The sequence below is a fragment of the Gopherus evgoodei genome, chromosome 6 (genome assembly GCF_007399415.2).
Source record: "Gopherus evgoodei ecotype Sinaloan lineage chromosome 6, rGopEvg1_v1.p, whole genome shotgun sequence".
Lineage (NCBI taxonomy): Eukaryota > Metazoa > Chordata > Testudines > Testudinidae > Gopherus > Gopherus evgoodei.
The window spans coordinates 65,233,879-65,439,537 of NC_044327.1; the positions used below are offsets into that span (position 1 = coordinate 65,233,879).

Genomic DNA, 205,659 nt, shown 5'->3' on the forward strand with positions numbered 1-205,659 from the left:
GGGGAGATGGGTGAGGCTAAAAGAAAAGAGGTAGGAGCTGGAGATATTAAGTGAGAAGCTGTCCCAAGTGCTGCATCAAATAATGAACTAAGTTGGAAGTGGACAATGTCATTACATTGAGTATTTGGGAAAATCTTGCTTGTAAAGGAGAAAAATGCTTGTGTAGATCTAGGCGCAGTTGGGTGAGAGTGATTTGAAATGAGCAGAAGCTTGAACTTTATACAAAAAACGAGGGGAAGATAATGCAGACATTGACTGAAGATGGGAGATACAGTCAAAGCAGCAGGCAAGTGTTGTCATTATAGAAATGTAAAGTGACAGGACAAACTCTGCAGTACAGAATATGCATTGTTGGTAGGTACGCAACAATAAATGATATCTTTTATTCTATGTTGCTAATTGCCTTTTAAAATGTTGACTGCTTACAGACTGGTGTTGTGGAGATTGTAGTATAAAGTAAATTTCACAGAGTAAATTTCACTTGTGTAGCAGGGTAACAAGGTCCATGAACTAAAAATCCCACTCAGGTCCTATTTTGAGGGCTTGGATAGGGACTTAAGTATTGTATAGACTATTTCTGTTTGCCATCTGCACAAAGGTGAATTTAGTTCAGAACTGAGGTACTTCAGTGATGAGAATTACAGAAATGTCTTACATAGAAAATGTGCGTGAATGCAGGAGGTAAGATACCCTGTGTATCCCTGCATATGCTCCACCCAGATGCATAAAACACTTACATCTGCATGCAATACAACTTTAGTAGGGACATTGAGCCATATACTTTCACTATGTCCCACTCAAAACACTATATGCATCAGCCTCCCAAATAGAGTAAGCATCTATTTCACCTCCAGAGACTCTCCTCCAATTCTCCCCATGTTGACAAGCCAGTTACACAAAACTCTTGTCTCTTATTTTACACATACACATTTTATGCCAAAGCCGTCCCATACCCTCCCCACTTCTGCAATTCAGGAAACTGTCTTTACACATCTCATCTTTTTTGTCACACAACAGAAAACCGTCCACTGTCCACCAGTACAATGTAGCCCTAAAATTAATCTCTGTACCACATCTCCTTCCCATAAATAGCCTAGGAATAGCCCTAGAATTTTCAAATTTTACTTAGCGGGGATGGAGCGCTAATAACTGATGACATAAAAAAACCTGAGGTATTTAATGCCTATTTTGCTTCAGTGTTCTCTAAAAGTCAATTGTGAACTGATACGCAACACAATATTAATAACACGGGAGAAGGAATGCAGGCCAAAGCAGGGAAAGAACAGGGTAAAGACTATTTAGATACATTAGATGTATTTAAGTTGGCGGGGCCTGATTAAATTCATCCTATGGTACTTAAGGAAATAGCTGGAACAATTTCAGAACTGTTATAAATTATCTTTGAGAACTGTTAAGAGGACAGGTGAGGTCCCACAACACTGGAGAAAGGGAAACAGTACCTATCTTTAAAGAGGGGATTAAAAAGAACCCAGGGAATTATAGACCAGGCATCTTAACTTCAATACCTGGAAAAATAACTGGAACAAATTATTGAATAATTAGTTTGTAAGCACCTGGAGGACAGCTGTTATAAGGAATAGCCAACATGGATTTGTCAAGAACAAATCATGGCAAACAAACCTAATTTCCTTCTTCAACAGGCTTACTAGCCTAGTGGATAGAAGGAAAGCAGTAGATGTGATATATATTGATTTTAGTAAGACTTCTGACACAGTCCCACATGACATTCTCATAAGCAAACTAGAGAAATGTGGTCTAGATGAAAATACTATAAGGGGGAGGGCACAACTGGTTGCAGAACTGTAGTCAGAGTGTAGTTATCAATTGTTCTCTGTCAAACTGGGAGGGCATATCTAATGGTGTACTGCAGGTGTCAGTCTTGGGTCCAGAATTATTCAATATTTTCATTAATGACTTGGATAATGGAGTGGAGAGTATCCTTATAAAATTTTCAGAGGACACCATGCTCAAAGGGGTTACAAGCACTTTGGAGGGCAGGATTAGAATTCAAAACCACCGTGACAAATTGGAGAATTGGTCTGAATCCAACAAGACAAAATTCAGTAAAGACAAGTGCAAAGTAATTCACTTAAGAAGCAAAAATCAAACACACAACTACAAAATGGTAAAAAAAAATCTAGTACTGCTGAAAGGGATCTCTGCGGGTTATAGTGGATCACAAATTGAATACAAGTCAACAATGTGATTCAACTACGAAAAAGGATATCATCATTCTAGGGTGTATTAGCAGGAGTGCAATATGGAGGACATAGGAGATAATTGTCCCGTTCTGTTTAGCACTGGTGAAGCCCCAGCTGGAGTACTGTGTCCAATTTTGTGTGCCACACTTTAGGAAAGATGGGGACAAATTGGAGATAGTCCAGAGGAGAGGTACAAAAATAATAGTAGGTTTAGAAAACCTGACCTATGAGGAAAGATTTAAAAAACTGGGCAAGTTTAGTCTTGAGAAAAGAAGACTGAGGGAGGACCTGCCAGTAGAACAAGAAGTACTGGGCTTAATCCACAGCAAAGGAGATTTAAGGTAGCTATTAGGAAAAAACTTTCTAACTGTAGAGGTAGTTAAGCTCTGGAACAGGGTTCCAAGGGAAGTTGTGGAATCCCCATCATTGGAAATTTTAAAACCTGGTTGGACAAACACCTGTCAGGGATGGTCTAGATTTACTTGGTCCTATCACAGCATCAATTCAGTTATCCTCTGGCATCTCCTAAGTGCCTCATCAGCAACTGCCTTTGCAATTAAATGATAATACTGACAAAGGAGACAGACACCTGAACCTAAGTAAATGCTAGAAAAGAAAAAAGTTCTGCTCTGACAATGTGCAATCAAAAGAAATTTTATATAATACTGTTTTATATAATAACTTTTGCATAGCAAGACTAAATCCAGAATTAGAATGTTAAACAAAATACACTCAAATATTGTTGAAGGAAGGATACATTACGGAGGTAGGACATCAACAAGAATGAGTCTAAAGCTGAAGCAAAACATGAAAACCGAAGGAGAGGTTGTTGTGGATGGAGCTTATTAAAGAAAACATTTTTGGATGGAAAAATGTTCTCTGAAGTTGAAACTTGTCTCTGTGCAGAGAGCCAGCATAAAGCTTATGCAGCACATAAATCCCATTAAAAATCTCAAAATAGGGTTTAAGAGAGAGTTGCTTGGTGTATAAATATTGTGCTGGCCCTCTGCATAGGAGCCAATTTCACAGGCTCTCGCTGGGTCTTCCTGGGATCCTTATAGCAATCCCACAGCCACAAGTAAAAGGATTCTTTGTCAAGCAGGGAACAGTTCCCCCGAATGCTGCAGAGGCATAAGTACCTACATTCATCATGGTTTGGAAATTATAACAGACCAAACTAGATCTCTGCAAATCTGTTTGAGAGGAGATTACCCATCATCTTCTATAAGGTGGCAGCACATCGTGTGGACTGAACCTGGACAGGGCAGGGTTGACTTTAGGAAACATGGACATCAGCAATACACATTTATATTCACCTAGACAGTTTGTTCTTAAGAGCATTGTGACCTTTTTCGGGACTTCAAAATAAACAGATGAACTGTTCGCTTGCGTTTAATTAACTCACAAGAGTTAAAGGCTGCAAGTGAAAATCCTGACACAATCACCTAGAATCATGGGTGGCCAATCTCAGCTTGAGAAGGAGCCAGAATTTACCAATGTACATTGCCAAAGAGACATAGTAATACATCAGCAGCCTCCCATCAGCTCCCCCATCCTGCTCCCAGCACTCCCATCCACCGGCAGCTGTTTCGTGGTGTGCAGGAGGCTCGGAGGGGGGGAGGAGCGAGGGCACTGCAGGCTCAGGGGTGGCAGTGGAAAGGGGTGGACTGGGGACAGGGCCCGTGGCAGAGCCAGAGGTTGAATAGTGAGCCCCTTTCCCCCCACCCCCCAGCACACTGGAAAATTGGCGCCTTTAGCTCCTGCACCAGAGAAGGTGCCTATAAAAGGAGCCGCATATTAACTTCTGAAGAGCCTCATGTGGCTCCGGAGCCACAGGTTGGCCATCCCTGACTTAGAATCAACAAAATCACCAATTAAGGCAAGCTAAATACCAACTGCCGCATTACACATGCACTCTCAGACTCTTCAAAACCATAACTCCCTTGTACTTCTAACATACAACAAATCACAGTATACACACAAATTCCTCTACCTCCCACTCAGATCTCAACCTAAACTTTGACTATAGCTAAATTAACAATCTTTATAGATGTGTTTAAAGTCTATAATATGTTATTACTACTTGAGAAAGTATGAAGGTGGAGTGGAATTGTATGTTTCAATGATGCAGAGAAATTTGGTGTGAGCATTGTGATGGGTTATATTGTGGAGGTGTAAAGGAGTTGGTGGCAGTAATGAGGCATCTGAGCACATTTGGGTAGTTTGGTATCAAAAAGATCCCAACCACCTTTCAGCTTACAGGAAGGCATTAAACTTGAAATTGGCTGACAATTCTCCACTGCTCCATAACTTCATTCAGAATACACAACTCACCGTGAACATAGTCATACAGTTGGCAGATAAGGTGATGGAATCTTGCAAGGCATCACACATATAACAATACATGAAACCAGCTACAGAAGGAGTCTCTCCTTGGGAATTTTAGATGTGGTCTCCTGGTAGGATTAAAGAACTTAAGACTGTTCAATCAAAGCCCTGGCTGAGAACAAACAGTAGATGGCGGCATCAAGTAACAAGATATGCTATCAGATGATCTTTCACCATCAGAATGTCCATCCAGTGGGTAATACTGTCTTCACTAGGGAAGGAATTTTTTGTCTGAAAAATTGGCTACAAACAAATTAACTCAGGACACACAAACTAGACTCTCTTTACTAGCAGGATGGAGGGAACTTTTACTATGTTTTTTTCTTTATAAATGTGAGGCTTTGTCAAATAGGATAGGACCCTCCACCTCAGCTCTGACCACAACAAAGGCTTTTGCAAGCAGGACTGGAAGAAATAAAAAAGGAAGGGAAACATCTACACCATAAATTGGATTCTTAGTATTAGTTCTGCCAACTTGATTTTTGGACTGCTTACCTCTAGAAGACCTACCAGTTGAGGATGACTGTGCAGAAACTGAATTTTTTTTGCTGCCTCAAAGTCTATGGCACATAGGTATGAAACATCAGGTTAAGCAAAGATGCATGGAGACACCAGCCAATAAAGTCTCAACTCAAGACGCATATGTTCATTATCCTTTTGGTTGTCTCCATTTTCCTTTCCCTCATCTGTGGAAAACTAGATAGGAAAATTCTAAATGAGTAAGAAGGAACTCAGCGGTCAATTTAGCAGACAAAATATTCTGCAGTTTCATGGCCCACATGTGATAAGCAAACATTCATTAATTTGTGGACTAAGTTTGTTCTCCCTTCTATGCAGTTTATAAGATCCATAGGCAAAGGTGACAAATTCTCAAATCCCATTCACTGCACAAGTTTGGCTATGAAGTTTAATTTTCCAACATCACCTGCGCACGTCTTAAATTCTGGCAACGTGGGTTCCATTTTAAATCTCTAGTAAGCTAGTGGAATGGCTCAGCAGAAATAACACAACAGTAATGAACAAGAGAAAACCTATAGCAACATAAATCAAAACAGGTTACCATTAAGTAAAACATACATAACAATAAAATTCCCCAGTCGGGGGTTTGTCTAGCATCTGGATGTGCTTCCCACAGCCTGATTTCTGAATTTTTTTTTCTCTCCAGCAGCTGTTTTTATAGCTGAGCTGTACAAGGGAAGTGAAGCTAGAGTAAACCCCTTGAAACCAGAGTGTATGCTTGAATCCTTCCTGGGTCCATGGATAATGGATGCTGAACATAATGTATATTTAGATATACACACATTTAATGTTAATGAGTTTCCTGATATGGATGAGATTTAATTTAACAGGAATCAGACACTGGGCTAGTGTAGACTGAACATCCTGTGCTATTGTGGTATGCCTTCATATAGCTTCCTTGATTAGAAGACTCTGACACAAAAATTGCATCCTTGATATGAAATGTGGTCTTGCAGCTAAAATACTAGACTGGGAATTCTGGGTTTTATTCTAAGACTTCCTGTGTGACTTGAGCAAGTCATTTAGCCTCTCTTTGTATCTTCATTTCTATATCTGAAAAATTAGAATAATAATACTTATCTCACAGAGGCATTGTGAAAACTAGTATTTTGAGACCTCACATTTAGCATATTATTGAACTTTAGGGAATTATTTATTATTACATCCACCAACACTTCTACATAAATGATATCTCTAGGAATGTTACAGCAAACAAAAGGGATGGGAGAAAAAGTACAAAATAGCAAATTAAAACATTCTCTCCTTCATAGAGGGTTTTTGGAGTCTGCTTCAGTGTAGCCCAGATTGACTTTAATGGGAATGCTTTGTCTGCAGTGGCTCATATGTTTTGAAAAGGTACAGGCCATAAATATGCAAAATAGAAGATAAAAATAGATTAATTTCAACAGTAGATCAAGTGCAATGGCTATGAATGCCATATAGTCAGTACAACTCTCTCATATACTGTTAAACTGACATGTTTGTATGAGTGCCTCACCCCAAGGCACTTGATGTCAGGAGATCCTGAATCCTGATACCAGTAGTTAGATTGATGATTTTGTAATAACAAAAACCAGTTAAGTTTCAAAAAAGCTGAGTTGCTACTCCTGGTTTGATCAATTGTGCATAAACATGTCAATATATTTGTGCAGAGGCACTTAACTATTATTTTATCAGAGGGTTTCCTTCAGAACAGTGCAATAAGAATCTCTACTTTAAACCAAAGCTCATTTGACTTCAAAAGGCTTCAGGCACTGAATATCATAGTTCAGGACCAAATCTGATTTTTTACCAAGAGACTGAAGATTTAATATCTTAGAGCTTATTCCCTCTGCCTCTTAATTTTTTCAAATAAATCCAAAATGTATGGAAGTTTGAAATCAGAATAAAAAGTTGTCAGACTCCCAATTTCATACTTTCCCAATTTAAAAAAAACAATATAGAAATAACCATACTTTTTTTTTTAAAATCTTTTTTTTTTTTTTTTAAAAACACACAATATTGCTGGCTATGCAGTTGTGAAACAACTACACTTCTTGGCTTCTAGATATACTCTGCCTTTAGCCTTTTTACACACCTGAGATTCATGAAAGTCTGTCAACTGCAAATAGAGTACAGAAGACCTAGGGCCTGATCCTGCAACCCGTACATGCATTTTAACAAACCATATATCAATGGAGGATAGAAGCCAGAGAACATGAGGTATGTCTAAGACGTGCTGGATCAGGCTTTAAGTCTAAGTGCATTATACAACATATTTTAAGGTGACATCTCAAAATGAAATACTGATTTCTTCAGCAGTACAAAAGTAACACACAACAAGATTTACATACAGTAATAATTTATTCTGAAATGTTCATTTTAGTTTCTGTTGAGACATCACCCACGTCTCATTAATAAAAGAGCAGCCATCTCACCTCAAATACCAGAATATACAAGTTACAGCATAGCAAAAATTCTACCTACTTTCAGATAAAATCTAGTTCAGGTAAAATAATTCTGTTCAAGGTTTTACAGTTACACAGATTTCCTTTTTTGCAGAACACAAAGAAAGTGTAAATTGTTACACCATAGCTATCTATGCACATTATGTGACCACAGAAATGTTAATCATTACTTCAGAAAATGAACCATCATTTCCATTCATGCAGAAAAGCAGGCTGGGAAAGCTTGTTCAGCAGAAACCATATTACTGTGAATTTCACAGCCACATGATTAATTATAGGGTTAGATGGATTCACAAATACCAAAACTGAGTATATTTTTTGCATAAATAATACCAAATTTTCCCTGATGTAGTTTAGTCAGTTTGTAATCTAGAAATGATTGAAACAGCAATATAGTTGCATCATCTCTATCTGTAAGTGTTCATTATTTCAAGACAAGCAATATTTAAAGGATCATGGGATGGGATGCTAATTAAATACATGTAAAACATACTGTACAAATATACTTGCTTGTAGCGATTTTATTCCAAACTATCAATCAGGTATCCCTCCAAAATATTACCAGTGAAGACAAAGTATACTATCAAATATGGCTTCCAGAACAAGGACCCTCTACAAGAATCAAACCTATTTACAAAAACAAACAAAAATCCCCAATTCCCAGTCTTTTAAAGTTTCATTTGAAACAAAATTTCTACATAGCACTTGTAAATAATACATCAGTTTTTTTAAATTTATTTAAACAGAAGTCACCAGGTAAGACCCAGAATGACGTTTAGGACTTTGAGTTCCACTAGAGTCTGTATTTTCAGTCTTTGAATCTCGTTTCTTTGTGCTGTTATTTACTGGTGTTGGTATCTGTGATGGCCGAGCAGAACTGTTGTCTGCACTGCTCTTTCGTGGACTTGGATTGTAGTTGAAAGGAGTCACTCTTGCTGCAACAGCTCCACTAGGTGAACTGTGTTTGCTTGAGCTGCTGGAACTGAATGGTGTACGTTCATTAATAATGCTTTCATTGATCTCTGAGGCAGGAACAGGATTACTCAGCACAGGTTTTGTTTCAGTTGCCTTCTTATCTGGACTATCTATCTGAATGAATGAATTCAGGCGATTTTCTAAACCCATCATGCGAACAGGATCATTTCCATTCCCTGCATTTTGTTTTCCTTGAATATCTTTAGAATCTTTACCATTCACATTCCCCTTCTCTAAAACACTGTCAATAACTGGGGGAGTATTTCCAGTAGGTGATCGTCCAGATCTAGGATTATTAATAGGGCAGTCCTCAATCCTCACCCACACATCCTCAGTCTTAGAGACAGCAGGTGCCATCTGGTAAATTAAAGATTTTGAATCACCACCATTTGTAGCATCTGAAGAGGAATTATGAGAAGGATTACTCATTATTTGAGGAATTTCATTTTCCTTTATCTTTCTCCAAGTCCCTTTTGCCGTTACTTGACTTTCTTTAGTTTGTATGTGTCCAGAAAAAGAACTTCCATGTTGCTTTTCATCTTCACTTTTTGCCTTTTCACTAGATTCCGAAGACGCAGACAGAATTGAAGAAGAGCTTCCAGTTCTACGCCAAGTACTAACACGAGGAAGCGATGAAGAGTGCTTACTGTGCTCACGCTTCCATGTTCCTGATCTATTGATTGGCAGTCTAGATGGACTCTCAGAATGAGAGCGAGTTATATCGTGACGTTTTGCTGGTCTCCCATCATTATATTCTACAGAAGGGTTAAGAGTAGGAGGTAATTTTCGCCAACCACTAGCCTGTACAGTTGAATGAGAAGATAAGGACATATCAGGAAGTGATGGACTTAAAACTGGGGTCTGTATTTGGGATCGGGTGGGAGAATCGGGTCTAGAAGGAGACAAAGATTCAAATGAAGCAGACTCTTCTAACTTCCTTCGTAGAGTTGGACTTGGAGCTTCTTTAATAAAAGTTGACTGGCGCACTAGAACTGGTCTCTCTGATCTGTCAGATTCACTTCCACTGGATTTTGTGGATGACATTCTAGATAGTTCAACCTTTTTGTTTGAGCCACTACTATTAAGAATTTGGTTCAAACCTTTTGAGGCAGATTCACTTCTGGGAATACCACTGGCACTTTTGGGTAACCCTGTTTGTTTTGCAAGATTGTGCTGGCTCATCTGTCTGCCTGGTGATGTGTATGACATTCGTCCTGAACCTGACGACTTAGTTGAAGCTGTACTAGGAGATGAAGTCCTTGGCAGCTGAGATAGTTTGTTAGGAGGGCTTATACCATTTCTGCCTGGGGAAATTGAGCTTCGACCTGGAGACTGAAGAGGTCTGCTTAATGGCTGCTGTTGAGGTCTAGAAGGAGTGGAATCTCTAGATCCTGACCTAGAAGGTCCTTTACTTGACCCACCCTGTTGAGATGGCTGCCTGGTTATAGGACTTGGCTCTGATTTCACTGATGATTTGCCTCCTCTCGGGGAACTAGTGGAACTCTGGCCTTCATTGGGACTTTTGGAGGCTGTGTTCTTGAGTGAGGGCCCTTTTTTTGAAACTGGACTTGTACTGGAAGAGCTATTTCGAACTCCTGGAATGTGAATCATTGTCCTACCTCGTGAGATTGAAGGCATATTTGTTTGCTGGGGCTGCTTCAACTGGCTTGAAACTTCTGAATTAGAGCGAACTTTTCCTGTAATCATACTTTTATACACTTTCTTTCCTCCTTTGATTCCTTTATTTTCTGACTCTACTTTTTTAGTTTCCAATGTACTTTTCTCCCCTGGCTTGATAATTCTTGGACCTTTACCACCAGTAAAGGGTTTTTCTTCTTGGTCTGGAGTAAGATGAAATGGTGACCCTAAAGAAATTCCAGATTTTAGTGAAAGAATGGAATCAGAGTCTGATGAAGCTTGTCTAGACAGTGAAGCAGCAGCAGCTTGGTGTAAGCTGCTAACTATAGAATTTGCACCTTCTTGAATAGCTTTCCAATCAAAGTTCTCTGAATCAGGTGAGAAACCATGCTCTGAATCAGGCCTCTGTATATCTCTCAAATCTAGTGTCAGGTCTTCTGCCAATATACCACCCATGTTTCTGGAACTATTCTTTTCACTTTCACTCTTGACTCTTGAGGGCTTTTTCTTTTTAGGCATGGCAGAACTAATGCATTCCTGCAAAAGGTCATCTTCTGAGTCAATACTAAGAGAACTAAGAGAACTGTTTCTAGAAAAACACACAGGTGTATCTTCAACATGAAATGATTTGGGTGCATAACCAGAAGCCTGTGGTCTATTTGATTCTATCTGTGAATCAGGAGGTTCAGTTCGTTTTGTAGGTTCACCTTCTTTGTTGTTGTTGTTTTCTTGATCAATATCACTGAGAGAACTCAAAGATGAATTGCGAGAAAAACAAACAGGGGTATTTTCGATAGCAAAATTCTGCATTTTCTCATCTGTAGCTGCACCTCTGTCCGGGATATCTTTGGATGGTTGTGGGAAAGGGGTTTGCTTCTGCATCGAAGTTTTAGGATGACTTCTGCCTGTTGGATGTTTTTGACCTTGTGTCCTACTAGTTGACTGCTGATTTGAAGTCTGTTCTGTATCAGTGCAAGCTTTGGTTTCTGTTTCCTTAGTTTCTTTTTCTTTTCTTAATTCAGCCTTCTCCCTAGAAAGGTCAACATCATCATCATCAAAGTCTAGTGAACTTAGTGAGTCATTCCGTGAAAAACAATAAGGAGTCCCCTCAATAGGTGTGTAATGATGAGGAGAATCAAATGCAAAGCTTCCTCTTACACGTTCCTCATTATTTGGAAGTTTATCATTAAAGTCTCTTGAGTTATTTTTGAAGTTCTGTTTCTTTGTATCTTTGTTGTCTGAATAGGTTCTTTCATTACTAAAATTACTTTTTGGCTCTGTGTGTTTTCTTAAGCGTGCTCTGTACTCATTACTTTGGGGCATAGGCTTTACTGGAGATGTTAGCTTCTTTTTCTCACCTTCTGGTTGATTTTTACCACTTACAGATGAAGATGCTGATGCCTGTTGAATCTGATCCATTATCTTTTTTACCCTGAAAGGCTTGTGGCTTTTTCCTTTTGGCATAGCAGAGTTAATGCACTCTGCAAGAATGTCACCTTCTTCTGTTTTGTCATCATCCAATCCTGAGGTAGACACAGTTGAGTCTTTCCCTCTTTGAGCATCATCTGTACTTCTACCTTCGGTAGGAATGGTATCTCTCTTTTCAAATTCACCTGATTGTGCTTTTGTACCCACATTCTCTACGTTGGCCAACTCATTTGGTGGTGATTCTATTGTGAGGTCACTCAGAGATGTAGCTGTTGAAAAATTTATTGGTGTACCTTCAACACAATACACACGTGGCATATCATCTCCAGGTGTAAAACTAACATGCTTTTGAGACTGCAATCTATTTTGTGAAGGGAGGAGTTTGTATACTGGCAAATGGCTTGGCTTCCTGGCTACAGGAGGAGGTATTTTTGAAGCTGTTGTTTGAGAAAGCTTTTTGGATTTGCGTGAAGATTTTGTTGGCATAGCAGAAATAATACATTCTTCTAATATTTCAATATCATCATCATCATCAGAATCATCTAGTATATCCTTTTCTGTTTCAGTAGGCTTCTCTGCTTTCTTCTCTTGGTTATCCTTTGTATCTTCTGGCTGTTCAGATTCTGTTTCATTTCCATGGTCATTTTCATGAACAGGAGGCATTATTCTTAACTCTACATCTTTCTGTATAAATGGTTCATCAAGACTCAGAGCACTTAGGCTGGAGGAACAAGAAAATCCATCTGGTGTACTTTCTGTAGCAAAATGTAACAATGTATCAGCATCTGGCAATACCTGAACTCTTTGAACAGCTGCATTTACAGCAGCCTGTCTAGAACCAGACTCTCTCTTTTCAGCAATAGATACTTTACCTTTAGCTGTTTCTCTCTTTACTGGAGCTTGAGCAGGAGGTGGGGTTTTACTTCTACTTGGCGGCATTGTTTGTCCAGGGCTATCCGGAAGATCACTGGGGCTTATAATACCACTTACCATGCCACTGCAAGGCTCACTTTGAACAGAGCTAGCAATGGAACGGCTTTCAAAACTATCCAAGGAACTTACAGAAGTACATCTGCTAAACATGAGTGGAGTCTCCTGTACGTAATGTTCTGGTGGACTTTTAGGAGTCTGAGCACCGCTTTTTGAAGGAGACTTGGCACCTGAAGAAAATTCAACAGCTTTATGTCTAGATGAATCAGAAGGAGATAAACTGGAAGCCTGAAGTCTATTGGATTTTGTTCTAATATGTTGTGATGTTGATGGGACTTCACTAACTGCACCTTCAGTTGACAGAGTCACACTATTGTCTTTCAGTTCTGCTATCTGCAGAGTGTTACTGGCATCTGTTACACGTGTGGCTTGATCACGCCCTATTTCATCTTCAGCCGAGGACAAAGATGACAAAGAGCTACATCTTGAAAAACATATTGGTGTATCTTCCACACAATAAGTCTGTATAGTTTCCTGGTTGATGGAGGGAGTCTTACAGGAGGCAGGCTTCTGAGCATGCCCTCCTCTCTGTGCAGCACTTGGATGAAGTTGATTCTGTCTCTTTGAGCTGGCTGAAGGGGCTGATGTGTTCCCACTACTTGATGAGATGTGGTCAGTTTTAGTGCTTTGTACTGATGAACTCTTTGAAAAAGAAAAAGATGGCTTCTGAGAAGAGGGAGGAACTTCTGTTGAGTATTTCAGACTATAATCAATAGGTTGATCTACATGGTGCTCCTCTTCATTGTACTTTATACTGTAATTAGTCGGTCTGTCTTCTTCATCTTCATGTTGCTCCTCCTCAGAGTAACGCTCACTGTAGTTGGTTGGCTTATCATCATCATAATCATCAACCTGGCACAAGGACTGGTTTACTTTCTGATTCATTCCATGAGTAGTGCCTGCTCTGTTTTGTTCTGAACTGTTGGATCCTCTTGATCTGAAAGGATCTTGCTGGCCAAAAGGTGACTGGTATTTCATGTGATCATCATCACCACCTTCAGTATATCCGGAATAGGTCGTACTTTGACTTCTTGACTGCCTTTGTTCATTTTGTTTAATTTCATCTTCTATTATATGTTTAGGTCTTGCCCATCTTTCATTCTGTGAGGGGCTTTGCCTTCCAGAATTCAACTGTTCGTCTGAATATTTAAGACTGTAATTGATTGGAGTGTCCAATTCTCCATCATTGTCATCCATATGATTTGCGCTATGTATCTTGTGAGCTAAATCAGCTGGATATTGTCCATAGCTGCAAAATTTACTTTCATCATCTTCAGAGTAAGACTCAATGGAAGGTTTCATTTGACCTCTTTTACCATAGCCATCACTACTGCTGACGCTATTTAAACTGTCATTTGAAGCTCTCTTATATTCCATTTTTGCATAAGGCACAGGACATGCCCTGTTTGAATTCTCAGATTTAGGAAAGTTATAAGTGTTCGAATGGGCATGGGCAGTGGATGTTCTTCTTAATGCATTCCTGTCTTCTGTCAAACAGTGCATTTCAGCTGTGGATCCGGAACTTCTGTCTTCTTGTGGAATATGCATATTCGTTACTTCTTCCATTACTTTGGCAATCTGAGCTGCAGCAGTAGAGATCTGCATTCCTATTCGCTTAGAGGCGTTCCCAGCATTTTCTGTAGCTGGGAGATAGCTGCCTAATCCAATTGTTCTCTCTCTATCCACACTTCTGTCCTTTTCAGATCGAGTGTTTTCTATATTTCCTCTACTGGATGAAGAGGAGCCAGGCAACACTGTAGTATTTAAATATGGCGAAAGTACAGTCACGTTACTTGTATTAAAACTCTCGGCCCTGCAAATTCCATCATCATGTCTACTAGAATCCAAAACATATTCGCTATACAAATTTTGCTTATGTCTCTGCTTATTACGGTGAGATGTTTTGGGGCTCAAATTATCAATGTTGTCAAAAGTCTCAGACAAATGCTGAGCATCTAACTCTGCTTCCAGTGCCTTTTGCTTTCTAACATGAAGAGAGGGTAAGCTTGAACCTGGAGACATAATATTGGTATCCTTATACTTTGCAGGCCTATTTGCCATCAGGTTCCTTAAAGCTGCAGCACTGCCCATAGCTATCATTTTGTGCTTTGAATGAATGAGGTTTTTGAGCATGCTAACTGCTCCCATATCCCACAAGGCTTCCTGGTCCTTTGCATTTCGTGCAGAGAGGTTCCACAGGGTCCCACATGCATTACTGACTATTGTCAAGCTGTGTGACTTCAAATGCTGTAACAATGTTTGTAAACAGCTGTTCTCTCTCAAGATTTGCCTGGAATTAAGAAGTTGAAAGAAAAAAAAATCAGTAAGTGGCATTTCAACAAGACAAAGAAAAACCTATCAAGGCTGTAGCCAAATTTTGTCCTTAATCAAGATAATAATATGATTTCTGCAGCACAAAAGTGTGTTACTTTTCCTAAACTACAGTCTGAATATCAAGCAATTTCTATTGCCATTATCACTTCATTTCCTCTCCCCCTGACCTTCCTCTATGTCAACAGTCCTTTCCTAGGGGTTTCCTCTGGCTGACCAGATGGATGAAAACCTATCTTTGCAGGAGATGCTAACATTACTATTCAGCATTTAACAAGCAAAACTGATACTGCCAGAGATGAAAGTAACTTAAAGGACTTACCGGTATGCAGGGAGGCTGGGGTCCTGGGCAAGGTGGGTGGGAGTGGCTCTGGGCCCCTGGAAGAGGTGGGGCGGGGGCCAGACTCGCCCAGTCAGCCCTTCAGTGCTGCCCGGCCGATGCCACCCAGGGCTCTGGTGGCAATTTAAAGGCCCGGGGCTCTGGCTGCTGCCGCAGTATGGCATACCGGTAAGAAAGTGTCTGCCAGTACACAGCCAACCGTACTGGCAGAGCCACTGATGTGGTGATGGGGAGGGGCAAAAAGGGAAGCTGCCCTGTGGGGCCCGGTGATTTAAAGGCCCAGGGCTCGCTGGGGCTGCTGCCCCTTTTCCCCCCTCCCCTCAGCAGCCCTGCTGGTACTGTCAGCTTTGTACCGACAGCGACTTTCTTACCGGTACGCCACACTGGACCAGCTTACTTTCACCTCTGGATACTGCATTTACCTTTTCATAGACTATTACTACCTAAATGGATGGTTTTCCTCACCAAAGTCTTTAAAAATAAAATCAACCTTGATTACGATACTTATTTGGTACATATAGTCACATTAGAACACTTCTTTATGAATTCTCTTGTAAATACATTTCGGCTACAGAATTCAGATTTTCAGAAAAAACATGATGTTTGTTTTTTGTAAAACCAGATGGTGCATTTACCTGTGGTCCTCATTTGTAGCAATCAAGCTAGAAACATTCCGTAGTATTCCTCCTCCGCTTTCAATGATGGCTAAAGTATTTGTCTGGCTTCGGTAAGTCAATGTGCCAACTAAAAAGGCAAGAGCACCATCCACAGCACATATATCAGCTTTATTCTCAGTGCAATGAGCTGACAAATTCCATAAGGCACTCAATACACTTTTTAGGGTGGATTCCTATGACAAGAGTAAAAATTATACAATTAGACCTTGGGTTTTCAACATGTTGGCCATGAGCCTCTGGGAGATTCACAAACAGGTTTCAGGGAGGTAGCCATCTTTCTACCATTTTCTAACTCTAATGGTTGCAAAGATAACCTTGAAAATATGAATAAAAGCATAAATTGATTCAGTGATGCCTGCCTGAATCTGCATGATAAACAAAAGAAATAGTATTTTTCAATTCACTTCATACAAGTACAACTTACAAATGTAGGCATTTCTGTTACATAACTGCACTCAAAAACAAAACAATGTAGAACTTTAGAGCCTTCAAATCTAATCAGTCCTACTTCTTATTTAGCCAATCATTAAGAGAAACAAGTTTGTTTACATTTATGGGAAATAATGATGCCCACTTCTTAATTACGTCACCTGAAAATGAGAACAAGCGTTCCCATGGCACTGTTGTAGCTGGCATCACAAGTATTTATGTGCCACGTGCACTAAAGATTCATATGCCTCTTCATGCTTCAGCCATCGGAAGTGATTCCAGGCTGATGATGCTCATTAAAAAAATGTGATAATTAAATTAGTGACTGCTCTCCTTGGGGGAGAACTGCATCTCTCCTGTTCTGTTTTATCCACATTCTGTCATATATTTCATGTTATAGCAGTCTTGGATGATGACATGTTCATTTTAAGAACACTTTCACTGCAGATTTGACAAAACACAAAGAAGGTACCAATGTGAGATTTCTAAAGATAGCTACCATACTCAACTCAAGGTTTAAGAATATGAAGTGCCTTCCAAAATCTGAGAGGGACTAGATGTGGAGAATGCTTTGAGAAGTCTTAAAAGAGAAACACACTGATGCAGAAACTACAGAATCCGAACCACCAAAAAAGAAAATCAACCTTCTGCTGGTGGCACCTGACTCAGAGGATGAAAATGAATATGTATTGGTCTTCACTGCTTTGAGCAGAACCCTTCCTCAGCATAGACACATATCCACTGGAATGGTGGTTCAAGCATGAAGAGAAATATGAATCTTTAGCTTATCTGGCAAGAAACTATCATGTTACGCTGGCTACAACAGTGCCATGTGAACGCCTGTTCTCACTTTCAGGTGACATTGTAAACAAAACGCGGGCAGCATTATCTCCTGCAAATGTAAACAAACTTGTTTGCCTGAGTGATTGGGTGAAGAAGAAGTAGGACTGAGTGGACTTGCAAGTTCTAGAATTTTACCTTGTTTTATTTTTGAATGCAGTTTTTTTGTACATAATTCTACATTTGTAAGTTCAACTTTCACAATAAAGAGATTGCACTACAGTACTTGTATTAGGTGAACTGAAAAAGACTATTTATTTTACAGTGAATACTTGTAATCAAAAATAAATATAAACACTGTACACTTCGTATTCTGTGTTGTAACTGAAGTCAATATATTTGAAAATGTAGAAAGCATCCAAAAATATTTAAATAAATGTTATTCTATTGTTCTTCAACAGTGCCATTAATCACAATTAACTTTTTTAATTGCTTGACACCCCTACTATCTTTACATCCATTGAATTCTTCTGTGAATGCATAAGCTTTTTTCTGAAGTCAGAAGACTCATTAAACAGCAACACCATTAATAAAGGCCTGATTGTCATTTTACTTGAAATCGCTAAATAGTGAAAGCTGTCAAGCCTCATAAATAGGGAAGCAGTGACTGTACTTTGTGTTTGTGGGATCAGTTACAGCCAGTTAGTCAAAGCAACTCCCTTCTCCAATGATCTAGTCAGCTGACATATTCATGAAATGGCTGCAAATATTTGGGAACAGCCATTTTGAAAGTTTAGAAGACCCTGTACTTAATACAACGAGAAGAAATTACCAATGTATCTTCTTCTGCCTAACTTTTAATATTTGCCTAGCATGAGTAAAAAGGATTCCTACATGAGGACTTCCTGTTTTTCTGTCCAACTCAGTACACGAGATAAGGGAAGAAAAGCCTTTGAAGCCTTTCTACAGTTAGTTTTCACAACTAGGTTGAATTGGCTTTGTTTTTTTTTTCTTTGCACTGAAGGTTTCTGAGATATGATAGGTAAATACATGCATAGACTAATGACTAAAATCCTATCTACTGCACTACCAGCCATTTGGACATTTCGTGTAATTAATCATGAAGCTTTGATGGCAAAGAAGATTTCCAGAAGAAATGAAATATGTACTTGATGAGGCTGTAGAAGCTGTGAACTTAATTAAAGGTAAGCCCAACAATGCACACATTTCACTATTTTAGGTGAGGAAATGAGCACTCAAGATCAGCAGTTCCTCTTCCACAATAAGGCTTTCATGGTATCAAAGTTTTGGATCACTTGTCTGATATCAAAGAAGAGACCAAGATTTCCCTTGAAAAATACGGCTGTGATCAGCGTCAGCTTCCTCTGAATAATTCTCTTCAAGGACAAGATATGACATGGATTCTCAACTCTAGGGGTCAAAACTCCTAGCATGGTTCTGAACAAATGTCAGGGATCGCAACCACCCTGCCCTTCCCACATTGTAAAATGGGAGAGGGTCTTGGCAAGGTCCTGGAACAGAAAAGGCAGAGAACTGGATGAGACTATTTTAGATAGCATTTGCTCCTTACATCCTTACTCTAAAGTGTACAGAGATGAATTTGTAATTCAGCAAGAGAAGTAATCTAAAATTCAACAAACTAGCCTTCCCTCTATCTTTTAAATAGTTATGGTATTCCTGACAGAAAATTAATAATTATTTGTACGTGATGAGTGATGTTTTTAACACATTATCTCCTTCTGGTGATTTAAAGTCTAAATTACAATTAACTTATAAATATAAAGCATTTATTCCATATTTTAGCAGTAATGGTAAAGCACACATGGGTAATAACTTTAAGGGAATAGCAAATGTTTATTTTAGCTTGTCTTTCTTACCTGAGAAGTAAGAAATATACTAGTTTCATGGAGGTTGGCTGAAACTTTGTTGAAGCCAGTAGACATGACGGTCACCCTTTATTCGGGATAAATGTAAGAAGCAGCTAAGCTCCTTTTTTGAATAAGATAGCTGAAACAATCATCACTCAAAACACAAACGACAAGCAAAGCCGGTTGAAAACTGAGCTATGATGTTGGAGGGGTTTTGCTGAGTATCGTTTGATGGAAGTGCGCTTGCCTGTGAGTAGAAGTTCCCAAAAGCATCCAGAAAGCAGGCAGAGAGAAGCAGCCAAATATGTCAATTAGACAGCATGAGAAGAACTGAAAACATGGTCTTGAGAGAAAGTGAAGAGAGGGAGCTTTTTGGGCAATGGTGCTGGCTTGAAAGAGACTTAGAAACATGAGCAAAGGAACTTTTTCCTGTTTGATTCTAACAATGTTTAGGGAAACCGAAATGTGTGTACATTTTTTGTAAATAATCAGGATTGCATCAAAGTAGTACCTCTCTCCATCATTAATTCTTCCTCCTAATGGAAACAACCTGCAATATCCCAAATACTGGATATCCACTGCAGTCAAAAAGAGTAGCAATACTTTTTCTGTTGCATGCAAAAGAATAGGAAACATTCATACAGTCTCTTGAAAATATATCGCACAATAGTCCTTTAAAACCTTTACCTTTTTAACTTCCAAAGCACATTCCATCAATGCTTTCACACTTCCAACTTCACGCAAAGTCTTTTTACTATTTATATCTGCTCGCCAGGACAAATTCCTTAAAACACTTGCAATAACCTGAAAAATGTAAAAGGAAAATAATGTATCAATATATTTATTTATTTACCAGATTACCATCACTCCCTTAATAACTGCTGGATGTCAAGAACAAGCATGTATTCCATTAACAACTGCACTTTCTCCAAGGCTGTACCTTAAAGTTTGTTTTTGGTTTGATGCCTGTCTTGGGCTCACAAGAAAATACAAAGCTTGATATCAAAATGTATTTGTTCGGTGTCAGTTGTGTGTGTGTATTTTTTGTTTTGTAAAAGAAAGAAATATTTTGTAGGAAAGGATGGTCTAGGACGATTGAGACATTGGACTGGGACTCAAGACCTTAGTTCTATTCTTGCCTCCTTACAGCTTTCTTGTGTAACCTCCAGCAATATATTTGAATTATTTTTTCTTCAGTTTCTCCATTTGTAAATCAGGATAATAATTCTCTACCTCATATAGCTGTAGTGTGGTAAATTTATTAATGTTTATACAGCTCTTTGAGGTCTTCTGATGGAAAGTGCTAGAAGTGCAAAATTCTACATTTTAATATAATATCCCCAAAGTATGAATGGGCATATTAGACCAACAATCCATCTAGTTCAGATCCTATCTCTGAGATCAGCTTCTACCAGATGCTTCAGAGAAACATGCCAAAAAACCCAAAACACACACACACGCACACACCATAGAGGACAATTATGGAACAAACTAACCCTATCAAATAATACACAGTTAAGCCCTGAAGCATGAGAATTTATATCCTTTATTATAAGCAGGGCTAGTAGCACTGCCTATTATGGTTGCCTAACACTTCCCAGTTTAATACCCTGTTTTCAGTTACTTTTAACTTTCAAAAAACTGTTTGGTCTCAAATTTTCCATGCTGGGTATCTGCCTCAGGTTGAATTTTTTGGGAGGAAAATTTCAGCCAAAATGATTCAGCTATTATTGAGAATAAGAGTAGGGAAAATAATGTTTTTTAATGTTAAAAAAAATTCTGGTGGACTATTCTTTGGGGGACAAAGTCCCCATGCTAGTGTAGGGACCTGAAATTTGGTTAGGGATGGCCTATGTGACAGAGATGTGCCTTTTTGCTGTCCATGTGAAAATTCATTCGACTGTGGCCAAGTTTAAAATCTTTGAAAAATCACAGTTCACACATACTGGTTAGAATTTATCAGCTAAAATCTCTGAAGATTCCATGCTCACTGAGCATGCTTGAACCTTTCACAGCTCCTACTGCTGACCAGGCTGTGCCATGCACCATTCTCACAGAGTATGCTCCATCCCCTCACAACTCTTATATGTAACTAAATTGTGCATGCACTATCCCTACAGAGCAATTGAGAATGCTCCTTCCCACAAATGCAAGAGCTAAGCAGGATTTGTGATGTAACTGCTCTGTCCAGTTGCCAGGGAGGCTGCCTCTCTTCTGTTCTTAATGCCTCCCTACTTGTGCCCAGGTAGTAAGAAGGAAAAGGAGGAAGCACAAGGGGGCATATATGCACAAGGTATTTCCTAACTTTTCTGCGCTTGACTTTGCCACCTTAATGTTCTTTTAATGAAGTTGTTGTGTGTAGTAAAATACATCAGATACATTTCGCTATGGGTGTTCTTATTATCCATATGTGTGTAATCCATTTCTGAGTCTTGCGAAGCTCTTGGCCTCAGTGATATTTTATGGCAACAAGTCCTAGAGGCAATTATGTGCAGTTTTTAATTTGTTATTTTTCAGTTTCATTGACTGTTCCCTTGTTCTTGTATTAGGGTAAGAAGGAGGCATAATTTACCTTCTTTATACCATTCATTATTTTATTATACCTCTCTTATATCCTCTCACTGGTCTCCTTTCTAAACTGAACAGTCCCTAGCTTTTCAGTTTCTCTTTCTACTGAAGTCTTTCTAGACCTCTAAGGATTTTTCTCACCCATCTTTGGTCACCTTATAGTTCTGCAATTTTATCCCCTCCCATAGGCTGACCGAAGATAAATTTAGTATATCAGGTGAGAGCATTTTAATAGTTTCCATATTACTTTCTATCCCATTCTTTATATCTCCTAAAATTTTGTTTGCTCTTTTAACCATTGCTGTATACTGAGAAGTCCTCACAATGGTGTCCAGTGCTTTTCCTCTGCCCTGAATGGCTTCAATTAATTAAAAACCTAGAAGTATATGAAGATTTGAAAATATTTCTTCCAATGTATATTCCCCTGCATGTGTCAATACAGAATTTTATCATGCTGCCCAGTCTTAGTTTTGTTAGCTACTTCTGAATATCCTCACAGTCTTCAGTAGTCTTGACTAACCTAAATAATTCTGTTATCTGCAGACATTGGCATCTCACTGATCCCCTGTCCTACAATCAAATCAGCAGACATTTCACCGTTACCCTTTGTTGTCTCAGCCACTTTCTCATCTACAATTATTTAGTTTCTTTAATAGTAATAGCTTGTAAGGAACTTTGTCAAATGTTTCTTAACAGTCTAAATTAACTCTATCTACCAGTGCTTCTTTCTCTTTATAATTCTTCAAATGCATCAACAAAACAGTAGATAAATAGAATTTTCCCTTGCAAAGGTCATGCTCATTTCTTCCTATCATATTTCATCTAGAAGGTTTATTTTTAATTATCCAGCAATTTTTCATGGTACTGAAGTAAGGCTTACTGGTCTAATGCCCAGGATCACTTGTAGCACTTACTTTAAAAGAGTTGTTTAGAAGATTTGTATTAACTAAAACGTTGGGCTAGATACTTTGGTGCAGCATGGCCACTTCGTAACAAATTGCTAGCTGGTTCTGGCCACAGAGCCTGCATATTTGATGCTGGGAGAATCACCCAGTCCAGTGTAAGGGGGATTTCTTCTTTGGAGTAGAGGCTTCTATACCACCATTCACTTGCTGTTGGCATAGGGGAAGTCTAAGAGGACAGGAGGCCTGACTATGCTGTCCCCTATATTGCATTCATCCCCAGCTGCAATTTCAGTCCCTTAGTGCCATTAGCAGTCAGCTAAACAAGCACTTAGGCAGCTCCAACTTATCCCACAAAATCAGACTTCTATTCAAGGGCCCCAAGATCAGAAGCATAAAGGTGACCTTTATATCACTTGTACTGCATGCTGTTTTGCCAGAAACCAGAATTTAGTCCATGATGATGAGGCTTTTATATGGTAACAAAGACGTACACAGCACTTTATAGAAGACAGACACACATCCCTGCACCAAAGAGCATCTAATTTAACATAGGCAAGACAACTAAACCAAACACAGAACAGCAACTGAGGATAGAGAGAAAAGTGTTTTTGAAGGGAAAGAGAGAGGGCTCTTGGTGGACGGCATGGGAAACTTTAATGAAATCAAGCATGAATGGAGGAAATGTAGAGATCATTAAGGATGATTGGGAGGAAATGTAAGAAGGAAATCAGAGCAGAGATGAAGAGTTCAATATAACGTGATGGAAGATACAGCAGGTCACAGTGAAAGGTGGGGCAACTTTTCCTTCTCAATGAAAAATTACCTGCTGCAAGTCTTCACTTTCAGATTTTAGTTGGGCAACAAGTGCTCTCATGCAGCCCTTCATAGAACACAATGTAGCCTGTTACCAAAAAAGTAAAAATAAAATAAGAGAGTCTATTAAATGAAAGATTAGGCAACTTGATGGTGCAGTGGCTTAATATATTAAACTATTCACCTGTGGCACTCTCGGTTCCAAAAACAGCTTAATTATCTCAGTCTTCTAGCAGTAGACATTTGATCCACATCATGAACCACTAAAAAGTTTTGTAAGCACTATACTGTCAGCCTCTATTCTGGGGAGATCTGCAAATAGCATAGCTATACTAATCAGGGATCCAAGTTCTTCCTCTCTGATACCTGGAAGAGGTTACTAGCCCTGAAGACATTCACAGAGTGTTCCCAAAAAATACTGGATATTTTATTTGCTACCTAGACCTGGCAATGCATCATTACCTGTTATCTATTTAAATTCTACCTATAGGTATGTTTTCTCTTGATTATACTCCTCCCACCCCATCTCCTGCAGCAAATAATATTTTGAAGCAGATCATCTTGACCTGAGAAAAAAAAGACTTTTTAAAACTAATAACTAAAAATTATGCAACTTGCATTAGAAATTAATCTAATGTGCCAAGAAGCAGGAGAACAATATACATTTCTTAAAACAGAAACAAGAATAAAAATAATATATCTTGCATAGGAAAACAATACAATCTAAATACTGTAATAATTTAGCTGTTTTGATACAGACATGGAAATCCTATACTAACAGGATAGTCAAGAAGGATATACACGGAGATTAATAATTGAATTACATCCCACCTCCAGCTTTCCTTTTCTTCCTATCCTCCTCAGAGTCTTTCCCCTGGAAAACACTTAGCGCCCTCCCCCCATCCCTATGGGAAAAGGCAATGATTTACAATAATACAGTATATGGTTTATGTACAATATGTTGCTTAATATTGTTAATTCTGTAAAAAGATACACATCTACATGTGTCAAGACAATGTAATTGTAATGTTGTCTTATAAATGACCCAAATATGAATAAATAAAATATTCTTCATTTCCACAGACAAAAATATAATTCACTATTCCTTGGCTGGACAGTTGCGTTACAACACTCGGCATCTGGGTCTATGCTGTAAGATCAGTAACACTGAAATTACTGCATTTACTGTTCAAATGATTTTAATAGCCAACATTTCATAAACCATTTTACTTGTGATAGAGATTAATGCTTTATTCTATTTGAAAGATGGAACTGAAAGCTTTCAGATTATATAAAGTATTTGTTTATAGTTCTCTCTCTTCTTGAAATAGCTTCCATTAGCAATGTGCCTAATTTGAAGCAAGAGGAAGACAGCAAGATGGTTATCAAAATGAAGTTATTTTAAAGTTTAATATAATATCTTGCAAAATTCTGAGGCTAGAAATTAATAAGGGTTTGTATCACTTGAAAGTGAGTCACATGATAGATTTCCATTTTTTTATTTGAATTAGCACTCACTACATCCTAAACACTTTTCAAACACTTAAGAATGATGGTCCATCCTTCAAGATGCTCACAATTTAAGTAGATTTTCCAATTATTTTTCTTTTTTAAAAAAGGTTTATTTAATTCACATAATGAAAAATATTCTTAAAAATAGTATAGGTAATATAAAAGCTGTTATGATTAAAACACAATCTGGCTTGGCAAGGCACATTTCCACTATTTAGTTTTGTTTGTTTGTTTTACACATTTCAGTCACATAGATAGAGAGATTTTAAATTTGACAGGTAGGATAGCAAAACCTTTAATAAAAAGGGACCCATTTGTCCCGAGGCTTTATCAGAGGCAAATCCACATGCCCACTAGTGAAGTAGTGCCCTCTTTACTGAGGGCATGTTGTAACCCTAAGAACCCCTCAAGGCCAATTGGCAAAGGGTTCACTGTTCTGTAACAGTAACTCCTATCAGGCCTGACAAACTCAGCACACTGCTTTCATGGTATTTACCCATAAATGATGTCATGTACGAGTTAAATGAAAGCCAGTATCACGCTGATCATTAATATCAGCGTGAGATGTATGTACAGATACTATGTAAAAAGTTATACATGCATAATGAAAATATGGTCCTAAAGTTTGAATCAAGGCAAGACTGACAAACAGGTTTCTTCCAGACAAAGGATGTATAGTCACTAGTCTGCCTCGGTTCACATGTAAATTAAGCATTGTAAGCCAATGCAAGGGAAGCCCTGTTCACACAGGAAGTCAACATGAGGATGTGAAGTCACCGTGAAGTCAGCACACCAGGGAATAAACCATGAGGGGTCAATCCTGTCTCTGGGGACCAAAAATGGATTTTGAGGGATACAAGGAGAAGGCAAAAGGACATCTCTTTATTCTGTATTTGATAAAGTAATAGGGCAGGGTGATTACGTTTATGAAAATGGGATCCCAAACTGTCCCAGTTAGGAGCACCGTGAAGGACATTTAGGGGAGAATAAACTGCTTTAGAGGACGTGTCTGTTAAAGTTAAGTCTCTAGAAAGCATGTACTGATTTTGTTTTTATATGTAACCTTTCTGTTTTCATTATCCTTACTCACTATCCCTTAAGTCTTCACTCTTGATAACAAATTTGTGATTGTTTCACTATAAATATATCTCAATGCTGTGATGTTACATAGGCACTGATCCTCACTTGAATGATACAGGTTGGTATGTACACTGTTCCCTGGAGGATAGAAAACCTGGTATTTCTGTAAGTAGCCAGTTACAAGGGCTGGCTGTCACACGGGAACACTTCAAAAGGGGCTGGGGGTGCACCTAGTGTTAACCTACAAAGCAAAGTAAGGGCTAGCATTGCCCAGAGGAGATTGTTTGGGTGGCTAACAGACTGGAGGTGTCAGGGAAATGATTCCCAATTCAGCACCAGCAAGTCTCTCTCTCACTGGAGACAGGGCTAGTAAGACAACTCACAGTCCTGGGCACACCAAGAAGTGTCACAGCTGTGTAGCTTCAACCAGATTCGGTTGCCTCAATCCCATTGCAAATTAGACAAAATGGTGGACATTTTGAGTAAGGGGAAATTATTAATATAATGGGAAAGAGAAAATACTTGCTAATAACCTTGCTTAATTACAGACTAATTTCCTTAAATGTACACAAAAAGATAGTTACAATGAATTTTTACTATATGAAAAGTGTGAAAGATAAGAAATCAGCCATTTGTTAGCAAAAGGGTTGCAAAAAGTGATCAGACTGAAAATTTTGTAAAATTACCATCTCTTAATTTTAATTCCAACAGTTACAGCTTTAATAAAAAATCCACAGAAAATTAAATCTTTCTCAATAGATTATGTGTTGTAAACTTAGGGAAGATAAACTATTCTTTATTCAAAAATAAAACGAAGAGGATTAATCTCTGCTTGAGTGACAAACTGAATTTAACCTCATTTAATAAGAGAGGAGCTATTATGCTTATAATGTAATTTACAGTCCTTGTTGCATGTTAGGAGTGAAGTACAATGGCAGAGTTGTTTGGAAAATTCTGCTCTCTGCCCAGCTTCAGTATGCTACCCCTAGAGATTCTCCCTCTGACTCTAAGAACTAAAATTTAAACTCAACTCTCTAATAAAAATATTATAAAATTAAAACTAGATGCAAATCTAATTAAAAAACCTACCTTGTTTGCCACATCTCCAAAAGTCAAATTTGTTAGAGCCATTCCAGCATACCGCCTTAACGTAACACTGTAGTGGTCATTTGTAAGCCCATACATTTCGCAATCCACCTGCAACAGCTCTGCAATAGCCTGCAAACCCCCTGCATAAAGAATATAATTGAAGCCAATGTTAGGAGTACAGTATTTTAGTCTTCCTTCTCCGAAGTGGAGAGACAATGGTAGTAGCAGCTTAATTAAAAAACATTAATATCACATGCACACTAATGTCAATTTCTGAGATACGGTCTCAATTAAGAATGTATTTTAGGCAGCGCTGGAGGTATCACCTACTGCTGAGGTTGCGAAACCCTTTCCATTACAAGACACTGTTCTCAGTTTATCATAACTTTACTAAATGATTACCATTCAGGCTGAAATTTACCATACCATGTGTCAGCCTCAGATTGAATTTTTTTTGGAAAGTTTCATATAAAATGGTTCAGCCATTACTGAGAATGAGGATAGGGAAAAATACACCATTTTACCCATATTAAAATTTCTTACAATTAGGGCTGTCAAGCTATTAAAAAATTAATAGCAATTAATCACACTGTTAATAATAGAATACCATTTATTTAAATATTTTTAGATGTTTTCTACATTTTTAAATATATTGATTTCAATTACAACAGAATACAAAATGTACAGTGCTCACTTTATATTTATCTTTGATTACAAGGATTTGCACTGTAAAAAACCAAAAGAAATAGTATTTTTCAATTCACCCAATACAAGTACTGTAGTGCAATCTCCTTTTCATGAAAGTTGCACTTACAAATGTAGAATTATGTACAAGAAAACCTGCATTAAAAAATAAAACAATGTAAAATTTTAAAGCCTGCAAGTCCACTTGGTACTACTAGTTGTTCAGCCAATCACTCAGACAAACAAGTTTGTTTACATTTGCAGAAGACCACATTGCCTGTTTCTTGTTTACAATGTCAGCTGAAAGTGAGAACAGGCATTCTCATGGCACTGTTGTAGCCGGCGTCACAAGATATTTACGTGCCAGGTGCATTAAAGATTCATATGTCCCTTGATGCTTCAACCACCATTCCACGGGACATGCGTCCATGCTGATGATGGGTTCTGCTCAATAACAATCCAAAGTAGTGCGGACTGATACATGTTCATTTTCGTTATCTAAATCAGATGTCACCAACAGAAGGTTGATTTTCTTTTTTGGTGGTTCAGGTTCTGTACTTTCCGCATCGGAGTGTTGCTCTTTTAAGACTTCTCAAAGCATCCTCCACACCTAGTCCCTCTCAGATTTTGGAAGGTACTTCAGATTCTTAAACCTTGGCGCAAGTGCTGTAGCTATCTTTAGAAATCTCACATTGGTACCTTCTTTGTGTTTTGTCAAATCTGCAGTGAAAGTGTTCTTAAAATTTGAAAGTAGAAGGAAGCTTGGGTGAAAGTGATCATGAAATTATAGAGTTTGCAATTCTAAGGAAGGGTAGAAGGGAGTACAGCAAAAGAGAGAGAATGGATTTCAGGAAGGCGGATTTTGGTAAGCTCAGAGAGCTGATAGGTAAGGTCCCATGGGAATCAAGACTGAGGGGAAAAACAACTGAGGAGAGTTGGCAGTTTTTCAAAGGGACACTATTAAGGGCCCAAAAGCAAGCTATTCCGATGGGTAGGAAAGATAGAAAATGTGGCAAAAGACGATTTTGGATTAACCACGAGATCTTGCATGACCTACAAAATAAAAAGGAGTAAATAAAAAATGGAAACTAGGTCAGATTACAAAGGATGAACATAGGCAAATAATACAGGAATGTAGGGGCAAGATTAGAAAGGCAAAGGCACAAAATGAGCTCAAACTAGCTATGGGAATAAAGGGAAACAAGAAGACTTTTTATCAATACATTAGAAGCAAGAGGAAGACCAAGGACAGAGTAAGCCCATTGCTCAGTGAGGAGGGAGAAACAGTAACAGGAAACTTGGAAATGGCAGAGATGCTTAATGACTTCTTTGTTTCGGTCTTCTCTGAGAAGTCTGAAGGAATGTCTAACATAGTGAATGCTTATGGGAAGGGGGTAGGTTTAGAAGATAAAATAAAAAAAGAGCAAGTTAAAAATCACTTAGAAAAGTTAGATGCCTGCAAGTCACCAGGGCCTGATGAAATGCATCCTAGAATACTCAAGGAGTTAATTGAGGAGGTATCTGAGCCTCTAGCTATTATCTTTGGAAAGTCATGGGAGATGGGAGAGATTCCAGAAGACTGGAAAAGGGCAAATATAGTGCCCATCTATAAAAAGGGAAATAAAAACAACCCAGGAAACTACAGACCAGTTAGTTTAACTTCCGTGCCAGGGAAGATATTGCAGCAAGTAATTAAAGAAATCATCTGCAAACACTTGGAAGATGGTAAGGTGATAGGGAATAGCCAGCATGGATTTGTAAAGAACAAATCGTGTCAAACCAATCTGATAGCTTTCTTTGATAGGATAACGAGCCTTGTGGATAAGGGAGAAGCGATGGATGTGGTATACCTAGACTTTAGTAAGGCATTTGATACGGTCTCGCATGATATCCTTATCGATAAACTAAGCAAATACAATTTAGATGGGGCTACTATAAGGTGGGTGCATAACTGGCTGGATAACCGTACTTAGAGAGTAGTTATTAATGGCTCCCAATCCTGCTGGAAAGGTATAACAAGTGGGGTTCCGCAGTGGTCTGTTTTGGGACCGGCTCTGTTCAATATCTTCATCAACGACTTAGATGTTGGCATAGAAAGTACGCTTATTAAGTTTGCAGATGATACCAAACTGGGAGGGACTGCAACCGCTTTGGAGGACAGGGTCAAAATTCAAAATGATCTGGACAAATTGGAGAAATGGTCTGAGGTAAATCGGATGAAGTTCAATAAAGGCAAATGCAAAGTGCTCCACTTAGGAAGGAGCAATCAGTTTCACACATACAGAATGGGAAGAGACTGTCTAGGAAGGAGTATGGCAGAAAGATCTAGGGGTCATAGTGGACCACAAGCTAAATATGAGTCAACACTGTGATACTGTTGCAAAAAAAGCAAATGTGATTCTGGGATGCATTAACAGGTGTGTTGTAAACAAGACACGAGAAAAGACGGTTACTCACCTTTGTAACTGTTGTTCTTCGAGATGTGTTGCTCACATCCATTCCAGTTAGGTGTGCGCGCCGCGCGTGCACGTTCGTCGGAAACTTTTTTACCCTAGCAACTCCAGTGGGCCGGCAGGTCGCCCCCTAGAGTGGCGCCGCCATGGCGCTCCATATATACCCCTGCTGGCCCACCCGCTCCTCAGTTCCTTCTTGCCGGTTACTCCGACAGTGGGGAAGGAGGGCGGGTGTGGAATGGATGTGAGCAACACATCTCGAAGAACAACAGTTACAAAGGTGAGTAACCATCTTTTCTTCTTCGAGTGATTGCTCACATCCATTCCAGTTAGGTGACTCCCAAGCCATACCTAGGCGGTGGGGTCGGAGTGAGAAGTCGCGGCATGGAGCACTGCAGATCCGAAGGCCGCGTCTTCCCTCGACTGCTGGACCAGGGCGTAGTGGGAAGCAAAGGTGTGGACCGATGATCAGGTCGCTGCCCGACAGATCTCCTGGATGGGCACACGGGCGAGAAAAGCCAGCGACGACGCCTGCGCCCTGGTAGAGTGCACAGTCACACGGCCCGTAGGAACATGGGCCAACTCATAGCAGGTCCTGATACAGGACGTAACCCATGAGGACAACCTCTGTGAGGAGATAGGAAGCCCCTTCATGCGGTCCGCTACTGCCACGAAAAGCTGGGGGGATTTGCGGAACGGCTTGGTCCTCTCCACATAGAACGCGAGAGCCCTACGGACATCAAGCAAGTGGAGTTGTTGCTCCCTGCCTGAAGCGTGAGGCTTCGGGAAAAAAACCGGGAGGAATATCTCTTGGTTGATGTGGAAGGTTGAGACAACCTTGGGGAGAAAGGCAGAGTGCGGTCTCAGCTGTACCTTATCTTTGTGGAAGACTGTATACGGGGGGTCTACCACAAGAGCCCGGAGTTCCGACACCTGCCTAGCTGAGGTGATAGCAACTAAAAAGGCAGTCTTCCAAGAGAGATAAAGTAGGGAGCAAGTAGCTAGCGGCTCGAAGGGGGGCCCCATGAGCTGAGACAACACTAGGTTAAGATCCCATGTTGGAGCAGGGAGGCGGACGTTAGGGTATAAACGTTCCATCCCCTTAAGGAATCTAGACACCGTCCGGTGAGAAAAAACGGAGCCGCCATCCCCACCCGGGTGAAAGGTGGAGATAGCTGCCAGGTGGACCCGCAACGACGATATCGCTAGACCCTGTTGTTTGAGGGACCAAACATAGTCTAAGATATTGGCCACCGAAACTTCCATAGGGCGGAGACCTTTCTCCACGCACCAACAGGAGAAACGCTTCCACTTGGCCGAGTATGTCGCTCTCGTGGAAGGCTTCCTGCTGCCCAAAAGCACCTCCCATACCGGCGTGGAGCAGCGCAGTTCAGAACCGGTCAGCCATGCAGGAACCACGCCGCTAGGTGCAGTGACTGCAGGTCTGGGTGACAGAGGGACCCGTTCTCCTGGGTAATCAGGTCCGGGTGAAGGGGCAGGGGGATTGGGTCGGCTATGGCCAGGTCCAGCAGCATGGGGTACCAATGTTGCCTGGGCCATGCCGGGGCTACCATGATCACGTGAGCCCTGTCCCTGCGCACCTTCAGAAGGACTCTGTGGACCAGAGGGAAAGGGGGAAACGCGTAGCACAAGTGGGTCGTCCATGGAATAAGGAAGGCATCTGCTATAGACCCGGGTTCTCTGCCCTGAAAGGAGCAGAACGCCTGGCATTTCCTGTTCCCCCTGGACGCGAAGAGGTCCACACGGGGATAATCCCACCTCTGGAAGATGGAAAGGGCGACGTCCGGGTGAAGGGACCACTCGTGTGATAGGAAGGATCTGCTCAGGCGATCCGTCAGCGTGTTCCGTACTCCGGGGAGGAAGGAAGCCGTGAGGTGAATGGAGTGGGCTACGCAAAAGTCCCAGAGTCGCATCGCCTCGTGACATAGGGGAGAGGATCTGGTGCCGCCCTGCTTGTTGATATAGTACATGGTCGTCGTGTTGTCGGTAAACACCGCGACACAACGACCTTGGAGCTGGTGACAGAATGTTTGACAAGCAAGGCGGACCGCTCTCAACTCCCGCATGTTGATATGCAACCTCACCTCCTGCAGGGACCACAGGCCCTGTGTTCTCAGGGTTCCCAGGTGGGCCCCCCAGCCAAGATCCGAGGCATCCGTTGTCAGGGACACCGAGGGCTGAGGCGGGTGGAAGGGGAGCCCCGCACATACCACCGACTGGTTCAGCCACCAATCGAGAGAATCCAACACCCCCTGGGGGATAGTGATCAGCATGTCCAGCGGCTGCCTTGCCGGACGGTAATGTTCGATGAGCCACAACTGGAGGGGCCTCATGCGGAGCCGAGCATGACCGGTCACAAACGTGCATGCTGCCATATGGCCTAACAGGGCTAGACATGTCCGTATGGATGTTAAGGGGGCTGCCAGCAACCGATGAACGATCGCCGACAATGCCTGGTACCTCGGCAACGGTAGAAGAGCCCTGGCGACGGTGGCGTCCAGGACGGCCCCGATGAACTCCATCCTCTGCGTGGGAATCAGAGTGGACTTGTCCACGTTGATCATGAGGCCCAAGGTAGCAAACAGGTCGGTGATCACGCGGACGTGGCTGCAAACCTGCAGTTCCGACGTGCCCCGAATTAACCAATCGTCTAGGTAAGGGAACACGTGGATACGATTGCGCCGAAGATGTGCCACAACGACTGCCATGCATTTCGTAAAGACCCTCGGGGCCGTGGAAAGGCCAAATGGGAGGACTGCAAATTGGTAGTGAGGGGGGCCCACCACGAAGCGAAGGAACCGTCTGTGGTGTGGCCAAATGGCAACGTGAAAGTAAGCGTCCCGCATGTCGAGGGCGGCGTACCAGTCTCCCGGATCCAGGGATGGGATAATGGTCCCCAGGGATACCATGCGGAACCTCAACTTCACCAGGTATTTGTTGAGCTCTTGCAGGTCGAGGATAGGCCTGAGGCCTCCCTTGGCCTTGGGGATCAGAAAGTAGCGGGAGTAAAACCCCTTGCCTTTCTCGTTTTCCGGAACCACCTCTATAGCTCCTTTGTCGAGGAGCGTCCGAACCTCCTGTCGAAGGAATTGCTCGTGAGAGGGGTCCCTGAAGAGTGACGAGGAAGGGGGGCGGGAAGGAGGAAACGATGTAAACTGCAGGCGGTATCCCGTCTGCACCGTATGCAAGACCCAGCGGTCCGATGTTATTTGGGTCCACGCCGAAAGGAAAAACGAAAGGCGGTTGGAAAACGGGGGGAAGGATCCGTGGGGGAAACTGTTACTGCGCCCTCGGGCGCACCTTCAAAATGAAGGCTTGGGTCCAGGCGGGGGCTTAGAGGAGCTTTGATTCTGCCCCCCTTGGTTCCCCGAATGCCTATGCCTTCCATTCCTGCCACGGCGCCTATTGAGGTCCTGCCGTTGGCGGAACTGGAGGTATGGCCTGCGCTGCTGTTGCTGCTGTGGCCGGAAGGGTCTGCGTTGCGTTCCCAGCGTATGCATCTCTAGGGAGCGCATAATGACCCGATTGTCCTTGAGACTCTTAAGTCTCGGGTCTGTCTTTTCCGAAAACAGGCCCTGGCCTTCAAACAGGAGGTCCTGGATGGTATGTTGGAGCTCCGGTGGAAGGCCAGAGACCTGCAGCCAGGAGATACGGCGCATCGTTTACCCCCGAGGCGAGGGTGCGGGCAGCCGAGTCTGCGGCGTCCAACGAAGCTTGCAACGATGTTCGTGCAACCTTCTTGCCCTCATCTAGGATGGCCGCAAACTCCTGGCGGGCGTCCTGTGGCAGCAGCTCTTTACATTTGTCCACTGCCACCCACGAGTTGAACGCATACCTGCTGAGCAGGGCTTGTTGGTTCGAAACCCTGAGCTGCAGGGCCCCGGCCGAGTAGACCTTACGTCCAAGGAGGTCCATACGCCTGGCCTCCCTGGATTTTGGGGCTGGAGCTTCCTGTCCATGACGCTCCCTGTCATTCACCGATTGCACCACCAGGGAACCCGGTGTTGGGTGGACATGGAGGTACTCGTAGCCTTTGGAGGGGGCCATGTACTTCCTCTCGACACCTCTCGCCGTAGGGGGGATGGAGGCCGGTGACTGCCAGATTGTGTTGGCGTTGGCCTGGATCGTCCTAATGAAAGGCAGGGCGACTCTGGTGGGAGCATCCGACGAGAGGATGGTGACAATCGGATCCTCGACCTCAGAGACCTCTTCGGCTTGCAGGCTCAGATTCTGAGCTACTCGCCTAAGGAGGTCTTGGTGCGCCCTGAGATCCAGCGGAGGGGGGCTACTAGAGGAGGCGCCAGCCACCGCTTCATCAGGGGAGGAGGATGAGGAGACCCCCGGCAAGAAAGTGTCCAATGGGGGGTCTCCCTCGGCCCTCGCCTCTGTCTCAGGAGCCAGAGCGGAGTCTTGCTGCTTGGATCCCTCCTCTCCATCCGGGGAGGGAGGGGGGCGAGACAACGAGGCTTCAGGCACCCTGTGCTCCGCTGTCGCCGGCCTGACAGGAAGCTGTTGGGGGCCCTGGGCTTGATGGTATGCCCATGGGGTCCAAAACCCCACTGCTGCGGACCTTGGTCCTGTTGCAGCGGGTCTTGGAACAGCGCCGCCTGCCGGTCGGTGCCCAACGCATACCCGCTGTCCGTCTGCGAAGACACCGACGGCTGCCTAGAAGGCCATGGCGGGGCCGACCCTGGTTGGTAAGGGTCAGCGCGAGTTGGCAGCGAAGGTCTTCTCGGTGCCGGGGATCGGTACCGGGAGTCATAGCGTTGCCGGGAACGGGACCGGGGCCTGTCTCAGTGCCGGGATCTGGACCGGTACCGGCCGCCGCTTCGGTGCCGGGATCGGGACCGGGACCTGCCACCGACGCGGTGCCGGGAGGTCGACCGGGACCGGGACCTGCTACCAGCTCGGAGCCGGGAGGTCGACCGGTGCGGTGCGTGACGGCGGGACTGGCTCCTGGAGTCACGGTGCCGGTATCGGCGGCCGGAGTCCGAGCGCGACCGTCTGGAGGTCGATCGATGCCGCGAGTGCGACCGGTACCGCCGAGGGGAGCGGTGCCGGGACTGCGAGCGGCGGCGAGATCTTGATCTGCCTTGGCGTCGGGACCGGGATCGTGAGCGCGAGTCCCGAGACGGTGCCGACATCATTGGCTTGCCTCTAGACGTGACCCGCACCGGAGGTACCGGGGGTGGCGGCTGAATAGGCTCCGTTAGGGCAATAAGGTCCCGTGCCGAGGCGAAGGTCTCCGGCGTGGATGGGACCACTAGCTCAACTCCAGATCTTATGGGGGAGCTCGGCGGCACCGGACTCGACGGACCAGCCGGGCCCGGAGTCGACGGTGCCGGCGGCGCCGCGGCCGATGTCGAGGCCGGGCGTTCCAGTCGGGTCTGCCTGGCTGGAGTAGCAGACGCTGACTGTCTCGGCTCTGTACCCGGTGCCGGAGAAGGTCGGTGCCGGGGAGTCTTCCCGGTGCCGGTGCGATCCGGTGCCGGCGCCGAGATCACGGCCTGCGAAGCCACCGGGTCAAGTGCCGCTTCCATAAGGAGAGTCCTAAGTCTTTGATCCCTCTCCTTTTTTGTCCTGGGCTTGAAAGCCTTGCAGATGCGGCACTTGTCCGATCTGTGCGATTCCCCCAGGCACTTCAGGCACGCGTCGTGGGGGTCGCTAGTAGGCATAGGCTTCCTACAGGCCGCACACTGCTTGAAGCCCGGCGAACCAGGCATGAGCCCGGTGCCGGGTGCCGGAAAGGGCTACAGCCCCCGGCGAATAACTATCTACAACACTATTGACACTTAATTACTCACTAACTACACTTAACAATCTGACTAATAACTATGACAATTAACGAGAGTTAACAAGGAGAGCTAGGGACGTGGAGGACAGCTACGCCGCGCTCCACAGTTCCAACGACTGACACGGCGGTAAGAAGGAACTGAGGAGCGGGTGGGCTGGCAGGGGTATATATGGAGCGCCATGGCGGCGCCACTCTAGGGGGCGACCTGCCGGACCACTGGAGTTGCTAGGGTAAAAAAGTTTCCGACGAACGTGCACGCGCAGCGCGCACACCTAACTGGAATGGATGTGAGCAATCACTCGAAGAAGAAGTAATTCTTCCGCTCTACTCTGCGCTGGTTAGGCCTCAACTGCGGTATTGTGTCCAGTTCTGGGCAGCGCATTTCAAGAAAGATGTAGAGAAATTGGAGAGGGTCCAGAGAAGAGCAACAAGAATGATTAAAGGTCTTGAGAACATGACCTACGAAGGAAGGCTGAAAGAATTGGGTTTATTTAGTTTGGAAAAGAGAAGACTGAGAGGGGACATGATAGCAGTTTTCAGGTATCTAAAAGGGTGTCATCAGGAAGAGGGAGAAAACTTGTTCACCTTAGCCTCTGATGATAGAACAAGAAGCAATGGGCTTAAACTGCAGCAAGGGAGATTCAGGTTGGACATTAGGAAAAAGTTCCTGTCAGGGTAGTTAAACACTGGAATAAATTGCCTAGGGAGGTTGTGGAATCTAGGTTAGATAAATGTCTATCAGGGATGGTCTAGACAGTATTTGGTCCTGCCATGAGGGCAGGGGACTGGACTCGATGACCTCTCGAGGTCCCTTCTAGTCCTAGAGTCTAATAAATCTATGAAAAATGAACATGTTCTGAGTCATCATCTGAGACTACTATAACATGAAATATATGGCAGAATGCGGGTAAAACATAGCAGGGGACATACAGTTCTCCCCCAAGGAGTTCAGTCACAAATTTAATTAGCGCATTATGTTTTAACGAGCATCATCAGCATGGAAGCATGTCCTCTGGAATGGTGGCCGAAGCATGAAGGGACATACGAATGTTTAGTATATCCGGCAAGTAAATACAGTAACTCCTCGCTTAATGTTGTAGTTATGTTCCTGAAAAATGCGACTTTAAGTGAAACGATGTTAAGTGAATCCAATTTCCCCAAAAGAATTAATGTAAATGGGGGGCGAGGGGGGTTAGGTTCCAGGGAAATTTTTCTCTCTCTCTCTCACACACACACACACACACACACACACACACACACACACACGCACACAGTTTTAAACCAACAATTTAATACTGTACACAGTAGTGATGATTGTGAAGCTTGGTTGAGGTGGTGAAGTCAGAGGGTGGAAGAGGGTGGGATATTTCCCAGGGAATGCCTTACTGCTAAATGATGAACAAGAACAGTTGAGCCCTCAACGGTTAACACACTCTTGTTAATGTAGCCTCACACTCTACAAGGCAGCAAAAATGGAGGGAAGGGAGACAGTATGGCAGACAGAGACACACATCGTGTGTGTGTGTGTGTGTGTGTGTGTGTGTGTGTGTGTGTGTGTGTGTGTGTGAGAGAGAGAGAGAGAGAGAGAGAGAGAGAGAGAGAGAGAGAGAGATGTGCATTGCCTCTAAGTATGCTGACCCCACTCTAAGTACATTGCCTTTTTAAGTAGATCAGCAAGTTGAGACAGCAGCGGCTGACAGCAAGCTCCCTATGTCCTGAGTCCTGTAGTGTGCCCCCCCCTTGGAGATGGGGTAAGAGGGGGGCTGGAGCACGGGGGGGGACACCCTGACATTAGCCCCCCCCTCATGCTCCCCCTTCCTCCTTACAGCAAGCAGGAGGCTCCCAGGAGCAGCTCCAAGGCAGAGGGCAGGAGCAGCACATGGCAGTGGGGGACAGGGACAGCTGAACTGCTGGCAATTGCTAGCCTGCTGGGTGGCTGCTGCACAGGGAACTTAGGGGGGTGGGAACCTGATAGGGGGGCTGCTGGTCCACCCTGGTTCCAAGCAGGTAACTCCAAAGGGCTGCTCTTTCTGCAAGCAGTGGACAATGCAGGCGGCTGCCAAACGATGTTATAAGGGAGCACTGCACAACTTTAAACGAGCATGTTCTCTAATTGATCAGCAACATCATAACAAAACAATATTTACCGGGATGCCTTTAAGTGAGGAGTTACTGTACCTTGCAATGCCGGCTACAAAAGTGCCATGCAAATAAATGCCTGTTATCTTCTGGTGACATTGTAAATAAAAAGTGGGCAGCATTATCTCCTGTAAATGTAAACAAACTTGTCTGTCTTAGTGATTGGCTGAACAAGAAGTAGGACTGAGTGGACTTGTAGGCGCTGAAGTTTTACATTGTTTAGTTTTTGAGTGCAGTTATGTAACAAAAAAATCTACATTTGTTAGTTGCACTTTCATGATAAAGAGACTGCACTACAGTACTTGTATGAGGTGAACTGAAAAATTATTATTTTTACAGTGCAAATATTTGTAATAAAAAAATACACTTTGATTTCAATTACACTATATATGAAAATGTTGAAAAAACATCCAAAATATTTAATAAATTGCAATTGGTATTCTATTGTTTAACAGTGCAATTAAAACTGCGATTAAACATGATTAATTTTTTTGATCACAAATTTTTTGGAGTTAACTGATTAATCGTCAGAGAGCCCTACTTACAACCATTTCATTAAGCAGCACTCGTACCTGCATGCTCTGGAGCAGAGATTTCAAATTGGAGTGGGTGGCCTGTCACTCTGGTATGAAGGACATGCTTTTTGCTACCCTCATGAAAATCAACACAAATTTGGCCAACATGTAAGTTACTCAAAAATTGCTGTTTGCACAAACTCAGTTGAGGGTTACTAGGGCCAGGCAGCTAAATTCTCTGAAGAGTCCATCTGAGCACGCATTATCCCCACAAAGCGCATAAGTGCCAACTAGACTGAGCACATGCCGTCCTCACAGCATAACTGAGCAAGTTCCACCCCAGGGATGGAAAGGCTGAGCAGCACTTGTGATTCAGTTGCTCCTCCCAGTTGCCAGGGTCTGCCTCTGGTGCCCAGACAGTGAGAAGGAAAAAGGGGATGCACCCAGATTCAAATCCAGAGGAGCAAGGAGCTGGAGGGAGGTCAGGGGGCAAGGATAATAAAAATGAGGACAGGAGGAAGAGGAGTAGAGTGGGACAGATATAGGAGCCAGTGAGGTGGAAAGGAGAAAGGGGTAGTGATGGTGCAAAAAGGTCTATTACCATTTGAGAACACTCTCCTCCAAAACCCAGAATTAAACCCAGGATTTACCAGCAAACAGCTGCATAACTCATTGGAAGTGTGCATCTAATCCCCTCGAGTGGCTGGTTCACAGAGAGGATAATAGTGTACTACTGCTATCAGTTACTCCTTCAGTTCAAGTGGCAGAGGTCTGTGCTGTGGATCTAAAGGGTCCAGTCCTGCTGGTGACCTCTGTGTGTGTATGTGGCGGGGGGGGGGGGGGGTCAATATGTTCAATAGATGTGTCTTCTTGTTTCAATAAGTTTTTTTAAAAATGTAGGAAATTACAAATAAAACTACATTAAAGGAATGTTAAGCTTGCAAAGTCAAGCATTCAGAAGTTAGGAAATGCCAGAATTCCTAACTTCTGCAACCCTAATTCAGCCCCTTGTGCATGTGTATTATCATACCATCTTTACATCACATTTTCCCACAGGATCCTGCCACATTCTGTGCACAGGATGAACCATGTTCTAGAGAATGAATCAGGGTTGTGTAGTGAAGGAGGATATTACCTGCAGGGCATTGCCACGTGTTGCAGAAGCTGGAAAGTGAATAGTGAATGAGGAAGAGGACTGTAGGAAGAGAAAAGATGGTCTCATGATTAAAGCTGCTGAATGCCACTCTGGAAAACTGAATTCTATCCCTGCCTCAGTCACAGAGTCACTATGTTATGCTGGTTAAGTCTTTGAAACCAAATTTGTAAAGGTGAGCACTAATTGTACTCCTCATTTTCTGGGTGTGTAAATTAAGACACCAGGGCCAGATTTGCTGAAGTATTTAGCAATGACTTTGATCAATCTGAACTGGTGACAGAGAAACCTACTGGATTTCTATTAAGTGTACAAGAAAGGAAAGTTAGAACTTCTCAACAGCTGTATAAATATTTCATCTTACCAAGTTCATTCATCGCATGCCTATGTTCTTCGTCAAATGAAAGTTTCATCAGAACACACACTGCAGGACAGATCTGATGTTCAACTGGAGCTGGCCCTGTCCCCCAAAAAGGGCAACAATTAATATTGATGTGGTATATTAGAAGGGCATTGTCAAAATAATAAGCCTTACCAAGAGATTCAAAGTTTAAGGTAAATGCTTAGATCACTTATTCAGGATTTGGATCACTGAGAAAACGCAAGAGAAGACAAAAGTCACTGATAATTCTAACAAAAACAATTTCCATGCTCACAGACTTACGAGACACAAATTTTAATGCTAATGAATTTCATTTCCTAATTATCTTGACAATGGCTTTGGAGTGTAGAGAGTGGGATAGGTTAGGTTTTCTGGTTGTGTTTAATAATGCAGTATTAAAAATAAAATTGTCTTGTTCCTTCCTTCTGAAGGATAATCAGCATTATCTCAAACTAGGAGCATTTGTAGTTCTAAACATTTTTGTACCAGATTTTGTCTCGGCCACAGATTGCGTTAGGATGTCATCATGAGCTCTGATTCTGCAGTCTGATCCCTGTAGTGAGATCAGATTCCATCTTGTACCCATGCCAATCCCACTGATTTCAATGGTACTTCCTGTTGGCACGAAGAACTACCAACATAGAACATATTGGAGGATCAGGGCCTGTTTTTGTAATTTTCCCTTAAATCAGAAGTGCAGTTAGGGAAGTTAAAGGGTTACATAAATTTTCAAATCTATCTGAAAAAAGTTCATTTACATTGACAAGACTGTGATTGTATGTCAGAAATATCAAATATCAAACTGTGTTTTTAATAGTTGTTTGCATTATACTGAACTGATTGGAACAAGATTGCTCTTTTTGTGCCTACCTTAACCTCCCCAACAACCAATCAAACAAGCAACCAAAACAAAATGGAATGAGAAAAAGGTAGGTTTTAAAAAACAACAAACTTTTGTGCATTCAGTGTTCAGAACATACATTAAAACAAGACAAAACAGCAGTGAGCATGAATACAAATTTGTATAGAGTATACAAAAAAAAAATCACTGGGATTATACCTTTTATGAGATAGATAGTCAATGATTTAAAGAGCAGTCTTCCACAGAGCATTTACAGACAGCACATATTACAGATGAGACATTCTGTTTTCCGATATGACTTCGATTTTTGTTTTAAAAAATTTCATATGAAAAAAATCCTTAATTCAGGAGTATTTCTACCAATTCAGTTTAAAATGGAACTCATGGTTTAAAATTTTTTGTATAATATATTGTTAGCCATTTTTTAAAGCATTATGAGAGACATACTTGGATTTTTGTCTTGATCCATGCCTTGTTCATGTGCCTCCTGCCATTCCCAACATGTTTCACAGTAAGCTCGGATCTGTTCCAAAAGATGGAGTACACGGATTTCCCTTCTGCCTCGTTTATCATCAGGCTGTGAGTGAATGATGTTATGCAGTGCTGCACTGGCTCTGGCACGGGCCTCCTTACTGCCCCGAGAGTTTCCTAATAACACAGAGTCTTTATCGTTGCCATGTAAAAGCTGGATGAGGAGAGGAAGACATCCAGACTGACGCATGGCTATGCAGCTGTCTTGGGAGCTAGACATAGCTAGCAAAGTTCGTGACATGTCATCCTTATCATGAGTACCAAGCATTGACAACAAAGAATACACCATTTCCACCTGTAGGCCAAATGATTTTAAAAACACAGTTACGTTTTCTAAAAAAAGATACATCAAATTGAAAAGAAGTGATGAATGATACATAAGAGCAAGGAAAAAATCTTCGCCCTACCCCCGCAGTTGTGCAAGAATCGGTATCATTTAAAAAAAGTTGCATAATTATTACTGGTTCTTTGCTGTTTAAAACATTAATTATAATGAATCCACTTGGTAGTAATGTGAATGAAACAACAGTGATATCTGATAATATTTTTGTTCATCTAGACCTCTACTGAACAGGTCTGGATTTTTACTATATTAAAGGATTAATGTGCTACCGAATAATGTTTTAGCCTGAGCAAACTAGAATATGTCTACTATGAATACTCTCTCTCTCAAATAGATATTTATCTACATGAGTAATACTTTCATTTAAAGGCTGCTCTCCGATAACAAATAATTTGCTAGAGTGCAAATTAAATATGCTTATAGAGCCACAGTTTTCAAGGCCAGAAGACCCATTGTGATCATCTAGTCTAACCTCCTGTACAGCACAGGCCATAGAACTTCCTCAAAATAAGTCCTAGGACAGATCTTTTAGAAAAATATCTAATCTTGATTTTAAAATGGTCAGTGATGGATAGGGCTCTGTGTCTGTCACAGACTCTGTGATTTTCTGCAACCTTTGTGACTTCTGCAGGGGCCAATGTGGCTGACCCCAGGACCATCCAAGCTGCTGGCTCTGGGGCCAGCTGCTCAGGTGGCTTCTGGGACAGCCACACCAGCCACTGCTCCATGTTATTAATTGAGTTCCATATCAGCTGCTCCACTAACTTAAACAGGATCAATCTCAGGCTGATAGGTCTATAATTACTGAGGTTATTCTATTTGCCCTTTTTAAAATTAACACAAACATTAGCTTTTTTCCAGTTTTCTGGAACTTCCCCAATGTGTCAAGACTTATTGAAAAATTAACATTAATTGTCCAATGAGCTTCTCAGACAACTCTTTAAAAACTCTTGGATGCAAGTTATCTGAAAAAACAGTTACCCACCTTTTCATAACTGTTGTTCTTCAAGATGTGTTGTTCATGTCCATTCCACATTAGGTGTGTGAGCGCCACGTGCATAAGCGTTGGAAACTTTTCCCTTAGCAGAACCTGTTGGGCTGGCAGGGTCCCCCCTGAGCAGCGCCATTGCGCCATGCATATATACCCCTGCTGGCTCGACCCCGTCCAATTCCTTCTTACCGATGACTCCAACAGAGGGGTAGGAGGGAAGGTGGTAGAATGGACATGAACAACACATCTCGAAGAACAACAGTTACGAAAAGGTAGGTAACTGTTTTTTCTTCTTGGAGTGCTTGTTCACGTCCATGCCACATCAGGTGAATCACAACCTTGCCTTCAGAAGAGGGTAGGAGTCACAGGGCAATTGATTGGAGGACCGCCACGCCAACTGCCATGTCCTCTTGGGCCTGCTGGTTGACTGCGTAATGGGTCGTGGAGGTATGCACCGATGACTAGGTGGCTGCTCTGCAGATCTCCTGGACCAGGTCCCGTGCCAGGAAAGCTGCTGAAGCTGCTTGAGCCCTGGTCAAGTGGGTTGCAACCTCCGGGGCCAGAACACCTGCAAGATCATAACACTCCCAAATGCAGTCTGTAATCCAGGAGGAGATTTGCTGCGCCAACACTGGGAGGCCTCTCATCTTTTCTACCACGGCACGAACAGCTGCATGGATTTACGAAAGAGCTTGGTGCACGCCAAGTAGAACACCAGCACTCGATGGACATCCAGGGAGTGCAGACTGTGGTGACTCGGGTCCGCATGTGGTTTGGGAATAAACACCGGCAGACAGATGTCCTGGCCTAGATGGAATTGTGGGACCATCTGTGGGAGGAACTTGGTCTGTGGGCGGAGCTGCACCTTGTCTTTATGAAATACTGTATACGGTGGCTCCAAGGTGAGTGCCCTCAGCTCAGATACCCTTCTGGCCAAGGTAATGGCCACCACGAATGCCACATTCCAGGAAAGGTGGAGGAGGGAGCAGGTAGCAAGGGGCTCGAATGGGGGTCCTATAATCTTAGAAAGGACTAAGTTGAGATTCCATGGGGGAACTAGGGGGCGTAAGTAAGGGAACACCCTCTCCAGTACTTTAAGGAACCACCCCACCATTGGGTGGGAGAACACCGAGCCCCCTGAAAATCCCAGGTGAAAGGTGGAGATGGCTGCCAGATGCCCCTTGATAGAGGACGGGGCCAGCCCCTACTGCTTGAGGTGCAGTAGTTACTCTAGAATGGTGGGTACCAGAGCCTGGCGTGGCTAGACCTGCTGGGGCCCAAACCAGCATGAGAACCTTTTCCACTTGGCCAGGTAAGTTGGCCTGGTAGAGGGCTTCCTACTACCAAGCAGAACCTGCTGCACAGGGAGGGCGCACTGGCTGTCCAAAGCGTTCAGCCACAGAGCTTCCACACCATCAGATGCAGTAATTGCAGGTCGAGGTGGAGGAGCCGCCCTCTGTCCTGTGTGATGAGGTCCCAATGTACGGGCAGGGTTACTGGGGCTTCCACCGATAGCTCCAGGAGTGTGGTGAACCAGTGCTGGCAAGGCGAGGCTGAGGCGATAAAGATGACCGCTGCCCCGTCCCTGCGCACCTTGAGCAGGACCTTGTGCACCACAGCAAGCAGGACGAAGGCGTATTTTAATTCCCCTCCCCACGGGATCGGGAATGTGTCTGCTATGGAGCCTGGTTTGCGGCCCTGGAATGAGCAGAACTGCAGGCACTGGGTGTTGCCCCTAGCAGCAAACAGGTCTACCCAGGGAAACCCCAACTTGCGGAAGAGCGAATACACGATGTCCGCTCTGAACGTCCACTCGTACATGCGGTACAACCTGCTGAGGTGGTCTGCAAGTTCGTTCTGCACCCCCGGGAGATGTGACACCTCGAGGTGAATGGTGTGGGGTATGCAGAAGTTCCAGAGGAGAGCCTTGTGGCAGAGCGGTGAGGAGCGGGCTCCGTCCTGTTTGTTTACGTAAAACATGGCGATCGTGTTGTCTGTCAGAACAGCCACACTGTGACCACTCAAAATGGCGTGAAAGGTCTGGCAGACTAAATGAACCGCCCTGAACTCCTTCACATTGATATGGAGCGACCGGTCCGCTCCCAACCACAAGCCCTGAGTCCTGAGGTCTCCTAGGTAAGCACCCCATCTAAGGTCTGACATGTCCATCACAAGCGTCAGGTCCGGCTGTTGTGTAGCAAAGGGGCTGCATTCGCAAACCATGGTCTGGGACAGCCACCACTGCAAAAAATCTAGCACATCCCTAGGGACTGTCACTACCAAGTCCATGGGGTCTCTGCCTGGGCGGTATACACGGGCAAACCAAGCCTGCAGCATCCTGAGTTTCAGTCTGGTATGCTTGACCATCTGTGTGCATGCTGCCATATGGCCAAGCAGCCTCAGGCAGCATCTGGCCGTTGTAGTGGGAAACTGGCACAGGGAGTTCACTGCTTGCTGGATGGCCAGGAAGCATGATACTGCGAGGCTTGCCTTTGCCTGTACCGCATCTAGGACCACCCCTATGAATTCCACTCTCTGCGTTGGAATGAGAGTGGACTTGGGGATGTTGACCAGGAGCCCCAGTGTGCGGAATAGTCTCAGGGCCACTTGCACGTGGGACCGAACCTCCTCTTTGGACCAGCCTGCCAGGAGTTAGTCGTCAAGGTACGGGTAAACTTGAACCCTCTGCCTCTGTAAGGCTGCCACCACTGCCATACATTCTGTGAACACCCGTGGGGCTGTAGCTAGGCCAAAAGGGAGAACTGTGAACTGGTAATATTCTTGGTTCACAATGAAGCCCACAAATCAGTGATGCACTGAGTGGATGGTGATATGAAAGTACGCGTCCTTCATGCCGAGGGCAGTGTACCAGTCCCCTGGATCCAGGGAAGGGATAATGGTGCCCAGAGAAACCATGTGGAACCGGGCCTTGACCAGGAACCCATTGAGCCTGCGCAGGTCCAGAATGGGATGAAGGCCTCCTTTGGCCTTGGGAATGAGGAAGTAGCAGGAGTAGAACCCTTTCTCCCTTAGGTCCTTTATTACCAACTATACTGCCCCTGCCTCTAGGAGCGTGCAAACCTCCTCTTCCAGGAGGTGCTCTTGAGAAGGATCCCTAAAGAGGGATGAGAAAGGGGGTGGGGGGTAGGCAGGGATGAGAACTGCAGCCTGTAACCGCTTTGCACCGTGTGTAACACCCAGCAATACAACGTAATACTGGACCATGCACGGGAGAAGCGGGAGAGGAGGTCCAGGAAACAAGGAGATGGATCTGGATGGGTCTTGTACGCTGCCCTCAAGCGCACCTTCAAAAGCCTGGTTTAGGGTAGGGCTGAGACTTATGTTGGCCTTGGCTCCGGCCTGGCCTATTGGAGCTATTGTTATTATTATTGCGCCGCCTCCTGTTATCCCCATTTTACCTGCAGCAGGGCTCCTGCCTAGGACGAGGTTAGTAGTGATGCTGAGGAGGCGGCTGCGGCTTGAAGGGCTTTCTTTGGGTCACCGGGGTGTGCATACCCAGCGACTTGAGTATGGCCCTCAAGTCCTTGAGGCTATGCAGCTTTGTGTCTGGTCCAAAAAGAGCCTGGACCCTTCAAAGGGGAGGTCCCAGAGCGAGTTCTGGACCTTAGACAGCAGACCTGACTCCTGCAGCCACGCTGAGCATTGCATGACCACGCTAGACGTGATTGTCCTGGCCACCGCGTCCGCCGAATCCAAGGACGCCTGGCAAGAGGTCTTCACTACGGCCTGACCTTCAACCACCAGCGCTGTAAACTCCTGTTGGGAACTCTGCGGGAGGCTGTCCTTAAACTTTCCCACTGGGAACTTAGGGGAGTGGGGACCTGATGGGGGGCTGCTGGTCCACCCTGGTTCCAAACCCCCACCAGGTAACTCCAAAGGGCTGCTCTTTCTGCAAGCAGTGGATAATGCAGGTGGCTGCCAAACAATGTTATAAGGGAGCACTGCAAACTTTAAACGAGCATGTTCTCTAATTGATCAGCAACATCATAACAAAAAACATTTACCGGGATGCCTTTAAGTGAGGAGTTACTGTACCTTGCAATGCCGGCTACAAAAGTGCCATGCAAATAAATGCCTGTTCTCACCTTCTGGTGACATTGTAAATAAGAAGTGGGCAGCATTATCTCCTGTAAATGTAAACAAACTTGTCTGTCTTAGTGATTGGTTGAACAAGAAGTAGGACTGAGTGGACTTGTAGATGCTGAAGTTTTACATTGTTTAGTTTTTGAGTGCAGCTATGCAACAAAAAAATCTACATTTGTTAGTTGCACTTTCATGATAAAGAGACTGCACTACAGTACTTGTATGAGGTGAACTGAAAAATTATTATTTTTACAGTGCAAATATTTGTAATAAAAAGATATACACTTTGATTTCAATTACTATATATGAAAAGGTTGAAAAACATCCAAAATATTTAATAAATTGCAATTGGTATTCTATTGTTTAACACTGCTGCCCAGTGAAGCTATGCCTGTTGAGGATGGCCTGTTGGTTAGCATCCTCAACTGGAGGCCCCCTGAGGAATACACCTTCCTGCCAAACAGGTCCAGGTGCTTTGATTCCTTGGCCTTAGGGGCCAGGGCCTGCTGCCCCTGGCGCTCTCTCTCATTTATTGCCGAGACTAGCAGGGAACATGGGCTTGGGTGGCAAAACAAGTCGTCGTACCCCTTTAACGGGGCGAAGTACTTGTGTTCCACATCTTTGGCTGTTGGGGTGCTGGAGGCCAGGGTCTGCCATATAGTTCGACTGTATGGTCTTAATAAGCGGAAGCGCTATTCTGGATGGACCCTCTGGGCTCAGGATATCCACCATGGGGTCCTCTTGCTCCACCGTCTCCTCGGCCTGTAACCCCAAGTTATGAGCAACCTTATGCAGTAGCTCTTGGTGGGCTCTGTGGTCTACTGTCTTGGTGGGCTCTGTGGTCTACTGGTGGAGGTCCTGATACTGCTATGCCTGCCACCGCTTCATCTGGGGATGACAAGGAGGTCAGCAGCTGCTCTGCTTCCTCCTGCTGGTCCCCTTGGTCCCCCTCCCCCGAAGGAGGGGTTTCCAGCTCGAGTCCGGATAGCTGACCCTGGGGCGGCACCGAACTCGGTGCTGGTTTCTCCGGTCTCTCGTTCAGTGACGGCGCAAGAGGTCTGGACACTGTAGCTTTCTGCACGGAGGAGTGTTGGTGCAGAGACCAGGACTGGTGCTCCTGAGTAGCTGGCCCTGGAGGGAGCCACTTGCCACTGGTGGTAGGTCCAGGAGGTCCAGAAGGGCCAGTGTCCCGGTGGTCCCCACTGGGGTTGACATCCAGCCAGGTGTTCTCTGCTGTCCGGTGCCCAGTGTGGGTAACTGTACCAACCCAAGTCAGCGCCGGATTCTGGCGACGTCAAGCGCGAAGGCCACAGCGGTGCCATCGATCTGTGCCGGCGGGAGGTCAACGGGCAGCTTCTTGCCAGTCGAGAACGGGACCGGTACTGCTGCTCGCGGGACCAGGATCAGTGCTCCTGAGACCTGGATCGGGACCGGTGACTTCTGGAAGCCTTTGGCGATGCTTGGCTCACCTTCTCCTGGTTCCGGTCTCTGGAGGGTGCCGGAGAGCATCGGGTCCCTTGCACTAACCCTGTGCGCTGACTCGCCTCCAGCATCAAGGCTTCCCTCTGCGTCAGAGGTAACCGAGAGTCCACAGACTCGACCGAGACCAACACCGGGAGCGATGCCAGCTCGGTGACCTCGAACAGTACACCGTTGCCATCTTTCCCCTCAATAGCATCATGGGTCTGGGTGCCAGAGGCTTCTCCCTGATCAGGAGGGAGCTCACCGCCGACAATCGGATGAGGTCCTTTGCTGCCTCAAAGATGTCAGGCATGGAGGGCTGATCTATTACTCCCTCAAGCCCGTCGTCCTCACTGAGTTCACTTACGACCGGACTCAGAGGGACTTGTGGCGCCAGTGCCACGGGTACAATGTCCATCCCGCTCTTTCCACTGCCCGGGCCCTTAGATGATGCCGGTCTCCTTTGCGGGGAACATCTGCACCCTTCTTTTGGTTTAGTCTTGGGCCACACTGGGGAGGATGAGTGGTGCCGGGGCCTACTTTTCTCTGGGGATGACGGCTTGCGGTGCTTGACTGGCACTGGGTCTCTCGAGAACTCCGGGGCACTCCGCACCGAGGAGGTTGGACCCGGCGTCGGGTGTTCTGGGCCTGATGGCTGCAGCGCTGCCTCCATCAACAACTGCTTCAAGCGAAAGTCTTAAATGCCTTGCAAATCTTACAGCTCTGTTTGGTGTGCTTCCCCCACGCAAGGTAGACAGGAGTCCTGGGGGTCACTAACCGGCATACGTTTGTGGCACGTGGCACAAGACTTAAACCTGTGGGTCTGTGGCATGCCCCGTGGCCCAGGACGGGTGCTGGAAGCCTCCAAACACCTAATCTATCCAGTGTCCACAACAATAGAATGCTAACAAACTGATAGCAACTAAGTACTCTAAAGCTAAGGGATTGCTTCTTGTACAAGGGCAAGAGGTTGTTTCATGCCGCCACGGATGGTAAGAAGGAACTGGAGGGGGTCAGGCCAGCGGGGGTATATATGCACGGCGCAGCGAAGCCGCTCAGGCAGGGGCCCCTCTGGCCCAACAGGTACCACTAAGGAAAAAGTTTCTGATGCTCGTGCACGCGGCATGTGCACACCTAATGTGGAATGGACGAGAACAACACATCTCGAAGAAGAACCTGCTGATTTAAAAATGTCTAACTTCAGTAGTTTCTGTTATTCTCCTCCAGAGATACTAGTGGAATGGAAAGAGTGTAATAATTATAATATAGAGAGACTAGATCAACTGTTTCTTCCCCAAATATAGAACAGAAATATTTATTGAACACTTCTGCCTTTTTTGCATTATTATTGATAATTCTAACATTTCCATCTAGTAATGGACTGATATCATTGTCAAGGTTCTTTTTATTCCTAACACATCTAAAATACTCCTTCTTAGTGTCATTAACTCCGCTGGCCATAGATTTCTCCTTGTGTCCCTTGGCTTCGCTGATTAATTTTCTACAGTTCCTAACTTCTGATTTATATTCATTACTGTCAACTTCCCCTTTCTTCTATTTGTTGTATAATTAAAAATATTTTTTTTTTTACAGTTGCTTTCATTTTCCCTCTAAACCAGGTTTGGTTTTTTAACCAGCACAGCCTTCTTCTTCAGTTGTGGCTTTTGAGACATCTAGTAAGGTGTTCTTAAATGAGTCCCAATTGTCATTCACATTTTTCTGATTAAATTCTTTCTCCCAGATGATCTGGTTCATAATTGTTTTCAGCTTTGTTTTCAGCTTTCCCTATTAAAGTACCAAATATACATATTACTGAGATACCAAATTCAGAGCACCCTAGTGGATTTCACATCTAAATATTAATTTAGGAGGGATTCTTGAGGCAGTCACATAAAAATACTAAAAACCCCTGGTTTGAGAAGCTATTTATAAGTGGGCTACCCAGTCGGGACAGGGAAGAAGCAGTTGATGAGTCCCTGCAGAGTGATACATCCCATATGTACCAGCTAGACAGGAAATCAGATTTGCCAAATACTACGTTAGATCAGATTCTCTAATCCTAGCTAAATTGCTGCAAATGATCACAAGTTCAACAAAATATCCTATGACATACATGAGAAAATCTAACATCACTGAAGATAAGATCAAACCACTGTGTTGTACAAGATTTAAAAGTTTGAGTGCGTCTTATACTAGATTGAGTATTCAGAAAATCACGTATTTTACTAACACTATGATAATCAATGAAATCGCTGAAAAAGTAGAAGTATTAAACATTGTAAGTTCTGTGATCATATGGATCCACAAACTACTTAATATTAAATGTAAAAATGATAGAATCAAAACCTGACAGAGCTGTGAGCCAGCTTTGTGACAGTACAGTGGCAACTGCCTGAGAAATGAGGTTTAGAGAGCCTCACTTTCTGGACTGGAAACAGTCAAATATATTATGGAGTTGGCACGCTTGTACTCAAAAGAGAATGAAAGCAATCTGCTTAACGTATGCCTCTGGGCAGACATCTGAGGCAGCAACTTTAAAGCTTATCTACACAGAGATGTTAGTACACAGCATGTCAGGGTGTGAATTTACAGCATACTAGCTAGTCTACATTAACTTACTCGTCACTTTCTTGTGCGGTAAGTGTCCACACAGGGAATTAGTGTGTAGTAGTTAATGAGCTGTAAATTCACACCCTAACTTGCTGTGCACTAACTTCCCTTTCAGAGAAGCCCTTACTGTCTACCTCAGAGACTAGGTCCACTAGTGACCACGGTCTACAAGAAAAGGATTATGTACGTTTGTACAGCTTAGTGCAGTGGTGGGCAACCTGCAGCTCGCAAGCCGCACATGGCCCATCAGGGTAATCCTCTGGCGGACCGCAAGACAGTTTGTTTACACTAATTGTCTGCAGGCACGGCCACCTGCAACTCCCAGTGGCCATGGTTCACAATTCCCGGCCAATGGGAGCTGTGGGAAGCGGCAGCTAGCACGTCCCTGTGGTCCGCACTGCTTCCCGCAGCACCCATTGGCTGGGAATGGTGAACTGCAGCCACTGGGAGCTACAGGCGGCCCTGCCTGCAGACTGCTAATGTAAACAAACTGTCTTGCGGGCTGCCAGCAGATTACCCTGATAGGCCATGTGCGGCCCATGGGCTGCAGGTTGCCCACCACTTGTCTAGTGACTCTAGACCAATGGGTCTCAACCTATTTACCATTGTAGGCCATATATGCGACCCACAATGTGTTATGTGGGCCGCATCCAATACTACCTGTATGGCCCTGAGAACGTCACGTGGGCTGCAGCTCTGTGCTGACTGGGCTGCAGGTTGAGAATCACTGCTCTAGACTAAGCTCTCATGGCCTGCTATTAGCACAGTTTACTTAATGGACAGCATAGTCTACAATAACTGCATAAAATAAATAAGAATGTATTCACTGGCATATGAATGTTGTACAGGTTCTCTGCAGAACTCCTCTGAAACCATGTCCCTGACATACTATGGATTCATTCTGGGAAAATCTCCCATCTCTAGATGATTTTATTTATTTATTTTAAAGAATCAACAACATAAAATTTAAGTACTGAGACACTGGAGAGAAATAGTTTTGATGTCCAAAAATCCTACTGGTGACGTTGCGTCTCTTGAAGAAGGCTCAGACATTGAGTCTTCTTCAGAAATTGCTAAACTAAAATTTTTAGTCCTGCTCACAGGCGCCAACTCCATGGGTGCTGCAGGGTTGGAGCATCCACAGGGAAAAATTAGCAGGTGCTCCGCCTCCACTGGCAGCCAAACTCCCCCCGCCCCCCACCCCCTCTGCACCTTGTTTTCCCAAGTGCATCGCGTGCCCGCTCCTTCCCCATTCCAGCGCTTCCTGCTCACTGCCTAACAGCTGTTTGACAGCACTCAGGACTTTCTGGGAGGGAGGGGGAGGAGTGGGGACACGGTGTGCTCCAGAGAGGAGGCGGTAAAGAGGTGGGGCAGGGGTGGGGATTTGGGGTAAGGAGGTGGAATTGGGGCAGGGCGAGGTGGTGGTTGAGCACCCATAGGGCAGAGGGGAAGTTGGTGCCTATAGTCCTGTTGATATGGAAGCAATTTCTATCTACACTAGAAAGAAAATTGGAGGATTCAAGCCTTCTCCACTTCTCCTACCCCACCCTTTAAAAAAAAATATTCTGCATAGATTGCACTTAACATTTCTAATACCATACTCTGTAAAGACAATGAAATGTTTAATGTAATCAATATATCTTTGCTACCTCTTTGGTACACAAATTGTGTGATTGACAGTAATGTTATAAATGTTTGCACTTTTAAATAATGAATATTTAATACAGAAAGTGGTTTTTCTGCCAAACACACAGTTCACAAAAAAAAGGAATTCCTTAAAGTCTTTGCATTGATGTGTCTCATTTTTAATTTAACACCTCTTTAGTCAAACAAGACTGTTTCTTTCACATACTGTAACTATGTTAGTGACACAATGTTGATTTAGCAGCATCAATGGCTCAGGTCACATTTTAGAAAGTTTCTCAAAAATGACATCTATTTCAAGAATTCAGTCTTGTATGAGCATTTCAAATACCAAAAAGTTAGTCTTTTGGATGGGTTCATTTTCACCAATCATCTGGATCATCTAATAACAATACAAGGTTTTAAGATGCTCCAACAATTTCCTGCAATCAAATTTTATTCATTACAAATAATTCTACCAATGGGAATTCATATTTTCTTCTAAAATTGAAGGATTTTTAATGCATATTTTAAAAAGCCTGTGAAAAACTATTTAAAAAAATTAATTCAATGAAATTAGTATGTGTGGAAAGATCATTCAGTGAATATAATAGTACTGGTAGAAACAATGAAGTTATTGTATTAGTAAAAATGTAGCATTAGCGACCTGTGGTTTGTAATCTTCGGTTACCTTGGTACCCAGATGACTTGTCAGTCTTCGAGGAACAGAATAGGTACTCATAACACTGGGTGTTTCATGGTCCATTCGAGCAGTTGAACCCTACAAGTTTAAAGAACAATGAGGTAGCATCCAAAAGTCTTTTACTGAAGGGCCAACTGTTGACTATTTTAGTTTCAGCATTTGTCCATTTAGTCATGTTTGCAATCATAATTTGTCACCCTGTGTTTTAGTTAACAATACAGTTCAGAAGTTACTTAAATAAAATTCACAAAGATGACTTATTATTCATTTGTCCCTTAATTCTCTCTCAAAGCAGTTCTATAAAATTAATTCTAATTATTGAGTGAGTTTTAAAATAACTACTTTTATCAAGAGAAAGGAGAACTGAAATAAACAACATCATCCAGCAGATAAAAGCAAGAACAAGAGACTACAAACCAGACTCTGCTTTTAGGCCAGTTTATACAGAACAAGTAGGAATTCTGCATCAGTGACATTACAGCTCCGGACCCTGCTTCTCACAACCTCAACCACTTCAGAATACAACTAGTCATTCAAAAATTGACAAGGAAAGAGATTCTGTGGGGTCAAAAAGGAAAGCTGCTAGGCAAATCTGTGGCGGATACAGTTCTGGTTTGTCGAGCGAAAAGAGGTTAAACAGTGTTTTTTATCCTTTTTATTTATTGGAGACCCTCTAGAAAAACACTGTGGATGGCTGCCCCCTTTGGCTATAGCTTGACACCATCAAGTTGTCACCATCACTTTTTTTGTCCCCTTTGTCTCTTCCCTGTTCTTTATTCTCCTCTTTTCTTCTTCTTGTCCTCATTTTTTATTTTATGTAGATTTTTTTTCTTTTTTGGCTTCTGTGTATATATATATTTTTTAAGTTTATTCTAGTTGTTTGCTTCTGATCCTTGACAGTGCCCTTCTCATTCACTTAATGGAAGGTTATATGCTGTTTAGGGCATCTCAGAGTAGCTCTATTGAGTTGGACTGCACGTTACCTCATGACTGAGCCGAGTGCCACAGCAGCAGAGAATTTTAGCTGAGCTGGTGCATGGGCCTGCAGCCCTCTATTAGGTGAGTTTCTCTCATAGTAGCTACCTACAACACAGCGAAGGCAGGAGACTTCCAAGGAGCTTCCCATCCTTTGACTTGTAGCTCTGGTAACATTACTAATGGGACATAGTAAGCGGATGATGTATCCAAAATCATGCAGTCTCCGCATTCAGGCCAGCAGCTCACAACAAAAACTTCTAGTTCTTCCAAAAGTTAAAAGATTAAATTCTCTCAGGCTTTTCTAGGCCTCTAGAAACCTCCCCCACTAGTTTTAGAGCTCCTTCTCCCTAAGGCATAAATGCTTTTCTTGCAGTTCATCAAAGGAACTCTTTTACTGACCATAAGAGTCACAGCAGAGAGATGTTAGACACCCTTGCCCCTCTGGGGCTGAATATTCTGCCTCTGCAGAAATCTCAGATCCCTGCTAGCCTGGATGGCAGGAGGTAGGGATCTTGGATAGTTATTGCAATTTGCTTCTGTATTACCAGTGAAAATATTAACAAAATCAGTCAGCGTCAGACGTTATTGATAAGACCAAAGGATAATAATCAAAATTTTATTGTTTTAAGATATGGCTATTTTTAGCAACTTTTAAAAATGGCTACTCCTACAGATAAAGATATTCTACAGTGAATATTAACTTTACAACTGAATTTTTACTGGAACTACTACTAAATAATTGTTTTTTAAAAACTGGTACTTAAAACTAGAATAGGGAATTAAAATCTTAATCCCAAACCCCTCCACCAGGCTAAACGTTTAATAGAACTACAGCAAATCAAATTCAAGTTTTTAATATTCTTAGCGAGCCTCTTTAGCTTTTTCTGTTCTCGAGTGGTTCCCCTCCTTCTCAGCGAACGAGTGAGAGTGATTAAAGAGATTCTGTTTAACAGAAGAGAGAGATATCAAAGATACGTTGCATACTCGTACAGTGGGTACTGCGATAGAGACTTAGGCTTTGTCTGCACTAGCACTTTTATCGGTAAAACTTTTGTTGTCCAGGGATGTGAAAAAAAACCACACTCCTGACCGACATAAGTTTCACCAACAAAAGCGCCGGTGTAGACAGAGCTATGTCAACGGGAAATGCTCTCCCACCAACATAGCTACTGTTGCTCATTGCGGTGGTTTAATTATGCTGGTGGGAGAGCTCTCTCCCATCAGCATAGAGCAGACACATGAGATACCATACAGTTGTGCAGTTGTGATGAAAACCTTGTCTGTGTTTCTGGGACCTTGAAGTAAAAATATTATCTATGCTGCTGTAAGGTCTGTAGTATAGGACATAGCCTTATACCAAAACCACACCAGTATACTGCCCATCTAACTAATTCCACCCTTTAGTGATCTAAAAATGAAACTAGAATCAATTATTATAACAGCCAATTAAGATTTGTAGGTATTTGAAGGGTCTTAATGTTGAAAAAACCAAGCAACCAACCAACCCGAATTGTGGTGGAATCACAGATGCAAATCCTACAAGAAACCTGTTATTTGCCCAGATTAAATCACATTTAAAAGCCTGCACCAGAGTAATTTAAAATGTTTTAAATGTAGGGGTTTTTTTTGTGTGTGTGTTAAATATACTAGCTTTAAAAGATGATTCGAATTAGAAACAGAGAATGATTAAGATTAGTATGATCTTAGGCAAAAATTAATATAGGTGACTAAAGTTAATTACCTAAATTCTTATTTATGCACCAAGGATTGTCATAGATGATGAGCACCCACCACTCCACTGGCATTACGGGGGGCTATGGTGCTCAGTTTCTCTGAATATCTGACCACTGGCTAAGTGACCCCAATCCTGCAACTGATCATGCAAAAAATAAAAATGTATGTACAAAATTATTTATTTTCAAACTACTTTATTCACTCAAGATCATTTTTTCCCAAACGAAACATTTTCTAAGACCTAATTAACAGCTGTTTCAAATGAAACCACGATTTCCTTGAAGTGCTTTATAAGTGGCCAACACAGTGTAAGAAAAACAACTTAGTATTTCTACCATTTATGGACAAACAAAGAAAATGATTACAACACAATTTTGAAAAACAATTAGACAATGATCATCATAATACTTAGACCTTCTTTACACCTTCCATTCAAGAATCTCAAAGTGCTTTACAAACATTAATGAATTAAGTCCTACAATATACTTGTGAGGCAGGGAAGTATCATTCTCATTTCAAAAACAGGGAAAACAAACACTGATCAGATAGTATGTAATGGAGCCAAGAATAGACTCTTGACTCCTCAACCTGTGTTTTAGCAAGACCATCCCTGCCTATGGTATACAATTAGTCTGTGAATAAAAACAGTTCTACAGCAGAACAGAATAAAGTGAAGTTACATATTGAATAGCAGAATAACTACTGCTCAGTTTGTAAATTCTATCAGACCCTACTTTTGGTCACATAATGTCATTGTAAAATTTATCCCAAATTTAGATTTTACAAAAACAAAGTTTTACAAAACTTAGAAATACTTCCATAATTTTGTAAAAGTCTATCTGAAGCAGTTTTATAAACAAGACCACCACCACTTCCCCTGCAGCATTTGCCACTTAAACATTACAGAACTCTGAATTTGAGTGAGGAACTAACTATAACTAAAAGTTAAAGTTAGGGTTTGTCTACACAGGAAATCTTTCCAGTTATATTGAAATAAGAGTGGCTCTTTTCAGCTTAGCTTAAATAGCTTCTAAAGCAACATAAACTAAGGCCTGGCCTATACTAAGAGTTTATCTCAAATTTAGCAGCGTTAAACCGAATTAACCCTGCACCCGTCCACACAACGAAGCCCTTTACTTCAATATAAAGGGCTCTTAATATCGATATCTGTACTCCTCCCTGAGGGGAGTAGTGCTGAAATTGACATTGCCGGTTTGAATTAGGGTTAGTGAGGCCGCAATTCGATGTATTGGCTTCTGGGAGCTATCCCACAGTGCACCATTGTGACCGCTCTGGATAGCAATCTGAACTCAGATGCACTGGCCAGGTAGACAGGAAAAGCCCCGCGAACTTTTGAATTTCATTTCCTGTTTGCCCAGCATGGAGTGCTGATCAGCACAGGTGACCATGCAGTCCCAGAATCAAAAAAGAGCTCCAACATGGACCATATGGGAGATACTGAATCTAATCTCTGTATGGGGAGATTAATCTCTTCCATCAGAACTCCATTCCAAAGGATGAAATGCAAAACATTTAAAAAAATCTCCAAGGCCATGATGGACAGAGGCCACAACAGGGGCTCAACACAGTGCTGCGTGAAACTTAAGGAGCTGAGACAAGCGTAGCACAAAACCAAAGAATCAAATGGACGCTCACGGAGGGTGGGGCGACTGACAACTGTAGCCATCCCACAGTTTCCGCACTCTTCGAAAACCATTTGAATTCTGGGCTGAGCTCCCAAAGCCTGGAGGGTCAAAAACATTGTCGTGGGTGGTTCAGGGTGTATGTCATCAGCCCTCCTCATCTGTGAAAGCAAAGGGAAAAAAATCGTTTCTCGCCTTTTTTCAGTGTCACCGTATGTCTACTGGATGCTGCTGGCAGACACGGTGCTGCAGCACTACACAGCAGCATCCCCTTGCCTTGCCTTGCGGATAGCAGACGGTACAGTATGACTGATACCCGTCATCATCATCCCATCGGTGCTCCTGGCTGGCCTCGGTGAGGTGGGCCGGGGGCACCTGGGCAAAAAAGGGAATGACTCCAGGTCATTCTCATCTTTAAGTTTTGTCTAATGGAGATTCAGTCCTGCCTGGAATATCATGGCAGCTGGAGGCTTCTGCCTCAGGCTGTTCTCCCAGTCAGCAGCACCGCACAATCACGCCTACCCCAGCATACTCCTTGCTACCAGGGCTCACAATCAGATACTTAGACCTCTACATTTTGCTGCAAATAAAAAAATGAAGCTGCCATTTAGAACTGTCCCCCAACATACATATCCTGGGACATTTTGTGTTTTAACAGTGTCAACCAAAGGCCCACACACAAATGGAGATTCAGTCCTGCCTGTGTTTCTATCCTAGTGCTTGTCACAGATTCCCATTTTCAGCCGCAGGCTGAACAAATGCAGAATGGTGGTTCACTGTACACTTCACTGTAAGCTAACAGCCCTCCCCTCTCACCTTTGATCTCTGCTTGCAGTAATGTCAGTGTTGTTTCTTATTCATGCATTCTTTATTACTTCATCACACAAATGGGGGGATAACTGTCACAGTAGCCCCGGGGGGGGGGAGGAGGAAAGCAACGGGTGGGGTTGTTGCAGGGGCACCCCCGAGAATGGCATGCACTCATCATTTCTGCGGAACGTCTGGGGCTCTGACCCAGAGCGGCCGTTTGCCACTCTGGTTCTTTAGTAGGCTTGCCTGATATTCTAGGCAGGACTGACTCTCCATTAGACAAAACTTAAAGAAGAGAATGACCTGGGGAGGCATTCTCATTTTTGTCCAGGTGCCCCCAACTGACCTCGAGCACCTATGACAGCAGCAGGCGGTACAGTAGGGCTGCTAACCGTCTTTGCTAACTTGCAAAAGGCAAGAGGATGCTGCTGTGTAGCGCTGCAGTACTGCATCTGTCAGGAGCATCCAGCAGACATACAGTGACAGTGAAAAAACGCTGAACAGGCTCCATGGTAGCCGTGCTATGGCGTCTGCCCGGGCAATCCAGGGAAAAGGGTGCAAAATGATTGTCTGCCATTGCTTTCACGGAGGGAGGATTGACTGATGACATTTACCCATAACCACCAGCGACAAATTTTTGGCCCCATTAGGCACTGGGATCTCAACCGAGAATTTCAATGGGCGTGGGAGACTGCGGGAACTATGGGATAGCTACCCACAGTGCAACGCTCCAGAAGTCGACGCTAGCCTCAGAACATGGACACACACCGCCGAATTAACATGCTTAGTGTGGCCGCATGCACTCGACTTTATACAATCTGTTTCCAAAAATTGATTTCTGTAAAATCTGAATAATCCCGCAGTGTAGACATACCCTTAGTCATAAAAAGTCATTCTGATTCTAGAATAAGTGTCCACATAAAGAATTACACTGGTACAACTATAGCAGTTTAAATTCACACCTTTCCTTATACAAGTATAACTTTTCCATATAGACAAGCCCTTATTTCCCTTGTCCAAGATGATAGAAATTAAAAAATTAAAGGACGTTTGTAAAAAGTGAAAAGTATAGTAGACGTCTACAATTCTTTCCGTTTTAATAATCTAAGGTATAATTATTAATATATGGCTAATACTATTTTTATGCTGACAGCATCTCTTTCAACTCAACTTGATTTCAAGTTGTGATCTCAGGGTTACACAGTGTATTTTTTTATTCAAAATGTGCCAAAAATGTTACACTATTGATAAATTGTAATATGTGCATTCTACCCAAGAAGGTAAAAATGGTAAGTTGGAAACGCTAGATATTAAAGCTCATTATGGTGCAGACAGAAATAGCACATATTTTTCCATTCTGTCCCCACAATTACATCAAACCTGACCTGGATAGACTATTTTTTTCAGAGCTTAGAGATAGCTAACATGCTAACTGAGTCTTTTGGCCCCTTCTACTTTGAGGTTGCCAAGAAGCCCAAATCAAACCCAATTATCTTTATTACTGGTGCACTAAAGACTGAACTGAAATCACCACTACCGAAAATAGGTAGCAACTTATTTGACAAACTGGCAAGAGACCAAAGTTGATAACTTACATGCTTCTTGTGTAGACTCTCTTCTGTCCCCAATTCTCATATGCTCTCCCTCCCTCCACCCATTTTGCTTCAATCCCATTCTTGTGTAGCATCTTTCCCTACAATTTCCCCTTTTATTCTCCTTCCTTTTAATCTTATATTCTTTCATGCCCTTGTCGTTTCATCTGTGCTTTGTTTTTTTCTTCCTTTATATTGTTTTCCTGTATTTTGATGCAGATTACTAATAAAGCAGTGAAATTCATCAAAATCCTACAGATAGGTCTCAAAAATCAAGATTTTAGTAACGTTCATTTTGCTGTCAGCACAGTACAGCAGAGCAGAGGATGTGGTACAGAAGAGAACATGACAGAGTCTTAAAAAATACTGTCCCCAGTGGGCAAATCTTCAATTCGCATTGCTCATCTTACTGAAAAACTAGGTAGCCCCAAACAATTAGGTTGATTTTTTTTTTTGCACTCTACTTAATCCTCATTGCTCAAGGATACAAGGTGGATTGATCTGGGTTCCCAGAAATAAAACACTAGTGCCCAATCCATTAAGCCTCCTCTTCCAACCCTTGCACTAAAAGTAAATAATCCCCTTATGTCTCATAGCAGCACAAATTCAGATCCCACAGCCATAGTATTTTCCTCTTGTAGCTTGATATTAACTCAAAACTGCTCAAATTCTATGCCCTAAACATTAAAGTAAGAGAGTTACTCCTTAACTGATATGATTCTTCCGGGATACAAGACATGCACTCCTTTCCTCCCCCTCCAAAAAATCTCTCTTGTACAAAATAACTTCTCATTCACACGAGAAAGAACATGTGGCCACAATGCATGAATTATTTAAACACATTATGCTTTCAGCCCAAAAGCATCACTGAACTATTTTTTCTCCTTGAGAATAATGCTGTCATCAGGATTAGAGCAGGGGCCTCAGGCAACTGCTCAGATGTAGCAGAGAGAATTGGGTTCCAAACTGTGATCAAATATATCTTAATAGAAAAATTATGGACTGTGCTTAATGTTTAATCTAATGAAATATTTGAGCCATACCACAGACATAACCCTTCTCACAAATCATTGTGTGTATGATGCTTTAAAAGGGATTGAAATAATTCCACGAACACAAAAATCTTACATGTCATATTATTGTTTGAGGTTATGAAAATCTGAATTACTAAAATGAAAGTCTGAGCAATACTTGGAGATAATGAAACAAGTGGTATTACAGCACAGTAAAATAAATCAATATATTAAATTATTTAGTCAAAGAAAACTATCCCTACTCTTGATGAATATTAAAGAAATTTACATTTAAATAATTTAGTGTAGTCTTAAATTTCACCCCGTGATATATTTCAGTATTAAAAGGAATAGCAATGACAAATATGAAATGAGAATGTACATAACCCTTCAGCACACATGCAGGAGATTACTTCTGATGAGATTTTTGGTTCCAGGTGTTTATGTAATGCAGGAATTATTTGTAATTACAATAATATTTGTAATTATTTTTAATGAGAAACTTGTCACTTAATTTTTTTAATAGTGGTGTTTTCAATGATCATTTCTGAACTGAAATATTTGAGTAAATTCCATCATTAAATCATAACAAACACAAATAGCTACAAATAGGAAAAAAATCATTTTTTCTATGAATCTATTTGCTTATCCCTGCCTTTACGTATCTGTGTTAACCATTTTAAACAAAATAAAATAGAGTTTTGTGTTATGGAATATTTAAATATTCCATCTCATTAAAATATCCTTTGTAACAGCTTTGAGAGCTTTCTTCCCTCCCGACGGAAATAAAAGAAAAATGTCAGCCTTTTCAGAATTAATACATCTGAAGAAATCCACTGAAGCACAATTACATAGCTAGAGCAGAATTTCCAGATCACATCCATAAAAGTGACATTTTTTATATTTAAAAATGTTACCAATAAATATTTACTTTACCTGACCACTACCAGTAGTTGCCATGCTGATTTCTGCTGCTCCTTGACCTTCATTCTGCCTCTCTGCTTCATGTAAGCCTGAATCATGCTTGCTCTGAGGTGCCCTCTGTTAATGCAAGAGTTTATGGCATTACATATAGAAATGGAGTACACTTTATCAGTCAAAGCTTTCTAAGCTGTGAATGCATCAATGTCGTAGCTTCAGAAAGCCATTGAACTGTGCTTTGTATTTCATAACCTCTAGCCTCAATAATTAGCAGCTGAAACTGACTGTCTTAGCGAAATTGCAAGATGAAAGTGAAGCATGTCCTCTGAGGATTATAGCCCTGTAAGACAAAGGATTTGCTGTGAGACACAGAAATACCATCCTCCACCAGCTGTGCTCACATCACTATCACAATATAACAGAATTGGAGCAAACAACTGTCTCCTCTGCAATGTCACACAATCTATGCATTTACTGGAGGCTAAGGCTAGTACAGTTAAATTATTACTTAAACTTCATAACCAAATACAAACACTTTCTATACCATACTAAAGGAATCCACATTTTATTGTTAATGTGAGTAACACAAGTATATCCGTCTTAATGTGAACAAAGCTTTAACAATATGCTCATACCAAACCTAATCGTTGTATACCAAAATACATATAAATGATGTAGAAAACCTGGTGAAAACTTCTTTATGGAAGTAAAATCTTCCTCTGTTTAACTAATGAAAAATAGATTCTTGTCACTACCACTTAGAGTGATCATAAGATGATCAAAATCAGAATTGTAAAAACTGTGTTATCCGGCACTTTACCAACCAGAAAACTCTAGAAACCGGCATTTTGAGTTGCTGGATCCAGGTGGCTCCTCACAAGTGGCAACGTGTCCCCACTGCTCCTAGGGGAAGGAACAGCCATGGGGGCTCCATACACTGCTCCTGCCCCGAGTGCTGGCTCCGCAGCTCCCACTGGCCTGGCCACAACTCCGCCTAGCAGCAGTAGGGACATGTCGCTGCTTGCTGGGAGCTGCCCAAGGTGAGCGTGACCCGGATCCAGCACCTCGAAACCCCTCTTGAACCCCAACCCCCACCCCGAGTTCCTTCTCGCACCCAATCTCCATCCTGTGCTCCTTGCTGCACCGCAACCTCCAGCCCTGAGTACCCTCCTGCACCCAAACTCTTAGTTAACTGGAATTTTTCGTAGTGCCTCTAAGGGCTTGTCTACATAATGCTTTAGTCTGCACCAGAGGGATGTAAATTTTAGCCCGTATTAGTGTGTCGCAAACTAACTGGTTCACATGGACCCTAAAGTTCCCTAGTGTATGTTAACATACAGTATATTTATACCACACTAAAGGAATCCTTCCACTAGTAACCTCCTGACAGTGTACCTGTCAGAATGACCAGTTGTATCTCCCCTTTAACCAGTTCCTTATCCACCTTTCAATTCTAATATAAATCCCCATCTTCTCCAATTTAACTAATAATTTCCCATGTGGAACTGTATCAAATGCCATGCAGAAATCCAGATAGATTAGATCTACTGCATTTTCTTTGTCTAAAAAAGTCAGTCGTCTTCTGAAAGAAGGAGATCCGTTTGGTCTGGCACGACCTACCTTTTGTAAAACCATGTTATGTTTTATCCCGATTACCATTCACCTCTATAACTGTAACTACTTTCTCTTTCAAAGTTTCTTCCAAGACCTTGCATACAATTGAGGTCAAACTAACAGGTGTGTAGTTTTCTGGATCACCTTTTTTTCTCTTTCTTAAAAATAGGAACTGTATTATCAATTCTCCAATCAAAGGGTATGACCTCCGAGTTTACAAATTCATTAAAAATACTTGCTAGTGGGCTTGTAATTTCATGTGCAATTTCCTTTAATAGTCTTGGATGGAGATTATCTAGGCCTCCCGATTTAGTACCATTGAACTGTTTGAATTTGACTTCCACCTTGGATGTGGTAATTTCTACCTCCATACCTCATAGCCATTAGCCACTACCCCTAAACTCTTCATTAACCTAAATAAAAACTGAGGCAAAGTATTTGTTTATATGTTGGGCCATGCCTAAGTAATCTTTAATCTCCACCCCATCCTCAGTGCTTAGTGGTCCCACTTCTTTTCTTGTTTTCTTCTCGTTTATATAGCTATAATCGTAGTTAACTCACGCAATTAACTCAAATTAATCATGATTAAAAAATGAATCGCAATTAATTGCAGTTTTAATCACATTGTTAAACAATACTAATTGAAATTTATTAAATATTTTAGATGTTTTTCTACATTTTCAAATATTGATTTCAATTACAACACATAGAAAGTGTACAGTGCTCACTTTTTTTAATTACAAATATTTGCACTGTAAAAATGATAAACAAAAGAAATAGTATTTTCCAATTCACCTCATACATGTATCATAGTGCACTCTCTTTATCGTGAAAACGCAACTTACAAATATAGATTTTTTTTTGTTACATAACTGCACTCAAAAACAAAACAATGTAAAACTTTAGAGACAACAGGTCCACTCAGTTCTACTTCTTGTTCAGCCAATTATTAAGGGAGACAAGTTTGTTTATATTTATGGGAGATAATGCTGCCCACTTCTCAATTACATTGTCACCTGCAAGGGAGAACAAAACTGCCGGGCTGGGGCCCCAGCCGCCGGCCCCGCACAGCCTGCTGCCGGTCTGGAGTTCTGGCTGCAGGTCCCGCTCAGCCCGCTGCTGGGCTAGGTGAGCAGAACCCCAGACCAGCAGTGGGCTCAGCGGGCCGGCGGCATAAGATCAACACTTTAATTTAATTTTAAATGACGCTTCTTAAACATTTTGAAAACCTTGTTTATTTTACAACACAACAATAGTTTAGTTATATAATATATAAACTTATAGAGAGAGACCTTCCAAAAAAACATTAAAATGTATTACCAGCATGCAAAACCTTAAAGTGAATAAATGAAGACTCAGCACATCACTTCTGAAAGGTTGCCGACCCCTGCAGTATAGGGTCCTCCTTTCCCAAAAGTTTCCCTGGTTCCTAATAAACCTAAATCCCTCTTCACAACACCATTGCGTCATTCACTCATTGAAATCCTGCAGTTCTGCCTGTTTATGTAGCCCTATGGATAGAAGTGGAATGAATTCAGAGAATGCTACCATGGATTTCCTAGACTTTAATCTCTTACCTAGCAGCCTAAAATTGGCCTCGAGGACCTCTCTGTTACCTCCCCTGTGTCACTGCCTACATGACCAATGGCTGCTCCTGAGCATTGCACGTAAGTCTATTTAGATGTCTTAAGAGGTCCACAACCCTCATACCTGGCAGGCAATTCACTGTGCTGTTCTTTTGGTCATCACAATATTTCTAATAATCAAATCCCCCATTACTATCTCTTGTTTCTTCCTAATAATTGGGGTCCCCTCCTCTGCAGGGGTATCCTCAGTGTGAGAGGATATCATGACATCATCTGGAAGGAGATGTTGTAGAACACATTTAGAAGTGAATTTGGACGTTTCGTTAACATTTGTTTTACTGTTGAATTTTGTGTGTGGTTTTGGTTAACGCAAGGTGTCTCTTTAAGAACAAGGTGTAGCAGACTGAGAATGTGGTTGAGCTCTGGAGCAAGCATATGTAATTTTGCCGTGTTCAAAGTGTGGAAGACCCAGGGAGTTGCAAAAAAGTCTGAACTTGATTTAATAAACGTATCTTTCCAAAAGCAAGGCTCATTCTCACCAGCTGTCTCAGGGCATAGCCAATGAGCAATAAAGGTTTTCACCTCTAGGTCATCCGTCTAAATCTTGCCCAGTTCAGCAGAGATTAAAAGTTGTTCCCATCTAATGGATATTTGAGTCCCAGTTCCAGCTCCCACTTGTTAAACTCATCATCATGCTTTGTTCTAGATTGTAAACTCTTCGGGGCAGGAGCTATTTCTTACTCTGTGTTTGTACAATGCTTAGTCCAGTCTCAGTTGGATCCTCTAGCCCAGCAGTGGGCAAACTTTTTGCCTGAGGGCCACATCGGGGTTCCAAAACTGTATGGAGGGCCAGGTAGGGAAGGCTGTGCCTCCCCAAACAGCCTGGCCCCCGCCTCATCCGCTCCCTCCCAGTTCCTGCCCCGACTGCCCCCCTCAGAACTCCCGACCCATCCAACCCCCTCTGCTGCTTGTCCCCTGACCACCCCCTTCCAGGAACCCCCACCCCAACGGCCCCCCGCCCGGAACTCCACTCCAACCCCCCCACCCCGCTCTCTGTTCCCTGACTGCCCTGACCCCTATCCACACCCCCACCCCCTGACAGGCCCCCCGGGACTCCCACGCCTATCTAACCCCCCGGTTTCCCATCCCCTGACTGTCCCCCGCCCCAAACTTCCACCCCATCCAACTGCCCCCTTCTCCATGTCCCTTAGACTTCCCGCCGGGACCCTCTGCCCCTTATCCAGCCCCTCCACTCCCCACCCCCTTACCATACTCAGAGTAGCATGTCTGGCAGCTGCACTGCCCGGCTGGAGCCAGCCATTCTGATGCCCTGCCTGGCAGGTGCTTGCAGCCCTGCCACAAAGAGCACTGGCAGCACGGTGAGCTGCGGGGGGGAGGGGGAAGCAGAGGAGGGGCCAGGGACTAGCCTCCCTGGCCGGGAGGTCAAGAGCCGGGCAGGGCGGTCCTGTGGGCCATAGTTTGCCCACCTCTGCTCTAGCCAGAGTTCTTGTACTTGGGGCCAGAATCTTCTTTCTTACTATAAACTGGGGAGACGACAACATTGTGATTGTCTCTCATACATATTGGTAGGTAGGGGAAGTTCAGCAATCAGAGATGAAAAATGATTTAATCTTTTATTTTAATTAGGATTTTTGAAGGATTTTTTTTTTCAGTGTTTGGGGGTGGTAATACTGATATTAACCCAGGTACAGCCTGCAATAGCCACATGCAAAATGGCCACTTCTAGCTTCAGCCGCCTCTCCTTCCCAAATTTAAAGCGTCTGCTACCAAAAAGGCATGCCATAAGAGAGTGGATCCACAGTGGGGAAGATCAGTGATAATTAAGCAGTCAGAAGGGAGAAGCTCCAGCAGAGGGGGGTGATTTCCTACTTTTTTTTTTTTTTTTTTTTTTTTAACTAGTAGTGATTCAGGTGGAGGACAGTCAGGTTTTTCAGACTTGACAGTCTGGTATGTTTGAAATAGTTGTCCTTTTATTTTCATGTAGACGTACTTGGATTTCTGTTGTATCTTGCTTAAAATGTACTGCTATGTTACATGGGAATTGTCTCAAAGCGCTTTTTGAGACTATTTCACACTTTAACAGGTGTTACCATAAGAAAAGTATTCCTGGTATGAGACCTCAGGTTTTTTTTTTAAATATCCCGTTGTTCCACCTATATAATTCATCTTCCATCTTTAAACTATATGTATTTCATTCTTCTAATGATTATTCCTAAATCACTTTCTTATATTTATTTACATAATCATTTTAATTGCTATTTTCTGAATTGCTTCTGAATTATCAACAGTTCTCTAGTGTTAGAGAACTGAACACAGTATTCTAGGTCTGATCTCACCAGTGTTTTATAAGAACTTGTCTACATAGTGCTTTAGTCCACACCAGAGGGATGTAATAAATTTTAGTCCACCTTAGTGTGTCACAAACTAAGTGGTTTGCATGGACTCTGCTGTTGTGCTCTAAAAGTTCCCAAGTGCACGTTAACTATGTTACAGCACAGTAAATTTATTTTGGTAGACAATGATTAGGTTCAGCACGAACATATTGTTAAAACTTTATTCACATCTGCTGAGACTGCATCTAGAACACTGTGAGTTCTACAGTACTGTGTGCAAGTCTGGTCTCCCATGTTTAAGAAAGATGAATTCAAACTGATACAGGTGCAGAGAAGGGCCACTAGAATTATTCGAGGAAAGGAAAACCTACCTTATGAGAAGAGACTCAAGGATCTTGGCCTGTTTAGCCTAACAAAAAGAAGGCTGAGGGGAGATATGATTGCTCTCTATAATTATGGAGTAAAAAATACCAGGGATACCATCAATATGTTTAGGCTCAAAATTAGGTGAAGGGTTCTAACCACCAGAGGAGTGAAGTTCTGGAACAGCTTCTAAGGGGAGCAGTAGGGACAAAAAACCTAAATGGCTTCAGACTGAGCTTGATAAGTTTTTGGAAGGGATAGTATGATGGGACTGCCTACGATGGTCTGTGGCCCATCGGCGACTGCCAGTAGCAAAATCCCCAACGGCTGGAGATGGGACTCTATATGGGGAGGGCTCTTAGTTATTATAGAGAATTCTTTTCCAGGTATCTGCCTGGTGTCTCTTGCCCACATGCTCAGGGTTTAACTGATTGCCATATCTGGGGTTGGGAAGGAATTTTCCCTCAGATCAGATTGGCAGAGACCGGGGCGGGGGTGGGAGGGTGATATTTACATCTTCCTCTGCAGCATGGGGCATGAGTCACTTGCAGGTTTAAATTACTGTAACTTGAAGTCTTTAAACCATTATTTGAGGACTTCAGTATCTCAGCCAGGCCTAGGAGTTTATTTACAGGAGTGGGTGAGTGAGGTTCTGCAGTCTGAAATGTGCCGGTCAGACTAGATCAGGGGTTCTCAAACTTTATTGTGCCGCGACTCCCTTCTGACAACAAAAAATACTATACAACCCCAGGAGCCTGAGCCTGCCCAAGTCCCACCACCCCAGGTAGGAAAGGGGTTAAAGCTGAAGCCTAAAGGCTTCAGATCCAGTTGGGGTCCTGTAACCTGAATCCCACCGCCCAGAGCTGAATAACTCTGGCTTGGCTTCGGCCCTGGGCAGTAGGGCTGGGGCTTTGGCCCCGAGCTCCTGCAAGCTTAAGCCATCCCTGGCAACCCCATTAAAATGGGATCCTGACCCCACAGTTTGAGAACCACTGGACTAGATGATCATGATGATCCTGTCTGACCTTAAAGTCTATGAGTCTAACTTCTCTTGGTGAGAAAGACAAGCTTTGGAGCTTACACAGAGCTCTCCTTCAGGTCTGGGCAATGCACTCAAAGTGCCACAGCTAAATACAGATTGTTAAGCCTAAGTAGTTAATACATATTTAATGGGATCATTCTAGGTGACCTGTCCGGTAAACACCTCTCCAGTCACAGGGAGGGAAAAGGGGGGGGGACGGGACCTGGGTGTGGTTGTGAGTTAGTGAGTTACAGATTGTTATAATAAGCCGTAAATACAGTGTCTCTATTCAGTCCATGATTTTTAGTATCTAGCAAAGTTATGAATTTATGAAGTTATGAGACTTCTACCAGTTCAATGGTTTGACTCTCTTTAAAACTTTGGCAGCACAATGTACTGCTTAATATTTTATTTATTTAATTTACATTATTTTAACAGCTTGTAGTAAGTTTAGACTTAACATAGGTTGTCAATTTCAAATTTAATTTTAAATAGGTTTATTTGTAAAATGAAAAATATTTAATTGAAATCTAAACATCCAATTTAAATAAAAAATCAGATCAAAATTAAAAATTTGATTTTTTAATCCATTCTCACCTTGGCTCTGTTATATTAGAAACCTGGTTCCTATTCCAATTACTGCCTGAAATAATCTTGTGCAAGTTATCTTATCTGAAATGGGTGAATAATAGTTATCCCTCAAGGTAGCAGTTTGAGACCCTGGCTCGTAGTATGGGTTGTGAAATGCAGTTGGTGGAAGACCCTGGACTAGAACTCATAGCCGCTGATCTTGCAGGTTAGTGCACCTTCTACTAGAGTACAGGGCATTGCATGGGTGCGCGCACGTGCACGCATGCACACACACACACATGAAATCTGTTCCAATAGTCAAGCTTTTATCATCGCTGTGCTGATTGGCTAGCAATAGCTCTGATTTTGAACAGCAGTGACTAATCATTTGCAAAAGTAGTCAGCTGTTGGCTGCAACTGATGACTTGTCTGGGCAAAAATGAATTGTTACTTCACAATGCCCCATGCCCATTTTATTTTTTTGAGGGTCAAACACTGCAGGTACACTCCCGTTCTGAAGATACCAAAAGAATAAATGTTTGTTTTACTGTATTTCACCACAGATACAAAAAGAATAGAAACAGAAAACAAAGGATACTGGATGAACAAAAAAATTGGCTCCAATCACTAGAATAAAACAAATGAACCTGAATTTTGCTGCTGCTGAATCACAAAGAAAAATACTAGCCTGCCAAATCCCTAACAGCTGCAATTACTTATGTTGCATAAGAAAAACGGTGTAAAGCTTGATGAAAATAATCTCTGGGTAAAATAAATCCTTTTATCTTCTGTCTACAGCAATCAATATTTTCCAATGAAAACACACTTCTCCTACTACAAATTACGAATAATATGTTGGTAGTGTTTGTACCTGTACAGTAAATTAAAACAACAAAGTAAAATATTTAAGGAAGGCACTTACAGCAAAATGGCTTTTAAAAAAATTATCTATATGCAAATTTACATTTGTACCTGCCAACCAAAACTGTTCATCTTTCGAGGTGCCCTCACTCAAAAATGTACTGCGAACAGAACAGGTAGATGGCTCCTAAATTCAGCATAAGCATTTCATTCCACAGAAAATATATGTAAAATGGGTCTTAAAAGGCAGAAGTGGCACTGCCACCTCTGTAAGTAAAGTTTCCTGACACTTTTCATTATAATACCCCGTTTTCACTGGCTTATAAAACTTTGCCAGATTTTAACCTTTTGGACTGAAATTTTCTATTTTGGCTGTCTCCTTCAGGCTGAATTTTTTTTGGTATGATATATTACCAAAGCTTATACTACTAGTATCTATTGGTCTGAGATTCTACAAGGATAGAAGCCTTATATATGCCATAAAGATGTCAACCTAATGGCACAACAAATCATTGCTTATTTATATTACAGTAGCATCTAAAGACCACAACAAAGTTGGGCTCCACTATAGTAGGCACTGTAAAGAAACATAATATATGTCCCAAAGAGCTTTAAATGTTATTGTTTTCAGTAAAAACAATAATGATTTCACTGTTACTGACACTCTCACCACCACCAGGTGGTCAAATATATTTCCTGCCCCTAAAAGCAGCCCTTTCTGAAGTTGCATTGATGTGATATGCTGCCATGGCCTATTTGTGTATTAAAGAGTCTCCGAATACTCACTGGCAAGATAACTCAAGTTTAAACAAATATGGTCCTTAATTCCCTATCTGTGTCCAAGTGCTATTAGCGTTTCTAAAGATGGGTGGGTATTACACATTGTACTACAATCCTTCAGCAGAACAGGGGGAGGCCTTGTCTACACAAGATATAACAATTAGTGATATAGAAGCTGAGTGTTTGACACTGTGTGTAATATTTCAACGCTAGCACTGCTTTACACAACTCTGGTGGGGTGGCTATAATATTTGACAGCAAGATACCATCTCTCTCAGCTAGTGAACCTCCTGAGTCTGTTGGCAGAACCTCCCTCTCTTTCCCCTCCCATGCCCTCTTTAGCCCCTGAGTTTCTGAAATGCTCAGCCATGGTTCCCATATCACCCTGTACCAGCTCTGCAGATCCTCAATTGGTGATCCAGCTGTGGATGACTAGCTATGACTTCTATCTCTTCTCTTAGAATATTTTCTCATTCCAGCCTTGCTCCCCCATGCATGCTGGTCTCCAGTAGCATCACCACACAGCTGGAGATGAGCTGTTACTGGAACGTGGATATTTCAGAGGGGTTATTGCATGGCAGAAGGCCTGTGCAGGGACATCACTGAAGGTAGGGTGCAGGGACAGGGCCTATCTGTTGAACTGCTTAATTTGCCTGCTGAGGGAGCTGTCAGCTCTGATAAAACTATACTGAATGTGCTAGTGTGCTGCATCCACACTGGCAGGAAAAAATCAATTAAGCCTCAGTTATTCGAGGCTTTCCCCCTACAAGCTATCAAGGTAACATTAATTGACCAAGGACTCCCTATCGATTGAATACTTTGGACATGTACACAAGGTGTATTTTGGTCATGAGGGACAGTACCATTGATTGCTCTCTCTCTTTCTGAGACCAAGCCAGGGTTAAGAACAGATTTTTAGATGCAGATTTACTGTAAAAATCAGATCTTTAAAATAAAGCTCACTCATTTTGTTCAACACGGCAGTCTGAAATTAATGTGTCAAGGATTATGTTTTTCTAATAATAAAAAAGGCATCATATTTAAAGAAAACACCATACACTAAAAAGGTTATTTCTGGGTTTCCCTCCCATCACTAGTAAGCATCTTACTACAAAGTGACATCATTTGCGACATGGAACATGGAAGTGTGAGGGACAGTAAACTAATCTTCTCGAAATAAAGATGAACTGCAATGTTTTTTTTTCTACATCAAAAGTGGGGAAAAACCCTCTAAATGTCACACAACAAGATTGTATCTCTGAACTGAAAGCAATCTATTACAAAAAAAATCACACCAAAACCACCAGTGAAGTTGTATAAGAGAAAGAACCAGATATTTCAAACAAAATAAAGATTTATGATGCAGTTTTTAAAAAAAGAAAACAAAACAAAACCTATTTGTAGTTTAAATAAGCTCTATTGGTCTCTAGGCAAATCTGAACTGACTCTCATTATGGCAATGCTGCTGTATTGTTTCTTCTTTGCTCTAGAGTAAAGAATGTTAATTAATAGTAAATAAAAAGATATTTTACATTACATTGCTGGAATCGCTGGTTTAAGTCAATGTCAGAGCAACACAGGAAGAGGAAAAAAGGAAACATAATTCAATACTGGGAATTCTCAAGCTATTAGCTTTGCAAGTTTGCAAGGCCAAGCATGCAAGAGCTACGAAATGAGAGAATTAAGGTTGCTTTGCAATTTTAATTCATTCCCCTTGTGAGTATGCACTGTGATAGTCTTGCCCAAAATCAGCACATGGAAAGTCTATGGAAGAGCTGAGCTGGAACCCAGCTCTCCGGGATCCTCATTCTGTGCCTTACATGCACAGAGAATATCCTCTCTCTTCTTGCAACTCTCTACCTCATTCTCTGTCTATCTTGTGTACTAAAGTAGGCAGAGGTCCTACAGAACAAACAATAAAGAATTAAGTAATTAAATTAATTAAAACTGTATTATAATATTTAAGGACAGGGGGCCAAATTAAGTGTGCCCTAATTCTGGCATTTTCTAACTTTTCAGTCCTGACTATCTAACCTTAACATTCAACTGAGAGAGAGAAATTCCATCATGGGGAACTATATTGATCCATCACATGGGTCATCAGTGGGGTTGGAATCCAAGACCTTTAAAGCACAAATCTCTACCAATTGAGCTAAATGAGTAAGTAGTAGCAGTAGGAAGCTGTTGTCCTCTCTGTCAGTGATTCACAACCAGGGGTACATATACCCTGGGAGTACTCAGAGGTCTTCCAAGGGGTACATCAACTCATCTAGATATTTGCCTAGTTTTACAACAGGCTACATAAAAAGCACTAGCGAAGTAAGTCAGTACAAACTAAAATTTCATACAATGACTTGTTTATACTGCTCTATATACTATACAATGAAATGTAAGTACAATATTTATATTCCAATTGATTTATTTTATAATTATATGGTAAAAATGAGAAAGAAAGCAATTTTTCAGTAACAGTGTGCTGTGACTCATAGACTCATAGACTCTAGGACTGGAAGGGACCTCAAGCGGTCATTGAGTCCAGTCCCCTGCCCTCATGGCAGGACCACATACTGTCTAGACCATCCCTAATAGACATTTATCTAACCTACTCTTAAATATCTCCAGAGATGGAGATTCCACAACTTCCCTAAGCAATCTATTCCAGTGTTTAACGACCCTGACAGTTAGGAACTTTTTCCTAATGTCCAACCTAAATCTCCCCTAAATCTCCTAAATCTTGTCTTTTTATGTCTGATTTTGTAAGCAAGTAGTTTTTAAGTGAGGTGAAACTTGGGGGTACACAAGACAAGCTAGATTCGAGAAAGGGATACTTAGTCTGGAAAGGTTGAGAGCCAGATGTGACACACTTTGTGGTTTACAAAACAATTTGTTAGACAGAAAAGTAATGTTAGAGATCAGGAATCCTGGTTTCTATTCCTAGCTATAGAGGGAATGTGGTCTAGTACACTGGCTCTCAACCTTTCCAGACTACTGTAACTTCTTTCAGGCTTCATGTTTTTAAAGCCCAGCTTGATAAAGCCCTGGCTGGGATGATTTAGTTGGTGTTGGTCCTGCTTTGAGCAGGGGATTGGACTAGATAGCCTCCTGAGGTCTCTTCCAACCCTGATATTCTATGATTCTAAATCAGGGTTCTATTTCCAGCTCTGCCAGAAGTGACCTAGTATAATCTTTCTTCCATTTTACAAATAATGTTAACTGAAAGATACTTGTCTGCCTCCTAAGGTAGGACTATGAGGGCTTGCTCAATAATAAGGGTTGTAAAGTACACAGAATTAATATTAGTCAGTGAAACAACTGAGACTAGAACTCATGGTCATCTCCCCTTGGGTTCCAGCACAGTACACCTTTCCATGTGGCTTCTGTGTTCCTCCTATCAATCTTTAGCTTTGTGCATTCTACATAGGAGACTTAGTGTGACTGGGAGAATGCTCAATACATTTGCCACGAAGACAGATCCGTGAAGCTAGAGCATGCTAAGTACAGTGGGATGTTTGAAGTTTTTAGCAATAAGCCTGTAACACAGTGGCTCTCAAATTTTTGTAGTGCTGACCCCTTTCACGTTGCAAGCCTCTGAGTGCGACCCCCCTTATAAATTAAAAACACTTTTTATATATTTAACACCATTATAACTGCTGCAGGCAAAGTGGGATTTGGGGTGGAGGTTGTCAGTTCACGACCCCCCATGTTATAAGCTCATGACCCCCCATGTTATAACCTTATGACCCCGAAGGGTCCCAACACCCAGTTTGAGAACCCCTGCTCTAACAAGCTCTACTGAGCATGTGCAAATAGTCATTTTCAGAAGTTTTAGTAACTCATCCAAATCTGGGAAGATTTTCATTGGGACAGCAAAAGGCATTTTGCCCCAGTACTACTCTAGTCAAATTTCAAGTTTCTGTTCCAAAGTAAGGAAGTGCTGGAAGCATTGAAAGAAATGGTTACAAATTAAAACGAACACCCCACCATCACACATAAACCAAAAATTCCTTGCCACTAGAAAAAAATATCACCCCCTCCATTTCATTCTCTGAAATGGTTGAACCATTGCCACCGAAACTCAAAGTTAGCCTGAGGCATAAAGCAAGCAGGGAAAATTTTTAAAGTTTGACTAAGTTATAAGCCACTGAAAACTGTGGCTTATAATGGAAAGTGTTAGACAACCTTAATTACAGTCATTGCTATTATCTCCTCCTATAATGTCAAATTTCAAGGTTCTGTTAGTTATTCTCTGAAAAACAGTCAGAACTCTTTTTATATTAGAAAAACGCTAGTTTTTATCCTCAATTCCAAAATGGCAAAAATTTTCTTGAACTTAAAAACACAATTTTGGACACAGGCCAACTATGGAAAATTTCAGCCCCAGTGGTGAATGTTTGGGTAAGATATAAGTATGTAAAATGTGCTCATAATGGAAACTGATTTATAGCTTAACTACACTGGTTGCTACTGGTGACCACTATCATAGAATTTGGCATGCAATAGCACAGGAATCCCATCATCTTTATTTATATATCAGCATTTTCCTGAAGTGTGATATAAGACTTCTAAAATAAAGTCTGACACAAACTGGATAAGTATTCACCCTTTTCCCAGCTGTACTTCTCAGAAAATTAACAAACCATGTAGCGCCTCATCAGATCTCTAAATTTAGAAAGAGAATTACTATACTCTTGTCAGATATATTAGGAAAACAACACGGCAAATCCTTTGATCAAATAGTTTGGCTATAATAGTTACTTGCTAAATCTCAGTCCAACTTTTCTAAGGCATTGCAGTCTTGTCTCTTTATTGAATTCTTGAACCTGGATTTTTAACTGAAATATTGGTACTCACCAGACCTCTAGAGCAGCAGTAACCCAGGCTGCTCTCTGCATCTCTAGCTTTAGCTCATTTGAAATACACTGAAGGAATGTTATTAAAATGTACTGCCAAGGAAGACAGAAGGCTATAACTGCAATTCCCACTGATTAATTCATAAAGCTACAATGGTTGAGAAAGCAAGAGGCACCCATTTTCTTGGCTGAAGCAATAGAACAGTAGTACTAGCAGCAAAACTAATATTTCTTCCTCTCCCGCAAAGATAAGACTAGGAAAAGAAAGACTATAGCCGAGGAATCAACATCAAGATATACTGTCATTACAACATGTCATTTCTTGAGCCAAAATATTCTAGCCCACCCAGTTTTCTATTAAGTGTTGTAGGATTTACTTTTTGCTTTGTTTAAAACCTACAAACACACGTGCGCACGTTCTCTAAGCAAAAAAAGGCAAATGCTCACTAACCTCTGCTTCAGCTGCTTGTGACTGCAAGAGCTGTCGTATACGAAGTATGTCCTTCTCTATTTGCTGAATTCTTGCCACTCTTACCTAAAAATGAATAAATTTTCAAATTTATAGTCTTTTTAAAAAATAAATATTTACTGTGGAAAATGACAATGTGAAAAAAGAGTTTATGGCAAAAACTGTTGACTAGAAAACAACAACTTTATTAGCGTGATAATTTCAGTAACTGTGCATACCCATGAAAAGAGGCATAAATGAAAATACTTTACACAACATAATGGTTAGCTGGATTTTTACTACAACTGACATTAATTGGGATCTATTCTTAAACTGACATACTATATAAACTATCAAAGTATGGTAAGAGACACATTAGCCAGAATATACTTCCCCCTCCCTAAACAGTTTCCTCCCGCTGTCATTGCTGTATCATGTGGTCTTGAGAAAGTTACTTCACCTGTCTTAGAAGCACTGTTTGTACAGTATGGATAAAACTAAATACATAGCTATCCTATACGGAAGTGTTGCGAGGATTTACATTTGCAGTGTTTTCAGCCTGTAAAACGTTGAATAACTTCCATGTATTACTTATTAGCCATTCTTTAGTCAAACTATGTGTACTACTACAATCCTGTGTTAGCCCTATCATAATTACTTTCACATTACTGAAAACTTACTTCAGAAACACCAATTTGCATAATCAAAGACAGTAAGACAGTGTTAAATACAGAAGTCTTGCTAAGTAGTAACAATAGGAAACTAGGCAAAAAAATACACAAACTTCAAAAGAACTCAAGAGTAACAGTCTGATATTAATGGATACTAAAACCAGATCACTCTGATAGTTTTAGGGTTGAGAAAACATTTTCATCTTCTCAAAATGGGAGTTACATTATTATTTAAAGGTATTCTGTTGCAGCTAAAAAATGTCCAGTTTGTAAGTAATTAGCCTGTGACCAGTTGTGGGTGTCACATCACATTGTTACTCCACTCTGTATGATTTCTTACTGTGAGCACACAGAATACTGAAATATTTGGAAATATCTTTTTCTGACTGAAGCATTTTTGTAAATGTCCATATTCAGCTTACTCATAAGAAAGGAACTGGAACATTTGGAAGGACTGCCTGATCATTTTTCTGGTGCTTATGAATAAGGCTACATTTTAATTATGGGTATTTTTAGTAAGTCATGGACAGGTCATGGGCAGTAAACAAAAATTCACAGCCTGTGACCTGTCCATGACTTGTACAATATACCCTTAACTAAAACTAAATAGTTTCTACAGCAGTTTTAGCTCATTATAGCTCTGTTTAAGTCCTTTTAATGAAGTTTTAGGTAAAATGTTATAATCTATAATCTTGTTTCTTGTTTTGAAACAATGAAATAGTTTTGAGTGTAGAAAAAACCTAGTTTTACATACCTGTGCTTAATTTTAAGTTTTGCAAGCATTAGTGCCCCTTGCTTCCTAATATTTGATCTGTTTTTTTAAATGTGTATGTGTGACACACCTCAAAGTAGCACCCTGGATCTCCCATATGTTTATGATATGTTTTGTACCATGCATGCTGTCATAAACAGATGGTTAAGGGTTAATGTCTCTTTTACCTGTAAAGGGTTAAGAAGCTCAGTAAACCTGGCTGACACCTGACCAGAAGACCAATCGGGGGACAAGATACTTTCAAATCTTGGTGAAGGGAAGTCTTCGTTTGTGCTGTTTGTTTTGTTTGTTGTTCGCTCTTGGGGCTAAGAGGGACCAGATGTGCAACCCAGGTTTCTCCAATCTTTCTGAAACAGTCTCTCATGTTCAAAATAGTAAGTACTAGCTAGAAAAGGCGGATTAGTCTTATGTTTGTTTTCTTAACCTGCAAATGTGTTTTTTGCTGGAAGGAGTTTTACCTCTGTTTGCTGTACTTGGAATATCAGGCTAGGAGGGAGGGAGTCCCTCTAGGCTATATAAATCTGACTACCCTGTAAACATTTTCCATCCTAATTTTACAGAGCTAATTTTTACTTTTTCTTTTTTTAATTAAAAGCTTTCTTTTTTAAGAACCGGATTGATTTTTTTCCCCCTTGTTTATGACCCAAGGGGATTGGGTCTGAACTCACCAGGGATTGGTGGGGGGAAAAGAGAGAGGGAAGGTTAATTCCTCTCTGTTTTAAGATCCAAGGAGTTTGGATCAGTGGAGCCTCTCAGGGTAGCCAGGGAAGGGAAAGTCTGGGAGGGGGAAAGGAGGGGGGATGGTTTATTTCTCCTGGTTTTAAGACCCAAGAGGTTTGGGTCTGGGGTTCCCCAGGGAAGGTTTTGGGGGAACAGAAAGTGTGCCAAACACTATATTTTGGCTGGTGGCGGCGTTATCAGATCTAAACTAGAAATTAAGCTTAGAAGTGTCCATGCAGGTCCCCACTTTTGGATGCTAAAGTTCAAACTGGGGGAAAAATACCCTGACACATGCTTTGTGAGGTATTATTTCAAAAGTCTTGATCTGTTGGACCGTAATATCCTGTTGAATTGTACGTACTATCATTGAATGTGAAGTTATGAAGTATTGCTATATGTGTTACTGAAATATGTTGTGAGATTGGGAGATGCCCACAGCTGAAGCCTTTCAGTAGCAATGAAGGGGCAACTATCACGGGCCAGACAGGCGTCGATGGCCCATCAAGAATCCATTATCCCAAAGACTTCTTGAGGAGGGCACATACACAGTTATAGATGCCTTACCTGCCACATCACACCAAGAATCTTTCTAGCAATTGGAAGCAAGTATAAAAGAGGGACAGTGATATAATCACTTGGCCTCTCCCCTCTACACCTCAACACCTGGAAGGTTATCTGGAAGACAAAGACTTGGAACAGGGGCACTGGTCGCAGGCTGGGAAGGGAATCCAGCCTGTGTATTGAGAACTATGAACAGCCTGTAACATCTATTAGGGTGAGAGACTGCTTGAATCAAATCTTACTTAGTCTGTAGAATTTAGACTGAGTTTATTCTGATGTAAGCAACTCTGATCTCTATGCCTGCTATATATAATCACTTAAAATCTATCTTTCTGTAGTTAATAAATCTGTTTTATATTTTACCTAAAACAGTGTGCGTTTGTTTGAAGTGCTTGGGGGAAACTCAGCTCAGATTACAAAAGCTGGCACATGTCCACTTTCCTTTGACAAAGGGGCGAACTAAATAATGAGCTTGCACTGTCCAATGACAGGTTTCAAAGTAGCAGCCGTGTTAGTCTGTATCCGTAAAAAGAACAGGAGTACTTGTGGCACCTTAGAGACTAAAATTTATTTGAGCATAAGCTTTTGTGGGCTACAGCCCCACTTCATCAGATGCATGTAGTGGAAAATACAGTAGGAATACACACACACACAGAACATGAAACAATGGGTGTTACCATACACCAGGGGTAGGCAACCTGCGGCACGCGAGGTGATTTTCAGTGGCACTCACGCTGCCCGGGTCCTGGCCACTGGTCCGGGGGGCTCTGCATTTTATTTTAATTTTAAATGACGCTTCTTAAACATTTTAAAAACTTTATTCACTTTACATACAACAATAGTTTAGTCATATATTATAGACTTATAGAAAGACACCTTCTAAAAACATTAAAATGAATTACTGGCACGCGAAACCTTAAATTAGAGTAAATAAATGAAGACTCGGCACACCACTTTGGAAAGGTTGCCTACCCCTGCCATACACATTATAAGAAGAGTGATCAGTTAAGGTGGGCTATCATTAGCAGGAGAGAAAAACAAACAAAAAGGTTAAGGAAAAAATGGGAAAGATCAGGCACAAAGAACAGATTATGAAAGACAGGTGGTTTTCCTTAACCTTTTTAGACCAAAAATGAAGAGTCCTCATGACATGCTCAGAATTTGTCCTTTTAAATCAGCCTTTATCTGATGAATTTGTGAACTCAGCTGAGTCTAGATACAAAACTCAACTATTCCACTGAAATCACACTAGGTATGAAAGAGTCAAGACACACGTACAAACTCAAATCAACTATAAGATCAAAGTTGGTATTTTTTTGTTTTCTTGGGTTTTTGTTTTTTGGTATAAAGTTCTCAGATGTTCAGAAAAACACGAGCAGAACTAAAATTGCACCCTGGATCGTGAGATTAAATTTTGTTCCAAAATACTGAACATCTTATTTATAGACACCCACATTAATGTCTACTTAACATTTCCCCTTACTTTTACTATGGAAAAAATAGCATTAAAAATGTGACCAGAGAAGCACAAAAAATTGGGTTAGTAGCACTGGTTAATGCTGTACAAATTTTCTCACACAAAGCTTAGTTACTGTAGTATATCTATATCCTAATTTGTATTTCTTCCGCTAGTTTGCTGGGGAAGAGAGAACATGGCTTTGTAAAGAGAAATCATGCCTCTCCAATCTATTAGAATTCTTTGAGGGGGTCAAACATGTGGACAAGGGTGATCCAGGGGATATAGTACACTTAAACTTTCAGAAAGCCTTTGACAAGGCCCCTCATCAAAGGCTTAAGGAAAGTAAGCAGTCATGGGAGAAGAGAGAAGGTCTTCTCATGGATCAGTAACTGGTTAAAAGATAGGAAACAATGGGTAGGAATAAATAAATTTCAGAATGGAGAAAGGTAAATAGTTGTGTTCCCCAGGGCTCTGTATTGGGACCTATATTGTTCAACATATTCATAAATGATCAAGAAAAAGGGGTAAATAGTGAGGTGGCAACATTTGTAGATGATATAAAATTACTCAAGATAGTTAAGACCAAAGCAGATTGTGAAGAGTTTCAAAGGGATCTCACAAGACTGGGTGACTGGGTAACAAAATGGCAGATGAAATTCAAGGTTGATAAATGCAAAATAATGCACATTAGAAAACATAATCCCAATTATACAAACAAAATTATGGGGTCTAGATTAGCTGTTACTTCTCAAGAAAGATCTTGGAGTCATTGTGGATAGTTCTCTGAAAATATCTGCTCAGTGTGTAGCAGTAGTCAAAAAAGATAACAGGGTGTTAGGAACAGTTAGGAAAGGGATAGATAAGACAGAAAATATCATAATGCCTCTATAAATCCACACTTTGAATACTGGGTTCAGATCTGGACACCCCATCTCAAAAAAGATACTCTGGAATTGAGAAAGATACAGAGAAAGATAACTAAAATGATGAGAGGTATGGAAAAACTTCTATCTGAGGAGAGATTAATAAGACTGGGTCTTTTCAGCTTGGAAAAGAGACCACTAAAGAGAGATATGACAGAGGTCTACAAAATCTTGACTGATGAGAAGAAAGTGAATAAGGAAATGTAATTTACTTTTTCACATAAAACAAGAACTAAGTGTTACCCAAATGAAATTACTAGGCCGCAGGTTTAAAACAAACAAAAGGAAGCACTTCTTCACACACTGCACAGTCAACTTGTGGAACTCTTTGCCGGGGATGCTGCAAAGGCCAAAACTCGAACAGGGTTCAAAAAAGAACTAGATAAGTTCATGGAGGACAGCTCCATCAATGACTATTAGCCAGGATGAGCATAGATACAATACCATGCTCTGGGTGTCCCTGGCTTCTCTTCACCAGAAGCTAGGAGTGAACAACAGAGAATGGATCACTTCAGGATTGCCTGTTGTGTTCATTCTCTCTGAAGCTCCTGGCACTGGCCACTGTTGAAAGACAAGATACTGGGCTAGATGGACCATTGGTCTGACCCAGTATAGCCATTCTTATGTCTAGTCTTAGACACCTTTTGTGAAGTGACTAACCACTATGCCAAAATGAACAGTGGTTTTCTGATGTAGACAGACATCTAGTAGAGACCAGAGTATAATGAGACTTTTTTTTTCACTTGTAAGCAGGTTTTAATTGTGAGGAGATTAAAATGGAAATAATGCATTAATTTATTTGTAATGTTTGTAAGGGGCTTATCATATATCTCTAAGTGCATATACAAAAATACAACTAAAGAGCAACAACAAATTGATCCAATAACTAATAAAAGGACTCAACGAAGAACTGGAATGGCATATGAATGGCTCCATTTTTTTGTCTTGAGAGGAACAAGTGGATTTATGGAAGTGTTAGTCTGTTGCAAGGGTTCTCTTCTGTGGATTAACATTGTAGGTAGAGTTTTATGCTGTTCCCCACTCCCATTCCAAGTGTACACAGGGGCCCACCAGCAGCTGTCTTTTATGAAGTAAAACTCTTCTTGAAATCTTGTCCCTCTTTGACTTCTGTGACTGTCCTCTCCAAGTTCTCTTACATCTCTAATTGCTCCTTCAACATGTCCTTTGGAGGAGTGGTTCTCAAAGCTCGTCCGCCGCTTGTACAGGGAAAGCCCCTGGTGGGCCAGGCTGATTTGTTTACCTGCTGCATCTGCAAGTTCAGCTGATCGAGGCTCCCACTGGTTGCGATTCACCAGGGGCTTTCCCTGAATAAGCGGCGGACGGTCTTTGAGAACCACTGCTTTGGAGGATCCTCCTCATTCCTCCTCCAACTTTCTGTAGGGGTAACACAAGACTCTGTCCCTGATCCTCTTTTCTCCCTTTTCACCTTATAGGCAATATCATCCACAAACACAAATTACACTACTACATTTATGCTGATAACTCACAGATGTATCTCTTCACTGCAGACCTGTCTCCCTCTGTCTGTCAAAACTAAACTCTGAGCCTGACTGATACTTCCTCATTGATATTTAGCTTCTGCTAAACTCAACATAGCTAAAACAGACCTCCTAAACTCTCACCCAAACCCTGCTTGCCACCTCATTTTTGATCACTTTAGTCATGCCTGTCAACTGGGCATTGATTTTGACACAAACCTCTCTCTAGGTCCTCACATGTATGCTATGTCTAAATCTTGCCAATTCTTTCTGCTTAACATCTTTAAGACACAGCCTTTCTTATCCATCCACACAATTAAAATTCTCTTTCCAAGCTCTCACAAATGCTTTCTTGGCCCAATCATATCTATTCAGAATGCTGCTGCAAAAATAAATTTCTTAAGCACACTGCTTTGACCACATTACCCCCTTCTTTGAATCCTTCCTCTGACTCCCCCACTTTTCATTGCATCAAACGTAAGCTGATTATCTTCACTTTCAAGTCTTCTAATAGTCACCATTCTCTCTCTCATTTGCTATGGAGCTGTCTGTGCTTGCTTCTGACTGGCCCATGATGCCAGCATCCATCAACCCTTCTTAAATTTTCAAATAAGCACTTTTGTGCTTTCTCCCACACTGATCTCATGGTTGGGAGGTTCTTTGCAAAGATATCATTATCCTTCAAGTTCCTCTATAAAACTCTCCTCTGCCATATCTACGAAAAACAACCCTGGGTAGGCTGCCAGTGTGCTGAGACCACTGTCTAGCATACTGACCAATATCTTCCTGATTCCCTGTACTTCCCAGTCTCTCTGTCTCAATCCATCTGCTGTCTTCTGTTTTATTCTTAGATTGTTAGCTCTTACGCAGGGACTGTCTTAGTGTCCTGTCTATGTACAGCGCCTAGCACAATGTGGTCCTGGTCCTTGACTAGGGCTCCTGGGAGCAGCTGCTGTGGCGGTGGTGGCAGCAGCTGCAGTAGAAATAGGTGAGTGAGGCAGTTTCGGCTGTAATACTATACCAGAGTTGATGAAGCATCCTCTTCCACTAACACCAGCAAGACACAGCAGGCTCTCTTACTAGCCTCTAGTTGAGACTGATGTTTAGATGAAGATCAATCAAGATAAAAGAGAGGTGATGTTTGATCAAACATCTAGATGAGATGCCAAAGTTAATATCTGCCCATTCAATTAAGGTTTTTCCTTGCCTTTTTAAAAAAAATTAAAAGGTACATAAATCTAGCAACTCTGTTAGTTCCAAAACAATCTTTAGATAGCGTTGTCACTTCCGGTTTAGTAACTGCAATTATGCTTTATGTGAAGCTAGCCCTAAGGGCCATAAGCTTCACTTATTGCGGAATGCAGTGGCTTGTAGCTTAGCATGGTTTCTTTAAGGGAGAAAATGACACCTGTGATCCAATTCATGCTACAAATTCATTTCCCGATGCAATTCAGGTCGATGTTTTTGACCAATAAAGCTCTATGTGATATGGATTCTAGTTAGTTTAGAACAGTGGTCCCCACACTTTTTTTGTTGCGCCCCCCCTTACCTGTAATGAAACCTGTCAGTGCCTCGTGGGAGCTGGGGCCAGAGCCAGGGCTGGGAGCTGTGGTCTCAACTGTGGCTGGGGTCGTGGCCAGGAGTGGAGCCACAGCCGGGGCTGCAGCCACAGCGAGGAGTAGAGCAGCAGCTGGGACCAGAGCTGCAGCTGGTTTTCAGTTCAAGCACTCAACCTAAAAGACCCCATACTTAAAAGTCTGGGAGCTGGTAGCAGGATATTTTCAAGAGGTGGGCTCTTGACTATGAAACATGGTGCCCATCACTGGTCCTACAACATCCAAGTTTGTTGACTTATAGAGCTCACTGCAAGACAGTTATATGGACCTTTATTATTATTTATATTTCAGTAGCAAATAGAAGCCATCATCATAGACTAAGGCCCCATTATCCTAGTCACTGTATAAACACAAAATAGACAGTCTCTGCCCCCAAAGAGTCTACAAACTAAGAAAAAGTTTGAAGGATGATTTGGTGCTGGTTCTTTTGGTTGTTTCAGTGACATTTTATTAAAACTTTTGATAGCAATTAAGCTGATTTGTTTCCTAGGTATCCCCCACTTCCCACCAAGTGTAATTTTCATGCTTACTAAGTGGGATAGTTTAAAATACCTAAAAATTACATGCTGCAAAATACACACACTGCATTAAAGTTATGTTGCAGAGCAAGATATGTACTGCAGTTGTCATATTCAAGAAACTAGTGAAAGATATATAATGAACCAAAAAACTGTCATAGCCAGAAAACATTCACATGTAAGCTCAATAACAAAACAATATATTTGACTTTACCATCTGGAGGATTATATAATTAACTCAATAATAATGGAGTATATCCAGAACCTGACGATTATTAAATAGGATTTTCCTGTCCAATGGAAATTGGATGGCTGCAAAAAGAGAAACTGATCATGACACCTGAGTGAAAGTTATATTAGTGTATTAAAAGTGGAAGAGCTTTGCGTAATCTAATAGTTACTGCAGGGATCAATCTTACTTAGCATCTTCATTAATGATCTGAAAGCGGAAGTAAGGAGTACTGTGATACTAAATTGAGAAGAGTTGTAAATACCAATGCAACTAGAGTAATAATACAAAGAAACCCAGAGGTTTTAGAAATGGGGAGAAAAAATAAATCACAAAATGATATTCATCTTGGAAACATGCAGACTAATAAACCTGTCAAAAAATTACCCTAAATATTGGTATTTGGTGGGAGACAAAGTTACAAAATAGTGGACAGTATTCAGCATGAATCTTCTAAGCAATATGGGAGAGGAAAAGGGCAATGTAATTTTAGATTGCACTAACAGATGCAACACCACAACATCAGGCAGGGAGATAATCATCCCTCTATTGGAGCAGCAGAATTTTCTTAATAATACTAAAAACATTAAAAAATTATATTGTCGGGAACAATCTTGCATTGGTAGAGTGATGGAATGGATAACTCAAAGAGATTATTCTATTTCTATTATGATTCTATGTATGACTGAAACTGCCCCAAAATTGGGTTTAAGTGCTATTAGTAATTTATTACACAAAAGGAATGGGAGAAAATGGGTCCATACAAGAAAAAAAAATTCAGACCTTTCAGGATTTGAGGCAACTTCTGCCACAAACAGTTGCAACAATACTTGCAAAATAAATAATCTAGCAGACTGCAATGGAAATATTTAACGAGGTACTTATATGGCTTTCATCACAATAGTATTTGTGTACCTCACAAACATTACAAAATGTATCTGTACAGTACCTTGTGCAATAGGGAAATATCTCCATTTTACATATGGAGAAATGGAAAAATTAAATGTTTTGTCCAAATTCAACACAGAAAATCTGTGACAGAACCAGTAATTAAACCCATATCATGTTACTCTTGGTGCAGTCATTTAAACACCAGACCATCCTTTCCTCTTTAGTGTTTGAAAGTATGAGTGGAAAAGTGTTACAGCAGAACCGCAGAGTTATGAACACCACAGTTACGAACTGACCAGTCAACCGTACACCACATTTGGAACTGGAAATATGCAATCAGGCAGCAGCAGAGATTTAAAAAGAAATAAATCATATATGGTACAATCCTGTGTTAAATGTAAACTACTAAAAAATTAAGGGAAAGCAGTATTTTTCTTCTGTGTTGTAACGTTTCAAAGCTGTATTAAGTCAATGTTCAGTTGTAACTTTTGAAAGAACAACCTTTTGTTCAGAGTTACGAACAACCTCCATTCCTGTGATGTTCGTAACTGAGGTTCTACTGTATCTTATATGACTTTCTAATGTGCTGGGGATGCAGAACCCCTGCCTCACTTCTTCCCACCCCCACTGAACCCTTGCCCTGCCTCTTGAGCACACTCTACCCTCACCCCCCCCAGCGCCTCCTGTATGCCACGGAACAGCTGATCACAGTGGGCGAGAGGCACTAGGATTGAGGGGGAAGAGCTGATGGGGGCGCTGCCGATGGATGCTCAGCATCTACCATTTTTTTTCCTATGGGTGCTCCAGCCCCAGAGCACCCATGGAATCGGCGCCTATGTCTTATATACGTATGTACAGAGTCTGCCATAATTGGGCCCCTAAATCCCAATTATGGATTTTAAGTGCTACCATAAAATAAATGTTTATGTTTACTGCTACTACTAATAAAGGCAATAAAGAAGTCTGGAATCCTGTTTCATTCACATATTGGTCCAAGTCTGAAATAGGTTAGTCTAACAGACAAAGAATCCCTGCACAAAGCATAGGGAAATTATACTTTTTCACCTGTGTCCATGCCGAACTGTAAAATATTGTGGGATATTCATCAGGATCTGAGTAAGAATATGTTGAAGGGATTTAGATTATAAAGATAAGGAGAAAGCAAAAAATGTTCAGGCAGTGTTTATGTTACTGGAAATCATATGAGAAAACTGAGATAACATTAAACAAAACTCTAAGTATTAAAAGAGAAATTTCACAACATGAAGCAAGCCAGAAGTAAGTAGCCAGACTGAACAGCAATATTTGCTTCCTGGGCAGATGCAAGAAATAAAATATCATCCCCAGAGGACTCACCATCTCTAACCCTTTGACTACTACATACAACTCCAAATATGCTGAACTGCTCTGCAGAAGGACCTCAGAAAAACTGAGGGATTATCTTCTGCATCTTAGGGCTTGTCTACATCAGAAAGTTGCAGCGCTGGTGAGGGGGTTACAGCGCTGCAACTTAGGAGGTGTACACATCTGCAGGGCATCACCAGCGCTGCAACTCCCTGTTTGCAGCGCTGGCCGTACTCCCGTTTTGTCTCGGGTGTAGAGGATCCAGCGCTGGTGATCCAGCGCTGGTAATCAAGTGTAGACACTTACCAGCGCTTTTCTTGACCTCCGTGGAATAAGCAGGTATCCCAGCATACCTGAGGTCTCCTTCCCCGGTTTGCTCTCGCGTTCCCCGAACCCCCAAGCAAGCAGGTCTCCTTCCCTGCGGTTTGCAGGGGGGTTCGGGGAACGCGAGAGCAAACCGCGGCGAAGCTGGTCTCCTTCCCCGGTTTGCTCTCGCGTTCCCCGAACCCCCGTGCAAGCAGGTCTCCTTCCCTGCGGTTTGCTCTCGTGTTCCCCGAATCCCCGAGCAAGCAGGTCTCCTTCCCTGCGGTTTGCAGGGGGGTTCGGGGAACGCGAGAGCAAACCGCGGCGAAGCTGGTCTCCTTTCCCGGTTTGCTCTCGCGTTCCCTGAATCCCCGAGCAAGCAGGTCTCCTTCCCTGCGGTTTGCAGGGGGGTTCGGGGAACGCGAGAGCAAACCACGGCGAAGCTGGTCTCCTTCCCCGGTTTGCTCTCGCATTCCCCAAACCCCCCTTGAAGCCGCCCAACAGCGCTGCAGTGTGGCCACATCTAACACCACTTACAGCGCTGGTTGCTGTAAGTGTGGCCACTCCGCAGCGCTGGCCCTATACAGCTGTACTAATACAGCTGTAACAACCAGCGCTGCAAAATTGTAGATGTAGACATACCCTTATATACTTCAAAAGAGCCCTTCCAAAAAAAGAGCCCAACACATGCGCCAACACACTGTAAGAAATAAAAACCCAGGAAACCTACCTGGAGATCTTGCAGGAAACTCAAAACAACTATCAAATAACTCAATGACAGCCATCCAATACAAAAACAAAACACAGAAGCAACTACAGTATCTTCACAACTAACAGACCACCTCTGAGAAAAACCAAGACACCAAGACCCACCACGGAGACACGATACGACACTCCAACACAGTCAGTCAATAAATATCACCCAAAAAGAACTGAAGTATCTTCACTCTCCAAAGGACTGAACTTCTGCCCCACCACAGAACCTGATACCATACTAACAAGTGATACCATACTAACAATTCTTCTTCTGCCGACTCCACATCGAGGAATTTTTTCACAACAATGATGAAACCACTCCATAATTAGCACATTCCCACTGATGATCATGAGGAAAAATGAATCAGTTGACTGGACACTCCCAGTGGATGAAACTACATACTGTATCTGTACATTAATTGCTACTTCCTCCAGAAACTTTGCAGTATTAACAACCTCCCCCAGAAAACCATTCTTGCCACCATGGATGTCACCTTCCAATACACCAACATCCCTCACCGTGACAGCATCGCTGCCTGCCTCAAATACCTACAAGATAATGTACAACACTAGGAAATCTTCCCTAAACACATCACCAAACTCATCCATTTCATCCTCACCCATCACAATTTTACATTCAGCAACAAACTCTTTGTCCAAGCGATGGTAACAGCCCTGGGTACTAGAAGATGGCTCCCCAGTAGGCAAACCTCTTCATGGTCTATCTTAAGAAGTATTTCTGGAAAAATGTACTACAGAACCAATGATATACCTGAGACACATTGATGATATTTTCATCCTCTGGAGAGATGACCTAAATGCCATCTTACATTTGCACCACAACTTCAACAACTACCAACCACCCATCAAACTCTCTAGAACACTCTCACACTAGCATCAACTTCCTGGATGATACGATCAGTTTCAACAATGGAATGTTACAGAAGGGCTATATCCAAGAAAACCCCAGATCACCACACTTAAATAGATCCAGTAATTAACCCAGACACACCAAGTAATCTGTTATGTACAGCCAGGTACTAAAATACTACAGAATTTGCTCCAAGGCGAAAATCTGGTATTCATACCTTATCAAACTTAAAACCACCATCACCAGACAAGAACACTCCACCAGAGAAGTAGATCGCACTGTAGAATGGGCCACCCAAATACCCCAGGACAACCTGCTTCAACACAGAAAAAAAACAAAACAACCCACTGACCAAACACTCCTAGCTTTCACCTCCCACCCCATACTGAAACCCATATGGGGTATCATCAAACAATTACAACCCATACTTGAGGGAGACCCTATACCGAAAGAAATCATCTTCTCTCTTTTGGCTTTCAAAAAACTCCCCCAACCTCACTTATATAATCGTTAGAAGCTCCCCACAGACCAGGGCACACCAACTTCAAGTGGCACTAGACCCTGACAGAGCAGATGCAAAACCTGCAGACATATCTCCACTGCTACAATAATCAATACTACACAATAACACACCTTTCAAGATTCATGGGTCCTACACATGCCTATCACAAGTGGTGTACCTCATCCAGCACATTAAATGCCCTAACAACTATATGGGTGAAACTAGACAATCACTACACTCCCAAACGAACTCTCACAGCAAAATGATAAAAGACAAAAATATCATGTCACCCGTGAGCGAACAATTTTCACAAAGTGATCACTCCATATCTGACCTCTCAGTCCGTGTCCTCAAAGGTAACCTGTACCATACTTTCAAAAGGCAAGCATGGGAACTTAAATTCAGAACTCTGCTAGACACTAAAACCAGGGACTCAGAGACATTGGTTTTAAGACTGATGACAACAATTTTAATACACTTCTCTGCTTCCTAACCTTTAATTGCCCTTTTCATTTTCAGTGGTCTCCTACAGCATGTGTGAGCCCCTTACGTATAACTATCTGTCCCACCTTGTATTTAGCTTATACACTCTGATTACCTTCCTCAGACAGGAAGAGCTCTGTGAAGCCCAAAGTTTGTATCTTCCACCAAGAGAAGTTGGTCCTACAAAAGATATTAGCTCACCTACCTTCTCTCTCTCTCTAATATGATGGAAGACTGAGTCTCAAACCAAATATGAGAAATACTAACACGATGGACAGTATTACTGACATAACAGATAATGTCTATTTTTATACCGATAATCACTTCACTTGGGTCTTACTGATACTTTGAGCATGATTTTTAATTAATCTTCAAGTGTCCTCTTAATCTGTATGAATATAGGAATGCTCTTTAACTTTATATCCTTTACATGAAATTTCAATTTTTTCCTTTGGTTTCTCTGCAATATATTTCTATTTGGGCTGTCATGCAATTAAAAAAATTAATTGCGATTAATCATGCTATTAAACAATAACAGAATACCATTTATTTAAATTTATTTAAATGTTTGCAACATTTTCAAATATATTGATTTCAATTACAACACAATACAAAGTGTACAGTGCTATTTTAAGTATATGATTAAAAATATTTGTACTGTAAAAAACAAAAGAAATAGTATTTTTCAATTCACCTAATACAAGTACTGTAGTGCAATCTCTTTATCATGAAAGTTGAATTTACAAATGTAGAATTATGGACATTAAAAACCTGCATTCAAAAATAAAACAATGTAAAACTTTAGAGCCTACAAGTCCAATCAGTCCTACCTCTTGTTCAGCCAATTGCTCAGACAAACAAGTTTGTTTATTGCAGAAGATCATGCTGCCTGCTTCTTGTTTACAAAGTCACCTGAAAGTGAGAACAGGCATTCACACGGCACTGCTGTAGCTGGTGCTGCAAGTTATTTACATGCCATATGGGCTAAAGATTCGTATGTCCCTTGATGCTTCAACCACTATTCCAGAGGACATGTGTCCACGCTGATGACGGGTTCTGCTTAATAACAATCCAAAGGGACCGATACATGTTTATTTTAATCATCTGAGTCAGATACCAAGAGCAGAAGGCAGGGCTGGCCTTACCATGAGACAAACTGAGGCAGCCGCCTCAGGTGCCAGACTGTGCGGGGGGTACCACTAGGATCCAGAGTGTAGAAAATTGTGTCTGCTGCTGGAGCATATGTATTCTCTCTGTTCTAGATGCACACACATGGTGGAGTGCCGTGCTGGAGGAAGGAGGGCACAGAGACATAATAGTAAGGCAGGAGAAAAGATGAGAGGGAATAACTGAAATCAGCAGGAGCTGCAGGGAGAGAGAGGAGAAGGAGCCTCTTACGTACTTCTCTAGCACCCCCAGGATCCTGTGCTGATTAATACCAGCTTCTCAGGGAGCTTCCTGTTTCCTGCTGCTTACTTAAACCCACTTGAGGAGAACAGGCAGTCAACTGAAGTAGTAGGAGCCAGTAAGGCCCTTATGACGCTGGTATCTTCCCTCACTCAGGCCCTGCTACCAGCCTGCTTATTTGTCTCCTTCAATTGAGTGTTGAGAGCCACTATAGTTGGCACAGAACAGCAGTCATGAGTGAAAGAAGAAAATGCCCCTCTGGGGCAGCATTCAGAAAAAGAAAGAAAGCAAAGGAAGCTTTTCTACCTAAGCGGGAAGAAGCTCTCCTGAGATACATAGACATAAATGTTCAAGGGGAGCCTTCCGGCCCCAGTGAAGATATGCCTGATCTTCCAGTTAGTCAGAGTGCAGGTGACCTGGCAGCTACGGCAGCATCCATATCTCCATCTCAAATGGATGTAACCATGCACATTCCTGAAGAAAAGTGTAGATCAAAGAAGAGTGTGGTAGAGGCACAAGAAACAGCTGCTTCTGAGTCTAGATGATCCAGGACTGTGGACCCACTTGAGCAGGAGCCTGAGGGACTTCCTTGTACTGTATGGGCCACTACAAGTGAAAAATTTCATGTTCCCCAAAGACAATGAAAATAGAAGTTTTCATCCAATACATGACTGGCATGAAATCCCCAATGGTGACAAAGTGGAGAGGCCATGGTTTATGTACTCAAAAACCCAGAATGCTGCATACCGTTTTTGTTGTAAACTCTTCCAGTCTAATATTCCAGCCACATTGGGAACAAAAGAAACTGGAAAAAATCTGGCTAGAAATCTAGCATGCCATGAGAAGGCAGCAAATCACCAGACAGCATTCCATAGGTGGAAAGAACTTGAGATGAGACTAAGGTTAAAGGCCACAATAGATGATCAGCATCAAGAGAAGATTGCATCAGAGTCTCTTTACTGGCAAAACGTTCTGAAAGGGCTCATTGCCATTGTGAGAATGCTTGCTACCCAAAACCTAGCACTGCGTGGCACTTCAGATCAGCCGTATGTGCCAAACAATGGAAACTTCCTTAAAATTGTGGAGCTGATGGCTGAGTTTGATGCTGTATTCCAGGAGCATCTAAGAAGAGTCACCAACCAAGAAATGTACACACATCACTACCTTGGAAAAACAATTCAAAATGATATCACAAAATGGCAGCGAAAGTCAAACAGAAGATTGTGGCAGATCTGAAGTCAGCAAGATATTACTCTCTTATTCTGGACTGCACACCAGACATATGGAACAAATTACTTTAATGGTACGTTTGGTAACAACAACAGAACCTAGTGAAAATGTCCCTGCAATGGTGACTGTCAGACAGCATTTTCTAGAATGTATTGACACTGATGATACTACAGGAGCTGGTATGACAAATGTGCTTCTTAAAAAGCTGAAAGATACGGGAATTGTGATAGCTGACATGAGAGGTCAAGGCTACGATAATGGTGCCAACATGAGAGGAAAGAATAGAGGAGTGTAGACACGGATCCAAGAGTTAAACCCTCAAGCTTTTTTGTCCCAAGCAGTTCTCATTCATTGAACTTGGTAGTCAGTGAGGCAGCACCAGTTTCTAGTGGGACTGCTGAAATTTTTTAATATAATTCACAGCATTTATGTATTTTTCTCTGCATCAACTCATCGATGGCAAATTTTGAAGAAACATCTGGAAACATCCTCTCTGACACTGAAACCACTGAGTGCCACACGATGGGAAAGTTGAGTGGAGGCGATAAAGCCTATCAAACACCAAATTGGGAAGATAGATGTTGCCATAGTTGCCATTATGGAGGATAATGCTATGACAGGAACTGTTCGTGGGAAAACAGTGGCAGAGGGAAATGGAACCACCAGAAACATATATAAGTTCAAATTTCTATGTGGCTTAGGGTTGTGGCATGACATACTGTTTGAAATAAATGTTGTAAGCAAGAGACTCCAAGGTGTTGACCTTGATATATCTGGAACAATGAAACAACTGGACATAGCAAAGTCATATCTACAGTCTTACTGGTCAGATGAGGGATTTCAAAAAGTTCTGAAGAGTGCACAGAAGTTGGCAGAGGAACTTCACACTGGATGGGTGCTATTTTCCCATCCACTCAATAATACAAAGGTCACTGAAGAAGATGACATTTTGATTACAAGACACGGGATAATCCCAAACAACAATTCAAAGTTGAATTCTTTAACCAGGTGCTACATTGTGCAACACAGTCAGTTGAAGAACGTTTCATGCAGCCCAAGGAACACAGCAGCATATTTGAGATGATGTATGATATTCCAAAACTCCTCACTATACCTGAAGAAGACCTACACTAGCAATGCAGGGCACTAGAGACAGTGTTGACATAATATGTGATACTGATGTGAGTGATTTAGGTAATTAACTGAAAGCCCTTTCAAGGCCTGGTCTACACTACGAGTTTAGGCCAAATTTAGCAGCAGCTCATCCACACAACGAAGCCATTTACTTTGACATAAAGGGCTCTTAAAATCGATTTCTGTACTCCTCCTTGACAAGGAGAGTAGCGCTGAAATCAACATTGCTGGTTCGAATTAGGGTTAGCGTGGACGCAATTCAACGGTATTGGCCTCTGGTAGCTATCCCACAGTGCACCATTGTGACTGCTCTCGACAGCGATCTGAACTCTGATGCACTGGCCAGGTAAACAGGAAAAGCCTTTCGAATTTCATTTCCTGGTTGCCCAGCGTGGAGAGCCGATCAACACAGGTGACTATGCAGAGCTCATCAGCGCAGGTAACCATGCAGTCTGAGAATCGAAAAAGAGCTCCAGCATGGACCATACTGGAGGTACTAGACCTGATCGCTGTATGGGGAGACAATTCCATGCTAGCAGAACTACATTCCAAAAGACGGAATGCCAAAACATTTGAAAAAGTCTCCAAGGACATGATGGAGAAAGGCCACAATAGGGACTCACTACAGTGCCACATGAAAGTTAAGGAGCTCAGACAAGCATACCAGAAAACCAAAGAAGCAAACAGACAGTCCAGTGCAGAGCCACAGACATGCTGCTTCTACGCTAAGCTGCATGCAATTCTATGGGGGCTGCCACCACTACCTCACCCCTGACCGTGGACTCCGAGGAGGGGGTACTCTCAGCCATACCTGAGGATTTTGCGGACGGAGAAGATGAGGAGGAGGAGGAGCAGCTTGCACACAGCACACCATTCTCCCCAGCAGTCAGGATCTTTTTCTCAGCCTGACTGAAGTAGCCTCCCAACCTTCCCAAGGTGGTATCCCATACCATGAAGCCATAAAAAGGACCTCTGGAAAGTGCACCTTTGTAAATATAAAACACGGTTTAAAATCAAATGATTAATTTACCCTGAGGACTTGGGATGCATTCGCAGCCAGTACAGCTACTGGAAAAGTCTGTTAACGTGTCCGGGGATGGAGTGGAAATCCTCCAGGGACATCTCCATGAAGCTCTCCTGGAGGTACTCCAAAAGCCTTTGCAGAAGGTTTCTGGGCAGGGCAGCCTTATTCAGTCCTCCATAATAGGACACTTTACCATACCATGCTAATAGCAAGTAATCTGGTATCACTGCATGACAAAGCCTGGCAGTGTACGGTCCCTGTGTTTGCTGGCATTCAAGCAACATCCGTTCTTTATCTCGCTGTGTTATCCTCACAGAGTGATATCGTTCATGCTAACCTGGTTGAAATACGGGAATTTAATTAAGGGGACAGAGGTGGCTGTTCCTATGGGGCTGTTTGCCTGTGGCTGAAAAGAAATCCTTCCCTGCAGTTAGCCAAGCGAGGTGGGGGGAGCATTGGCGCTGAGCTGTTTGCGTTTAGCTAGCAGGGATCTTCCCTGATACCAGCCATGCGGTGGGGGGAGGGGTAAAGGGATCATTCCAGAGAATTGGATGTGGGGGGGTTAGTTAGGTTTTTGCTGCCGCATGTTAACACAAAAACCGCAGCACTCAGCAGGCTTTGCTTGGTATGGGAAAGGAGGGCGCTGCTTTTATGAAGGTTGCAGAAGCTGATAGACAATGGCTTACCATGGGTGCATGCAAGCTGAATTCTGTTGCCCGGCCCTGCATCTGTGATCTCTAACACCAAAGCCACAGGCACTCAATATTAAGAAGCAAAATGCAACCTTAATGCGAAATCACATGTGCTATGTACTGTGAATAGTGTTCACCGTGAAAGAGTACACGCATTGTTCTGTAAAATGTATCTTTTTAAATACTTCTCTCCCTTTTTTCCCCTCCTGCAGCTGCAAATTTTTCAAGTCTCCTTCCTCCTTCCCAAAGGCTATTTCAATAAGGCGACGAAAGAAACGCACGTGAGATGAAATGTTCTCTGAGATCCTGCAGTTAACCCGCAGTGAAAGAGCTCATTTGAATGAGTGGAAGACACAGTATCACAGTACAGGAAAGTGTCCAATGAATGTGAGGACAGGAGGGACGCTCGAGATGAGAGGTGGCGGTAGGAAGATCAGAGGAGGCAGGATGCAACGCTGGAGCTACTGAGGGATCAAACAGACATGCTCTGGCGTCTGATGGAGCTTCAGGAACAGCAACAGGATCACAGAGTGCCGCTGCATCCCCTGTATAAATCAGAGTAATACCGTAGTGTAGACACACATTTCAGCAGGATCAACTCCAAAGGCTGTTCTGGAATATATGTGCACAAATAAGATGACCACCCTCTTTCCAAATGCTTTTGTTGCTCTGCGCATATTTCTAACACTTCCTATAACAATTGCCAGTGGAGAATGTAGCTTCTCCAAGCTGAAGTTAATAAAAACACATCTATGCTCCATAGTGACACAGGAGAGGCTGGTCGGTCTTGCAACCATCTCAATAGAGCATGTGCTGGCCCAGACTGCGGACCTTCAGCAGGAAGTAGTTCAAATCTTTGCAACCAAGGCACAGAAAGCACCACTTTGATTATTCAAACAGATAAAAAAGCCAGTGTTTACTATGCAGACAAGCAAAGTTACAATTGCTGTTCTGGCATTTGAAAGTTAAGTGTTACTTAAAATTTTTGAACAGGGCATTTTAAGTTGTTAGTCCTCCTTTATTGGGGTAGGTAACAGAGCAGTACCATAAAAGGAGTAGAACAGGAAGAATGCAGAATTGAGACCTTTCAAAAAGTTTTGGCTCAAGCGAGGGAGCATGGGGGCGTCATTTGAGATCCCCGCCTCAGGTGCCAAAATGTTGTGGACCAGCCCTGGAAGAAGGTTGATTTTCTTTGTTCTTTTGTGTTGCTCTTTTCAAACTTCTGAAAGCATGCTCCATGCCTCATCCCTCTCAGGTTTTTGGAAGAGACTTCAGATTCTTACATCTTGGGTCCAGTGCTGTAACTATCTTCAGAAATTTCACATTGGTATCTTCTTTGTATTTTGTCAGATTTGAAGTGAAAGTGTCCTTAAAACGAACAACATGTGCTGGGTCATCATTCGAGACTGCTATAACATGAAATATATGGTAGAATGCGGGTAAAACAGCAGGAGACATATAATTCTCCCCCAAGGAGTTCAGTCATTAATTTAATTAATGCATTTTTTTAAATGAGCGTCATCAGCACGGAAGCATGTCCTCTGAAACGATGGCCGAAGTATGAAGAGGCATATGAATCTTTAGCGCCTCTGGCACATAAATATCTTGTGACACCAGTTACAACAGTGCCATATGAACGCCTGTTCTCACTTTCCGGTGACACTAATTAAGAAGTGGGCAGCATTATCTCCTGTAAATGTAAACCAACTTGTTTCTCTTAGCAATTGGCTGAAGAAGTAGGACTGAGTGGACTTGTAGGCTCTAAAGTTTTACATGGTTTTGTTTGAGTGCAGTTATGTAACAAAGAACATCTACATTTGTAAGCTGAACTTTCATGATAAAGAGATTGCACTTCAGTACTTGTATGAGGTGAATTGAAAAATACTATTTCTTTTGTTTACCTTTTTTTCAGAACAAATATTTGTAATAAAAAATAATATAAATTGAACACTGTACACTTCGTATTCTGTGTTGTAATTGAAATAGATATATTTGAAAATGAAGAAAAACATCCAAAAATATTTAATAAATTTCAACTGGTATTCTATTGTTTAACAGTGTGATTGATTGATTAATTTTTATTGCGATTTTTTTTAATCGCATGAGTTAACTGCTATTGACAGCCCTAAATTCTATCAAATTCATTTAAAAAATAATACTTCTAAGTTTTCACACAATGCACAGTCAACCTGTGGAACTCTTTGCCAGGTGATGTTGTGAAGGCCGAAACTATAACAGGGTTCAAAAAAGAACTAGATAAGTTCATGGAGGATAGGTCCATCAATGGCTATTTTAGCCAGGATGGGCACAAATGGTGTCCCTATCCTCTGTTTGCCAGAAGCTGGGAATGGGCGACCAGGGATGGATTACTTGATGATTATCTGTTCTGTTCATTTCCTCTGGGGCACCTGGCATTGGCCAGTGGGCTAGATGGACCTTTGGTCTGACCCAGTATGGCCATTCTTATGTTCTAAATCATCACGATGATTAACAAAAGACTTGCAGATAAAGAGTCTTCATATGCAAAATACAGTGTACAAATCCTATTAATGCTTTATTTAAAAATAATTTAATTTTACTAATCAGTGTGATTAAAGATGAATTTATCATCACTTTTGTAAAGCTAAAATAAAACTATAATATCTGGTTTAAAACATTTAATAAGGTTAGGAAAAATGTTAGATGTAAGAATATTTCAGACATCTAAAGATGCAATATCTATAAATACTACTAGATTGAAGCAATATCTATAAATACTAGATTGAAGCTCACAGTGTTGAAATCCTGAACAGTTTAAAAGTTTGGGGCTGAAAATGTAGGACATTTTGTAAAGCCACCTGTTTTTGCAAGATTTCTGATACTCTGGGCCAAAATCTCACAAGAACAGTCATGCTTGCAAAATTTTAGACATATCTGAACCTAGAAAATGTAATCTACACAACCTTAAAGCAGGATGCCTTTACCTTGACTGGGGTGAAAAAATGGTAGTATAGCCCTTTAAGATCCCCCCTACACACTTTGGGAGTTGATGGAGCTCAGGTAAAACACTGGCCCCTATCCCATCTAAGTAGTCATTCCATAGGGGGTCTGATTCACTGATAAATCAGAATCTGAAGTGGATTTAGGGGAAACAAGCCCTAAAGAAGCTAGGGAAAGGATTAGGGCTCCTAATGTCTGGTACAGCTGAGACAGCCCTTTTTTCCCCAGTCCCTTATCCCTCATAGAAGGAGAAGGCAGTGGGCTCCCAGCAATGGGCTGGGACCATGTGGGGAGGAGGAGTGGGAGCAGCCTTCCACTAGAGGAAAGTGATTAAGGAAGGAATCATGACCTGCATTTTACAAATTATTGCTGGTAAGCTCCCAGATGAGTTAAATAATAAGGTTGTGGCCTAATTAAACCTTATCCCTTGCATCATCTTTCTTTCCACAAGTCTTTCTTGTCTCAGTGCATGAGGTTGGACCAGATCAGTGGTTTTCAAAGTCCTGTCAGTGGTGCTGCCCAGCTAAGGCAGTCCCTACCTGTTCCGACACTGCCCTATGCCCTGGAAGAGGCCCACAATGGGTCTGGCTTCTAGGCAGCGGGGCCATGGGGCTCCGCGCGCTGCTCCCGTCTTGAGCACTGGCTCTGCACTCCCATTGGCCGGGAACCAGCCAATGGGAGCTGGGGAGAGGGGTGTGCCTGCGGTTGAGAGCCGCGTGGAGCCACTAGTGTGCCTTTGCCTAGGGTGCAGCAAATATGACCGGAAAGAACAATGGAGTTGTGAAAAAAAATCTGTGAGGCAGCTGGCAATGATATTATTTGGAATCATTGTTTCATTCACCGTGAAGCTTTGGAATACGGGGGTATTTCTCCTGATCTTATCGTAGTACTGAAGAAAGCAGTCAAAATCGTAAACTTCATTAAAGAGAGCTCACTCAACAGCAGGCTTTCTGAAGCGCTATGCTCAAACATGGGAACAGAACACATGCATTTATGATTTCACTCTGAAATAAGGTGGCTGTCGCGGAGCAGAGTGCCTACCCGGGTGTACGAACTCAGGAATGAGATTCATTTTTTTTGGTGGTGAAACAGTCTAACTTGGCAACTTTGTTTGACGATGACAGTTGGTTAATAATTTGTCATACCTTGCTGATATTTTCTCGATTTTAAATTAACTAAACTTGAAGTTACAAGGAAGATGCAATGATTTGTTTCAACACTGTGAGGAGATATAAGTAATTCAAAAGTCATTGGCACTGTGGCAAGCACATTTGAAAAGTAATGGGCCTAGCTACTACATGTTCTCAACGCTATTACAACACACTGAGGAGAACACCACCAGTGAGGAAAACGTGAATTAAATAAAAACTATCATATAGTTACATCTTCCTGCTCGGTCTCAGAGTTTTAGTCACTATTTCCCAATAAAGAAGTTTGAATATTTGAATGAAAAACGCTGCTTTCAAAAACCCTGAGGCAATAATGGAGCTAAATCTGACACCTGAGCAAGAGAATGAACTGCTGCATCTCACCTGTGATAACACTCTGAAAACATGGCACAAGTCAATAAACCTGTCATCATTTTGGATCAGTGTTTCCAAAGAATATCCACAGATAAGTAAAGTAAGTGTGTTCTTGTTGCTGCCTTTCACAATAACCTACATGTGTGAAGTTGGATTTTCAACTTTGACAAGATTAAAAGCCAAAGAAAGAAATCGACTGAAGAGTGGACCTGATTTGCTGGTAGCCCTTTCAACCTGTGATTTTGACTGGAACGAGATCATAAGGAACAAACAGGCCCACCAGTCACATTAAGTAAGTGAAACTTAACCTGATCGCCCTTTATTGTGTTTTGTTTAAAAGTAATGGTTTTGTTTAGTGTTAGTTATGTAAAGTGGGTTATGCTGGAATGTATTGCATTATTATGATTTTATGAAAACTCTAGTCAAAAGATGTAATTATGGTGGGTCATGGGCATCAACAATTTTCTTCAACTGGGTTGCAAGAAAAAAAGTTTGAAAACACTGGACGAGATCACCTCTCAAGTCCATTTCTATGATTATATGTTCAGGACAAGTAAGAGCCTCATTTTTAATTCAAGCAGAAACAACATTTGTAAGGGCAGGATTAAAATTTTTAACTTTTAATCTCTCCAAAATCTTAAAGTGTTAAAACCCATGGTTCCAGTTTTGACCTCTCTCTATTAACAGCAGCAGTATTACACAATTGTTCAAATGGTCAAGTTAAACAAAACAATCAGGTTAAATCTGGTTTCTCTTTTTGTCAATTCAGATCTCCAAACAAAGTTATGAACTCTAGGAAGTGGACAAAGTAAGTTTATTATAACTTCCTTAACAACTATTTAAATGGCTAACCTCCTTTCACATGCATCTGATGAAAGCTTATGCTCCAATATGTCTTCTAGTCTATAAGGTGCCACAGGACCCTTTGTTGCTTTTTACAGATCCAGACTAACATGGCTACCTCTCTGATACTTGACTCCTTTCTAATGTGGGTCTTTTAATTGTTTTCACATTTGTATATGGTTAAATTGTTTCTTTTTCCACAAGCTTACATTTTACATGTGAAATGTTTAGTGTGAGATATAAATTCTGACAGAAGACACTGAAAGCTTAGAAAACCGTAGAGCAGAATGAAAGTTGCAGAATATATGAGTTCATTGTATTTACCAGTATGAATAGCCTAGTTTATAATACTTGAACACTATGGTGAACTAATCTACATAGAGTTCACTATCAACATGTCAGTTTACTCCTAGTTATCTGAAAACCAGTTAACTTTTATCCATTTTTAATATCATAATTTCTATCCTTGATATGAAAAATCCACAATGAGCTAGAATTCATGTTCAGAAGAAAGTTATAGTTTTCTTGCAAACGTTTTCCTTTCTTTCTCTGAATTTTGTAGAAATATAGGGAGGGTGCTGTGATTACAATCAACAGGACACTGAACATTTTTGAAGGGTCTCATGAACTAAGATCTACCTATGTTAATTCCCAAGAAAAAACAGAACATATAAGGAGATAGTTACTTAGAGACAGCTTCCTTTCAAAGTAATACAGCTACAGGTGGGGAATGGAGGGAGAGAAGAGAGAGGCAGAGTATTTAAAGGTTAAAACCAGTGACCAGATACGATATGCCATTTTAAATATATCAGTTACTCCTAATTCAAACAGCGGAAGCGACTCTTTTGAGTGCCCATAAAACCGGCGCATCCAGGCTATAGTGCCCACTCATTTTACTTCACTGTACCAAAGTGTGCATAATAAAGGACTTTGTTTAACACTTCTGCTGGCGGTTCAACATTGCTTTCTCCTACAGCCTTAATCTACACACCTGAAAGGCTGGGTCCTAAAATGAGAAACTACAGATTATGTGCCAAAAATGAATTTTACATAAACCAGAGATACTAGGAAAGTCCAACTAGTTTGTTTACCTGTTTCATTATGAAAAGCTTCTTAAAAATAATTAGACACTTAACTAATTAAAATTACTTCATATGTATTTGGTATTAAAGTGAGAGTTCAATGAAGAAAATGAAGATTGAAGAATATATTATTTTGATTAATTCATTTTGATGAAACTTTCAGTCACAAGAAAGCATGCTACTCTGCTGAGTTATTTACTTTAGTGCTTTGGAACTGGGTGGCAATGAATAATGAAGGTTATCCAACACTGACATAGTGACAGTAGTCTGCATGAGCAGTCAGCAATTGATAATTTCCATTTGTGAAAGTAGAATGAATTATATTGTGAAAATAGAAAGGATTAAATAAATGCTGTCTGTACCTTTAAGCAAAATTGTTGGAATGCTGCAATTCAGGTGTCAGGAATACAGACATTAACATAGGGCAATTGGTGAAGTATTAGCCTTAGATGGATAAGAGTTAGTAAGGAAGTAGGATATGCATGCTGTGCCCCAGGTGAATTTTACAGTTTTGCTTTCTTTGTCCCTTTGTCTAATTCCCGCTCTTTTATCTATATAAATAAGACTGTTTGGGTCTTGCATGGCCACTCACATTATCTGGGTGCTATTGGCGGAGCGCTGCGCTAATAAAACAGGGTGGTCTGACAAACTGTGAGTCCTGAGTCTAACTTTGACACATTTCTGGTGCCACACAGCTCCATTTTGGGTTCTGTTTTCAAATATGGGTGAAATGGTCTGCTTGCAAAACTACGCATGCATTCATGAAGGCAAAAACACTCTTTGCTGGAGCAAACAGGGATTTATGGGTATAGTGAGTATGAGTATATTTTTGCTGGTTCATCTGGACTTAATGATTAGACCTTTATACAGGTACTTTTGTGACAGTTTAACAAAAGCAGTGGGATTTTATTTTAAACTCAATAATGCAAACTAAAAGAAGACAGTATAGCAGACTAGAAAAAAGGCAGTTTCAGACATATGCTATTTAAAATTACAGTTATAATACTCATTAACAAATATTTTAAAATACTTCCCTTTTGGAGGGATTTTCTACCTCAGAAGTTCTCCTAAGTCTTCTACTAATCCAGTTGAGGGATATTTGCTCATTTACTGTAGAGAGCAGGGATTTTGTGCAATACACGTTTTGATACTCATTTTATATTTAAAAAGTTCTCTACACGAAAAAACTCTAAGACACTGCTATGTTCATAAACACTTCAAAAACACAATCACCAATAATTTAATAAAATCAAAAGGATAAGCCATTCTATTCAGTTTAATTTTAAAAAGTAAAACCTAGTTTAAAAAAAAATTACATTACCTGTGCCCGCTTCTCCATGTCCTGACAAGTACCTAATTGTTCTTCCATGGCAGCTCTGATTTGCCTTGCCTCATATTCTAACTGTCTTCTTGTCATGTCTGTTTGCAAAGAGAACTGGAATCCAAACATGGAAAAGACATTTTAGCAAGCAATTCTGGATAAAAACAATTAATTTCATACTGGAACTTCATAAATTTAGACAAAAACTGAACACTAAAATAAAACATTATTGGTTATCAACAAGGATACATACTATGGCTAGATTTTTTCCTGAAAATCATGTAAATTGTCTAAACAAAAGACCATTCCACAACATGCAAGGAGGATTCAGACACCAACATATGTAAATCAGCATACCACCAAAAGACTTGCTCTGCAAGCTCTTCAAGTATGGCGGGGGGGGGGCAAGGGGGCCGCAGCAAGTAGGGGTCACCAGCTCACCTCCTCCTCCTCCTCCCACAAGCACACTGCTCAGCTCCGCTTCTCCCCCCTCCCTCCCAGGTTTGCCGCGCTAAACAGCTGATTGGCGTGGCAAGCCTGGGAGGGAGGGGGGAGAAGCGGAGCTGCGGCAGGGGGTCCCCGGGAAGGGCCGCAGCAAGTAACGGGGGGCAAGGGGGCGACAGACCCATCCCCAAGAGTGTTGCTTTACCACGTTATATCCAAATTCGCATTGTATCGAACTGCACTATATATCGGGGTAGAGGTGATTTGCCTATTTACACATTACAATACACTAAAAAGAAAAACCCTTACTTGCTTGAGATGCATCTCAAAACTTTATATTTGCCAAATTTAAGTTTACATTCCATCTCATACGTTGCACATACACTTCAATTCTGTTTCTTCGGTGTATCTCAGATATATGCTAACTCCAGGATAATGGAATGTGTTGGAATTCTTTATCCTAGGGCATTCATATAGTTTTTACTGATAATTATAGAGCCAAATTTAAAATGTACTTTTCTAACCTTTTAATACAATGTTACTTATTGTCATGTGCCATATATTTTATTTACTTACCCGTACAGAATACACTTCACTAAAAAATAAAAAAATCAGACAACATAAAGGTTTTCAACCGCATACCGATATATCATATATGTCAATGTATATCATTGTTAGCTGTTAATGTTAATCGCAGTTAACTCATGCAATTAACTCAAAAAAATTAATCATGATTAAAAAAAATTAATCGCAGTTTTAATTACATTGTTAAATAGAATACCAATTTAAATTTATTAAATGATTTTGGATATTTTTCTACATTTTCAAATATATTGATTTCAAACAACACAGAATACAAAGTGTACACGACTCGCTGTATATTATTTTTTATTACAAATATTTGCACTAGAAAAATGATAAAGAGAAAATATTTTTCAATTCACCTCAAAGTATTTTAGAGCAATCTCTTTATTGAGAAAGTGCAACTTACAAATGTAGATTTTTTTTCTTATGAAACTGCACTCAAAAACAAAATAATGCAAAACTTTAGAGCCTAAAAGTCCACTCAGTCCTACTTCTCGTTCAGACAATCATTAAAACAAACAAGTATGTTTACATTTACGGGAGACAATGCTGCCCTCTTCCTGTTTACAATATCACCTGAAAGTGAGAACAGGAGTTTGCATGGCACTTTTGTACCTGGCATTGCAAGGTATTTTAGTGCCAGATATGCTAAACATTTGTATGCTTATTCATGCTTTGGCCACCATTCCAGAGGATATGCTTCCATGCTAATGATATTTCTTAAAAAAAATAATGCATTAATTAAATTTGTTACTGAACTATTTGGGGAGAATTCCACGTCTCTGGCTCTATTTTACCCACATTCTGTCATATATTTCATGTTACAGTAGTCTCACATGATGACTCAGCACATGTTCTTCATTTTAAGAACACTTTTGCTGCAGATTTCACAAAATGCAAAGAAGATAGCAATGTGAGATTTCTAAAGATAGCAGCAGGACTCGACCCAAGGTTTAAGAATCTGAAGTGCCTTCAAAAATCTGAGAGGAACGAGGTGTGGAACATGCTTTCAGAAGTCTTCAAAGAGCAATACTCTGATGTGGAAACTATAGAACCCAAACCACCAAAAAATAAAATCAACCTTCTGCTGATGGCATCTGACTCAGGTGATGAAAATGAACATGCATCGGTCCTCACTGTTTGGATAGTTATCAAGCAGAACCCATCATCAGCATGGACATGTCCTCTGGAATGCCGGTCGAAGCATGAACAGGCAAATGACTCTTTAGCACATCTGGCAAGTAACAATCTTGCGATGTCGGCTATAACAGTGCCATGTGAATGCCTGTTCTCACTTTCAGGTGATATTGTAAACAAGAAGTGGGCAGCATTATCATCCACTAATGTAAACAAACTTGTTTGAGCGATTGGCTGAACAAGTAGAACTGAGTGGATCTGTAGGCTCTAAAGTTTTACATTGTTAGAGATTGTTTACATTGTTTTACATTTTTGAATGCAGTTTTTTTTTGTACATAATTCTACATTTGTAAGTTCAACTTTCATGATAAAGAGATTGCACTACAGTACCTGTATTAGGTGAACTGAAAAATACTTTTTCTTTTGTTTCTTATAGTGCAAATATTTGTAATAAAAAATAAATATTAAGTGAGCACTGTATACTTTGTATTCTGTGTTATAACTGAAATCAATATATTTGAATATGCAGAAAACATCCATAATATTTATATTAAAAATATCAATCACAAGAATAATCTTTTTAATCGCTTGACAGCCCTAGTTTTAATGTTATATGTCTTGCATTTATACAATGCAATATTTGGACTGTAATGCCTATAATATAGTTTAATAATCTGGAGCAGAGACTAAATCTTCTAAATTTTGTACAGTGGCAGGCCATTTGTTGGAGTTCAAATATATCTGAGTTCCATTAAAAGAGTCCCTCTGTGCTACATGCTTGCCCCAAAGAGATAATCTGTCTAAATGAATAACAATGGAATTTTGACTGCTAGCATCTTCATGAGATATTTCTTCAACTAACCCACTTAAATATAGTACACTGTGTACATGGTAACTAAAATCATGGGTACTCAGGACAAACATTCTAGATCTCCAATGAACAATGATAAATAAGAAACCAGATCACTCACTAGACAACAATGACAAGACTACTAACATCTTTAGTTTAGGCTCTTGAGACAGCAAATGAAAAGATTATTTGAGATCTTAAGGGATGCAGTATAAAAAAAGAAGAGAAGGCACAGAGACTCAACTGTACGTTTGGAATACAAGGATTATTTGCTTAAAGTCAAATTAACAAGGAAAGATTCAGAAACAGTAAACAAACTGGGTGTTCAATTTTGTAATCCTCTGATTTATCTGGCCTCCAACACTGAAAGCAGTGTCTGTTCTTCTGCAGAGGGTACTGGAAGACAGTCAAGGAACAAGGACAGTGATTTTAATGTGTTCTAAACAGAAAGAGCACAGTAAGACTTTAAAAGAAAAGAAAATTATTATAGTGAACAAGTCTTGCATATCAGCACGTCAAATCTGAACCACTGTTCTTCCTCTGCATAGGTTACAGAATGTATCCTGAGCTACGCACACCCTCTCTGGTTGAGGCACTGTTCACTAACTTACTCTCCCTGATCATGTTAACGCTCCGGAGGTAAAAACTCGGAATCCTGGACAGTAGGAGTAAGAGAGTGGTTGGAGGAAGAAGAAAAGGAGTGAGAGAGATGAATAAATCTATTTCTATGAAGTGCTGAGAACTCATTGCCCTATGAAGTTAGTGAAACCATGTCTACTGCTTTTTTTCATGACTTTAGTGGGAGCTCAGGTTGCTCAGAACTTGCAGGATCAGGCTGTCTGAATTGGTAGAAAATAGAATTCAAGTGCATACATTAAAATGCACAATATATCTGCGTGTCAAAAATCTTACTAAAATAATCCCACGACATTCTCATAAGGAAACTAGGGAAATGTGTTCTAGATTAAATTACTGTATAGTGGATACAAAATTGGTTGAATAAACCATACTCAAACAATAGTTATCTATTAAGCAGAGTCACTGTTCATATCAACGCATTTGTAGACAGCTCACTAAACCAGACTGTATATGTGGGAAGAATTATAGATTTCCATTTTCTCAAAATAACTCTTTTGACCACTAACACAGTTACTGCAATTCATTTCTTAATGTTAACTTGTAATACCAACTCATCCAGCACCCCTAAAATATGCAAGCTTGGAAAAGGAAAGATAGTGACAAAGTTTTTGAGAGAGCACTAAGTTTTTGAGAGTGAACATATGCATTTTCTGACAGGTATACAGAATACTTGACATGTGGCTGTTTGTGTGGTTACCCACTTAGCCTTAAACAATTGTTCTGGAGTCCAGTGCACATTTTTAATATCTTGTACTGGAAGCATCACAAGGATAAAGAAATTGAAGTATCTTTCACATTAAGCTAGATATCCTCCCAGATTTCTGTTGAGATGGTGAAGTTCTTTTTCCTATTTTTTTTTTTTGAGACAGAGTGAGAAGTTACTGCAAAGCATTAAGTCACCTATAAGTAATTCCTACAAAGTGACTTTTGTTTCCTTATTTCCTAATATGTTCTTCTAGAGGTGAGAGAATTGAAACAGACCAATTGTTCCCTGTTCTTGCATGAATCCTTGAGCATAGCCGCTGAAAGAAGAATTGTGAAAACAGTAGTAGCTGATATTTGTTACACACATAATTGAAGGAGGTCAGTCTATTATCTTGCATTTTATCTTTAATTTTTGTTAATCCTCTTCTATCCAACCTGCATGGATGGAAAGTGTGATGTTGGCCTGGATCCTTAGGCGTGGGTTTTCCCACAGTGATACAGGAACAGATTTAGTAAGACTGGATGATGTAATTGTCATAACGTGTTGCAGGATGCCCATGAAGTTGCAAAGATTAAAATTTTCCTTAAGGGTGTGGGTAGCCTCTCCACGTATATAAAAGAAGAGAGGGAAGCAAACAGCATAGCTAAGCTTTTCTGAACCTCAAACCAAGCTGGTGTGTATTTAAAGCCAATGGAAGAGAAATGCCTTACAAAAGGACACATTTGGAATTCTAGATAATATAGATATAAATCTGGCAACCCAATGTTTCCAGTTGCCCACATTTTTTAGGGTACTGTGTGACAAATGAAGATGTTTTTTATCCCATATAAACTGCATGATAAGCCCACTTATTTGAGCAAAGAGTGAAGGAGAGACAGTGCAATCACTCTTTGGCAGATATTCATTTTGACTATTTCTGTTCCTCCAGTAAAGATAGAGGGAGGAGATGCCAGCTCTCTACATCCTTGGAAATTTCTTTTAATATATATCCCATATCTATAGAAACAATTTTGGGACAAGTAGGACAAATCTTAATACCTAAATAAGTTATTTCCTTGCATATCTGAAATGGAAAATGCTGAAACTGAGAAGGATTTGGTCTTTTGCATATATCCATTGTTTGCGATTTATTCCAGTTAATGTAAAAATCAAAGATCTCTCCGAAGATGTCAACTACTCGGGACTGATGAGGAGGGATTCTTCAATAGCACAAAAACGTCATCAGAATATAAACTGATTCTGTGTTCTTCCATGTTTATAATCACCCCTTCAGTGTCTGAGTGCTGAAGTATATACATTGCCAGTGGTTCAAGAGAGCAATTAAAAAAGAGGTGCAGGAGGGGACAGCCCTGTCATGTCCCTTTTTTTAGCTGAAGTATGGGAGAAATAATTTCATTAGTTTATACTAAAGTGAAGGGAGAGTTGCATAATACACTGACCCAATTCAGGAATATTGATCCAAATCTGAATTTTTTTAGGACAGCCAGTAGATGAAGCCATTCAATATTTTCAAATGCCTTCTGCACATCTAGAGATAAGGTATGGAGAGAACATTTGATATCTGAACCTTCTGGATCAACAGATCAATTTTTCTCCTATTATCAGCAGCCAAACTTGCTTTAATGAAACTACTGTTATTTGAGTGTATAATTGATGTGATGATGGTGTTCAGTCATGTCATTAACATTTTTGAAATTTTGCAATCTATGTTCAATATAGATATGGGGAGGAAGTCACCACACTTGCGACTATCTTTTATGTTCTTTGATATTAAAGTAATTAAAGCAGTTCTCATTTCATGAGACATTCCTTTTTTGGAATGTTTCAATGAAGACCTTTGAAAGAACAGAAGATGTGGACTACAAAATGTTTTGTAGAAATCTGCCAGAAAGCCTTCCATTGCAGGAGCCTTGCTGGAATTTATATTTTTTTGTAGCCTGTTCAATCTCTTGTTTTGTGAAAGCGTTGTCCATAAACAACAATTGTTCTGAAGTGGGGTATTAAAAAGTTAGGGTATTAAAAAGTAGGCCTGCAATGAAATGATCGAATTTGTTAATTGTTTGTCTGATTTATATAAAGCCTGACAGAATTGGTTAAATTGTTTATTTATATGTACTGGTTCAAGGATGGCACTCCCGTCTTCTTGTAATAAGAAATATGGTTGTTGGCTAATTCCATCCTAAGTCTTATGGCAAGAAGCTTACATGCTTTATCTTCCTATTCGTAATATCTTTGTTTGACTCTGTTGAGTGTCAGTTTGACTTGGCTGGATAAGCTTTCATTATACTTATATTTGGTATTGATCAGAGAACATAGGAGGTTTTCATTATTTGGGTCAATCATGTGCACTCTCTGCAACTCACCTATTCATTAGACAGAGAGTCTAGTAAATTGAGTCTCTCTCTCCTTTTGGATGGCATACTTTATGCACTCACCCATTACAGTAGCTTTTAGAGTTTCCCAAGAGATAGTATCTGAGAAACTGTGTACTTATTTTCTTGTACAACATTAGAGATGACTGAATCAACTGTGGAAAAAAATTTGCATATTTTAATAGCAGTGTTCAGGTTTCACCTAGAAAATTTCAATGAAGTGTAATCAGCTTCTATGGTAAGTAGGGCTGTCACGCGATTAATCACACTGTTAAAAAATAATAGAATGCCATTTATTTAAATATTTTTGAATGTTTGGTACCTTTTCAAATATATTGATTTCAATTACAAACACAGAATACCAAGTGTACAGTGCTCACTTTCTATTTATTTTTAAATATAAATATTTGCACTGTAAAAAACAAAAGAAATAGTATATTTCAATTAACCTAAAAGTACCGTAGTGCAATCTTTTCATCATGAAAGTTGAACTTACAAATATCGAATTATGTACAAAAAATAATTGCATTAAAAAATAAAACAATGTAAAACCTTAGAGCCTATAAGTCTACTCAGTCCTACTTCAGCCAATTGCTCAGAGAAACAAGTTTGGTTATATTTGCAGGAGATAATGGTGCCAGCTTCTTGTTTAAAATGTCACCTGAAAGCGAGAACTCGCGTTCAGATGGCACTGTTGTAACTGGAGTCGCAAGATATTTACGTGCCAGATGCGCTAAAGATTCATATGTCCCTTCATGCTTCAACCACCATTCCAGAAGACATGCATCCATGCTGATGAAGGGTTCTGCTCAATAACAATCCAAAGCAGAGCAGACCGATGCATGTTCATTTTCATCATCTGTGTCAGATGCCACCAGCACAAGGTTGATTTTTTATTTTTATTTTTTTTTGGTGGTTTGGGTTCTGTAATTTCTGCTCTTTTCAAACTTCTGAAAGTGTGTTCGGAGTGTTGCTCTTTTCAAACTTCTGAAAGCATGTTCCACACCTCATCCCTCTCAGATTTTGGAGCACTTCAGATTCCTAAACCTTAGGTCGAGTGCTATAGCTATTTTTAGAAATCTCACATTGGTATCTTCTTTGCTTTTTGTCAAATCTGCAGTGACAGTGTTCGTAAATCAAAGAACATGTGCTGGGTCATCATCCGAGACTGCTATAACATGAAATATATGACAGAATGCAGGTAAAACAGAGCAGGGGGCATACAATTCTCCCCCAAGGAGCTCAGTCACAAATGTAATTAATACACTATTTTTTTAACGAACATCATCAGCATGGAAGCATGTCCTCCGGAATGGTGGCTGAAACATGAAGAGGCACACGAGTGTTTGGCATATATGGCACCTAAATACCTTACAATGCCAGCTACAAAAGTGCCATGCAAATGTCTGTTCTCGCTTTCAGGTGACACTGTAAATAAGAAGCAGGAAGCAGTATCTCCCGTAAATGTAAATAAACTTGTTCAGCCCATCGCTAAGACAAACAAGAAGTAATGGACTTGTAGGCTCTAAAGTTTTACATTGTTTTGTTTTTGAGTGCAGGTATGTAACAAAAAAAAATCAACATTTGTAAGTTATACTTTCACGTTAGAGATTGCACTACAGTACTTGTATGAGGGGAACTGAAAAATACTATTTCTTTTATTTATAATTTTTACAGTGCAAATATTTGTAATAGAAAATACTATAAAGTGAGCACTGTACACTTTGTATTCTGTGTTGTAATTGAAATCAATATATTTGAAAATGTAGAAAAACATCCAAAAATATTTAATAAATTTCAATTGGTATTCTATTGTTTAACAGTGTGATTAATCATGATAATTTTTTTTAATTGCAGTTAATTTTTTTTGAGTTAATTTCAATTAATCGACAGCCCTAGTGGAAAGTATAATTGGAGCATGATATGAAATTAATATATTATCAATAGTTACTTCTAGGCATGCCGGAATCAGTTCTGAGTACACAAGAAAAAAGTCAGTTCTGGAGTAAGATGAATGTACTATGGAGAAATATGAATATTCCTGGTCCTTCGGGTGTCTCAGTTTCAATATATATTTTAAATCAAGTTAATTCATTAATAATGAGGGTTGGCCCTATTGTGCTTTGTAAATTGCATTTGTCCAGATGTCTGTCTAGCATAGTATTCCAATTGCTTCCCAGTATTACAAGACTGTCATTTTTATTAGAAAGAATGTCTGCAGTGTCCTTCAAAAATTCAGAATGACCTCCACTTAGATTGTAAATGTTTTCTAGAATTAGCTTTTTGAAATTGATACAGACTTCAAGAAGAATGCACCTTCCCTCAGGCTCAGACCAAGTCTGTATACATTGAAAAGTTATACTTTTATGCATTAAGATGGATGTGCCTCTGCTCTTGGAATTCAATGGTGAATGATATTCAGCATCTGCCTACATCTTCTTGATTCTATTGGCATCTATTTCTGTTAGATGAGTTCCTGCAATAAAGCTACCTAGCGCTTTTTTGATCTTGCAGTGTATGAGATTTTTAATTCTCTAACGGAAATGCTTAGAAGAAATATGAGGATGTCTGGTCAGACATGAAGCTATTGCATACTTCTGCAATTTAGTATCTAATAGTCCCTGATACTCATAGGTTATGTTCTCGTTTATTTATCTATTTAGTCACTTAAATAATTAATTCCCTGCATGACATGTATGGGCTCGGGGTTTTTTGTTCATTTTCATTTTTTTCCAGGTTTTGTAAATAATGAATGCTGAATTTTGTTATTTATAACTATTTTCATCTTGTGCATGTGTTTATATTTTATATAAAAACAACAAAAATAAAAGTTTAGAAGACTAGTTATCAATGTACACTGTCAAACTGAGAGGCCACATCTAGTGAGGTCGTAGAGGGGTCTGTTCTGGATCTGGTACTATTCAAACTTTCATTAATGACTTGGCTAATGGAGTGAAAAGTCTGTGTTTAAAATATATGCATGATATGAAGAGACAGGTTGCAAGCACTTTGGAGGACAGTATTAGAATTCAAGACAACCTTGAAAAATTGGCGTGAAATCAACAAGATGAAGATCAATAAAAGGCAAAATGCTACACTTAGGAAGGAAAACTCAAAAGCATGAACACAAAATAGGGAATAATTGGCTATGCCAGTGGTCCCCGAACTTTTTCTGTTGTGCCCCTCTTTACCCATAATGGAACCTCTCTGTGCCCCCCAAGGAGTGAGGGTTGGGAGCTGGGGCTGGGAGTAGAGGTCAGGGACTACAGGAACAGGGCTGTGGCTGGGAGCCAAGGCTGGGGCCAGGGTGGAGCTGGGAGCAGAGCAGGGCTGGGTGTGGTCACTCCCCTCCCCCATGGGGGCTCGCCCAGGCCCTGCCACTCTCCCTTGAACATTCCTCTGTGCCCCCCTACAGAGGTGTGCCCCACTGTTTGGGGACCACTAGGCTATGCAGTAGTACTGCAGAAAATGAACTGGGCATTGCTGTGGATCAGAAATTGAATATGAGTCAATATGTGATGAAGCTGCAAAAAAGACTAACATTCTAGGGCAGGGGTGAGCAAACTTCCGCTTGTGGGCCAGATCCAGCCCATCAGGGCTTTAGATCTGGCCCACAGGATTGTCACCTCTGTGGCGCCACAGGCCTCACGCTGATCCCGGAAGTGGCCGGCACCACGTCCCTGCGGCCCCTGGGGGAGGGAGGGCAGAGGGCTTCGTGCACTGCCCTCACCTGCAGGCACCGCCCTCCGCAGCTTCCTTTGGCCGGGAATGGGAAACCGCAGCCAATAGGAGCTTTGGGGATGGTACTCTCCCACCTCCCCCAGGGGCCACAGGGACGTGGTGCTGGCCGCTTCTGAGAGTGGCGCAGGGCTGGGGCCAGCAGGGAGCCTCTCTTAGCCCCGCTGCCACCCCGAAGCCGCTCCAGGGAAGCGGTGCCAGGCCAGAGCCCACACCCTGAACCACTCCTGCATCCCAATCCCCTGCCCTAAGCCCCCTGCCACATTTCTCCCTCACCCCTTCCCTAAGCCCCCTCCTACACCCCGCACCCCTCCTCTGCCCCAATCCCTTGCCAAGCCTCTTCCTGCACACCGCACCCCCTTCCACACCTGGCACTCCCTCCTGCACCCCAACCCCCTGCCCCAGCCCTACATTCATGGCCCTGCATGCCATTTCCCCACCCAGATGTGGCCCTTGGGCCAAAAAGCTTGTCCACCCATTATAGAGTGTATTAACAGGAGGGTTGAATGAAAGACTAGGGCAGTTACCGCCCACATGTACTCAGCCATAGTGAAGTCTCAGCTACAATACTATCTCCATTTCTGGGTTCCATACTTTAAAAAAGATGTGGACAAATTGGAGAAAGTCCAGAGGAGAGCTACAGAAATGATAAAATGTTTAGATCTATGAAGAAAGATTAAAACAAGTGTTATGTTTAATACTGAGAAAAAAGGACTGAGGGGAGACAATTGGCATAATATGAGAATTGTGTCTTTACCATTACATATTTACTGTTAGAACTGTTTCAGAAAACTTCATTAATGCAGTACGTTTCCTGCTAAAGTCCTCAGCCTTAATTATTCATAGTAAAAAAGTCAGTGTTGCTGTGGTATTTTTCCATTCCCATTTGTGGTGCTGCAGGTGACAAAGTGAAGGCGCAGATGGTCAGCTGCATCTGCAAAATCTATACCCATATTTCACTCATTTTGCCAGTAATATTGTCCTGAATTAAGAGCTCTTATTGAAGTTGTATCTTTAGTTAACATAATACTGTTTCTCAAAGTTAAAGAAAATTATGAAGCTGCTAGAAATTAAGGACTTTGGTGGAGAATGTCAAAAGAGTAAAAATAGCGTATTTTAATTAACCCTCCATGAGATTTTACTATGTTCCCCCCTATAAGGGGGACTTCTTGCATGGATTTTTCCTTAAAAAATGATACCTGAAAACAGGCAATTGCTGCTACTGGTGCAATTATGTTATTTAGACAGAATATTAGTTATTTATTTGGAGCATAGGAAACATTCTTTTCACAAAAAATAATTTTAACTAGTTTATAAAATATACAGAGCATCAAAATGGACATCACAGCACCAATTACATGAGAAAATATGCTGCTATTGTAGATACTTACATTTTCAGTAAGAGGGAGACTATCTATCCTCTTAGTCAGGTTCTGAAGCTGAGCATAATACCAGTCCTTTTCTTTCTCTTCCTTTTCAAGCTCAGCCAGCAATAGAGATCTATTAAAAAAAACAAAACCAGGAAGTGTCCCATCAGTAAGTCTCCATTAACAATTATAAATAAGGCTGTGAGTTTGTCACAGATTCTGTGACTTTCCATGACCTCTGTGACTCATAGAATATCAGGGTTGGAAGGGAACTCAGGCGGCTGGGGGGCAGCTCAGGGGTGTGGCAGGCTCTGGGAGGTGCTTGCCTTGGGGGGGCTTCCCAGAAGCAGCGACATCCCCCTTGCTCAGCTCCTAGGTGGAAGTATGGCCAGGCAGCTCTGCGCACTCACTCCGCCTACAGGCACTGCCCCTGCCGCTCCCATTGGCCACGGTTCCCAGCAATGGGAACTGCGAAGCCAGCAGTCTCGGCAGGCACAGAGCTGCCTGGCTACACCTCCACGCAGGAGCTGAGCAATGGGGACATCCCCGCTTCCCAGGAAGCACAGCATAAGAAGGGAGCCTGCCAGCCCCACCAAACCCCTTGCTCCCAGGCTCCCAGCACGGGTCCTGGGCCATCTTCATTCCCCCCAAGTCCCTGCGGCACCCCTAGGCTGAGCACCCATGGGGCAGCCTCTGCAAGATTTAGTCAGGAGTGTGTGTGTATATATATATATATACATAGAGAGAGAGAGAGAGAGAGAGAGAGAGAGAGAGTGTGCGCGCACACATAGGTAGAAGTCATGACCAGGTGACAGGCCGTAAATTTTTGTTACTGCCCATGACCTGTCCATGACTTTTACTAAAAGTACCCGTGACTAAAACGTATCCTCAATTATAAGCATGGCAGCAAATACAAGTAAATATTGATATATACATAAAGTGTCAAAGTGAAAAGATGGGACTTGGTGATGAAGGAACTGAACAGGAAGTTCAGAGATCTATGTTCTGTTTTTCTGTCCCTGGCTCTGTCGTCAACCTGCTGTGTGACTTTCAGAAAATCATTGGAAATGCTCTGTGTCTTAGTTCTACTGTGAAATGGAAGTATAATACCTCACTTTCTTTGTAAAAGCACTGTGAAATCCACAGATGAGAAGCACTATATGAAAGCTAAGTATTATTAGATCTGTGCTAATTTGTATCCTGTGCAATCCATTTGAGACGATTTTATTTTCTCTTTTTGGTGGTATACTTCTCCCAATGTAGCAAACTAATTACCTTTTTAAAATATAAGATACTAGCACTACAAGAAAATCTATATACCTCAATACTCCATTATAGCAAAGTCCCAAAATATTTGCTGTCTTTGTACTATCCTATTGTCTCCTCCCTCTCATTCCAAATGATGGATTCAAAACAAAAGAAATTGATTACATGGTGATTACGGACCATTTCTTTTATATTAAAAAGTATTTATAACAAGTTAGTAAATTATCAAAATTTACAAGCATGTTAGAGCCATGAGTAGTGCATGTTATAGATGGTTATAAGCAAAATCTATAAAACTGACTACCCATTTAAGTTCTCTTTATTAGTATTTTATGAAATATAATTTTATTCCAATACAGAGTGTGATTATATTTTCTTTACTGCAATTCCCTATAGTTATTATATGGTATAGACAAAAACATAACTTCAAGGCTCTGATCCTGCAACTAGATCCATACAGGTAGACCCTACTTCCATACAAACCTCCACTGAGATCAGTCTCTTCTAAATATCTACTAGTTTCTTCTAAAAGTCTCTTCTGTTAGTACTTTTCCCTTCTGAAATGCTCATATTGCTCTTTGACAGACATTAGAGAAAAGGAAAAAGAATTGTAGGTCCAAGTAAATCTGTCTAATAGACATTTCAGATGAATCATTGCTCCAATAGGTAGGGCTCTCTCAATCTAGGTTCCTATAAATGTATTGCAGCATAAGCTTTCATGAGCTACAGCTCACTTCTTTGGATGCATAGAATGGAACACATTCGAAGAAGTGAGCTGTAGCTCACGAAAGCTTACGCTGAAATAAATTTATTAGTCTCTAAGGTGCCACAAGTACTCCTGTTCTTTTTGTGGATACAGACTAACAGGGCTGCTACTCAGAAACCTATAAACATATTGCTAACTTTATTCCAACAGTAATGGATACAACCTTCCCTAAGATAGCAACTATTCAGAATTCACTATCAAACGTTTCAGTATATCTATACAACTGGACAAAAAACTCTCTAGTGATTTATTTTTAAGCATTAAGTGAATACAGTTTTCATAAAAAGGTACTGGACTGAAAAGCCTGAGAACTGAAGTAAGCTATTTAGTAATAGGATAGGACGTTAACACATAAAATTGCCTGTTATTATTTTCCTTTCCCTAGCTTCTGTCTCTTTATCTCTCTGTCTTTAGATTGTGAACTCCCTGGACAGGACCCATGTCCCTTCTTGAATCCTTGTCAAGCACAGAGTACAGTGCGCGCACTACTATAAACAAATATTTTTAAAACAGAACAGATAGCAGTAGTACGAGTTCCTTCTACTACCCTGCCAATGTTTCCACGCTAACCTGGAATTCCCACATCTAGCATAAAGACATCCACCAAAAAAGAATTGTAATCTTAATGACAGCCACATTAGTCTTAAAATAGATTAACATGCAGCACACTATTCTACTAACTTGTCATTCACCTAACTGATTCCCCCTCATTTTAGACCCAAAAGACTGGGGTACTGAATATATTAAAATATGGACCTGATGAAGTCTCCTTCCATATCAGACTGTTGTAGTTTTAGTTAGGCTGAATCAGAACTGCTCACAAAATTACACAATAATATGAAGAGAGACAGGACTACATATTTAGACAGACAGGTTTTACACTTGTACTAGTGAGGAAAAGACAGAAAAGGGTACTTATTCTAGTGTTGCATGAAGGAATGGAGGTGACAGTTGTGAACTGAGATCTACAAAGGTGCAATTAATTCTGTCTAAAAGAAATTTTTATTTGTAAAAACATTTTCTGCAAGTCGGGGTGAGCAGTAGATGTGGTATATCTTGACTTTAGTAAAGCTTTTGATATTGTCTCACATGACCCTCTCATAAACAAACTAGATAAATGCAACCTAGATGGGACTATTATAAGGTGGGCGCAAACCTGGTTGGAAAACCGTTCCCAGAGAGTAGTTATCAGTGGGTCACAGTCATACTGGAAGGGCATAATGAGTGGGAATCAGTTCTGGATCCAGTTCTGTTCAATATTTTCATCAATGATTTAGATAATGGCATACAGAGTACACTTATAGATTTTGCGAATGATACCAAGCTGGTAGGGATTGCAAGTGCTTTGGAGGACAGGACTGAAATTTAAAATGATCTGGACAAACAGGAGAAATGGTCTGAAGCAAATCAGATGAAATTCAATAAGGACAAAGTACTCTACTTAGGAAGGAACAATCAGTTGTACACATACAAAATGGGAAATGACTGCCTAGGAAGGAGTACTGCAGAAAGGGATCTGGGGGTCATAGTGGACCACAAGCTAAATAAGAGTGAACAGTGTAATGCTGTTGCAAAAAAAGCAAACATCCTTGTGGGATGTATTAGCAGGAGTGTTGTAAGCAAGACATGAGAAGTAATTCTTCCGCTCTACTCCACGTTCATTAGGCCTCATCTGGAGTATTGTGTCCAGTTCTGGGCACAACATTTCAGGAAGAATGTGGAGAAATCGGAGAGAGTCCAGAGAAGAGCAACAAAAATGACTAAAGGTCTAGAAAACATGACCTATGAGGGAAGACTGAAAAACACTGGGTTTGTTTAGTCTGGAAAAGAGAAGACAAAGGGGACATGATAACAATTTTCAAGTTTGTAAAAGGTTGTTACAAGGAGGAGGAAGAAAAATTGATTTTCTTAACCTCTAAGGATAGAACAAGAAGCAATGGGCTTAAATTGCAGCAAGGGGGATTTAGGTTGGACATTAGCAAAAATTTCCTTATTGTCAGGGTGGTTAAGCACTAGAATAAATTGCCTAGGGAGGTTGTAGAGTCTCCATGAGTAGGTTAGACAAACACCTGTTAAGAATAGTCTAGATAATACTTAATCCTGCCATGAGTGCAGGGGACTGTACTAGATGACTTCTCGAGATTCCTTCCAGTTCTATGACTTGATTATTTGAAATGTGAGGCTTTGGACATCACAAAATATTAATCTCTAGAAATGCTTCTATTGACATTAAAAAAACCTCTGAAATTAAATTCTTTTCAATATTTTATTGATGTCAATGTGAAAAAACAGAACTAGTATATCACAATAATATTGCAGTATTAATATACTACTTTAAAAACTGCATGGAGATTTAATTTAAAGGAAGTGGAAGAAAACAGTCATATGTAACATGAAATATGTGCCAGATACCTATTTAAATATAGGAGGTACAAAGATACTAGATTAAAAAAAATTCCTTTTAATCTATAATTCATCTGGCCATTTTGAGAAGTGCATTAAACTCACTTCCAAGCCATCACCTCTACCTCTTTCTTTATTAATAATGTAATGTTCACAAAAAGTGCCACATTAAACAGCCCTGGAGACTGGAATCTGCTTATTTACAGAACAGGTATATCATCAACCCACACAGCACTCTGCTAGCGTGCCTCAACACTTAGAGGGACCATCTCTAAGAACACGACAATGAGTTAGTATCCATGCTTATTCAATCCTAGGACTGTCTGCTGAAACTGCTAGCAGGGTGTCAATTAGTTTCATGTATGATTATAATTTGTATGATGTCAGAAACTGGACTGAGAACACTAGCCTACTTAATGTAGGCCACAGAGCAACCAGCAGACAGTAATAACTTCCAGTCATAAGCAATCTTAGCTGGATCGGAACCAATTTACTAGAGGTGAATGACTCTGTATCCCAATACAAATGTCGTAAGACATTGTCTCCTACTTTTTAAAGATCTGGTTTTTTACCCTCACTCGATACCTACTACAACTGCTGAACTGTCAGTACAGATGAGGATAGAGTGAAGAAGAATATGAGTTTTCAACAACAGCAGAGCTCTCAAACTCATCTTAAGCTCAAAGTCATTGTTGCAATTTATTTTTCACTCAGGTTCACAGTCTCTAGACTTACTGAGAACGGACGGTTTCTCCTAATTCTACTGTTGGCATCTGTTGCGATCACCATGTAATGGGGACCTTTGCAGAGGAAGTCCCCAAAAAGAATTGGTGGGGTTTTCTCACTAACTCAAGAAACTCTTCTTGTCTATCATGATCCTGTTCCCAAAGTCGTAGTACTCAAGACTCCATTGAGAAAGCAAGAATAATGTCAGAGGTTAAGAATGTCACCAGACACTTAATACCAGCTCTGTTATGGGTGACATGATTTCCAAAGGTTTCATAACCTCTGGACTGAAACAAGTAGCTACCCAGAATTTATCACATCCACGGTCTTGAGATCTGGTTCTTTACCGGGATCACAGTGACCTTACCCGTATTAAAGAGAGCCCCAAATGTACCAGTAGTTGAGATGGGTCCACAGTTCTCTTCTTTTTGTTGATGACAAAGTCCAGTGCCCTGAGGAAAGAGGACTTCAGGTCCAAAACCTGGAAAGCACCTTGTGTTGTTGCTGTCCTGATCAATCAAGTGTGGAGACAGATGGGTATCTTTCTATACCTGAAACTGCTATTTTGAAAATATTCTGAGGGTAGAGAGAACTACCTGAAAGCGCTTCCTACATTGAAAAGCAACAAACTATAGAGCCCTGCGTCAATACAAAATTTGTAACCATGTTCGATCAGCAAACATGGTCCACAGTTATCCACAGATTTGCAGCCCTCTAACAATCTATCATCTTAGAATATAGAGATAAGCATCTTTAACACTGGTAGATGCAAGGAAATCTCCTGGCTCAACTGCTGCACTTAGATCTCAAAGGGCCTCTATCTTTAATTTCTTATATATCATCTAGCCAAATTAGATCAAACTCTAGAGGAGTTGTCTTCAGGTAATTCGGAGCAATAAATAGGAAAGAATATATACTGAATTTCGAATCATATGGAATCAGAAATACCCTAGATTAGTTGTATGTTGCTGATGGCTGTAACTGTCACCCCTCCATTTCCTGGGATTCAAAGGGAACTAACAAAGTCAGCTCTTGGCTGGGTTTAATTCTATGTGGTACCCTGACGTGATGTAACAGATTCTTGTGTTTCACAGTTCTTGAAAAAGCAGTGAAGTCTATTCCCTAAAGAAACTAAATATATAGCTCTCTGCTATCTAAAAGATTCTTTGTTAGCCTTGACAGAGCCTGACATCCTGATTCAGCCCACTGGATCTGGCTGGAGAAGCCTCTGGATCTGAACCTGAATATGGACTTCAACAATGGACAAATCATGGGCTATTCCTCAAAGAGGAGTAAGGTTACTTGTTATCTGGAAGAAATGCCTCGTTCTGCATTCCAGCAAGACAGACGGTAACCCAGCTCCTGATGTCCCACCAGGGGGCCCTGTGGTAGCACAAGATGGGCCTAGATGAATAGAAATATACTGTGGCTGAGGAGTGGCTGCATGAGCTGGGCAAGGCAGATACCTTACTGACAGCTCCTCCAAAGCTGTAGGGTAAAGAAAGCAATGACTGACAGACCTTTGAGCATGTTTCTTCCCTTTATCATACCTCATTCACTTAGTCTTACAGAAGAGAGATAGGCTTCAATAAGCTGCAATCAGTGACAATCCTGATTTCCATTGCAGAGGGCTTTGGCAAGGGCTGTATTAGCTAATTATGGTCTTTGTATTACAGAGAAGTTAGCTCAGAACCCTTTACACGTCTCTCATGGATAAAATGTCTGTCTATGCTCTTAGAAAGCATTATCTTGGAAGAGCCCTGGCCACAGAGCACACAGGAGGCAGCTAGCAGCAGGAGAAGCAAACATTTACATTTCTTTTTCTTAAGAAAAAGCATTTTGAGGCTCCAAGCAAGTTCGGGGCCCCACTATGTTAGGTACTGTACGAACTGTAGAAACACAAAGAAAACATGGTCTCTGCCATAAGGGATTGCAAATTAATTCTTTCACATCTTTACTTATTTAAATAGACATAGATCAATAAACTTCTCTATAACAATGAAGAAATTTAATTTTGTAATTACTTATGCCTTTTGTCAATCCCTCTCAGATAATTTCAAGAACATTTCTATAAGATGTCATGTTTTGACTGCATAATCATTTAGGAAATCCAGAATGTTTAATTGTCTTCAATGACTGATCTGACTTCAGTAATAAACTTACAAAACTCAACTAAGCAACAACAACAACAAAAAGACACCACTGTCTTTTAGTTAAGAAATAATCTAATTTGGCTGACATCTCAAAAAATCAATTAGATTAGACCTCCATTAAAAAAGGAACTTCCGCTTTCTACCCTAATTATACAGCAGTACAATTTTTTTTCATTAGAGAGCAATGGAACATGTACACTCACTATGATTGCATAAAGAAACAATACTATTTTCCAAGAAACACCAGCTACATCATCCTAACGTGCAATATAACAAGTGGATCTTATGGTAAACTTCCAGTTTCAAATACTCTGTTAAACACATAATACAGATGTCAGACTTGTATTTTTACAAAAGTCTTTCATAGCTAAGTCTCTAGAAAAAAGATTTTCAAAATTGATATTAGGGAATTCTAAACAACCAAAATCCATTCATAGAACATAAAAATGAACATAAATGATTGCTGTGCTTCTATAAGATGCAGAATACTTAGCAGGAGGAGTGAGACATTTTGCTGGCAGTACAATCTGCTTTGTCAGGTGGAAGCAGAAAAGGACAGAATCATAGAACTGGAATAGACCTCGAGAGGTCACCTAGTCCAGTCCCCTGCACTTGTGGCAGGACTAAGTATTATCTAGACCGGGGTCAGCAACCTTTGAGAAGTGGTGTGCCAAGTCTTCATTAATTTAAGGTTTTGCGTGCCAGTAAAAGGTTGTGTGTGCCAGACCGGCAGCGTGGGCGGCAGACGGAACCCCAGACCAGCAGCAGGCTGAGCAGCTCATCCCACTGCCGGTCTGGGGTTCCGGCTGCCGATCCCTGCCAGCCAGGGTCCCAGCCGCCGGCCCAGCTCAGCCCACTCCCAGCCCGGGTTCTGTACATTAAGGCTGGCAGGGGGCTGAGCGGGGCTGCTGGCTGTAACTTCAGCTGGCAAGGGACCAGGACTGGCAGCAGGCTAAGCAGCTCATCCCGCTGCTGGTTTGGGGTTCCATAATCCAGGCTGGCAGCAAGCTGAGCAGGGCCGGCGGCTGGGACCCCGGCTGGCAGCAGTGTGCCACTAAAAATCAGCACGCGTGCCGCAGGTTGCTGATCTCTGATCTAGACCATTCCTGACAGGTGTTTGTCTAACCTGCTCTTTTTTTTGCAAGACAGTTACACTGTTGCCTCATATTTAGCTTGCGCTCAACTATGACCCCCAGATCCCTTTCCACAGTACTCCTTCCTAGGCAGTCATTTCCCATTTTGTATCTGTGCAAATGATTGTGCCTTCTTAAATGGAGTACTTTGTATTTTCCCTTATTGAATTACATCCTATTTACTTCAGATCACTTCTCCATTTTGTCCAGATCATTTTAAATTTCAATCCTGTCCTCCAAAGCACTTGCAACCCCTCCCAGCTTGGTAACATTCGCAACATTTATAAGTGTACTCTGTATGCTATTATCTAAATCATTGATGAAGATCTTGAACAGAACTGGAGCCAGAAGTGATCCCCCACTGCAGTACCCCATTCGTTATGCCCTTCCAGCATGACTGTGAACCACTGATAACTACTCTCTGGGAACGGTTTTCCAACCAGGTTTGCACCCACCTTATAGTAACTCCATCTTGGTTGCATTTCCCTAGTTTGTTTATGATGGTGGAAACACAGGAGAAAAAAATGGAGCAAGCATCAGGGTTCCATAGACAATGTAACAGATGCCCTGGGGAACTCCTCTAATTTAGTAATGACAAGGTGGGTGAGGTCAACCTGAATAAGAGCTCTGTCTAGCTCAAAAGCTAGTCTCTCTCACCAACAGAAGTTGGTCTAATATAAGATATTACTTTACCCAACCTCTCTCTCTAATATCCTGGGACCGACATGGCAACATCAACACTGCAGATAGCAATGGAAGATAGCTAATTTAGTAATGTCATTTTTGTTACTGAGCAGGGCTTTATATTTGGCTTAGTAGTCTGGCATCACTGCTCCAGTATAGGAGTTCTGGGTTTAAGAGAGGCCTTAGATCTCTCATTCCCCAGGCAGAAGAGACTAAGCAGCATTGCAGAGTTGCTGTACTTTGTTTTGATAGTGTGGTATCAATTCACTGCACAGCTGCATCTGATTAGCTGATCCATGGACTGAAATTTGTATCAGACACTTAGGAGGATACTTTACCCACCTATCCGGAAGCAAAGTTCCCTTTACCTTGAGAGTTTAAGATGGAAGAATTGTTACAGATCCAAGGAAAAATATCAAAAAACACAAATGAACATCCCATTTTTGTAACTGAAGATTTGTCATATCTCTACACACAACACGTTGGACCATACTTCTGTTCTCAGTTACATGTGGGCAAATTCAGTGGTGTTGCACCAGTGCAGATGAAAGCATATCTTGAACCATTACATCCATAAAGTTTTTCTCAATATAAAATGTTGGTAATTTATTCTGTTATATGCTAACCCCAATGGAATAGCATAAGTAATAGCCACATGGGCTTCTTTTCTGACAAGTTAGGATTTCCCAAGACATGTCCATTAGGGTTCTTTCTTGCAGCACCTGGATTCAACTGAAAGTTGGCCCAGAGCTAGTTTGGAGTAATATCCCTTTGTTAAAAGAAAGGACAGAAACAAAACATCAATTACACTGTTTATATTATATAACTGCATATATAATAAATATTCTCAGTTATATTCTTAGGCCATAAAATGAGAAAATGAACATTAAAACCAATCCAAAATCCTAAAAATAATTTCCTATAAAAATGACTGATTCTTCACCAAGTACAGTAACTTCTGCTCAATGCCAAAAGCAAACCATGTGCAGTTGTCTCTTCTATGTAGCTAATGCATAAAACATCTATGAACATGAAAAATCTTTGAAGCAAAGTAGCTTGGAAAAGCAACTTAATTTATTAGGCAGTGATGCTTAAGCTAGCAAAAGCTGGGATATACTATTAGTTTTGACGGAAAATACTGTCAAAGTTTCAGTCTAGTATGTAAGAAAACTGACATTAAGTTTGTGTAACCTCAGAAATACTGTAGTATAGCTAATACTTAGTCTGAACACAAACCTTATGCCTTTGGAACAACTGAAGTTGAATTAAAATCCCCTAGGACAAGCAAGCATTACTGGTAGCCATTAGAAATGCTTCGGAAAGAGGCTCAGGCAACGTAGTGAGCTAGTGTGGAAAAAGGCAACTAGTGGTCAGACACAGAAAAAGGATGAGAAAAGGTCAGAGAAAACACACACAGAGAATGGAAGACAAAACAGAGGAATAAGAATATTTTATTAGACAATTTACCAGCATCTCATCAGTCCCAGACAAGTTGTCCGGTCCAGTTCTCTGCTGACGTGTTACGGGAGTGATAAAGGCCAGGGTATTAAACTTGCTAAACTAGAAAAAACCAACAGGGCTCGACTCTCACTTAACAGTTGGACATGTGCTAGTGAAGGGATACTGTTTCACTCTTAACAAACCTCTGAAATGAGCTTCGGACAAAACAGAGAACATGTAATACAAAATGAATTCTAAGCATGTGAAAGCACACATTAAAACATATTTAACAGCTATAGCAGAGTAACTTAAGAGTTGATTTTTCATACATTTTATTTCTACTTAGTAAAAATGTGTGTATCTGGCAGGGAGCTGAGGGCTATGGTGGGCATATTGGGATGAATTTCATGGCTGTAACAGGTCACTGGAGTGGGAATGTTTTTCTCTTTTTGATTTGACAAAATTCTACTTGTTTTTCTTGTTTAAATTGTTTTAAACTTTTAATGTATGTCAAAGATTCATTGAACTTTCAGAAAGCTTTGGTTTTTTTTTAATTAAATAAAATACATATCTGATAAATATTTCTATATTTAAGAATAGAAAGTTAGTATGCAAACATGTCAAACAAATTTAAACACAAAACATAGGAAAATAAAGTTAGAATACTTTAGTACCTCACAGTAACTGTGGTTTTTCAAGATAGGTTCTCTCTATATAGTACATTGTTGTTGTGCATGTGCCCCAGGCATTTGAGTTTGGATTCTTCAGGCCAGCAGCATCCATTCAGGGCTGCAGCTGTACTCTGAGGGCTTGTCTTCACTACGGGAGACCAATGCTGCTGCAATCGATGCAGCAGGGATTGATTTGGCACATCTAGTGAAGACCTGCTAAATCGATGGCAGTGCGCTCTCTAGTTGACCCAGGCACTCCAGCTCTCTGAGAAGAGTAAAGGAAATCGACCGTAGAGCATCTCCCATCGACGCAGCATAGTGAAGATGCCACGGTAAGTCGACCTAAGCTACATCGACTCCAGATACGCTATTCATGTTGCTGGAGTAGCGTAACTTAGGTTGATTTACCCTGGTAGTGAAAACAAGCCCTAAGGGTCATCGTGCCTTCGACGCAAGGGAGTAATGGCAAGGCGATCCCCATCACCCCTTGGTCCCTTCACCAATGCAAAATCTAGGTGTTCAGACTCCAAAGGAGCAGAGAGAGAGAGGGTGGGGCATGGAACACATCTGGACAACACATCTTGAACTACAATTACTGTAAGGTGAATAACAGTTTTTTCTTCTTTGAGTGCTTTTTTTTTTATAATATTATATATTTATTTTCCTCTTTTGGTTATTCACAGGACATAGATACTAGGAATCTATTTGAACAATAATTGTAAGATGGCTCTGCCAAAATGAGCATTGGATCTTGATGTTTCTATTATGAAGTACGGTTGTGTAAGCTTATGCTTGTAATTCCAAGTTGCTGTCCCACATATTTCTACTATCGGAAAACTGTCCAAAGAAGCTGCAGAAAGCTGCTTAACCCCAGTGGGGTGAGTGGGCTGTAGTCTTTGAGGGTGGATCTCAGTTATCTATTTGATAACCTAATTTAATACAACCAGAAAACCAGTTCAATTTGTGTTGTGTTGATTCAACACAAGGTCAGAGTGTTATACTCTGACCTTGCATGCTCACCCATACCTGCATAAACAACAAATAACCTAGGGGATGTCCTAAATGGTTTAGTTCTATCTAGACAGAAGCGTGAACTTTATTTTTGCCTTTGTTGGAATGTGGCTTGGGAAAAATACGGGCATGTGTATTATTTGGTTGAAATGGAAATCAAAGATTAGCTTCGGCAAAAACGTTGGGGAAGGTTACAAGGTCCTCTTATCTCTATGAAACACCATATACCGAGGTCCCATCACTCTACCGCCCTTCTGGCCAATGTTATAGCCACTATGAAGGCTATTTTGATGGACAAGTGGAAGAGGAAACATAGCATGGGGCTCAAAGGATGGATCTATCAGCACTAGGTCAAAATCCCATGGAAAGAGAGGCTTCCTGGTTGGGGTAGATACCTGCATAAGGCCCTTCAAAATCTAGCTACTGTGGGACATTAGAACGTTCAATGGCCCTGAAAGGGAGCACGTCAAACTGAAATGGCTGCTAGGTGAACATTAAGGGAATGTACAGACCGCCTTGCATTCTTTAAGGATAGGAGATATTCCAGTATATCAGGTATGTGAGTTTAAGATAATTGATGTTGATGGAATTGACTGACTAAACCAACCTTCGAAATGTCCTTTCTACTGTGGATAAGAATATTCTGTACCTCCACACAGTAGCTTCTCTCTACTGACATTAGCCAGCCAGGCTTCATAGTATGAGGTGCATGGATGATCTGAAGGGAACATCTACCCCTTCCTTTGTGATATTACATCTGGCTGAAGAGGTAATTGGGCTGGAGGACTAACTGAGACATTCACCAGATCTAAGAACCAGAACTGCTTTGGCCAGACTGGTACCAGCATGATCATCTCGAATGAGTCCCCAGACGACTCTTGGGATTAGTGGAATCAGAGGATATGTACACATTAGATTTGGAGTCCAGGGGATTAGGATCTAATCACTTCTGACAGAGATCCCTGGTCCTTGCCACTTCTGGAGCAGAATTTGTAACATTTTTATTCTCCTTTGTCACAAATAGGTCTGTGCATCAACCCCGCTTTGTGAATATGATTGTCTCCTTCACTGACCATTAGTGGCCCTTGAAAACAGCCTGCTGGAGTAGTCGACTACAACATTCTGCAAACATGGTAAGTGAAGTGCTGTTGGGGTAATCTCATGCCAAATGCACCAATTCCAAATGCATACAGTCTCTTGACACCGAGGAGCAGATTTTGCTTCCTGCTGCTTACTGATATAAAACATCACTGTGGTGTTGTGTGTTGCAATCTGAATGACTAAGCCTCTGAGAATCAGTGGGAAAAAAATGGCCCTTGGCTCTAAAATGTTTGTGTGTAACCAGGCTTCCTGAGAATTCAAAGGCCTTAAGTCTGAAGATTGTCTAGGTGGGCTCCCCATCCTAGACTGGAGAAATCTATGTTTAGCATCTTCGATGGCTATGGTGAAAGATACTTGCAGAGGGTTCTTCCACCACTTTAATGGTGACAGAACTTTTGGAGGAAACTGCACCTTCATCTCCAGATGTTTGTCAGGCTGATATACTGATTTCAATGACCTTTGCATGCACTGGAGGGGAAATCTGGCATGGTATGTTACATAAGCGCAGGAGGCCATGGACACCAGATATCTGAGACAAGTTCTCACCAGTGTCTGATGGTGACATTGTAGGCAATTATCTAGATCTTCTATGGCTTGAAATCTTTTCCTGGGGCAGATAGGCCCTTATTGAAGGAGATGCCAGAACTGTCCCAATAAATTCTATCCTCTGTGTTGGAATTAATATTGATTTCTTTATGTTGACTCTGAGGCCCAGTGAGGCAAAAAGTTGTATGGTATATGTTACATGGAGCCTGTTACCTGTTATAGAGACTTTCCCCGAATGAGCCAGTCATCTAGCTATGGGTAAACCTGGAACCTTTATTTCCTCAAGTAGGTTGCCACTACCGCAATGTATTTGGTAGATATCCTGGCTGCTGTTGATACATCAAATGGCAGGACTCTATACTTATAGTATTATTTGCTCACCTGAAACCTTTGGTATTTTCTGTGGGCAGGATGGATTACTATATGAAAGTAAGCATCCTGGAGCTTGAGAGCTGCATACCAGTTCTGTGGATCTAGAGGCCAGTGTAACCATCCTGAACTTGAATCTGAAGATGGAAGTGTGTTCAGCTGTCTCAATTCCAGAACAGAGTACCAGCCCCCTTTTTTCTTGGGTATTAGAAAGTAATTGCAGTAAAATCCTTTTCCCCTTATACTCTTGAGGACTGGAATTGGACAGAGTATCCACCTCTATGTTTCTAGACAATCCCAGCTATCTGGAGTCATGGTGTTCCAAACCCTACAAAAATAAAAACAAATGGCTCCCAAACAGCAGGGCCACCCAGAGGATTCAGAGGGCCTGTGGTCTTTGGGCTTGTGTAGCTCATGCTTGGAGCTGTTTCATTACTGTGTAGACTTCCGGGCTTCTGCAGGGTTACAGTGCTTGGGTTCCAGCACAAGACCGGAAGTCTACACAGCAACGAAACAGAGTTGGAGACACAGTCTGAGCCCAAGAGCCCAACCCAGCCACGGGTTGTTCTTTGCCATGTAGCGATACCCTCAGAGACAATGGAAGACTTTTTGAAGAGATCTGCTAAAGGATTTCAGTTCCAGACACTCCACTCCATAGTCCTGTTCATTAAAAACAGTTTCAGGTAAACTTCTCATCTTTTGTGGTCTGTTCGAGAAAAACTTGCAAATGGCACATCTCTCTGGAATGTGCCCTTAATTGCTGAAGCATAATATCCATCATTATGGATGTCCATCATTAAGGGGCATTACTGCCTCACAAGAAGGACACATCTTAAATCCTGGAGACCTCTGTTCTATCATAAAGGCTGGACAGTATCAGATGAAGTCCTTCAGAGAAAAAAGTTTTTTTCTGCCTTTTTTTTTTTTTTTAAATCAAAAGGGAACACTTAATTATCAAACACATGCTAACACTAACTCACAGACACTGCTGGCCCAAAAAATCCAAAGTCAAGTGCTTGCGGTGCAACAGTGGAACATATACGGACAAACACTTGAAGTAATAGTATATGTTTTAATTGCACTTTATTCTGTATTTAATGGAACGAGGAATCTACAACAGATTTAAGCGTTCATCTAATTCAGAGTATGCTGTTGCCAAAAATAAATACAAGTGATGGCTGAATAATATTAGTATGGGGGGATATTCTTCATTTTATTTTAATGATTTCACCAAGTTTATATTTTTAAAATTAAAAGAAGTTGATGCACAATTAACACCAATTAAAAAAAGTTACCTTTCTTTCTCTAGTTCTTCTAAATAACCTGTGCTCTCTCTGCTTCCATTCATAAACCCTCTTCTTGGAAATGATCCCATGGGAACAGGGCTGCACTCTCCTGAACGGCTTGACACGGACCCTTCCCTGCTTCCATATGAACGCAAGGACATCTTTGGCCTTAGTTTCACTCCAGGAAAGTTACCGCTATCCAAGTTCAGTTCTGAATGAAAAATAAGGATCAAAGCTTTGCAGAGCAGAAGCTTAATAGCAGCAAACCTAAAAGACTGTATATACCTTAATTTTATTTTTTGTGTGTGTCATGTAAACAAACTTTTTTTTGTCTTTGGGTTGGTGGGAGCAAACAGGTTTTTCTACAGATCCCCAAGGAAAATATTGTGTAAATCAACCAACCTTGACAGTACAGTTGGAGGATCATGTTATTAAACAAAAAGGTAATAAACTACTATTTGGCAATAAAAATCAAGTGTAGTTCTATGGACGTTCAATAAAATGTAGCTTGTGTATCAATAGTATTTTGCATGGAGACTAAGGATAAACATTCCAAAAGCACCTAAGTGATTTTTAATCTTTAGTCCCATTTTCAAAAGTGATTTAGGCACTTAGAATTCTTAAGTTTCATTGAAAGTCAGTGGGACTTGGCATCCTTTGAAAATATTGCACCTCAGCAACTACAATTGGCAAGCAAGTAACCCTACCTAAAAATCTTTCCAAATGTACCTTTAAGTCGCTCCAACAAATCAATCTGCCCAGAAGAAGCCATTGCCTCATCTTCAATGCTTCCTTGTAGCTGTTTCAGCACCTCCTGTAAAAAAGAGTGGAGCACAACTAAAAAAAAATCCATACCACAACAACTGAAACACAGAACAAATGTATCTCTTCCTCCCCAAATATCAGATTTCATTATAACAACTAATGCAATATTGGCACAAGTCCACTGCGACATTTCATCTGAACAGTAATCCTCTGTCATCATAACAATTTTATTTGACTTGATTTCAACGTTCTTCCAAACATGATTGCATTTAGGAGTTCATTCCCTTAAAATAACATATCACCTTTTACAGCACAATTCATCTCAGTATTTCAAGGAGTTAGGCGTTATCTTTATGTTACACGTGGAGAAAACAAGGTGCACAGAAATGAAGGCCGAAATTATCAAAATGGTTTGCCTAAAATGAGTCCTGTAAATCTATTATTTAGGTACCAAAATAAAAGCAGCTTAATTTTCAGAGGAACTGAGCATCTTTAACTCGCAAAGACTTCAGTAGAAGCATAGGTGCTCAGTTGCCAAAGTTTTTCCATAGAGACTCATCACTGTAGTAACTAAATATTAAGGGTCATAACATATTACTGCTGCTACTACTTGGCTTATGAGAAAAAGATTTAGAACTCAGACATGGACAGCCTAGAATTTGAAGCAAACATCTCTTTCCGCTCTATACTATAAATTGATCAAATTATATAACTGAGCAAGAAAAAAACATGATGCAGAAAAGATTCACTATAAAAAACACTGATTACTGAATTAAAAGGGGCTTCTATGCCTCCAGGCTCCTAATGCTCAATGGCCTAAATTCAGGTGGACAATCAAATGTGAGTTAGGTCTGAAAGCTTTCACTATTATAATGGAGACTCCATCAATAACAAAAATAAATTGAAAAGCATTGCCACAAGGCAACCTCCCCCCCACCCCAAAAGGAATAAAAAAATTATTTGTCTTACCTAATGATTTAGGAACTGCTTTTAGAAGAAGCAGTAATCACAGAAAGACCATGTCCAAATAACTAAATAGGTACCCCTTAGCTACTACATATGGAAAACTGCTTCTACATCAAGAATTGTGCATCTTTTTGTTCACTGTTACAAACCTAAAGAATTCTAGACAAATAATTACAAATATCCTCTTCCTGTTGCTGTCCTTTGTATTTTAAGGAAATGTCTGCTGAGCCACTCTTCCTCAATGCTAACAATTCCTGGAACACGTACAGGAGAGATACCAGATACATTGTGCTCCACTAAGAAGTAGAGAGGAAGAGAGAAAGAATGGATTCCCTTAGAAGCTAAGATGTTCTATATTATGATAGGGGTGCAATCTTGAAGTCCTACTCAGGCTCCAATTACTGTCCCCAATGCAAATTTCAAGTATAAAGGTTTTGAGAAGACACTTCCACACGGTAGGGTGATACAATTTTCCCTGCTCCAACTAGGAGGCAGAGCATGGAGCAACTACACAATCACTCTGCAGTCTCTGGGCTGCATAAGTAGTTGTGGCACACTGTTCAAATATAGGCCTGTGTTTCTGCCAATGGAACTGTATAGTTCAGGTGCAATAACCTGACCCCCATGATTCCCATGCTGCTGAGGGCTAGAGGTAGGGAGAAAGTCTTTGAAATGAGTTATATATTTTTAAAACTCCTGCAGAACAAGATAGAGAATTTATTAAAACAACACTAAAAATGGATTGGTGTGATGTTGTCAAAGAGAATTGCTCATTCATATATTCTCTGATTTCTCTAGCCTAGTCAAATTATTTGTTAAACTGAATGTCAACTTTTTTCCATTAGTTTAAGGTCAGGCAGCAATTTTCTATCCTGTCAAATTTAAGAGTTGTCACAGATGGAATAAAATGTTTTTACACTGTAGTGATTCAAATTAATTTTTTTTACACAAGTCCAGGACCCAATCTGCAAGCTTTTCTGCTGTATTCCTACTGACTTCTGCAGAACTAGTGAAGGATTTTGAAATTACATCTTTACTCAGAACTGAGGTAGTTTTGGTGATGTTGTTTTTGTTAGATACGTATGGCCTTGTCTACATACAAATTTGCACCATTTTAACTAGAAATATACCAAAATAAAGAGTATCTACAAATGGTTTTCCACCAGTTTAACTGGTTTTTAAACAGTAAAAGATAAACCATTGCAAATTTTGTATACAGATGGCTTAATTTAACACTATTTTCCTTATTCTGGATCTCCAGGAGGGTGGGATCCTAAGTATGAAGGCTCCAGCAGATCTGAGTCCATCTGTATGAAGTGGAGTTCTGATGCCATGTCTACGCTACAGGTGCTACAGTAGAACAACTATGCTGCTGAAGCACCATCATGTAGATGCTTCCTACAGTGATGGAAGAGGTCCCCTCCCTCACCCCATCACTGTAGGTAATTTGCATTGATAGGTAGGTCAACAGAAGCATTCTTCCATTCTAGCTGCATCTACACTAGGACTTAGGTAGGCATAGGCACAGCTCTCAGGGGAAGTGATGTAGTTGTGCCCAAGTGCAGAGTAGGCCTCACTGTCAAAACGACCAAGCATGGGGAAGTTTGTACTGATATAGGCAAAGGAATCATTTAAAGATAGCAATGGAAGGTACAGTGCCATGAAACATCAATTTTTAGTAAAATTCTTGGTTGAACTTGTGATGGCCTTACACTCAATTCAACAGAATTTCTGTGTTTATCTGTCCATCTGTATGCAATGCATTAAATTTTGAACATCACAACTGATCATTTCCAAAATTTCAAGGAATTTTCTAGCCATCAATATATAGAATCCTATCAACTGGGGGAGGAGGAGGAGGAATCAGAAAACCGGAACATGGGGAACATGAGGAATAAATAGAGACCCTGCCATTTGATTAGCACAGTCACAGTTTCAAGCACATGTGGAATTGTCTATAGATCAAACAACTGGTTGATGGCACCAATTAATGCCTTCCTATGTAACTATACCCCTGCTCAACCTCCCAATAGAGTTTAATATGTTGACACTCTGAATGATTTATCTCCCAGACAGAAAGCAAAATAATGAGGAGGAAAGGGAAATGGGAGTCAATTGGGGAAGGGGACATGAACATAGCCCTTGCCTCATCTCACTAAAAGCACAAGTACATCCACACCAGGTCAGAATAATGGTCCATCTAGTCAAGTAACCTGCCTTCAGATAGTGGCTGGTGCCAGATACTTCAGAGGGCAATTTATCAAGTGATCCATCTCCTATCATTCAGTTCCAGCTTCTGGTAGTCCGTTGGGTCTGTATTTATTATAACAGAACTGTCACTGTTCTTTACATGTTTTGTTTCTTTAACTTTAATGAGCTTCTGTTTGTTGCATACTTTCATTTATCTGAAACTTTAAATTTATTCAAAGTGTAGCAAAATAAACCAATACTTCTCCTGAAATAACATTTGAGGTAGATGTAAACAGCTGCCACAGATATCCCTATCTTAGCATCAAGTTGGGTTAATTTGCAAAAACCAAGATATATTGAACTTGCTGGACCATTTAAATGTAAGCTCTTATTTTTAAGAGGGTCAGTCGTTAAATTCAAGCGAGCTTTCCTTTGAGATGCAAGGGAGGTGCAGACACTTGTCAATGCTAGGAGAAAATCCAGATATGGAATGGCTTTAAAAGATACAGTCAGCTGTCCGGATTGGTGATTCTGACTGACAGCTCTGGGTACCTAGTCAAAAAGAATTTAGAGCCTGATTTTGCATATTTAGTGACATGGTCTTCATATCTGATGTTCCAAATATTATCTATGAATGTACCTGGCCTTGAATGAAGTGACATTCATTTTCACATTACATCACACCTCATTATATATTTCTTACTATGTTTGTAATTAGAATAGATTTAAATGTTTATGTGTAAAAGCAACTTTTTCTGGTACCAGATTAAGAGATTGCAAACTGTACAACACAAGATAAAAACTAGTACATATTCTACATAATTTAGAATGACAAGATTTAGAACTGCAACCTAATCAAATGAAAAAATGCTGAAAGTTTCCTAATGTTTGGTAACTGCACACAAAGGTGGATGGATCTTTTATATTCATCTCCAGTTCTGTGCATCTCTCCTGTTAACACGGGTTTTAAAAGTAATAGACGTATGGCTGTAAAATGTAAATATAAAAACAAACTCAAATAGGTATACAGTCAAATGCACTGAGCAACATTAAAAAAATATTGAAATAATGCGGGGGGAAAACCTGTGTTATGCATTTGTAGAAGTGTGACCCAGAGACCACTTGGTGTCAACTTGCAGAGGGCACAGGCATAAATAAGGGTTACAGGTCCTGGTTTCTACATACTAGTTCGTCAATGAATGTAATGTAAGGTTTCTACTGAAAGCCTGTGTCACACTGGTACTCAATCATTGTGAAATGTATAAAGGATAATACATAAGGAGTTATACATATGTGTGCGTGTATGTGTAGATACACACACCCACACACATCCTTAAAATTATGTTCTTAAGGTCAATGACTTGGCACTGGTCACCAGAAGGTAGTAAGTTTCTTCCAGACAGGAGACACTTATCTACCTGCCTGCCTATAATGAGGTTGAGTATTGTATACTTCTCACTGAACATCTATTTACAGTCTGAGCAAAATGCTAATCAAGCGATTACAAAGTTTTCATGGGAGATTCTAGACAGGAAAAAAGAAGCAGCAGGGTTAATTTTTTTTTTTAAACAAATGAAGATAATGGATCACTGGAACTATACTGAGGGTGCAGAGATATAACCACCTATCCTTCACTCAGGAGACAAGCTGCCAGCTGACTTGTCTGATGAACAGAAGATTACAGCCGATCTGGCTGGCTGATGCTGGGAGAGAAATTTCAAGTGACCCAACCTTTTTGAAACAGCAGTATGCCTTGTTTAGGCTCTAGAAAGCATGCTATGATTTTATTTAATATATAATCATATATTTCCATTAATTCTACTTACTAATTCTTAAATCTCTGTTCTTTGTTAGATACATGTATATTAAAAACAACAAATTTATTTAAGTGCTGTGTGTAGAGCAGAGTGGTGATCCTGAAGTGAAACGGGTAAGTTGGTGTATACTATTCCTTTGAGAACAGCAGATCTGTGAATTCTGAGTGTGTTCACTGGAACAGGGGGACACACTGTGCTCAGGAGCTGAATGTCCCCATCATTAACCTCTAAAGAGAGAATGGGGCCTGCAGAAGCCTGAAAGGCAGTGCTTGAGTTAACAAATGCTGGCAGAGTTGGGGAACTGACCCCTGACCCACAGCAGGCACAGACATGGCTTCCTCACACTCAAGGCAGATGGTAGCACGGTGTTTTACAACCCTGCTTCCCAAAAGCACCCATCGCTGGAGGATTCTCCAATATTACTATAACTTTAAAGGATCTCTTACCTGACTTCCAAAAAATCTGAACTTGACACCTGGTTAGTAGTACTAATTATAGTAATAGTCAATAGCATATTGTTGCCTGTTGAAACACTATGATAGCTCAACTTTTCACTTCAGGAAAATATAACTTCATCTCAAATAAGAAATGCTATTAACTTTTCAGGTTCTTCGGACAATGATGTTTTCAGTAAGAAAACTAGTAGCTGTATTCATTTGATGTCATGGTGCTCCAGAGCTGTCATTTTCTGTAGCTACATAGTGAATTCTGTTCAATTTTAAGTTTATGTCAAATCAGTTTAAATATCCTATTTTGTGCTTAGTGAGAATAGCATGTCCAAAGTCATGTCAGGGACTATAAACATCACCAGCTTGATCTTGCCTAATACTCTTCTCACAAAAATAAGTGTTTTTATTTGATTATTCAATCAACTGATTTTCTGTATGCAACCTTTAGAACTATCTGCAAAGCCTAACTCCAAAAGCCAATGCTTCTGGAAATGCAGTAACAGAAAATCGCTAAGGTCTCTGCAAATACAAAAAACTCAGTCACAGGAAAGGCATCTCTTCCCACTTCTTGTTTAAATGCACATATTCAGTGATATCTGAAACAAATACAGTTTTGAAAATGTATTTTTATGCTGAATTTTGCAGGTACTCAAAGTTTGAACATTATTCAGTGTATATGATTTTGGAAAAACCCCATCCCAATTTGCAAATTTGTCAAATTACATTAGCTGAATAATCACACAAGAAGAATTATTCTTAGAGTGTATTTGATTTAATTTCTTTTCCACTGACTAGTATAGTAGGTATTAATAAAAATGCATATGAGCTTATATTTTTGTCTTCTAAACTTGTATGTGTTTCAAACCTAATACTTTTGGGAGTTACTTTTGGGGTTGTTTTTTTTTTTGGTTTTTTTTTTTTAAAGCTGACCTGCTCATTTTCACAGAAAGAATTCATTCACTCTCTAAAACAGATTACCTTGTTGTCTTGTAGACAAGATCAGATATTGCAGCTGTATTAACTGAGGAAGATTATGTGGACAATTTAAAGAAACTTTGCTATATTCTTTATGCATATTAAAGAAAAGCAGTAAACTCTAATATTTCTATCAACTTATACAGTTATCAGGTGTCACTGTTTTTTTGTTTATTGTCTGATTGATAATGCCAGACTAATGACCCCCCAGAAAGACTGCAGAAGAAGCAATTGAAGGATCACTGGTTTATACAGCTGCCAGCTACTTTTCCCGAGCTTTCGTTCCTCACTTTGGGGGAGGGAAGAATAACTACAGCAACTGCTACGCTAAATATGTTTTTTGTCAAAGTCAAATTCTGTTCCAAAAGTAAAATGTCACTTCACAATTGTACTATTTGATAATTTCATTTTATACCGATTTCCTCACCCAATGTTAACGTAATGTGTATATCTACACAACTGAATAACCCCTATAACTAGTATCTGCACAATGCAAGTAGAATCTATAATCATTACTTTGAATCTATAATTATCAATTACTTATTTCTGTTCTCTCCTACTCCAGTTCTCTTTTGGGCACGCACTGGTGATTATTATAGTACCTAATACAGGCCATCTTTATGTCATGAGCTTATTCATCCTTCAGAAAACCGTTTATCAAGAGACTTATAATTTATTCACTTCTTTCAATTGATGCATGCGATATTAATTTGGGACTAGTTCGTACTCAGTGGTTTGATAAAATACTTCTATTTATTTCCACACAGTAGTTTGTGAAGCTTTTTATATATTTATAATCATATTTCTGAGTTTAGTTTATGAATTCCTAGTCTTGCTGTTTTTTTGTTTTTAATTAAAAAAGAGGAAGCAATTCAGAGTAAGTTTTACAAATGGCTAACTGATTACTGTTTCTACATTTAGATTAAAAGGATATTAATACAATATTACAATGTAAATAGTCATTTTCTCCACCCTTCATAGATTAAAATTTGTGTGTTTACTCCAGGGTGGATTTGATTTAAATCACTAGTCAAGAAAACTCGATTTAATCATGGATTTCTACATAAAAGTGCATTCTTGTTGGTTGTTATAACCTTAATACATAATCTTCACAACTCAGATATAGCTGTAGGTTTAATTTTTAGACGGTACACACTATACATTTTTCAAAATAAATCACTTCAAAACTTTTCAGATTAGTTTTATAGCTATATCAGAAAATTAATGATTGTTTGGTTATTTCATTTACCAAAGGTAATTGAAGCAGATATTTATTAAGTCATTGGGAGGTGGATGATCTCCAATTCAACACGTTAATCATTATTTGGAGGATTATTTTGCCATGCTGTATTAGGAGGAGAACAGCACCAGATAGACATTTACATTGTTTTATTTAACTATTTCTCAGCTCTATATATTATTTATGTATTTATTTAAAAACATTTGTGCTGTTAACAAGCATGTTGTCTCTGGAGACACAAATCCACAGTTTGAGAACTGCAAAACCAAACATCTCTGATGGTGTCTTCTAGACCAGGGGTAGGCAACCTATGGCATGCGTGCCAAAGACAGCATGCGAGCTGATTTTCAGTGGCACTCACGCTGCCCGGATCCTGGCCACTAGTCCCAAATTAATTTTAAATTAATCTTCTTAAACATTTTAAAAACCTTATTTACTTTACATACAACAGTTTAGTTATATATTACAGACTTTGAGAAAGACCTTCTAAAAATGTATTACTGGCACGTGAAACCTTAAATTAGAATGAATAAATGAAGACTCAGCACACCACTTCTGAAAGGCTGTCGAGCCCTGTTCTAGGCTGAGTCCCATAGGGTAGATAGAAAGATTAGCCTAAACAATCTATACAGAAGCCCCTGGAACACCATTAGATTGGGTCCTTAATTCATGAACTACTGGAACTCATTTACAAAACTTTTCTTAAAACATTACATGAATATATTGTCTCATACTATAGAATTAGAATTTATAATCCCTATTCTATGATGAGATATCTTTGAGCTAATGTATCTTAATTAAAACTATCTTTAGACAGGTTTTGTTCCTACCCCAATTAATCTGCACAAGGGCCAGTGACTGCTCTGCTGTGATTGTGCTTTATTAATTTGAATATTGACTTGTAAAGGCAATGGAAAAAAATCAATGTTGTATTACATTAAGCAGAGGCTGACATTAAGTATTAAAGTCAGAGTCTGGATTAAATTCTGCCATGCAAGGCACCTTTTTAAAAAAAAATGTTTAGAAACAATGGAAAGCATTTCTTGCTTATCTTGAACAAGCAAAAAAGTTCAAAAAATAGTATTTAAAACTGCTACTTGAAACAAATATGAAAGTATTAATTGCCATTTAAAGCGTAAGATTTCATCATTTTAGTTTTCTCAATACTCTGAGATTCTTCATATAATGTAACACTCTATGGATCACAACTGAGCAAAAACTGGAATTTCCATCACAGGGGAGGTTTCAAAATTTCAACATGTTTTTGTTCCAAATTGGGACAGCAAGTCAAAATATCAACAGTTTTTGCTGAATGAAAGTTTGCAAAAAAATCTATTCAGAAAATTCAAAGTGTTTTGTCTCAATACTTTCTACTAAAACAAAATGTGTCAACATTCCTAAATCAAAATATTTCATCTTGAGCCAGTTTAGACATTGAACATCTACTTAAGGTGCCACAGTGCCTCATGGGAGCTGTAGTTTGGTTGCCTCATGCCTTCATTCTTCCCTGTGCACAGGACTTCCTGCCTGGACTACATTTCATGATGCACCACAGTCACATGACTCCAATATATCATGTCATATAATTGGATGGATGGGGGGCAGGGTGGAGAATTGCAGTTCATCAAGGGAGATGTAGTCTGGCCAAAGAACCCATCCTATAGAAGAGAATGGAGGCATGAAGTGTCCAAATTACAATTCTCTATGGCACTTTAGGCAGAGGAAGCTGAAAAAACATCAATGAATGCATCAAGTGATGGGAAGAGAAGATTTTATTTAATTGCTTAGACACCAATGATGGGAGCCTAACTAATAAACAAGAGCAATTCCAATTCCTCATTTATGATCATAAATTCAATTTAGTTGGTATTACTGAAATCTGGTTAGAAAATTTACATGATTAGAAATTTAAAAATTGCTGGTTATAATCTATTTAGGGAGGAAGGATGTAGAGGCAAAAGGGGAGGGAAAGTAGCACTCTTTACAAAAATGGTATTGCCTGTTTCCAAGTCACTGACAATTTGGAAATAAATGATCTTGAATGTTTATGATCCATGTTCTAACACAACATAAAGCACAAGATGTGGTACTAGTTGGTGTCTGCTACAGACTATCAAATCACACTAGAGAACAGGATGACCAGCTCCTTAGCCACAAACCCAGAGTCCAAGCCCCAACACCTCCCACAGGGCTGAAGCAAGGAGCCATTGGAGCTGAAGCCCTGATTCTTGAGACCCCACCCCCGCAGAGCTGAATTCCGGAATCCCAAAGCTCTCCATAGGGCAGAAGCGCTGAGCCAATAGGCAGAGTTGGGGAGACAAAGGGATGTTGTCCCCCCACGCCCCTAAAACTATAGTGCAAGAGCAGGGCAGTCCCGGGGCAGCTTCACCCACCTCCTGCACCTCCTTCTCTCCCCACCTCCTGACCAGGTCAGAGCCGCAGTGTGGGACAGCTGCTGCTCTGGCTGGTGCCATGGAGCAGGCAGCTGTGGTGTTCCCTCGTCTCCTGCTGCTGCAGGGGGTTGAAGCTGCTCCTCAGCTCCAAGTCCCTTTGCTCACACAACCAGTCAGAACTGCCTGGATCGGGAGACCTGGCTCTGTGGCTGGCAGAGCCCTCGGGGAAGAGGGACCACAGGGAAACCCTCCCAGCACACAGTCCCTAGCTACCCCACTCCCTGCACCCTGAGCTCTCCCCCTGTCTGCACACAGTCCCTAGTTACATCCTCCTTGCATCCTGAGCTGTTTTCAAACTTTTGAGCTGAGCCCCCAACCTTTCAGTTATAATTTTTGGTTCCACCCACCCCCCACAGCCCTGACAGGGTAGGTGGCACTCCCTCCCCAGACCTTGCCAAATGGAGTTGGCTCGAGTCCTGCTGGCCCCTGCCCACCCAAAATAGAAGTCAAACTACACCTATGCCCAAGTTCTCACCTCCTCTGGCTCAGAGCCTCAAGTGCCCTCCTACCCCGCTGGACCCTGGAGTTTTTAATAGTATGTTGTGGGGGAGAGGGGCCTCAGAAAGAAAAAGGTTGAGAATCCCTGCTCTACCACACCTCCCATTGACCTCAGACAAAGGGGGCACAGTCAAAAGAAATGGGCTATTTCTGGAGCACCTGTAAGCTCCAACAAATTTCCAGATGCCAGAAATTCCCTTTGTGGCCATCGGCAGCAGTCTCTCTTATAGTTGACTATTTTAGGGGAGTAGGATGGCATAAAATTGGCCTCAGCATTTGGGAGCTGCAAATAGCTCCTTTGCACACATCCTTCCTTTACTGTGCCTATTGCTTCTTAGACACATCTATGAATCCACCCAATACATACATGCTTTACAAATGCATTGTTAAGATAATTTTTTTTATTGATATAGGACCAAAAACTACAGCCAGAGCCTTGCTCTGGTAGACACTGTTCACATATGTTAAAAAAAAAATAGTCCCTGTTTCAAACAGCTTATCAGCATGTGACAAGAAGCAACAGGCTGGGAAAAAACAAACCAAGTGGAATACAAGGGAAGCACAATGTTACAATTATGTTTAGCAGCCTTGGTGCACTAACTGCCTAGACACTGGTGGCACAATAAGTTCACAATGCTTTGTGCAGTAAAGCATTAAATACGTAGTATTTTTCAATGATTACCTTAACTATAGCCAAATATTCTGACATTTTGTTTTATATAAAAAGCTCTACTTTCAACGCCTTTGCCAACTAAAATCAATATGGCAAATGTCTTTCTGTAATTCTTTGGTAGCATTTATTAAAGTTGATATGTTCCCAGACAGGAGCCAATTAATAATGGTAATGGTTTAACTATAAAGTAGGCATTTCTACTATACAAAACTAGGAGGCGTTACTAAAATTGGTATATAGTTCCCCTAAGATAGATATATAATCATGATTGTATAGTTTATAGTTAGCAATTTATTGTAATAAAGCTTTTTTAATGTAAACTGTTTGTATTTATTGGTATAACAAAGCTACAGAGAACATCCTTACACCTTTTCTAACATTTTAGTCCAAGTTAATGCAAAGCAGGATCGACTTTTTACAAAAATATACTTTTCAGAGTTTACTGAGGTAATTGCTCTCCGGGACTTTGGACAAGACTGTTATCTCTGATTTCTTTGAAGAATATACCTCATGAAGAATATGCTTCTTTCTGTATTAGGTGACAGGTATTTTGACTACAAAGTTCCTGGTAACAAAACTACTCTAGACCACAACTATACTAATATCGTTGACTTTTCCCCTATCAAAAGGGTACAGTATCTTAGCTCCTGAAGCCAATGAGAGGGTCCATTGATATAACTTTTATAGCATACGTATTGTTCTGCCTTGGGAACCAGATTCTCAAATGTTTGTTTTGGAATCTATAATTTTAATGACTAGTGCATAATAAAACATACAAAGAAAAATGCAGTATATTAACGTCAAATTTTAAATAAGCACTTCAGTTACAGAAATCTCTGGTTGTAATGTATTTGGTCACCGAAAATAAAAATACACTCATCTGTTTGCCTAATACTAATCTAATCCATTTTAGTAGAACTTTTAGAACAGCGACTATTATGTGAATTTAAAAATAAACAGAATTCTCCCTTCCACATTGCCAGTAGATTTTACTATTTACCAAATCTAAAGGCAATGCTTGAAAAAGTAGATTTTCCTCTCTCATTGCCCTACTGAAACCTTCCACTGTATGTAAACAAAAATATTCTCTCTACAGTCTTAAGAGTAAAAAGAGGGCATCACAAACACTGCATGTGCTCTCAAAAGTGCCATGGGTTGCATTAGTTTCTCCATCTTTGGGGTTCGGACTTTTACCCATTTAAAGGACCCCACTGCATAAGAGTGAATGGGCTTCCACTGAATAAACGGCCATCCAGCATGGGAATTATCTCCAACAAGCTTCCAAAGAAATGTCTGCTGCCTTAAGAGAAAAAAAATTCCTTTAGACTCCACTGTAATTCCCCTATTGGGAAGCGGGGCGGGGGAAGAATGGGATCTGTGTTGGAGTTTCTTCTCGTCATGGTCCACCACAAAAGGAAGCTGCCTCAAACTCCCATGACCAACAAGAAGGCCCATTAAATAGGGCCTCAAACACAAGAGGAATCCCCTCTTGGGGACTGGTCCTCTTGATAGTCCTACCTGTGAGAAGGTTCTGCTAGCAGTGTACCAAAAAAGGTCTTATTGCTAAGGTTAAGTTTTTGTCATGGGTATTTTTAGTCAAAGTCACAGATAGGTTGCAGGCAAAAATTCACAAAGTCCACAACCTGTCCTTGACTTTTACTAAGAATATCCAGCAGGGGCTGACTGCCGGCTGCTGCTCTAGTCCCGCAACACTCCTCCTGTGGCATTGACTCCGTCCTGGGGACCACTGCTCCTGCTCTGCTGGCCCCAGCAGCTGCTGACCCGGTGGCTGATGCTCCTGGGTGGGGGCTGACAACCTGCTGCTGAGGCAGGATGAAGCTGAAGATGTTATGGAGGTCCACTAACGTCACAGAATCCATGACCTCTGTGACAGAATCAGATCCTTACTTATTTCATTTGCAGAACATCCAAATAGCCCCCTTAAAGTCATCCCACTGCTGGGTGTTCTGAAGCATGCAAAGAGTTTGTTTACATTAGAAAAAGTGGTCATGATTAGATCAGGGTTAATTACAAGATCATAGCAAGCCCCAACCTAGGCTGAACCACTTTTCTTATTCAAGAGATCAGGACTGAAGGAAGTGGAAATGTGGATGCATGCCCCTCAGTAATTTGTAGAGATACAAGATGATGCAGCAGGGATTGTACCGAATGGGCAAGGGAACAAAGGTCAGCCCTCTACCACTGAGCACAAGGAAAGCATCAGTTTTCACCAAGTATTCCACTTTTTTTTAATTAAATGTTGTATTGGTTGAAGTAAAGCATAAAGGAATAACCACAATCAAATAAGACGACAAAGGTAAAAAAGCCATATTCACTCACACTGGACAATAAGTTATATTTATTAAGTGTTCATGTTGTAAGTAAAGACATTGTCCAATGTATAACATATATGTAAATTGGCTTGATTGATCCTGATTTATATAAACATAAGAAATATTCACAAATAAAGTTATGCTAAATAAAGTAGTCATACTTAAGTTTTGAAAAATGCATTAATTTTTAAAGATCACTACTTTACACTTTTCCTGTCCTTCACAAAAGCCATAAAAAAAATTAAAAAACTTTACAAAATTAGTATCTTTCTTTACCAATAGTTGCATGGTCAAAATACATAATGAAAATAAAGCGCCAATAATAATCATTAAAGCAAACCTTCTGCTACAATTGCATCCTGCCTGTTAATGTTATGCCCTTATTTATATCTGATCTGAGACAACATACCTATTACATTGGATAAATGTAAAGTAATGCACATTGGAAAAAATAACCCCAACTACATATACAATATGATGGGAGCTAATTTAGCTACAACTAATCAGGAAAGAGATCTTGGAGTCATCGTGGATAGTTCTCTGAAGACGTCCATGCAGCACGCAGCAGCAGTCAAAAAAGCAAACAGGATGTTAGGAATCATTAAGAAAGGGATAGAGAATAAAACGGAGAATATCTTATTGCCCTTATATAAATCCATGGTAAGCCCACATCTTCAATACTGCGTAAAGATGTGGTCTCCTCATCTCAAAGAAGATATACTGGCATTAGAAAAGAGAAGGGCAACTAAAATGATTAGGGGTTTGGAACGGATCCCATATGAGGAGAGATTAAAGAGGCTAGGACTTTTCAGCTTGGAAAAGAGGAGACTAAGGGGAGATATGATAGAGGTATATAAAATCATGAGTGATGTGGAGAAAGTGAATAAGGAAAAAAAAGTTATTTACTTGTTCTCATAATACAAGAACTAGGGACCACCAAATGAAATTAATGGGCAGCAGGTTTAAAACAAATAAAAGGAAGTCCTTCACACGGTGCACAGTTAACTTGTGGAACTCCTTGCCTGAGGAGGTTGTGAAGGCTAGGACTATGGGTAAGAAATGGTGTCCCTAGCCTCTGTTTTTCAGAGGGTGGAGATGGACGGCAGGAGTGAGATCACCTGATTATTACATATTAGGTTCACTCTCTCTGGGGAACCTGACATTGGCCACTATCAGTAGACAGGATACTGGGCTGGACATAAGAATGTCAGTCTGTCCCAGTATGGACATTCTTATGTTAACAATTAAATAAAGTAATTTCATCTCAAAGAGGAAAACAAAACAATGCATTTAATAAATTAAATGTTTCTATAACTTTCATTAAAACTGTCTTAATGCTAAAATTTAAAGACAGCTCAAAGTTATTATGCTGGAATGCATCTCAACAGTGTTCAGAAACAGAGCAAGAAATGAACTGGATAACTTACTTGGCATTCTCTTAGATAATGTATTTTGAATTTATGTTAAGGAATGCACCGTAAAACATGTCACTTTCTGAATCACAACAGTAGAATTTTATCTAAAAATAGCTGTCATGACAAATACATCTACTTAATGTTGTCTTTATGCACTATGTTAACACTTACTGACTCCTTTCCCTGTGGATTCTTAGTCTTAACTGCTGAGAATTTTTGGAAGGTGTATATAGAACAATGAACAATAAAATATCCTCTTTCCCATCACCAAATATCACAGCATATGGTGCGCTAAAGCTCTTCCTGATTATTTGCAGTTAGATCAAGATCAACACTAATATTCTGTATTTATTTTTTTTAATTGAAATAGATAACATGATTAAGGCTATGTTTTAGTCTTGGGTATTTTTAATAAGTATCAGGTCACAGGCAGTAAACAAAAATTCACGGCCTGTGATCTGTCCATGACTTCTACTACATACCTCTAACTAACACCTGGGGGGGCTGCTTGGGGGTGCCACTATTATTGGAGGGGGGCAAACTGTGTAATAAAAGTGCTTTGTTTTCTACTGCTTATGTTTTTAACATGGAATATAATTTACGTTTAGCACTATGAAGAAAATGAAAAAGCAACTTTTGGATTGACAGCAAAGGGGAAAACAAATTTACACACACTTTTGGAGTACTGCTCCAAATCATCACTTTAAATCAGTTCAAACAAGAACAGTGATAGGGCATTCTTAAAACCTAACTACAATTGTGCACAAACAGAGATAAAACGTTCATCCTCAAGTTTATACTGTATAGTAAGAAATGAAGTCACAGTAAATATTGTGGGCCAGATTCTGTTCTCAGTGGAGTTACTCCAGATATACATCAACCTAACAGAGAAAAATCTAGTCTTGTATATTAACTCTTATAAAGGGAATACTCTGAAGGAAAGAACAGATGGGAGAATTAAATATGTAAACCTCTTACGTATTGAGAAAGAATCCAGCTTGCACTCTTACCTCTGTTTTTAACCCCTACAGAGGGTTCATTAGATAGCTGCTCACAAATTAATTCTGATTCCTAGACTTAAGTGAAATGCTTGATACCGTATATCTTACTATAGCTACATGTGGACAAAGGAGAAAGGAAATGAAAGCTGTTGAATTTCAAGAAGAGTTAAGCAGAATACTACAAACTGAGAAGTGGGGTGAAATCTGTTCATACACAGAACACTAAGGCTATATCTTCATTGAAAAAAAAGTGTTTTTTACAGCAGGATAACTAATGCCCCTTAGCTATCCCGATGTAAATGCTACAGCAGCCACAACACTTTTAGTTACTATACCCATAAACTACAATGCTAAATATATTTCTAAAAAACTTTAAATAAAACTAAGGTTTATTTCTGACAAGAAGAATACTATACTTTCAGATTTAAAAAGGGTGTGGACAACTTTAACACTATTTTTTTTTGTTTCCTTATTGATTTTTACAATAAAGTAGTAAATAAAGCTGTAAACTCCAGTTTCCTTCCAAATTTATCAATAGCCTGAATTTTTTGTTTTATCATCTTCAGAATCTTCAAGCTTTCTTCAGTTTTTATGGACCAATAGAAGCATTGTGTTGATCATTAAATGACACCATATTTGCTCATTTGCAGAGCATATTTTACATTCCTGCACTGCTGCATCTCATCTGACACACAGCCAATGGCAGCACTTGCATCTCTTCTGTAAACTATAATTGGTTTGAAGAAGGGTTTGTATTTTTTGTAAACAGTTAATCCTTGAAATGTCAAAGTTTAAAAAACAAGCTGGACATTGTTTCCTTGATCATTTGTAGCACTCCTTATAATACTGCATATCCAGCCTCATTTACCATCGTAGCCCTCTTTATAGATATACACAGAAACAGTTTCCTCTTTCAGACTTCATATCTAGCTTTAAACAATAGTCCGACAACACACTTCCCCAAAACTATATAGTTCTCTCTCTCACACACACATGATTAGCTAATTATAAACTTTTATTTCTAATATTAAACCCTTGCATTTTTTTTTAAATTGGTAGATTATTAAGAATGAGGCACCCAATTCTCTCTCAGCTATCACTTATAATTACAAAAATTACCAATTTCTTTAAAATATTAACTTTTTAAAATGCTTTCTTTAAAATATACTTACAAAAATGTGATAAATATATTTTCCCTGCATCTGCTAATATTAAAAGATTATGCACAAAACTGTAGATCAAAGTGACAAATTTAAATAAAGATTTTAACAATCCAGAGAATAACCACAAACAGATTTTAACTATGCTAGAACAGGTCAAATAGAGGATGTAAAAGACTATGACTATGTTTCTGTAAAAATTCTACATACCCAGTAGATCTCAACTATTTTTTTCTTTTGGGCTTTTATTTGGTGTCGGGTCTGCTAAGGCTCTACACCAACTCTCAAACAATGGCAGAGTACATCCCAAAGTAGAGATTAATATTTCAGAAACAGAGTATTTGGAGTGTCACTTGTTCATATGTAAAAGCAGCAAAGAATCCTGTGGCACCTTATAGACTAACAGACGTTTTGGAGCATGAGCTTTCGTGGGTGAATACCCACTTCCTCAGATTCACCCACGAAAGCTCATGCTCCAAAACGTCTGTTAGTCTATAAGGTGCCACAGGATTCTTTGCTGCTTTTACAGATCCAGACTAACACGGCTACCCTCTGATACTTGTTCATATGGTATTTACAGAGCTTTCATCCACTCTATTTTTATGTCTACTTCTGCTAATTATTTTTCTTTATAAACATCTCATCCATACCTCATCGTGGCATTTGTGCTATACAAACACTGACTCTAGATATGAAGACAGGTAGCTTCCTCTAAGGAAACAAAGTCACTTAGACAATGCTAAAGACTATGAAAGAAAAATTAAGAAAAAAGAAAGAATTTAAGTATATCTATGGTGCATGCAGCCCAAGTTCACCCAAAGATTGTGAATCCCAAGGCCATTCCCATCCCCAGGTTTATTGCATAAGACCAACCAATACTACTGATCAGCCTTCAAAATAAATCAAAGCAGGGCTAGAAAACTTTTTCACATACAAGCCGGGGACAATATGAAAGCTAAAGAGGGAAAAGACAGCACACAACATGAGGTGCAAGGAAATGCTAGTGAGAAGCCAGTCCCTATCATTAGCTTCTGCAAAAAAAGAAGGCTTAGTATTCCTACTATGTGGTCATCCCTGGATTTTTCTGGTGATCTCCACTTTCACATAGACCTTTGGCTACTAAGTGTCTGGTAAATCTGAAACAAATACTTTCCCATCTGTAAGTGTTCTTATTTTCTTTATTTCATCCCAGAATCTTAAGGAGAGAAAGTATCTGCTACTCCCTACTCCTCATTCCTGACTGCAGTGAAAGAAGCGGGAGATGGCGAAAATATCATCCTTGATCATCTTAAAAAGTCTTTGGTTTTTTTTAAATATAATTTTCCTGGTACATATTCATTGAAAAAACATGACTAGAACTGAATTTAGGGTCAAGCAGCTAGTGTAAAAGACTGTAATTTCCTCCCAAACTGAGGCAGAGATATCTTCATAATATACTGTAAAAGGGCAATGCAAGAATTAAAATATATATATGTATTGGCAAAAAATGCAATTCTTTGAAGAACTATCATGTCTGATGTCAGTTATTTAGACCAAAACAGAAAAAAAAATAGACTTGCACTAATGAGGACATAGTTTTCAAGCTATATACGGGGAAAGTGTGTTCAATAAAAAGTATCTTTTAAAAAATTACTATATTCAATAGCAAAAGTGAGCAAGTTACCCAATTTTGCAAAGCTTTATAATAAAAATGAAAAATCACGTGGCAAACAAAGCTGCCATCTGAATTGTGATCAATTGAGGCAGCAGACAAGCAAATGTTGTTTACTATTTTAGTGCCTGAGAGGCTCGAGGCTTCCCAGTGTCCCATCCTTCCCACTCCCTATTCACCTGACCCTTCCCCATCCATCCACATGTATACCCCTCCCCATTAACCCCCATCACTACACTCCAGCCTCCCTCTCCTCATTTCCACCTACTCTTCTACCCCCAATCACCTACCCTTCCCAGCAACCACTGCATGTATAATTCATTTTCTTTTCAAAAATAGTTTCGATGACTTCTAAATATTCTGCTGTACTCAGATTAAATTTCCCCAAAATGAAAATGCTCCATACTGGAGCAACATACCTCTTTTTTTATTATTATTATTTCAAAATTTTGCTCTGGGTTAGATTTGAACTCACAGTGATTATGGGGAATGCAAATTCATTGGCTAGAACATTTCCTTGAAGCCACACAACTCTTGTGAATCTTACGTGCCTTACAAAACTGGGCTTTCCAGCTCTCTGCATATGTGTAGTATAATTCATTAGATGCTCAAGCTTTAGCAGTGCTTGCTGGAACACCTATCTGGAGAAGCAAACTATATGTAATCTGATTTCCCCCAACAGGTTAACAGATGTCACGCACTTTGTTGAGGTAACCCTCAACCATTGGAGAACCTGGTACAATCTCAGCCCTGGTTTATATCTATCTGTGTTCAAAAATTGGTTACCAGAATAAGTGAACTGTAAGAAAAACTTTTTTTTATAGAGAACTGTATTTCAGGAACTTTTTGTTCAAATAGCCCCAAATTTAGTTCACTGACCCAAACCACATACTTCTCTGAGGTATACAATTTCAGGACAATCCAATTAGTCTAAAATTTTAGAGCACTCTGAACAGCACTATAAATAGAAAGCCGGTCTTAATCTTAACTATATTTGTTGAACTATGTCATCAGACTAGATTTCCTGCTAGGAAGCTCAGTTGCGAAAAAAATGCAGCAATCATTAATACACGCCAGAATAAGAGAGAATATCAAAAACCAGAAAATGGTTCTAAAAACAGTTTTGAACTTGTTTTTATTTTCTTGATGAAAACCTTCTGCAAGTAATTAGACTTGATTGATACACTACTTAAAGATATTGTAAGAGGATTTTTATCGGAATCTAAAACCACATAAGACCCCCTAAGCATCTAATAACCCCTAAAATGTTTATACAGAAATACTCCAAAACAAAAAGGTTACATCAAAAGCTTCCATGTACACAGGAACACTCTTTTGATACCTTCATATTAGATGCCTCAGTTTCCAGTTTTGTAAGATGATTTGAGTTGTCCTCTAGTTCTTGTCGAAGATTTGAGTTCTCCATCTTTAGCGCCTCAACTTGCTTTAACAACTGATCATATGAAGCTGCAGCCATCCTGGGCTACCCCTGAACCTAAAAAACACAACAAAAGATTTTCAGTGTTTCAGAAAAAAAAAGAATTGTGAATTTTGAGGCAATGCTACCTCTCTTCCCCAGTTTCTAAAGTTTAATATGAACATTTATTAAATTACTAAATTTATACTCAGTATGACAAATTCAGGAATGAAAGACTTACAAGTTGTTAGAAGTTTTATATTTGCTAAATTTAAAAATACATAAATAAATTGATCAGGAAATATGTATTTAGATATATGATGCAATATCCATTACTATGGCTGCTGAACAAGAAGTTAGAGAAAAGACATGGGCGAATGTCTGCGCCTTAGTTTTGTGAGGACAGAAAGTAAAGTAAGTGAGAGCAAATAATGCTCTAGGCTTTAGGGAGACTTAATGATATCAGGGAAGGCTGCACATTACACGAGGGGTTGACAAGTAATTGGCAATTTGGCAATTACCTAGATATTTATATCATGCTCATCGCTGTGCAATGTAAGCAACAAGAGGAAAGATGTGGTCAAGGTGGTATGAAAGCCATTAGGATAATATTCTTCGTTCTTTGTGTATGACCTGAGTAAAGACTTATTAACAGCTCTTTTTTAGAATAATTAATAAGCATTTATAAACTGTTCCTGAAAGATGATCACCTACAAATCCTATGAAGCCACTGGGATTTGTGGGTGACCAGAACTTCTCAAGATCACACTTAAACAGTTATGGAGACTGTGGGGCAAAGGATAACAGACAAACATTCAAGAGACTTAAAACAAAACATCTTAAAACAGTATCAAATGTAGCAGCAGTCCCAACAGAGAGATTTTGCAACTACAGCAGACTGTACTTCTAGAGACCCGCAATACATTTCCAATACTATGTGTGACCTGATTGCATAGTGGCAGAAATAACTGATTATTCTTAAAAGTAAGATATTACACACAGAAAATAGGGAGGGGGAGAGCAGGAAAGCTAAGAAATGATCAGAAGGGTTGATTACATTATTAGTAACATTTTTATCAACAAAAGCTGTAGCTGAAATATTACAAGTTAACAAAACCACTAGCAAATCTACATGGATTGGTCAGTGGCCTTCATTTGTGGGAAAGTAATGATATTTGTGATTCCAGCCAAAGATAGCACCATTTCCATTCACCTATCTAAATGCACGTTTTTCTGTAATAATACTATAGCAAAACCTCAAGCAAATTGTGTCCTATGATGACTTTAATAGTTAACACATGGTAATAATTGTGCAACAAACATTCAGTAGTATGAAGTAATGTAAATAGGTTGGTCAAGTTTGATGTATTTCACAATGAGAATTAATCTTTTAATCATCTGCTATTCAGTAGAGAAACACCAGGCTTAACATTTCAGATATGCACACATCATCTTATCACTTTGCCAACCTTACAGAAAGAATTTCCTATCTGAATATGGCATAAGACATTAAACCTACAACTCAAAAGAGAAATATAGAAGGCTTAGAAGTTGGTATATTCATCTTCTAGTCATGACTGTGCTACTTTGGGAATTTCCTTAAATCTAAAATTTCAGATTTAAAATCTTGTCTTAAATACACTGCATACATGGACAGTCTGCAAACTATTCAGTATCTTCAGAACTGTAACCAATACCACCTAAAAAAATAGTTTGCTGTAAATTTCCAGTATACACTTTGAAAAATCTCCCTAAGAGATCTAAGTTTAGCTCACTTAACAAAAAGTAAGCCCACACTGTTGATTGGCAGAATAGGAAGAAAAGTACATAGATGCTATCTGATAAACCTTTTTTCCCCTCTGATTTTAGGAAGCAAACTTTCACATCCTAATCATCTCACCTCATTGAAGAAGCTGGGCTAAGAAGGGGATGAATCATTTGAGGAACTTACTGCAGTGAGAGGATGCAAGAGAGTGTCCTGGAAAAATCCCAAATACTAAATTTCTTCCATGATGTGGTCACATTAGGCATGAGGCTCCATTTTGGATAAATTAAGGCACACTAAAATCATTAGTTCGACTTAATGGATTCTGTACTGATAAAAAGTTAATTCTACCTAAAAGGCAGAGTGCTGTTAAATAGATTGTTTAATTATCATATGTGATGTTATGTGAACATACAAATATTTACATAAAACTGTGCACACACACTCCCATTTTACATTCTTTGTTTTACACATTCATTCATTCATTCGTTAACTACTTGCCTACCTAAGAAATAAAACTAATAAATGCAGTATTCCTTTTCTTCCAAAATATAGCTACAGTGAGCAATCCCGCACTAGTCCTGCACTGGACTAAATTTATGAACTTTTCCATCCCTAATTTCTACAAACAGTATTTTACCGGTCCTTAAAGCATGTAATGTCAACACCATGTCAGTGTTTATTTCAGGTTATATGATTATACCAGGTGGCAAATTAAACTGATCATTTGTTGGACTTTGAAATGTCAGGAAGACAGACACCAAACTTTGCTATCTGTTTATTAAAGAATTGCATTTTAAATTTAATCAACAGGTGGTGGTATTATGAGTACTGAGAATCTGGTCAGTAGGTTGGTCAGTGGTTGGAGGGAGGAGGGTAATGAATATGAAATTAAAAGTCAAACTCTTCCAGTCTTGCTCATGGTCTTTACTCAAGCATGTAGTCTCCTTGAAATCATGGGACTAGTCATATAAAAGTTATAAGATCCCCAGAATTCAACGGAGAAAAATAGGAGATGAGAGGATCTGAATAGAGTGGAAGGAATGGTAAGTGCATAACCCTGATTAAGAGATTCTGAAATAAAAAATGAGCTCAGTTTGTTTGTTTTTTATGGGAGGTGGAGTGTTAATCAGTAAAGTTCTAATAATGAAAATATTTTAAAAAAGCAAGGTACCTTTTCTGATATTTATCACAAAGGAAGAAAAAAAATAGAAGATTGTTCTGTATACCAAAACTCAGTGAAATCTGAAACAGGCTGTAAATTGGGTAGATTAAACGCAACTCAAATTGCTTATAAGTTTTAATATAATCAGTCCTAAATACAGTAAACAATATTAGTCTTTAAGGTGTCTTTGGACATTATAAACTGTGGGGTAACTTTTTCAAGTGAAAGGGGGAAAACTTCCACCCCTAAAACACAGCAATAAAAACTGGTTTATTTTTTTCTTTCAGAAAGTCCCTCAACAGTAGGACTACGTACTGAATGCTCTCAAATAACCAAGTTAAGAGGGGCATGCAGCATATGGTTAATTTGAAGCTTGCTTTTCCACACACTGATCTCAGATTAATTTAACTGAGCCAGCAAGTCTCAGAGCTGAATTTAAAAATTGACTTCAGCTGTCCAATTTTGTTTAATTACCTCAAATTGTTGCTATTAAGCAGAAAGCCAATATAAAAATTAAAGAGAGAGTGGGTTCTCAAAAAACCTGAAGATTCATTGAAAGCTGAGGGCTTTGTGGAAGTATGTAATTTTCATGGAGGGGGAGAAATGTATTTCGATACGGTCTAAACATTCTGTTTTGACATTTTGGTACGGTCTAAACATTCTGTTTTGACATTTTGGAATAGAACACTATAATGTAAAATCAATTTCTAAATGAAAAATTGACTTTTTAATTTAAAAAAAATTCAAAAACAGAACAAAACATTTGATAGACATGAAAACACTTCATAAATATTTCCTTTCACAAGACATTTTGAAAAATGTTGGTTTTGTTCTTTTCTGGAATGATTTTTTGTTAAACTTGTAAAATTTCCCATGAAACAGAAAATCTGGTTCTCACTCAATTCTACTATTCACATTTTTTCAGTTTCCAAATTTCTCCATTTTAGACACACAGTGATATTTATTAGCTTGCTTCTATATTTCTGTTAAATCTTGAAGAAAACCTTGTTTGAAGAAACTCTCATACCAGTCCACACACAGAGGGTTATTGTATGTATATGCAGGGGAGATATGGAGCCACTAAAATACTGGACGTAATAGCTATACTCTTTTTTCCTCAGCAAGGCAGAAATAATTCCTTAAAACAAACTTAAGAAAAAAGAGTCGTCCCTTAGTCTAGAAACCATTATCCCTTATTCAGAATTCATTTATGGAGAAAAAGTGGATAAAACTATAGGGACTTTCCAAGCAATAAACATAGGATCAAATTTCCAAAAAATGCATCAAGCCTGTCTTGCAAACTAAAGTTACCTAGAAGTGAGGGCAGAAATATGCTGAAGACACAATTCCTCCCTACATGATCACTTCCTGTTCAGTAAAAAAGTAAAATGACATTCATGGAAACCCTATACAGTGACAGAGATCCTCTTCTCCTGAGGAGCAGGCTGAGCCAGATGATGCCTGGCCCAACACAGTTTGCAACTATGGCTAAGATCTTTGCTTTCAAATCTGAAAAAACACAGCTAAGCTAATCAGACCAATACCAAATTTAGCAGTTGGAAAAAAGAAAATGGCAGAGCATGGTTAACGCCAGTGTTGCCAACTTTTCTGATTCTTATCGTGAGTCTGTCAATATTCAGTGTTTTGCTTCAAGCCCTAGATCCTGGAGACAAATGCTAACATGAGAACCTCAACTTCTATGTTTTTTAAAAATATGCTTTTAGAGATAGAGAAAAGCTTGAAAAATGTAAAATGAGTAACCTAATGTCTTAAAAGCCAGAAAGCACATAAAAGGAACTCTACATTTTATTTTTAAATTCATGATTTTTAAGCCAATATCATGAATGTTCAGTGCTGGCAATACTGTTAGCCACCTTTTTCTGTGAATTCCACGATCAGGAAAAACCAAGGCTCTGTTATGATCCCCAAAAAGCTATAATCCCAAGCAATTCACTTTCTCCCATGTTGCAGGGGGCTCAAAATGTCTGAGAAAACAGATGATCAAGAGTCAGCTCAATGAGGTAAACAAGACTACAGATTTTACAGTATAATCATAGACTCAGATTTTACGGCCAGAAGGGACCATCATGATCATCTAGTCTGACCTCCTGCACACTGCTGGCCACAGAACCTCACCCACCCACTCCTATTACAGACCCGTAACCTCTGGCTCACTCAAGTCCTCAAATCATGATTTAAAGACTTAAAGTTACAGTGAATCCACCATTTACACTAGTTTAAATCTGCAAGTGATCTGTGCCCCATGCTGCAGAGGAAGGAGAAAATTACTGAAAGCTGGTATGTCTCTCTGGACTTGCCAGTTATACTCCTATCACAATAGGAAAACTTGCAGACCATTTAAGGATCACTTCTCTTCATGTCTATTCTGCAAGAGCGACACTTGGCTATATCATCTGTCATTCTTTTTGACACGGGGCTTCAAAAATGTGCCTATCAACTACTAGCTGAAGCATTAAACCACCTCACCAGAGTGAGAAATAGCCTCACTGCCATGTCTTCCAAAAAACAAAAACAAACAAACAAAAAACAAACAAAAAACCACCACCCCATACCCGCTTAAGGGGGCTGAGTATACTTTTCTCTAATGAAAATGTCTATACAATATTTTTAATGCCTACAGTCCATTAGCAGTTATCTTTCCTTTCACCTCTACTCCATTTTTCAGGTCTTATTATTAAATATACAGTGCTTTTCATCTGTGCATTTCAAAGCACTTTATAAAGGAGAAGTCAGTGTCCCCATATTACAGAAACTACAGCACACAGAGACAAAGCGACTTACAGGAGTAGTAGTAATAGATCAAACAAGTAGTCTGGGACACAGCAGGGAATTAAATCCGAGTTTCCCAGGTCCCGGGCTAGCACGCTAACCCTGGTCATCTGGTCTCTCTCTCGCTCCAAGAGTTTAATAATAATTCTTCTATACTGTAACTTCTCCCTCTTACTGATACCCATGTCTCACATCCTCCACAGCACAATGGGACCTAATATCACTGCAACAACCAAATTCAGTGGCAACATTAATTTATTCCATTGCAATATAGCATGCTAATATATTTGTATCCCTTACCTGTCTTAGAACGTCTCTCTCTCACATGTGCATCAGGGAAAGGGGAGCTTGAAGCCAACTTCAATGGCTCACTGCTCCAGCTACTGACTGCTCTCCACTCTATGCTTCTGGATCTCCATTCTCTGAATGCAAGCTGCCCTGTAGCTCAAAATCCCAGCTCCCCAGCACCTAGCTCCAGTGCACAGTGCAAGGAACAGGCATTTTTAATTAATTCCCTTTGCAAAAAAAGCTAGAAAGCAACAGGTGGTTATAATCTGGTTCTAGAAGGGAAGGGCAACAAAAAACAATTTCAGGGGCCTCCTAACAGCACGTTCCATGGAAGAAATGCTGAATTTTGTAGCATCTCGGGAAAATGTCAAATTCCACGGTCACAGAATTAAGCCATCACTTGAGGCTTGGCTGCAAATTCAGGCAGGTAATAATGCCCTGTTCACCCCAGCATGGCCACTGGGATGATCATGGGCTATGCTTAAGAGCTTTTCCATGTACTTACTTGGAACCACCAACTGTTTTTGCGGATGCCAGTCTTCCTGGTGTCCACCAGAAAGAGTCTCCTTGTATAAAAGTCCTTGTTCTACAACAAAACGGGATCGATTAGAAGAGCTGAGAGGCGCTGCGGTGCTCCGTGCCGCCGCCCAAGCTTTCGGAAGGCTGTCATCTGCTTCCTGCTCAGTCTGGAACTGTTCCTTTGAGGCTGGGGACACCAGTTCTTCCTCAGACTTGGGACTTGGGCTTGGTCCCTCTGGAAGCGATGTAGGTGATGGGGTTGTTTCCGTTGCTGGTGAACCGCTCTCTGCTGGTGCACCAGGGGTTATTTCAGGCTCTGGCTGAGCCTCTTGGGTGTGGTTGTCTGCTGCTTCTGCCAGGTCAGGCTCGCTGGCGCCCTCTGGTGTTGGGGTTGAAGATGGATTTGCAAGCACTGTTATCAGTGCTGGCACCAGTTCTGGTGCTGGCTGCTTTTCCACTGCCTGGTCTGGGACTGGAGTCACTGCGGCTGTTTCAGTTGTTGGTATGGGATCGGGGTCCACTACCTCTGTCTGGGTCTCTGGTAACACAGACAAGGCCTCAGTGGACGGCCCAGGAACAGGAATGGGTAGGGAAGCTTGCCTGGTTTGGCTACGTGTAACCATTCCCACTCTCTTGGCCCGCTTCACTTGGTTGGCCAAATCTTCCCCCAGTAGCATGGGGATGGAATAATTGTCAGAGACTGCAAAAGTCCACATTCCTGACCAGCTTCTGTACTGGACAGGAAGTTCAGCTGTAGGCAAGTATACAGCTTGCGACATGAAGGGGTAAATTGTCATTTGGGCCTTTGGGTTGATGAATTTGGGGTCGACGAAGCATTGGGGGATAGCTGACACTTGTGCCCTCGTGTCTCTCCACGCAGTAACCTTCTTTCCACCCACTCTCAAAATTTCCCTTCGCTCCAAGAATATTTGAGAGGCATCTGGGCCTGGGGATCTTTGGTGTGATGGTGGTGTAATGAACTGCACTCGGTTGGGGTTCTTTGGGCAGTTGGCCTTTATATGTCCCAGTTCATTACACTTGAAGCATCTTCCAGCTGACTGGTCATTGGGTCGAGGTGAGTTACTGGAGACTGGTGAAGTGGAAAAATAGGGTGTCTGTGGCTTTCCTTGGGTTGTAGGATTTATTGTCGGTGTGCCCCCTGGGGTATTCATTCCCCTTGACAGTAGCTTTCTTGCTTTCTGCCACTTCCATCCATTTGGGTCCAATCTCCCCCGCCACGGTGAGATTTTTGGGTTTTCCATCTTGTACGTACCGTGTTATGTCCTCAGGAACACCATCCAAGAACTGCTCCATTTGTATGAGGAGGTGCAGTTCATCCAAGGATTTAACATTGTTTCCTGATATCCAGGCCTCATAATTTTTTCCAACGTAGTAGGCATGTCTGGGAAATGACACATTTGGTTTCCATTTTTGGGTTCTGAAATGCCGACGGGCATGATCCGGGGTTATCCCCATTCTGAATCTGGCCTTGGTTTGAAACAGTTTATAATCGTTCATTCTGTCCTTTGGCACTTCTGCCGCCATCTCTGCTAAGGGTCCACTGAGCTGTGACCTCAGCTCTACCACGTACTGGTCTTCAGGGATGCTGTACCCAAGACAGGCCCTTTCAAAATTTTCTAAGGCGGCCTCAGTGTCATCACCTGCCTTGTAGGTGGGAAATTTCCTCTGATGTGGAACAATCATTGGCACAGGGTTGTTAGGACTGGCTGGAGCATCCTGCCTGGCCTGCGCCAAGTCCATTTCATGCTTGCTCTCTTTTTCCCTCTCTTCACTCTGTTTTTGTTGTTTTTCCATTTCTTGTTGGTGTTTCTCCCTCTCTCGTTGGTGGGCTGAATCTTTGGCTGCTTGCTCTCTTTTGTAGGTTTCCTCTTTGGCTGCTTGCTCTCTTTTGTAGGCTGCCAGTTTGATGTTTTCTTCCTTTTCTTTCAGCTCCACCTCTTTTTCTCTTTTTCCCATTTGTTGCCTGTGGTCTGCTTCTTTGATTTGTTCCTCCACCTCCATTTTTGCCTTGGAAGTCATGGTTCCTGTTTTCTTGTGTTGGGGTGCCCTCCGGTGTTTACTGTCTGAACTGCTGGCTCTCTGTTGTGTCCTGGGGTTTGCCTAGCAACAGTGCCTTTTTTTTTTTCCTCTAGCTAATCTTTTAAATGTAAAGTAAACCAGAAAAACCACTTTATTTGCATGTGTGTTGTGCTGAGTACTTAACTCTCAATCGGAGTGCTATAGTTTAACAAAAGACCCTGTGTCAACCTTAATAGTTCCTTGCTTAATATGCAAGCCAAACTGCAACTGAGAGAACAGAAAAAAAATTCTCTCTGGTTCCTTTTTAAAACCAAACTCTTTCTCTGCTAGGGCTTTTAAGCAGAGAGAGAAAAAGAAAATAATATTCCTACTGGCTTCTGGATTCTTGTCCTATCCCACCGCTGTCACTCATGTCATAACTGTCCTACTCAGATCTGAACCTTAGAGTTCAGAACATGAGAAGCTAGCATGAAACCTCCAAACTTAATTACCAGCTTGGATCTGATATTGCTGCCACCAGCCAGAAGATTCCAGTGTCTGGCTCACTCTGGTCTCCCCAAAACCTTCCCTGGGGGACTCCAAGACTCAGATTCCTTGAGTCTCACAACAAAGGGGAATAGACCATTTCCCTTCCCCCTCCTCCCCTCCAGGTGTTCCCTCCTCCCTGGGTTCCTGGAGAGATATACAGATTCAAGCTCCGTGAATCTAAACAAAGGGATTCCACCCGCTTTACCTCCCCCAAGATTTCCCCGCCCTGGATACTCTGGGAGATTCCCTGCTTCAAGTCCTTGAAACACAAGTACCGAGAGATCTAATCTCTCTCCCCTCTCACCCAGAGGGTATGCAAAGTCAGGCTTAGTAAATCTAACACAAAGAGATTTTCCCCCTCCCTTCGTTTCTTAGCCTTAACCAATAAAAAACACTCAAACAGATCTTTAAAAAAAAGCTTTATATAAAAAAAAAACCAACATAAAATTGGTCTCTGTATCAAGGTGACAATATACAGGGTCAATTGCTTAAAGGAAAAAATGAACAAACAGCCTTATCCAAAAAGAATACAATTTAACACATTCCAGCAACTACACACATGTAAATACAAAAAAAACAATATAAACCCATTGTCTTACTATCCTTGTACTTACAACTTGGAAACAAAAGATTAGAAAGCCTGGAGACAGAAAGATCACTCTCAGAGCCGAGAGGGTCACCGAACCAAGACAAAGAACAAAGAACTCACACCCAAAACTTCCCTCCCCCCCGATTTGAAAAAGTCTTGTTTCCTGATTGGTCCTCTGGTGAGGTGTTTCAGGTCACTTTTTGTTAACCCTTTACAGGTAAAAGAACATTAACCCTTAGCTATCTGTTTATAACACCTAGTACAGGAGCTAGCTGTTCTTATTCTTAAGTAGTAGTCTTCCAGCTGGACTCTCCAAATAAATAAAAACAGAATGAGCTCTTCAAAGTTTGGTCCACAGACCAAATTTTATATGAAAGAATGCAGAAATTATATTAAGGAAGAAGTTATGAAACACATTTTGTGCTGCCTGGATTGTGTGCCCCCGGGGTACTTCAAACAAGCAAAATCAGTTTAATTACCTGTTGTCTACCCATAGACTATGTCAATAGTTACCTGTTCCCCTGAGTTAAGTGAACTGAAAAATATTTTCATTACACATTTAAATTTTTCTTTCAGCTACAAAAACCATTTTATTAAAAAGAAAGTTACTTAAATACTGAATCTTCACATAGGAATGCAGACAAGGTTACAGCAGTTCAGTCAAATACAGGTTTGGCTTTAATTCTTATCATAATTCAAAATACTTTACAATGAGCATAAACATTAAATAGGGCTCTACCAAATTCATGGCCATGAAAAACTCATCAAGGACGGTGAAATCTGTTCCCTCTCCATCTGAAATCTGGTATTTTCTGTACTTTTACCCTATACGATACAGATTTCACAGGGGAGGCCAACATTTCTCAAATCGGAGGTCTTGACCCAAAAAGAGGGAGGGAGCTAACAAGGTTATTTTAGGGGATTGCAGTATTGCCACCCTTACTTCTGCGCTGCCTTCAGAGCTGGGCGGCTGGAGAGCCGCTGCTGCTGACTGAGGGCCCAGCTCTGCAAGCAGCAGTATAGAAATAAGGGTGGCAATACCATGCTATGCATTCCTTAATCTGTGCTGCTGCTAGTGTCAGCTCTGCTTTCAGCTGCCGCTCTCTAGCTGCCCAGCTCTGAAGGCAGCACCACTGCCAGCAGCAGTGCAGGATTAAGGGTAGCAGCACTGCAACCCCTCCTACAATAAACTTTTCAACTCCTCCAAACACAGCTCCTTTTTGGGACAGCATCCCTACAATTACACCACTGTGAAGTTTCAGATTTAAATACCTGAAATTGTAACATTTACAATTTTTAAAATCCCACGACCATGACATTGACCAAGAAGCACCATGAATTTAGTAGGACCCTATAAATAAAGCTTAGATTTATTACAGCAGAAGTGTTAACTAGGATGCATCAACTACATATTGATCCTAGGTAAATAACACAAATTTGCTTTTACATCATAAAAGAAATTAGAATATATATAGATATTTTACTTTGATTTTTTTATTGTATTCTCCATACAAGAGTTTAATAAAGCCCAACTGTTAAATACACAATAAAAAGCTGTGTTGTCATTACTTTGTGTTCTTGAAAGTCTTCATCAGCCCTAACTGGGGGAAGCAGGGAGAGGAAGCAGCAGGAAGGGCAGAGAAAGTGGCACACTGGGAAGGGATATCCTCTGTTTACCATCATGCTATGATTTCTAGGCATTTTAAATTTGCAACAGAGGAAATGAACTGGAGATGAACTTTGTGAGATGACATTTAGGTAAAGGATGTGAGAATGTACTGCTGGCAGGTTAGAATTACTTAATGAGTAATTAATCTGAGTAGTTTACAATAAACAAAATGATTCAGTGCAAGACTGATTGTTTTGGTTTTTAGTAAAGATTATAGGACAATAATTTATTTAAAAAATTCTAGTGCGCTTTAAAATTCAATGTTAAACTATTCCCAGACAATCCAACTTTTTGTGTAAAATGACATTTTCATACAGCCTTCATTTTTGTCTCTCCCAAATCATTCCTAAAAACTCACTCTTAAGCATTTTACACAAAATTGAATGTCCATATTTCAAATTTTAATACAACAAATCCTTATGCCACCAAAAATACATATTCTAACTTGAGGTCAATGCATAACCGCTGTAACCTGTGCCTTTCAGTTTTATATCTTGTCTGTAATCTGTCATAATAGAGACTACAATCCTGCAGATGTTTAGAATGTTTTGTTGTGATTTGTTAATCAGAAAAAAACACACACAAAAATAAGCGTACATGTTTTTACAGAACCCTTTTAAACAAAATTTGCAAATTCCAAAACACTAAGTTTTACATACATCCCAGGCCCCCATTATTTCCAAATTTAGGCATTTAAAAATGCCAGGAACTCTAATAACGTTAAATTGCTATGTGCAGAGAAGAACTACAGGAAGTTGCTGGAATATTTCAAATTTTCATGAGCTTTAATTTAGAAAGTGAAGCAACATTAGTGGAACAGCTGTGAGATACTGCACAGATTTCTCAATTTAGTATAAAGTCAAAGAAATGCTTATTGGCTCAAAGATCATTAAAAATATCAAATTGAAATTAAGCAATTTTAGATAAGGATTTTTATTAAGAAAGCCTAGGTCAAGCATAAATAAGAAAATTATTTTTGCAGACCATTTAAAACTAAATACATTACAAACTAAATCTATAATCCATAGAGTCCTTCAAGGCACTGGTCGCAGCCTTCGAATATTAAAGAGCTGAAATCATTTAGGAATTGTTAAAAAAGGGACAGAGAATAAGACGGATAATATCTTATTGCCCTTATATATGGTACGCCCACATCCTGAATATTGCATAAAGATGTGATCTCCTTATCTCAAAAAAGGATATACTGGCATTAGAAAAGAGAAGGGCAACTAACATGATTAGGGGTTTGGAACGGGTCCCATGTGAGGAGAGATTAAAGAGGCTAGGACTTTTCAGCTTGGAAAAGAGGAGACTAAGAGGGGATATGATAGAACTATATAAAATCATGAGTGGTGTGGAGAAAGTGAATAAGGAAAAGTTTTTTACTTGTTCCCATAATATAAGCACTAAGGACCACCAAATGAAATCAATGGGCAGCAGGTTTAAAACAAATAAAAGGAAGTAGTTCTACACACAGCACACCGTTAACTTGTGGAACTCCTTGCCTGAGGAGGTTGTGAAAGCTAGGACTATAACAGGGTTTAAAAGAGAACAAGATAAATTAATGGAGGTTAAGTCCATTAATGGCTAGTAGCCAGGATGAGTAACTAATGGTGTCCCTAGCTTCTGTTTGTCAGAAGGTGGAGATGGATGGCAAGAGAGAGATCACTTGATTAGTACATGTTAGGTCCTTCTGACACTCCAGTTCAGTGGCATTGGCCACTATCGGTAGTGTGACAAAGTTCCTCCTTTACCTTGGTGGGTCCTGAGCTTATTTGGCAGATTTGCTCACCTCAGTGATCTTCCCCACAGTCTGGGTCAACTTCTCCTGTGTCCGATCAGGAGTTGGGAGGTTTGAGGGGAACCCGGGCCCGCTCTCTACTCTGAGTTCCAGCCCAGGGCCCTGTGGATTGCAGCTGTCTATAGTGCCTCTTGTAACAGCTGCATGACAGCTACAACTCCCTGGGCTACTTCCTCATGGCCTCCTCCAAACACCTTCTTTAACCTCACCACAGGACCTTCCTCCTGGTGTCTGATAACGCTTGTACTCCTTAGTCCTCCAGCAGTACACCCTCTCACTCTCAGCTCCTTGGACCTCATTCCCAGCTCCTCACATGCACTTCTTCTCCTCTGGCTCCCCACTTCTTGACTGGAGTGAGCTCTTTTTTAAACCCAGGTGCCCTGATTAGTCTGCCTTGATTGGCTGCAGGTGTTCTAATCAGCTTGTCTGCCTCAATTGGTTCTAGCAGGTTCCTGATTACTCTAGTGCAGCCCCTGCTCTGGTCACTCAGGGAACAGAAAACTACTCATCCAGTGACCAGTATATTTGCCCTCTACCAGACTCCTGTACCCCACTGGCCTGGGTCTGTCACATATCCCTCCCCCCTGCTCAACACCAAGGGGTTGGGCAGCTTGGGATGCCAGACAGTGCACACGGGACAAGCCATCGGCATTACCGTGACGGCTCCCTGCTCTGTGTTGCACATGGAACTGGAAAGGTTGGAGGGATAAGAACCATCTGGTCATCCTTGTGTTCTTCTCCTTGTTCCGCTGCATCCATTGAAGAGGGGCATGGTCGGGCAAGAGGACAAATCTGTGCCCGAGCAAGTAGTAGTGCAATGCATCCATGGCCCATTTTACGGCGAGGCATTCTCTCTCCACCACTGCATATTTTTGTTCCCTCGGAAGGAGTTTCCTACTGAGGTAGAGAATTGGGTGTTCCTCCTCCCTGACCATCTGTGATAGAACGGCCCCCAACCCTACTTCCGATGCATCTGTCTGCAGGATAAATTCCTTGGTGAAATCAGGCCTATCAGTATGGGGTTACTGCAGAGGGCAGTCCGTAGGTCTGTGAATGATTCCTCTGCTGCGTCAGACCATCTCGCCAGATCAGGTGAGATGGTCACGGGCTTTCACTAGGTCTGTCAGGGGATTTGCCCTTGTGGCAAAGTGGGGGATAAATCGTTGGTAATACCTCACTACACCTAGGAATGCCCGGAGACTTGTTTCTTGTGACGTGGTCGGGGCCAATTTTGGATGGCCTCCAACTTGTTCACTTGGGGTTATACCAGACCTTTTCCCACAATATAGCCAAGATATTTGGCCTCTGTAAACCCTACAGCGCACTTGGCAGGGTGATCTGCGTCCCATCATGGCCGCGGTTCAGCTCTGTAATGGTCTTTACCTGGTTTACCAGTTCCCGCAACATAACTCGGTCTTGAGAAGCCTGGTCCATCAGCAGGCGATTAGTCTCTCACTGCAGCCGCACTGCCTCCTGTTGGGCGGCTGCCTGGACATGGGTAGCCTCCTGCTGGGCCGTCGTAGCTTGTATCAATGCCCGCACTAAGTCATCCATGTTGGTGGAAAAAAAAATAAACCTTCTCTCTCTCTTTTTTCTTTTTTTAAAAACACTCTCCTTCCATCATTCTATGCACACCAAATCCCACCCCTCGCACCAGTTGTGACAAAGTTCCTCCTCTACCTTGGTGGGTCCTGCGCTTATTTGGCAGATTTGCTCACCTCAGTGATCTTCCCCACAGTCTGGGTCAACTACTCCTGTGTCTGATCAGGAGTTGGGAGGTTTGGGGGGAACCTGGGCCCGCCCTCTACTCCAGGTTCCAGCCCAGGGCCTTGTGGATTGCAGCTGTCTATAGTGCCTCCTGTAACAGCTGCATGACAGCTACAACTCCCTGGGCTACTTCCCCATGGCCTCCTCCAAACACCTTCTTTAACCTCACCACAGGACCTTCCTCCTGGTGTCTGATAACACTTGTACTCCTTAGTCCTCCAGCAGCACACCCTCTCACTCTCAGCTCCTTGAGTCTCTTGCTCCCAGCTCCTCACACGCACTTCCTTTCCTCTGGCTCCCCTCTCCCTGACTGGAGTGAGCTCCTTCTTAAACCCAGGTGCCCTGATTAGCCTGCCTTGATTGGCTGCAGCTGTTCTAATCAGCTTGTCTGCCTCAATTGGTTCTAGCAGGTTCCTGATTACTCCTGCACCCCACTGGCCTGTATCTGTCACAGTAGACAGGATACTGGGCTAGATGGATCTTTGGTCTGACTCAGAATGGCCGTTCTTATATTATGTTCTTATATGAAACGGAAAAATGTATTTACCACTTTCTTCTCTCTGATCCATATGCAATTTAGTAGTACTCCTGGATTGCTCACTGACACTAAGCTCTCACATAGCAGCATCCATGAGTAATGCTTTCTATCACCTCTGGTTGGGAGGGAAACTATTCCAGTCTGGCAGATGATGACCTGGCCTCAGTAATACATAGTTTTGTCACCTCCCATCTAACTACAGCAATTCAATATTCCTGGGCATGCAGCCATTAGCCTTTAGGAAATTGCAACTAGTACAGAAAAACAGCAGAGCATCTCTTCAGCAACACAGGCTACAGTGAGCCTATCAAACTTGTCCTACATATTCTCTACACTGGCTTCCCAGAGAACACAGTCAAGCTCAAGGTCTTGATCCCCGCCATCAAGGTGCTCAATGGCCCAAGATACCTAAAAAGATGATCTAAATCTCAGAGGAAACCATGGTTCACAAAACTGTATACCATAAAGGTAAAAACTCATATTTTTTGTAGGAATCAGAGCCTTCCTGGGGACTGGTCCAGACTTTGGAAAGAACTCACAGGAACTAAGGATTATCACAGACCTCCCACCTTCCATTCCAAGTGCAAGCTTTTTTAACATTAGCTTTGGTAATACAATATCTAACAGTGTGTCCCTATTAAAAAAAACACTACATTCACCCATTCCACCTGGGGGAAATTGTGAGAGAAAGAACGAACCACATGTGTCATGTCACTTAACGCACTCTGGAACATCCCCATATACTACAGTGATGAGGACAGTATACGACTCAGAATGAAATACTACACTTTGTGCCTTTCTCCATGTATCTTTGTCACCAATGAACTCCTGTTCCAGCTTCCTCTAGCTGAGTATCTAAGTCTGAGGTCTTTTAATCATATTTTCAGTAAAATTTTCTCTAATACCATTTCAACCACCTCTTCCTTTACCAAGTACCCCAAAGACGGGCATTCTCCTTGAACCCAAATTAATCTCCTTCCATCATATCAACAATTTCTGCAAGAACTACTTTAACCTCCATAATATTGCCCATATTATCTATTCAGGATGCAGTGGATAGGGCACGGGATTGGGAGTCAGACCTAAATTTTATTGTTGGCTCTGGCGCTGACCTGATGTGTGATCTCAATCATTTCATCTTTCTCTCTGTTTCTCAGTCTATAAAACAGGTATAATGATACTTATCTCCCCTTGTTAAACACTTTGGGATCTATGGATGAAGCACTAAGAACATGTTATTACTGTTCTCCATCTGCTCACTATTATTCATGCCTTCATTCTCTCCACTCTAGATCAGCAGATTTTCTTCCCAGCTCTTCTCTTGCTTTTGCTATCTACTTTTAAATTCTACTCCCAACTTGTCACTCAAGTCATTTTATAACCACATTATTCCCTTATGCTGTATCTGTGTACAATTAACAAAACAGTACAGGGTGATTTTATATGAAAGATAGTATACAAACTAAACAGTGATTTACACCGCATCTCTCTTTCCATCAAACTGTCATCTCTCTGGAAATTCTCCATTTTACAGCAGAATTCCCCTAGTAACATAAAACCACTACAGTGTTCCTTCTGACAATCTACTTCCATGCAGAGTGACCACTTTGCATAATTCAGACAGCTAAACAAAGGTCTTCAAAAGTCAGATTTTTTTGTCCAGCACTAAACTGAAGATTCTTCAGCAGCACTGATTTAGATGTATATAGCATTAGATCTGAATAAGGACTTCTACAATTGTCAATATAGAATAGTAAAAGAATGGTCAAGGAACTCAGAGGGTTTTTTAGATTGAAACCCTAATAGAGAGAAACAAAAATAACTGACTTACCTGAAATCAATTCTTTTTTTGTTGGAAATCAAGTAACAAGTTCAATATATTGTAATCTGAATAGGTTCTACTTAAGCAGGCCAGTCATGACAGTCTTGGATACACTCGCAACTCTGAATTTTGACTTCATAAAAATATTTCTTTAAACATCTTTAGTGATTTATCAGCCTAAACAACTACTTTTGTTACCAATAGCTTCATATTTTTGAATGGAACATGTTGAGAATATGTAACTCTTGGCCTTGTCAGAATCCAGAGGCAACAAAACGTTATAGAATGTCAAATTAAAAATCTAAAAAATTTGTTTATTAAAAAATATTAAATTCCATATACTGACATTACAGGTGGAGTAGTAATGATGCCTATAGTAAAGGCTGGCCAACACTTTCCATTGTAACCCTTTGTTTTCAGTTACTTATAACTGATGAATTAACTATTCAGGTTGAAATTTTTTTATTTGGGTTGAATTTTGAGAAAGTTTGAACTAAAACTGTACAGCTATTTCAGAGAACAAGATTCGTAAAAGATAGTTTTTCTAAATTAAAGAAATGTGTACAGCTCTAAATCCGCCAAGATTTGGAGTAGAAAACAAATTTCACAGACAGATACTCCTGAGCAGTGCTGGCTCTAGGTTTTTTGCCACCCCAAGCAAAAACAAAAAACAAACAAACAAAAACCTCGGAGAGCGCAACAGCCAAAGCAAAAACAATACCACACCTCAGAGCACCCAAAATGCCGCCCCTGAAATTGTGCCACCTCAAGCATGTGCTTGGTTTGCTGGTGCCTAAAGCCGGTCCTGTTCCTGAGGTCACAGCAGTGCCTTTCACTGTCCCCCAGAAAATCTGACCAGATTGCAAAGGACAACAACTTGTTAAAGGCTCTTTTAATTTTAATTCCAAATGCACAGTCCATTCTCCCAGGTCCTGTTAAGCCTTCTGTTTCCTCTATATATGACAAGCATGAGCTAGATTTCCAGAAGGGATATAGGCAAAACAGATCAAGCCACCTTCTCTTCCTCTGCCATCCATCAAAACTCTCTACAGTCATAGAATATCAGGGTTGGAAGGGACCCCAGGAGGTCATCTAGTCCAACCCCCTGCTCAAAGCAGGACGAATCACCAATTAAATCATCCCAGCCAGGGCTTTGTCAAGCCTGACCTTAAAAACCTCTAAGGAAGGAGATTCCACTATCTCTCTAGGTAATCCATTCCAGTGCCTCACCACCCTCTTAGTGAAAAAGTTTTTCCTAATATCCAACCTAAACCTCCCCCACTGCAACTTGAGACCATTACTACTTGTTCTGTCATCTGCTACCACTGAGAACAGTCCAGATCTCTTTGGAACCCCCTTTCAGGTAGTTGAAAGCAGCTATCAAATCCCCCCTCATTCTTCTCTTCTGCAGACTAAACAATCTCAGTTCTCTCAGCCTCTCTTCATAAGTCATGTGCTCCAGCCCCCTAATCATTTACAGTTCAAGGGAAGGATCACTGGGTTAAGAGTCAGAAGATTACCCATCTAGCTCTAGTCTCATCTCTTTCACAGACTAGCATTATCGAAGAGGCAAGGAAGTATTCCTTAATCTCACATATGACATAACAGATTATTTTTGGCAGAACTGGGATTTGAACTCAGGCCTCTAGTATGGTGACCCAAGTATGGTGGACCCAAGCCTCAATCACTTAGCTACACTGCCTCTCAAACTGAATATGCCAAAATCATGCAGCTTCGCTAAGGTGTCTGTAAAATGGGACTAGTACTGCATGCCTAGTAGAGGAGATGGGATCTGATAAGTGTCAGGTGATAGAATTGCTTTGTTTTTTCTGTTTTCTTTTATTAAAAAACTATTACATTACAAACAAAAGCCTCTTTAAATGTCATATGAATTGAAAGAAAGTAATTACATGATCCCATGCAACTTCTTGCCTGGGATATGTACAATATAGGAGAAGAACAATATAATATAATATATACAATCCTGTATATAGGTACACAAGAACAGAGTATGGTCGAATCTACCTTAATAAGGGAGTTAAACTCTGTAAACATTTTTCACATGAATGAAAAATACGGCAATTAGCATCAGTACGTTCTCTATATAGGACCACCTATTTAAAAAAAATAAATCTATTAGACTACCTTCCTAGAAGTTTAAAAATTAAGTATTGTCCCTATATTGTCCTTTTCTCTTTAGCACAACCATTCTTTACATTTTTTTCCAATGGTGCTAAAATGAATATAACTGATTCTGTTTAGTATGTTCATTGGACAGCCCTGAGAGTAGTATTTGTTCAGTTAAGAGAATTAGGGAAAATATTTTACATTAATGATGCTACTACTACAGAAAGTCTTCAAAAAGCAGTAAGATTTGAAAATTTACTAAAAACAGAAATTTGTAGAACACATCCTTTTAACTATTTTAAAGTTTATACTAAGTAATTGGTTTGATGGTATGCATTACTAGTAAGTACAAGCACTAAACTTTATCTTTGAAAAAATATTGTTCTCAAATGTAGTACTTGTAAAAAGTCCCTTACTGTAAATAAAAATAAGATGTCAGGTTTCCTTCATGATCAAATTACCACATCGGAGAGAACAGTATGTTTCTTTATATCATATTGCCAACATGCACCAGTCGAGGAGTGGCGCCAGTGTTTTTGACGCCCTAGGCGGATGGTTATTTCGCCACCCCCTGCAGCCCCGGTAGACCTACCGCAGTCATTTCGGCGGACGGTCCGCTGGTCTAAAGGCTCCGGTGGACCTGCCACAGGCTTGCCTGTGGCAGGTCCACCGGAGCCTTTAGACCAGCGCACCATCCGCTGAAATGACTGCGGCAGCTCCACCGGAGCCTTTCCAGCAGCGGACCATTTGCCGGCACGACTGCGGTAAGTCCACCGGACCCGCGTGCCCCCCCCGGCAAAATAGAGCCCCCCCAAAATTCTGGCGCCCTAGGCCATTGCCTAGGTCGCCTAAATGGTAGCGCCAGCCCTGCACCAGTCCTGGAGTGACCACCTCCAGAGCTGTGAGAGGATTATTCAGTTTTCAAAGTCCAGGAAAAATCAAGGCTTTTAAAACTGACACATGGAATCTCACATTTTTCCCCAGTTACCACATGAGAAAAATTCTAGGTAACGTCTGGGGTGGTCAATGCTCATGAGAAGATAAGATTTTATTTATAATATAATGTCTGCTCCAAACCTTATCTCCTAGTTGTGTAATTTGGTACAAAATCTCTATAAAAATAAAAATGAATGAAGTCCTGCTTAACATCTCTGTGTATTGATAATCTACAAGTTTCTATTTTCTGATACAACAACAAATGAGATCAGTAGGTATTAAAATTCAAATTCAAACACACACCACGGGGGTATTTTTCCTCATTCACTCCTGTCTTCTTTATGTAGCTTATGTCATGTCCACTTAACCATTTCCATGCAAATGACTCTCCTGTGTCTTCCTTTCCTTTTCTTTGCACACCACAGGCTAGTTTCACTTTGCGAATGTGTGTTGTACAACAGATCAGACCTCTGGTTGGAGAGTTATGTAAGCAGCAAGAGGTAGCACAGAAGGAACAGAAAAGGTAAAAACACAAATAGGAATTGGAATAATATCACAAGTTGTAAATGAATTTTTAAAAATTCTTTCCATGAAAGAAAAAAGGCCAACAGGAGGAACGAACAAAACACAAGAGACCAAAAGGAAGAGGGATTGCTACTATGTAAATATTTGTATCGTGGTAGTGACAAAACATATGCACCACTGTAGAAGGGTCTTGAGGAAGGATTTGAAGAAAGAGAACATAGCTAATTTAATTACTGTTTTTTGAGGTGTTTTGTAAGTAAGCAGTGTATGGAGGAAGGCACAAAAATGCATCTCAGAGACGTAAAGCAGCAAGCAAATGAGGGCACCAGTTCAGAAAGTTAGGAGAGTAGGGAGCAACTTGATAAGATACAATAGCAAATAGAGAGGGCCAGAAATGCAAGAAAACAAGGCAAGAAAACACATTTTGAATTTGATGTGGTGGAAAAAAGGAGGAGCCAATGGAGGGATTAAATTATCAGAATGATGCACTAAGACAGGGGTAGGCAACCTATGGCCTGGGTGCTGAAGGCGGCACACTAGCTGATTTTCAGTGGCACTCACACTGCCCGGGTCCTGGCCACCAGTTCAGGAGGCTCTGCATTTTAATTTAATTCTAAATGAAGCTTCTTAAACATTTTAAAACCCTTATTTACTTTACATACAACAATAGTTTAGTTATATATTATAGATGTATAGAAAGGACCTTCTAAAAATGTTAGAATGTATTACCAGCACGTGAAACCTTAAATTAGAGTGAATAAATGAAGACTCAGCACACCATTTCTGAAAGGCTGCCGACCCCTGCACTAAGATGATGACCTTGGCAGCTATATTTTGAATGGAGTGGAGGTGGGCTGCAATGCAGGTATCAAGGAAACTAAAGAGACAGTGGTTGTAATAGTAAAGACAGGATAGAATAGGCCTGATTAAAGAGTTTCAGATGAGTGTACCGAGAGATTAGGTTGGAATTTAGTGATGTGGAGAAAGCAGCAGCAGCAAGACAGGGACACTGCCTAGGTTTATGGGACAATATAGCAAGATGTAAAAATGAACACCCAGATTGTGAATTTAAGTGACAGTGAGGAGAGTGACATAGTCAACAGTGACAGAGAAATGAGACAGTTGGGAGGGCTTGGGAAAAAAACAATTCAGTTTTGTCCACGTTACACTTATGGTGAGACAACAGGAGAGATCAAAAACACTGCCTGAGATGCAGGATTACAGAGAGACAGCCAGGCAAAAGTGGAGAGGTAGATTTGAGAGTCATCTGCATAAAGGGACTAGTTAAAACCATGCAAGTGAATGAGACCATTAACAGGAAGGTTTGAGAGAGAAAAGGAGATCTAAGACAGAGCACCGTGGGATTGCCCACAGAAAGTGGAACTTGACACTGAAGGAATATTCAAAGAGGTAAGAGATCTAAAAAGTCAGTTCTGAAAGCCAAGGAAGGATAAGATAGCAAGAAAGATCAGCAGTTTCAAAAGCAACAGAAAGGTAAACAAAGATGACAATGAAGTCTGGGTTCCTATATCTGGCTAGTAAGAACTCAGACCTACATGCAAGCAATTTCACTAGAACAGAAAGGGTAGAAGCCAGATTAGATGAGATCCATGATGAAGTTGGAGAAACTTGAGGCAGCTTTCACAAAAAGTACATCTGATGAGCCAAAAGATGAAGGAAAGAGATAGGTCAGTATCTGAAAAAGGAGGGAACTGCAGAACAGTTTATTGAGAATGGAAGGATTATGGTATACTTGTATTGTGATTGGTGCTGTCTAAATGAGAATGAAAAAAAACTCATATGGGAAGTAAGGAAGAGAATTAGAGGCAAGGGAAATCAGCAGCTGGAAGAGGATGGAGTCACCAGGGCAGGTGGCAGGTATCCAGGAGAGCAGGAATCAGTGACAGAAGAGAAAAAGTGAAAGAGCTAAGGGTAGAGGAAGGTAAAAGGGAGGGTGGGGGGAAGAGAAAGAATGGGGAAAAGACAGACTTTATCTGCAATTGTACTGGCCTAAAATGTATAGCACCGTGTTCCCAGAATTTTATTTCTGTTAAAGATTGTCCCCAATTCTGTTAATTTGGAGATGGAGACGTTAAACAGGAGAGGATAGCAGAATACTCTTAGGATTAAAGTCAAATTATTCTTTGCTGATGGACATGTAACCATTTAAATATCTGCTTATTAAAATTATTTCCATGCTCTTGGTTTTCCACTTGCATTTCAGGTCATGGCTACATTTTGGAACACTACGTTTCAAATGTCGAATATACATTAAGTACCCATCAAGTAATATTAAACTATCAAATACAACTTTCATATTAAAAGCAGTAAGAAGGGAAGACACTTGGATGTAAAATTACTGAACAGTTGGGGTTTCCTTTAAGACATTTTCTTTTAGATTTTTTTAATTAAGAGTTTATTATAAATTTTAAACTGTGTTTGTTCTGAGAAATAGGAAAACATTTGTCAACTGGTAAATACACAAGAAGGGGCAGGGAAATTGCTATGTGCATAGTCAGTGTTAAGACACCAATATGTTTGTTTTAACCTAAAAAGCTGATTTTGGTATTTAAAGTTTGCAATAGAAGGAATTTTCACTGGGTCACAGTACTCCATTTTTCTCCCACAGGAGCTTCACATAGCAAACATATCACTCTTTTTCTAAGTGCTTACTTAGCCTTCATCAACACAGTATCTATTGGGAGTGCCTCAAAAATATTTAAAAATAAAACAAACACAGGACAGGAGAAGTATTTTGATTACTTTTTGTTTGGCTGGGTCTGCCAAAGTCCAAAAAATGAGTTTTACATTTATAGCTTGATCCTGTAAAATGCTCAGTCCCTCCTGAAAAATTACTGAATGCCTTTAACACTCACTGGATTTAGGCACTTTGATTTTAATGTACTGCATATTTCCTTCAGGGGTAAATCCCATATTCTAGGTCCAATCCCTGTAAAAATTCTGTCTTCTCAACTCACAAGCCTCCTCCTATTATTCAACAATTTCATTGCTCTGGTGAAAAATGCTGTCATAGCTATGGAGGAAGATGTAACTGCTCAAGAAGCTAAGGCTAATTTCATGGAGGGCTTTGAGTATCAGGACACGTACCTTGAACTAGACTTCTTTGAGAAGTCTAACAATTGACTTCATTGGGCTTTGGATCAGGGCCTGGATAGCCAGTCACAAAGCAAAATGCCAAGAGATCTGTTAATAGGAAGCCAGGCTGATACAAAGATGTGTTGACACAGTCCATACTAGCTGATGCTTTTTAATGGCATGTGGCTTCTTTCCTAGATAAAAGAGACTGCAACAATCAAGCTCGAAGTTAATGCATGCATAGATTAGTATGGCCTCTTCAGCAGAGAGACAAGTTCTCCAAAGTACTTCCCTCTTCCTATCTGCTTCACTTGTCTGGATTCAGATTTAGCCAGCTGCTCTTTATCCAGGTACTGATTTCGACTGGAAGCTAGAAAACAGTGCTCTGTTTATATCTAATGCAAAGGATATGTATGGCTGGCACTGCACACAGTTTGTCTCATCATTTGTCTCATTATGGTGAGGGGTCTGCACCTTAGTTGCAGAATCCTCTGAGGACTATGCCTGTAATGATGCTCTGGATTTAGTGCAAGAGGATATATCTGAGCTATTTCAGGGTATATCAGTTTATCCCTGAAGACTACTGGAAGCAGAAGAGGAATATATGACTATCAGTGGTATCAAATGACAAAATAGTTCTGCAAGGTAAAGAGATACACCTCCATTGTATGTGGATGGGAGGTGGTCATTCACCAAAGCAACAAGTGCTGTGTTTGTTCTGTGCCTTGACCTGAAGTCTGAGAGAAGAATCCAGGATAATGGCAGCCGACAGGTGGCATTGGGGAGTGTCAATTAGCTTGCTTAAGATTTATTTTATTTTATTTTTTTGTTTAAACACTGAGCAGGAACTCATGCAAGGTCTCTAACATCAACCAGTGCTTTTTTAAGAATTGTCTGGATTATTGGATTGTGGAGAGGGGCAGATTTCCCAAATCAAAAGAGGTGCTGACAATCTCATTACTGGGTGGGAGGTCCTTTGTGTTCCCTACTATTTTTTTTTTTTTTTTTTAAACCACATAGGAAGGCATGGGTCAGAGTTAGAGGTGGCAGCCCCGACTGCCACCAGCTTCTTTGACTACTACTTGTGAATGGACCAAATCCTTGGAAAGAAAGCACTATGTTTCTGGTCTCAGTCTTGGTCCCCCCACTCCATTCTTGGTAAACCATAAAATGAGATGACAATTCCTAACAGCAAGGGCTGCTACATTTGAGGTTTGAGTGAACAAGGTACGGAATCAGCTAATAGTCCAAAAATTTTTCTGCAGGATACTGGTACTGCCCACATCAAAGGCAGTACAGATGGATATTTAGTCTTAACTCTGAATTCCCATGCTTGTCACGGATAAGGGAATCTTATTTTAAAATCAGTTCTGGTCTTAAAAGAAGAAAGTACAGTTCTGATTCTTACAAAATATCACCTATAGATCCTGAAATTAATCATATTACTAGCAAAAAGTAAAGTGGGAAAATTAAAAGTCATGAATTTGAACAAGTTATATATAAGCATGTTAACTTCAGCTTTCATTAGCAGCCCAGGAAAAAAATATTCTCTGCTTTAGAATTTTGGATTGGGAAAGTTCCCTAGCTTGTTAGTCCCACTGCATTCAGTCCTTGAAATAAGAAAATCTGCCCTTAGATGAGTCTACATTTAACACAAGGTAGTTCAGACATCATATAAATCAAACCATACTGGTCCAAGGGTGATTCACAAATATGTACACTCATTCTTAATCATCATTTTGGCTAAATTACTCATGGCTCATTAGCCTTCTCTATGCATGCCTTGTTATTTTTTATTTCCTGCAAACTTCTACTTATCTGACTTCTGAAAAATGACTATTATTTAAAAGTCCTAGGAATTAATATCTATAAAAGGCTCATTTGTAACTGAAAACATCAATTTCAGTCACAAACATTTACAAAATTGGACAATACAAAAACATTTTTTATTTTAAAATATCAAGTATTAAGGGTTAGAACTGTATCACCCTTAATCTTTTTTCACACTATGGTGATCCATTTGTATCATCTTCAACCAACACCTAAAGAGAATGGAAAACCATTAGTCTTCAAGGAAGTATGTTAGCATGTATTCACACACAACACTATGAATCTTAAAAAAATACAACCAGCTGGAAGTCTGAGCCTTTTTTAGCATGACAAGGTAGGAGAGATAATATCTTTTATTGGACCGACTTCCGCTGGTGAAAGAGACACGCTTTTGAGCTTATGCAGAGCTCATCTTCAGTCTTTTTGACACTATTAATCTCCCAGTTTCCTATCAGTATGACCTACTTAAAGCTATACCACCAAGGATGAAGAAGTTTAGTTTTCACTAAATTCATGAAAAAGTAATCAAGTTAATTAAAAATTATTAATACAATTGAGTTGATGGAATATTTAATAGAAATGTAAACCCCACAATAAGTAGTCATAAACCAAAGGGGTCAATTAGATCTATTTATTTTTCAGATTACACTGAATTATACTGAAGTTACACCATGAGTTACGAATCATATGATTTTTGACTATAAACGTGAAGGTTTGCCTTGAGTTTATACTTGTCCTATGAGCTTGCTCACAAAATGCATCCTTTTAGAAACATGATTCCCCGACATGGTCCATCACTCCATGCAAGGAGTCATTTGTAGAATAGGGGCCTAAATTCAGTAACTGTCTTTTACTCATGATGCTACTAGAAACTGTCCTGCTGTTAGAAATAGAAACTACTTAGCCAGGTGTACAAAACAGCTCTTGTACAGTTTAAAACAAAATTCAAGCAAGAAACATCCCCATAGTGTTGTATCTCTCAGGGGGAAAAGGGAAAGTGCCTTTGAATCATTAGGATTACGAGTATCTTGAGACAGATTAAGCAACTAAAATTCATATTCAGTTTTGTACAAACACACACCTTCAGTACAGTGTTTAACTTCTGATCCCAATTACACTACCGTTTTACAAATCCTCAGGTCATGTTTTAACATATTAACCAGCTAAAATATATCCCATTATCAGATAGGAAGCCTGAGATCTATACTCAAGCTAATTTACAGTGTGTAGAAAATTAAGGTTTATAGTTTTTTTTCAGATAGGGGTTCATTAAGCTAAAAAGCTTTCTATCGATCCCCATTACTATTATGCTTTCATTCTGTGTGTCATTCAGCATTGGTGATAAAAACCTTACATTTAACAAAAATAAAAGTAAATTTATTGGCAGGCACTTTAGGAGGTTCTTAGGAGCCTCATTAAAAATATTTAAGAGTCCTGTTCCAACTAACTACTTTTAGTGTGTATATTATAGGTAGTTTAAAAAGGAAAATTAAGTGCTTCATGAGACTCCCATTCCTCTGATGAAATAATCAGAAGTCTACAATTATTGGATTTGACAGAAAACTTCACTATTTATTCATATATTAAGAAGAAAGAACATTAAGGGGCATTTTCAACCATGAAAACTGATTTAGAAACAAGTACCATCTCTGCTCATCGGGGGGGAGGTGGAATGCGATTCAAAATATAAAATTAAGGCATTGTAAAGCACACTAGCCACATATGCGTAACAGAGTTTACTGAAAATATATCTATACAAACTGGAAGAGTACAAAATATACTTTTTAGAAAAGTATCTTTGAATGTATAAATACCCAAATTAAACACCACAAATTTTGTCTTCCTGATCCCTTAAGAAAAACAAGCTTCTGTTAATGAAAAATGCTGCCTATGGCTTATATTCAAGTCCAAAGATGACAGACAAATCAAATTAAAATTCAACTAATTTCAAACAGTAACTTTTAAATATTGATTTAAATTATTCAGCATCTTGTTCGCCTTCTAAAAAACTATTTTACATTTTTGCAAAACTAAAAGTGATTTGGCTGCAGATGACCTAATTACTAGAATAAAAGCTGTGTCTGACAAAGAGAGAAAGGACCACTGCTTCATACATAATTTATTAAGATTTCTAAGAGTATTCAGGTTAAATTCACAGATCTGAGCATCTCATTGTAATGTTAAATAAATTTTTAACAAGTCCATGTGTTTTGGTGTTCAAACATGCACTTTATTTTTCATTTTTTTTTAAATCCCTAAATATTTCTGCTGCTACATGGGTTGCAATTGACCACTGAACCTTATGCTTTAAATGCATTTTGGGGCGCAGCAGTGCAGCACCACCTCTCATCCCTCTGCAGCTTTCTCCTTTTTCAGCAGAGGAGCAAAAGCTGCTGCAGTCAACTGCAGAATAAGCCACCACCGCCTCCTGTCACTAACAAAGACACCGGTATCTGTAACACCCAAAGAGGTGGCTTTTGCAGTTTCACAACAGTACACGTACCGTCCAAAAGCAAAATTTTAACATTTAAAAAGTGTAAAAGAATGCCATACTCTGCAATACCTGCCTCATCCTCCCTCCAGAATGCCTTCATTGTGGAGCTGTTAGATTCACATCAAGGCATCTCCTTCCCTGCTTTGTGTCCCTTTCTCTGGCAGTCAGGGCTGCTGCGGCAGGAGGCAGGACGACGACTTCAATGGGCTCAAGCTCTCATTCCTCCTCGCAATGAATCGGCTACATTCTGTTGCCCTATGTCTGTTTCCTTAGATACTGTTTTTTTCCTCTTTTCTATGTCAACAAACCTTTTTTTAAAAATACCCTATTTTCTAGCTACAAAAGCCGCTTTCTTCTCCCTTCCCCAGCTCGCCGCCACCGCCTCCTCCTCGCCTGTCAAACACTCTGATCAGAACCACAGGAAATCCATCCTGAGCTGCTCGCTGCAGCGGCGCGGATAAAACAGGCTCCTCTCCCTGCAGCAGCCCGGAAAGGCGCAAGCACTGCCAACAGCAACAGACAGAGGCACTAACTATTACCGTCCAGCATGGCTCGGCCGGCGTGCGGTGCCCTCCCAGTTTCACCTACCCCATCTCCGAAGTCGGCTGCGCCTCCATTCCGTCTCCAGCGCCCAGTCTCCGCCCGCACCCACTGGCTGCATTAGAGCCGGAGCCAATACAACCACATTGCAATCACGCGTGCGCCCAGCCTAGCCCAGTGCAGCCAATGGCCCAGCTCGCATTAAAGGATGCGATGCGCCCTGGTCCGCATCCAGAGGATTAAACAGCTGCTCCCCACCACACTCCGGTCAGTTCGCTGTCTGAGTGATCAGAGGGGACGGAAGGGGAGGGATCCTGTCAATGATCATCGCAAAGCACAGCTACAGAGAACGTGAAGAATGGAAGTGGGAGGAGGAGAAGAGAAATACATCCCCCAAATAAAAATGCAAATCTTGCTCTATTTACTATTTGCCAAAACGATCCCAAACTATTACTTATCAGCACACAGAGCAGCAAACAGATGTTGCCAAAATTAATATGTCAAGTATCTGGGGAGAAGAATCACTTTTCAGAGCAATGAAGGTGAATTTTGAGAGAGTGTCCATTCCCTATTACTGTCTATTATGTAAAATACATGGAGTTATTTAGAATAGCTATTTTGCTTTAAATTTACACTCCTAGATTAATCCAAATTCATTTTCAAGTGTAAACAACCACTAATACATCTAAACAATTTCAACAGTTCATCCTGAGAGGATGAACACTACTATTTTTGAAGAGGGAAAAGTATGGGCTTGTCTACACAGGAAGTAAGTGCAGAATAAGGTAGGGTGCAAATTTAAAATGCAAGAGCTATTCCTAAAGTGGACTATGCTAAACTACAAAAAAGGTAGTGCGTGTGGAACAAGCATCCACAAGGGGTTTGTGTAGAATAGCTACTGTGCTAACCTAACATTCTTGTGTTTTGAATCTATTAGAACTTGTCTTCAATTGAACATAGATTAAGATATTAATTTAAGTGTAATAGCCGTTCTTGGATAACTCCATGTGTGGACACTTTCAAAAACGAGTTAGTGCCTTGTTCCTGTTAGCTTCTTCTTCTGAAATAAGAGCACCATTCCATAATGAGCACGATTACGTGTGGAATTAATCAGGAACAACTTCAAGCATAGACCAATATCATGCTAAATAATTTTTCTCTCTTTCAAATGCCAATGTGCATCTAACATAGAGCAGTAGTTTTGAAAAGACAACTAGAATTAGACTGCAGATAGGTATACCTGCACAATGGGTAAGCCACTTCTTGCAGACTTGTTTTCTTGCTTTTGAATTAGAAAAAATATTTTGGATATACAAAATAGGCATTTCCTTAGCACAAAATGTAATGCCAGAAACCCCTCAATTATAAATCCTAACTGTGTTACTCATTAACTTAAATTCTCTCCATTTGTAAAAATTGAGACCACATTTGTCTATGTCACAAGATGGTCTGAGGATTAGAATTCTCTGATTTCTTCTTTCAGTAAAAACATGCAAATAAATGAAAAACTACCCAAGTCTGCAAAAAAAAAAAAAAAAAAATCTTTTACACTGACATGGATAGGCATTCTTAAAAAAAGTTTTAAAAATAAGGTTGTAACTATCAAAGTACTGAACATTCAACTGTTGGAAATTAGGACTCTGATCCTTCAAACAGCTCTGTGGCGATTCAAGGAAACAAGTTAATCCTATAACAGAACTAAAGGTATACACCTAATACTTCAGTTAATTATTTTTGAAAACCCAAAACAAAATATTGCTTAGAGTTCCATTAAAATATTTTTCTTCCCTAATAATATTATTTCTGGATTTGCTTACAGTTCAACAGAATGCAATGCTTTCACATGTCTTCCATCAAGCAAGCTTTTGGGTTATATAAACCATAAATTACTTTATTATAAAAGAGTCATCTGATAAATGTGCATTTAAGACTAACACATTATTCTAATTCAGTGTATAGTAGTCTGATATAGGCATGTGGCAACTTTCCAAAAAGGTCCATATTTTTGAAGTTTAATGGACCCACATCATTTTAATGCTTATTTTGTGTACATTTAGATGACGTATGATGTGGAGCTGTCAAGAGATATCGTAAGCTTGCAGGCAAGGTGAAACAATGGTACCCCAAAATGAGAGTCTTTTTTGCAGTTCCAGAAACACTGCATCATGACTGACTATAGCTTTTCCTTTTACATTAATTTCAGCATCTTAATGTGGTGTTTATTGGTCAAAGTTACCAATGACAATGTATTAATTTTTTTTATTGGTTTTGCATGTGCCAGACTTCCTCCGCCTCCCAGAATGATAAAGCTGTTTAGCATGGGGCAAAAATGGTGAATATCAACATTTTACAATATACTAGTATGAAATTTTTCATACACCATATTCTTAACAGTTAATGTATCTCAAATGATTATAATAGTGTTCTATATATTTGTTGACCAGATCAGTCTCCCACTAAAGTAGCAGTTCATTCCATGCCCACAGGTATGTATTTGCATAGTGGGCAGACAAATTTATGTGAATTCTTAATGTAATGCTTCTCCATTTGTAATCTTTTTATCTACATGTAGTATCTAGTCTGTCTAGTAGAAGATTTTAATTTGTAAATGCCTATGCATGCAGTACTAGCCTTTGAATATTCTAGAATGTAGCTTTTTAATTCAGTGACATTTATGCACAGATCAGTATTAGCGATAACAATACACAGCTTTATACTGGGCTTCTATCAAAAACAGCAATTTTGATGCTAATATATAAATCTAATTTAGCATAAGTCTGTATACTTGAACAAATAAAAATGTAGCAATGGTGGTAATGTTAATAATATACTTTGGCAATTCAACCTCTACAGGGAAGTTACAGTATATGAAGACTTGGAGAATACAAGACCCTTAAAACTTATATCAAAAAGAAAAAGACTCTCCACAAATTTTGAAAAATGGGGTTTCTTCAAGAAAACCAAGAGAATGAAAAAAAATGGCAAAAGCCACTAGGTGCTAGACAGAATTCTATGAATCTGGCAGCAGATGCCAGGAGAGATTAATTGTACTAGCAGCTACTGGATGAATTTTCTAGTTCAGATTGCCACTAATACTCTATCACAGGGGTTGCTTTAAGAAATACTCAAGCAACTCAAATTTGGCATGTCAGAGTTGTATTATTGGGGAGAGGGGGAGGAGGAAGGAGGGGGAAGCAGAACCAGACTGACTCTGATCAGAAAGCATCATGTTCACCTGCTTCTACAGCCAACAAAGCAAGAAAGTCCTCTAGTGATTGATCCTGTTGCATTGTTTGCTTGAGAAACACACATAAAAGACAAGACAAGAAACTTCATAAAACAGAAATATTTGAGAGAGGAACCAATCTAAGGGACGCAGCATATCAAAAACTGACATGTTGTGCAGACCTATGGAAGATTTGATTGCTAAGGAGGCAGTTTGTCACCCAAAACGTCTTTCTTCCAACTTGAGTAAAATGAATCAAAGCAAAACCATTACACTACAATAATACAGTCACCTTATGAACTTTTCTTCTTTTTTTTTAAATCAGCATAGGCTACTACTACTGGAGGAATTTCAGATGAATGTTGGAGACTTTCCATACCATCACATGTTCTGGGATTATTTTCTCCAGATGCTACTTTAAGAAGTCCATGCAGAGTGAAAAGTGATTGGAAATTTCACTTACACACACCCATACCATGCCATGCTTCCATACGCCTTTACTGCAAAACAGGCCCAACTATGCCAAGTAGGTACAAATCTACATTATTTATATGTTAAATCTTTCTGAAGTACATAATGTCTTTGAATCTGGGAAATTTGCTGTGCATCAGACTCCTAGCTCTTTCCATGGAATCTTGAGTGTCATGGGAACAGAGAAAACTGTCAGACTCAAAGAGCAGCAGTGAGATTGGACTGACAATAAAGAAGCCAGCCCTTGTCAGATGGACCCTCACAAGACATGTCCTGAATGAATATGCAAAAGATATGCAAGAAAGATGTGTCCTACAAGTAGTAGTGAAGACAAAGTCCACAAACAAATCCTTGCCTCTACAATGAAGAGGGATGAAGAGCATGTTACAGTTCTTATCAACCACTTCATCAACAATATGGCAATTCCTTTTGACCCTGAATTATTTCTAGAGGTGTTTATCAACATACCTACTGAACTGCATGCAACGTCAGATATACAAGAGTGCCTACTGAGAGGAGCAGATGCTGAAATACAAAGATTTGTGATCGGTGGACTCAATTCTGATGGGATATGCAGCTTCTTCAGTCCAGTCAAGAAATCTGTCACCAAAACATTTACGGACACGGCTAAGACCATCAAATTTAAATCTAGCAAGAGAGAGAATCACAGCAGATGCCAGTCCAGAAATTGTTTTGCCGATAGAGCCCTGTCATTTGTAAGACAGATGTTTGAATGGGAATTGTTCTTAGTCATCTGATGGGACATAGGCATGAGTCCTTCTTTCATGCTGATGGAACAATGAGAACAGAAAACTCAACTAGGGCATCAACTGCAAACTCAAAGAATCCATGAGCTAAGAGTATGTAACAAAGAAATCAGAGATGCCATGGCTGTCATACAAATGATGGCTGGAGACAAATTCCACCAAATTCATTAAATTGGCTGCTGAGTACTTGAGGAGGACACTAAAAGCATTTGACAAAGCTAATTCCATAATTGAAGTATTTGACAGATAAAAACTCTAAAAACTGCAGAAAGGCCATGCCAGATAGGATCAAAGGCTAGATGCAAGAAATATTAAGTGAGTGGTGGACACATTGCAGAGTAACACCTTACTTAAAGTCCTCCTGGTTAACATCGTTACGTTGCTAATCTACTAGAAAACATGCTCATTTAAAGTTGCATTATACTCCCTTATAACATTGTGTGACAGCTGCCTGCTTTATCCACTGCTTGCAGGAAGAGCAGCGCGTTGGAGCTAGCTGGTAGGGGCTTGGAACCAGGGTGGACCAGCAACCTCCCCCATCAGCTCCCCACTCCCCTAAGTTCCCTGTGCGGCAGTTGCCCAGCAGGCTAGCAATTGCCGGCAGTTCAGCTGTCCCTTCCCCCACTATCATGTGCTGCTCCTGCCCTCTGCCTTAGAGCTGTTCACCAGAGCCTTCTGCTTGCTGTGGAGGGAGAGGGGGAGGAGGGGGGCTAACATCAGGGTGTTCCCCTCCCCCCTGTTCCCCACTTACCCCATCTCTATAGAGCGGGGGGTGGGAGGGACACTACAGGGCTCAGGACAGAGGGAGCTTGTTGGCTGCAGCTGCTGTCTCAACTTGCTGCTCTACTTAAAAAGGCAATGTACTTACAGTGGCGTCAGCATACTTAAAGGGGCAATGCACATCTCTTCTCTCTCACATACACACGCGCGCACACACACACACAGTGTGTATCTGTCTGCCATGCTGTCTCTCTCCCTCCATTTGTGCTGCCTTGTAGACTGTGAGGCTACATTAACAATGCGTTAACCCTTGAGAGCTCAGCCGAGTGCTAGTTCATCATTTAGAAGTAAGGCATTCCCTGGAAAATATCCCACCCTCTTCCACCCTCTGACTTCACTATCTCAACCAAGCTTCACAATCATCACTGCTGTGTATAGTATTAAATTGTTTGTTTAAAACTTATACACTCTGTGTGTGTGTTGGGGGGTGCATCCCTGGAACCTAACCCCCGCATTTACATTAATTCTTATAAGGAAATTGGATTTGCTTAAGGTCACATTTTTCAGAAACATAGCTACAATGTTAATCGAGGAGTTACTGTACCTCCATGGAAAAATTTCCAAACATGGCATCCAACAAGCAAGTCAATTATAAAATTCCTCTGTAAATATATATTTCAAAAGGTACCGAAGGGTGTAGGAGCACACCCAATACAAACACTCCTCCTTGCTGGAGGATTTTCCAATAGTGAAATAGCAAAGTCCATCACCAATAGAGGTGCTGAAGAAGCCCATAACTTGTACAGTACTTAAGAGGAAACAGACAAGGATGCTTCTGCTTGCTGTACATGCCAATATGGCTTTTGGGTCTCACGGTGTCAAAGGAACCACAGTAATTAGAGGTCACCTGATACAGATCTTTTGTCCTTGCTGTTCACTGATTTCCAGAAATGGAACACAGATAACATGTGAATTGAAACAGGCACCATTACAGTACTAGCATAACCGACAAGTGTCGCTTCACATCTGTGCACGCAATTTGTGATGACTCACTCCCAATTTCTGCAATATACTTGCTACTGTATATATAGTAACAAAATGTAACTGCATCATCTTACTTTGTATTGGGGGGGAATCTGTGTTCAATGTTGTAAAAACAAAGGAAGCTTATTGTTTCAGAGATCTTGCTAAACTTGGAGTGATGGACCCTTGCTGCAGAAATTGCAGCTGAAGTTGGTAAGAGTGCATATCACCAGAGTGAGAGGAAAAAGAGCCAAAGAGACCTGAATTGATTTTGATGGCTAGACTGAAGCACAATGGACAAGTCACTGGCCAAACTCCCACCATGTGAAGACTGTTCTGAAGGGCATGTCAAAACAGCGTTTGGCAAACAAAGATTTGCATGTCTTCGCACGCAGGTAAAGCAGATATTGCATTACCATTGCAACATGAACATAAAATGTGGATGATGAACTACTTCCTGTATTCTTCAATGGCATCTGAGCTTCTACAAGATCTTATCAGAGCCTGTACCCATATGGGTCGCTGCACAATCAACAGTGCCTAATCAAAACAATCTTCCCTACACAGAACTGCATACATGCCTAGGAGAGCTGGCGTATCCTCTGTTTCATGACATACTGATAGAAGAAACAAACAGTTTAATTATTGTCTTAGAACAGGGATTCTCAAACTGAGGGATCGGGACCCCTCAGGGGGTTGCGAGGTTACCACCTGGGGGGTTGCAAGATGTCAGCCTCCACCCCAAACCCCACTTTGCCTCCAGCGTTTATAATGGTGTTAAATATATAAATAAGTGTTTTTAATTTATTGGGGGGGGAGGGTCACACTCAGAGATTTGCTATATGAAAGGGGTCACTAGTATAAAAGTTTGAGAACCACTGCGAAGTTACAAAATGAGAATGGAATGGGCATTTGGCCATTTGAAAGTGAGGTGGTGCTGTCTTATGACTAGGTTAGAGGCTGCAGAACAATACTTGCCTAGGATTATAGCTGCATGTTATATTTTATACAACATTTGCGAGAAAGTCTCAGTGATGAGTGGTAGGCTGAGGTGCAGAGAATTGCCCAGCAGTATGACCATCCAGCAAGGCACCCTGTACAACATGTAAATCACGAGGACAATACTGTCAGGGAACATTTTATTCTTTCTTTGAGCCTGGTGCCTGGAAATGTGCAGCTGTGTCTTCAGGGGAAGTGGGGTTGGATTTTGAGCAGCAGAGTTGATTTTACAGATGTTAGAGCTGGCACATTATGGTATTTTTTGTTTGACTGTAGCATGTATGCTTTAATAATTGTTAAAACTTGTTAAGTTGAAAATTAGTGTTTGTATGTGTCATACACTGAATGCTTTGAGACATCAATTTTTTTATTGAACAAATTATGCCAGTTAACCATCATCAAAAATAAAACTTTGAAAACTCTACAAACTTTTCTCATCGTGATTAAAACATGAAACAGCTCTAAAGTGAAAAAGTGCAACATTCACATGCAGTGCAGTTATGGGGAGGTGAGAGGGTTCCTGTTCGGAGGCAGGGGCATGTCTTGCATTTGCTGCCTCTAATCTTTCTGCCTTCTGAGGTTCACTGACAGGGATCAAAGTTGCCAGGTGCACAGGTTGACCTGAATTTCCTGGCCTCCCACTGATATTGTTCTTGCTGCCTTGTGCTGGGGCTTGGGACAGGACATCCATGTTATTCCCAGTTCCCTGTATTATCCAGGATCTAACGAACATGACTGAGTCCTGGCCGAGGGCACTGCATTGTCTGCTGGCCTAACAGCAGCATGCATTCCAGCAGTTTTCTGCCTGTTCATCACCTCCAGGAGCTGCTTTTTTGTGTCTTTGGTCACATAACATTGCTGTCCTGGGCCAGTTCAATGGCGTTTCTAGATAGTTGCCTGTATACCTCCCTCTCATTCATTAAACACACTATTCAGTTCTTGATAAGTGTGGGGAGTGGTTTTTGTTTTTTTCGCAAGCCTATGACTAGGGCTCTAAACATCTCCTCTTTGGACCTCCATTTCTTCCCTCTCAGGTTGCCAGTCACTGAGCTGTTGATGAAGGCTCTGTTCTTGAAGGTCTCACTGCTGCAGGTACTGTGGCTGGGGGAGCAGAGAAAAGTAAAAACAAATAGTTATTGTTCATATTAGTACTGTTTCCACAGAAGCAGTGACAGCACTTTTCTTATCTTCTGTTTCTTAAGACCATTCCCTGAGATTCATCTCAGTCTCGGGAGACCTCAGAGATAAGGGGTGCGTACATGTGGGCTAAATAGGATGCTGGGATTGGTGTTCCCAGTTTAGGGCTTGCAGTTTATGCTGTGCCTTGAAGGTACTTCTATGGGTGCACGATATTCCTGATTGGGCCACTGAAATGAAGTTAGGGATGAATCAGGAGGGAGCTGGATAGCATTTCCCTCTACATCCCCTTTAGGCTGTCCTGACTCTGGATGACTTACACTGAGGCAGATGACTAGGAGTAGAGAAGGGGCTTAAAAGGCAAAGGGTACACTAGAGAGAGATGTTGTGAATTATTCACCAAGACGGTCCCCCCAGAAGTGCAAAGCAGTTGCAAGCTATACCAGGAACAATGGTAGTGCTGCTGAATGTCCATACTAAAATGAAGACTTTCTCAGCCTTCAGTCTGCTCTCTCCTGCAGAGATTCAGAAAGTGCAAAGAAAAGTAGAGTGGGTTCTACATTGATTGTTTAAAACCTTAACAGCTCCCAGCCTTTTTCTATTAAATATATAACCTATGGAAGGCCATTATGACTCCTTTGTTTACTTTACTGCAACAATGATTAAACTGGTATTTGATATACCTCATTCAATTGCCTTAAGAGCTGTAGTCATGCAATTCCTAACCTAATCTTTTCCTGCAATGCAACATTGTTACAGACTATATACATTTCTGCAGGGATCATTAGCTCTATTAGCTATATGGGCATGCAATGCCTATACCCATATGTACTTCATATAAACTGAAAACTAACCTAACCATTTTTCCCCCCGAATGACTGTCTTAGAAGACACACTACATAGATTCAAATGAAACTATCACGCTAGGGAAGGGGAAAGTTGTAGCTTGTCATGTGGCAACCATTCTGAGCACGCGAATAGAGAGAAGGGGCAATATTTGCTAGGAAATTAGTAGATGTCTATATGCCCTTCATGACATGAGTTTGTAAACAGTTGATGGTCGGAGCATTAGCATGAGATAGAAGTTGATTAGCTAGCCCAGTTGCCATTTTGAAAATATTCTTAGGAAAGGCAGAACAAAGGGGAGGGACAGTGTTGGGTGAGGGCAAGAGGCTCAGAAAGGCTGGTAGTTCACATTCAACCCAAATGGCACCTGCCACTGGGCACCCAGAACAGAAGCTAGCACCACTGTATAGCATAATAATAAATTGTAAAGATAGATACTTACATGCAAAAGTCTCCTGGAGAGGATCTTCCTGCTGCAGCCTGGACTGAGATTTGGGCTAGGAATTGGGCCTCTCTCAGGGTCTCAAGTGCTGAAGAGATCCTGGCTGTATGAGGAGATCACTTTACTGTCCTTCACCCATGAATCGTGGCCATCCGCAGGGGGCCACAGTCTCCTCAGCAGGGGCACCACTGCTCACAAAGAGATTGGGTTCTAGTGGCATGCCAGCTTCTCATAGAGCAGATTGTCACATGGGACCTCTGGACTTGTTTCTGGCATCCCCGGGGGTTTTGTACGTTTTTCTGAGCTCTTTGATCTTTATATTGTACTGCTTAACATCCTGGCTGCGACCCTGCTTGGCCATCTGTTTAGTGCTGTTTACAAAAAGATTCTTATGGTGGTGTTTGGTTGCAAAAGTTTGCTGTACTGTCATTTCTCACCAGATTGCAAGATCAAAAAAAAAAATCTCGCCCCAGCTCCTTGCGGCTGCACAAATATTGCTGTAATGCTGATATACTGAAATCCAGGAGCAAATGGGCCGATCCTGGCCTCTCACCAGTTTTTAAAGAGTGGAGGAGACATCCAATCAACTTGATCCCTGAGCAGTGGAAAGCACAGGTAAACAGACAAGTTGGTCACAGATACCCGCAAAGCAGTGTGGATAGCAGTGGAAGGACTGCCAAGCAATGTGCAAAAGTATTGTGGGCACATGAACAACAATCTGCACTAACTACATTTGCAGTGAACTTACTCGACTCTGAAAGTATAGAACAGAATTTGCAGCATATAGAGAGTCAGGGCTTGTCTACATCAGAAAGTTGCAGCGCTGGTGAGGGAGTTACAGCGCTGCAACTTTGAGAGTGTCCACATCTGCAGGGCATCACCAGCGCTGCAACTCCCTGTTTGCAGCGCTGGCCGTACTCCCGTTTTGTCTCGGGTGTAGAGGATCCAGCGCTGGTGATCCAGCGCTGGTAATGCAATGTAGACACTCACCAGCGCTTTTCTTGACCTCCGTGGAAGGAGGAAGCCTCTGGTAATCAAGCTGGTTTCCTTTCCCGGTTTGCTCTCTCGGTCCCGGAGCCAGCCAGCAAACCGCGGGGAAGGAGACCTGCTTGCTCGGGGTTCCGGGACCGAGAGAGCAAACCGGGAACGCCGCGGTTTGCTCTCTCGGTCCCGGAGCCAGCCAGCAAACCGCGGGGAAGGAGACCTGCTTGCTCGGGGTTCCGGGACCGAGAGAGCAAACCGGGAACGCCGCGGTTTGCTCTCTCGGTCCCGGAGCCAGCCAGCAAACCGCGGGGAAGGAGACCTGCTTGCTCGGGGTTCCGGGACCGAGAGAGCAAACCGGGAAAGGAAACCAGCTTCGCCGCGGTTTGCTCTCTCGGTCCCGGAACCCCGAGCAAGCAGGTCTCCTTCCCCGCGGTTTGCTGGCTGGCTCCGGGACCGAGAGAGCAAACCGCGGCGTTCCCGGTTTGCTCTCTCGGTCCCGGAACCCCGAGCAAGCAGGTCTCCTTCCCCGCGGTTTGCTGGCTGGCTCCGGGACCGAGAGAGCAAACCGCGGCGTTCCCGGTTTGCTCTCTCGGTCCCGGAACCCCGAGCAAGCAGGTCTCCTTCCCCGCGGTTTGCTGGCTGGCTCCGGGACCGAGAGAGCAAACCGCGGCGAAGCTGGTTTCCTTTCCCGGTTTGCTATCTCGGTCCCGGAACCCCCCTTGAAGCCGCCCAACAGCGCTGCAGTGTGGCCACATCTAACACCACTTGCAGCGCTGGTTGCTGTAAGTGTGGCCACTCTGCAGCGCTGGCCCTATACAGCTGTACTAATACAGCTGTAACAACCAGCGCTGCAAAATTTTAGATGTAGACATGGCCTCAGTGTGCTTTAAGGGTTTGCACTGTGTGTACACAGGCATTTTCAATTCACACTTGCTTGAATTAATGCTAACAAAACCTCCTGTGGAGACAAGCTCTATTGTTTTGAAGCTCCCTACAGACTTAGTTTGGAGGTGTGAACGCCCCAGTATCCCAAAGGAGATTTAGCTCCAAGAGCCACTATACTAGAAATTCTCACTCACTCACTCCCTCCACACACACAAACACACAAAATGGTGGGAAGCTGCCACCACTCACTCCAAATGAAGGGTGGCAGTACTATGACATGGGGGAAGAACCCACAAGGACTCCATGTCATAGTGTCCTAGAGTCCTGGATTGCATTCCCTGGCCCTGCTTAGGGCAGAGTGCCACAGATTAACTTTATGTTGCTGGGGAGGGGAGGTACCGAAGGAGGAGAGAATGGGAGTATTTCTTTTGACTAGATTTGCTGTTTTATCCTGTCACTGATTGTCTCCTTGTCACTGTATTAGGCTTTGTTTACACTGGCACTTTTGTCATTAAAACTTTTGTTGCCCCAAACAACAAAAGTTTTAACGACAAAAAGCTCCAGTGAGGAGTCTAATGCCACTTTGACAAATGGGAGCTGTATGCCTTCAATAAAAGGTGGAGACAACGTCTCTGCCAGTTCATCTATGCATTTGTCTTTTTCTGATCAACATCACTTTAGCCTTCTCTGGGTTCACCTTGAGCCAGCTGTTCTTCACCCAAGAGCTAATTTCTTGCAGGCACTCTTACCTATTAGTAGTGGCACTGGTTGTAGAAGTTGAGAATGGTATATATAGTTGAGTGCCATCAGCATAGTATTGGCAACTGAGCCCATGAGGTCTCCCTCTCCCCAAAGCGGTCTCACATAGATATTCAAGAGAAAACAGAGAGGGTATGGATTCTTACAGGACTTTGGAAAGGAGGAGCAGTTACCCATCATGATTCCTTGAATTCTGCCAGAGAGAAACAATTGCAGCCACTGTAGTTCTGGACCATCTACTCCTGCTACGTTGTATAGGTGTGTTAGTAGCTCCTTGTCAGTAGCAAAGTGTCAAAGACTGCAGAGAGGTCCAGCAGCCTAAACATGAACTTTTTGCTGTGTTCATGGCCATAAGGTGGTCTTTTAGCGCCAGTAGAGTCACCTGTACTGTGCCCTAGTTTAACCGCTGTCAGTGAGGCATCCAAGATCCTGGCTGATCACCATTTTTCTAACTACTGGTTACACCACATTGATATGTATTTTATCTGCTATAATTGGTCTCTTACTATTGACATAAAACCCCCACAGCTCTGTATGTGCTCCTATCTTGTGACTGAAGTTCTTTTAGAGGCTGTTATATGAACTGCTGTCCTTTCCACATAAAACCTATGCTAGTTTGGAATGTGAATATATAATACCTTCTTTTTTTCAAGAAACAATTGAGGAGGCATAGCTAGATTCAGCTATTGATCACCTCACCTCCACCAGGACTCCATTGCACTTTTAGGCTTCCTTCCCAAAAAAGACCAGGAACTCAGAACATTGGCTTCAAAAAAAATTCCTCTTGGACCACACAATAACCTGACATTTCAGAGAGATCCAAATGTATATTACTGCCTGAAGGGCCAGACTGGTGTGCTTAAATACGCATGTTTAGAAATGGTTCACTGATTAAGAAGTATAAACAAAATTAATTGACGTTGAATTATCAGTTTACTAGGTGGCTAACCACCTCAAGTCCAGAAACATACCCTGGTCACTTTAGTCTATTGGAAGAGATTCAAACAATACAAATGGCACTAGATCAAAGAGCAATAACGAGAACACACTCCTCTACCAGAGAATATACCTAAATCTGCATTATAAATATTTATATATGCCTTTTAAAAAGTCATCCATCCTCTAAAGTTACCTTTGACAGCTCTTTCTTGGTGCAGATAGGTCAGATAAAGAAAACAATGTAAAATGACATTTTTTAAATTGTCAGATGCAATTAGAAGCTACAGATTTATAAAGGTGATACAGCAGATTAAGCTAGAAGATCCTGCTGTATTTCTGACTGGGTTCTGATCTTTATGACTGCATGTATAGTAGCTTGTTTCACATGGGCCTCTAGTACCTTTATATCATTCTGGGCACCAGTTCAGAGCTACAGAAAAGAACTGAACATTTTGTTCCCTTGTAAAACTGAGAGATGGATTTGGAACAGTATAAAGACAATCATGTACAGAAATCTACTTTTTCATGCAAATAAAGCAGTTCACAAATCTACTAGTTAAAGAAGTGGACAAGGATTCTTTCTCCCCATTCAATTCACTCCTTTCAATTTCTTGCACTTGAAACATTTTTTGGAAAAAGCTTCATCAATCAAGTTCAGTTCTCAAGGTCCCAACAATGACATTCAGACATTTAATTAGTAGGCCATCACTTGAGCTGGCATCTAAACCTTTTGTCAAAAGACCTAATTCCATACCAATTCAAACACCCTATTAGTCTAATATTAACTACAGGAAACCATATGACATCTTAGTTCACAGATTCAACTGCATGCACTAATTAACATTGAAGTGATAGTCTAAATGAATGCAAGAATACAGACATAAGAAGTATAAATATTTTGAAGCTTGTAACAGCATTCCATGTCTTTGCAAAACAAAAAAAGACTTACCTGTGTACTCAAAAGGCAACTGTGTTTGATGTAAGGCTCAAGAGAGGCCTGTACTTCTGAGATTCTGGCAGTCCAGGTGCAGATCTTTATCTGGATGTAACCCGACATAAGACCTGATCTCTGAAGATTCTGTATTTTGTTGATTCAAATGTTACCAGTCCACTAACTGCTGACTTCAGCAAGGAGACTATTTACCGCCTGGAGTAGACAGGAGTGCTGTTGAGAAAGCCAAGCACTTCCCTAGGCCCTTTCTAGCTATTACCTAGAAGCTTGGCTGAATGCTCTGAAGCTTCAGACCCTGGAATGAGCATCTTCCAAGCTAACAACAGCACAGGTGAGAAGGAAGAACACAGAAGAAAAGTAACTGCATTGCACAAATCTAGGTATTAACCACACAGCATTTTATTCTTATTTAATACTAACCAGCTGCCAGTGGTTGACAGCATTGGTATTTGCCTTTAACTCCACTGCTAAGGACGGCTTCAAGACGAGGACCAGTAAAACCTTAAAACAAAAGAACAAACCCCAAACATTTATTTCTGATTCAGCTGCATCTTCAGAGTGCAAGTGCCACTAAGGTGGTAAACTGAGGTGAGTAAAAAGTCAGGCATTTATTTTGATCAGTACAAATTTAGCCTGTAGAATGGACCAGATGGGCAATGGCAGCATAACACAGATGTCTGCATATTGGTACATACTGGAAATTCTGTGCAAGACCCACATGCACTCTTAACCAACACAATTCAAATTTTGGCCCTTCCAAGCTGTGGGAATACAGCAGGAAAGAGGGAGAAGAAATGTACCCTTCTTTCTGCCTCAGTGTATGCAGAAAAAGATTAAAAAAAATAAAAATCATATATTGGGAAAGAAGGGATGAAACTAAAAAATTAAGCTTTAAAACCTTCTAAAGCATCTGCTTTGATACTCTTCCATTACAGGAAATTCAAGATGGCAACTGCAATAAAGACAATTGAAACCACTTTACAGCCTTAACCTTTGACTGAAAAAAAAAAATCTGGATATGCCACTGAAGTTCAAAATTATCTGTCACCTTCACTGAAGAACCTGAATCTTGCTTCTATAAAATTCATGAAGTTCTTTGAAGGCAAGCATATATAGCCTGATCTGAACTTGATTCACTGATCACTTTGATCTCTGTGTTCTTTTAATTGTTTCTATTTCCCCAAATAGTCTCATATTCTTTGAATAAGCCATGGCAATTTTGTCAGCCCTCTGCAAGTAACAACTGAAGCCTTTCAGCCTAACCAGTTAAACCATTACATTAAGTCCAAATTTCTGTCAGTACTTAACTGGATTCAATAAAGCTGTGCACAAACTGCAAAAGCTTGGTCCTCAAATATTCACTCAAATTTTAAAACTACTTTGCTTTGTCCATGTTTGTATCCTTTCCCTATTAGCTATTACCCAGTTAGAAAGTGAGGACAATATCATACCAAATGCTCACAGAAAACCATCTGTGACTTATCTATAAAGTGAAAAAAATTATGAAGACAAGTCAAATTTGATTAAGTAAAATTAATTAAAATCACAATCCGCTTGTGAACATTCTTTAAATAGAAAGAGGTTACATTCAATTAAGTAGTTCAGACTTTTTTCCCCCTCTTCTAATACTGAGTAAACATTTGATAAGACTCTCCTACTGACTTCATTGGACATTTGGAATCAAAATGCCAAAACTTCAGCAGAGAGGCATGTTTTCAGGCACTGTGGCATTCAATTCCCCAAGAAAGTGTGTGTCCAGTCACTGGGAGATTTTAATTTAATTTGCAGCCCTTGAGAACCAGAGCTGAGGCTGACAAAGGTGTAAAACTCTAATTAGCAACATATTAACCCTAGAGTGAAAGAATCACATCTATATACAACTTAACTGTAACCTCTGTAATTGATTAGGGAATAGCATTGATTAATTCCAAACTGATTCTTACACAGTCCTTCACTCAAATGATAGGGGCTGTAATGTGGTGTCTCAACAATGAAGGCTTTAAAATGGGGAAGAGACGATGTGAATCTGAGAATTTTTGGCATCAATAAGTTAAGGAAGAGTCAGCTCACCTAAATTATGTTTGCTGCATTCATAATTTCTTTACATTCTTATAACACACCAGTGAAATATGTTTCATCTCTCTTCCATTTCTCCCTCTCTTGCCAGTTGTTGAATAATAGAGGGCCAAACCAATTTTCACACCACAAAGAGCTAAGTTCAGATCTACATGATTAATATCACTAACATTAAGTGCACAAACAATTAAAAGTAATTTATAAACATTACAGACATCTGTTTATCAGACCAAGTAAATTAATATGCTATGCACTTAATTAATTAATTCCTGTATAACTAGCCTGCAATGGCATCACAGCAGTCTTTCATTTACAATTCTACTATATTTTGTAACAGTTTAAATAATTTATATCTTTGACAATCCCTTATTTAGGGAATAAGAATGGCAAAGGTTCACCTAGCCCAGTATCTTGTCTTCTGACAGTGGCCAGTGCCAGGTGCCCCAGAGGGAATGAACAGAACAGGTAATCATCAAGTGATCCATCCCCTGTTGCTCATTTCCAACTTCTGGCAAACAGAGGCTACGGACACAATCCCTGCCCATCCTGGCTAATAGTCATTGATGGACCTGTCCTCCATTAATTTATTTAGTTCTTTTTTTAACCCATTTATGGTCATGGCCTTCATAACATCCTCTGGCAAGAAGTTCCACAGGTTGACTCTGTGTTGTGTGAAGAAATACTTCCTTTTATTTGTTTTAAACCTGCTGCCTATTAATTTCATTTGGTGACCCCTAGTTCTTGTGTTATGAGAAGTAGTAAACAACACTTCCTTATCTACTTTTGTAGTAAGATAAGGCCCTGAAATATAAACTCTTGTGTCAGAGGCCTAGTTTGAGGCCTGAAGCCTGAACCAAAGTACTTCCTGGCACTGCTAAGCAAAAGCTGGGCTGTGAGCCAGAGGCAGGCATCACTCACAGAAATTGATGAGAAGAGAGTTGTTAGAAGCAGGTGCGTTCACACATAAGGGCTAATAAGAGGAACTTGTGCCAAGATGGCACCTGGACAGCCTGATTCAAGGACACTCCACAGACATAACAAGGAACAGGCAGGTGCATCTTAAAGACAGGACAGCATGATGGATAGATCTGTATGTCTGGAACAACATGATCAAAAGGCAGACAGCACCGTCATGAGCCAAGAGGCTGTACTTCAATACATCAGGAGGGATGAGTAATCTGTCCTGTAACTCTATAAAAGTAGGCCCCAGAGTGTGTATCTTTGTCCAGCCTAGGGGGCAGTGGAAAGTCCCGCCACTGACTGAGCTGTGTCCATTGCCAGGGGGCACATATTCGTGGTATGTCCTGTAGAGTCCATAGAAAACTATTACTGTGCTTCGTTTGACAATAAACCTGGCTCGGGTTCCTTCGTACCTTACCAGAGTCTGTGGTCTTTGGGGGTTTTCTCATGGTTGTTGTGTCAGCTATCTGCACAGAGCCAGGGCAGCACACAGAGGGAACACGCACGCAGCCAACTATCATCATCACTGAACAAGAGCAGAGCACCACACTGGTAGCTACTAACAACAATTTTCTCTACACCAGTCATGATTATATAGACGGTAATCATATCTCCCCTTAGCCATCTCTTTTCCAAGCTGAAAAGTCCCAGTCTTATTAATCTCTACTTATATGGAAATCGTTCCATACCCCTAATCATTTTTGTTGCCCTTTTCTAACCTTTTCCAATTCCAATATATCTTTTTCAAGATGGGGCAACCATATCTGCACACAATATTCAAGATGTGGGCATACCACAGATTTATAGAGAGGCAACATGATATTTTCTGTCCCATTTTCTAACCCCTTCTTAATTATTCCCAGCATTCTGTTCACTTTTTTGACTGCCGCTGCACACTGAGTGGATGTTTTCAGAGAACTATGACTCCAAGATCTCTTTCCTGAGTGGTAATAGCTAATTTCGACCCCATCATTTTATATGTATAGTTGGGATTATGCTTTCCAATGTGCATTACTTTGCATTTATCAACATTAAATTTCATCTCCCATTTTGTTGCCCAGTCACCTAGTTTTGAGAGATCCTTTTGTAGCTCTTCGCAGTCTGCCTGGGTCTTAACTATCTTTAGTAATTTTGTATCATCTTCAAATTTTGCCACTTCAATGTTTACCCCTTTTTCCAGATCACCATCAGACTATTTTATGCATCAGTCTGATTCAATCCTCGCACTAAATTATGAACTCAGTTTTAGTAATGTCATTAGTTTCCTGTTATTGTCTAACAGTGCTGTTAATGATTAAAAATGTGTTTCTAAGGAATTACTCTGCTCCTAGGAAAGAAATTGTACATACCCAGCCTGTACATTTAAATGTATTATACAACGATCTAATTTTAAAATTTGATATTTTCCAAGTACAGCATAGTGTAACTCTTTTGTTACTACTGCCCACTGTTCCGAAACTATTTTGAAAGGACAAGATTTTTTAATATACTGTGCCTTGACATGGGCCAAGCAGAGCCCATCTCTTTCCCTTTCCTAAAATACAACTACCATTTTAAGTCCTCTGGTTCCCACTACAGACAACTACTATTAAATAAAGCAATAATCCTCCAGTTAGGACACCAAAATGGACAGTCTTATGAAGTGTCTACTAATATTCCTCCATCAAGTTAAACTAATGCACTATGACCTTGTACCCAATGCTCAATATCAGAAGTATTACAGGCAAATGTGCTCATAAATAGTCCTGTCAACTACCTCTCTCCCCTTTTATTTTAAATCCTTCCTAACTGCCTCTTCTCCCTTCCATATGCCTCCCCACAATACCATGTCCACTAAACACAGTTCTCTGGACGCCAGAAAACATTTCTCCTCAACAAGAGAAGAACGGCTTCCACAAATGCAAATTAGCGAGGCAAAAATTGTCAACTCAGTTAAGGAAGTCTCCAGCCCAAAATAAAAATACTCTTCACTTTCAAGTTAAGGAGCGAGAACTAAACCCTATCGAGTCATGTAACAGAGGCACAGATATTTCCAGTTTCTGTAACAAGATGCAAGTCTACAATTAAAATAGTTTGACATGTGATAAAAAGGTTCTACAGCAGTATAGTATGGTTGATAGTTACATCACTATCATACATTTGCACGCCTTTATCATGTCCACCTTATATTATTTCAATAAAACTCATAATTATAGTCTGAGTTTAACAAGACAAAAACCCCAAAATTTGCTAAATATTGCTAGGATAGGCTTTTTTTTTTTATTGTTAAGAACAAAGTATCAGTGTCACTATTATGATGTGAGGAATTACCAACTAATCAGATGTTCATTTTAGTAATCAATCCATTAGCTAACTAGCCTTGGCCCATTCATTCATTGCTCATTCATTCCCTCATCATCATACAGGCTACTAAAACTCAGATTCTTAAAATATGAATACTCAAGGTGTCAAACAGATAGTTAAGGGTTAACAGAACAGAAGTACTTCATGTCTCTTTTGCCTGTAAAGGGTTAACAAGTTCAGTGAGCCTGGCTGTCACCTGGCCAGAGGACCAATCAGGGGACAGGATACTTTCAAATCTTGAGGGAGAAAAGTTTTAGTGTGTGCTGTTAGTGTTTGGTGGTTGTTCTCTCTGGGTTCTGAGAGTGACCAGACGTGCAACCAGGTTTCTCTCCAATCCCTCTGATACAGTCTCTTATATGTCCAGAATAGTAAGCACTAGGTAGATAAGGCGAGTTAGGCTTATGTTTGTTTTCTTTATTTGCAAATGTGTATTTGGCTGGAAGGAGTTCAAATTTGTATTTTGCTGAAAAGATTTTAATTTGTACTTGTGTACTTAGACGCTGGGAATACCCTCCCAGCCTATAGCTGAAAGGCCCTGTAACATATTCTATCTTAAATTTACAAAGATAATTTTTACTGTTTTTTCTTTAATTAAAAGCTTTTCTTGTTTAAGAACCTGATTTTTTTTTTATTCTTGTGAGACCCCAGGGGACTGGATCTGGATCTACCAGGAAATTGGTGGGGAGAAAGGAGTGAAGGGGGAGAGAGAGGTTAATTTTCTCTCTGTGTTAGGATTACTTTCTCTCTCAGAGAGACTCTGGGAAGGGGAGAGAGAAGGAGGGGAGGAAGGTGAATTTTCCTCTCTGTTTTAAGATTCAAAGAGTTTGAATCAAAGTAATCTTCCAGGGTTACCCAGGGAGGGGAAGCCTGGGAGAGACAACGGTGAGGGAAAGGGTTTACTTTCCTTGTGTTAAGATCCAGAGGGACTGGGTCTTGCGGGTCCCCGGGCAAGGTTTTGGGGGGACCAGAGTGTACCAGGCACTGGAATTCCTGGTTGGTGGCAGCGCTACAAGTACTAAGCGGGCAACTGAGCTTAGTGGAATTCATGCTGGTACCCCATCTTTGGGACGCTAAGGTTCAGAGTGGGGAATTATACCATGACACAAGGTAAAAAGGAGAAGACTAAAATGTGTCCCCATTGTGCAATAGACTTAGTTTGGAATAAAAAATAATTTGAGATTTACCACTTTTTCCCATAAAGGTTTCTGATGTGTGGACAGGGCCTTGGAGTTTGTGATTTCTATTCTATAACACTACTGAACTACCGTATGGCTATTGGACACTTCAAAATTAAAGTGTGTGTAAGATGAACTCTATGCTAAACCTAAGTCTATTAGAATGTCATTCATGATACTTTTAGAACAATCTGATATTTAATTTATGCAAAATACTCTGACAAGCATTTAATAATTCTGTGAAAAGTTATTCACTTTTACAAGATGTGTACACTAAACGGTTTAACACAGAGAGAAAAAGTTAACTAGCATAAGCCAATCTGAGTGTCTCATTTTCACTTAGGTTACCAATATATTTTCAGTCTGTTAGTCAACACCAAATGAACCACATCTAGTTTGTTCAACTTGATGATTTCAACATGTATTAAAGTTTTATGCTGATCCAACTGGAAAAAGACAGTAATTCAAGATACTAGTGACCACTTATTTTTGGTTATTGTTGGACCACTGAAAGGAATGTCTGAAGGTGAATTATATGAGCAAGCACATCTTGTAAACAACCCACCAAGTACATAAAAAGAAATAACTAATATTAATTCAATGAGTTCTACTTGAATAAAAGCATATATAAACTTCAGTAAAAGTAAAATGCAGTTGCCCATTGGGATAAGCAGCTATCAGCATAGCATTGCTCCTCTGACCTAAATGAATGCATCTGAAATTTCATGTATGATTCTTTAGAAGAATAGAAATGTTCAGGAAATGTTGAGGTAAGTCAGACAAGTATTTAAGATAGAGTTTAAAAAGAAGGGTGATTTCATTTCTTGAACTATTTTTTTTTTTGCACTTGTTTTAAATAGTTTTGACTAGACACAAATGTGTTTTGATCTGTTGGTTTCCGGCAAGGACTAGGGCCTATGACCATCTTTGTGGAGATTCTTTACAGAAGTCAGTTATTAAAAGATGATGCATACAAGCCAAACCCAACACTTGAAAATTGTGTTGTGTACTTACTCTTCGACCAGTCCATTTTATTCTCAAATATCTGAGCTCTCTTTTAGCAAGACTTATTTTCTACTACAAGTTTGATTACTGTATCTTTCGATAAGGGGAAATGCAAAACACACACATTGGTTATGGTTTTTACTCTTTGATATTTTAAATAAAATGAAACTGCAAATGCAATTTTTACAGTTAAAACAAATATATAAAAATGCAAAAGTTTAGATATCTAAAACTAAATTAAATCTCAGATTTGAGCATGTAGTATTGTCTATTCCTGTTTTTCTTGCTCAGCGTGTAGTTTAATATACTTTTACACTAAACTTACTATTACATACAGTATTACACGAAAAATATTGCAAGAAAAACAAGAACAAAAAAAATTACACATGCATATCATCCCAACACAAGGGGAGGCAGAATTAAGTAAAATCTGAAAAAAAATTATCAGCTATGTTTTAGTGTAGTATACCACTAATTATAGCTATCCTTTTGCCAGATAAGTCATTTATATTCTTTGTGGAACTCAAAATATCCCTATATTCCTTGAGGCTTAGATCATAGTAATTATTCTTCCATCAGGAAGATGTGCTTTCAGTTGCACATGCTGAACATGCTGCATGTGTGATGAAGCCTTTTACAGAATGGGAGGGAAAGAGACATCAAGGAAAACAGAAGTCCACCAAAAAAAAGTAAGATAAAGGATTGTATGACTTCCACTTTAACTTGACTAACATTTCCTAGGTCGCTAGGATTGGCAAGAGCTACTTGGCATAACAACTTCATCAAATTCACTTTAAAAAAAAAAAAGAAAGCTTTCATACCACAGTTCGTGAAGCCCACGGTAAAGAATAAATTAATATTCCTTGGTCATTTAAATCAGAGCACAGATAATTAAACCAGGACCACTACAAGAACTACAGTTAAAAAATTACTATTTCAAATATATAACACCATGTAAGCAGGGCATGAAAAATCTACTACCCCACCAGGGGCACACTTTTTTTTTTCCTGAGGATCAGGAGTTTGTGGAAGTGAGCCTAAACTATCAGTTTCTGCAGAATTTCTTCCCCCCCCCCGCCCCCGCCCCCGCCCAAGAAGTCTTAAGGTTTTTACCCTTATGACTGCTAAGATAAGCTTTTCAAATGTCAACAGATGCAGGCTCACCTTCCTCAGGGTGCTGCTACCACCATTAATAATTTCACTGATGCCCTTTGTGAAAGCTAACAGGGCACTGGTAACTTCTAGAGCTGTTAATCAGATCACCTTGTCACCCAGTGAAGTTGGAAAGTGAAACAGACTAGAGTTATGTAAATATCCTGTTTAATCTATGAGCAGAGAGAAGAGCTAGGAACACCTCAAAAACGGAGGCTGTGGTGAAAATGTAGAGAGTTACATTACACAGACCCATAAGCAGTAGCAGAAGAAACCTTCATAGCCTTCAGAAAGCTCTGGAGTCGGGGAAAAGCGATGAAGGTCCTCTCTAGCAACCGGAGCAAAACGTGGGGTGGCTGGGACTTTACTTTTAAATTTAATTGCCCCCCCCCTTCCAAAGAAGCTAAAAAGAGCTAGGCTTCTCACAGACATTGCTGTCAGGCTTCACTGCATACACATTCTGGCCTTTGACGATCAGATATCTGGGAATTTTTCAACTCCTGCCATGAAGCATTACGTTTATATTGTTATACAACAACATGAAAGTTGTATATTACAGCAGTATTTGTTACAGCGGAGATGGGAACTAAACTCAGATCTCGATACGAGTCCCAGTCTAGTGCCTCTGCCAAAACACCACCCATCCATCCGTTCCTCTCCCTTCCAAGGGGTAACGTACAGGACGGGTATTGGACAGTAGGCTAATACAGATATTCCCCCACCATCGGAAAGGGTTATTTAATCCAATCCTGAAATACTGAGTCAGTATCCGTGGGAAGCTCGGCTCAGCAAGTCACGTAAACTGGGGTAAAGGGACCTGGGCTCCTCGGGGGTGGCTGTACCCAAGGGGTGGTACCGGGGCTCTGCCGGCTGGGGAGGGAGGTGCCATGCGGGGCAGCATGCAGGAGCGGGCTGCCAAGAGACGGGGACTCGCCGGGATGCTGCCCTGGGGGTTGCTGAGGGCTGGCGGTGCCATTGGGGAGGGGCCCGGCTCTCTCTCACTCACCTGCCTGCTCTCTCCCCACCCAGCCGCGCCGCCGTCGCCGCGGCGACTCCTCCGACTCCAGCTCGGCCCCAGGCAGCGGGCGGAAGAGGCAACCGGGGCCGGACTCGGCCGCACATACAGGGCGCTGGGCCGACAGACACTCCCCCTTCTCACAGGCAGGGGCCGGCCCCTATCCCGCTGTCCCGGCTCCTCATCCCCGCGACACGGGCCGGGCAGCCCCAGCCCCTCCGAGCTTCCCTTCGGCTTCAGTCACCGGCAGCCCCCACAATGCGACCACCCCTCCTCACGCCCCCTCCCTGACTGGTCTCCCCGCCGCCATCTTGCCTGAGGGGGCAGCGTAGTGCGCAGGCGCGGCTGGGGGACTGCCAGCTCCAGCAGCCGACCCTGGAAGAACTGGAATCGGCTCGGGGAGTCAATGCGCACGCGCGAAGGAAGGAGTCTTTTAGTCGTCCCCTTTCATTTTACACACACCTGCTGCGTGCCGCTGCTGGGAGCCTGGCTTGCTGCTGCTCTCCCTCCGCGGTGCTCCGAGCAGGCCGTGTGATTGCGTCCGTCCTGCCCAGTGCTTGCTGTGGGGAGGGTGGGTGGTTCCTGTACTAAGAAAGGCAGCACTGGGAAGAGCGAAAAACAGACCTGAGAGAGAGAGAGAGAGAGAGAGAGAGAGAGAGAATGTGTGTGTGTGTGAGA

At 40.8% G+C, this 205,659-nt stretch overlaps 1 protein-coding gene across 5 annotated transcripts; it reads right to left on the minus strand.

Annotated features, from left to right (window-relative positions):
* Positions 1 to 6,258: 6,258 nt before the first annotated feature.
* Positions 6,259 to 205,308, minus strand: APC (APC regulator of WNT signaling pathway). 5 transcript variants are annotated; one of them, XM_030567970.1, is made up of 16 exons: positions 204,973 to 205,308; positions 152,202 to 152,354; positions 132,003 to 132,087; positions 131,283 to 131,484; positions 115,743 to 115,851; positions 103,881 to 103,994; positions 76,531 to 76,614; positions 62,096 to 62,200; positions 53,354 to 53,467; positions 41,471 to 41,849; positions 40,144 to 40,239; positions 27,021 to 27,160; positions 23,350 to 23,427; positions 19,741 to 19,857; positions 15,914 to 16,128; positions 6,259 to 14,897 (listed from the first exon to the last, which is right to left on the minus strand). In XM_030567970.1, exons 2-16 carry the CDS (start codon positions 152,334 to 152,336, stop codon positions 8,315 to 8,317), a joined length of 8,556 nt encoding a protein of 2,851 aa, XP_030423830.1. In that variant the 5' UTR covers positions 152,337 to 152,354; positions 204,973 to 205,308; the 3' UTR covers positions 6,259 to 8,314. The 5 variants fall into 5 exon arrangements, with proteins under 5 accessions (XP_030423830.1, XP_030423829.1, XP_030423831.1 ...); XM_030567969.1 differs by lacking the exon at positions 204,973 to 205,308 and adding an exon at positions 181,154 to 181,377; XM_030567971.1 differs by lacking the exon at positions 204,973 to 205,308 and adding an exon at positions 180,635 to 181,048.
* Between the last annotated feature and the right edge of the window lie 351 nt (positions 205,309 to 205,659).

Bases quoted from the DNA above. Each gene is read 5' to 3' on its own strand.
- APC (XM_030567970.1), bottom strand. From the start codon at position 152,336: ATGGCTGCAGCTTCATATGATCAGTTGTTAAAGCAAGTTGAGGCGCTA. The intron at 76,615-103,880 runs GTAATGTAATTT...ATTCATTTTTAG, and splicing joins ACATGGAGAAGCGGGCACAG to GTAAGAGTGGCAAGAATTCA. The intron at 16,129-19,740 runs GTAAAGGTTTTA...CTCTTGTCATAG, and splicing joins GTGCTTTGGAAGTTAAAAAG to GAATCCACCCTAAAAAGTGT.